The 288,358-nt window shown below is 32.6% G+C and overlaps 3 protein-coding genes across 52 annotated transcripts; 1 reads left to right on the forward strand and 2 right to left on the reverse strand.

The window, feature by feature from the left end:
• Positions 1-20,518: 20,518 nt before the first annotated feature.
• On the reverse strand, positions 20,519-229,521 carry LOC132758373 (ankyrin-2-like). Of its 50 annotated transcripts, none has more exons than XM_060750020.1 (59): positions 229,311-229,521; positions 188,447-188,548; positions 187,305-187,403; positions 186,695-186,793; positions 184,847-184,945; positions 183,219-183,278; positions 180,587-180,775; positions 177,569-177,598; positions 175,646-175,744; positions 174,319-174,417; positions 173,596-173,694; positions 172,730-172,927; positions 172,106-172,204; positions 171,285-171,482; positions 167,837-168,034; positions 167,167-167,364; positions 165,315-165,413; positions 164,634-164,732; positions 163,969-164,067; positions 163,555-163,653; positions 161,916-162,014; positions 159,778-159,952; positions 156,834-156,851; positions 154,419-154,508; positions 152,061-152,122; positions 150,636-150,791; positions 149,183-149,344; positions 147,335-147,541; positions 145,675-145,862; positions 144,870-144,887; positions 132,416-132,640; positions 124,558-124,739; positions 122,790-123,001; positions 122,052-122,256; positions 120,703-120,723; positions 118,266-118,362; positions 117,454-117,682; positions 116,742-116,993; positions 115,333-115,414; positions 114,893-115,096; positions 114,056-114,184; positions 113,292-113,392; positions 109,162-109,255; positions 107,616-107,807; positions 105,192-105,434; positions 103,059-103,121; positions 99,099-99,431; positions 96,932-97,036; positions 86,694-90,755; positions 75,597-76,601; positions 73,775-73,852; positions 62,175-68,447; positions 57,475-57,840; positions 51,144-51,188; positions 38,489-38,515; positions 34,163-34,270; positions 28,519-28,593; positions 25,286-25,340; positions 20,519-22,302 (listed from the first exon to the last, which is right to left on the reverse strand). In XM_060750020.1, the coding sequence occupies exons 1-59, from the start codon at positions 229,356-229,358 to the stop codon at positions 22,107-22,109; spliced, it is 18,744 nt and encodes a 6,247-aa protein (XP_060606003.1). In that variant the 5' UTR covers positions 229,359-229,521; the 3' UTR covers positions 20,519-22,106. The 50 variants fall into 50 exon arrangements, with proteins under 50 accessions (XP_060606003.1, XP_060605986.1, XP_060605982.1 ...); XM_060750003.1 differs by lacking the exon at positions 229,311-229,521 and adding an exon at positions 210,561-210,752 and having other exon boundaries at positions 124,585-124,739; XM_060749999.1 differs by lacking the exon at positions 229,311-229,521 and adding an exon at positions 210,561-210,752.
• Positions 229,522-235,725: 6,204 nt separating this feature from the next.
• Positions 235,726-241,347, reverse strand: LOC132758378 (nucleoside diphosphate kinase homolog 5-like). The gene is made up of 5 exons (XM_060750052.1): positions 241,139-241,347; positions 238,724-238,929; positions 238,035-238,135; positions 236,823-236,941; positions 235,726-236,313 (listed from the first exon to the last, which is right to left on the reverse strand). Exons 1-5 carry the CDS (start codon positions 241,283-241,285, stop codon positions 236,230-236,232), a joined length of 657 nt encoding a protein of 218 aa, XP_060606035.1. The 5' UTR covers positions 241,286-241,347; the 3' UTR covers positions 235,726-236,229.
• A 2,338-nt stretch (positions 241,348-243,685) lies between these two features.
• LOC132758384 (plasminogen-like) lies at positions 243,686-254,359 on the forward strand. The gene is made up of 8 exons (XM_060750058.1): positions 243,686-243,905; positions 244,735-244,992; positions 245,548-245,580; positions 245,802-246,011; positions 246,614-246,757; positions 247,229-247,336; positions 250,149-250,184; positions 253,914-254,359. The coding sequence occupies exons 1-8, from the start codon at positions 243,761-243,763 to the stop codon at positions 254,162-254,164; spliced, it is 1,185 nt and encodes a 394-aa protein (XP_060606041.1). The 5' UTR covers positions 243,686-243,760; the 3' UTR covers positions 254,165-254,359.
• The last annotated feature ends 33,999 nt before the right edge of the window (positions 254,360-288,358 follow it).

The following is a 288,358-nucleotide window of genomic DNA, read 5'->3' on the forward strand; positions in this document are numbered from 1 at the left end:
GGAAAAAAAGCTTTACAAATATAATTATTTCACAGTGCCCAACAAAACAGGTACAAATTTACAAGTCTAAACATGCAAACATTACTTTAAACAGGAAGATATATTACCACTGATATAATACATACAAACAAATATTTGCTTTTGTTCTTTGTTTGTTAACATGTACATGTGTGACAAACACAAAAATCAGTTTATCTTTTACTAATCACATCTTGTTTACTAACTGATTAACTTTTACTCAAACCAAAAGATTTTTCTCACCAGAGCCTTTTACTAATCACATCTTGTTTACTAACTGATCAAGTTTTACTCAAACCAAAAGATCTTTTCTCACCAGCGCCTTTTACTAATCACATCTTGTTTACTAACTGATCAAGTTTTACTCAAACCATAAGATCTTTTCTCACCAGAGCCTTTTACTAATCACATTTTTTTTACTAACTGATCAAGTTTTACTCAAACCAAAAGATCTTTTCTCACCAGAGCCTTTTACTAATCACATCTTGTTTACTGACTGATCAAGTTTTACTCAAACCAAAAGATCTTTTCTCACCAGAGCCTTTTACTAATCACATCTTGTTTACTAACTGATCAAGTTTTACTCAAACCAAAAGATCTTTTCTCACTGAGAGCCTTTTACTAATCACATCTTCTTTACTGACTAATCAAGCCTTACTCAAACTATTAGATCTTTTCTCACTAGAGTACATGTATTATTTAATCATATTTATTTTAATCAGTTAATCGGTTTCAAAGTTAATTTGATTATCTCAGTATGCATACAAATACATGTACACAAGAAAAAAAATCATGAAATATTCATGATTATAATTTATTCCATATATATAAAGGCCTGTGCCTTAATACTTAGAGGTCTGATTGATCCTGCCATATATGGTACCCATTTAATTAACTTAAATTTTAAGCTGTATGCCTGAAGATGAGTCAAGATAATTCAAGAATATCCAAACTAATATAATATAATTTGTACTAAGATTTTAAGAAAAAGTATAAGATTCAAGTATTAATTTACATTTTTATGTGCAATCAGGGTCTTTCAAATGTTCTTGTGCAATGAATGACTGATTTTGCGATATTTATCACCATATTTCTACTGTGTTACTAATGCAGTAAGGGTTATTTTTGAATATTTTGACCTCTTTTAGGTAATTTACATGGATTGTTAGTGCATATACATAACTTATATTTAAATAACTTTCTTTAACCACTGCACAATTTTTTACTTTTAAATACATTTTCAAAATGTTCATGAAAATTAGCAAGAATCTGGAGGCACTCCACTTTAAATAATCAGGAAAATAAATCACAATGTTTTCCCTTTAAACTGAAAATAACAAAGAATACAATAAATTGTACAGCTTAATTGTATATTTTGATTGACCTCTGTGGCCGAAAATAAATGTAAAAGCTGAGATAGGTCAGTAAATGGTTTTACAGTACTAGCTATGTCATCTGTCAACTCTTAACCTGTCAACCGGACAATTAAAGCAAGCCAAGTAGATGGTTTATTTAACTATAAAATAGGTTAACATTAATTAAGGAGGTCACTCAAGTGTCCCCTGCATGGTCCTAGAAAATATTACACAATTTATGACAGGTGACCTAGCTGTTACAACTTGCAAAATGTAACAATTTAACACTCCATCTCTGCTTTTCAAGACAGGTCTGAATCTGTTATTCAGATTATAATTGATTTATTGTTGTGTTAAGCTTATCAACATTCCACAATTTAAGTAATTCAAATGATATTATTATTTATGTAATTTTTCCCTAAGATTACTATTACAACATAAAGCTATTATATAACCTTATGCCATAGTGTTAATTCTTACAATAAAGCTATTTCATAATCTTATCTGGGAGTGTTAATTCTTATAATAAAGACCTTCAAGTGTATAAGATACTTATCTTCATTCTTAACAATGTACATTAGTTACTATATCCCTGACACTTTAACAACCAATATCTGTTCAGACAAGACTGGAAAAGCATACTATAAGATATTTTGTTGTGATTTTGATTCTAGAATTACCACACATCACCATTCCCATAATTATTTCATTGATGTTTGCTCTATGTCTCAGCTCAATTGTATTAGTCTTGCATCTCTTTCATTAACTGATTACTGCTGGGGTCTTATGAGAAATTATTTGTGTGACAAAATGGTGGCAACTAAATCTACCCATGTAGCTATTGCGGACCTAGATCATGGTTTGCAGTGTTTTCTATTCAGTCAGCTCTTTCTTATTTTATAAATTTTCCCTGAAAATGAGAATGGTTTTCTGAGTCCATTTCTTTTATTTAGCATGATATGGGTTAAAACAAACACTAAAATCCATTCCTGTATATCTTGGTATGGGTATTACTAAATAAATAATTAATATGTTGTCATACTGACACTCAGTTGTCATAATGATGTCTTCATACAGCTGCATCTTCAAGCATTACCTCAGGTTATTGGAGCAGTGACCTAATGGTTAAGGTGTCTGCCCCTCAACTTGGTGTTGCAGGTTTTAACCATACATTTTCTCATATGTCACAGATACTGGTTAGCTCAAAGTTACTTGTTTAATAATCAAGCTTAAATAAATGTTAAAAAATAAACCTTAATTAGTATACAACCAATTATCTGTAAACTGACTGGATAAAAAAAATCTGGCCCCTTATAGGATTTGAACTTACAATGGTGAAGGGCAAATGATATGTGCAATCTGAGCAAGCTCTATACTACTTTAAATTTTCATCTTGATTCCCAAATATTGATAATAGTCATTCCAAAATGGAAGATGGACAAGTCCATATAAGAAATTCAGCAGGTAAAGGGTTAATATAAGCATTATAAAGTACTAGATTAATTATGTTCAGGTCCAATCTCATTAAAATGAGCTTTTCGCTCCATTACTCTACTCTGTGTCTAAAGGTCAAAATGAAGTGGCTTCAAATCAAATGCATTGTCATCAGATTCTATGTAGGTAAGGTAGTGGAGTTAGGATATGATTTTAATGAGATTGGTTCAGGCTTAATGGTAAATTAGTCCAGAATTTACAACTGATTGTACTGAAATCCCTTAAATTAGTAGTGGACTGTTCCAAATACAAAGCAGGAAAAGTCTATTACAAAAATCTGGCATGGAAAGTGGCACAATATTTGTTACAGGGTGAGAAAAATGTGCAGCCTGACTGGGATTTGAACCCAGGACCTCTGGAATACCCTACAATGGGCTATGCTGCGGCTAACAGATCCTCTCTCCCAGGCCAGTAAGTGAACATTTCAAGACCATGATATATTTTATATACATTTTAACATATACTGGTTTTATTAAGCATGTTATATATATTCTTAAAGTTGCTTGTCTCCAGATATGCCAAAATATTTCAAGTAAATCTAACTTGAGAAAAATGTACTAAGATTTTCAGAAAAGTAAAAAGATTCAAATTTCAAGTGATAATCTATATGTTATTTTTATTCATTGACTGGTTTTGCCATATTTATCACCATATTTCTAGTGTGTGTTATGCTAATGCAGTAAGGGCTATTTTTGCATATTTTGATCTCTTTTTGGTAATTTATGTAGATTGTATTTTGTGCTGTTTGCAATTTGTAAATAACTTTCTTAATGTTCACTTCAAAATATTTTACTCACAATTTTCATGAAAATAAGCATGAATCTGGAAGCATGCTGCTTTAATATTATCCTGTAGTTAAAATATAACTACCTTATCAAATAAGTTGATTAGCATTATTATTAAAGTAATTATTTCCAATATTATCAATGGTTTTTCGATATAGACATTTTCTCATGTTAATTTATGCTAATTTATGTTAATTTATGTTAATTTCATTTATTGTTAATCTATCCTAAGAAGATCAACAAAGGTTTTTACACACCATGGGGCTATTGAAACTAGCAAAACAAATTTGATAGTACAGAATTAATCAAATTCCATCACATTTTTGCATAATTTATGCAGAAAAAACACACCAGATTGGCACTATTTCCAAAACAATTCATTATTTTATTTGGCAGTAAACTACATACATGTATATAAGCAATATCAAAAATTAAAAAAATGATTTTCAAAATAAACAGTTGACATACAGTATGTTTTCTAATATAAAATATTATGTCCTTCCGCTAATTAACATTCATTCTTAGAGTAATACCATGACAGTAGCAGATAATCATAAATCCTCACCTTTGTATGCAGGGGGAAGTTTATTAGGGAATATAATAGTATATGCCATAAACATTTTTAATATAAAACTAAAACTGTACAGCATCAAAGTTTTTTTGTTTGTTTCCCATATTTCATTTAATCTTAAGTCTTCCATTATTTTGCTCAAAACCTAAATTTCTTACTCCGTATTTTTTTCTAATGTTTATTCTATTGATTCTTAGTGACACCTCTAATTTATTTGTGCTGATTGTTGCTTTCCTTATTTGCTTAGGACACTTGAAAATGATATATAGAGGATATTCAAGTTTTTTCTATAAATACATGATTTATTTTCATCGAGTGGTATGAAAATAAATATTTCATGAGTGGCGGTGAGTGAAATATGGTAATTTTCATGCCACAAGATGAAAATAAATCATGTATTTATAGAAAAAACTTGAATTTTCTGTTTATTATATACATTTTTCTCTTTTTTGCGATAAAATTTGAAAGACTTTCCCTTAAATTTTGTGTACTGGCAGAATTTAAAAGAAAGTAGTCCGGCCAGACACCAGTGAAAATACGGAAAATATGTTTCACTGCAGTGAAAAATAAATTTTTACAGTGAAAATACGGAAAATGAAAATATGCATGTTATTTCATCAATATTTCTCAATATTTCATTTATAAGTATATAATAAACCTTGGTTATACAATAAAAAACTAACAACAACAACAACAACAACAACAAAAACCCCCAAACAAATATCAAAACTAACATGTACTGTGTGGCATTATGTATTGTTGTTTAGCAGTTTACTGTCTCCATATTACATAACATGACATTAACATGATGGGTAACATAAACTTTGTGTTTCGCTCTCTGTCAAAATCTATCAACAAACATCATAAATGACATTTTACTAACAGAATAACTTAATAAGTAGAATTTAAAGTGGCCCTTGGCTTTTATTTTTTTGTTTGAAAAAATGTTTCAAACTAAGTTATTTATTTAGTAATAATATTATCTAGGAAAAGACGTGCATCATTTCACTATTAGCCTTTTTCAAAATAGTGCCCGAGAGCTATTTATAGCATGCAGTGACATTTGTTTCTAAAAACAGAAGATTATGAAGCAAAATGGTGGACTGGTAGATTAAAGGTATCGAAGGGTTTCCTTATTTTTTATGTATTTCATTGGTGACAAATTTCATTTTTACACCTTAATTTTTTTTTATTTGACAATTACATGAAACAATTAATCTAAAAAGAATATATTTAACCGTTAGAAAAGTTGAAGGCTGCTTTAACCCCTTCCCCTCAAAATATCTTAAATAGACTTGTCCAACTTTCGTTTTGGACAAAACCATTTATAATATTTAGGAAATATTTCAAATTAAGTAAAATAGTGCAGGCCATGTTCAGATAGCACATGTGACATCTGATCTTGGTCTGGTCTGCACTGTTTGAATCATCTGATCCTGGTGTGCACTGGTTGAATCATCTGATCCTGGTGTGCATTGGTTGAATCATCTGATCCTGGTGTGCATTGGTTAAATCATCTGATCCTGGTGTGCATTGGTTGAATCATCTGATCCTGGTGTGCACTGGTTGAATCATCTGATCCTGGTGTGCACTGGTTGAATCATCTGATTTTGGTCTGCACTGGTTGAATCATCTTATCCTGGTCTGCACTGGTTGAATCATCTGATCCTGGTGTGCACTGGTTGAATCATCTGATTTTGGTCTGCACTGGTTGAATCATCTTATCCTGGTCTGCACTGGTTGAATCATCTGATCCTGGTGTGCACTGGTTGAATCATCTGATCCTGGTGTGCACTGGTTGAATCATCTAATCCTGGTCTGCACTGGTTGAATCATCTGATTTTGGTCTGCACTGGTTGAATCATCTTATCCTGGTCTGCACTGGTTGAATCATCTGATCCTGGTGTGCACTGGTTGAATCATCTGATCCTGGTGTGCACTGGTTGAATCATCTAATCCTGGTCTGCACTCCTGGTTGAATCATCTGATCCTGGTGTGCACTGGTTGAATCATCTGATTTTGGTCTGCACTGGTTGAATCATCTTATCCTGGTCTGCACTGGTTGAATCATCTGATCCTGGTGTGCATTGGTTGAATCATCTGATCCTGGTGTGCACTGGTTGAATCATCTGTTCCTGGTGTGCACTGGTTGAATCATCTAATCCTGGCATGCACTGGTTGAATCATCTGATCCTGGTGTGCACTGGTTAAATCATCTGATCCTGGTGTGCATTGGTTGAATCATCTAATCCTGGCATGCACTGGTTGAATCATCTGTTCCTGGTGTGCACTGGTTGAATTATCTGTTCCTGGTGTGCACTGGTTGAATCATCTGTTCCTGGTGTGCATTGGTTGAATCATCTGATCCTGGTGTGCATTGGTTGAATCATCTGTTCCTGGTGTGCATTGGTTGAATCATCTGATCTTGGTGTGCACTGGTTGACACATCTGATCCTGGTGTGCATTGGTTGACACATCTGATCCTGGTGTGCACTGGTTGAATCATCTGATCCTGGTGTGCATTGGTTGAATCATCTGATCCTGGTGTGCATTGGTTGAATCATCTGATCCTGGTGTGCATTGGTTGAATCATCTGATCCTGGTGTGCACTGGTTGAATCATCTGATCCTGGTGTGCATTGGTTGAATCATCTGTTCTGGTGTGCACTGGTTGACACATCTGATCCTGGTGTGCATTGGTTGAATCATCCTGATCCTAGTCTGCACTGGTTAAATCATCTGTTCCTGGTGTGCACTGGTTGAATCATCTAATCCTGGCATGCATTGGTTGAATCATCTGATCCTGGTGTGCACTGGTTGAATCATCTGATCCTGGTGTGCATTGGTTGAATCATCTGTTCCTGGTGTGCACTGGTTGACACATCTGATCCTGGTGTGCATTGGTTGAATCATCTGATCCTAGTCTGCACTGGTTAAATCATCTGTTCCTGGTGTGCACTGGTTAAATCATCTGTTCCTGGTGTGCACTGGTTAAATCATCTGTTCCTGGTGTGCACTGGTTGAATCATCTGTTCCTGGTGTGCACTGGTTGAATCATCTGTTCCTGGTGTGCATTGGTTGACACATCTGATCCTGGTGTGCATTGGTTGAATCATCTGATCTAGGTGTGCATTGGTTGAATCATCTGATCCTGGTGTGCATTGGTTGAATCATCTGATCCTGGTGTGCACTGGTTGAATCATCTGATTTTGGTCTGCACTGGTTGAATCATCTGATCTTGGTGTGCACTGGTTGAATCATCTGATCCTGTTCTGCATTGGTTGACACATCTGTTCCTGGTGTGCACTGGTTGAAACATCTGATCCTGGTGTGCACTGGTTGAATCATCTGATCCTAGTCTGCACTGGTTGAATCATCTGATCTTGGTGTGCACTGGTTGAATCATCTAATCCTGTTCTGCATTGGTTGAATCATCTGATCCTGGTGTGCACTGGTTGAAACATCTGATCCTGGTGTGCACTGGTTGAATCATCTGTTCCTGGTGTGCACTGGTTGAATCATCTGTTCCTGGTGTGCACTGGTTGAATCATCTGTTCCTGGTGTGCACGGGTTGAATCATCTGTTCCTGGTGTGCACGGGTTGAATCATCTGTTCCTGGTGTGCACTGGTTGAATCATCTGTTCCTGGTGTGCACGGGTTGAATCATCTGTTCCTGGTGTGCACTGGTTGAATCATCTGTTCCTGGTGTGCACTGGTTGAATCATCTGATCCTGGTGTGCACTGGTTGAATCATCTGATCCTGGTGTGCACTGGTTGAATCATCTGTTCCTGGTGTGCACTGGTTCATCTGTTCCTGGTGTGCACTGGTTGAATCATCTGATCCTGTTCTGCACTGGTTGAATCATCTGATCCTGTTCTGCACTGGTTGAATCATCTGATCCTGGTGTGCACTGGTTGCATGGTAAAAATCAGTTGCCACAAGCAGTCTAAGGGTTATATAGCCCTGTCATTTATATTAACATTGTAACATGTATTGACAGCTTAGACTTTATTTTAATTTAATAGTTTGTCATAAAATGGAAATCAAAGAAATGAAACATTTACAACTCAATAATAATACCAGAGATTTCTTTTGGACAGTCTTATAAAGATTTACTTAATTGGTTCATAAAGATAGAAATTTCATGGAAATATTTTACAAATGCTTTTTCCTTTAAAGAAAAGAAAAATTTACATCAAAATAATAACAGAAATTTTCTTTTTATTGAGTAATAAAGATAGAAATTACATGGAAAAAGAAGATAGTCATGGAAAAAGAAGAAAAGAAAAAGAAAAATTTACGCCAAAATAATAGCAGAATTGTCATTATAGCTGATTAATGATACATTTATTTTAGTGGGTGAAAATGAATCAAACAGGTGCCCATACTTCAGTGAACCATGAAATAGAAGTTATGATTCAAAATATAGCATGACTTTTTTACAACGGGTACAATTTTCTATACAGTAATATTTACACTCCCACCTATCTAGTGTGTAGGTCACGATGAGTTATAAAAACATGACATTTTTTTTTTCAATGCCTTTGATAAAAGTTGTATAAATGAGTGAAATACACAATATCATGTGATATTTTGAAATGAAAGGAAGTTTGACCCATTTTTCATTTTTTCTCTTTTGCTCATATTACTATCTAAAAGATAAACTTGGGGTACATGACTCCCTTACATGGTAAATTTGAAACTGTTTTATTGAACTAGTTTAATTAATGGAACTAATGTTAGTATGGAAAGATTGGCATTTCTATATTGTAATAGTATTACATGGTTTTTTATCCTAGGCACTCAGGAATGGGACTGCAAATTGTGGGACACATATTTCTGATCATGACATAGACATAGTTTTATTTCAATCATATAAGACTTATAAGCCCATGATGACATGATAATAGCATAATACAAGACAAGGAACAGTGCACATGTTGACATACTTAACATTCATACAACCTAGCATGATGACAGTATCGGATAAGGTCATAACGACACGTCCTTCAAGTATAAATACATGTAACAGGTTTTAAAAATGCTTCTACATCTAAATATCCTAGAATATAATAATATCAATTTAACACAATCTGTTAGCTGTAAATTGGTATAATAAAAATGATAAGGAGTGCCATTTGCCATTTGCCTTTTTAAATGAGTCTTTGATTTGCAGGTAAAAATACACATTAAAGGAACTCCACTGAGGTTTATAAGCCTAAAAACATGAAAATTTAATTTTTCACATAGATAAACATGAGCACTTAAAACATAAATATTCATAAACTATAACCAAGAAATATAGAAGAAATACATTGAAAATCATATGTTTGTGCTATTCTCAGTCCGATTTGAGTGAAAAGCGTTTAAACGCTTTTCAATTTTGGGTCATTTTTCACTATTATAATAATTATTCTGGAAAAACGGAGCAAGCTAATGATATGAAATTTTGCACATAAGTTATTAGTATAGATCTACATCAAATGGAATAATAATCTCAAAAAATTATTTCCAGTCCCGTCATGTCAAATAAACCTCAGTGGAGTCCCTTTAAAAGAGCAAAAAACTAAAAAAGGAAACATTCAGTTTTCATTTTGCTCCATATCTATATTTGTGCCATTTACATGTTTATCACTGTGGTATTAAAGGTCACAAAACTTAAATTTAGTGGTGTATACCCAGCCACCCACACACTTTAAATAATATTATTATAATAATCATTATGTTCTTTGATATTATACAGAAATTTAAGTCATTTGCTAATTCTAGTATATAAAGCATCAGTTGTAAGAAAGAAAAGTGTTGAATCAAAAGGCTGACAATTAGGTACTTTTTGGAAAGGTAATGTGAAACCGAAATTTTTTTCAAGGGAGTGGCCAATAACCCTAAATGACCCGACACTCTAAGTGTCCCTATCTGTCGTAGTTTAGTAAAAAGTACAATAGGCGAGGGGTACCGATTTTTCGCCCTGAATAGATGACAAACTCTAGATCTTTCTCTGATAAAGAGAAACAAAACATCCAGTTTGTTTCTATACTTTAACTTCATATTTTTGTAAAAACACATATTTTTGACTGTTGTGGTTGAAGTGGTATTGTTTATCAGATAAAACTGTACCATATATTGGCTACTTCTTAATTGAACACTAAACCCTGCTGATTACTGATTCTATCAATGGAGCTTAAAGCAGCCAGCATTTATGTGCTGTCTTTGTGCATATGTGCCGTCTATTTATGGTCTGTACTAACATGCTATGGTCTGCACTTACATACTATGCAGTCAGTACATACACATTTTGTAATTTTTCCATAAAAATAATGAATACGATTTAGATATTTTAATTGAGAAACAAAAATTGAATTCATTCTTGAAGTCTTGCCCACTTTAATGCAGCTGTTTTGTAGATATATATATATATGTTATCTTAGTTTGTTTATTTTTTTATTATTTATCTAAATCTAATCTTAATATCAAAATTTGTTTATGCTATGATTATTTTCAAGGACACTGATCTAAAAATAGCTTATTTTGGTAAGGTTGACTAGGCGATGTTGAAAATATGAAAATAGTTTACTTTTTTTCAAAAATGATTTTACTGCATAACAAATTTCATATTTTTTTATATTAATGGAAAACATCTTCACTGGATCAGTAAAATTGTATATCTATTTTGAAATTAAGTTTGGTGTGTACATTTATAAATGTACTTTGATCTGGTGTTTATAATCCACCATCCAAATGACTTAAGGTAATGGTTATGAAAGTGTCCTGCTTAAAGGACACTAATTGTGTTTATTTCTTATTTAATTCATGTTTTTTATATATATTTTTATTGAATCTTAAAAAATGATATAGAGATTGTTTGGTTTTAATTAGATCTATATTCATAAAATAAGAAATGAAAGAAAAAAAAGAAAAACAAAAAACAACCCATACAATTATTCAGCTTGGTAATAATAGAAAGAACATTTTTATCTCAGATTTTAAATGCATCTATTTGTGAAGATATACCAGTACATTACATTGGAAAAAATAGTTTAGTTATATTTTATCTAATGTAAAAATAGGTCTGGACAATATAATTATTTAGATTAAACATTTTATATTATAAAATAGGTCAGGATAATGTAATTACTTAGATATAACATTTTATATTATAAAATAGGTCAGGATAATGTAATTATTTAGATATAACATTTTATAAAATAAAATAGGTCAGGATAATGTAATTGTTTAGATATAACATTTTTATATAATATTTATATAGTTTATCTCCTCTGAAAAAAGGCCAAAGCTTAGATAATTGGCTTCATGCACTAGGGCTTGACCGAGCTTGGTCAAAATTAGTCCCGCCTAAGAAAGATATGGGTTTTCCTTATATGTAGATGTATATAGTAAAATATCTAAAAATAATCTCATCTAAAACTATAAAGGCTATATAGCCTAGGTAATTGAAAGGCTAGAGCTTATATAATTGGCATCAAATATCATTTAGTGGACCTATACCAAATTTGTTCAAATAATAGCCCTGGTGTCAAAATTGGCATGCTCAAGGGGGTCGGTCATTGGCTTTCTTACATGTATATCTTATGTCATCTGAAGGCTTAGATATTTGGCATTAAAAATCATCACTGAACTTGTTCAAATAATAACACTAGGGCTAAAATTGGCTCTGTGCCCTGGGAGATCATGGGTTTTCTTTATATGTATGTAGTGAATTCTTTAAAAACATTTTCTCAGAAACCATAAAGGTTAGAGCTTATATATTTGGCATGAAACATTGTTTAATGAACCTCTACCAGTACCAGTCTTGATCTATTAATAACCCTGGGAACATAATTGGAGCTGCATCAGGGGGCCATGTGTTTACCTTATATGTATAAAGAAATTAATCTTAAAAATCATTTCCTATGGAATAATAATGGCAAGAGCTAAGATATTTGGCATAAAACATGGGAATGTCCAGGTAATTAAATACAGTCCATGTAGACCCCAGCTGAGTGATTAAGGGTCATTATGGCCCTCTTGTTTAAATATATATAATGCATGATATCACTTTTTTTTGTATGTTAGGTTTCAGAATTTACATTATTTTTTTCCCTATGTTAGATAATGAAATATACATTATGTTATGATAAGAATAGAACATACAGTACATGTATTTTAATAACTTTTTATATGCTAATATGTTGAATATGTTAAATGAATATTCATCATATAGCAATCTAGACAAAAGCATTCATCTATTTTCGGGATAATTTCCAAATACGTACTGGCTGAATAGTAAACAGTGAAAACCATGATAAGACAGCACTGATGTGTTGACTGGGCTTGGTCTCAACTGGGTAAATGGGTAGAATATGTTTGCTACCAGCAGGCTATAGGTTTGGTAACTAAAGTTGCCATTTTCGAACAGGTTGTATATTAAAATTTGATACAAAATATACATTTAATTAGGGTACATAAATTCTTGTATATTTACAGTCAGTCAAAGCTGTACATATTCATAAAATTATCAGTGTGGTAATGATATATATATATTTGTTTATTGATATTTTGTAGTATACATGTAAGCATTGATAAAGATAAAATGTCACAATTTCACATTTGACCTTAAATGTCCAGCTTCCATCATTGTAAATGACCATTATCAAATTTCAACACATCAAGATGAAAATTTGAAGTTGGTCACCCATGCAGTTTGACCAGGCTTTATGCTGCTGGCAAACTCAAATCACTTTCAGTTCTTGTATGTTATTAACAGTTAATAAGATGATATCTAACCACTGCTTGAACATCACTTAAGTTGCTTATTTAAATACGGACAATAACCCACTGACACACAAGGATTTTTTCGGTTGCAGTAACACAGAATATTATGATACTTTTACTCAATGGGATAGACGGTCACATAATGCTTGACCTAAATTACTATTTTCTTTTCTCATTCTGTAGGTGACCGACTTTTTGGCCTGAATTTATTATTTTTTTTTCATATTTAATAGGTAGACTAAGTCATTTGCCTGAAAATCAATTACAATTAAATAATAAATGCTCATATACATTTAACTTTAGTTTAGTTTATACAAAATTTAATAGAATTTAATTTTCCTGTCTGAATAATGTACCAGTGTTTATCATTGCACCTTTATGTATTCTTTAATTAATTTCATGGGTGCTGACTTGAAGACACAATATATTTTAGGCCAAAGAACAATATTTTCATGGCATTTAGGACACAAGATCTTTTTCTGTTAGTTTATCGTTTCAGCTGATAATAATCTTCGTATTGGCGCCTGTATTTGTTGTGTCTTTGACTCAAAATGCGAAAAGTGAAGACACGATAATCGGGCAATTTATTGTCTCTTCATTTCGTCGTGTCTTCACCCCAAAATTCGAAGACATGATAACTAGCCAATTTATCTAATCCTCATGTCGTGCCTGGAAAGTTGAAAACATGATAATTCTGCAGAAGATCTTGTGTCTTCACCTATGAAAATATTGTTATTTCAACTTAAATATATGGTTGTTTGTGTCAGTGCCCTCATAAGTCGAAGGTACAGACATGATAAGTGAGCATATAATCGTGTCGAAGGCGAATGAAGGCACAGACATGATAAGTGAGCATATTATCGTGTCGAAGGCGAATGAAAGCACAGACATGATAAGTGAGCATATAATCGTGTCGAAGGCGCATAATGGCACAGACATGATAAGTGAGCATATAATCGTGTCGAAGGCGAATGAAGGTACAGACATGATAAGTGAGCATATAATCGTGTCGAAGGCGAATGAAGGCACAGACATGATAAGTGAGCATATTATCGTGTCTTCGCCTTCGACTTTTGAGGGGCGAAGACACGAAATGGCAGAAATCAGCTACCATAGCCTGCGATGTATCAGATGTATCAGATAATATGCGACTTTCTTTCTTTATTGTAGATAACCATATGTTGTATACCAACTTTGTTAAAGTTTCCAGGAAATATTAACCATTACATAACAAACACAGATCAATACAACCTTGCACCATACTGTATTCTTGAAGTTAATTCATTATATATGTTTTTATAACACGGCAATTAACAATTAAGGCAACAGCTTTGCAAGATGTCCATGAAAATGAGTCTTCATTGTGGGTTAACTTATAAAACAAATAACCGTTTTATGAAAAATGTATTGCATAAAATGATGTTAAAGAGCCTTGAATAATTTTGGAAGGACGTTTTTAGACGTACTCTACTACTTATTATAGGGTATTTTATTTTGTTAAAATTACTTTACATTGGTATGTCTTACAGAATCTATATCTGAATCATATTTCTCTTTGTATGATGGTGTTCATAAGCATTTATAAAAGTAACTTTGACAGATGTCCAATCAGTATATGCTTTGATAATTGACCAATCATAAAGAATATTTCATTGCTTCTTTCAAAATCTTGAAAGTTTGATTTTAAGAATGAGTTAGATTTGGACTTCCAGGCAATAAGGATATCCTTAGAGAAACAATTACATACTGTATTTCAAATTTAATATTCCATTTTGATTTGTGGTGTAAATAAATATTTGTTATAAACCAGTAGATTTTTTTTTTTTCAATCCACACATAAGATAAAAATTGGTTACTGAATAAAAGGATAAACAAAATAAAAACTGTATCTAACGGTATCATTCTGTTACTTCCTATCACTGTATCATTAATTGTGAGTCTATATAATTGAATGTAACTATATAGTTTATCACTAACACAAGCACTTGTTTTACTTCCTATCATTGTATGATTTATTGCAATCCTATGTAATTCAATGTTAACACAAACCCCATGGTACCTGTATCATTTATTGTGAATAAATAATATAATTTATTGTGTATGGTATATTGCTAACACAAGCACTTGTTACTTACTGTAACAGTATCATTCATATCAAGTTTCATCAGTACATATTGTTTCAGATCAACAGTTAAAGGGCATACATGGCTTACTAGGTTATTCATTTCAAACCACTTGCACGTCACTGCTGTGGATTTGGATCCTGACAGGGGCTTTAGATTCTTTCATGTTAGGAAGCTATCCAGCTAGCTTACAGAACATCGGTGGTTCTTCTCAAGTGCTCGTGTGTGCCTGAAATAATGCATGGAAGGGCATCTGAAGTTTTCCTCCACCAGTAAAACTGGAAAATCACCATAATTATGACTTATACTGTGTTAGTGCTATGTCAGAAACCAAACCAGATTAGTTTTAGCTGATTAGTTTATTTTCATTGCACATACAGTGCATAATAAGGTCTTCTTTTATGCTACAAACATTATCTTGAACCCCTTTTTAGTCCCTTAACATGATCAGCTGATTCAACCTTTCCATGCTCCATATATTAAATGGACTCATCCATCTTGACAAAACCATTTATCATCTTTAATAAAATTTTACATGTATAAAGTTATAGCAAACAGTGCAGACCATGACAGACAGCTAGCTGTTCTGCTCATTTAGATATCAGTTTCTCCCTGCAGGGTAATGATTAATATAGAATTATTCAAAATTGAGATTATCCAAAAATTATTTTGCAAAGAAGTTCATTGCATCTATCAGTGATGCTGGTGAAAAATTTTGTTAAATATTTTATCTGATGCATATGACCTTTAAATAGTTGACACATCAACATCTGGTTTTCTGTGATGAATTAACAACACCTGGATGTGGTAATAACAAAACATTGCTTGGCTCCAGATAAAACATAAAATATTTCTGCACATGCTAACCATATGTTGTTGTGTTTTTTTTTTCTATGAAATATTTAGCAAAACTTTCAGGTATGTTATTTAACATAATATACCAGTAACATTTCTTAAATGAACTTTTAAAAAACTGTCCATTATCAGTTGTTGCTCCACCAAAATGAAAGACCGCCTCCGTGGTCGAGGGGTTAGAGTCGATGCATGACTTCTAATCCAGTTACCTCTCTGGCGTGGGTTCGATCCCCGGGAGATGCTTTGGTAGTTTAGCGCGGAGGAAGGTAGTCTAGTACTGGTGTAACTCTCCAGGAACGATGGTTAGGAAACTACCCGCCTATATGACTGAAATGCTGTTGAAAAAGGCGTAAAATGAAACAAACAAACAAACAAAACCAAAATGAAAATGTAGTCAGGCAACATGCAGTAGGCTATACATGTACTAGTAGAGCACAAAGAGACAAATAAACTGCAAAGATGTCATGTGTCCGATATGTTGTTGATGTGGGGTAAAACCCCACAATAAACAGTAAGTTAAGAGAACCTTACAGCATGTTAAAGATGTTTATAAAACTTAGCTGACCTTTTTTTATAACCTGCTGTGAAATTAGTTATAAATCTTGGCTAAATTTTTAAAATTTTGACACAATCTTGTATAAGCACATTCATTTCTTAAGACTGATTTCCATAAAAAAGAAATGTATCATTACAACACAGATCAACTTAAAGCTGGATTGACGGCATGGGCAAGTGGTTAAGATTGATTTTCATAAAAAAGAAACATAGCATTACAATTTTACAATACAGTTCAACTTAAAGCTGCCGAGTGGTTAACGCGTCAGACTAGTAATCTAAGGATTGCACTAGTTATCTAAGAATTGCTGACCTCATGGGTTCAAACCCTGTCAGGGGCAAGCTGTTGTTTCCTTGAGCAAGAAACTTAACATTCATTGCTTAGTACTGGTTGGTTCTAAGAACGGATTCGAGAGTGTTTCAATAAGCTTATAGCTTTTCAACACAATCAAACTAAAATAAATTTGTATAAACTAACTTAAAGCTGCATGCCTCCAGATGAGCCAAAATATTTCAAGAAAATAAAATTTGAGAAAAATTTACTCAGATTTTAAGAAAAGTAAAAAAATATATAAGATTCAAGTAATTTATAATTTACGTGATATATGCAATTAATGACTGATTTTGCAGTTCTAGTCATCATATATCTACTGTGTTACTAACGTCGTAAGGACTATTTTTTGCATATTTTAACCTTCTTTCAGACTTGTACTTTCTTAGTTCACTTCACAATATTTTTACTTTTAAATATATTTTCAAAATTTTCATGAAAATTAGCATGAATCTGGAGGTATGCTGCTTTAAATTTGATAAATTACCGCAAGACTGTGAAAAATGAATTCTCAGTATCCACTGGTTTATGACAAGAGCTGTTCCCAGGTAACCAAAATCAAGCTTTGTCAGTGTATCAGATTACTTTTTGCGAAGATTTAGATAATTTGTATGACAGAAAATTGTTTTAAAAACATAGTTTGTAAACAAACAAAAAAAAGAAGATGAAAAACCTGTTAAAAGTAACCCAGGAAACTAAATAAAGCTTGGATTATGTGTCAAATTACAACCTTTTAACAACACAATGGAATTTAAGAATGGTAGATTTGTTTCATATAAGCACTGAAAAGAAGTTTGAAAAACAAGTTTTAAAAGAATGCCCAACTAGCACAAAAAAGAGAAAGAAAAGAAAACAAAAGAAAAATATTTTTGAAAAGAATGAAAAAGACAATATTTTGAAGATCTAGTTGAATTATACGTGCCAAACTACAAGTAAACAACCTTGAGTTCTCAATTTGTCCTTTTTAAACTGTTTTATGTAGCACAAAAATTTGAGATAAAATCAAATACAGTCAAGTGTTTGTCACTGTGGAGTACATCTTTAAAATAACAGTCTATCCAGTTTTCAAAAAATGGGAAATTTGAAAACTGGGGAAAAAATCACCCATTTTGAACACTACGAGTATACTTAACAAAATTTAATGGGGATCACTTTTTTTCTGGGATTCTTTTATTATAGATTCATAGCACCAAAAGCTGTTAAACCAATAAATACTCTCAAGTAGCGAATGCTCAATTGCCCACTTGTTCCTGAAATAATAATGCATGGTGGGCATGGTTGAGGACTTCCTCCACCAGTAGAGCTAGGAAGTCACTATATGACCTTCAAAATGTCAGTGCGACCCCACTCCCCATTACCCCCCCACGCAACAAAAAATCCTCACATGGACATAACAACAGCAGCGTAAGGCACAATAATCAATCATGAAAGGCTGTCTTAATCAGACATTCTTTGAAAATTTACCTTCATATAATTATGCTAGTACAAAAACGATGCATACCGAATTTTTGAAAAATATGGCCTACTTTAAATCTAATTTTCGAAAAACTATACCCCCCTTAATAAGACATCCCCTACAGTGTGAGTCTGTAGAAAGAATTTGAGCAGTTTAATCCTAATGTAAATAGAGATACAGGTATTTGAATACTATTTGAGATTGATTATATAAAATTATGCCCCCAAAAAAAACTAAATGAATAAATGGGCCCTTATTACTTTGATAATTCATACCAGTAGTAACCCAATATAAAATACTTAATGTGCACCAATAAATAATGATGTAACACAAGTTCATTGAAGTTTCAATTATATTTATCATTGTGTGAAAAACAAAGATTTCACCTGCCTGAATTCCCTCCCTTTATGTTTTTTACAGTAATTAAAAGATATTAATTACCATTAACTTTGAAAAAAATTCCAGTTATTTTTGTCATCATACTTTTATCTGCCTTTTGGTTAATTAAATGCAGAGATTATTTAATTCCTCTAAAACCCTCATCTGCTTTATGATTTAATCATTTGGAGGCCACAATGATTTATTCTAGCCATGTTAGAGAAATAAAATGAGTAGCATCTAGATTAACTAGTTGGATTTTGCTTTTTAAGCAGAGTATTTTAATAATTTGATCACTGTTAAAAATAACTCCCAGTTGGTAAAACCAGACTAAATGCCAGCACTCATGGACCAAGTTTGATATTAAATTATTAACCAGTTTTTGAAAACAGTCTTTAATGGTTTCCTTTAGCCTTAGCAGCCACTTCCTATGATCACAGATGATTTTAAATGAAAACATTTTGAAAGAGAACTATCCAAAGATGAAGCCTGATTCAGGAGAAACCTATTTAAAGGTTTTCTTAATCTTTAGTTTTTGCACTCTTGAAAGAGGAATAAATGTTGATAAGAAAAGATTGAATTAAACCTGAACACTTCTATCAGAGGGCAGATCAGTGTTGACAACTGGTGCCAAATTTCTAGTTTGGAATTGCTTATGGTTTATACAGAACTTATTCAAGTTTGATTGTGAAGGAATCTTATAGAAACACTCTCAAATCTGTTCCTGGAACTAATCAATACTAAGCAATGAGTATATATATAGTTTCTTGCTTAGGGAAAGACGGGTCGCCCCGTTGTTAACATTCCTTACATTTCTAATGGGCGTGTTTACCATTCGGCAGCTATATTGAATTGGTAATCTTGAACATCAGATTATAGTTACACATAATGACTTCAATTTTACTGTGATGAAGCGAATGACTTGCGAGACCGTTTACCAGACCTAATGAGTACTGGTATGGAAACACAGTTGTTACCTTGGTAGAGTGCTGTAGACCCATACTGTTAAGACCGCTTACTGGAACTAACCAGTACTGATCATTTGAGGAAACATGGGTTTTAAGCTAGTAAGGTTCGAACCTACAACACCTGGATGGAGAGCCACACAACTTTACCACTAGACCATGACTAGGAATATGCTAAACAAAATAATACAGTGGTTCTTGTTGAATTTTTCGAGACAAAAAACATTAACCCTTTCACTGCCATAGGGACGGCTTATGCCGTGCCCGTTATTTTCGGCATATTTGCCATATGGACGGCTATTGCTGTTTCTATAATAATAATAAATTAATAATAAAAATAATAAAATAAATAATAATAAATATAAAAAAATTATACCATCGACAATAATTATTATTATACTCAGATTTGGAAACATACATGTATATAATTATTATAAACTAATAACATATGATAATTATTATATTAATTAATAATATAGTAATTTCTTAGAAAACTCTCTGGCAAATAGGTGATCAATAAAACAATATAAACCCTCTGGCAGCGAAAGGGTTAATTAACATTCTGTCAATACCATAGCACTCCATACATTTAAATCAAGAATCTATCTGCAAAATACACCAGAGTAAGCAAAGGTTATTGTGCCCAAAGTTTTCTTTTTTAAGAGGCTTTAAATTAATCCGTCTTCTATGACATTACAGGGATTTTCTGAAAATAATCTACTAGTAATGAGGCTAGGCAGTGTGTTTTGTTTTTAAACTCTGTTCCACCTACAGTGTTTTTAGGAGATTATATTAATGCCCTCACAATAACATAACAATCAGACAAAATATCAGAAAAGAAAAGCAATAACAACAAGATGTTTATACTGGAAGCAGTTTAATTAGACAAAAAAATCACAACATATAATGATGTATCTAGGTTAACTGTTTAACAATCTGGTTATGCCAGTATAGAAAGCTCAAGTGTTAAAGAAAGAAAGATAACAAAGTACAGAATTATATAGATTTTCCTCTGTGAGTAACCTCCCTTGAATATTATTACAATATTTAAATGATACATTTGTTTGACTTAAAAATCTTCAAAAATAATTTCAAATCTTCAAAAATAATTTCAAAAACACAAACTTTGTGAAGAAAGAAACTTGATTGGAAATACTCTGAAAAGAAATGAAACAATGATTAAGATGGGGCTTTATAAACACTGTTTCATTTTCCTTAAAGAGTATAATAACCAAAACAAAGTATTTATACAATTTGGTATTTTCAATAAAAATAAGATATTAGTTAAGCTTTTGCAAAATATATTAATTGTCTTATTATATAATACATATTTATCTATTTTATTTAATCAATCTATAGAAATACCAATAATATTTTACAGCCGATAAACTTTATATTTTATGGTAAATTTCATATTTTATGTGTACAGCCGATGAACTATGCTTCTGCAAAATATAAACTATTGAATAAAGATAAGAAATAAATACTTCAAGCATCCAAAAATGATTAAATCCATTGCAGTGAGACATTATTATATCTCCTACATTTACTGGAAAGGAATGAGGAATAGCTACTTCATAGGGGTCACAGAATTGCCTAGTAAATCATTGGAAATAAATAGAAACTCTCTAAGCATGGAGATAGACTTGTGCCCAAATTTCCTGTTGCATTTACAGAATTATTCATGTATATTTTTTGTCCTTTTATCTACATAAACCCATGTGCACGGTGTACAAAATTTCTATGACGAGTTCCATATATTCTAATGATTCTTTGATCAGCTTCTTTGACAAAAATGCTCAAGTTAATTAGTGATCAACCACAATAATGAGTTAGGCAAGATATAGAAGAATGTAATGTTTCAGTGAACAGCTTGGAAAAATTTGCAACAATGAAATAGAAGTTAGTAAAAACTTGTTACAAGGCCAGTCATAAACATTTCCTAGATTAACTGATTTAAGTAATAAAATATGCATGTTTTATTTTTTTCTTAATTAAATTTAATTAATGAATACTTGTGCCAATTACAAAGCCTAATTAGATTAAAAGTGTACAGTTTAAATATAAATAATTATATGAAAATCAAAGGTAATACAGTCTATATAAATGATTAAATAATGAAAATATTTGTATTTTTCAAAATAATGCTTTTTTACATATTTTTCAGTAGATCTATTATTAGTCAGAATTTTGACAAAAAAATTTCCAGATATAAGTAAGATGATTTACACAAAACATTTTGGTTGAAGGTAAAAGACATATATTGCTCCAGATAATTTATTCTTCCTGTTAAGACAACATGATTTTAATGACAAAATGATTATTTTCCCATCTTTTCAGACTTTTTTTTGTAGTGTACCACATAAAAAAAAAACAACCAATCAAATATTGTCTTTTATCCTGTCACAAAGAGACTAAAAATTGTCTCCAATTTGAAGAGTTCTTTTCCTAAAAGTCATGTTCAAGGGTTCTTTGTGCTTCTGTAGGACTTCCCATGAATTCGTCAATGATTTGCCGCATGCTCTCGCGCAACTCCTCTGGCGCGTTTGGGTCAGTCTCTACTTTAGAGTCCTCCTCCACCAAGGTTTCCTCCTTGCCGTCTTTAAGTACGGTTGTTGTGTGAATCTCTTTCTTCATTGTGATTCTGTAAAAATATTAGTAACAAAATTAATAACTCCTGAAATGAACATTCCTTCACTGATGTATGGTATAACACAGTACTTATAGTTTGTTTGGTTTTACTGCACACCAAAACAATTTAGGTCATATGGCGCCGAAACAGGAAAAATGATTTTGGCTAACCTCGAGTGTTACAAACTTAAAGCAACACCAGTGGGTCAGATCACCTCACCTGCTGGAGATGCATAGACTACAGTAATTCGAACCATTTATTAGTCTCCTCTTACGATAATGCAGGGATTAAAAGGTGGCAGCAATTCTGATGCCTCCACCATTAGAGGCAACCACTCAGCCACAAGATGGCATGATTTGACAAATAACAAGAGCCATGTCAACATGGCCATCCCCCGCCGAATGTGTTTGCTCATTGGAAGAATGTATAATTATGTAGTAGAGCGGAATAATTCCATTTTAAGAGGTCTTTTGGTAATGAAAACTGATGGCTATAATGATTACAGATTTGAAACCTATGTGAATACTGATGGCTGAAAATAACAAAGGGCAATTACTGAAAAATAATGCAGGGTAGGTTATCATTCTTGTGTGCTGCATCCCTCCTCAGTAAAATCTATCCACCTATGAAGTTTCAAGTTGATACCTCAAATACTTTTTGAGAAAAAAATTGAATTGAAAAATTAAGTATGAAAAAGAACAAAGGGCAATAACTCAAAAATTACAAAAGGTAGAGTTATCATTCTTGTGCAGTGCACACCTCCTGAGTGAGATCTATGCACCTATGAAGTTTCATTTTGATATCTCAAAGGCTTTTTGAGTTATGCTCTGGACAAAAATTAATTTGAAAAAATAACAAAGGGCAATAACTCAAAAATAATGCAGGGTAGAGTTATCATTCTTAAGCACTGCACTCCTCCTCAATGAGATCCATCCACCTTTGAAGTTTCAAGTTGATACCTCAAATACTTTTTGAGATAAGCTCTGGACAAAATAACATAAAAAAAAACAAAGTGCAATAACTCAAAAATTGTATAGGGAAGAGTTATCATTCTTGCACACAACACTCCTCCTCAATAAGATCTATCCACCTATGACATTTCATGTTGATATCTCAAACACTTTTCGAGTTATGCTCCACTCAGGTGAAAAAATTAGGTATGAAAAATAACAAAGGGCAATAACTCAAAAATTATGAAAGGTAGAGTTATCATTCTTGTGCACTGCACACCTCCTGAGTGAGATCTATGCACCTATGAAGTTTCATGTTAATATCTCATAAGCTTTTGGAGTTATGCTCTGGACAAAAATCAATTTTGAAAAATAAAAAGGGCAATAACTCAAAAATCATGCAAGGTAGAGTTATCATTCTTGTGCACTGCACTCCTCCTCAATGAGGTCTATCCACCTATGAAGTTTCAAGTTGATACCTCAAATACTTTTAGAGATATGCTCCGGACAAAAATGTCGGACGGAAGGACGGACGGACGGAAGGATGGAAGGTCGGACGGACGGAGACTATTTCTATATCCTCCGCCGAAATTTTTCGGCGGGGGATAAAAAAACAAATAATAAATAGTACATGGCTATAAAGGTTGATACAAATGGACCGTTACCCTTTGGTAGCTCAAGTTTTATATTTTGAAATCTTTGAAACTTTGACCAAAATTGGATTGTTCCAAATTCAAACTCATCTGAAGGCGTGCTGATTTAATAATTGTATGAAGCATGACAAATAAGATACAGTCAGATAAACATCTAGTCATTATACGCCACTGATGATATACGCCACTGATGATATATTTAAGTACATGAGAATCTAAAAATCAATTAATATTTCATGACAGACAAGTAACTTTGAAGTACCTGTAAGTAATTCTATATACTAGTGACATTAATAAATCATGGCAAACCTCACCCTATCCATTTTCAACTCGACACGAAAGTGTTGATTTTTGCATTATACAGTATAAATGATATGACAGTATAAATATGATATCGTTATAATACATGTCACAAGTAATAAGATATATTTTATACCAACATAAATGTATCATAGAATAGCGTAAGTTATGCTCCACTCAGGTGAAAAATTAGGTATGAAAAATAACAAAGGGCAATAACTCAAAAATTATGAAAGGTAGAGTTATCATTCTTGTGCACTGCACACCTCCTGAGTGAGATCTATGCACCTTTGAAGTTTCATGTTAATATCTCATAAGCTTTTGGAGTTATGCTCTGGACAAAAATCAATTTTGAAAAATAACAAAGGGCAATAACTCAAAAATCATGCAAGGTAGAGTTATCATTCTTGTGCACTGCACTCCTCCTCAATGAGGTCTATCCACCTATGAAGTTTCAAGTTGATACCTCAAATACTTTTAGAGATATGCTCCGGACAAAAATGTCGGACGGAAGGACGGACGGACGGAAGGTCGGACGGACGGAGACTATTTCTATATCCTCCGCCGAAATTTTTCGGCGGGGGATAAAAAAACAAATAATAAATAGTACATGGCTATAAAGGTTGATACAAATGGACCGTTAACCTTTGGTAGCTCAAGTTTTATATTTTGAAATCTTTGAAACTTTGACCAAAATTGGATTGTTCCAAATTCAAACTCATCTGAAGGCGTGCTGATTTAATAATTGTATGAAACATGACAAATAAGATACAGTCAGATAAACATCTAGTCATTATACGCCACTGATGATATATTTAAGTACATGAGAATCTAAAAATCAATTAATATTTCATGACAGACAAGTAACTTTGAAGTACCTGTAAGTAATTCTATATACTAGTGACATTAATAAATCATGGCAAACCTCACCCTATCCATTTTCAACTCGACACGAAAGTGTTGATTTTTGCATTATACAGTATAAATGATATGACAGTATTAATATGATATTATTATTATACATGTCACAAGTAATAGGATATATTTTATACCAACATAAATGTATCATAGAATAGCGAGGGATTATTTTACCTTGTTGTTTGAGTATCCCCGCCCTCCGCTCCACCAGCATCATCATCTTCGTCATCTGTTACAAAAATAGAACAAGAACACATGAACAAAACATTATATGACAATATCTGAAATTTACGATTCTCAACTAAATCACAGCTCCATTCTTTTAAAAGTAGGCCACAAAGATATGACATACAGAATAGTTTTGTAGACCAGAACAGTGCAAAATCCAAAGGCACTCCTTAAATCATAAATGTGTCAAAAATAATTTATCATCATCCAAACATCAAAGCAGATGTGAAAAATGATGTTACTATTTTTGCCTATTTTTCGAATGAACGTTAATTAAAAATTTTCTTTGTGAAAAATTACTGGTCTGCCATAGTTACAGTCTGATAATTTTATCGAGAGTCTGTCTTTAAGTTCAAGCTTGTCGAGCCTTTTGAATGTCTGCACGTCATTTACCAATTAACATTGTCAATTTGTCATCTGTTCTGAGACATGCACTTCATTACTTATACCTTATTTGTCAATCTCACAGTTAGATTGCCATCCTGTCATCATAAAAAAACCTTCATCTCCAAACATGTGGATATATGTATCATTTTATTCAATTTATTTAATTGATTTCCAAAGCTCCCAAGCATCTAAATCTCTTTATATAGCTCTGTAACCTTCATTCTTTATTCCCTTAAGCTTTCCTATACAAACATTAAGTTCTACATACCTGCATGACAAATCAAACTATTTTTAACCATCATTTGATCATGTTTATGTCTATTTTAACAATTTCACTTACATTAACAATATAGTCAATATTTTCAATATCAGTTATCAAGCAAATTAAATATTAAAATAAATATAAATTTTGTTTTAGTACATTTCATCATGATTGCTTCAAACTCCCATCCAAAATTCATCATAAAATGAGATGCATATAAAACAAGCAAGAATATCATGCCAATCTGTTCAAATATCCACTTTTGAAAAAATTCTGAGTTAAAATGGGGTGTAGCTCCAAAAATAAAGCTTTCAGAATTACGCCCCTTGTCTAACAACTGCACCTTGTTAATGTTGGAATAATGGGCTACATGAAAATCTTTGCACGACAACAATGACAACACAGTGACTATATAGTTTGACCTGTAGTTTCAGTTTATAAAGTAACCATCAATTTTGCCATCAAATGTTATATGACATTCCCTTCCCCTCAAAAAAGAAACAACAGAAAAAGGTCAGACAGTCATATCTTGATTTAATTATGACATGCTTTTTTATCCTGAAAGATAACATTATCTGCTGTTAATTACCAGAAAAAATCAATTGAAACATTGAAAAATAACACATTATTATAGTTCTATTATTATAGATCATTGCATTTATAAAATATACAAATATTACCAATTCTTTTCCAACAAAAATGATAAAATTTCAAATGATTTGATGATGATGCAAAAGAATGATACCATTTATTTCAATTGTATTAAGTAATGCACTTATATTTGGTTCAAACGAAAGGCTTTGATGATTTGTTTGAAAGAACGAAGTTAGTATTAACTTCAGATTTGTCAGACCATTCTTTTTTAAAATTGAATTCCATAAGCACACAGGATGCTAATAGTCATAAAAAATCTGCAAAATGATAGAAATTTTGTGGCAGCAGAACTGGTCCAATCTCATTTGCTAGTAAGTATGTGATGTGAATGATGATAAAATAATTCCCGATCTCAAATAAACTAACACTAATGAAACTTTACAATTGAATTACTAACAAAGACCGTAAACCAATTAGTGCCGTGGAATGACTCAATTACCATTAAAAATATCATGAAGCTTAACCAAACACAATAAAGACACCGGCTTCATTACTTTGGCAGTGCACCCCATAGAAACCACAATCCGATTAGAACCCCATTAGTAACAGTGTAGCTTGTTACCATTTTCCCCCCTGAAAAAGGAAGCTGTAAGCCTATACAGAACTCTGTAGTTCTCTCAGACTTGTAGATAAATCTTGTTCTAGTTGTCAATATTTGATACTTGAAGATCTACGCTGGCTCGTACTTCATTAAATATTCTACAGACAAATTCTATAATTGTATATCAAGATCAATGACGTCCATAAACAAAATATGGGTAGTTACAGAAAGAAACATAAATTCCTGTACAAAATCACAGTAAAAAAACTTATGAGACAAAATTTAAGTTTGATGTTTTCTAACAGTTCAGCTTCTTTGCAGTATTTCAAGCATACATTTACATTAAATACCTAAATTATACTTGTGAGTAAAAAATGCAACACTATATCAAAGTCAAAGCAATTTGTCTCCAAAATATTATGACATGTTAAATAATATTGTAAATATAATAACCTTGACATATTAAGACCATCAACATGACGACACAGAAGTGGTCTTAATTGCAGGGTGGTCTTATAAGTGGATATTTTTATCAAGATTAATTTTACAATACTGGTTTCAAACTTACATCTTAGATAAATAAGCAAATTTAACTACATTATTTATTATAACATACTTACTTTAAAACAGACAAAATACCAAACAATATAACAAATCAATACATGATGATCACAGATAAAAGGAAACACAAATTAAATGGGTTGCACAACAAGTCATCTTAATAAAATGAAAACACTGTAAAAAATACACAAAGCTGGAGGCAGCCCTTGCTTTCCACAGTAATAGTCTGTGCTCAAGATTGAAACAAATCTAGCAAGTAAAAGCAAGAAAGGAACAATTCATACAAACAAAATATTTTGTGAAGGAAGCTATAAGCTTATCAACACACTCTCAAATACATTCCTGGAACCAATTATTTCAGGCATGAACAGCCACCTAAGTAAAACCACTAATGTTCCTTAAACTAGCTGGAGTGCTTCCTCACATGAAAGAATGGAAAGGCTCTGTTGGGATTCAAACCCACAAAGGTGAGGGCTAAGTGCTTTGAAGTCACTGACATTAACCACTCAGCCACAAACACCCCTACCACACATGCTTAAACCAACAAACAACAGTGAAAAATAATAATAAGATAATAAACAAAACAACATTAAAACATGCTGGAAACTGATGGCTTAAAACTCTGCATGACTCCAAATCTTAACTGGAAAAAAAGAACTTCTTAAAACAAAAGAACTTTTAAAAACAAAAGTGTCAAAATTGGTATGGAAAAGAAAATTAAAATACTGCAACAACAAATAATCATGCCATGACCTTGACACAGTTTTATCTGACCTTGATATTCTACGACCTCGTCCTCTTCAGAATCCCCGTACTGAGGGTCGATAAATACAGGACCTGTTTTCTGAGCTAAATATATATAAAAACAAAATAATTAAATGATTTTATCTAAAAATATGTAAAAAAAGTAGTTCTTAAAATATGTATTATTACACAGGTAACATGGTACTGGCAGTGTCAACCCTAAAAATTGATGCTCATATTCTTATAATATTTTTCCTTATAGTGGAAAAAATATCCTTCTGAACATCTATATTGAAAAGGTAAAGATAACTACAACAATTATTTCCTGATGAGGACTATAACAAAGCCTTAGATCTGCCAAAAACAAGTCAAAACTTGTGTCTTTGTCACTCATTCTAATTACACTTTAAACTGTAAATAATTAGAAATCAAACTATTTGTTAATATTTTAGATACCGAAGTCATTGATAAAACAACAACAACAATCTATACCCAAAACTACATGTATGTATGTGCTACACATAGAAACACAACACAACTTTTATATTCTATGTTTTTGTTTACAATACACTACATGTATACTCAAATAAAGACATAATGTACAAAGTAAACAAAAAGTGTGAAAATATCATTTACAGATCCTGCTTCATTTGTCAACCGAAAAAGTGAGTTATTGTCTTTCTCTCTCTGTTGCAATGTCTCTCCTAACGTTCACACAGTCGGATAAATGTACTTTTACAATAATCATTTAGATTAAAAATCAGTCAATGACTTATTTCCTCCAACCAGTCACTTATTTATGTACTCTAACAGATCAGAAGTACACATAGAAATACAAACAGAAATGGTCATATTAAAGCTTTAGAAGTCAGTGAATGAAAAATAATTGACAAAATCAGACACAAAACTCTGAAGATTTTATAGTGACAACTGTAGACATTGTGACATTATTATGCTTGAATAACAGAGCCAGAAAACATCTTATTTGGTACATTTAATGAATTTTATAAAAACGAATAATGTTCTGAGTAAAATCTGATTAATGTATTTAATTTAATTCCCCTAGAAACATCATTAAAGTCAGATTTACAGTAGAGAAGACCTGAATATGCAGATGTCTATCTAATATCTTTGGAAAGTAAACTAATATATTACACAATAATGAAAAAAAAGCAGCTACCAGTAATGAGCACAGAACAAGTCAAAATACCTTACACCTTAAATTGGTTGCCAAAATATTTCAATTTTTGAAAATTGACCAATGATAGTGTTAAATTCTATTAAAAAAATAAAATAATGTCAAGAAGTGTATCTTGGTACTCACACCACATAAAACCTAATTTTGTTCTCAAATCTATTAGATAAAAGAACAAAAACACAGACTGTACAACTATCATGCATGCTGTACTTAGCATGGTTCCTATTTTCAAATTGTAAAATATGTTGACAATACATCATATTTATTTTTGTATCAAACCTAAGCACTAGATAATTGAAATAAATTTTTGTTGTTGTCTAAAGGATATCTTTTCTTCAAAGGGTATTGTTCCCACAGCCTTTAAATGATTGTTCAAACAAAATATTGAAATTTTACAAATGTTAAATCAAAGAATCCCTTCTACTGGTTCATGTATTTTTGGTTTTTCTAAACTAAAAGATATATGAACCGCGTCATGACAAAACCAACATAAAGGGTTTGCGACCAGCATGGATCCAGACCAGCCTGCGCATCCGCGCAGTCTGGTCAGGATCCATGCTGTTTGCTATCAGTTTCTCTACTTATAATAGAGTTGGTAAGCGAACAGCATGGATCCTGATCAGACTGCGTGGATGCGTAGGCTGGTCTGGATCCATGCTGGTAGCAAACTCATTATGTTGGTTTTGTCGTGAAGCGGCTCATATAATTGTAATAAACAATTTTGGTACTAAAATCTTTGTGGCCTTGTGAAACAAATTAATAATTTATAGTCTGTGATTTTCACTTAATTGCAATTCAAACCAACAGGAGTGTTTAAATTCTATTAAGAGCAAAAATTGGACTTTTTCCCTGTTCTCTCTTTAATCATAATTACACAGTTCAAACCATTAAGAGCAGCTTGAACCAATGGTATTGTTTGATATAGAACATTACAGGAAGACGCTTTTGGATCTCACATTTTATATATCCCTCATTTATCAACTCATCCCAATTTTTATAACCAAATGTAATTAGGCGAAGTATAATATGTTTTTTTTTCCTCCTCTGCATGTAGAATAAATAATCAAATCACTATAAAGTAAGCTACACCTACTTGTTTAGTTTCACAACATGTAACAGTGAACTGTAATAACTAATCATGTATCTAACACTACTGTGAATGTTCACAGTCATCAGGGTACCTATGAGACGACAATATTAGAAGTATGATTTAGACACTATTAGCATGACTTGTGACTTTAATATCACACCTTTGGCACCATAATATTACAAATATACATTCCAAAAATGACCAAGGTGATTTTTTTTAAAAATGTTTACTGCCACACTTTAACCATCCCTTGCAAAAAACATTTGTTGCTATTTCTTTAACAAGTATGAATTAAATATTTTGGAAAGTGCCCTTTTGTGCATAATTTCAGTCATATCTGAGCACCTGATTAGTAGAACCACCACTTTTTATATAATAGCTGGAGAGTTTCTTTACATGAAAGAATTAATAGTTCAAGGCAGTATTCCAAAATACAGTGGTGTCAGGTAGGTGGTAAAAAATCAGCGACCATTACCATGTGGCCACAGAGGTTTAGTCTCATTTATAGCTTATTGTTTATCGTAACAGGATGATAAAAATTGGACATACTAAGAGAAATACAATAAAATTAATTGGTTATTGTCCAACTTTCAAAAATATAATTATTCAAATTTCTTTTTGAATTGGAATATTTGAATCCCCCCCCCCCACAAAAAACCACCCCATTGTATCTTAGGGTTAGTCTCCCTCTTTCCCTCAGACTGAGCTAATAAAGTAAAATAGAATGCAAACCTTATCTGGAGTAAATTTTGCTGTGTCATGCAATTTCAAAATGATTTCATGATTTTTAAGTCACAACAACACTGGAAAGGTCAACCTGATTTGTAACAAGAAACCAAAATTCAAGTAATGATGGTAAATGCAGATTTTAATTTTCATCAATCACATCACCTTATCACAGCAATCCATTTCCCGTTTTATCAAATTGAAATAAAAATCGATAAAGAAAAAATTGAGAGAGAGAGAGAGAGTATAGAATTCTTCCAACCGATTTAGCTAATTGAAATACTCAACAATATAAAACAGAAAGATAAAAACCTTATCTGGGATATATTGCCGTGTCATGCAATTTTAAAATTATTTCTTCCTTATTTTCAATCTGTGTACACAGAAGATTGCAAGGAAAATCTTTTTACAGAAAATCAACTTAAAATCTTTTTGAAACCCTCCCCCTCCTCCCTCATCTGCAGTTGAGCAAACTGTTCGCAATATTTTTATTCTAGCTCCATTATATTGAAAGTTTTGAGCATATTATTGAGTGTTACTCCTTGGGTTTAATTGGTTCAAATCTCAAATTAGGAAACAACGTTGTGGCCCAAATAGAGCTCAAAGTGTCATTATGCCCATCCAAGGGTATAAATGAGTGAACAGGTGAATATCAAAAATAAGTTTTCATTTTGCCATAATTCCTTTTAATTTATAAAAAATTATTTCACATTAGCAATAAACAACGCATGGATCCAAATGATTTTTTTCGTTAATATCCATTAGAATTTACCTATAATATTCAGTTTATAAAAAGAAAGAGTGGGGCAGTCTTTTTATATTTTAGGCAGATTTAAATTTTATCCTTAACATTTTACAATATGAACTGTTGTACAATCATCATTTTAACAGTCAATCTTTTGAAATATATTGTCAGTTCAGCTCAACTAGACTATGAAAATATGAGCATAATGTCACTTTAAGCTCACATTATCATCCCTAGACTGAGAGATAAGACAATTCAAACATTAGACCAAGATTCCCAAAGAAACTATCAAATATATGTTTGACAGATTGCTTCTCAAAGCCCAGCATCAATATTCTTATATAGTAATATTTCATAAGACATATGTAAATAACAAAGCTGTCATTCTGCAAGAAATATACAGAAGTAATTTCTATCTTAACCTTAAAGGTGCTGCAACTGAGAATGACTACCCTTTGTCATCAGTATAGAGCCAGGCTGGCCTGTGGGCAATTTGACCAGACTCTGTAGACACTGCTGGAAGCTCAATTGTTGTGTTCGATATTGAAATCCCTTAAACTTTGCATGGACTGTTCCAAATTCAAACCACGGTAAATCCATTAAACAAATTCAGTAGATTAAGCTTAATTACTGAAATACATGTTTAATCAGAAAGCACTGCAGTCTTTGAAAAACACATTATTGTCATCAAGAATTATAAAAATAGCCATTAAAATCTAAATTGAACAATCTTATTTGTCCTATATCTCACAATGTCTGCTAGAAAAATGAGGACAAAAAAATCAAGATGCTCTTATATGTAGAAATATGTTTTAATATTCTTAGTAATATTGAAACCAGGTGGTACTAGAAGCTAATCTTGTGATTTTATTATGTCAAAGTACTCAGCCATATGAAATAATTGATAAATGGTCACTAGCCTCCAGATAAGAAATTTCTCTCACAATATAATGTCCCCTACCAAGTCTTATCAATAACTGGTGTAGAGGTTTAGCAAGATAATTACTATCTTATAAGAGGCAGAAGAACAGGAAGAACTGATAGAATTTTCTAATAAGCCTGTCAACATGGCATAACAATTATAACAAGAAATATTTGACAGCTTCTTTGTTTTCTAGCTTAATATCAGATTTTTCCCCCTTGTGTCTTTTACCCCTTGCATTTAATTGTTGCGAGTTAACCAACCAGTTTTCTGAAGAGATGCAAATTACTGAAATTTATTTCTTAAAATGAGCATCTTAATCAGTTCTGATTATCATCAATTATCTACAAGGCCAAATTTCTGATCACAGGAAACATGCATCCTCTTACAATTTGAAACGATTTTAAATTTTCCCATCCTGATACAAATCGTTTACCAGCACCTACATGCTTAATAGACAATTTTCAGAAAGTAAGCAATCAGTTCACAAAGAAGAGATTGTGACTTTTTCTTCTATTTGATGAAACTGAAAAAGTATTACTTAACTCTATTGTAGAATCAACATTTTTATTTCAGAAAATATTTAGTCAGGTGTAAATTTTTTTCTTATTTTTTTATTTTACAGAAAACCTTATTATATAGATAACAATATGAAGGTGCCTAATTCTAAGTTGTGTGCGAAACAAAAATCGGCAATGCTTTTATAAAGTATTACCATAATTATATGACCGTAATTATGGAAGAACTCTATTAGACAACCAGTTGATTATCATGAGAAATCTATTCATCAATGACACTATTCGTAACTATTCCCTACAGATAATAATTCAGTCCACTTTGACCCTGTATTTCTCATTTGACATAGATCCACTGGAAGATAAAATCTATATTATAATAGGAAAATCATACCATTTCTACACTAGACAACAATCAACGATATCGTGAAGTGATAATAACTACAGCAAAAGCATAATTCACAATATTGAGTCGTACCAAAATGGTCGGGTATTCCGTGCCGTAAACTCTCGGCGTGTTCGTGAGGATCGTACTCAGTTGTACCATCGTCATCGTCTATAGACAACATACGTTGTTGCTGACGCTCTGCAGATATATACATCAGGGTACAATACTAATATAGGTTACAAAAAAACATAGTTCATTGATGACAGACTATAACATTGACACTTAAAGTGTTATAATGCAGCTGTTACGCCTACAGCTTTTAGAAACAAAATCAACTAGATAATTGCAGCATCCTTACAGGTCATTCCTGTCTGAAATGCTTGGACTTTCCACGCTGAACAATAAATGGATACATTAAGTGTCCGTAGAAATCCAAAAATTGTTTCGTTAAGTATACATTATGACTTTAATGTACCACTTAGTACATACTTAGGTCTTTGGTTTTATTGTCAAACTATTACCACACTGGTAAATAGCAATATTATGTATTTAAATAACATTGACAAACCTAGAAAATACAATAAAGAGAAACTTATTCCAAGTCTTTAGTGGTTATTTTCTTGTTTTCTCCTTTGCTCTTAGGTCCACTAATGTCAAATTTGTACAAAAACTTGACGCTGAATGAACAAATTATTTAAATTTGTTAGGCGAGAAATCTGGTTAAGTCAATTTGATAATGAAAATCGAGAACAAAATTAGAGAAACCACTCATTATTCTTGACACAGTTCCACATGTTGGAATAGAAACTATATTTCCTACCTATAGAATGAATAATGTTTGTTTTTTTTACAGGAAAGGATGAACATTTAACAAATTCTTGCAACTTGAATGACAAGATGTATCACTTTACTCATTTAAATTTTCCTTGAAAGAAACTTTTATTATAGTTTTAGCGGCTTAAAAAAAGTGTCTGTTCATAAAAAATCAACATAGAACAACTATTATCGATAATGTAATTGAAATATTTACAAGCATGAAAGTGACAAAGAATGTGTGATTTTTACACCATTTGTAAAGCTTTGTAACAAGATATGGTGATTATCTCTTAACCAGCTAGAACCTGAAAGAGATCAGTCTACCAGTATAGAGCCAGGCCAGTCAGCCACATCTGACTCTATACTATTGGCTGACCAAACTTCAAATTCTCCTAAAACTTTCATCTTGGTATCCCTTAAAAATGGAAGGCAGATGAGTCCATTAAGAAATTTAGCAGGAATCAAGGGATATCAAGATTGTCAGTCAAATCAAGTCAATATAAAATAAAACCAATTCAGAACGAAATATATAATTACATGTATTCAGTTATGCAAATAACAGAAACCAAATAATCCGGTATTTTCATAAATAAAGTCCCTGCCTCTATTTAATCAGCTAATAAACATCACTTACTAGATTATTTATATGTAATAACTTTTATGACATGGCCGCTGTGTAATGTAACTTTCTATATATTGCAGAACAGATGCATTCTCCTTATCAATAAATATTGTTTATATATCTCTGCTTAGTCTCCAGGAAATAATTTCACAATGTTCTATGTTTCCCACCTGTTCATTTATATGACCAAACAGACCACCATATAAGGAATTCCAGCGAAGAAAAAATGCAGAGAGCCAAAAATTAAAAAAGAGAAAGAAAATGCCAGAACAAAACCTAAGAAGTTTCAAACAAAGTTTAAAAGCCTACCAAAATCATTAAAGGAACTCCAGTGAGATTCAAAAGTCGAAAATCATAAAATTGAATTTCTTGCATGTATCAACTGGGGCACTTAAAAAGTAAAGATATGCAAATGAAATATATATTTATAATGAAATTGAAAATCATATATTTGTGCAATTCTTAGCCTTAACTGGGCAAAATCCTTTAAACACTTTTTGGGGGGGAAATATTTCATAATTTAAATTGTTATTGTGGAAAAAGTGGATTTGAAGATACTGGTTCACACCTACATAAATCTGAAATAAATATTTCCAGTCCTTCTTTGTCAACAAATCTCAGAGGAGCCCAATATAAACCTACTTATATCTTTCAGAAATGTCCATAAATCTATATTTTAGACAATTTTTGAGGATTGAAATCAAATACAAGACAATTTCAAATCACGCCTATGATGATTAATTTGGTGTAAGTGCCCACTATTGCTAGTAAGTAAACCATTCAGAACACATGAAATATCATATAAACCTATTCAAATCAATGATCAGACGGTCTCAAATGCCATTAAAGGTATTGCTGCCAACTTTTGAAAGAATTACAATCTTCTGAATGGAAATGAAGCGGCATAAAGTAAAATACTACATTAAGTACAATGTATCACATTATTCCAGCTTGATTTTACGAGTCTGAACGCTATTATTACAAGCCATATCCCAGAAATATCATCCAGTAACAATCCCTGTATTCCCTTTTCATCTATTGAAAAAAATTGGGGTAGTGAGAGAGAAAAAGCTCATACAATGTAAATCAATGGCAATCTTTTCATCAAATTAACAGTGAATGATGTAATATATAGAAATGTTGAGAAGAGGATGAAAAGAATTCTGTCATCTTGTCACATCCCTGACACAGTTACATGTACACACCACACCATCTCTCCTGGTTTGATAATGTAATCATGCTGTATATTCATTCCATTACGCCCATTATATTACTCCTATTGCCCATTATATTACTCCTATTGCCCATTATATTATGCCTATTGCTCATTACACTATGCCTATTACACTATGCCTATTGCCCATTATACTATTTCTAATGTCCATTAAATAATGCCTATTTCCATTATATTAGCCTTGCCTATCATATGCCCATTATATGACTCCTTTTGCCCATTACATATGCCTTAATATTGCTCATTATACTATTCCTATTGCCCATCACATTATATTATGCGTTGCCTATCATGTGCCCATTACATTACTCCTATTGGCCACCACATTTGCTTATTGCTGATCACATTATGCCTATTACCCATTATACTATGCCTATTGCCAATAATATGCCAATTTTGACATTTCTTCTATTGGCTGCTCATCACATTATGTCCAATTATTACCATATTTCCCATTAAATCATGCCTATTATATAAATCCTATTGGCCCAACACATTACATCCATTGCCAATTTATGTAACTCCTATTGCCCATCAAATTACAACCATTGACCTATTGCCCCTTGTACACCCATTACTCATCAATTATGCCTTCTGCCCATTATGTAAGCTTTCCCCCCATTACTCCTCTTCTTGTTCATCATATAACATCTTTTGCCCATCAAAATAAATTAAATCTATTGCCATCACATTATGCCCATTGTTTTCCTCAAATATGCCCACTAGAATTGCAGAATTACAATTAAGATATTCAAGAATATGCTCACAGGAAAGCTACATAATGTGGAATGATGATATCATCATCAAGCTGAATACTGCCTAGTCATACTGTATCAACCCATCAAATAGATCTTGATTGGATTTCTGGTTTCCTAGCAACAAAACCAGTATTTAAAGTGCAAGTTTGATTCTAATAATATGATTGTAAGACATCAAATTAGTTAGCTCTTCATGTCATGAAATTTCCTAGCAAAGCTATACAAGTGCACTTTATAAAAGTAATAGTGCTTCCAGAAAAACAAATTTGGTTAAATATAAGTCATATACCCAGAGGAAAAACTGATGGCTCATTACTTTGACAATTACTTGTGCAGCTATACTCCTAACACTTGTATGCATAGAACAATAGGTTTCAATATAATGTTTTGGTAATATACCTTTAGGCAGATAAACTATATGTAATTCAGTGTTTTTAGCAGTACCAGCCCTGAATAAACATATATGTGTATAAATCTAAGGAGACAAACCCTCACAATTCATTTCTCCAAATTGACGAGTAAGCGAACACACATTCTAATTTTATTAATTATTTAAACAAAACATATAAGTGTATATAATAAAAACGAAGCTTAAGCCCAAGCAAAATCTGGGCTACAAGAAAGTTATCAAACAGAAATGATAATGGAAAAATAGCCGACTGGCTCATTTTGCACAAATATACATGTAGTCTAAATTTCAGATTTTTTTTAAGAAATGAACTTAACATTTGGTGCAAAGACTGATGTGTGTTATATCAGAATAAAGTAAAGCATTTATTGAACAGACCAGACAGATAATGGGTTTTAGACATAACTTAAGTCTTTCATGTTACCACTATGAACCAAAATCACTTCATCAAATAAAGACAATGATCCCTATTTCCTAAAGTATACCAGAGTGTTTCCACGGCAACAGAAATCCATTCTCAAAATTTAAAAACAGATAAAGAACTAGACAATGACAACAACAAAAGTAAGATGCCCACCTCTCAATTCCTGGGTTGTAAGTCCTTCTAATGCAGCAGGAAAGATAGAAAATAAAGTTTGGAATTTTTAACTTACTATGACTAAAACCACAGAGATCTATCAAAATGATACTAAATCAAGGCAGCATGCTTTATATGACACTTAATAGTATTAAATTTTTTATTATGCAATAAAATCAAATATACCTTTGTTATTGCATAAGTAATGATTTGTAACTGTTGTGTTTGATTTATATTCACATTAAATATACATTGTATATGTATATAGCCTTCTGATAAATAGTTAACAGTGTATTTTTGTATTAAAAATGAGAAATTTAAATTATTTCATAGCACATCACAAAGCCCACTTGCAAAAACGATTAAAAATTACCAAGAAAAATTGAAAAATCAATAATAATCAAAACCCAAAAAAGACAAAACAGCTGAAAACCAAAAACAGCTTAAGCAAAGATTAAAAGCATGCATTAATCATTACCATACCAACAAATTTTGACAACATTACATGGAATGTTGTATTAAGTACAAGACACATTGTACATACAACATTCAGAAATGACAATATCTAAGAATTGAAATAGAAAATAGAAGAGAACTTCATATAGATATACGATTTTGTCCGACATTATTAAAGTTTTTAGTTTTTAATACTATGGAAGAAATGTGAATATCTGTGTATTTTATACTGTATTCCTGATTTTATAACTTCATTTAGTTTTTTTATTAAATAATTAAGCTTTAAGAGCTTTTCAATATATCATTCTTTTAACAAAAATTGAATTTTATTCTTATATGATACATAAATGCTTTTCAATTCAACAACTTTCTGGTATAAAAAAAGCAGTCATTAAATAAATCATAAAAAAATCACAGATTTAATAAAGGCAAAAAAAAAAAGTTTCTCATTATACAAAATAATGAAAAATAATAAAAGAAGTCATACTGTCATACAAAAATTGTATAAAAAACAAACTTCATCATACAATTATCAGACCATTATCAATTGAAAGAAACAGATATATTTTTTTTTCTGTATTTTTGTTACCATGGTTACTAATTCCAGATGTCTCTTCACAAGAAGCTTCATTTGCAAATGTCACCTGCTTCTGTGTGTCTAACTTTGTCAAAGGACTGCACACTAATTCAGTCCCATCCATATTGTACACTTTATTACTTTTCCCAACAATTTCCTAAACTTATTCCTCTCTAAAAATCATTCTTCATGTTCAAATTACAATAGTCCAAACCTTTTAATTACTAATTCAAAATGAAAACATCCTTAAAGTCCTAATACGTCAGAAAAAATGATTACAATGAATCAAAATGAGTTTTTATTCCAATCAAAGTAAATGAAGGCACTATGAAAAAGAAGAAAAATCGCAATGAGTTCTGGTAAATGTATTTTCACAGCTATTCAATATCGGAATAATGAACATCGTAGTCACATGATGACTGGTGCTCTAACATAAAAACAGTAGAGAAACAGAGGTACAGAGTTGATAGATCAATACTAGATAGATATACCACTGTAACATCAAGCCTGTTATTTTAGTAATTGTTATAAAGATTTGCCGTTAATTGTCCATAGTATACTGGCAACAATGTTACATCTGCAGATGCTTGAAATTAGGGGCATTGATATGTAAATGTTTTAATGTGATATAATTGTTTATTGTGATCTTACTGATTAAGATTAAACTCACTGTAAAATCACGTATCATGAAGTAACTGTTTATATGTTTATTGTGAAATTTGTTTGTTTGTTTTATTGGGTTTTACGTCTCACCAACACAGTATAGGCCATATCGCGACGTTCCAGCTTTACTGGTGGAGGAAGACCTCAATTGCCCTTCCATGCATTATTTCAGGCAAAAACGAGTACCTGAGTAGAACCACCGACATTCCATAAGCTAGCTGGATAGCTTCCTCACATAAAAGAATTCAAAGTCCCTGTCGGGATTCTAACCCACAGCGGTGAGGGGCGAGTGGTTTGAAGTCAACGACCTTAACCACTCGGCTACAGACACCACTTTATTGTGAAATAATTGTTTACATGATTATTGTGAAGTAACTGTTTATTCATATGTTTATTGTGAAGTATCTGTTTATATGTTGTGAAGTATATTTTGGTTGGGTTTAACATTGCACTATCACAGTGTAAGTCATATGGCAACTTTCTAGCTTTACAGGTGGAGGATGACCTCAGGCGACCTTTCGTGCATTATTTCCAAATAAAAGGAATGACACATGCACAAAATCACCAAATAACAGAGACATTCTATGTAACAACTCTTTTGAGATCCACAAATGATTATCAGCAACAGATTACTGAAGTCATATGCAAGCTTCAAAAAATTGTTGTTGTTTTGTTTCAGTTAAACAAAGGCTTTGAGGCTGAAACTTTTCTGCTACAGATTTCAAGATTTGAAATATTTCTTTGAATTTAAATATGTTCTTACTAAAAATTGTTTTGTTGAGTTTTAAGTCAAGTTTCCAGCTTTTCTGGTGGACGAGGAACTTGGGTGTGATTAAGTGCATTATTTCAGACACAATGGTGCACCTGATCATGTTGCTTTTTTAAAAAAAAATAAAAAAAATATGGCTTAATTAATTTAAAAATGGCATTAAAAAATTAACAAAACTGAATATCGTTTATCTTGATAATACTAAATTTCAATTTTATAAATTACATTCACTAATCTTATTCTAAATATATTACAAAGCCTCAAATGTTTAACCTTGTAAGAGCAGAAATAAACCCACAAAACTGAAGAATAAACTGAACATAAGCCAAAAAAATACATGTTTACAACAAGATTAATATGTATACAGCACACATTGTCAACTAACATGCTAATTTAACAACATTTCAAGTACCTTTCATTATTCTGCTGGTTACAGTAGTTTTAGAACTTGTTGATTTTGATTTAACAATTTCAGTCTTTTCAATTGTTTTACTTGAACTTGAATGTGTTTTAAAAGATACAGTGTCTGTTTCTGAAAATTGACTAGAATCTGTCTCTCCCTCTAAAGAACTTGTAGTTAAAGTTTTATCCATTCCGAAAACAGTTTCTGTTGAGGTTGGGGTCTTTTTTATTTCAGTATCTGATTCTGCTTCTGAAGGTGTTTTAGCGTCAATTTCTAATGTCTTTTCCTGCATTTCTGCATTAATTTCCAGTTTCTTTTTCTGCATTTCTTCCTCCTCTAACTGTTGTTTTTTGGCTTTTTTCATTGCTTCCCATTCTGTCATAGTGTAAATTTTCTTTTTCTCTTCATATGGCTGTTTAGCAAGATACATGGAGTTACTTTCTGACTCCAAGTTTTGGAAGTTTTCATTCCATGATTGACCAGACATCATAAACTGGTAATTATCTGCAGCAACATTCCCTTCAAAGTCTAGATATGGATGTGTATATTCAGATTTTTCAGTTTTAGAGAATTTGCTTGTCTCTGCAGCTTCCTTTAAACTTGATTGATATTTGGATATGATATAAAAATTGTCAGTTTCTTCTTCATCTTCACCATATTCCTCCCATGATTCAATAGATGCCTGCATTACATCCTTAGCATGAGAGGGATCACTTTGTTCCTCATGGTCAGCTGATCTCATTGTATCTATTGATGATCTTGAAAACATAGAACTTGCTGAGCTCCATCCAGTGCCTGCTGATTCCATAGAAACTTCCATTACATTGTGTTTTGGCTCAATTTGGTAAGACTCTAGAGAGTCAACTGAAGTCTGCATTGTATCTGCCAAATCTTCCCTACCTTTATTTGAATCATTATCAAATGTTTCTTTTTGGCATTCATGAAATTCAAGGGAATCTCCAGATTTTTCCATTTGTCCTGAAGACCCAGATGATTTTCCACATGATGATCCAGTGCCACCAGATTCTGAAGACTTAACCATAGCACCAAGTGAATCCGTTGATTTCTCCATAATTCCAGTCAAATCAGTAGATCTTCCCATGGCTCCAAGAGAATCACAAGATTTTCCCATAATTGCAAGTGAATCACTTGATTTCTCCATCACTCCTTCGCGTTCCTCTGACAGAGAATCAGAATCAAATTTATCTTTTTCTCCTTTAGCAGCACCTATTTTATCACCAAGTGAGTCAGAGGATATTTTCATCACACCATCACTACTATGTGTACTGTCATGTAATGAATCACCTTCATAATCAGTACCAAGCCTAGTTGCTGACTCAGATTTCAAGATAGCTGACGTAATAGAAGCCGTCATGGAATGGTCACCATCAAGTGAATCAGTGTCATCAACATTGTCTCCTCTGGTTTTCTTCTTGGTTTCACTTAAACTGTCTTCTTCTATATCATCCTTTCCATCTATAGAATCTTTGTCAATGTCCTCGTCTTTAGACATATGGCTCTTTGTTATGAAAATTTCTCTTGTTGTAAGAGATTCTGAATGGGAGAGTTCTGGTTCACTACCATATTGATTAGATGGTAATGAGCCTGATTCAAGTATTGACACAATCTTTTGCGCTTCTCTTTCAAGTTGTTCAGCTATGACAAAGTCCTGTTCCAATCTTTCAAATTCATTTAATGATGCTTGAGAAGAAGTGACAGATGTGAAACTTTGACGGCTAAAACTTTCTATAGATCCTGAACATGTTTTAATATCTTCATACATAATTTCCTTTTCAATTCTTTCAAATTCAGTCAGAGATGTTATAGATCCAGACACGCTACTTTTTCCACTAATGTCTGCCTTTTCAGGTGGGGAAATTACTGCTGGTGATAGAATTTTCTCAATTGAGCTATCAGAGCTACCTTGTGTAACTTCGCGTTCCAATCTTTCAAAATCTGCTAATGATGAAGAAATTGAAATATCATCTTTTTCTAAACTTTTACTCAAGAATTTACTTTCATCTAAAGATCCTCCGAGACTGTCTTTACTGCCATCTTCAACTGACCCGGATGATCTTGAATGATTAATTTCCCTCTCCAGTCTTTCAAACTCTAAAAGTGAAGATGAAACAGAAATATCATCTCTTTCTCCACTTTTGTTGAAAAATTTCAAATTACTCATTGGGCTTGGAGGTGGAAAATCCGGAGAGCTATAATGCCTTGAATCGGAGCCAGTTCCAGTACTCCCACTTTCTATATCCTCTTTTTCAATTATTTCAAATCTGTCTTCTTCTGACAATTCAGTTATAACACTAAGAGCAGTTCTATCAGCGTAATCATATCTATCACTGCCCCCTATTGAATCATTATCTTCCTCCTCATCTTTTCTCCAAGGGTGTGGATAAATCCCTTTCACATCATGTTTCTTATCATAATCAGACTCACCATCTTTGTGCCACTGAAACATTTCTGTTTGTTTCTCATCTTCTGGTACTAAAATTTCAACCTCTATTTCTTGCTTAATTTGAAATGTCTCTTTTGTTTTCTTGTCTTTTGCCCAGGCCATCAATTCCTGAAGTGGATCATGTAGTTCATCCTCATCATTTTGTACACCACCTTGAACATCAGAATGGATTGACGATGTTAAAGAAGCAAAGTCAGCTAATCTATCTTCATCCTCTTCTTCTTGTTCATCTGCTGCAACTACTGTTGCAAAACTGTCTACACTTGAAGAATCACCTGCATCATCAAATTCAGCACTTCTGGGTGCTTCAGTTGATTTGTCATCTTCCAGACTATCAGCACTGTCTGATCTAATGGACTTTTTTGGTGAAGATGATGAAACAGTTAATACTTTATCAAGTTTAAATGAAGACTTAATTTCACTTTGAGAGTCATAGAAAATGTCTTCATTTATTTCTTTCTTTGATGTTGAAGTTTCTACTAATCGCTCTGATTTTAAAACTTGTTCAGGAGCAGCCTTGATTTCAGACTCGGAAATCAAACTGGCTGAAAAAGTATCAGAATCAGAGCTTTTCCCTAAAAAACGATTCTGTTCGGTAATGCTGTATGAAGACGCTGTTTCAGTTCTAGTTTCTACAGACTGTGATGAAGAAGCCTCAGTGACTAAAATGCTATTTGTGGAAGTTTCTGTAACTGATGCTGAATCCTGGCTACTTATCTGTACGCCAAAACTTGATTCAAGTGTTTGCCAAGAATCCGTCTGCTTTTCTGAAAGTTCTTTGGTTGCTTCAATTTTTGTAAATTCCTCTTCGATCTCAACATCTAATTCTTCTGGAACACACACTTTACCAGAGTCTGTAAAGTCTTTTGTTTTAGCTGGTTTAATAGCTGATGTACCCGAAGACCTTACTGCATTTAAAACTTCAACAACAGGCTTATCTTCCTCATCTGCCTCTTCAGGCACACACATAATACCAGAATCTGGTTGATCAGGTATTGGTTTTGAGGCCTCTGTAATAGCTCTGGTTTCTTGTGAAATAATATCTTCTTGAATTTGCTTCTGGTCTTCTTCATCTTGTTTTTTGTACCTTAATTCCTCATCACTATCATCAATTTCTTCATGTAAATGTTGTGTAAGCGTTATTTCTGGTATCTCTTCAGATACTTGTTTTACTAAAACTGTGTGCTTTTTCTGGGTAACATGTAATTCAGGAACAACATCTTTTTCCATGAATTCTTCTCCTCTCTCAACAGATTTGAATTTCTGGGCTGTACCATAGAAATCGTCATAATCATCATCTGGCAAATCTTCTGGTTCATCAAATGGCAGTTCATCAGCAAAATCTGTCATATCACCACCATTTTCCGACAGTGGACTTTGCACTAAAGCAACATCATCATCAATATCTAAGGCAACTTTGTATTTCACTTTAACCTTAACCTCCTCGAGAACATTTTCAACAAATCGACTGGCTGTTTTTTCCAAAATTTCATCTCGTGAGGTATCTTTTTCAAATCTGAAGTCATCAGCTTCTAATTCAGCATCTGCTTTTTCCGCCTTTCTTTCCAACACCATTTTGAAATTGTCTTCAAAAAAACCTTGTTGCTTATCGACAGGTGTAGGAGTTAAGGGTCTATCAAGATCACAGCTATCGGCCTTCAATTCAAAGTCAGCCCTTTCTTGGGCACTACCTATTGGTTCTCTTTCTTCAGGAGACTTTATGTCTAATTCATAATCTGATTGTTCTTTTAATTTCATCAATTCCTCATCTAATTCATCATCAAGAAAAGTCTCAGGAGTTCTTCTCTCTAAATCTACGTCTTCAATATCTTGAACAGATGCTTCATATCCTTTTAAAGTTGAGTATCGGTCTGACTTTTCATTTTGAATGATAGCATCCATGTCAATTTCTAAAGCTCTTTTCCCGGGATATACACCAATATTTTCCGACCCTTCCTGGCTATAATCTTTTCCTATGTTTTCTTCCCCCAAAGGGGACAATTGTGACTCTAAAGGGGCTTGCGGGAGAATGTTCTCTAAAGGGGCTTGCTGAGTTGGAGTTTCTAAAGGGGCACTAGCTGTAGACTGAGTATCAGCTAAAGTTTCAGCCTCAATAGTATCATGACTCTCTTCTGTCACTGGAGAAGTGAGCATCTCCTGAAAAGATTCAGATGGTCTTTCGCTAACATCTTCATCTGTTCTATCAATTCCAACAGCCTGACTAAATGCATCCCTGCTGTCAACTTGACCAGAAGTGTCATCTTGTACAGAAGCCGAGGTGTATGCTGAAACATTCATTAAGTCATAGTCTTGGTGTGAGGTTGTCATTGACGCTGCTTCATCTGATGGCATCTCTAACCCATATAATGTTTGATCTGATATAACAAGTATATCCTGACTACTTTGAACTGGTAGTTCCTCTATCACACTTTCTGTCATACCTGTTTGCTGGGTTGCGCTAACAGTGTCAGTTACAGCAACATAGGAACTTGTCAGTTGAACTGATGATGGCATTGTGCTTTGAGATACAATAACAAAATTATCAGATGACTCTTGATCAGGTTGCTCCTCTTGGTCAGGAGCAGGGTGTTGGTAGCCAGTTTCATCAAAATCTAAATCAATCTCAGGATTAAAGTCAACTTCAGTGGGTCCATTTGGTAAAACTGGTATCGAATCTGGTTCAATAACTATATCAGATTGTTGCTCTGACGGTAAAACAGATGATAAAATATCTGGAATTTGATCACTTGTTTCTGGCAATATGCAATCAAAAGGTGATTCCATTCCTTTTTCAGACAATTCACTACTAACCGGCGATGAATGCTCAAATGAAGATTCATTTGTAGATTTATCTGGACTGAGCAGATCGGGCATCGGAGGTGCTGATGGTATGACAGAGGAATCAGTCATTTGTAATGGTTCAGCAATTTCTGCTAAATCAACTTCTGCAAAGCTGCTTGTTGAGGCCTGGGATGTTGCAGATGCAGCCATAACTGCATCCAACTCTCTTTGTTTTATAGTATATTCTTCATAGCCTTGTAGATCGCTTGGGGACATTATTTCGAACGGTGATTCTATGTCCATTTCATCATCAGCAACACACTTTTCTACTGCCGATGAAGGTAGATCAATACTCAAATCATGTTTATCATTAGAGTCAACAGAATCACTTGGTTTCAAACTTTTCATTTTACGTGCTGCTCCTTCAAGGTTGATGACTGTATGATAGCTGTTGTTTTGTCCTTCAAAGGGCGAAGGGGCAGGGGGTGATGGGAGAAGACTGCTTCCTGCAGAAGCAGAGTCAATACTTTTCTGAGTTTGCTTATCTGGAGAGTCTTGAGGGTCTCTTGGAAGCAGATCAATGTCAGCTTCAGTTGGTGTTTGTTCATTTTCTCCTACAGTAACAACAGTGTCAGTGCCTTCACCAATAGTTAGATCTGCTTCAAAAACATCATCTTCGGGACTTGACAGTATTGTTTTTGGAGCTGTAGCAACAGGTAAAAACTGTTTTTCTACTGTATCTGGAGACAAGTCATATGATGTGACCACATGAGAAACTCTTCCAGAATCCAAATCATAAGAAGCAGCTAATAATGTTGGCTCCACTTCTGACGAAGATGTAGAAGTTTTCACCAAGTCTTCACTAGATACTGAACAAAGATGTTGTGTATCAGTCTGAAATGTTACTTTTTTATCAATCTTACTTTCACATATTTCTACATCATCACCAGAAGTCTCTTCTATTGGTGAAAGCCTTTCGTCCTCTGTTGTATCTCTGTCTGTTTCACTTGATTCATAGATTTCATTGTCAGGTAATACTTTTCCTAGACCGTGAACAGCTAGAGGAAACTTTTTTGATAAAACACTAATGTCTAATTCTTCCTGGAGTTCATTTTGATTTTCATAAGTAGTTGACAATTCTTCACTGTCAATTGATGGTGATATTGATCTATCTTTCTCATCAAATGATTCTTTAAGCAACTCTTCATGTGCTAATCTTGATTCACGACTTACAACACTCACTGATAATGGTTGACATTCAATTGTTTGAGACATTGTATTAACCATTTCTACATCTGAATCAGCCTCTTCATACTCTTCTTCAACAACATCTTCATCTTTAGAGTCATCCAAAACAGTAGCTGAAATTGCGGATGAAGTGTATATTTTGGTATCTGCACTTGTGACTCTGACTTCTGCTGGAGGACTCATACACGTTTCTTCCTGTTCTAAACATTGCAGCTCTTCTAACTCTCTGATTCTTGCTTGTTCACTTTGTATCCTTGATTCATATATTGATGCTATAACTGCATGCTGGTAAGCTTCAGTTATCTTATCATGTGGTTCACTTGACATTTGTTTTCTCTCAACACTTTCATTTTCACCAACCTTTTCCCATTCTTCCGTCATTTTCAAATCATAAGGATGTACAGTTTCTACTAAACATGTATCCTCCATATGGTCCTCTGAAAGAGAGAATCTTACTCTTTGTCCTTTCTTTTTCAATACAGGTGAGGTTTCAGTTTTTTCGTCATGAGTTGATCGAAGCAATCCTGGCGGTAACTGCTGCTCTTCTGACTGAAATATTATATCTTTATCCTTTTCAGTGTCTCTCCTGTAGAATTCACCCAAGTCAAGAGACTTTGCAGACTCACTTTTTTCAACAGAATCTTTATCTTCTTGGTCAACATATGAGTCTGAAAACTGTCGGGTGAATTGTTGCTGTATTTCCCAGGGCACGATATTTCCAGTCAAACTATCAAATATTTCATTTGCTGGGCTACTTGATGATGAAGATGAAGATTCTACATGTGTCAACCCTTCCAATGAGTCTGGTATGACTGGCGGACCAACGGCACCAAGTAGATTTTCATCAAATGAAGGCTCATCTATTTTACCAGAAGTAGGACATCTTCCCCCTTCATCAACTGGAAGGTCATCAAAGCCTTGTGGAGTTTCTGTATGAAAATCTCTCTTAAACTCATAATCAGCTCCTGACAAAGAAAGAGTTCTGTCATCATCAGCAGTTGTCTGAGATTGCTGCATTTCCTCCCTTAATTCTTCAGCAAAATCAAATTTTGTTGAAAGATCTTCTGGAGAAATATCTCTCTGTTTTGAAAACTCTGCATTGGGGTCCATGTATGTTCCAATTTTAGAAAAGTCTTTTGGCTTGACACATTCCTCTTCAGTAAATGCCATGTTGTCAAAACCCATTTCAACACTGCATTTAACTTTGTCCTCATCCGAGTCTTCACTATCAGATTCTTCAAACAATCCACTGTCTCTTTGTGATTTACTTTCGATAGAGTCTTTCTTTTGAATAGCACTATCCATTGATTTTACCAAATCGGTGTCAATTTTAAAAGTTACATCTTCGTGTCTTACAGTTTGTGATTTAAAATCTTGAGAATCAGTTACACGTTCTTCTCTCTCACCATGCCTTTCAAGAACAGGCTCAACTTGTGGTGTTTGACCTGAACTATATTTACTTACATCAAAAAGCACTTCTGTTATACTTTCTTGTTTTAACTGGTCAACAGTAGAAGATCCATACTCGTTCAAAGTATCTTCTTCTGTCTGCCTATGTTCCTCGAAATGAACATCAGAACCTGCTATAATTTTTGCATCATCACCTTTGACTTCTATCAACCATTCTGATGTCAACTTTGTTTCATCACTTTTATGTTTATCTTCATCCGTAACAGTGTGTAAAGTAGTTTCTAGAGTCTCAACTTTTGAGGCAACTGTATCTAGGAGCTGTTCTTTCATTTCACCATCTTCACCTTCTTTGACAAATGGATACATTGTCTCTTTTACATCTTCTTTTTTTGTTAAAGATCTACTTTTGGTTTCTTCCAATTTTGATTTAGAATCCTCATCAATGATAGCGATCAGCTCTTTATTTTCTTTTCTTAACTCTGTACCATCATCTTGAATTTCAATTTCTTCACTTATAATTTCACTTGTCGTAAGTTTTATTTCATCCTGTGATTCTTCCGATTTTGAATATTTTTCAGTATCTTCAGTTGAAAAAACCTTTTCTTCCATTATAATTTTCGGTGCTTCACGGCAACATTTTTTTTAAAATACCTTTCCTTAAAAATTTGAATTTTTATTTTTCAATGGTTTTCTTTTGAGACAAACCCTAACTGTCTCAAGTCCCCCATTGGGCTTTCATCCTAAAAGAAAATCCTTTTTGCCCCTTTGCTTTTTAAATTTTTTTACTTCATTCTCTCCAAATTTTCCGCAGCAATTTCTTCTGATTCAAAAAGAAAGTCAGATGGAGATCTGCCAACTGATATAGCCATTTTGTCTACTTTCAAGTCATCATGCACTGGAGATATTTCCGAAAGATCTTTCAAAGGAGAGACAGATTCAACTGGAGAGTCAGTAGCAGAGAACGGTTGGTTCTCTTCCTGTGGAGTTATATCAATATCAAGTTTCTTTTTTAAAGCGGGGGAAGTTTTTTTAGTAGGAGGAAAATGCTCCTCAAAGTCAATACTTGTCCTTTCATCCCTAAAGCTCGAAATTTGAGCAGCTGCATGCAAAGAGTAGAAGTAAACATCAAAGTTAAAAAATCACAGAATGATCACTTTAATTTTAGAGATAAACTTATGACTTAGAATTTAGCGAGCTTACTTAAACCTATTACATTTAAACACATACAATCATTTTTTTATAAAAAAGGTCACACTTTTTTTTGCACTGGGAAAACCCCCTTTAATGCATAGACAAAACCCTTTTAACCTTTTTAATGTACATTTTTTAAAGTTTTAAAAACAATTTTCCAGTTTTGGCAAAAACTTTGGGCACGATTTAAACAAAATAAAAAACAGCAAAAAGAGCTACGCCCAACAATATATATATTTAAACTGGTAAAAACATTTTTATGAAGGGGATCGAAACATAAACATTAATTACCAAATTTGCCAAATATTAACAAGAACAAAAGAAAATTACATAACCAAAAAAACTAGCAATTGAAAAATAGCATACTTTATCTTTACAGTGAAAATATTAATTTCTTAAGGTAGGTTGTGATAAAAAAAATAAAGTTGTAAAAATGGAGTAATAAGTCCTTCATGATTTTTAGTCAAATGTTTTAACTGTATTTTTTTTAATCATGTATGCCCAATCGTTTTAAAAGACTGGCATTTCAGAATGAAATTTTTGAAACTTGAAATATGTGATTAATGATATAAATTATAATGTGTTTAAAACAATTGGTAGCAGTTTTTAAAATAGAAAGAATTTGACATAAAAATCATTCAGAACACATAACAGAAATGTTTAACGTAAACAACATAGAGAACAATTTAGTACCTTTGCTTACTCCTACTTCAGTATAAGTTTTTCCTTTGTCACTTCCTATGATAGCGTTAAATGGTAAAAACATCAAAATAAATCATACGGCAGGTTTGACAATAACAAATCATTTTTCCTTATAGACAAACCATTTTCTAAACACTTCAATTTTCACAAGTCTATATTTTGTTGCTTGATGTTAATACATTATCTAGTAACTTAGAAACCTATTTTAACAATACAAAAGTTCTTATCATTGAATATTTCAAGAATAATATTAGACTTCAGTACACTAAATAACAAATTAAACAAGAGCTGTCGGTAGGACAGCATGCTCGACTATTCTTAGTGCTTGATAGTAAAAAAAATGCCTGATACAGTTACCTCCTCCTGTTTACAGGTTGGGGTCATGATGGTGAACAAGTGTGCAAAGTTTCAAAGCCATATGTCAATGGACTTTGAAAATATTTGAACTATTACAAAAACTTTAAAGTAAATTCTAAGTCGAAAAAGGGGCATAATTCTGTCAAAATGCTTGATAGAGTTACATCCTCCTGTTTACAGGTTGGGGTCATGATGTTGAACAAGTGTGCAAAGTTTCAAAGCCATATATCAATGGACTTTGAAAATATTTGAACTATTACAAAAACTTTAACGTAAATTCTAAGTCGAAAAAGGGGCATAATTCTGTCAAAATGCTTAATAGAGTTACCTCCTGCTGTCTACAGGTTGGGGTCATGATGTTGAACAAGTGTGCAAAGTTTCAAAGCCATATGTCTATGGACTTTGAAAATATTTGAACTATTACAAAAACTTTAACGGAAATTCTAAGTCGAAAAAGGGGCATAATTCTGTCAAAATGCTTGATAGAGTTACCTCCTCCTGTCTACAGGTTGGGGTCATGATGGTGAACAAGTGTGCAAAGTTTCAAAGCCATATGTCAATGGACTTTGAAAATATTTGAACTATTACAAAAACTTTAACGGAAATTCTAAGTCGAAAAAGGGGCATAATTCTGTCAAAATACTTGATAGAGTTACCTCCTCCTGTCTACAGGTTAGGGTCATGATGGTGAACAAGTGTGCAAAGTTTCAAAGCCATATGTCAATGGACTTTGAAAATATTTGAACTATTACAAAAACTTTAACGTAAATTCTAAGTCGAAAAAGGGGCATAATTCTGTCAAAATGCTTGATAGAGTTACCTCCTCCTGTCTACAGGTTGGGGTCATGATGGTGAACAAGTGTGCAAAGTTTCAAAGCCATATGTCAATGGACTGTGAAAATATTTGAACTATTACAAAAACTTTAACATAAGTGGTTACGCCGACGCCGACGCTCGGGTGACTGCAATAGCTCTACTTATTCTTATCGAATAGTCGAGCTAAAAACTATCATTAGCAATAAAAAAAAATCCCATAAGTATAATATTTTAAGCATGCACAGCAAACTTTGCTTTTTACAATAAATAGACAAAAGTTATTCTGATCATAGAAACATAATAATGCATTGGCAAAAACATGCAAATGAGAAACATTAAATCCTAGCTCTTATACTGATCCAGTTTGTCAATCTTTTCAATTTGTAAAACCATATCACAAGTTGCCAATGCAGATACAAGTATTTTTATATTAAAACAAGAGCCACCGCCTGGCGGAGGCAGTGCACAATCAAAAAATTCAATCATTTGGCCGTCAAGGTCATTTAAAGCTCAAGCATTTGGATATATGGTTTAAAATAAGCTCTAGCGGCCACTTTGTTCAGCAGACCGGAATGACTTAAGCATACATTTAATCACCTAATGATCATATCAGTGGTTTAGGCAAAAATGCTGTTTAAAGATGGTTTTATTTTTAGCCTAGTTGGAAGCCTTTTAGCTGACATAACCATATGAGCATTTTTCATACGTTCCAACTAAAGATCATTCCTGTATAAGCATCATTACTACTGGCCAAAGAGTTTACGAGGAGATTGTTTATTTTAAATTGTTGACAGGCAACAATTGACTGACGACAGTTACAAGGTGATCACAACATATATCATTCAACAATCTGTGCTCATAAGTGTTAACAAGAGCTGTCGGTAGGACAGCACGCTCGACTATTCTAAGTGCTTGATAGTAAAAGAGCCTTGATAATGTTAAATTTTCTAAGTTCACAAAAGGACTAATTTTTTTTTATAAATTCATGTTATAGGCCTTAGAAAGAGTCTAATTATACAGTATTGGCTTGACTATTTGGAAGGTAATGTCACAAGGGTGTTTTATTGAGTATAATAATACTAATTACCTATGCATACATAAAATTGACAGAAAAGGTACAAAGGCTTGTTATTAAGATGTTTTATCAAGTAAATCACTGCTTTATTATTATGAATGCATAAAATTGTCCCAAAAAAGGCACAAACCTTTCAGTAGTTATGGAGATAACAGCTTACAAGCAAAACTTTACCATGAGTTTCTAAGTTGAAAAAGGGAAGAAAAATCAGCCTAAATGCAAGATAGAATTATGGATCTTTGTCAGTGACCTACAATTCTGACCCTAAATGCATATGTGAAGTTTTAAATAAATATCTTTAATAGTTATTGAGATATGTAAAACTTGCATGTAAACATTAACCAGGAGACAAAGTAGAAAAGGGGATATGAATCAGCCTTAATACAAGATAGAGTTATGGAACTTGGTCAGTGACATACAGTTATGACCCTCAAATTATGACCCTAAGTACATGTGTAAAGTTTGAAGTAAATATCTTCGAAGACCTTTAACCAAAATTTCTAAGTTTCAAAGGGGCAAATAATTCTGCAAATATTGCAGACAGAGTTATGCAATTTTGCAAAATGATGTACATTGTTACCATAAAAAAGTATTGTAAATTTCAATTGAATATCTCAAGCAATCATTGAGATATTTGACTATACAAAAAAACTTTAACCAAAATTTCTAAGTTAAAAAGGGGCATAATTCTGTCAATATTGTAGACAGAGTTATCCAACTTCTCAATCTGATGTACCTTGTTACTATAAATAAGTACTGTAAGTTTCAATTGAATATCTCAAGCAATAATTGAGATATTTGACTATACAAAAAACTTTAATCAAAATTTCTAAGTTAAAAAGGGGCATAATTCTGTCAATATTGTAGGCAGAGTTATCCAACTTGTCAATCTGATGTACCTTGTTACTATAAATAAGTATTGTCAGTTTCAATTGAATATCTCAAGCAATAATTGAGATATTTTACTTTACAAAAAACTTTAACCAAAATTTCTAAGTTAAAAAGGGGCATAATTCTGTCAATATTGTAGGCAGAGTTATCCAACTTGTCAATCTGATGTACCTTGTTACTATAAATAAGTATTGTCAGTTTCAATTGAATATCTCAAGCAATAATTGAGATATTTTACTTTACAAAAAACTTTAACCAACGCAGACGCCGACGCGGACGCTGACGCCGACGCGACTACAATAGCTCTCATATTCTTCGAATAGTTGAGCTAAAAATGCAAGAAAGGAATTGCTGACATTGCAAACTTTAAAAGCAATTTTCCCTACAATTTTGTCTCTTAATTTAATTCCCAATACGAATAAAAGGAAATCAAATCATTTCAGAACAATTATATCACTACTGACTAGGCAAACAACAGCATCAGGTAGACTAGTCATGACAAAACCAACATAATGGGTTTGCGACCAGCATGGATCCAGACCAGCCTGTGCATCCGCGCAGTCTGATCAGGATCCATGCTGTTCGCTATCAGTTTCTCTACTTGAAATAGAGTTGGTAAGCCAACAGCATGGATCCTGATCAGACTGCGCGGATACGCAGGCTGGTCTGGATCCATGCTGGTCGCAAACCCATTATGTTGGTTTTGTCATGACATGGCTCATATAGTATACCAGAACAGGATTATGTCAGAAGCAGTTGAATTTCAAGTAAATTTTAGCCTGTCAATATTTGTATGAAATCTTCAATATATTCTTTCTAACCAGATAAGTACTGCATTAGCAATTGTAAAAGATAAATAAGGAGTAATCTTTCTGTTTGTTACAGTAAAACTGTGAACTAACTTTTCAATTTTATAACCATTTTTATAACCATCAATATCCATCTACAGGATTCATTTGAATTCAATCCAATTGACATAATTATTAAAACAATTTTAAAAACAAAGACCAATCTCAAGTGTAAATTTATATACCCCGCATATTTAACATAATGTAATCTCATTGTCCAATGTACAACGCCAACTGCAGTTAAACAAATTTCCTCTTTATACAGACATTTTGTAAAGGTTGTTATGAAATTATTTAAATTAATATTAAAAGGCATTCAAATGCCTCCAACTATCATAATACTTTTGGGTTTTACGTCACATCGACACAGTATAGGTCATATCGCGACGTTCCAGCTTTACTGGTGGAGGAAGACCTCAGGTGCCCTTCCGTGCATTATTTCAGGCACGAACGGGCACCTGAGTAGAACCACCGACCTGGATAGCTTCGTCACATAATAGAATCCAAAGTCCCTGTCAGGATTCGAACCCACAGCGGTGAGGGGCAAGTGATTTGAAGTCAACGACCTTAACCACTAAATATATAAATAGCATAGTGTAGTATATGCTTCACAATTTATAAATTTTTACTCAAAATAATAATATAAAATCTACTATACAGATTGTTATAATAATTATATAATAGGGATGGCAACGAGTAACCGGTTAACCGAGTACTCGATCGAACGTCCCAATATGGGTTATAAAACTGATATTCGATTACTCTGAAAATATATATATTTTCTATTTATTTGCGATTTAGAAAGATTGGTGTACCCAATTAATTTGGAGATGTGCATGTATCTTCATAAATACCCGTTTAATGCAATCAAAACATCCTTGCAGAGGTGCGAAAATGATATAATAAATTTAACGAGGCGATCAACAGTTTGACACGCGCACCTGTGTCGCTTATATCATCCAGCCTCTTATGATATTTAATAACCTTTAATTGTATAGCCGAAGTAACTGTTTTGAAAACATCAAAGGGCCGATTGCTATCATGAATGTAAGAATAAAGGTAAATAGTATTTAGACCCGGTTAGACTTTGGTTGCCGCCGATCAGTCTATATTATTTCAAGAAGAAAAAAGATATATGAACTGTTATACATTTTTAAAACTTGATATTGCATTAATCAAAACGTTGTAAAATATTATGTTGTTGATTTAATTATAATTAACTTGTCTCCCGTGCAGTCCTTTTTACTATCTACAGAATTCTATTAATTTAAATAGAAAACAAAAGTTGATATTGTGTGATAAACTTTGAAGATCATTGGAAATCATCCGAGTAACCGAGTACTCGATCGGAACAATGACCGAGTAATCGAGTATTGATTTTGGTATTCGTTGCCATCCCTATTATATAATTTTATAATTTTGAATTGCAAAAATTAAAATGAGTAACAGGCCATAGTCAACTTTAGTATCACCATTCTAAGTTATTTAACAGTGGCAATTCCTACCTCCAAACCCTCCCGATTCAGTGTTTTACCACCTGAAAAAACTTATCATATGTCATTCATGCTAAAACTGGTTTGAATCTTATTTTCCTTCACATAATATCTAATTACCTACAAGACAAAACAAAGACTACAGAGAATGAAAAGAGAAAAAAATACAATATGAATATGCCTTGCAGTTCTGAAACACAAATGAAAGTGAAAAGATGAAAAAAACACTTATGAAGTACAACAAATTTACCTAAAAAACAAAATCACACAAATATAAAGCATGACAATAAAACAGTGTAACATAAATTAGCAGAGAATGGTCCCTGATAACAAACAATAGCTGAGTGCTTCACATCAATTCTAAAAAAATAAAACAACACATATATAAATGCATGGATGCAACAACACCGACATCACTTGGCGAGACTGAAATAACAACAAAAAGCAAGCTAGCCAGTGAATGAGCTAAGTACCTCTGCCTGAACTAATAGAAGGGAACCCTGTTTCAACTGGATCAGGACAGAATACATCAGGGGATGACACCGGTCGAAAGATGGAGTCTCGATTTACGTCAACAGTTTCTGTTGAATCATATGATACAGACCTCTCTGTAAGGTCACCCTTTACCCTTGAACTGTTTGAAACAACGCCAGCGAAGCAGCTTGAACTGGTTCCATTAGTGTCGCATGCAAGTTTATCTAAGCCTGATTCTACTGTAATATAGACTGGAGAGGAATGAGCAGTGGACGGGTGTGAAGAGTGAATTGTAGAGGCAAAACTAGAGCGAACATCAATAACAGTAGAAGCAGACGACAATGTAGTCGACTCTGATTTACACTCACCTTCATCTTCACTTTTATCCTCAGTTTTATCATACAACTTTTCATAACTTGAAGATAAACCTGAATGTAGTTTAGAATCAGGTTGTTTTGTATCAAAACGGTCGCCAATATCCATTTCACTTGCGTCCATAGACATTCTGTTGACAGTAGGCTCAAGTGGAACTCCAGTATAAACATTTTCATAACTGGAAACCATCTTTTTGCGCTCCTCAGCCGCCAGAACTTCCAGTTCCATTGGCTGAGGAGGTGGAATTTCTGACTCTGGAAAGTCATTGCTAAAGCCCGAAACAGTGTTGTTATCTGATTGGTCAGGAGTTTGAATTATGGCTGCTTGTTCACTTGATGTTATAGAAGCATTATCGTCTGCTGTAAAAATGAAATAAGCAAATGTAAAAAAAAATCCAACAAGCATAAAGCGCATCAGCAAATAAGCAAAGAAAATATAAAATAATCTGCTGGCGTAAGCACATTAACATTTAATATTTCATTTAACTTCATTTGTAACACCTCAATACACATAAACCATAAATATTTAAAAGAGATCCTAACACTTTCAGATTTTCCATTCATTTTCAATAAATCTAATTTGCAAATTTATCTTAAAATCTCCTAAGAAATTTTTGTAATGACAGGGGAGGTCGACAGCATGGAATTAATGAGTCTGGATGTCAAAGCAATCAACTTAAATGATCTTATTAGTTCAAGCTTTTCAGGTATAAAAAGAAGATAATTGTTTTTTTTTCTAGCGATAAATACTTAATCAATTATATTGAGTGTCAGCTGAATAAGAGATTTATGTAACCATTACATTCACTGTCCATTCATTCCCTATGGATTACTTATAAGCTTCAGATTAAACACATTTCGTGTGTTAATTATAACCTTATGAGAAAAATTGGCATTACACTAATGAGAATTAATTAATTTACAAGAAAAAAAAAATGGGTCAAAGACAGAAAAGGCCGGGTTGCATTTGTATACCAAATATTATGAGGCTGTGATGTTACAAAAAATGTTCACCATCGAAAATTTAACTAAGTCGGTAAATAGGAAGTTGAAGAGCGACAGACCTGAAACGAAATCCCAATGTATGGGACCACGTGTTGATACTGTATACCAAATATCAAGAGACTTAAGTAAGTAGTTGCTGAGAAAACTGTTGCGAAAATTTCCTACCATTCACCATTAATAATGTAGGTAGACAGGAAGTGGATGAGTGACAGACCTGAAATCGAATCCCACAGTACTGGACCATGTGTTAATGCTTTATGATAAATATCAAGAGGCTGTGATAAGAAGTTGCTGAGAAATTTTTCCCTGTCCGCCCGCCGCCCATCATTCACCATACTATAACCCGGGTTTGCACATGTGCAACCCGGCCAAAAATGAACAAAAATATATCTAGCTACTTCAAGCATTATTGATTTTTTATTCTATCCAAAATGTGATGTATCTTAACAAAAATTAATGTTGGATTTAATCAGACTAAGTATCAATAAATTTGTTTCCAAGACAAAGTATCATGTCTCCGACGCATTAATAAAATCTTTGAGACTATTGTATTCAGAAGTTACAGGGCTTAATCACCAGAGACTTTCATATTGTACGTCTCCTAATGTATAATGATGGTTGGTTTATCTAAGCCTTACTCTCAAATATTTCATCTCCAATCAATTTGGTCCAATAGTCCGAAAGTTGGAATTAAATGAAGGTTTCCAGGGATTTTTTTGGCTTATTTTATAGCCGATATTCGGTCATATTCCCAATTGAAAATAGTATATAATTTTCCCAATCGACAGGTAAAAATTCCCAATTAAATGTCACAAAATAAAAATATTGAATAACAGATTCAAAAGTCTTTGAAAAAAGGGTTTTTTCACTGTTATGATGCATAAATGTTATGAAGATGCCATCCTAGACAGTGATTCTTTGCATTCAGTTAATAACTACAAAATGTAAGTCATGCATTTTTTCCCAATTTTTAACAAAACATCGATGAAATTCCCAATGCCATGGGTATGGGTCATGTTCCCAAAATCCTAGAAAAAAAATCTGGTTTTGTCACTTGTGTTAATTTTCACCTTTAAAACACTGACGTTTTACACGTTTAACCACAGCTAAGCAGGGACTATGCTTGATTTTTTTTCTTATTTAAAGAGTAAACACATTGAAAGACCATCAAAAATACCATCTAAAACAAAAACAAGTTTTATATCATTTGAAAATATATACCGTCTTTGATACAAAACATAACAGAATGTCCATAATTAAATACTTTCTAAGCTTGATTGCAATAAAAACCCCAAGTCTTCTTAAGCCAATACAAAGCAGTTCCCTGGACTATCACAAGCTGGTGCTATATGGACAATGATATTTATGACCCCACAAGGCTTATAATTTATCTATCCTAGTAAAGAGAAAACTTGACATCCAAATATATTCAGTGGTTGGTTGCGAAAATGTCACTTGTATGCAAAAACTAACTACTAGGAGTTTTTAAGTTCCCAAAGGGAAGGGGGTGGGAATTCAGTCTGAATTAATAACAGAGTTATGGGTCTTGGTCAATTACCTACAAATATGTTCCCAAAAACAAGTTTAAAGTGTATACCATTATATTTTAAGATCTAAGATTTTAACTGGAGTTTGACCAAGGGGCATTAAATAATTATCAAAATCAATACAAGAGTTAATGGGTACAGGACTGTGAGTGACCTACATTTATGACCAAAAATACATGTCTGATGCCCCAAATGATTAAATTCAGTGATAAATGAGTAAGTGTTAGAAAATGAAGATTATCTCAAGGCTGATTTACTGAATAGTAGTGATAAAATTAACACTTCATTTTTAAAGGACAGCAATCTTTTATAATCCTATAAAAATAGTTATCTATTTTTATGTTTCCTATCATGTATTTAATTACATCAATTAAGAAATTATGCTCATTCAAGGGTATACAGTGAGTGAGCAGGTAAAAAACAAAATAAGTTTTTATATAGCCATAATTCCTTTTAATTTAATAATTTACTCCATATCAACAATAAATAACCCTCGGATCGAAACGGAATTTCTGTAAATAACAATTATCTGAAACGTTCAGTTATAAAAAGAGTGGGGCAGTCTTTTTATATTTTAGGCAGATTTTAAATTTTATCATAAACATTTTCCAAAATAAACTGTTGGTCAAACACTATTTTAACAGTCAATCTTTTGAAATAAAAAGTCAATTCAGCTCAACCTGACTATGAAAATATGAGCATAATGTCACTTTAAGAAATTACTTTGAGACAGAGGTTCTATTATTCAGATTTTACTTAATAATCATGAAACTTAATGCTTTAGTAATACACTGTTATAAATAATACCTTAAAATGATTAATATTACATAATTAATCAACATTTTCTTTAATATAATTATACTACAAAACCTTATTTACAATAAAGACACAATAGTGAAAGCATTTCAGATTATACCTTCCTAAAAGGAATCATTTTTGTCATGTAAAATAAATCAAAATAATAACTCACTTAGAAAAACATTACATATAAAATCTGAACAAGTCATTACTGTAATAGCATAGTAATAGTAATTACAAACTGATGCTTTCACCATTGTGTATTACATCTGGGATATCTCTTTTCTCTGTTTTATCGGGTTTCTGTTTTGCATAATGTTACCTCAATTTTCCTTCTATTGTGTCTGATTCTTTTTTCAAACAAAGAACTTTACAAAACACTTACATATTCCTAACAAAACAATTATTTTCTATATGTTTCATTCTAAATCCCTCTCTGAATTCATAATTGCTTTAATAATCTGAAATGCTCCAGTGTTATTGACACAGGTACAATTATCAAAACACCAAAATTGAGCATTTACTATTTTTCACAGAGGTGGATGCTTGTCTTCCTCTATACTGATACCTATAGAACTCTGCTTGTGTCCACAGTTAACATATTTTATACATATAATGTCATTACCTTTTATATTCATTTTTGTTTAACTTTGTTTATAAATATATTTTCAGTTGCAATAAGAATAAAAAAAATTAAATTCATTTCAGAATATACTTAAATAACATGTTAATGTATGGAAAATAGGAAAGTGCTAAAACATCTTTAATAATAAATTTACTCTGAGCAACTTGAATAAAATTTTACAGTAAATTTGTCATTGTTAATAGGTGCAGAAATAATCATGACTATACTAAACAGTGTCTTCATGCAAACATATCCTCTTTCAACTCAAAGCTCTTACACTTGCATGTTTCTTAATAAGCTTATCTCATATACAATTTTCATTAACATTATAAGACCAATCTATCAATACCTATACAGGCAAAGATATTAAACTGAAAGATAATTAATTAAAAAATAATGAGAATATTGAACCAATGATATAATACATGTACATATTTAATCCTTAACCTGCTAGATCAGAAACAGATTAAGAGTTTGTCACCAGTATACAGCCAGTCAGGCTCTACTACAGTATATGGTTTGTTGCCGTTTTGATACCGAAATCCCTTATGTATTGACATTTCCAAATTTGAATCCATAACACACATTCAGTAGGTTAAGATAAATCTTGTTAAACCCTTACCTTTAGCATTCTTTGTAACATGCTTAGAAATTAATTCAATGCACAATGTTACTTAATTGTTAGAAAACTAAAAAAAAAATAAACATAAAAGGTGTACCTGTAACATGCATGGCTGAAGTATCATCCACATGCTCTTCAGTGTGTTTTGACATATCTTCTGACTCATCTTGTTCAAGAGAAGCCTTGAATGCATTTTCATCCATAGACATCATCATTTGTTCCTTTTTAGCATCCCCACCTTTATCATCAGATGAATCAAATTTACTTTCATATTTTTCTTCTTCAATCTTATCAAGTCCTAAAGATGTAGTTAATGCTTCTTGATCCATTGAGACCATCATTGGGTCAAACTCCCTTGATTTTATTAGTTTGAGTTCTTCACTGTCATCATCACTACTTTGTATTTTATCTAAACCTAGAGAGGTTCTTAGTGCATCAGTATCCATTGAACTTGCCATTAAGTCTTCTTGATCTAAGCCTAAAGATCTTTTCAGGGCATCCTGATCCATGGAAGATGCCATAATATCTTCTGCTGGTTTCATCCCTAGAGACTTTTTTAATGCTTCTTCATCCAGAGACTCAAGCATCCCTTCTGACATTTCTGTAGCTTGAGACTCTTCAGTTACTTCTGCAATTTCTGAAATTTTTGATGACTGATCTTGTCCCTCACTTCCAGCCAAACCTAAAGATCTATGCAAAGCATCTAAATCATCAAACTCAAGCGATGTTGTCATTAAATCTGCTGTTTTGTCACCTAGTGAAACTTTGAGACCATCTTGGCTAGTTGATGTTTCCATTGCAGATACTCTACCAAAACCTAAAGCCTTTTCCATAATTTCATCATCTAATGAATTTGTCAAAGCTACTTCTTCTTTAACAACCTCTAAAGACTTGTTCATTTGTTCTTTTTCAAGAGAGTCTGTCATTATATTATCTGTCTGTTTTAGACCAAGAGTTCTTTTCAATATATCTTGATCCATAGATGAGGACATGTCACTTTCAAGTCCAAGTGACCTTTGAAGAGCCTCTTGATCCATTGAACATGCCATCAAATCAGAATCTTTACCTAATGCTCTCTGCAGCATTTCTGGGTCCATTGAATCAGCTAAACTACTTTCTCTTGCTGATCCTCCAGACTTTTGAAGAGAATCTTGGTCATAGGAGTCAGTCATAACATCTGACTTATGCTCAGATGATGAAACAGAATAATCTTCATCTTTACCTGAGCACACACTGCCTGATACTCGGACATCCTCTGGTTCAAGGGATGAAGCTACCAATGAGTCTACCATGACATGCTCTGCAGAGGAAACCATTATATCTTCTTCGTCATAAACATATTTTAAAGCTTCCTCATCATAAGATGCACTCATGATATTTCTTTCTATTCTAAGTTCTTTTTGCAATACTGATTCATCCATTGATACTGACATGGCTTCATCACGAAATACCCTTGCCAAAAGAGGTGACCTTTTTTCAGGCGAGGCTAGAATCTGTTTTAGTTTCTCTTGTTCATAAGATGTAACAAGAGTATACTCAGAAGGAGAAGGTGGAACTTCTTCAACTCTCTCCTCCCCATCTCCCGATTCTCTTATTTTGTCAACTCGAGTTTCCTTGTCTTTTTCAATTTTTTGCTCAATAAAAATTTGCTGCGAAACATCAGCTGATATTCTTCCCTCTGGTTCATTGATTACATCCTCTTCTTGTTCATCATCATCATCTTCATCAACATCTGCCTCTTGGCCATCACCTGCCATTGCAGATTCTTCCATTTCAAGAGTATAGTCTGTCGGTGAGAGAGGTCTTTCAGAACTTTTTGTACTTTGTTGTTCGGCATCTACAGATCTTTGAGATCTTCTCTCAATGTATGAATCTACGTCTTCATCCTCAATTGAATCAGATTCAATGTCTTCCATGTGATCTTGTGCTGTGTCTTCTGTAACTTTTTCGAAATCAGAATCCTGTCCTTTAAATTCTGTTTTTGATGAACTTTCAAGAATGAAGTTTGTTTCAGTGTTAAAATCATTTTTTAGAACTGTCTTACTAGGTCTCTGATCAGATATTTCAAAACCATCTCTTGACAATTCTATGAATCTCTCTGTTCTATCTATATAAGATTCATCAAAATCATCAACATCATATTTATAATCAATTTCAATAACTTCATCTTTCTCAATTTCACACACATCTATAAAATCTTGTACTTTAATTTCTGTTTCTTTGCCTAATTCTAAATCATTGCTATCATATTTGTCTAAGTCGGTTTCACAAGATTTGTATGTTTCTGATTCACTAGATTCTATAGCTTCTTTTTTGTCACTTAATATCCTATCAACTTTTTCATCTGATTTTATGCTACTTATTTCATTTTTTTCATCATCATCCATCTCCAACTTATGCTCAACTCTGTCAGTAAAACTATACTCTGGTGTTATTTCTTTAGGTAAAACAACATCTTCAGATTCAACAAATTCACTAACCAATGAGGCACTGGGCGGAATTGTGTCTTCATCTTCATCACCTTCTATTATTTCTATCACTTCAGCTGTATATTCACTTCTTTCAGATTCATCCCTCTTCACTTCTGATCTTAAATATGACTCAGTTTCAGCGATTTCATCAACTTCATCCAGATCAAATGTAACAAATGCCTTTTCTTCATTTTCATATTCATTTTCATCATCTGAACTAGGTTCAACAGAAAACCCTACAGGTTCTCCCTCCATTTCTTCATCTGCAGCTTGCATTATATCTGTGTAAATTCTTTCATGAAATGATGTTTCAGATAATTCTGGTTCTTCATCAATACTTTCTGTTTCGATGAAATCAGCTTTTTCATTTTTTTCTAATGCAGTTATTACCTCCTGGTTTTCTTGAAAAGAACTGTCAACATGTTCAATGCTTGTTTTACTTTGTAATGTTTCCGTCAAGTCAGTTTTAGTATACATATACGTTTCTGTTTCAGATGTCTTACTTTCTATGTGAATGAAATCTCTTTTTTCAAGTTCAGATTCAGTTGCAATACATTCTTCATTTTCCTTTCCATCAACTTGTATAGATGCATTAATTGCATATTCTGATTGATCAGCACTTTCAACACACCTATTTTCTTCCTCTCTTTCAGCTGTTGTTTCATCAAGTTCAGTCTGTTTTTGTTCCTCATTTTCAATTCTAAAATCACCACTTTTTTTAAACCCCTGTTCATCAATTTCAAAGTGATCATCTATTTCTTCTTTTCGATATACAGATTCAATAGACCTCGTTTCAACAATTTCAATAGTTCTAGAACCCTCTTGAGGTTTATTGCCTTCCAGTTGCAAGGACTTTCCTTCATTTTCATGAGAACTTATCTCTTCATTTTCATGTAACGAAATTTCTTTCTCAATAACCTCAGTTTCTTTAGTTTCCATGGTTTTATGATCATCAGAACTAAGTATTTCATCAACAGATTCAATATATTCTGTTTCATCATCTTCATGTCTTTGCTCAATTGATTCTTCAGATATTAATTCTTTTGATATGACAACATCTACTTGGTCTTCATTATCAACTGATTTTGGATGCCCGGAATCATCAATTTTAAATGTCTCAATAACCTCAGTCTCTTTAGTTTCCATGGTTTTATGATCATCAGAACTAAGTATTTCATCAACAGATTCAATATATTCTGTTTCATCATCTTCATGTCTTTGCTTAATTGATTCTTCAGATATTAATTCTTTTGATATGACAACATCTACTTGGTCTTCATTATCAACTGATTTTGAATGCCCGGAATCATCAATTTTAAATGTCTCAATAACCTCAGTCTCTTTAGTTTCCATGGTTTTATGATCATCAGAACTAAGAATTTCATCAACAGATTCAATATATTCTGTTTCATCATCTTCATGTCTTTGCTTAATTGATTCTTCAGATATTAATTCTTCTGATATGACAACATCTACTTGGTCTTCATTATCAACTGATTTTGGATGCCTGGAATCATCAATTTTAAATGTTAACGGTTCTTCTGTTTCAAATTTTTCTATATCTTCAGATTTAGCTTCAAATTGTTTACTTTCAAGAGTTTCGTCCTCTATTTCATCTTCATTTTCACAATCTTTAACCTGAAATTCATCTAGAGTTATTTCAATGTTACTTTCCTGGCGTGATAATAAAACTGTTTGCTTTATTCTATTCATTTGTTTTTCATGATTAAAATATGCATCACTTTCTGATAGTTCTGTTTCTACAATATCATCACTTTTTTCTTCTTTGATTTCAACTGTTTTATCAGGATGATCAAGGCTTGACTCTCTACTAACATGAGTTGGTTTTTCAACAAGATCTTCATCACTTACGGGAGATTCAACAGTAAGAATTTCTGCTTCCTCAACAGGTTCTCTTTGCGAAAATTGTTCACTTAACTTATTTTTAACTGTTATTTCTTCTCTGGGTTGAATTTCAATTTCCAAAGTCGGAGGTGGCTTTGATTCAACTTCTCCGACTTCATAATTAAGATTGAAATCTGCTTGCTCTTCAATTCTTAAATTTCTCTCCGCTTCTTGTTTCTCAAATGAATCATCTTTTATCATTTCTTTTTGATATTTAGATTCAGTATCATCACCATGTGATTTAACAATTTCATCAAATGTTTTTGTTTCTTTTATTTCATTTCTTGCTTGAACTAAAATTTCTTCTGATGATGGAGGCGCTGTTTCAAATTCAAGTAATTCATCAAATTTATTTGTTAAATCAATTATTTCCTCATCAGCTGTTTCAACTTGTTTTTCGGCATCTATTTTAACATCATCTGTTCCTACTGCACTTTCAGGAAAATCCTGTAAATATTCCTTATCATCAGGCCTTTCATCATAAATTGACAAAGGCTCTGAAGCAGTAGCAGTTGCACAGGCCAATTTTTCATCTATTACAATAGGCTTTGCAGTTATATATTCTCTTTCCTCAACTGTTTCTGTAATGAAATCCTCTCCCGTCATGGGTTGACTCAATGTAATCTCCATGGGTTCTGTTCCTTCAATTAGCTGTTCTACACTTTCCAATTCAAGCTCCTCACATTCTACCATCTCTCCAGATTGATAATTAATATCACTTAGGGAGACTTTTTTTTCACTTTCAGTATGAATAACCTCTACTTCTTCAGTTTCATCCAAACCTGTCTCACTTATTATTTCTACATATTCTTCTTCCTGACATAATTCAACATCAGGTTCAAGTATAATTTCAGTGGTTGTGTCTTTTACTTTTGTTATCATTACAACTGCAGAATCAGGGGTTAATTCTTCAACATCTTTTTCCTCAATTTCTATCTCTTCTGCAAAGTGCACCTGTTTAACTGTACCAATTTCTTTCAGATCTAGACTTTTGGCCTTATTTGTGTCATCTTCTTTAAATAATTCAGATTCTTTATCATGAAGAATATCTTCAGTCTCTCCATATGCCTTTTTGTCAATTAGTTGTTCATCTGTTTCAGAAAGAGAATCAATAACATCTACTTCAGCTGTTGTATATGTTGATTCTTCCTCTGATATCTTTGTTTCCTCAGTAGTGTATAGTGGATAATGTTGCTCTAAAGGAGACGGCAGTTTACTGGGTGATTCAAGTTCTAAAGACTCAATTGCCTCCCAATCTTTACTTTCTGAATCGTCAGCTTCAATTATGTTACTCTCGGTAAGACGCTGCAATTTTTGTTCCTCTTCAGCAAGTTCATCTGTGATCGTACCTTTCCCTTGAATTTCCTCTACTTCCTTTCTTTCTACTTTGCTTATTATTGTCTCGTCAATAACATCTTTACTTTTATCATTCACTAATCTATCTTTATCAATACTGCCTAATTTTTCAATACTGCTTTCTTTAGCAAGAGATTCATGTTTTTGGACTAATTCTCTTACAGAACGTCTTTTCTCCTGTTTAGAAAGTTCATCTTCTTCCTTAAAATGTTCAGTACTTTGTTCACTTATAATTTCTGTTTGACATGTAGTCAAAACTTTAGTTTCAGAGTCAGTTTGATCTTCAGCAAGAATATTTTTAGATATACTGTCAGCTTTAGCTTCAATGTCTTCAACAATTTGTCTAAACTGAGTTCCAGGTGAAGCATCAGTTGCCATTTCAAGATCTGGTATATCAACCTCAAGACTGTCACGTTTATCTTTAACTGCAGCTATTTCTTTTTCAGTTTTTGATTCACCCTCAGCCTCTTTCACCACTGAAATGTCTTTTCCTTCTATTTCATTTTGAGATGATTTAATACTGATTTCATGTTCTGTCGTCTTGGACACGGTAGTATCAGAGTCTACGGATGCTATTCTTTCAAATTTCTGAATAATGGAGGAAACAGATTTGGGTACTTCCGGGGATGATTCTACTTCTATCAACCAGTTCCAAAGTTTCAAGAGAGCGTCAAGTTGAAACAAGGTTCCATAATAAAGGCAAGCATTAAAAGAAATCAAAAGAAAAACATATGTTAGTGTGTTAGAAAAAAACCCTACTTGTTAAAATGTAATTTAGTACTGTCAGTAATAAAAGTATACAACAAAATGCACTCTCTGGATTCCACTGGACATCTGTGAACAAGATATCAATTAATTCTAAAAAAGAACAAAATATTTACATCCATGTTCATCTAAAATAATTGAACATGCAGGCAGGATACATCTGAAAAAAATTATCATATTTCTAGAGTCATTACTCAGTATTTCAGATATTTTGGAACTACATTTAATAGTCGGAGAAAGGAAGTTTGAAATCATAAAGAAAGATTTATGGACCAAAATTCAATTGATATATCGAATAATTCTAGAAATATGACAATTGTTTTACATCAAATTCTAATCTATGATCATCTTCTAGTTCTATCTCTGTGCTGACAACAGACGATTCATTTACCTTCAGAAAAACTGGAATAATATGTAGAATAACTGGACACCGGGCTTTTCTCCCTCGACTCCTGATGATGGGCTGCTAAAACACAACATTGAAAACAAAATTAGTTTGAAAACCCACAACACTAACAAGCTTAACTCAGATCAGCTGGTGTTTTTGATTTTTGCTGCAGTCCTTTCTTGTATATTTTTATAATGGTATTTCTGTCTTTAAATTTTTTTTCTTGCAAGCACAAAACTAAAAGTAAGTTTTCAAAAAATGAAAAAAATTAATTTATCTTGTAAGCTTCCAGGTGAGCCAAAAATCTTTCAAGAAAAATCAAACTTGTGAAAAATATACAAAGATGTTTTGAAAAGTAAAAAGATTCAAGTAATGATTTACACGTTTTCTGCAATTAATGACTGATTTTGCATATTTCTACAGCATGACTTATGCTTTTAGAGCTATATTTGCAAATGTTGTCCTCTTTAATTTACTTGGATTTAAATGCTGTTTGCAATGTGTAAATTACCTATTTTATTCAATTCGAAATACTTTAACATTTTCAAAATTTTCATGAAAATGAATATGAACCTGGAGGCATGCTGCTTTAAGTATCCCTTAACAAATAATAAGAATATTTGTAAACCATTAGTGATTCTGATAGTGATTAAGTAATGAATGTGGATTCTATAAAAATGGTGTATGCTGCAAGTCATCATCCATTTTAATTAGGCTGAAAATCATTTATATGGTATAAAACATTTATAACACAAACTTTTGAATAACTGCATTATATATATATGTCAATATAATGTTTGCTTTAATAGAAACTTAATAGAAATTTTACCAGCTGGTCATACAGTGTAATCACATGATCTAAGACATCCAATCAAAGTACATGCATATTTTCACTGCAAGCAACATTCAGCCACAATACCTAGAATACTGAAAAGTGACATTTAAATAAAAGAAACAAAATGATATAAATTATAAGACAAATTTAATTTATAAAGGAAGTGTTTAACCCTTACTACAATACTTTTTTTGAATGGGCTTGTCCATCTTTGAATCTGGACAAACCCATTTAATGTTGTTAAGGTTGTGCCATTTGATCTTGGTCTGCACTGGTCACATAGGCCAGCAGGATAAGAGTTAAAAGAGCAGACACTTCAGGTTTCTACAATATGTTCGAATATCTAACTTCTGCTTTAAATAAGTGTTTGAAAAAACACTTTACTTATACAACATCAACCACATTTGTCATTTTTCTTACGATTTGAAGTGTAAAATCAGGAATTTCATGTTATTTTCCAAGGCACATCAGTGCTCTCTATTGTAGAAAACAAGTCAGAAAACAGAATTTAAATATTAACAGAAAAATAATCAAATAATTTATCACTTGCCTTTATTTACTGCTTAATTAACAGTTTCATATATGAAATAAAATCTGTCAGTCTATTTATATTGTATGAGGTTGTGTAATTTTTGATAATATTACCAAATATCATGCTAGCTAATGAAAGGAAACTATTTAAATCTTCACAAATTGGCATGGCATAAAAGAGCAAGTTTGAAGACGTTAAATTGCAAAATCTTACAACTTGACTGAACCTGATAAATACACAACTTGATTAATGTGAAACACTACAATAATCAATCAGCATTAAATCAGAAAGAATTGTCAGACATCTACAAGCTAATAGTTTGATTTACCTTCCAGAAAAGTACATGGAATTTATAAAAACATATTCTATCAATTAGTACACTGTTAGGGAAAAGAAAGCCAACACTTTATCTGCACAAAAGCAAGATTTATTCATGACCAGTCAGATCTACTTCATAATGTCCAGTACCAATATTTACTATAGAAAGAACAGGTCAAGGTCACAGGACACCTACAACAAAAATAGGTCAAGGTCATTACATACCAACAATATCTAAAATCTTTACAAAACACGGAAAGAGGATTAAAATGTAAGAAGATAGAGAAGGTGCCAAGTTGGAACTCATATCACAAGAGAAAAGATTGGAACAACATCTGGTAACCATGGCATTGTGTCTGACCTTCAAACTGACTCCCAGCATCAACTAGATTGGAATTATCATCGTGATACTGATAGTAATATGAACTACCATAATCATCATCATCATCTGAGTAACAGTAATCATCAGTGATCATTATAGCTGGAGCACACTGATCTGTCCCATTAAACCAAAATTCTGAAATAATTCCAAAAATGGCTGCTATGTCAATGTACAGCTCTTTAAAGCACCCTGTGTCATGACAGTTCACAAAAGTCAATGGAAATCAGAAATCTGTGATAAAAAACATACTCCCTGCCATTCTTAAAGTCAGTGAATAAAGTAAGTTACACAAGAACATTTGAAGCATGCTAATGATCTATCCTGTTGGGTACAAAAATTCATAAACATAAAAAACTTTACCCATGAAACGAGTCTTTAAAAACGAAAAATATTTTTCTCTAATATATAGCCTAATGGCATGCCTGTGATGACTACCTTAATGGCCATCAACATTTTCCTCCCAAAGAAACATCTTATTCAAAATACATGTATTGTAATACATTATATACTTTACATTTAATTTATATGTGACATTCTTTTACATTTTCATCTATTCAGATAATTTATTTCCCACTTTTCATGACAGAAAAAATAAAATTGTAAATTTTCTTGTACATTAAAAGTAAACATCTGTTCAAATGTGAATCTACCTACATAAATCAGATACTTATTCAATAAATATGCTCTATTCAGCCTTTTCTTGCAGGAAATAATAAATTTTACTTTATTTGAAGAAACCACAGTGTAGACTGAAAAAAAACCCAACAATTTCCTAAGAAAGTCTTGCTATAAATATTTGTTTCCAGTAAAACCTTTAAATCAGAGAGATGTCTGCTATCATACAAGACAATCTTCAATGTGGTTAGAACTAGGAAATCCTATTAAGATTCTACAAGATATTGTGAAATTAGCTAACATTGTATCAGTCAGTTTCAAACAATGCTAACAGTCTGTTAGATATCATATCTACTAATCTAGGTAATTTTAATGATAGGGGTAATGCAATCACACAAGTCTAAACAGTAATAAAACACATATTAAGTGTGCAGTGTCAGTAATAATGAATAAAAGGCACAGTAATGTGCACGATCAGTGTTGATGAATAAGGAACACCTTAATGTGCACAATCTGTATTGATGAATAATAGACACTTTAGTGTGCACAATCTGTATTGATGAATAATAGACACGTTAGTGTGCACAATCTGTATTGATGAATAAAGGTCACAATAGCGTGTGCAATCAGTATAGATGTATAAAAGACACCTTCTTGTGCACAATCAGTACTGATGACTAAAGTCACAATAGTGTACACAATCAGTATTGAGGAGTAAAAGACACCCTAGTGTGCACAATCAGTATTGATAAATAAAAGACACCATAGTGTGAATATTCAGTATTGATGAATAAAAGACACCTTAGTGTGCACAATCAGTATTGATGAATAAAAGACACCTTAGTGTGCACAATCAGTATTGATGAATAAAAGACACCTAAGTGTGCACAATCAGTATGGACAAATAAAAGACACCTTAGCAAGCACAATTTGTTTTGATGAATAAACAGTATTGATAAATAAAAGACACCTTAGTGTCCAAAAGAAACCTTGGTGTCAATATTAGTATGGATGAATAAAAGACACCTTAGTAAACACAATTTGTATTTATGAATAAAAGGCACAATAGTGTATACAATCAATTTGTTTTGGGATAGGGAGTTTTGGGTTTTACATAGCGCAAACCAACAGAGGGAAACTTGCCAACTTTACCAGTGGCGGAAGACCTCAATAGTGTAAACAATCACTACTGATGACTAGTGTGGATGATCACAAAAGTGCATGATCAGTATTGATAAATAAAAGACAAATTAATGTAATCAGTATTGATGAATTAAAGAAACCATAGTGTGCACAATCAATATTGATGAATAAAAGACACATAAGTGTGCACAATCAGTATATTGATGAATAAAAGACACCTTTAGAGTGTGCACAATCAGAATTGATGAATAAAAGACACATTAGTGTAATCAGTATTGATGAATAAAAGACACCTAAGTGTGCACAATCAGTAATGATGAATAAAAGGCACATTAGTGTTAAATAATTAAAAGACACATTAGTGTGCATGATCAGTACTGATGAATTTGAACAAATAAGTACACAGACATGACTGATGTCCCCATAGCATTTACACAGTATCTACTATCTCGGAACATTAAATGGCTTTATCAAGTATCTAACTAGAAATTTATACCAAAAGTAAATTACATTTGAGCCTTATCACTATAAAATCCAATTATTGCCTCTTTCAATTTTACAATCTTACTAGAAAAACTCAGAGAAGCTAGCTTAATTGAATTTGAATTAAAGTAGGAATGATCCCATGCTTTCTTCAATCAATAATCAATACGGTTGATTTTGTTTCATACCAAAGAATGAAACAGTTGCATAAATATAGAGAAATGCCCAAAAAAAGCTTGCACAAATAACAAAAACATCTCAATAAATTAAAAAAATATTTGAAAATAGAAAAAAATGGCATTAAAGCAAAAATGTATATTTGCAGTCATATTTCATTTCGCCCGTATATGTCCCGTCTAAATATGACGCTGCAATCCATCACCAAAAACTGTCTATATATAAATTGTATAGCTAGGATGTAAATGCTATGGTAACTGAATGCTCTAGTTAGGTGAAATGTTGTCAAGGTAACTAAAATACATGGGGTTTACTGTCAACAAGTACCTCTCTCTTGCGAGGGGGAGTATGAAACTTTCGTCACAGGTCTGTGTGCGAAACCAGTTTCTCCAAGTTCCTTCCATTCTGTCAAATAGCAGACCAATAATTTAACATTGAATAAATCTACAATCAATATTGTGTAATAATCTATGTCATCAACATTTCATGATATATTGTGCTAAAATTTATCATCTTTTAAAAATGTTTTTTATATTTCTTAAGTCAATTTTACAAGCAATTATATATATATATGGAGACTCAAAAATTCTAAAAATATGTGATAAAAAAGAAAACGATTTTGCTTTATCATAAGAAAATACATATTTTTACTTTAATTAGTTTTAGAAATGCATCATGGTTGCCATGGTATGCATAAAACAATTTAAATAGCATTCTTTTAAGCCACTTTTGCTCAAATGCTCAACCGCAACAGCTCTAATTCTTTTTTCAAATTTTATCATTATTTTTTCAGGAAGCACCTACCATGGCAACCAAGTTTTTACTTTCTTTTCAGATTTTACGGACATACTGTACAATATACCGGTATAAAATCTACAATTAGTGTACAGTATGGACATAGTGATCATATATAAAATATAATGATATATATCTAATATAATAAAGATAAGAATAGAAAATAGTATAGAATAGTTTAAATAGAATTGTAGAGTATAAGTAGCTATAGACTAGATTTTAAGACAGTTCAAACAGTTAGAAATTCCCACACAGAAAGCCAGACATAAACCCACATAGACCTTGTTAGTTCAGATCAAACTCTCATGATTAGTTTTTCATACTTTCCAACACAGCCACAACATGCAAATCCTTAGTGAAAATATCCCAAAGTCATCGCATGCTCGCATTTACTGATAATACTTATAAAATAGTAAAATAATATCCCAAAAGTTCATAGTAACAATGTTCTAACTTGCTCATTGAGAGCATTGAGATACAACATTGTTGAATAGAGCAGTTACATTCCAAAGCTTTCTACACACATACACACATACAGGCATACACACACTGGACATATATTAAGAGATTTAATTGACTGTATTTTTATAATTAATGAATTTAATTTCTGTTCAGTTTTCAAAATTTTACCTTAAATAATCTTTTTTTTGTAACTTGTAAAACATTTTCAATCATTTACTTTTCTCAACTTATTTTCAATATTTCTTCTGCGTTATTTACTTTTTTGTTGCCATATGACATAATTCTAATATCGGTATCAATTGCCCTTAAAAATTTTGCAGTAAAACTTTTTTTGTCTCGATTCAAACTCAATCAAAGAACAACATAAACGATTCAATAATGCTTGAACCATAAATTAAATCTCAAATTAAAACCAAAAACAGAAACTGAAAACAAATCAAACAATGCTACATGCATTTAGAAATAGTCATTTGTTATTGTAAAGAAATACTTAATCTGCTACTAATGCCTTAAAACTTCTGAATCAATTCAATCTATATCCTTAATCAAGCTTTTACAAATCAATGTTTTGATTGCAGCAATATCATTTAGAAAGACAAAATAAAAGAGTTTGTAAAATGGTTATTTTTTGTAAACAAATGACCATCTCTATGACAACAGTAATTTTGAATATGTCATATTCAACCAAAATGTCTGAATGACATTCAACATCCCAACAGAAAGCATATAAACTGCTATAACAGGTAAGATATGCCAGGTTATATAGAAGCCATTTAGTGGAAGGTTAGCTAGAAGCAACACTATGCAGAAACTGCTGTTTATGCAACACTAATACTACATTAACATATCATGCATCATTAGTGATGGGGGTTTATGTTACGCGTGCTATTACCTGGTTCTTCTTGCTCATCATTAACTTCATCACCTAATGCACGAGCCGGAGGTACAAATGATTCTGTTTTATATTCGCTAGTTGTTTCAACATCTCCACCTTCTGTTTGATGCCGAACTGATTCATAATGAGCTTTTTTGATAGTCTTTTCAGCAATTTTAGCTGCCAATTCTTCTATATTGACTGGTGACCTTGATCTTGGTGATCCTGGCGGTGTACTAACTGGAGTATGCGCTGGTGTGACTCTTCTCTCAGTAATTGTTACTTTACCTTCCATTTCAGAGAGTGATCCTGACCTTGACCTTTGCTTCCGTTTCTCTGTAGCTTCTAAGAATGTGGTTTGTACTACAGTTCCATCATCATAAGTCTCTTCTTCCTCTTCAATAGTAGCTTCCATTTGATCAAGATCATCTACAAAACTGGAGCTTGAAGAGGAAGAACCTGGACGAGCAACAAAGAAGGTTTGTGTTCCTGGTATAATCTCATCAACTTCTTCCTCGTCAGAGTGTTCTATTCCAGTTCCTTCATCAATTGATTTTGTTCTCCTCTTAACATGTTGCACTAAGCTGCTCATTATGATTTTACGTTTAACTGTTGTGCCATCTTCTAGAGTTTCTTCTTCTTCTTCTACTTCCATCATTTGCTTCGGTGGTTCTTGAAATGTTTCAACAATTTGCTCAGAGCCCGGCAATTCAAAATCAGCTTCTTCAACAATATCTTCTTCACCAGCATCTGATCGTAAAGACTTCCTGACATGTTTCAAGGAATGTTTCCTTACTGTGTGTATTTTGTGAACAGTACCATCCTGAAGAATTTCTTCTTCATCTTGTATTTCTGTTTCAGTACGTAATGGCCCTTCCTCCTCAATAAAAGCAACATCTTCAGTTTGATCAAAGCTAACGTGCCCACGTGGTAGATGTTTGATTCTCTGTGTTTTGACGACTGTACCATCCGGTCTTACATCCTCCATGAAGCTTTCACCTCCTTGTAGAGCAGGGTCAAACACTGAAATTCAGAGTGGTTACATTGTTGGCAATTAACACATACTGGGACAAAGGTTACTACACTGAAAAGTTAGCTAACAAAATGCAAGCATGGCATATAGATTACCAGACTGTTTACACATTCACCAGCATAATGCTACATATATGTACAAATATTGAGACAAGCAATATGTAGCAACTTATCAAATGAAACGACTGAAAGCTAAATTAATAGCAGTCTGAGGCCTAAAAGAAAGAAAGAAAAAACAGGAAAACAAGAATACATTTATACCACTAGAAATAATTTTTTAAAAAAATAAATTTTTCAAATTTTTTATCCATCTTTTTGTAAGATTTTGTTGCGGCTGTGATGTGGAACAGTTTAGTTCTCTACCAGCTTCTTCAGTGGTGATTACATTAGGTTTATAATCTTAACCCTTTCCATGCTAAAATTTGTGCAACTAACTTATCCTGCTTTAACTTTAACTTGCCCCTGTCAACTAAACATTTTAATAGTAAAATAAAGCAGTCAAATGTAAAGCCTGGTCAGACAACAGAGATCTGCAGGCTTGCTTGCATTGATGGCATAGACAGAGCACCACCTCTGGTAGCAATCTACAGTTAAATACTGTTGATAAATAGTAACCCATTTCCCAGTTGTTTATGACAGTATCTAGTGATATCATACATAAAATAATGTGACCCACAACTCAAGTTATAAAAGTTATTTTCTTAATTTTTTTAAACCATTTTAACCAGTGCATATCTATGAATGTAATTCCTGTTAAGTTATTTTAACTTTGCTTGTATACAAAATACCGTCTAAATTTCTTCAGTCAATTCATCTAAAATTGTTTTTATATAAAAGTGTGCACTTACTTAAAATATTCCTCATGCCAGAGGAAGTGTTTTTTTAATTTCCCGTTAAACTTACCGAAGATAAACATAATTATGTTGTTACTTAATGAGCAGGTCAGTTAGTGAGAAAAAGTAGTTAAAAAAAATGGATCTGCAAAATATCCTCAAATGGAAATGATGATTTTTCTTACTTACTTTTACTTATAGGAAATAAACCATTAATAAATCACTAAAAAAACATCACATATGGTATGTCCACAATCTTCTAGTTCATATAAAATATATACATGTTGAACAAATGTAACATCTTGATAGTAATAAATAAAATACTGTATAGTTTCTTATAAATGCCCTACTGTACTGGTTTCATTTATTATTAGTGTCCTACTTTTTAGTAAGTATTTGTATAGAAGTTTTGAAAAAAAAAATGAATAATAAGGATTTTTTTGGTTTTGTTTCATTTTTCAATTTAACTATACATGTATGTATGTTATCATTCAAATTAGGTATCAAAAATGTGTTGTTCTTCCTTATAAATGAACCTACAGCACTACATCCCTCTTAAAAGTTGTACACTATATATTTTTGTAAAAAAAATGTTTTCTAATTTTGTACTTAGCAGTTCAACTACATATAAATTATGATATTTATGAAGAGAGTTAGAATTCAAGAGATTTATTGAAACATAATAATTGCCACTTAATAGTAATAGTTTTTTTTTTAACTGGCCAGTTTTACAGCTGCAAGCCTCCAGAATGAAAATTTATTCATTTTTCTTATAAATAAAGTGATTTAATCTAGTCTAAAACACATTTGTTAGTTTAGTTTGGTTTTACGGCCCACCAACACAATTTAGGTCATATGGCACAGAAACAGGAAGGATGATTTTGGCTAACCTTGGGTGTTTAAGAAACTAAAAGCAGCACCAAGGGTCAAAACCATGTCCAGGTGCAAAGAGATGCATAGACTCCAATATTTCAAACCCATTCAGTTGCCATTTTCAATCAAAGAGGGGTAAACAGTGGCTGCAATTCTGATGCCTCAACCCTTACAGGCGACCCCTTAATCACAAGGGGATCTAAAACACCTATCATCCACATTATATACCAATTATATATAAAAAAGACAAAGGCATAGTCCTCACTCTATACAATTGATACATTAAATGGTAAATTAAGCCATATTATTGCCTTAAAAATGGACTGTGAATATATTACTTCCTTTCTTGCTACAGACGTGTCACTTTAAATCTTATATGGTATCTTTAATACTTCTGGTATTAAATCATGAAAAGTAAACGGAGATATTTTTTAATAGAGTATAATAGTTTACTTTTATACAATTTTTACAAGACAATCTTCATATTTGTTGTGATTCATTTCAATACAATTTTGTCCTGAATGTCAAAATCCTCAGAAAGTTAATACAAAAAGGTCATTGGGGAAAAATCTATTGTGCTAGATAAGCTGAAGTCAATAGTTTCAAAGGAAAAATATACATGTATTCAAAACAGAGGATTATGGGAAGATAATACTAGAATAGGTTAATATACTATATATTCTGTTGGGCTGAATTGATTAAAATATGTCTTATTTAATAGGAGGCAAGAGGATTAATTGTCATAATGCTAACCTTTAATTGCATGTAATTGATTTAAAAATATAAAATATGAAGATAACAAGAACACTGGTTGCCATATTGCAGTTTTAAAAAAAAATAAATTTTATGCAATTTATTTTTAGAAAATTTACATTTTTATTTGTTTGGGTCGTCAGACCAAACAAATAATGGTAGCGAAATTTCAGAGCCTAATGCTGTTAATTGCAAATGCCTAAAGTAGTCCACTTTTTTGAAGCGGTTACTTCCCTTTATATGTACACTAACGCCGAAAAATTCAGGGGAGATCAATGCGTAAAGATTGTCAAATGACAGGCGCATAAATTTTCAAGCAAAGTAGTTCCCGAATGGTCGAAGATTTCTAATATTGTTTCATTCTTTATAGATATACATGCTTACAGTAAGCTTCATGATTATTTACATCTGTGTTAACAATAGGTTTAGCGTCGAAATAATAAGAGTTACAAACCCTAATTTAGAATAATATGAGCCGCGTCATGACAAAACCAACATAGTGCGTTTGCGACCAGCATGGATCCAGACCAGCCTGCGCATCCGCGCAGTCTGATCAGGATCCATGCTGTTCGCTTACCAACTCTATTACAAGTAGAGAAACTGATAGCGAACAGCATGGATCCTGATCAGACTGCGCGGATGCGCAGGCTGGTCTGGATCCATGCTGGTCGCAAACCCATTATGTTGGTTTTGTCGTGACACGGCTCAATTATGGTTTTCTTCAGGCCGTTATCATATAACTTCACCGTGCGTAGGGGTTTGCACGCTCGCTTATGAATCCAGAGGTCTGAAGTTCGAATCCCAGTTGAGGCAAGTCATTTTTTTTTCATTTTTTAAGTCAAATAAACATTGAATTGACTATCAGTGTTGCAATTAGTCTTATAGCCAATTTACTACAGTTAAACACTGGAAAGCATTGGTGGCACTATACAAAAACAAATTGGTTTATAATCTCACAACCTTCACCTTTCTGACATTCTGAGACCCAAACAAATTCAGCGCCTTCTGTGCTTTGATTTTTATTGCTACAGGTAAACAAAAACTATAATATTATGTGACTTTGACTTAACTTTAAATGGACTTGAATGACAGGGCACTCATGGGTTCATCCCTTAGAAGATCCCACAAATATTTCATATAATTTATTTTTCTGAAAACTTAAGTATACTGATGTAAATATAGAATGATGTAGTAAAAACAGACTGATGACCTTGATATTAAACAATCAAAACAAACAAAACATCAGCCTTTTTTCAAACATGTTAAAGTACTTAATTTGTTTAACAAAAGACATACAAGCTTACTTGACTTAAAGCTTACTTCCATTTTTCACAATTTTTATTATTTATATATATTACTGTTTGTAATAAATCTTTTTTTTTATATAATTATACATAAACTTTATCTTTATTTAGTTAAGACAATTTATTTTTTTGGAAAAGAGCCATAAAATATTGTTTTATATTTATAACTTGTATAGTCAAACTTAATTGACAAATTGGCCATTTATGTTTTACATAGTTCACCCATTCATGTTTGATTATGCAACCATTATTATCAATTATAAAGTTGTTTATGATTTTACAATATGATAAAACATTTTATAAAGAGAAAAGATCATATCAAAGGTGACATGAAGGTCATATCACAGGTGACATCATGTCACAGATTACATTAAATTTTAAGGCATATTATTGGAATGACACCAACATTTGGTATCTTTATAGACAATTCATGAATTGTCATTATTTTGTCTGTATTTTATGCTTCAGTCACACTACACCGTATAGCGTTAACGGACGTCCAACGCATAACAAAATTTTCAATCCGTCCATGTCTGTTCGCATGCGTTTCTTTTCCGTTTATCATGCGGCGTTTGCGCTTCTTGTCCGGCGGTGTCCGGTAGTGTTCGTTCCGTTCGGTGGAAAGTTTTGAACATGTTCAAAATTTGGAACGTACACCACCGGATAAAGTTGTCCGTCAGATGTACGGTAACCATGCGCTGGTATGCGTTTTGTTCGTTACTCGCACGTTCCTTATTCTGTACTTGTCCGGTTCGAGTCCGTTCTTGTCCGGTGGACCTGATTCACGGCCGGGCTACTAACAGACATGCAGCGGATGTAACGTATGTTAAACGGACGATAACGAACAAGTGACGTATAAGAACTGATAAATAACAGACATGAATCGATGGTCCACCGCACAAAACTGATGATGAATAAAACGAGGTTTCCCTGGTTATAACTGTTATATATTTTCCTGCATTTCAAGTGTAAGGACCTTCTGAAACTTTGATAGTGTGAGTTAATGATCCACATATCATGGAGTGTCGCGTTAGAGCCCGCCTGCAGTATCAAGCGGCCATGATTCAGGCACGTATTGACCTGTTGGATGCGAATGTAGATAGTGTCGCTTATGAAAATAGGAGAAGAAGGAGGCGACTGCGGAGGTGGTGGTCAAAGGCTTGGCTGGGTCCTGAGAGACGTCGAATGTTTGGTCTCTACGATCAACTCATGATGGAGCTGCGGAGATAAGACCAGCGGTCATTTACGAACTTCATGAGGATGCCTCCTGAGATGTTTGATGAGATTCTGGAACGAGTTGGTCCCAGAATAACAAAACAATATACCACATACAGAACCCCTCTTGACCCTGGAATGAAGTTAGCCGTTACACTCGGACATCTTGCGTCAGGGTCAAAGTATTCCAACATGCGGTTTGCCTGGAGGATACCTCACAACACCATCTCTGTCATCGTGCGAGAAGTAAATATTTTTTATTTTCCTATGATTCTGAATGATAACTCGAACAATTACATGTATATAATTTCTGGTCTTTTAAAATATCAATAATTTGCTTACATGATTATTTCTACTTTTAAAATCGCATTTTTATTTACATTTTCAAGTGTGCAGAGCAATTATAGACGAGTATGTGAACGAGGTCATGCCTTTGCCAACAACAGCTGCTGACTGGAAACGCATTTCAGATGGCTTCTTGGAAAAATGGAACTTTCCTCACACTTTGGGTGCATTGGATGGCAAGCATATTGCCAGTAAAAGTGTCCACCTAGTTCCGGGTCCACATATTTCAACTTTAAGAAGTACTACTCCATTGTCCTGCTGGCCCTCGTTGACTACGACTACACGTTCATTTGGGCCGACATCGGAGGCCGCGGTGCAAAAAAAAATCGGACTATTTATACCAGTTTTGTCCGTCACGTGACCGGTAGAAATACGCTCGTCGAACGTTCAAAGAACGTTTTGTCAGTTCTTCGTGCGCTGCGTGTATGTTTTGTGCGGTACAAATCCGTTACTAGTACGGTGAAGTCCGTTAACTGTACGTCTTTCATCCGTTATATGTGCGTTGATCGTTCGGTCTTTGTGCGTTTTGTACGTTTTATGCGCCCTGTACAGCGATCATGAGAGTACCGAGCAGCAGCGGGAAATGCTTTTCATCACCGGATAACTTTCAGCCGCATTTTTCTTTGCGTTTGGCGTCCGCTAACGCTATACGGTGTAGTGTGACTGAAGCTTTAACCTTAATCATGCAAAATTTGGATGACAAACTTCCTTTGCTTTTAATTTGGAACAATACATTTAATTCTTTTAAGCGAGTTCAGTATAAAATTACTAAAATCAAGCAAAAAACTTAAATAATTATATATAATAGTTTGGTCAAACTACACACAAAATTTTTTGGCTCTCCTGTCTATGTACAGACAAGCAAAGGCAAATCATGCCTTGAGTTTTCTATGGGAGACTTCGGTTATTCCTTACTTTCACTCATAATAATGTAAAATCAAATAGCACAGTTCTTAAGTAGAAGTATCTAAGGATATTAAAATTTTTACAGTATATATATCACTGGCATGACACGTAAGAATATCGAAGAATAGTTAGTTATGATTAATCATGGAAATATCCAACTCATTCACCAAATGTTGCCGCTTTTTTTTCCCTTATAGCTTTCATTGATTGAGAATACTTTACGAGTATAGTTTCATACAAGGTTTTCATAGGAGTAAGATAATTTTTGAGATACATGGGCTACAAGTAACATTTGAGAAACACAATTTTTCTCTCTATTCTACACTATACAATAGGTACTATGCACTAAAATACAAACTATTCATTTTCTAAGCAAGGGTTGATTGACTTTTTTTTTATAGAGTTGTATCCATGGTTTATGTTCTAGGAAATTCATAGTTATAAATAATAAAGCAAATAGTTTTGTAAAATAACATATAATGCTCAATTTTACGATAAACGCCTAACTTATATTTTTCATAAGAAAACTTCATTGGTGTTTTTAGAATTTGCACCAGTACTTACCTGTTCAAAACCAGTAATTCAATATATGTACATAATAAATAGCTGTGGATATCAAAAAATGCCTAAATGTTTATGAACCAATCCAGTGGAAGACCTATGCCATATTCATTTTTGTAACTTCAGACTAGAAACAAGTAGATCTTATCCTTTTTTAATCTGCAGAAAGGTATATCTGACCCCATTAACAACACACATCAATGCAGCTTGTAGGCAAATCCTGTTATGCACAATATGTACTAGTAATCTGGTATGGAATTCCACATATGTTACATCATTTTTTGTATGTTGTTGATTTGCATTTCTGATGAAGACATATTAAAGTCGGAACTGGTTGAATAATTGTTATCTTGACCTTTAACATTGTAACTGTTCCACATATCTAATGAAGTTCAACTTTTAAATTTCTCTGTAAAAATATAACTTTTTGAGTTTGAACATTTGTACCATTCTTTTTTACCTGTGTCACATATCATGACTGCTAAAACAAGAACTGTCCCTAAGACAGCGCTCAACTATTCTCAGTGCTCAGCGACAGTAAGAAAAGGGGCATAACTCTGTAAAAAGATAACTCAGAGTTATAGGACTTATTCTCATCATGTTAGATAATCACAAGAGTTTCAAGTCATTCCTTTCAGTTGTTTTGAAGATAACGAACCTGCAAACAAAAACTTAACCTAACTGTGACAGCACTCCCGGCACCGAGGACAGTACAATAGCTCTCCCTATTCTTCGAATAGTCGAGCTAGAAAGTAACTGTGTAACAAGAACATGCTTCTTCACATAATCCTTTTTTAAAGAATTAAATTCAGATTTCCTACTTATATATTGCATAACAAGTCATTTGACACAACTTAAATTCTTGTTTGGATTCCTCTTTTGAAAAAATGTTTTTCATACAGCATTTTCTAGCACTGGCATTTCTATACATTATAGTTTATGAAAAAAGAATCAAGAAAAAGGCATATTTCCATGTGCCTCAATATAATGAGAAATTATATTTCTCTAATGCGGCAACAAGGTCCTGAAACATTTTCTGAAAATCAGTATTACCTTTATTTACCGACTGTGGAAACTTTGTCTACAAAAAAGACAGTGCCTAAAATCAGCATAAACAATGCAGTGTTTGTCTTTTTATGGCATAACAAAATGTTTAACACCTTGGTATCACTATATTAAACATTTTACCATTTTACAGTAAGTTCCTTCAATTTTTTGTATACTTTTGATGTGTAAGCAGAATATTGTGTTACGAAAACCTTGTGTGTGAGGTAATAACATGTTTTCAGAACTGATAAATGAGCCGCGTCACAACAAAACCAACATAATGCGTTTGCAACCAGCATGGATCCAGACCAGTCTGCGCATCTGCGCAGTCTGATCAGGATCCATGCTGTTCGCTATCAGTTTCTCTACTTGTAATAGAGTTGGTAAGCCAACAGCATGGATCCTGATCAGACTGCGCGGATGCGCAGGCTGGTCTGGATCCATGCTGGTCGCAAACGCATTATGTTGGTTTTGTCGTGACTTGGCTCAAATTAATATGCTCTAGCTTATGCTTAAAAATTTCAGGTTTATTATTTGTTTCTAGTTTATTTACTCCTTCTACTGTTGTTATGGCAAATCAGTCTTCAACTTTTTCACTATATTTTCAATTGCGCTTTCTATACATAATGTTAAATTTTCTGATTAAACAAAAGGCTGGATAACTCATAATGATTGGCTGCCATTAAGTTATTTCATAAATTGACAAGTAATATTGATCAAATATCTTTCTTTCATTATTACAGCACCTTAATTATCTTTATATCTTAAGATAAAGAAGAAATTCTATGATTCATTTTCCTGTGACAGACGTATTGTAATGCTTTGACATCAACATTATTATGATTTTCATACATTTGTTACATCAATTTAATATTTGTAAAAAGGAGGTATAAGAAAGCAGTACCAACTCTGCTGAGCAAACATCTTTTGTTGAAAAGATTTTTTTGGTTGTTGTTGAGTGGTGTTGCTCAAAAGAGGTTTAGTTTATTATGCAGTCTTCCTGTAGTAAGAATTGGTACTGTTGCTGCAAAGAGGTAATTGTTCAACAGATGGCCTTTTTGTGGAGGTTTCACTGTAATAGCAGTATTTTCATGTCTAAAGTTTTGCTTCTATGAGTTCGTTACATTACTTATTTAGAATTTAAAATATCAAAATTTTACTCAATTTTAATATATTCATGCATATGTAGAATATAATAATCCAAATTACATATACAAGTATTAGATAATTAAAAAAAATCTTGTTTAATTTGATTATCCTAGTTAAAATACATTTTAACATACTGAGTGATAAAAATGTTAGTTCAGTTAAAGTGTAGTACATAATATCATAATAGACCTGTACAAGTAAATATTGTATATCAGTCAATTATATAATTGATAATGATGCTATATTTGATATTTAATTACTGTTTGTTAATTTTTATACTTTATTTTATTGTAAAGCTTGTATTTTTTTTTACTTGCGATATTATCAAAAATTATTAGGTTAAGTGCTATGCCTGTACTCACTCTCTCTGCACTCACTTCAAAAGATAAGACTGTGAAGAAAAGTCAAAACAAGAAATAAAATCTACTCACAAGTTTTAGATTTTTCCACTCAAAACATTTTTAGAAAATTTTAGAAGCACTCATACCTTTACACTCTCAATATTATATTAAAGAAAGCAAGTCTGAAGCTATGTTGAAAAATAAAATAAAACAGTGTGTGACAGTCCATCTTTTATCTTAAAAAAAATGATACTGCAGACAGAAAGGTGTTTCAGTAAATTTTATGACTCTTCTTGTAAAAAAATAGATTGTACGATTCTGAACAAACATTTGAAAGTAAAACAAACAGAGTGCTTTTTAATAAACTGATTTCAAATCAATAAGGCTTATAGAAGTACATCATATTTGTACTTGTATAATGTTTTTTTTTTCTTCCGGGATCTATCGGTAAGCTGATAATAGCCTGTTAACTGTTAATCTACATTAATTAGAACATTTAGATCATCATCATTAACTGATTATCAAATAATTGTCAATTAAAAATGAAAAATAGTATTGTATTGCCTTGTATTTAAATAAAATGGACTGTTACACACCAGAAATGCTTGAAAAAACTTACCTTTAAATCCCAAATAAGAGGAAAATGTTAGAAGTTAGGAAAAAATCCAGCAAAGATCCAAGCCTGTGTTTTAGAGTATGCTAGCATGTGTATGAGTTAAGTAAATTAAAAAGCAAACCTTTCAACCCCAAAAATACCTTCTTTATCATCCTGATCTTGGACTTTAAATTCACCTTCATCTGATGATGAGGATGATGATGATGATGAACTTGTTGAACCTTTTCTTACAACATATGGCCTCTGAGTAACATATTTTTCTCTTGTGCCCTCTGTGGAACCAATTTGTTGTGGTGAGTCAACTATCATATATTCTCTAGCTGGTGGTATGGCCTCCTTTTCATTATAAAACCGGTCTTCAGCATCCAATCTTTTGGAAACATGGTCATCATCAAATGACCAGCTTGGTGACCTTGACCTTTTCCCAGGATAAGTTTCATGTTCAGTGGTTGCAGCAGTTTCTTTTTCTGTAATATCTTCAATTTTTGGATGTTGGGATTTTTTAAGCATACTTTGCTCAATCAATGTTGGTTGTTTTTCTGTTTTGTCACTGCCATAGCTTTGTTTCACTTTGACTCTTCTAACAACCGTCAAGGTTGTTTCACAATAGACTTCATCCTTAGGTGGTTCAGACTCACCCTGGTAATCTGTAGGATATTCAACAGGAATGGCTGAATGATATTGCTCCATTACATACTCAGGTCGTACTGCTCCTATATCTGAAAATGGGACAGGCTCAGATTGCTCTGGTTCCTCTACAACAGGGTAAACATCAGGTTCTTCTGTAGTTGGCATTGTTTCTTTATAATATGTATCAATATCAGTTTCTACAGGTTTACTGGGTGCTGGTGTAACAGTGTCTAGATCAGTTTCAACAACAGGCTTACTTTTTGTTTCATCATCACATGAAGAAGAAGAAGAAGAGGATGATGTTCTTGATCTTGGCTTTTGTTTATCATCTTCTAAATCTAACTCCCTAACAACATCAACATCAGTTTCTCCTTTCAATTTGTCATTCTCATCTTCGAAGTCTGATGAGGAGTCTTTTCTTTTGCTTTCACCATAGTGAGGAAAATCTATATCAGTTTCTTTTAATTTATGCTCCGGTTCACTAATCTCTTTCAAGTCATCAACATTTGTTTCAAAAGGAATTTTATCAATATCTGTTTCAATTGGGTCTGATTTCTCAGTTTTCTCAGTTTCTCCTTCATCATCACTTTCTGAAGATGAAGATGTAGACACTTTTGTGTTCTCAACTGGCAAAATAGCTGGAACTTTTTCAAACCTATCTAAAGTCATGGGTTCTTCTAAACAAATGAATGATTCTACCCGATTTGTTTCCCTTTCTGATTCTTTATATTCTGAAGCTAGCACTTCATTATCATCTTCTACAACTGATTTCTTGACATTATCATCATCACTCTCTGATGAACTACTGCTTGATTTAGATGATCTTCTTGCATTGTCATCTTTATCATGTAAATCTTCAATAAATTCTGGTTGATCAATAACTTGCTCTGGTAAATCAAGCGCTTGTTTAGCAGTATCTGACTCTGGGACAGGTACATTTGGTTGAGAGTATTTAATTTCTTTTGCCACATTTTCTACAACAATAACTTCATTAGGATCAACAAATTCTGCTACATTTTCATCAATTTCAACAGATTTTGTGTCTATTTTTAAATCAGTATTCATTTTAAATTGCTCTTGCTTCTCTTTAGTATCTTCATCACTAGATGAGGATGATAAAGATCTCTTTCTAGGTGAATGCCGTGCTGTGACAGTTTCTAACATAAATACAGCCGATGGTTCATCACTTTCTTCTTTCATTTTATCACCACTTTCACTTGAAGATGATAATTTTGTGCTTCTTTGTTTGTCTGATAGTTCTTCATCATCCTCAGATTTTTCTTCAGTTTTTCTAACACTTTCATGCAAATTCTCATTATTTACTTTAATATCCTTATGTTCATTTTTGCCTATCTTATTACTGTCTTCAGAGTCACTGTCACTTACTGATTTTACTTTCTCTTCATCACTTTGACCAGAAGAACTTTCAGAGCTTGATTTTTTCCTTGCAATGGTTTCAGGTTTTTTAACATTGGGTGAATCGTCAACATCATTATCATCATTATCAAATATATCATCTACATTTGTTTCTTTTGAAGGAGCTTTTATTATGTCAAAACTTTTCTCCTTTTCTATGCATGCTTTATCTACATCAATCTCTTTCATTTCATCTGCATCCATATTTTTAATAATTTCAGGATCTGATTTCACTATAAATTTTGCCTCACTTGCAAGTGGCTCATATTCTGTTCTTACTTCTTCAACTTTATCTTTTACATCACTCTCATCAGAAGAAGTTTCAGATGAAGAATCTTTAACTTTAACAGTTCCTTCATCATAAAACTCAACCTGAGGTGGATTTCTTTCCCCAAGTTTGGTTTCTTCATTTAATTTGTCTACTGATTCATCAAACGGCCCTTCGTTTTTGTCATCTGATTTGCTATCACTAGTTGTACATAGTTTTTCATTTTCTCTATCACTTTCATCTGATGAGTTACAAGAACCAGACTGTTTCTTTTCAGGCATGCTGGAATTTGCAATATCATCAAAGATTTCATCAACATTTGTTTCAATAGAAGGTTTTTTCCCAACATCTAAATCTGTTTCAACAATTGGTACCTGTTTATCAATTTCTGTTTCTATAGAAAAATTATATGGCTGGTTATCACTTTCATTATCACTAGAGGATGAACTAGAATGTTTTTCGATTTTGCTGCCTGTTTGATTTTTAATGTTATCAACATCTGTTTCCTTTTGTATTTCTTTTAAAGTATCAATAGACAACGGGACATTACTTATAAATTCTATGTTTTGATCTTCATTGTATTCCTCATCTTCATGTTTTAATTTTGAAGTTGGTTGGTCTGGAAATGTGCTGTACTCAGTTTCAATATCTGGTGACCGAAAGGATGTCACTGCCTCAGATATTTCATCAGTAACAGCATCAAGATCAGTCACTAATTCACCTTTAGAAGCTGCTTCAACATCATAACCTCCCTCATTATCAGTATCACTTTCTGTAGAAGAAGAATTCCTTGTTGTCTTCCGTTCAGGGAAATGTGCTCTTAAATCTTTGCTTCCTTCAGTGCTACTGTCAGAATCAGAATCACTTGCTGAACCTTCAGATTCACTTGTGTCACTTTCATCCGAAAATTTTTCATTGTCTATCACTGTTTCAGCGAAAGTTACATGTAACTTCTTAGAGTCTTTTTTGTGTATTTCTTTATCTGCATCATGTTCAATTTTTTCATCTTCTGTTGCTTTTAATATGACATCTTTTTCATTTTCATCACTTTTCATAGGCTCTTCTGCAGCATATTCTGGAGATGTATTCGGCACTGTCACCAAGCTTTCAGTTGAATATTGTTGTGACTGTTGCCTAGTATCAAATTCCATAAATCCAGAGCCATTGTCCTTTGGTGATTGTAAGAACTGTGTTTCTGTTGTAAGAATAGGTTCATTGTTTTCTATGCTATGCAATGTATCAAATTCCCTATCATCTTCATCACTTTTAATATCAGACTTTGATTCAATGTCTATTTCAGGAACTTGCATATCATTCTTTTCATATGGGAAATCAATATCTGTTTCAATTGAGTGCTGGAGAATCTGAGACTCAAGCTTAAAATCAATTTCAGGTTCTTGCAAAGGACTCACTGGCCTTTTGACATCATTCTCTGGCTCTCTTATAGGTGACACTGGTGAAACTACTCTTTCTTCATTTTCCTCCACAACTTCTGGATAATTTGGTTCATCACCTGGTTTCAGATCTTTCTCTGGTTCACCTACTGTTTCAAAATATTCCTCTTCACTTTCTGAACTACTCCGGCTGCCAGATGATTTTCTTTCTTTTTTGTCTTTATTGATTTTATCTTTGTTGTCTTTGTCTTCCTCATCTGAACTACTACTACTGGTGCTTCTTTCAGATTCTCTTCTTTCCCGTTCTTTTTGTCCTAAGATATCTCCTTCTGGCTCTTTGTCATCCTGATCATTGTCTTTTGTTGGCATGAAGCTAACAGGGGCTTCTGACCTAGTAACAATGCCCATTTGTGGGTCTATTGATTCTTCAATTGTTTTCTCTTTCGATAGTATTACCAGTCTTTCCACATTGTCAAGCTCACCATAAAAACGGTCTGAAATATCAGAGCCTTTGATTACAATGAAGAGCCTTAAAAGTATTATGTGCTCTTAATATTTTTCCTAGTGAAAAAAATACCAACAACATCGCATGTATCTTTTTTTCCTGCAACCAATGCATTTAGTTAGTATATTTAAAAAAAAATCCTTGTCTCCTACAGCAAAAGCAGACAATAAAACCTTATGCAAAAACCACTGTGTGTGCTCTAGCCTAGCTTCATGAGCTAAATATATAAGCTCAGCTGAATATATGTATATATATATGTGTGTGAATCAAAAGGCTTTATTGCAAAAGGGACCAACTTGTGGTGCATGAAGCTTCTTTTTTGTTAGATTTACAAAGCTTACCTGTAAAAATGAATTAAATTTAGCACATTTGTCAAAAGCGAATTTCATGAAAATAGCTTTATCTAAACTTCACCCATTCTTCACTTAAAAAAAAAAAAAAAAAAATTAAAGAGGTTTTACATAAAAGAAACATATGACCAAAAACTGAACCAAGAAACATCCTACTTAATACTAGATATTCCATATATTTGAAAAAAGAAAAACAATTTTGAAGCATTTAGGTGTTGGTTTTTTTTAGTTTAAAGTCACACTATGTTAAGGTCATATGGAGACTTTCAGCTGAACATGTGGGGGAGGATCTTAGATGCCCATCATTGTACTATTTATAGGCACAATTCATGCACCCAAGTAAAAACAATGACAAAAAGCTAGATACATAGCTTCTTCACATAACACAACATGTGAGGTCCTTGGCAGGATTCAAATCCACAGCAACGGGCACAATTGATTTTAAGTCAGCAACAGTAACACTTGTTTATAGTTCCTTAATACACAAGCCTTAAAATTATGTGAATGCAAGCCTTAAAATCAATCTATAGCATATTGATATTTCTTCCTCTAACCAGGGTCCAATTGAACAGTAATGAAGGATAATCTTTTTATCGATATTTATATAAATTTCATTCTGGTGATTTAGATAAAGCAATCTTCTTGAAGCTCCTGTTGGTAAAAGTAAGTTTGCAGAATCACAAGCTGGTCAGAAATATAATATTGGGGTGAATAATGAAATGAGGAGTAATGTTGGAAATAATTTTTAAAAAAAAGAAGAGAAAAATCCTTGGTTTTCCATAAACTTACCTGTTTATACTTTCTGTAAGTAAACCAAATCCTTTCCTTGGAAAACCTCACTTGATTATTACTACTGTTTAGTTAAAGCTGGCATATGATAAGATATATGTAAATAATGAGTTACCTGTATAGATGCTCCTCTATATATGAGGGTATAGGAGAAGCATGCTTATAAACAAATACATTGTCATACTACCTTTGGAACAATCTCTCCTATCTTTTGACTGCTGCTTCAGTTTCATTTGTTTACTTGTCATAAATTCAGACTCTTACTTTATATAACACTGTTTGTCACTGCATGTACTTGTACATCTTGCACAGTGCTGTTACAAAACCCTTCATTATTTACTGTACTTTATCAGCTTGTTTGTTCATAGACAATGTAAAGCTTGATTTTGATATGCAGCTTTTTAAAATGTATGTTATACCTTTAGTTTATTCAATCTTTTTTTCTTTCTTTCAAACTCTGCTTTAAATCTATTGATATTCATTAAAACTGTGCATAATTATGTATTATTTGTATCAGTATTTTTTCAAATGTATTCAAATTGATTTAACATCATTTATATTGTTTTTTACACTTTAAATAACCTTATGCCATGTGATCCGAAATTCCTTCAATGTACTGGCAAGAGTGCAGCTTTTGTGTTAATGGCATTTACCTTCTTCATAAGAAACTGGTTATACAAAAAGATTTTAGTGTCCAAACATATGAAGACTTGTGGACATTGATTTTGGAACTATTCATAGTTACTTTGCAGTAAGAAGGTTTGCAACATGAAAGTATACATTTCAGAAGCAGTACTTGGATTGCACAGAATGTCAGGCCAGGCTGTCAGGCCAGCCTGGCGTTGGGTCTGCCACATTGTAATTGGCACACAGAAAGGTAAGCACACAGTGAATAGTATTAATATGATATATATTAAATAAGTCTCCTTGATAGGGACTTTATGTCACTTTATGTGTTGTCTTTAGACATGTGCATGGCCAGAAAAAATAAAACTTTAATAGTTAAATAAAATCAATCTTTCTGCCAGATTGATGTACTGACTTTGACTACCAGTCAAAAAAATTGCTTCATGTGTTTCTATTTTATATTACACATTGTTAGTTAAGATCTTACATTTCATTAATTTTATGGTATGGTTCACAATTTTTTTGTTTTAATATACTTGATTGAATTTATTATCAGTGTTACATACTTTAGGAAAAAATTCAACATTAACACAGAGGTGCTGTACAAGGCATTCCTGGACAAATATATATCAAGTAAAATAGAAACTTGTTTAAATTCTATATTAATAGAAATTTTGAAAAAAAAATATGCACATTAATTAATCAAAATTCTATTTTCTATCAATTTCACCATTTCTGAATTTAACATACTCTATATAATCAAATATTTTTGTTTCCGAATACATACAAATATGTCAAGAAATACCTGCAGCAAATCTTGCATGATTAAGGTATGTTTAACACTGCAAACTTTTGTTATTAATGACCAATTTTGTTAATGTGCAAGCATTAAGTATTAATTAAAGATATCACACTAGAGATATTAATCAATGTAAGAAGAACTATTGGTATCTAAAATGGTGTAAGAAAGATTAGCATTCTTGTGTTATTTAAACTGTCACATCACAAACATTTCATTCAAATTTTACTTTTTTTTCGCATTTTGCCCCCCGAAATCATACCATATCACATTTTGCTTTTATACATATTAAGCAGAAGAATTTTCTAAATTGCAGACGGTTTTTAAAGAAAATTTTCATTCAGATTGAGCAATTAGCGGCAATAGAATCAAAAGCAGACTTTTTTGTGCTAAAGTCCAAACATATCTGAATTAAGAAAGTTGATGCTAAGCACAGTCTATCCGAAAGTTCAAGTTACCATACTAAATTATGATTTAAATCAACAGCCATCATTTGACAGAGAAATACAGCAGATAGTATATGCAAGTTTTTTCCCCTCTTGAATCATAAACACAATATTGTACAAGTTAATTTTTGTCAGTAGCATTCCTCATACATCTACAAGCTCTGGGTAATAGGTTATTATTTTGTGGTTAATTTGGTTTCTTCAATGTTTCTGAATAAATGTTTGAAAAAGAGAAAACGAAAAAGAAAACAGAGAACACAGATTAAACTAAAAGAACTAAATCCATGCCATGCAAGAGATAATTGAAAGACAGAGAAAATATAAGCAAGGATGGTTAACAGCTGGCAAAAACAGAGCAAAAGTTGCAGGAAAAAGAAACACAAAAAATAATTTCTGCCTGCTGCTCCTTTTCTAATATTGCCAAATATGGAAATCTGGGCCATGAATAATGAACAAATGAATGAAGCCGGGAGCAGCAAGCTCCAGATATTAGAGGTATTAAAACTGACAGAACTGTTTTTAGTATCTACAACTGAATGACAGGCATTTCTTTGCTAAGTGTAGAGTTAGAATACAAAATAAATGTGGCACTATTTTTCATTCAAATAAATAAAGATTAAAAATATTGGCATTTTTTAAAAATTGGTTGGTTAGTGACAGAACTTTGTTTTTATGTTGCTGTTGTTTTTTTTTATCTGGCCATGCATTCTATTTCTTATTTTTAAATCTAAAGACAACATCAATACACAAAGTGACATATCATTAGTGTTGTTGTTGTTTTTAGTTGTTCATCTATGCTTTTAGAACTTGCATGCTTAATCAATCAAAGTTTGAAAGTAAAATATTAGATTTTAGATTGATAACAAATAAATAGAAACTATTATTAATGTTGTTAGAATAAAATTAAAACTTTCCTTTCACAGAAGCACATTAACAAACCCTAAAAGCATAAATGATTCAATGAGTTCAGTTAATCTCTAATAAGTAGTAAAATGATCCGGATTATGATTCAAATATTTAAAATGGGATGCCAACATTTGATTGGCTGAAATGTCTGCAAAGGACCATGGGAAAATGAGATTGGACCAATCAAGGAGCAGCAGGCTATGCAACCAAAATGGCTGCAAATAAAACAGACAGTAGACTGTGTACGGCAGTAGCAGCTAATTTATTGCAAAACACTTCAACATAAAATACAAGCACAAACAGTGGTATAAATTTAGTTTTGTTTAAAAAAGATACGTATGTTCCCACCTTTTGGACAAGTTCCCTCAATTTAGATATTACCTTGTTTTTGACTTGATCAGAGAACTGACAAGATTTTGTTAAGAATTTAAATGACTAAGTTCATATTATCACACAGGTGTTGCTATTCTTATACAAATTAATTACATATTCACTTATACAATAATTTGAAATGTCCGTAAGTATTAAACAAAATGTTTTTTTGTTTTGTTTTTTTTTTTTTTTTTTTTTTTTTTCCATTTAATAGATTGTTCATGCAAGTCAAATAATAATGGATGTTTGAAAACACACACGGGTTCCCATCAAAATAATATAGATACCCACACATGCGTTTTGAGGGTCTGGAAGGTCCAAAAAGTGGGAACATGCAAAAATCTGAGTAAACATTTAACACACCAATATGAATTATATAACATTGCTATAACCATTACCAAATTAACACTTTAACATAATACTTAAAGTCGTTAACAATAAACTGTTGTAAAATGTCTTTTTTCCTAAAATATTTCTATGGAATTCTTATTCACATAAAAAAAGTTAAGATAATTTTGTGTATACAGTTCTAAAAGTTTGTTTTTTAAGTAAATGCCAGTTCTGTATAATGATGTAGATAATAAAACGTACATATATATATAAAAAATGTTGTATAACTTGTAAATAAAAGGAATATACAAGTGTTGGCAAGTAAATATTGTAAATGTCACGAAAAAAGCTCCCTCTATGATTCAATACTACTGTGATACATTTTAATCTCCTATTGCACATAGATAAAAAAGAGATTTATATAAAATATGATGAAGGGGGAATGCAATAAAGTGAGTTTCTTGGAGTGTTATTAAAATCTCAGTCATTAAATTCACTTCAGCTTGGATTAGTCTGTCAAACGTTTTCCTATATTTGTCTATATTGTGATTCTAGATTAGTATTCAGTGAGTACACATCATTTCAAAAGGGGCACATTTAGTTTGCCTCATATTATTAGTTATTTACCATACCAAAAAATATTAACAATGGCAAGTAAAATTTTGAACATCAAAAAAATAAATGATCATTGAAGAAAAATCCACAAGATTTCACAGAAGCGAAGCTCTTCTTATTTAGCTCTATTTTCTGGATTTCTAGCTTGGTTATATTGTTATACATTTTTGCATAGAACAGTTCTCTTGATGGTATGAAAACACTGGATGGTTTTAAAGACTGGATTTTTCCTGAGTCTCTGAGCTTGAGATCAAGTTGGGACGTTGAACTCACATAGTATAGCAATACGTAATAGACTACAACATTCTATCACCTAATAATACAAGGATTACAAAAAAAAGTTTAAAGAGTATTTGCACTTATAATGAACCTAAGCAATTGCTAACTCATGGAGTAAAAAGTAAAGCAAATTAATTAGAAAAAACTTTGCTGGTGGTAACTTTGTTCACCTAACTGTCATGTGATATTTTGTCTCATTAAGTGATACCTGGAAACATCTATAAAAATGTTAAGTTCAAATCTTGTAAGTGACCAGTGTTATTAGATAGAATGAATGTAAAAAAAAAATTCTACCTCTATTATTCTGTATATAGAATATTTGCATGCCATCATGTTTGTGCAGTAATAAAAGTGTAATTAAATATCCAAAAATAAATGTGAAGTTAGTTTCTATTCTGATAATCTCCTTGTAATCGAATGCAAATGCAAAATGCATGTTGTACTAAATTTTTAGTCCAATAAATGTCCGGAAAAATAATAGAAGAAAAAAACGAAACTAAACCATAAAATAACACGGAGACCAAATACATGTATATACTGATTGCATGACCAGGCTGGGTGTCACTTATCATCTAATGTCACATGAAAAGGTCATATGACCAGATCACATGACTAAGGTCACATGACAGCAGTTCTATATATAGTTACACACCAGATTCTCCAGCATCTTGGGTATCCTCAGCAGTTCCATCTTCGCGAGGTTCAGAAAGCCGAGCTGCAAGCTGATCAATAGCCGACTCCTTCTGGACAGCTTCTTCTGAAATTGCAAAAATAAGAAATTGTTTGAAAAAGCCAAAAAAAAAAAATCCCCACAGCTCCTCCCGTGTATGATAACAACAATAACTTGGCACAGAATTTTATGATGAAAAATAATGCATGAGCAAACAATTGTTTAAAAAGTCTCTTATGTAAAATATTAAAATGAATTCAGCTGTGAAAATCATCATGAAAAATGACCAAAATAAAAACAAAATTGAATAATTATGCTCATTTTGAATCAATAACTATATTTCTAATTACTTCAACAACATTGTTGTAGACGACAGAATCAAAATGATTCTCATTAAAACAAGTTAAATACATATAGTACAGGCATACAACATTAATAGAGTTTATACATGGTTAGAATATTTACAACATCCATCTTAGGACAGACAGACAGATAGACATACACTATTTGTAGAAACATTTATTAATATTCTACACATATGTCACTTATCAGTTTTGATACAATTACGATCATTTCAACAGAATTCAAAAACTTTCCTTAAAAGTTAGTTTACAGAGATTTACAGAGATTATGCAATTCATTTAAATATTTTGTTTTAATTTCTTTACCAAATTAATCTGCAGCCTGCAAACCAAACCTTAATCACAAACCTTAAAAGTAATGAATTTTAATGGGGATAAAAGAACCACAATCTATAAATGTATAATTATATAGAAAATTGCACGAGGGTGTTAAGCTGATTTTATATCACACAAGATGATTGTGTAAAGTTGCATTCCCACGAGACCTGCAGAGTGCGAATATGTAAACGGGAATAACTGAATAATTTTCATCAAAGTGGTATATGATAACGCACAAAATCATTATGATTTAGGTTGCAGGCTACAGGAATTTTAATGTCAATGGTTAAAGGCTAAAATACTAATATCAGTTAATTAAATGACATGCAAATCTACCCTCAGCAAATCCAGTAATAAAGAAACTATTCGCTTCTAATATGAATGCTGCAGAATGAGAAAAATTAAAAAATCTTAAAATAACACTCAAAGAAGTATACAAAATCAATATATTCAGCAAAAGTGAAAAAATATTGTCAACATATTTTTGTTTCTATTCAACAGCACTGCCAATGAGCATTTTTGGCAGTTTCCAAATTAACAATACAATATTAAACAAAACAGATTGCCTTGTTTATAAACCAGACAAATGGGGAAGAAACTACAACACAAAGATTAGATATTAGTTTAGTTTTTGCAGTGGAATTGAAAGAAATTTTTTCAAATATCTCTTGTTAACAAAAGTGAAGTTTTACACAATGAATAGAGTTTCTTCTATATGTTAAACAACTCATAAAAGAAGGTAATTTAATTTTCTGCTAACTTCTCCAAACATTTGCCTAAAGGTATTATTATGTAAATGGCTAAATAACAAAAATGTAAAAACCACAGAAAATTAATTGAAATAAGATTGGCAAAAAGAAATCATTACTGAACTTATTCAAACAACCTGAATTTTTGTATGTGTATGAAAAAAAGTTCTTGACGCAAAATTCATCAATAATATATACAATAATAATAAGCAATGGTAAATTTGAAAGGAATCAGCAAAATTACAACAAAAATCACAAAAGGTGAAAAAGTAATAAACCAGTACAAGTATTTTAACAAGAAACAGAATGTACTGCCTGTAGCGGTAAAATGTTGTAATTAATTTTCTCTTACTATTTTAGGTCATGTCTTTGTAAATATTTATACTGTTTTAATTCTAACTTGATGAAATGTGGAATATTTCATAAATGTACAGTTTTTCTAAGTCAGTTCCAAAATTTGTGTCAAAAAGTCGTTTAATCACACAAATTGTGGGCTTGGATAAAATCGACTTAAAGAAGGTTACAACTGTTTTGCACCAACATTTTCAAAATGATCAAAAATTTATTATTAAATATTTTTTTCCCCCCAATTTTACTGTTATTTCTATAAATTAACTTTACTGGTTCATTTTACAACAATATTACAAATAGCAAGAAAAAAAAGGCTTTAAGACTGAAGAAGATAAACAGAAGGTAAAGTCAATTGTGTGATCAGTATACCTCCAAGAACCACAACTCTTTCACTAGTGCCACGAGGGGTGATCGTTGTTATCTTTTTAACTGTTTTCCATGTAACGCCATCCTCTGACACCTGAAATATCTCCTCGATTTCTGTAACCGATTCAGATATTTCTTCCTCGACAATTTCAGTAGATTCGACAACAGTAGCATCAGTTTCATCTTTCTGAGCGTCTTCAGTGTCTGCATCCGGTTCTGAAGCCTCAACCGGTTCCGATTCTTCAATAACGGCAACAGAGGATTCTTTCTCCTCATCCTGAGTCACTCTTGTGGCCTCAATTTCAATGGCTTCTCTGATTTTATCCTCCTTGGATTCTGATTGGTTCATTTTATGAGAGCATGATGGGAAATAATTTTAAAAGATGAGGAATGGTTTCGTAAAAAAAGTGATCAATGATGATAATTGATTCATAAATGTTTAACTATTTTACACGTGAAAATACATCACACTAGAAATTTGTTTTTCATATACAATACACAGTTTATTAAAGAAAATATTAATTTTACTTTTACTGACATGACTGAAAATATGTTGGGCTACTTTAAAAAAAATGCCATTAAAATTTCAAAGTTAAATCTATCTATTTATTATAAGATTTTTTTAAGTTAAACATCTTAAGTATTCAATAGTGAATTCAAGCAGAAATAATTATAATAATAAAAAAAATCTTGTAAATTCATTGTAAAAATACTAAAAAAATTCACAGCAAACAATAAAATTACAAGGTGTGCAAACAATATAAAATATCTGAAATCTGAATCAAGTAGATTGAGGGGCCTGGTGAGAAATAATTATGCATCCTGTATTAACTCTTAATAAAAGATACAAAATTAATGCTTTGCACCAGGCCCTGATCTTTTGTAAAAAAAGACTAGAATTTTTACAAAAAGACTACAATATAAAAATGTGTGTACAAACAATAGTAACAATATATCTAAGACTTTGATATAAAGCAATTATTTAATAAGCAATCAGATTTGAAATTCTTAACCCTTAACCTGAGGAAACTGACCATGTTAGCCTTGCCAGCAGTAAAGAGCCAGGCCGGCATGCACCTCCGGGCAGCTGAAACAGACTCCATACTGTTGGCTGTTTAACATTTCTTCTAGTATTAATCAAATATATTTAATATATATATAAAATTGTTCCATTCAGAACACTGCTTAAGGTGTTAAAGCTAGTCTGTAAAAATTGTAAGTTTTAATGGGGAATAACTCCAAAAATATTGCTTTCAGAATTATGCCCCTTGTCTCACAAGCTGACAATGGAAACTGGTCGAGTCCATTTACAAAACTTCTGCCAGTTCTGCAGGTTAAGGGTTTAAGCAATAAAATTATAAACTATCCTAAATGAAACCTACTAAATGGCCATCAATAGCAATAAGGAATATTTGTTTTGTTTACGATCCATTCTAAAAGTAAATCAGAAATTTCTTGGGTTTGATTCTGACAAAATTTTCTGCTCATCATTATAAACAATACGTAAATATCTTAGAATCAAAGGTATTCAAAACATAAGGTCTTCAGCTATCAAGCAAACAAATAAAAGTCAAGACATTAAAATTAATGCCAGGTCAATTCTTGAATGTACTAATTATGATTTAATCTAAACAAAAACTTTTAAAATAAATTTATAAAGGAGAAATAAAGCAGGGGGAAAGATTATGATAATAGGACTCCATGTATACTGCATAGTACAGGTGGACTAGGATCATTCTGTAAAATAGGGTTTACATGTCATAGACGGACTTAAAGCAGCGGGGGAGTAGAAAGCAAAATCTTTTCAATACCTAGGGGGAATAAGCTTCACAGAAGTATGTTTGACAGAGACAATTGTTTATGAATGTATCATGAAATACAGTATCATGAACTGCAGTATCATGAATTGCAGTATCATGAACTACAGTATCATAAACAACAGTATCATGAACAGCAATATAACTACAGCAGATCAGCCTTTAATGCTTTCTGTAGAGAAGCAAGCGCTTGCAAGTTGCAAACATCATAGCATCTTCTAGAAACAGCCCTATGGCAACCATAAATATCTTTATATGAGAATAGTAAAAATAGAACAGGCCTTAAATATATCAGTTTTTATTCTTTTTTTCCATCAATTCAACATCTATGATTTCAAGGATTTACAAAATAAAATTAAAATTGTTATATTGTGATCATCTTAAAAATTGTAATTAGAATAAAACTGATGAGCTCAAAAAGTAAAATGACACAAATTTTTATGATTACTATTACATTTTTGTTACCTACAATTGATTTAAAGGTCCATTTTCTTTCATAACTTAAAAAAACAGCGCTATGGAAAAAAAATATTGCAAATATATTATAATGAATAAAAAACAGGAGACTGATAAGAGCATTGTCAAAATATATGGCTTAGATCCAACCACTACATCAAAGATGTTTCCCCTGTTTTCCTAGAAAAAACTACAGTTATTACATTTTGACAAACAAATATTTAACAGTTAACAAATAATATTGAGATCACAAATGTTACACTTTGAAGCATGGTTGGTCCTAAATGAGACTTTTTTAAAAATCAGTACTAAAAAATGATACATTTCTTTTCACAACATCAAACGCAGCATAGCAAATTTATTGACAAGATTTACTTTTTTTTTGGATTAGCTTAGGATGCCAAAAAGCAAAATAAGCTAAAGATTCTAGGACACATCCATCACCATACACTATTTAGAATTCCTATGAGATATATTGTATTTGTAAGAAAAGTAGATAAGTAATCACTTTAAATCAACCCAAACCTGAGAAATGTTAGCAAAGAACAAGAGACAATTAGAAATAACAGGAAAGGCATTCTAAATAAACTAGAGAAAAACCTTTTAAAGGTGGCAAAATACAAAACTTTATCACTTGAAAAATGTTCAGATTTCAATTTCGATTGTATACGATCGTTTATTTAAACAATAAGATTAAGGTAACCAAAAAGCAGATGATGGAATTTACACCACATCTATTTAACCCATTACTTCATATACACGCCTTTTAACGCCTTTTTCACCCCCCCCCCCCCTTTTGTTGTCTCAAATGATGAAAAAATGCCTAATTTAGGCCCCAAACACTTGTGTTTTGTTTGAGAAATGTTGTTAAAAAAAGTGACCTCTTTTTCGGCGCGGCCCCCCAACCAAAAGATACATCAGGGGGTTGCCAGAAGGGGGATGTGCCCCCTTCTGTTTGGGGGGGGTTTGAAGGGGGGCGGAGTCCCCCTCATCGCCAAGAAAATTTTGGACTTGTTAGAGGCTGTAAATGACCCCAGATTGATCATAAGGTAACGTGTAACCAACGCTGAAAAGCATTTGACTCTATCTCAATCCATTGAGAAGTTGCAGCACTTTGAAATCAATTTTGATGGAAAAAATCAACGCAAAATAGTGATTTTTGGCAATTTTGAGATGTCCCCTCGTTGCCATGGTAACAGAAAATTTAAGCCTGAGCATGTTGTTGCAAGGGCAATGGTCCAGTCAACATTTGTGCCAAGTTTGATTAGTGTTGAAGCAGTTTTTATAGTATTATAGCAATTTGATCTTGTAACGGGAGACTTTTCAATGAAAACAGCCATTTTTCACAAAATGCTCATGAAGCAATGGGTTAAATGATTACTTCTGCTGAAAATAATGGTAATTGGTGGTATATATGACCAATGTATTTTGCCAGCTTCAGTGTAAGCAAACAAGACTGTTAAAACAAGGTAACTGTGTAACAGGGAGAAAAACAGACCACTTGATAACACCACAGCCACATGATGTGCAGAAAATAAACGACACACATTACACAGGTTGATTGCAAAACTGTTGTAAGTCCTTATTTATTTCATATTAATTTCTGCAGTTTTGCAGTCAACCCTTGTTTACGTAACTATTCATAAACATCAAGTGTTATAATGTGGTGCAATACAGAATTTGTGAATACCTGGGACAAATTTTTCCTCGGGACTCGGGGGAGGGGTGCGTGTCCCCTCTTCATCGTCTTTTTCTGGAAGCACGTAAAAAAAACCAACGCTTACACAATAAACAAGATCGTAATGAAAAACATGCACAAAATTGTGAAAATATCATTCTACAATTAACAAGGCTCCATTTGTGCAAAACATTGCTTCATATAAAACTGTTCTTTGCAAAAAACATGCCAAAAAAGCGTGCAATTACAGCTACTTTTTTCATATGCTTAACTGTATTAAATTTTCAAAAGCGCAATATTATTATCACCGTGCAGTTGGTCAGACAGTAATATAAAATTTCTAGAAGCAGTGACTTAACGGAACCCTGTTGTATAAATATTGAATAATCTTTAAGCTACTTTAGAAATAAGCTTATAATAAATAGGATTTCTGATAAAATAATTCATTCTAAGACAGCCTATAATGTTCTAAAAAATGGAAAGAATTGTTTTTGCACTGAAATGATTTAAAACATCTGGATTTTAGACTTATCATTTGATATATGAACAGATTCTATATTAAAAGAGTTACTATATTTACTTAAAAGCCCTCCACTGAGGTCAAAATGTTCAAAACCATAAAATTTCAATTTGTTACACAGTCAGACAGTTGCAGGTAAAATGGAAAAAAAAAGAGCGAAAATTAGATATACTGTGAATTAAAATAAATTTGATTCATTTTGTGCAATAATTGGCCAGATTTTTGTTAAGAGTTCATTCAATTTTCGGTCATTTTGTTAAAAGTGGCCATTCAGTTTTCGGTCATTTTGTACAATACAAATCATTATCCTGGAAAAACAGAATGAACCAATGATCGGAAATTTCGCATTACTTCATCAAAGTGGTACATAATTTTTGTATTCCAGTCCTTTCATGTCAAAAACCTCAGTGGAGTCCCTTTAAACATTTGTAAATTGTATCCAAACTAATTTATATTACATCTCTAATGTATGCTTTTGGTTTCATTAAAAAATAATTACTGTTATATTATTTAAGTAATAGACAGGCAGACTTATTATTGATACATGTATATATAATTCACTACTGATTTAAATACATTCAGTGTTGTATAACTGACAATGTTAAGTCTAAATCCTTGTACTCAACTATTAGACTTTTGCATGCAGTGTTATACACATGTCTTTGGCCGTAACAAATCAAAACTGCTGCTAGCTTTCTTATGCTGTTGTTTAATCAACTTGAACTGATAATTAGTTTCGAGATTTGACATTCGTAATTCCAAGTCATTTGCATTCAGTACCAAAGGTGTGCATTTTTTTCAATTCTGTAACAGTACTAAATTGTTTTTTTTCCAAAGACCTCCATATTTTTGTTCTGTCTCAAATCTCAGGATTTTCATTGGTCAGCGTACATTCTGTGACAGTTTCTGACCAATCAAATGAGATCTGAGTTTGAGCTTGGAAATTTTTTTAATAACTTTGTACCCAGTAAATGGCAACTTCTCAAACAATTAAAACAGCAGTAAGGTTGGAATGGCATTGAATATTAAACCAAATTGGCATGTGCTAAACCGAAGACTTCAATGAGAGCATTCTAGGTCAATTTACCAACAGATCTACATAATGTGCTATATATTTGGCCGTAAATCAAACAGATATTTCTCTACTGTTAAATATAATGATTCTCAATAATTCATTATTTCTTAAATTTTACTACCAATTCTTAGAAATTTCCATAATTAATGACACCCAATCATTTCAGCAGCAAAACGACACTGATTTTTATACAGGCCAAAGACAAAATTATACAGAAATAGATGTTTTCGTGAAACATATTACTGCATGTGTTTTGTACAAAGCTACAAAAAGTGCAAGAAACTTAAATATCACAGTAATATGGTAGAAAGTCATGCTGGAAATGTTAAATCATAAAAATAGTAACAAAACGAAAAACATAAGTTTGATTAATAATCGCTACGGTTACTTTCTGGAATATATACACTGAAACATAATATAAAATATGTTAATTAAACATAAAACGCACAATGTGTAAAGCCGCTTAAGGGAAATGAAAACACATCTCATGCTGCATATTGTGTAGGTATACGTCTAGAGTACATGCGTAATTCTCGTGCAGCTATTTTACCTTCGGTTGGTTTCGAATCAACCACTGCGTCAACCGAGGATTCAAGCTGGGGGTCAACAGATGACTCGAGGACGGCTTGTTCCTCGGCCACCTGACGCTCAGACTCTGTGACAGGAGGCTGGGGAGCCCGTTTAATCTCGGCCTCGACCCCAAAAGCCTCCAGTCTGGCAATGGTATCATCATCTTTTCTCTTTTGTTCTTGAATGATGGTGTCTTCTCCAATTGAGGCTGTATCTTCTAGTTCTAAAATATGTTTAATTTTTCTCTAAAAAAATACCCCTTTTTTCCTTTTAACTAAAAACATGTATTAACAATAAATGCTAGAAAGTATATAGAGAATACAAACTGAAATGTGTAAGATATATACTTTATGTCAGAACAAATACATAACTTATAAACTTATAAGCCTAAAGGAGAGAATAATTTCAAGATTCTTAATCTATTTACTAGATCTGCAAAACGGCAGCTAAATTTAGAAAGATTTCATAAAAAATATTTCTTGTTCGAAAAAGCAGACATTTCCTTTTCAGCAAACTTATATAGTATACATTTCTATATATTTCTATGTTTCTAACATCTATGGTTGTGTATGCCACCACCTAACTATTTTTTATACTTTATTACTACATATGCTATATAATACCATATGCTATATAATATCATATCAACATATATATGAAACAATGTTGCATGTTAAAATGTATTGTTTTTCTTATAAATATCTCCTATTTACGTAACCAATTACAAGTCAGAAATGGTCATTCAACGATAGATTGAGATCACTCACAATTTCATATAAATTTAAATTATCATGAAAAAACTATTATTCATTGTATATCTTCACAGAACTTAGCCACTTAACATGTACATCTAAACACAGAGCAGTATGGTAGATATTACTTAATTTTATTTGCAACTTTTAATTACAATCCAAATATGTAAAATGGCAATGACTACAAGAGAACAATTAATTGAGCACAAGATTTATCTAGATCAAGAAAAAGATTCTATCAAGTTTAACTTAAAATCACAATCATATACATGCAGAAACATTAAAAGTAATGCTAACACAATATCTACATACTGACAAGTCAGTTCATATTATTATTCCAAACCCGTCTTGAACCAAAAATGATTACACTTTGCCAACAGTTTTAGAGCCAGGCCAGCCTGAACATCCATTTCACTTGACCAGGCTCTATACTGTTTGCAAAGTAGCCTTGATATCCCCAAAATGGATAATGAACAGTTCTGAAAATTGGAAGCTGGACAAGTCCATTTTAAAAATTAGGAAAGTCCAGGATTAACGTGATAGATTTATCTTGCTTTGAATTTGGAACAGTCCATTCATATGTTAAGGGATTTCAGTTTCAAAATGTCAAAAATTGAGCACAATACTGGTGACAAAGGCTAATCACTGTTAGTTCTAGCAGGACAAGGGTTAATTAAAAATAGTAATTACATGTAATGTTATTTTTGATACAAGGTAATTAACAATTAATTTATGTCATATAAGTAACATTTGGTGAACATGTTATTTGGAATGTTATGGAGTGGTATAATTAATATTCAGTAAGTATCAGTAAAACCTGATTTGTCAGTGAACACAACACAAAAATACATCTAAAATTTCAGCATTCCAGTTTGAGTAGTTCTACATTACATGCAATCTATTTTTCCTTCTGTTTTCTTTTTTTCAACGTGAATCTCTACAAGAAATTGCATCAGTTCTATGGTTGATAATCTAAGCAGTTATCCGCAAAACTCACTCACAATTTTGTTTTCAAGAAACCTAAATGTTCATTTCTTTTAGGAAAGGACTTCAGCTATACACAGTAACATTTAAACTGTAATGCCAATTCCAACACATTTTTGGACATATATCAATTGGTTCACCTAACTGGCTTTATAGTTCAGCTAACTAGTAATGACCAATTTTTCAAAGTGGTGAGAGACAAAATTAATGATAATTTATTAAAATTTGAGATCAATTGCCAAGGAGAAATTTCACATTGCCCGATGGATCGAACCAGTGACCCCTGGGTTACAAATTTCCTATTGAGCTAAGCCATCAGACTACTCATTCTAAACCTCAGCATTTAAGTCATTGAAATTCTGAACTAAAGAAAGAAAAAAAAGAGCATGCTCATAGAAAATTAATCCAAAATTTAGGCAAACTCATTTACAATATTCAACTTTATCTAATTATTATCAGACAACTAATTGTATAATTCAATTGTTTCCTGTAAAAAAATCAAGACTTCATTTAATTTTCTTTCTAAACAACAAGATCACAATCTAAATTTTTACAATGACAAGAAAAACAACAACAACAACAACAAAAAGGAAGTGTTAGTAAAACTCAATCCCATCATGCAGTGTTACAAATGGCCAGTGTAGGAGCAGCCATTTTAGTGTGAATACCTTGAGTTTTATTTGCTGAGTAACGTTTATCACGTTCGTCCTCAAGTTCGTCCATACGCATTATTAGATCTATGTAAGCCTCTTTCTTTTTATCAGAGATTTCTGGACGATCATCGTCGTCATCACCTGACGCAACTTTTCTGCGTTCATCAATTGTGGCAAACATGTCTTCAGATATTGAAAGATTGTCTCCTAGGTGGCAGCAATATATAAATGTGTTTGAAATCTATGAATATGTCGGGTTTTTTCCCCTCGTATTAATGATGATGTTTGATATCAATGAACATGTTTGAAATTTTAAAGTTATTCCACCAGCAGATATGAACATGTTTGAAATTTGAACATGTTTGAAATCTATGAACATGTCAGGTCCACCCCCCACCCCCCTGTATTTATGATGATATAAATGAACATGTTATTTTAGGAGCTATGAACATGTTTGAAATTTGAACATGAAATTTATAACATGTTAAAATATATGAACATGTTTTTTTCTTATTTCAACATGCTTAAAGTCTACAAGCATGTTGTAGACTTAAAGCATGTTTGAAATATATGAAAATGTTCGAAATAACTGACCAATTTTGAAAAAAAAAAAAAATTTCAAACAGTGCAAAATCCCAAATGATAGCTTGGTCAAGTATTGGGGTAACCAACCTAAAAGTGACTTTACAGGGCATGGTACAAGTATGAATGATGGTGATGTTTTACTAACAATTTACATACATCTCACACGCAGCATATCTACATTAACACACTGTAAGCCCCTCTACACACACGTTACATTACAACATGACATACATAATATGTAACAAGTATCATTACACACTCACATACACACCCACATGACAATGATATTATAATGAAAGACAAGAATGAAAAAATACATCTAACACATAAAGAAAGATAATAACACAAAAGTACAAAAAATATTACTACCGAAGTAACATTAACATTTGTATAAAATTGTGTAAATCATATAAAATTGAAAATGTCAAAACAATATATCACTATTTAGCTTAAAAACTAACTAAAGAAACATTTTTCTACAATAATCTTTCATTTAAAGTTTGATGAATTTAATTTTTAGATATTTCTCAAAACTGTTAAAAGGTCAACTATATATATGCGATACACAATAGCAGATGAACCATTGGTATTTAGACCAATAAAGCAGATGAACCATTGGTATTTATAACAACAAAACCAATAATAAATGTAGGTCTCCACATGATCTCATGTTAACAGTATTTTATAAAATAAGTATGAACAGAAATTTGAAATACGGTCTCTAAAAGTATATTTTATATTTTACATATCTTAAAACGACGATGACTTTATGAAATTAGCAAATGTTTATTTTCATAGGCCTATAGCCGTGAAAATCAAGGGCTAGCAATTTGGAAACTCTTATCTGCTAAATTAAATACAAGTCGATCTCCAAGTCCTCAATATTCAATTCATTTATATATTATCATGCAATTAATTATGTGCATCCAAATGACAGTCTCTATCCAGGTATTATAAAAATGTAACTCTCTCTTACCTTCGACAGGTGCTTGAGGTGCTACTCTGATCTCCGTTCTCTCTCCTTCACTCGAAATTGAAACATTTTCGTCTTCGTTTGCTGATTCTGACTCCTAAAAATAGTTCAGAACTTAAAAATTTCAATCATAATAATTATAATTTGTGAAAATAACTTGACAAGGTCTGATATATCTAAAAGTAACAAAAATTTTGAAACATAAGACAAAAGCAAGTGATGAGAAACTTTTCAGTTCTTCAATATCGCGAACAGCTTTTTATATTTCTTATATGCATATATTACAATGTTATTTCTGTGATATCTATGTTGTCATTAAATACTAGCCTTAACATTTTAAGTAAACCTAATATAAGATGTTGATTTCATTCTCTAAAATAATGATTTTCATATTCCTTTGAATAAAATGAGGACATTACAAAGGAAAATGGCATCTTCCAACTGAATTCTTCTTAAGTTTTTCATTAAAAAGCATATCAGTATTTACATCCACTAAAATATCATATAATTACTACTTCTATTTATAAACAGTTGCGGCAACATTTCCCACAATTAGATAGAGGGTTTGACAAGTGTCTGCACACAACCAACATGTTAAAATAAGCAAAGTGTACCATGTTTACAATATAAAGGTCACATTTTCCGCTAATTCAAGGATTTGATCATACTCCAATGAATCATATCTAACTCAGTGGACTAACATATAATGAAAAGATTACATGAAACAGGAAGAAGTCAAATAAAAATAAAAAATACCATCTTTTACATTTTACAGTTACATATCAAACATTTGGTCTCCCTTAAAAAAACTATGCTACCATTCAAAATCAATCACATAAATAAAACATGACATAACCATTCTTCAACGAAAATAAATAAAATATTTTTGACTTTCATACAAAAACAAGTTTTAAATTTTCATAATCTATTTCCTGCAAGGATAGTGTAAAACAAGAGCACCGCTAGGCGGAGCATTATATGCCCGAAAGTGTTTTTTTTTTTAATCAAGATGAAGCATTTGTAAGACATGGGACTAAAATAAAGTATTACCTCCTTCAAATAACAATCCTCCTTTGAAGTTTCAATATTGTGGTCCAAATGGAACTTTAAGTTATGTCCCAGAAACTGTTTTCAATTCTAAGGTAAAAGTGACCTTGACCTTTGACCTTGTGACCCCAAAATCATAAGGGGTCTTTTACCCAATATGGACAATCATACTATGAAGTTTAAACACAGTAGGCCAAATGATACTTAAGTTATATTCCGAAAACTGTTTTCAGTTTTAAGGTAATAGTGACCTTGACCTTGTGACCCCAAAATCAATAGGGGTCTTCTACCCAATATGGACAATCATCCTATGAAGTTTGAATATTGTGGGCTAAATGGAACTTAAGTTATGCTCAAGAAACTGTTTTCAATTTCTAAGTAATAGTGACCTTGACCTTTGACCTTGTGACCCCAAAATCAATAGGGGTCTTCTACCCAATATGGACAATCATCCTATGAAGTTTGAATATTGTGGGCTAAATGGAACTTAAGTTATGCTCAAGAAACTGTTTTCAATTTCTAAGTAATAGTGACCTTGACCTTTGACCTTGTGACCCCAAAATCAATAGGGGTCTTCTACCCAATATGGACAATCATCCTATGAAGTTTGAACACTGTGGGCCAAATAGAACTTAAGTTATGCTCCGGAAACTGTTTTCAGTTCTAAGGTAATAGTGACCTTGACCTTTGATCTTGTGACCCCAAAATCAAAAGGGGTCTTCTCCCCAATATCGTCAATCATCCTTTGAAGTTTGAACACTGTGTGCCAAATGGAACTTAAGTTATGCTCCAGAAACTGTTTTCAGTTTTAAGGTCATAGTGACCTTGACCTTTGACCTGTGACCCCAAAAGCTAAATGGGTCTTCTACCAAATATGGACAATCATCCTATGAAGTTTGAACACTGTAGGACAAATGGAACTTAAGTTATGCTCCGGAAACTGTTTTCAGTTTTAAGGTCATAGTGACCTTGACCTTTGACCTTGTGACCCCAAAATCAATAGGGGTCTTCTACCAAATATGGACAATCATCCTATGAAGTTTGAACACTGTGGGCCAAATGGAACTTAAGTTATGCTCCGGAAACTGTTTTCAGTTTTAAGGTCATAGTGACCTTGACCTTTGACCTTATGACCCCAAAATCAATAGGGGTCTTCTACCCAATATGTACAATCATCCTATGAAGTTTGAATATTGTGGGCCAAATGGAACTTAAGTTATGCTCCGGAAACCAAATTGCTAACGTTTTCAGTTTTAAGGTCATAGTGACCTTGACCTTTGACCTTATGACCCCAAAATCAATAGGGGTCTTCTACCCAATATGGACAATCATCCTATGAAGTTTGAATATTGTGAGCCAAATGGAACTTAAGTTATGCTCCGGAAACCAAATTGCTAACGGACGGACGGACGGACGGACGGACGGACGCCAGGGGGTATAACATAATATGCCCGAAATTCTTTCGGGCATATAAAAATTCAAAGATGTATTTCAAAATTAAGGAAAATATTTAAAACCCCAGTCATTTACATAATAGGGCCTCTATTGTGCATTTAAATACAGGAAGGGCAATAAATCTGTCAAAAATAAAAATACTATATATAATATGTCAAAAAATGCACAGACTATATAGAGTTAAAGGGCATTAACTCTGTCAAAAAATACACAGACTATATGGCATAAAGCCAGAATTAGCATGAATAGATCTGTAATTGATCATTTCTGGCCAGTTTCTTTTATTTTATCATAATTTTCAAAACCACAATTTAAGGAATATTCATATTTATAAGTTAGTGTTAGAGTGTAACTTATCAGTCTTTAAAAGTGATAATAGAAGAAGAAAAACACTGCAGTGGGTAGGAATCTTCAATAGATTTAAAAACAATAAACAGAAAGAAAAAGCTTTTACAACAGACAATCTAGCAGACAAATAGATAAAAGAATGAAAACATTTTACATTGAAAACACAACTCAAAATTATCCAATAAACAAGAAAACAATTCTGCGGACTTGGATATTTGAAACTACTGGTAATGTAAATAAATGAGACGAAAAAAATCATCACACATAGTCTTAAAACACATCATATTCTATTTATAGCCACAAGAAAATTACGGAGACAAGGGACAAAACTCTCACCTGTAAATCTTCATGTATCTACAGGATTAGAAACATGCAAGTGAGAAATGGCATTCTGGGTAAAATTTTACAATATTCATTCAGCACATGTTTTCCGAGGCGAAAATGTCAGTTAATGATGAAAATGTCAGTTAATGATTTCCCAATCATAAAAACGTACAAAGAAAAGTACGGTTGAATGAACTTTTCAAATAGGTAGGAGTTGAAAAACAGAATAAAGTACATATATGCAAAGCATGACACAGCAACAAGCAATTATGTTAAAATTGTCAACATAAAGAAAACAGTTTTGCTCATTCGTAAGCTCCGAAAATCTTTAAAACTTGCAGATCAAATCATCTCTTAAAGCATCAATTAACTTGTGTTTGAAGATGAGGATTTATATGGAATTCTTTTAAAAGGTTGTGTTTTTAGATTTTAAATTTTTCCCTGTAATTTTCTAGAGGAAAAGCTGTGGTAATATACATGGGGAAAACAACATACATTCATAGGGAGACCAAACTTAAGGCTCAGCAATTTTTAAAAACTCATATTATTTCTAACCTAGTATTTATCCCTAAAATTCTTCAATATGCATATAGAAGTCCTCTTACATATAAATAATGTAGGCATTGATATGAACTCTATATAATAGGAACCAAGTTGCCATTGGAAACAGAACAACCTATTCAATAAAATATATTCTACACCATCAAGTTCAGCAGAGATATCTGAACCACCTCTAGGAAAAAAAAAAAAACCCTTTTTTTTCAAACAAGTGAAGAACATCGTGCTATATTTCCCTATTTCATATTAGTTTAAAATTCACAATAGGCTCATACATGTTTGTTAACTGCAGACAAGAACGTTAGAAGAAAGTTAGCATTAACAAAGCAGAAAAGTGTTAATAAATTTAAAAGTTTCGAAAACTTATCCAAGGTTTAAGAGATGAGATATACAAACTGTACCTTGACAAGGTCTTTTTCATCATATTCTACATCTAGAGACATGCCTTTCTTGAGTGACGATTCTCTAGATATACCAATCTCATCTGCGAAATTGTCGAAGCCTGAAAAAAAAATATATGCCAAAATATCTTACTTTTTTTCATCACACAAAATATAGTTGTTCTTTTGCGTAATGATAAATAGTCCATGTTTCTTATTTTATTTGCCTAACAATCATAACAATTCTCCTTACTTTTAATTCAAAAGGAAACCTTATATAGCTAGAACTAAAGAATCCAAGGTCCCTGTCAGGATTTGAACCAACAGCATTGAGGAGCACGTGGTTTAAAGTCAATGACCTTAACCACTCTGCCACAGACTTATTTTTCTGACGCCAGTCAGAATTTCTTGAATATTATAAAAAGCGCTCATCTTCAATCGCAATTAACTCAAAAGAATTATGTAACTGATTTCTTTAATTTTGTTTATTTTAAATTCCTAAATCACACTGTCATATTGAAATAATATTATTGTTCTCTTGATTTTAAATTACACAGACACAGTTCGGGACAATCAACACATTTCAAGCTTTACTGGTGGAGAAAGACGCCATCGCCATGTGTTTCTCTGGGTATTTTTTCATTTATAAACATTTATATAGATCCACAAACCTTCCATTAATTAACTGGACAGTTTTCCCATGTTCTTTGTGGGATTCAACCCACACACTCTGATGTAAAGAATTAGCATAATAATTTTAAATGTATTTGTATTGACATATTTACCTGATTGGTCCATTGCTGCTCTCGCTGCTGCAGCTTCTAGTTCGTCCTCTACCACTTCAACATTATACATTGTCTTCTTTATTACATCCTCCCTGTTTACTTGTCGTAAACCATTCTCTAATGTGTTTCCTGTAACATTATATAATTACAATTCCATATTAAATAAGTACTTCATCATCAAATTTGTGTTACTGTTTTAGCCATTCATTTAACTTAGGTAAATTTTCAACATCAGTATTTATACCAACATAGAGGATTTTTCATAAATAAAGAAACAAGTACCTACAACTTTTATCAGAAGAAATGCTCTATTTGAAACAATAAAATGAATGAAAAATATTAACTTATATTCTCTTCTACCATTGTAGACTTATTGTTAAATGTATTAAATGGACTTATCCATCTTTCAATCTTATAGGGAAAATTATAAAAAATATATGTAGTCTGATCAGGCACTATTATCACAGGTACTTCATTTCTTGTATTCATGTATTTTGATATTGAAATCCCTTAAAATAAAATGAACTGTTCCAAAATTCAAGAAGGGCAAGTCCATTCCACAAATTCAGGAGATTAAGATTTCATGATTTGAGCCGAGCCATGACAAAACCAACATAATGGGTTTGCGACGAGCATGGATCCAGACCAGCCTGCACATCCGCGCAGTCTTATCTGGATCTATGCTGTTCGCTATCAGTTTCTCTACTTGTTATAGGGTTTGTAAGCCAACAGCATGGATCCTGACCAGACTGCACAAGCTGGTCTGGATCCATGCTGGTCGCAAACGCATTATGTTGGTTTTGTTGTGACGCGGCTGAAATTTTGTCAATAATGTACCTGTGGCTTCTTCTCCTTTCTTGGCCACCCATAGTTGTAACATGGCCAGTGCCTGATCATTCACAGTGTGGTAGTCAGATTTTATTTCGTTAATCTCCGCCCCCGTGATGTCAAGCTGTTGAGCTAGTATGACCCAGTCGCCTTGCAACGTGTCCGCTACATCGGTCAATTTAATCTGGGCGCGGCTAACATTGTCCTCCAGTACTGTAAAAAGATATATCGTAAATTAAATATAACAATTATACATGTTCATTGTTGCGATACTTGCTTTGTTTACCCAAAACCTTTTAAATTTCCTAATTTAACATTTGTATATAAAAACAAATGCTTAAGTTTTAATGACTGTTAAAATACAGTAGGAAAACTATTCAACCTTTATCAGTATTTTCAGCCAATTATTAAGTTTTAATTATGGTATCAAAAGTAATTTTCTTTATTACCTATTCCATGTTCTCTAAGAAGGGACTGTCGTTTCCTCACCTCCAGGGAAGCTTCACCTTCTAGTTCCATAGTAGAAGATGACTGAAATGTATGCATAGAGCAATGAAAAGTCCTATCATTATATATACCTTATATAAAGTACATGTAGTATTTTTCATTTTTTGTTGTCGGGAGTTTTCACCCACACAGACACTGTAAAGATTATATAAAGTATTTATCCAGTGTTTACCACCTCATGTTACAATTATGTAATTTACAGAATTTCAGTTATTATGTGATACTTGCAGTTAACATAGATATTTTTGCAGTCTAATCAGGAAACTGTGATACCGAGAGATTTATATTGTTTTCAGTCACCTATGAAAATGTAACAATATATGAAAAAAACAATTCTAAATTTTCAGGGGTGAAGGCTACAGAAAAATAAATATATTAATCATATAAAGATTAACAAAGAATTTATTTCAAAACTGGAACAAGAGCTGTCTGAAGAACAGCAAACTCAAATATTCTTAGTGCTTGATAGTAAAAAAAGAGCCCTCATAATGTAGTAAATAACAAAGGAAAAGAATTCTTTAAGATCAATGACATAGTTATGAGTCCCGGATATTAACAAAGGAGTTTCACAAAGGCCATTATTTCATTCAAAATCTACGCCAGAGCTAAGGTTCTTGGATAGCTGCCTTCAGTTATAAGTCTAAGAACATTTATTAAATTTCAAACGAATATCATCCGTAAATTCTTAAAATTACAATTGCATGCCAAGTTTTAACCAGGAAAGTTCAACAAAGGGTCATAAATCAGGCTTATTTTCCATGTCAGAGTTATTGGTTTTTGAATGTGACCACCAATTATGGTCACAAAGACTTGCATTAAGTTTCAAGTGAAAAATACCATCAATTGTTTTAAAGACTTACTTTGCATGCAAAAATTTAATCAAGAGCTTTCTATGTTCACAATGAGCCATAATTTAGTCAACATCCATTTCACAGTTGTGGGACTTATATAGTGACTTTTAATTACGAGACATTGTGTGAAGTGACAAGCAAATACTTCTAGTGGTTGATGAGACATGAAGTGACCCGTAAAACCAAGTGTGTTGTTTACACAGGTGCTGACACCAAGATGAGTAAGATTGTTCCACTATTCTTCAAATAGTTGAGCTAAAAATATCTTGATTCTTCCTCTTATGAAAGAATCAAAATCGGGGTTCAAACCAACAGCAGTGACAGGCAAGTGGTTTGAAGTATACGCCTTAGCCTATCAGCAGCAGATGCCCCTTGATCTTGATTCCAAAGGTATGCTCTTTAACTTAATCTTTCCTTACATTGTATCCAAAAATCAACCTTTAACAATGGACGTAAAAATTATATATCTATTTATGTAACCCATTTTCTTTAGTACTTACTTTGGACCATCCTGGTAGGGTTATATTAAGATTACAGATGGGACTTTGAGGAGCTTCTCCTCTAGCCACCTTTGGTTCCTTCATGAAAGCCACTCTGGCGGCCGACTCTTGATCTTGGTCACGAATCCGCACTGTACACGGCAGGCGGTTCTCACGAAAAGCTTTGAAATCGATGAAGAGTTGGTCGCCAGACTTTGTGACAGGTATCAAATTTCCAGCCATCTCTATAAATTGTTGCCTTCCCTCCAGTACCTGGTGAAGAATATAGCAATGCATTTGAAAAATTCTGACAGATTGAAAATTAGATCAAATGATGTCGAGTGATTTTATCCAAAATAAAGAGAAGTAAATTTACAGCTTCTTTCTTAGGAAATGTTTATTTCTATGACACATTCATAACTTGGATTTCCGCTCACAAGTTAAATTACCTGCAATTTGGTTTAATTTATCAATAAATTTAATATGGTTACAATGTTGCATTAACTTTGCACTCTCAAGTATTTAAATAATTTAAACATCGATTTCATAAATCTTCTTCAATATTTCATTTCCAACCATCAAAAACATCAAAATTATCAATGAAAGCATTTTTTCATACTTAACTACCGAAATGGATTTTATACTTATACTTACTATGTTTGAGCAAATCAGTTTAACACCATATATTGATTATGAAGTGCCATACATTAAAAGCAGAACTACATGTACTAACCTCTACATCTCTGCTGCGTGCTACTTCAGTAAAGTTTTGTTGTTTCTCCAGAGTTTTATCTGTACGTTCGTCGGTCATACAGAACATACGTAGTTGACCTTCCTCGGTTCCGGTACGCTTGGCAAACACCACAAATCTCGCCATATACGGTACATTGATAGCCTCGTGGTAAATCTCAGTAGCCATGCTTGCCGACTCGGTAGTCGCCTGACAATCCATCAACCAGAACCTGCAAGTTGGTGATAGAATTCATTACATAAACGTGGCATGTCAAGGATTGAAACTGCTTTGAATTAAAGATACCGGTAATTAAGTCTGTAATACTTTCAATACATATTCCCCGATGATTCACTCCTTACTGAATCAATTATAACAAGAGTATGACTAAAAAAATAGTTTTTCTTTAATTTGGCTACAAAACGAATTCTCAAAAATTGTTTCCTTAATTTTTAAACAAACAAGTTATAATATTCTCTTTAAACAGATATCTGCGATTAACACCAAAAGGTTATCAACTTAACTTTTGATTAAACATAAGAATATAAAGCTAGTTGTTCAAGTGGGAAGATAAATGAGCCCCGTCACGACAAAACCATCATAATGCGTTTGCGACCAGCATGGATCCTGATCAGACTGCGCGGATGCTGTTCGCTTATAAACCCTATTACAAGTACCGAAACTGATAGCGAACAGCATGGATCCTGATCAGACTGCGCGGAGGCGCAGGCTGGTCTGGATCCATGCTGGTCGCAAACCCGCTATGTTGGTTTTGTCATGACACGGCTCAAATTGTAACTGAAATTATTTAATACCTGGCAGAAACGGTGGTTGTGAACGAGACACAGTCATTGGTGAACTGCAGGTTCTTGTTCTCTGTTATATCCTCCCACACAGATGCATTAGCTCCGCCTACAAAATATAATAATATTTAATACCATTTTCAGAACTTAGAACCCTAAATGCTTGAACAGGTTGATGGCCTATTATATAACATAAATACATACATGTACTTGTAAAACTATCAATATTTCCGGCAAAATATTTGTGTTAAAAAAAAACCTTCACACTACTAATAAGATGTACATTGAAAACAGATTACAAAATTGCTTTCAAATAAAACGCATTTTTTTTCATAAAATATACAAGGATGCCAGAACTAAGGCGTGTCAGTTTTTAATTGGTTAATATCATATGATAATCATAATATGAGCCGCGCCATGACAAAACCAACATAATGGGTTTGCTACCAGCATGGATCCAGACCAGCCTGATCAGGGTCCATGCTGTTCGCTTAAAAACCCTATAACATGTAGAGAAACTGAAAGCGAACAGCATGGATCCTGATCAGACTGCGCGGATGCGCAGGCTGGTCTGGATCCATGCTGGTCACAAACGCACTATGTTGGTTTTGTCATGACGCGGCTCATATCTACTTATATATATTATATAACTCTCAGAAATAATTCATACAATAGCACTATATAATCAATATATAATTATATGGGTAAAATTTTTCCACGGTTGAAAAATTAGGAAAATCCTATTTTTAGCAATACTGAATACAGTTTTCTTTACAAATAATTTGGCTTTTGAGAGCCTAAAAGCACTTCTTTAACTCAAATTTAATATTCGAAATTTTCACTCGTGTTCAATGTATAAAACTACCTAAATAATGCTTAATTTTATACTCTTTTATATGCTTTATATTATAGAAAGGTATGTATATATGTCTATAAAGTTATTAGCAACAGTATATTCCCATAATAAACTGATAATATATAGTTTGTTTATATTGAAGAAGCTATTAAGAATTAAGATAATATGATTATAGAATAAGGTTGAATATTCTTGAAATAAAAGAGTTATATTCAAATCACATAAAATTTAAAGTGCTTCCCAACGTCCAAAATTTGGTCAAGACAATAAAAGCAAGATCATGTCACAAAAGAAAATGCTGCCATGGACAATGAACATTCAGTGCCATAAGAAACAGAATTGAATATTGAAAATTTGTATTAAATCATCTTAAGAATTCACACCATTGCTCAAAAAGAAATAATTGTTTAAATGAAGATCATTCATTATGATAATTCATCAATATGATTCATCATGATAATTCATCAAGATTATTCATCATGATAATTCATCAAGATCATTCATCATGATAATTCATCAAAATCATTAATCATGATAATTCGTCATGATAATCCATCAAGATCATTCATCATGATAATCCATCAAGAGCATTCATAAAGATTAGTCATCATGATAATTCATCAAGATCATTCATCATGATAATTCATCATGATAATCCATCAAGATCATTCATCATGATAATTCATCAAGATCATTCATAAAGATTATCATCATGATAATTCATCAAGATCATGCATCATGATATTTCATCATACTGCAAGAGAACAAACTTATAATTATCATGACAGTACAAAACTGTTGTATGAGACATGATATTAACAATGTCATCAGTGACATTCTAGCACTAGAATATACTGTATGATATAATATCTGAAATATAATGAATGTAAAAGTATGGTTAAAACAGAAGCTACCATATATCCTTAAATGTATTTCAAAGGTGTGGATTTTGTTTCTTGGATATAACACAGTTTGCTTTACTATCCAAGTGCTTGTCAAAACATAAAACGCCTTTCAGAAATTTTCTAAAAAGGGCAATAATTCAGTAAAATCCAATGCCAGAGATAAGGTCACTGGCATACAATATGACCACAACACAGGGACAGATTGCATATAACTTTTTTAAAAAGTTAATGAGAATTAAAGCTACAATCAAAACTATCAAAGCATTATTATGGATTCAATGCAAATGCAGAGTTAAAATCCAAGAAATAAAATCCACACACATATACAGAACTTTATTTAAGAAGTAGCTTCTATTATAATAACCCAGTATCATATACCTCCATTTTATTTACATGTTAGCAAAAAATAAGTTTCTTTTAATAAATAATTATGTGAATTTTCTAATGAGCTTTTTTAGCTCTGCTCCTAAAGCCGCATACGACAATTCATTACAATGGAGTCTGAACTTGTTTGCTTTGATCATTGAGTGACGTAAACAATGTTGTTTAGGAACAATTTCAAAATTTGGCATAAATAATGGCGAGGTATATAACAAACATATTTGCGTCAAAACACGAACAAGAATACATGATAAATACAGAAGACGAGACAACTGAGCTTGGATACACAGACAACAATGTTAGTTACCTCGATGCACGGCATGATTGCCTAGTAGTTAGCAGTAACAGAAACAAGCAATTAAATACAAATAGTAAAACATATAATCTTTATAAATCTCAACGGCGAATTAAACGCAAATTAGACAAAAATTCAAAGACAAAAGGTGACACGTATTTTATTCAAATAAACTGACTACGATTCATTTCAAAATAGATTTTGCAAGGAATTGGTATATATTGATATTGTTTTTTTCAAATTAGATCCAGTTTATAGAGAGTTTTTATTTAAACCAACAGATAAAGAAAATAAGGCCCTAAATGGTAAAATTGGTAATGTTGCAGGCTTAGTTTGATTGAGCCTGTTCATGGACGGTACTGTCATGTGCAAACTACCGTTCACACCCGGTACCACCGGCTTAAGCAGAATTCATTTGAACATGAAATGGTAAAATAAGATCTAATCATTTCCGATTTTAGTACTGCCTATAAAATATACCAAAATATTCAACATGTCACCTTCAGTCTTTCAGAGTTTCCAATAAAGCATGACAACTCGGGTTCCAATATTTTGTAGCAGTTACTTATCCTTATACAGTTATCATTTGTTTTTCTATAATATTGATGTAAACCAATGTAAATTACCTTTTTCATGGGCCTACATGTATTCTAACATTAAACATAGTTAAGTATTGTTTTGTTAAAAGATACTGAAATTTGACTATCTTTAAAATCTTTCGCCAGATAATATTTCAGCATATATGACTTTTAATAAATTTTCCTCAAGCAAAAAAGAAACATGTTAAACAATAATTTGATAACAATGATGGGTCCTCCCCAAGGCTGCTCTGTCAAAGTTAAAATCTATGCAATACTTGGTAAATCTATTTTAAGCCCCATTGACCTTGACCTTAGCAACATGAATCCCTGCTGTATAGCAAAGATCAGAGGAAGATAACATTTATAAATACAAAGATATTAGTTCATGAATGAAGCTGACAGTTAAAACGTGTCACTGAAGGACAAAAGGAAGAACCTATTCATAACTAAATGCTTCATCAAAATAATTTCAGGAAGCATAAAGTAAATGTTTTTTCGGAGTATAAAAATGTAACTGCTACACTCATATTAAAACCTATTTAATGAAAAACCATCAATGCAATACAAAATATGTGCAGACACAGAGCAAAGTCGAAAAGATATTCTTAAATTAACCTTAACAAACACAATGCTGTGCTGCTTGTTAAAACACTTAAAAAACTTTACTTCAATATAAAGAGAGTATGTGAGATTACGTGAATTTAAAATACAACATGTATATTTTAGTAAGAGCAAAAAAAAACGAGTAACACAATTTTAATGACGTTTTCCACTCCGTACCTGTTATGCTGCAAAGGAGGCGTAGTGTCGGATTTTCGTTCTGATACTGGTTGATCATGCCCTTCTGTGCAGATTTCGGCACAGGTATTGTCAGAGTGATTGGCTTGTGGAATTTACGTCGCCGCGGCTCTACAGTTACTATGGGACTGCATGCTACACGGTTACCAAACAGCTTGGAGATTATCTCAGGATTTATTGGCTGCGCCTGTAGAAAAAGTAAAAGGAGTTCTTTCCCTTTGCATTAAATGCATTATTATAATCGTTCAGTCATGCAATGTATATGGCCTCATCCTACGTACAATTATAGAAATATAACTTATTAACATTAATTGAATTTTCCAAAATTAGGTCCTATAGATTGAAATTGTCAACAATATGACAAACAGTAAACAAATTATTAAGCATTGTAAACATGTGTGGTCATCATGTGAGAGGTTATGTTTATGACGATTCATCACTTTATAGCTATTTCTTACAGGTGTTTCTTCATTACAAAAACCATCATGTAGTAGGGAAAAATACATGACAAGCAGAAAAAAACATGCTTATATTAACATAATTGCAGAATGTGTGAGTATGTTATTTTGTGATTTTGTTATCATTTCCACAAGATAAGATGACAAAGTGAAACATTTCCTTTAAGTCATTAATTTACAAAATAGCATCAATAATATTTATACATGACATCTTCAAACAGTTACTTCACAGATATTACCAATATTTCAGACATGAGCTTACCTGAAGTCCAACTCTGATTTTCTTGTTCAGTGCTGCCTGTGGGAACACAGCTTGGACCTGTGGTACGACCTTAGAACTGATCACGCCCCCTTCTTCTCCGATGTACTGGTTCTCGATCCTAACACGAGAAATGATGGCAAAGTACTGGGGTAGGTCAGTGGTCAGGATGCGCGTGATCCTCTTACCAGCCAGTTCATCCTCGCCCTCAAAATCTGAAAATGAATGCAATATGTTATTTGCTTCTATTCCGTAAGGCAATTATTTATAATCAGAAGTTTGTTTTTGCCAGTCTGTCAAAATGGCTTCTTTATAAAGCTTCTAATGTTCTGTTCAGTATACTTTTACAATTGCTTAAGCCTGAATTTATTTTCACTGCAACAATTTATCATGACATATCATATAAACTTTAAAGACTGATATGTTACATAATTATGTACTTTTAATTGTAAGAAATTTTCAAGAAAATGTGTAAATCTACTAAAATAATGCTTTAAGTTAATACTGCTTCTTTTATATAACCAAGTATTTTAAATTTCTATAATCAGTTCTTGCTTTTGGCATGGTTATAAAGATTTCAATCTAGGATAAACGTGTATGTGTTTATTTCCACCTGTCTTTATTGAAAATACATCATTACAACACATCAACAACATAAAAATTTCATATAACTTCGGTCCATTTTAATGTAATTTTAAGCAGAATGCCCTGCATTATTTCTTTATGAAAACAATAAAAAATATTTCTTACAAAAAGTTAAAAATTATCTTAAAAAGTAATGAATTCTTAAAGAGTGATAAATTAACATAAAGAGTGAAAAAGTCTGATAAATTCCCACAAAGAGTGATAAATTCCCATAAAGATTGAAAATTTTTCACAAAGTGTGATAAATTTTGATAAATTTCAATAAATAGTAATTAATTCTTTAATCAAAGAGTGATAAATTACCATAAAGATTCATTTAATTGTTATAAAGAGTGATAAATAAACTTATCTCACGGGAGAAATTGAAACAAATACAGATATAATAAATTTCACTAGCACTAAAACAACAAAAAAACATTATCTAAAATCAATCAACAAAAACAGATTGAAAGTTAATAAAACTGAAGTGATTTATAGTCTGATGAAGTGAAATCAATGAAATAATGAATGAACGTTAAAATAAATGTGCTGATTATAATTACAGAAAATAATGTGCACACAGAATTAACTAAAGTAGGTGACGCCAAACACTTCAAATTCAAACTGTTGGTGATGAAACAAATTAAATCTAGCAAAATAATTCTACTGGAGTATGATGATATCTCTGATAAACCTAATATACTGACATATGTCTTATACCTCCTCCACCCCTTTACTAATCAACATAGGAACTGTATTTTTAAGTTTCAACTTGTACATGGTTTTGATTTTTCCATAATTTTTTTTAAAAAGAAGAAAATTTGGTTCAATAAGATATTTCTAACAGTCAAAGGCAATTTTGTTTAGTTGAAATATATCTATTAAAGCTTAATTATAAAACAAGTTCATGCAACTTATTATGTCCCTTTCCTGGAATTGACCAGGACTGGTATTGTGTAAGAAAGATGCCTGATGGCCCTGGCCTGACAATTACAGGTATGAATCTTTTTTTTATCAAAATGATCAGGCCATTCTGACACTAATAATGTAACCTTGACATAATTTCAATTTTAACCAGGCAAGTAAAAGCTTCAGATATCATTATACTCCAAAATTTAACAAAAACAAGGCAAAACAAAAAGCTCACTCAGCATGCTACTAATAGGTTTCCCACCCTCGAAAGTTCCAGCCATCGCCTGGGCAACCGCATCGTCAGTGGCAACCATTGGATGTTCGTACCAGGTCTCTCCATTGTCACTGCGCATGATTTGAATTTCCCGCTCTCTCTCCCTCAGTGAGGCAAAATGTGGCACTTCAATCAAAACAGGTCTGGAAAGAAATAAAATAACATAATTTTGCTATAAAGTAATCATGAATAAATCTAAATCTGGTAAAAAAGCAGTAAAAGTTTTGCCAAGTCAAAAAGTCATCCAGAAGGATTTACAACCTTTTTTATTTTGATGTTTATACAGGGGTCTCAGCGAAAAATTGGGTATGTTATAAGTGATTTTTCTCACTTTATAGGGCAGCGGCCTTAGCCTCTTCATTTTGGGTATAAATTACTGTTAAAATTGCTTATTTTGGAAGTAAAAAGGCTGTTTGGGAAATCTGCATGATTTCAAAGAAAATTTTAATTAGGACAAGGCCTTTTATTGGACTATTATATAACATGGAAAGTCACTGGTAATGAATTAATAGACAAGTCTGAAATTTTTTTTTATGATTTTACAAATCATTATAATGATTTTCATAATATATCTTATGTGGAACTTGTGTTCCAAGGGAAACAACTATGTATTGACTATTTATATATTTTGTTGTTACATCCCTTTAATTCATTATAAAATAGGTTAGGCTAATGATTGATTATGACTGATTCACTACTCATTTATTCTACAAGATCACAGCTAGCAATACAGAAAATGCTGGGTGTTTACAGGGCATTGTAATTACCTGCATTTTTCTGAACTGATAGAATGTGTTTGGTTGGAAACATATGGTGACTTTCCAGACTTTCTGGTGGTCCATGGAGGAAGTTATTACATCCCCCCTGTGCATTATTTCAATCATGAACAGACACTTGTGCAGAACCAACTACATAAGCTAGCTGGAGAGACTGCTTCACATAGAAGAAACCAAAGTGTTTGGCGGGATTTAAACCTACAGCAGGAAAGGGCAAGCAATTCAAAGTCAGTGACTTAAACTATTTTAACATATAGCCTGCAGGTGTCAATTAATATTACCCATGCAACCAGTGCAGGCCAAAATTAGCCAGCACATCAGTGCCATCTGTTCATGGTCTGCACTATTTGCTATTCAGTCAGTATATATTTTAAAATTTTCCCTAAAAATGCTGAATGGTTTTGTCCAGAATGAAAAATGGACAAATCCATTTAAGATATTTAGGGAGAATGGTGCATCACAACACCACCAGTTACAGACTGACACTCAGACATGCTTGATAATGTCTTAATGAATACCAAAATAATCAAATAATCAATTAATATTATAGTGAAGACAAACTAATAGTCTATGTCTGATATCTCAACAGCCTGTGTCTGATCATACTGGACACATATATAAACATATCAGTTATTTAATTAATTGATTCATGACCTTGACCTGACCGTGACATGACCTGCTCAGCATTAGCAGATGATAAAACTGGCAAAATTTGTGATTATCATAATAAAATCTTTTCCTAACAGGTCAAATGATTAGAATATAATTGAGTTAATTTGCTTGATAAAGAACTTGGCTACATATTTTTGGCTACAGTCATATTAAAGTGCTGTCTCTGTAGTTAGTGAAAACTTCTTTACACCAGGTATCTTCAACTTATGTTTCTTATCAAGGTGTGGTTTGAATAGAATACAGATTACTCTTTTTATATTTTTAAAGTATGTAGAGAAGATACAATGTTTGTGACGGGACCATTTCCTAAATTACTTAAATACATTGTCACTTATCATGCACGGTTTGTTGGTTTGCTTGTTACACCTGAATTTCAATACACTGTTGGTCAGATTTTAACTGAGTTAGTCCACATAACCAGCTTTCCTGGACAACAAGACATTCAGACTGGCCTAGCTCTTTATTGGTTGCCAAGGCTATCAGTAATTACTATGGGACCCAGCAGGGTAAGGGTTAAAGGTCCAATACCAAGAACTTACATGTGCTAAAATTTCTCCCTCACTGCACTATACATGTATTATAATATCTTTATCCTTTCTTCATATATAATATATTTTTTACTGATTAGACCAACATCACTGTAAAAAAATATTCATCTTGGCTCAAGTACAGAAACAGTTTGGGGCCATTATCCGGTGCCTCAGCTATTTTTAATGGCTTTCTTGGAATTCAAATAATGTTAACAACTCCTACAAAGATCTTGTTCAGAAATAAACCGCTAGATAAATATAATCAACAGATATCATTAACATTTTTCAGGTAAGTGTTGCACATACAACAGTGTACAAAACAAAAAACTATCATTATCCATGATATAGGAAAATGAAATGTAATTATTCTTGGTAAATTGCCCGATGTCTGATTGCTCTGAAGTTTCATGTCTACTAAAAATTTACTTTATTACTTTTTTCACACTCAAATTATTGAAACTATTGCAAAACTACTTCAGGATTTGGGTCAATCGATTATTATCTATTTGTATATGTTGTGTTATGTTTTACATTTAGTTCTTTTCAATATAAACAAAGACAATAGGCTAACATTTTTTTTTTCAGATAAGGAAGAGAATTGTGGTAAAGGAAATATCTTTAAAATAACTTCATACTGTAAAAGAAAATTTATGCAGGTAACCTAAACCCTACTGAATTTGTATAATGGACTTGTCTTGTTTTGAACTTGGAACAGTCCACTGTAAATCTAAGGGATTTCAAAATAAAACACTAAAATGGAGTCACAAAAAGTATAAATTTGCACATCATTATGCTCATTTTAAGTATTCTGAAAGAACTTCAACCAATATTTTGTGATTCTGATGATTTCAGTGCTAACCTGTTCTCCACAAGTTATATACAACTTTTTCACCTTAAAAAGTTATGGCTTACAATATAATTATATGAAAATTACTCTGTACAAATGGGTCGGAACTTACTACCTTCGGGTCCACAGAGTAAAATTGTACCATCAATTTAGAACACAGAGCAAACAAAATATGTTTTTAAATCTTTAGTTAAACTAAAATTTGTGTAATGGACTTGGCTTGCCTTGAATTTTGAACAGGCTATTGTTTATTGAAGGGGTTTTAATCATTTGATTTTTAACTTTCTGAAAACAGAAATAGAGCAGCGGAAACTATGAAAGCTGACCAGATCAAATAAGACTAAAGCTCTATCTATTCATGTGACATCAGCAAGTCAGAGCCTTATTAAGAACTAATTTACACTCTGTTGGTATAAACTTAATGTCATAACTTTCCCTTGACATTTTGAAAACCATCAAGGTGTCAAAATGCAACAATGAATTGAAAATAAAATCAAGGCGGGGAAGGCATACAATTCTCTTTGCAAGTTCTAGTCACATTAAAAATAAGTTTTCTCTTCTTCCAATCAACAAATGGAACCTGAATATTCATTGCATGCAGAAATAATTGTCACATAATTTTATGTGATATGATGAAATGCCAGTATTACCAAGACAGAGCCAATACTGGTAAAATCACAAGCTTGTAAATTGAGAATGGGAGTCTTTGCCCTTAGGGTATTATGTAACATGAAAATGATAATGAAATAATGTCTGGACTTCCATATTTTTGCCTATTTCCAGATGTCATTGATGAAATAAAGATAGGCATATAATTATTCAATCTTCTCTACACCACAAATTATAACATTCTTATCTTTATTGCTTATTGCTGATCCGGTGCAATTTATTTCAATACTCATTTTTTTTATATCTTACATTCAACAAAACAATGTTTGAGAAGTTTCGATTATTTACATTTATATTATTGAATGTGTGATTCACAAAGAAATGGACCCTCTTAAGCCTCAAGAGTGACTGTAATTTGCTGAAGTATTCTTTTCCTGTCAGTTTTTTCCCCCATATTTTATTTACCAATGTATCTCACTATTCAAGGTTGTTATACAATTAAACTCAATCCCAGATGAATATATTAAAGGATTTGCCCTGCTTTGAATTTGAAACATTCTGTTATCTAAGTGTAAGGGATTTTAATATCAAAATACAAAAATTGAGCCACCAGCAGTATCGAGCCCAAGTCAGATGATACAGATGTACTGTCTGGCCTGACTATACTGGTGGCAAAGGCTAATCACTTGTGTTTCCAGGAAGTTATCTTTAATGGTTGAACACTTTCCAACTGACTTTATTCGATGAATGTGTCCGGCTTTAAATATGGGACTATCTATTTTAAACTATCAGCCATTTCAGTAAAACTGGCATAACTGAATAGCCAGTAGAGAAAAGCTGGCTGTCAAGTCAGCTACTTTTACATTTATTTGAACATTTTCAAGACATTGTATGCAACTTATTTTTTAAATAGTTAAACAATGTCTAGACACACTTTGAACTTCCACCCTTTGAATAACAAGCATGAAATGATACAAATATTGAAACAAATAGCTTTTGGACTTTTAGGAATGTGGGCAAATTGACCATGGTGATATCACAGATAAAGGAGATAGCAAACTATAATTCTGCATTGGTAATTAACTTTAGAACAAGAAAGTGACCAGCTTATGCTACCAGTATATGCACATCAGGCTCTATACTGTTGGTAGCTCAATTTTTGTATTTTGATATTAAAATCCTTTCAAATTTGAACAGACTGTTAATAAGTGACAGTACAATGTTTCAACATTTTTATGTACTGCTCTAAAACTGACAATTCAAAAGCTCTCTGCACATGTCAAAACTGTAAAAATAAAGGTTTTTTTTGTAGTTAAAACACTGTCCTCATTTATAACATTGCATACAAACCATACAACACCGAGTTTTCATTGTTATAAAAAATTCTGAAATTTTGAAAACCAGTGTTCACATTATAAAAATTTCACATTTTGATCTTTTATTACTGATTCATAATGGCATCTTACATTATGACCTTGACCCCTCTAAAGGACTGTGACCTTCAATGTCAAATTTTCCAAATAGAAACATTTTGCTCCAGATTTGTATTTTAAATACAGCTGCAGTGTTCTGAGAGGAGTATTCATGTTTGAAATATAAATCTTGTATCATTAACAGGTCACATTGATCTATGATTTTCATTGTATATTTACACTATTGTAAGTAAGACATCACATATAATGTCATAAATATATGTGTGCTATTTGTGTTATGACATAATATTACAAACACTATGTGCTTGAAAACATCTGGTGAAAACACGGCTGTATGATTCATAAACATATCTTGGCTAGCTAGGTTGCCAAATATTTCCTACATGCCAACAATACTTCAAAGCCTGTATGCAGACTTACTATCAAAGAGTGCCGCTACACTTACACAGAGACAAATACAACACTGTCGTTACTCAATGAGTACAACGAGTAAGTTAGGACGATGTTGCGCTGAACCCTTCGCTTCCCATCATAACAATTATTGTATGTGTAATTGAGAAATGTTTTGCCATTAATTGATGGTATTGTAATTTCCAGTGAGTGTAATGTGTCCAATTTGTAGTAATAAATCATTTTATAGTCAATCGAAAGAGGTCATTTCCTTTCATATACACTAAGTGCTTGGCAAATTTTACATGTATACTGCCATGAGAAAAAAAAAGTTGTCATCATTTGACTCATATTATTGTTGGAAAGATAACAAAATCATGTTTATACAAAGGTATTACAGTCATTTCTGTAAGAGAAGTAGCAGATCGGATGAGAGTGTTTCTATCATGCAGCAATCATAAACATATGGCATTTAATCAAAATGTATGACAACCTCATAACATATGGTTTCTAAAATAAATAATATTCTGATCTTGATATGACATCTTTTCTCACAACAACTAATTCTTTCTTCATTTTAAAGAGCCAATGTTTCATAAACAAGGGCAAAAAACATTTTTCAGGGTATATAAAACTAATAATTTTCACATTTTGTTCACTTTAAGATGTTACAAAACTATTTTCTTAACTCCTTAATGGCATTTTATCTCTGACCTGGTGGACCCAAATTCAGCAGGTGAAGGGTTTAGCAGTTCAAGGTATATTCAAATAATAATTTTTGGGTTATTTTATAACTGTCAAGATTTTACCCAAATATTTTCCTAACAGCTTGATGGTATTTTAAGCCCAACAAGCTTATGCATCTTATATTGAAAAGATTTGTCAGACTGAATTTATATTTATATTTAATCCAGAGAACCCAAAAAGCCAAAAAGGCTTATCAGCAGATCAGACTGGTTGCTGTAGATATGAGATAAGAGGTTCATGCAGGGCTTATCGTGTAACATTACCTCATGCAAACAGTTACCTTGATTTTATTACCTGATAAAAAAAACTCTACAGACATTCTAGCATACTTTCACTAGATTTAGATCTCCCATAAAAATATATATTTTTACTGTTACAGTGTTAAGTACAACCAGGAGATGAAATTTTCTAGTTTTGTAAATATTATTGCATTAAGTTTGTAGTTTACTTTTTGCAGGAGTTGTGAAAAAAGCTTCCTTTTCATTCAACACAACTATTCTACAATATACGACTTTTCAGAATTTTCAGTTTTCAAAATTAATGTTATCATTATCAGTTTATATTTATTCATGTAACAGGGTCTATCAGCACAGCAAAATCATATCAATAAGGTCTGATCTAGGATAAGCAGTAGTCTCAATTATCTGACTGCAAGACCAACGATTCTTAGATTTTTATGAACTGATATTACATAGATGTCAATCTTTATGAAGGGCCACAAACATTTATATAATAAAAGACCCTGGCGCACAAATTTTTTGGGCTAGGATAAGCAGCTTATTAAAATTTTATTCAATCTGGAATCCTATATATAAGATTTGGCAAGCATTAATGAATTTATATTGTCAAGAAAAGGGATCAAACTTTTTCCCTAAAAAAGAGGATATTTTCTACACATTTCAACTACTCCCTTGCACTGTGTCTCAAGGCCATCTCAGGACAATAATACCTTTATTATCACCCTCTGTATATAAATATTATCCAAAATTTTATTGACTTATGATAAATGACATAGATTAGTATTGGAAAAATGTAAACATGAAATTCGATAATCTGGTGAGAAAGAGTGTTAAAAGTGTATCAACATTGAAAAACATTGATAACATTTTGGCTCAACAAAGGGAAAAACATTGTCTAAATGTCTCCAGGTTTTATCCATTTATTTTGTGGTCCTTGACCAAGTTTATTATAGGAAATCAGCAGTTTGGTAGTCAATCAACCCTGACTGACATTACAGGCATGTACTTCTATGACTGTTTTACTGCCCAATACAGGCATTCCTAAAATGTGGATAGTCCTTGAGAGTGCCCCCATCATGCATTCATACTGAAGTTTTATAGCAAAAGATGAATGCAGTGGGGGAATTTTACGAGGATCTGACCATCCGTTTCCTCTGTTTGAATCAGCATTTTCCGATTTTCAAAAAAAAAGAGGGGGGTCCAAATTCACTGTGTGTAAAGTGAAATTTTCAAAGCATCTTTATTTTCTTAATAAATTCTTGACCTCATGTAAAAGACATATGAGCCGTGTCACAACAAAACCAACATAATGGTTTTGCTACCAGCTTGGATCCAGACCAGCCTGCCCTTGCGCAGTCTGATCAGGATCCATGCTGTTTGCTATCAGTTTCTTTACTTTTTATAGGGTCTGTAAGCAAACAGCATGGATCCTGATCAGACTGCGCGGATGCGCAGGCTGGTCTGGATCCATGCTGGTCGCAAACCCATTATGTTGGTCTTGTTGTGACACGGCTCAATTATATGCATCAAAGTTTGACTTTAGCGTATTAAAAAACATAAAAGAAATTTAACTCACCCCAAGAATTTAGTTCCATGTGGTCCCATCTCTATGATTCGGTTAGCCAGGGCCTCTCCCTCGTTCACGACCGGCGGGTGAAGGAGCTTCTCTTTCTTGATCAGACGGCAAAGTATTCTTGTCGGCATGGACGCCTTGCCCGGTGGGATGACAAACCGGATACCACTGTGGCGTGTACCTCTCATAGCCCCACCCCGGGCATCCACCATGAAACTCACCAGGAAGCTACGTTCAACAATAGTCATTTTTTTGTTATTTGTTATCTAATAATCCAAAAGTGATAAATAATTTCCTTTCCAAGATATTCCTAAATTTATTTTATTCTTACTTCTTGCTCAGTTCTGTGTTACCATTGAAATTCCTTCAAGGTTATCATGTACACATAAATATCTCTCTCAACTGTTACATGAAAAATTTACTAAAATGACTTTATACCAAAAAAGCAATTAAATCCACTATTCAATTGGTTAATCCGTAAGATATACACTACATTAAGATTGGAGAGAAGAAAAAAGCGGTTAGTTTTAAAATCCTGATAAATTTTCTCGGCAGATTATCTCCACTGTTCACTGTTCAATGTTTACATCCTGAATACAGACTGTCTACTATCAGTTATGTGTATATAGTATATTACTCTAATCATGTATCAGTGCATATCTTGATATATCAGTGTGCTCGTTTTACCTTGACATGAACTCCTCCCCCCCCCACCCCTGGAAGTTTTTTTTTCCTCCCCTTTATATTTGTGTTATGTACTAATTACACATACTGTGAAAACAATGGGACCAAAACTGCACTAATTACAAACACACCTAAACCATAGCAAGTATCTTAGCTCAGGCCAGTTATGATTGCATTAATGGGTAGTCACATTTTCTATAATTAAATCATTAACCCCCCATGGGAATATCTGACACCATTATCATTATTATCTCATTGTAATGTATGCATAAACAAAGGGAACATTTATACAAAAATATGGTTTCCCTATCTCCATAGCTTGCAAACAAGCTGGTTTATTTTGAGGGACATACCCAGAACAATTGCAGCCTTTCATAAATTAACCATGAAAAAAGTAAATCTAGAAACATAATTATGAAGCTGGGTAAAAAAAATCCTAACAGATTGGAAACGCCTGCTGCTACTTTGTTTTTAATTGTTTTTTCACTTGCTTTATTTCTGCAATTTAACAGACAATATCTCAAAGACTTGAGCAACACAGAGAAAAGCTTGTTTAACTAAAAGCAATGACTGTTCTAAAGTAAGTTTTTTCTTTGATTTGATTGGCTTTTGATTTTATGACGTACTGGCTGCATGCAGGGAATAAAGATTTTTAATCTCATAGAATATCAATACATGTATGCAATATTGAATAAAAATCTTTTTATACAAAATCGCAAAAATATTGCATTTTAACAATATTTAAAAACATCAAAAGACCCTTTCGAATTAACTGGTACCTAATTTTCAATTTCCTACAACTGGATATCCCTCGGCAATAACTTAGCAATATATTCTGATCATTTCGCAACATAACTCAATTTGGTTCCAACTTTCATCACTGACTTAGCAAGCCCATGCAAGCTTAAATAATACATCAAAATATCATTAAACAAAATCCAGTAAGATATCAAAATAAATCCAACCAAACTGTATTTGCCAGAATTCATACATAAAAATCAATATCTAGAAATTCTTATCAACGGTAGCACTCACTTCACATTCAATTAATATAACGATAATTTGCAGCTGAGCCAGAAAACCACACTACACCGACCACCACACAAAAAAATATTACAAGCACTAGCGAAATCGAAAATCTGCTGAATGAATGAATTTATAAGCAGTGACTTAGTAAGAGAACCCCGAAAAACTACCAAAAAGCTAAATGAACAACATAATCGGTAATTTCCTGAACATTTAGTTACTTGCCACCTTCCCACATTACAACAAAAGTTGGCTAAATCTCAACAATTTTGCTTGAATTTCACAGCATGTCTACATTCAAGTCCTGAGTAAATAACACATTGGGAAATGTAATCAAATATGGCCGATGGAATCTGGCAAAAACATATCTTAATACACTGCTGTTGGTAAATTATGGCTGAATTTGACAGAATATCAGTTCTAAATGTGGACATGACTGTCAGGATTTGTCATATTGCCGATCAATCATAGAAACCGGCTTATTGTATGATTTATTACTGCTCCCATATGAGAGCATTTACACAGTATTTATCATTTTACAGCAATATGAGCATTGCCATATTTGGGGAACAGTTACTTCCCTTTATTACAATGTAATTATACATTTATAGTAATTATTGTCAGTATGTCTGTTTATTTACTTTGCACCTAGAAATCTACAGTGCAAAAATCTTCAGTTAAATTTCATAAATTGTGAGTGTGAACTCATTACACAGTCTCAAGTACAAATTTGACAGGCTCCAATAACAAGAGCTGTCCGTAAGACAGCGCGCTCGACTTTTTTATTGCTTGCCAATAAAAAAAGTTTTTGCAGTAAAAGGCAATACAAGAACCAAGATTCTAAGTCGATAAAAGGCCTTAATTTTTAAAACAAATCCTTGACAGAGTTACCTTCTCTTGCGTACAGATGGGGGTAATGATGTGAAATAGCATTAAAAGTTTCAAAGCAATATCTCAAAGGGTTAAGGCAATAAGTGGATTTTACCCATATTCAATGTATTTTCTAAGTCAAAAAGGGGCATAATTCTGTCAAAAACCTTGACAGAGTTATGTCCTCTTGTCTGTTGATGAAGGTCGTGATGGTAAACAAGTATGGTCAGTTTCAAAGCAATACCTCCAATGGTTTTTGAAATAAAGTGAGGTGGTACAAAAAACTTAACCAAGCTCAATACACTTTCTAAGTCAAAAAAGGGCCATAATTCTGTCAAAAACCTTGACAGAGTTATGTACTCTTGTCTGTAGATGGAGGTTATGATGGTGAACAAGTATGGTAAGTTTCAAAGCCATACTTGTAATACTTCTGAAATAAAGTGGGGTGGTACGAAAAACTTAACCAAGGTGTGACGCCAACGCCGACGCCGGGGCGAGTAGGATAGCTCCCCTTTTCATAGAAAAGTCGAGCTAAAAATTCAGCCGAAGATTAAAGTGCAAACATTTTGTTTTTTTCAATAAAAACACATATGGCATAACTACAGTTTTGAAAATGGAGGAGACACAAAAAATGAATGTTCTTAATAATAAGCACTTCATAAACTCCAGTTTTATGACAAAGCTGAGTTTAAAATTTTCATTTGCTGACATACACTCCTATGAATAACTTGTCAAAGGTAGGTACAGCATTACTGTTTAACCTTGGCATAAATACCTAGAGGAAAACTTCAAGCTTTAACTGGAAATGACAAGTTTCTACCTAAATTCTGTCATTTAAATGTCATTTAATATGACAAAAACTTCTGTTTAACCCTATCAACTTATTATACACTTGGTGAACAGTATTTTTTTCGCACCATGTCAAAACTTGAAAGGATTTTTCATAAGGTTTTAGATATCTTTAGATCAACCTAAAACAAAGACTGTTTATAAACCCTGATCATGCTAAGTTTGTATGAATGGACTTGTCCAGCTTTCAATTTGGAACAATCCATTGTTCATTTTAGGGATTTTTATTTCAAAATTGAAGCAGCAAAATGTATGGAGTATGGTCATGCAGTCTGGCCTTTGCTCTTCCTGCTCTTGTTAAAAAGTTTTATCAAAATGGTACATTGTTCTAGTTTTTGCATATCAATTTCAATATAAATCAAGCACAACACTTTTGTACTTTACACTATGTAACCTGTTTATTATTTTGAACTTCATTTGTACATTTTTGTCATGTACGATGCAAAAAAAATCAATTTGAAACATTACATAATGGTCGGCCAGTATTAACACAGTCGACGTGTCCTGTACAGTGTAATAAAATTTGTCATGAAACTCCGGCATAAAATTAATGTGACAGGTTCACATGCAAAATGCGCAACCTGACAAGCTATGTACATGAGGAACATTTTAATGCATTAATGCACGTTCATGCAATTTGTTCAGTATTTCAAAATGTGAACAGGGGGTATAAATCACTTCAATTAGTATGCGCCAACAGCAGTGCTTCATCTTTTTTTTTCCACTTTAACAGAAAGTATCATTTTGTAAGTTAAGTTGGACAGACCTGTCTGTTAAAAAGGTTATTACAGACCTTTACTACTTACAAATATGTAACTAGAAAAGTGCCGCCACATTCCAATTCCACTGTTTTGTCAGACTACAGACAGCATGATGAACTGACAGACAAAGGTAAATCTGTATCTATGAGGGAATGAGGGTGGGGAGAGGAGAAAGAGAGAGAGTGGAGGGGTGGGGGGGGCATAAAACTTATACTGAGCTAACCTGAGAAAACGGTCATTTATCAACATTATTTCCAATTCCAGTCAAGGGGATAGAGGGAAGGTAATGAAGAATGATTATGAATATAGCAGAAAAACCTATTTAAAGCCCTCTGAGAAAACCATACGAAACTTGTCACAGTTAACAAATATGTCATTATATTTAACAACCACAGGTATTCATGTAACAAAATGTGAACATATGAACATGTTTAAACAAGACAGCATCTCAAGATCTGCCATTAAAGGAACTCATTCAGCAGCTTATCACTCTACTAAGGTATAAATCACTCCCTTACACACAGGCCCAATCTGGAGATCAATGCCAATATTTAAACATGATACAATAGTTTTAGTATGATATAATAGCTTCCCCAGTTACATGTCACATTTATTTTGATAAATATTCAGCTCTTCAGAAATCAGTATTAAAGGCCAAGCCAGCCTGCATATTCTGCAGAGTCTGTCAAGGCTATATAAAAACCAACTTCAAATTTTCATCTTCTTATTCCCATTTCTTGAAATGAGAGGTAATCAACAATCTTAGAAATTTTCAACATGTATTTAACTCAATGAGGACATCCCCATTATGCCCCATGAAAATATTTTCCTTAATGGGGATGTCCCATGAAAATATTTTCCATAACAATGAAGGAGCACTGTTTCAATACTTTTAAAACTAGAACTATCACTAAATGTGATTAATACCCCCCACAAGTCTGCTTCGGAAATGAGGATGTTACTAGTAACAGAATACCTTGTAAAAGAATTGAAACATAGAGTTATGGTTGTGGGCAATTAAAGATAATTGTTGTTCATATATGTTGCATTTCCTTTGAATGTGGTTGGCCATTGATGAAGTTTAATTGAATTACTCTGTAATAAGTCCAGAAAGACAAAGAAAAAGAACAAAGGGCAATAAGTCTATAAATACTGAAGATAGAGTTATAGTTCTTGTGCACTGCACTTCCTCTTATTGTGCTTGACCATTGTATGAAGTTGTTTTGAATTCCAACCAGTACGTTTTAAGTTATGCTCCGGACAAGGAAAAGTATCAAAGGGCAGTAACTCTGTATTTTGTCAAAATGGAGTTATGGCTCTTGTGCACTGCACTTCCTTTTAATGTCCTTGACAACTGTATGAAGTTGTACTGAATTCCAAACAGTAGTTTTCAAGTTATGCTCTGGACAAGGAAAAGTAACAAAGGGCAATAACTCTGTAATTAGTCAAGATGGAATTATGGTTCTTGTGCACTGCACTTCCCCTTATTGTGCTTGACCATTGTATGAAGTTGTTTTGAATTCCAACCAGTAGTTTTCAAGTCATGCTGTGGACAAGGAAAAGTAACAAAGGGCAGTAACTCTGTAATAAGTCAAGATGGAGTTATGGTTCATATGCACAGCACTTCCTCTCAATGTGCTTGACCATTGTATGAAGTTATAATGAATTCCAACAATAAGTCTTCAAGTTATGGTCCGGACAAAAGAAAGCAATGGAAAAGAAACAAAGGGCAATAACTCTGTAATTAGTCAAGCTGGAGTTATCGTTCTTGTGCACTGCACTTCCCCTTATTGTGCTTGACCATTGTATGAAGTTGTTTTGAATTCCAACCAGTAGTTTTAAAGTTATGCTCTGGACAAGGAAAAGAAACAAAGGGCAGTAACTCTGTAATAAATCAAGATGGAGTTATGGTTCTTGTGCACTGCACTTCCTCTCAATGTGCTGGACCATTGTATGAAGTTATAATGAATTTCAACAATTAGTCTTGAAGTTATGGTCCGGACAAAAGAAAGCAATGGAAAAGTAACAAAGGGCAGTAACTCTGTAATAAGTCAAGATGGACTTATGGTTCATAGGCACAGCACTTCCTCTCAATGTGCTTGACCATTGTATGAAGTTATAATGAATTCCAACAATAAGTCTTCAAGTTATGGTCCGGACAAAAGAAAGCAATGGAAAAGAAACAAAGGGCAATAACTCTGTAATTAGTCAAGATGGAGTTATGGTTCTTGTGCACTGCACTTCCCCTTATTGTGCTTGACCATTGTATGAAGTTGTTTTGAATTCTAACCAGTAGTTTTAAAGTTATGCTCTGGACAAGGAAAAGAAACAAAGGGCAGTAACTCTGTAATAAATCAAGATGGAGTTATGGTTCTTGTGCACTGCACTTCCTCTCAATGTGCTGGACCATTGTATGAAGTTATAATGAATTCCAACAATTAGTCTTGAAGTTATGGTCCGGACAAAAGAAAGCAATGGAAAAGTAATAAAGGGCAATAACTCTGTAATTACTTTAGATAGAGTTATGGTTCTTATGCACTGCACTTCCTCTCAATGTGCTTGACCATTGTATGTAGTTATATTGAATTCCAACCATTAGTCTTCAAATTATGGTCCGGACAAAAAAAGAAGGCAATGGAAAAGCAACAAAGGGCAATAACTCTGTAATTACTTTGGATAGAGTTATGGTTCTTGTGCACTGCACTTCCCCTTATTGTGTTTGACAATTGTATGAAGTTGTTTTGAATTCCAACCAGTAGTTTTCAAGTTATGCCACGGACAAGGAAAAGTAACAAAGGGCAATAACTCTATAATTAGTCAAGATAGAGTTATGTTTCTTACGCACTGCACTTCCTCTCAATGTGCTTGACCATTGTATGTAGTTATATTGAATTCCAACAATTAGTCTTCAAGTTATGCTCCGGACAAGGAAAATGCAACGGACAAAAAAAAAGCAATGGAAAAGCAACAAAGGGCAATAACTCTGTAATTACTTTAGATAGAGTTATGGTTCTTGTGCACTGCACTTCCCCTTATTGTGTTTGACAATTGTATGAAGTTGTTTTGAATTCCAACCAGTAGTTTTCAAGTTATGCCCTGGACAAGGAAAAGTAACAAAGGGCAATAACTCTGTAATTAGTCAAGATAGAGTTATGGTTCTTGTGCACTGCACTTCCTCTCAATGTGCTTGACCATTGTATGTAGTTATATTGAATTCCAACTATTAGTTTTCAAGTTATGCTCCGGACAAGGAAAATGCAACGGACGTCTGGACCGACCGACCGACCGACCGACCGCCCGACCGACCAACCGACCGACCGACCGACCGACCACCGAGTGACTCCTATATACCCCCCCAAACTTCGTTTTTGGGGGTATAATTACTGGCCAAGTTTTACACTTCTAATCTAACTAGTTCAAACATTATTGCAACAAGAAGCATTTTTGCTTTGGCATACACCTTCTTTGTGAATTCATAGGTCCAAAATACTTTTCCATTCTTATTACAAAAAGTTAAGAGGTAGAGAATCGTGATGCAAAACTATAATCCTTGTCACCTAAAACGCACACTCAATATTTCACACAGCAGTTCCTATCATGCACATTTTCATCACTTTAAAATTCCAAATTTTCTTCAATGCAATTCCATTTATTACATAAAAAATAACTTTTCCTCAAAAAAGCCGACAGATTTCTATTAATATAAATTCACATGTGTAAGAAGTTAATCTACAATAAACATTCGCTAATTTATTTATCTCCGGTACATAATTTCACTGTAATATTTTGAATAAATCATAACACTGAATACACCAGACCAGAATGACAATGGGCAGTGACCTGTGTAAAAAGGTCACAAGTAAAACAACTTATTCAAACAGCATCTAGTCCCTCATTGTTGTACACTACCGACCTCAGACAAAACAACTGTTTAAATCGCTACCTCATGTTACAAATATCCTCCACAACATCCCACTTTGATCTTATTGACGAACTGAACTTTGCTTGGAGTTTTTTTCCCTAAAATTTTGTTAACATGTTAAAGATAGGATCATCATGAAATAGTTTTTTACAACTCCATATGTTTTTGCAAATATTTCTCTTTTTATTGCCAACTGAAGTATAAAGGGATGTAACAGTGATACTATAGTACAATTTACTTTATACAAAGTTATTCCCCTTGATCAAAATATGCACTGATACAAGTGTAAAATTTATCAAAATTTTGGATTGAGCATGATTGAGAATTCTGACTTTCTTTACTATACTTTGAAATCTACAAAATGTTTCCTTCTAATTAAATACAATACCTCACTTCACCAGTTAGTTAGTTAAATCAGGATTTAAAAAAATGCTGATAAGAAAAAAACTTAACAAAACATGGAAAACTTGATTGTAATTAATTTCCATTAACTTACAGATAAGCTTTGCAGAATGTAAATATAAAATGCTGATTTCTATACAGACTCAATCATTTGTTAAACTTGGCAAATAACCCGATAATGACAGTCAAACACACATTATAAAAGATAGGAAGTGTATTATTACTCGATGTCAATATTTGAATCTGTTAATGGAGAAATGATGTAGTTAAAGGGTTGATACACGATGGAATAATGATTAAATAAGGTAAGAGGGAAGGAAAAACCATCATCCAACAAGGTATGACAAATAACTACATCATTTTACATCATTACATCTATCTATGCAGTTCACTATTGCTACGAAAATGATTTAAGAAATATTAATGAAAGAAAAGTAATAAATGAAAAAATAAACATAACTCTTTCAGCATCACAATCTGTTTTTTATGACTCAAAAGTCTGCCACATACTGGTATATATAAAATGCATTTTGGCCATGGATTTCTTTTATCCATAATTAAAGAGTCAATGCCAAATTTTGAATACCCATTTATGCCGCAAAATAAGACTTTTTTTAATATCGAAGATTAATTTTTAGTACTGAAAGAGTTATAACTCTTTTCTTTACGCCAAAAGGGATGCAACTCATGTTTTTGTGACAAAACAATAATAAATCAACTTTTTGTGGCGAATGGGTAAATTATTTGGTTGAAATGGTTAAAATACAAATGGAGAACTAGCAGTACAGATATAAAACCGTTTTCTTGTTGGGTAATGATAAGAGACAGGGCAAAATATACAAGTCATTACAGAAAACTACATAGGTTGAAACCTATAAATGAGATATATATGGGCATTATAACAAAAATTTACAATAGTATTTTACTATGGAAATAAAAAAAGATTACCAGGAGAACTGATCTGCTCAGCATAAATGTCCTTATTCAGATGTCTATGAAAGTTTTTCCGATTTTTTTTTTTTTTTTACCTGTTTTACTTAAAAAACTGTCTTAACATACAACTTCTAAGGACAAGATGATCATAGTATATAACCATCAATTTTGAAACCGGTATAAACCAGGTTTTAGAATACATGCATTTATCTATATGATACAGGCAGAGAAAAAGATAACAAATAAATAAGAACATTCACACAAAGATGTATGACCCTTTTAGACGATTAAATGAAACATAACATATCTTAATACTTTTTTCAATGATATGAATTAAATTTCTAAATTAATTTGTAGGCTTCATTAATACTGACCATGCAGGATCCAAAAGTGATTTGATTTTCCCACCAATATAGAGCCAGGCCAGCATGCACATCCCTGCAGCCTGACCAGGATCTGCACTGTTGGGAGCTCATTTTTTTAAATTTTAAAATCAAGTTTTAATCGAACGGAATGTTAAAATTTGAAGCTTCAGACATATTAAGTCCACACTAGAAACTCAGAATGTTAAAAAAGGGTTTCCTTTTTAAAACTTTTCCCCTTTTTTTAAAATTTTTTTTAATTAGTAATTTTTTTACTTTTATTATAATGCTTTTTACCCAATATTCTAGCCACTCTGTAAAAACTAAATTAAAATTTCCCCCTTTCTACATGGGATAAAAAATGGGCCTTTTAATAAAAAGATCTCACCTTTTTTCGGAAACTTGTTGATATTACACATTTTTGTCAAATTATGAGTTACGAATAAATAAAAAAATCCAAAAAATCACAAAAATGTTTCCAAAAAGAAAAAAAATTTAAAAATTTAAATCATTTAAACAAAGAAATTTTTACAGAAAAAAATTCCAAAGTGAAACTCTGAAAGACAAATAAAATGAGGGAGAGAAAGGATCTTAAGAAACATTTTCATGAAAGGTTCATTGTTTTGTATATGTTTAATGTCTGTTGTTTTTCTTGCTTATTTTAACATATTTAAATGAAAGATTCATTGTTCTGTTTTGTACATGTTTTTATACTGATTTTAACACATTATTTTCTTATCTCAGCACTTGGTCCACCAAACCGGCCTTCCTGGATAAGTCACCAGTAAATACCAATTTCTTTGCTCAAAATGAATTAAATTCTTCAACATAAAATATTAGTATCATTTCCAGATTAAAGAAAAAAAACAACCCACACACATAAAAAAACAACTAAAAATGGGTCAAAGACAGAAAAGGCCGGGTTGCATATGTATACAAAATATCATGAGGCTGTGATGTTACGAAAAATTTTTTCCATTGACCCATTTATGTCGAAAATTTAATTCAGTAGGTAAACAGGAAGTGGATTAGCTACACACCTAAAATCGAATCCCACAGTATGGGACCATGTGTCAATGCTGTATGCCAAATATCAAGAGGCTGTGATTAGTAGTTTCTGAGAAAAATGTTACGAAAATTTCCTACCATTGACCATTAATGTGAACAGGAAGTGGATGAGCTGCAGACTTGAAATCGAATCCCACAGTATGGGACCATGTGTCAATGCTGCATGCCAAATATCAAGAGGCTGTGATAAGTAGTTGCTGAGAAAACTGTTACGAAAATTTTCTACCATTGACCATTAATGTCAAAAAATCGAACTAATTTAACTAAGTGGATAAACAGGAAGTGGATGAGCGACAGACCTGAAATCAAATCCCACAGTATGGGACAATGTGTCAATGTTGTATGCCAAATATCAAGAGACTGTGATAAGTAGTTGCTGAGAAAACTGTTACGAAAATTTCCTACCATTGACCATTAATGTCGAAAAATCTAACTAATTTTACTAAGTGGATAAACAGGAAGTGGATGAGCGACAGACCTGAAATCAAATCACACAGTATGGGACCATGTGTCAATGCTGTATGCCAAATATCAAGAGGCTGTGATAAGTAGTTGCTGAGAAAACTGTTACGAAAATTTCCTACCATTGACCATTAATGTCAAAAAATCTAACTAATTTAACTAAGTGGATAAACAGGAAGTGGATGAGCGACAGACCTGAAATCAAATCCCACAGTATGGGACCATTTGTCAATGCTGTATGCCAAATATCAAGAGGCTGTGATTAGTAGTTGCTGAGAAAACTGTTACGAAAATTTCCTACCATTGACCAATAATGTTTAAAAATCTAACTAATTTAACTAAGTGGATAAACAGGAAGTGGATGAGAGACAGACCTGAAATCCAATCCCACGGTATGGGACCATGTGTCAATGCTGTAGGCCAAATATCAAGAGGCTGTGATAAGTAGTTGCTGAGAAAACTGTTACGAAAATTTCCTAGCATTGACCATTAATGTCGAAAAATCTAACTATTTTAACTAAGTGGATAAACAGGAAGTGGATGAGCGACAGACCTGAAATCAAATCCCACAGTATGGGACCATGTGTCAATGCTGTATCCCAAATATCAAGAGGCTGTGATAAGTAGTTGCTGAGAAAACTGTTACGAAAGTTTTTTCCCCGCCCGCCCGCCGCCCAACATTCACCATACTATAACCCGGGTTTGCACCAGTGCAACCCGGCCAAAAATACCTAAACAGAAAGTGATAAAAAAGTATCTATGTGACCTTTGACCTTCCATGACCTTTACCTATGAAAATGACCTTAAACTACATCTATTTATAGAAAAAAAACTTGAAATTAGGTATTACTGATGGAAAACGATTGGTATTCCCCCACCCCCTGCTTTGAACATAAATAGTCATAACAAAAAGGAAAAATAATCCTAAACTTGCTTATCAAAAAAGGAAAGATAATGCATAAAAGTTCACATGACAATATACGCGATAAAAAAATATGGGAGATATAGTCTTTCATGCTGTAAACATAAGGTATATACATGTTTATAGAACACACCTCAAAAAACGTGCAAAAACAACAACACTTGCAGTAACAACAAAACAAAAACAACAAATTTACCTTTTCCATTTAAGTTTGCTGTATATGTTATAATAAGTTTATAAATCTACTGAATATTCATACTATTTTTAATTGACTTAGACTGTTGTTGTTTTTCTTAGGAAAACTGTTTAGACAGACAGACATTTATGTAACAGTATGGGAGCTTTGGAAGATGTATAAAGAATTGTTTTCAAATTTAATCAAAAGATATACAATGTATAGTAATTTTCATGCACTTTTTTAAAATATGATTAATGACCAAACAAAAAGAAGATTTAAGTTACATCAAGAAACATTTGTGTTAGCAATGGCTATCCCTGATGATACATTGATCTAGCTTTAAAATGTTGCTAATAAATGAGAAAAAGTAGAAAATATTTTTCTGATGAGTGACCTTGACCTCATTGACCTCACACCATATGAAAGGGTACAGGTATTACATACTAAGATATTAGACTATAAAGAAAAGTGCTATCAGAAATGCTGTATGTGACAAATAGGTTGAATTGATGGATGTTAGAAACACTCTAAAACTTGTCAGGGGAAAATAACACAAAGGAACTTTATTTAAGGAAGTTTACATAATTAGTTTCCCATTCTTCCATATGTGCCTTAGAAAATCAGACTCTAATGTCACATCTGCCTACCTAAGTCTATATTGCGATGGGACCACTTTAGGGATATCAGCCTATATTTTGACGGGACCATTTTAGGGATAAACAACTTGAATATCATTTCAAAGCATGATAATATTTACATCAACAACATCAAAATGACAACTTTTCTGTATCCATTTTTGAAACAAAGTGTATAAAATACATACCCGGAGTACACTGGAGATTTATCAAGAGCAATGTTATCAGGGTCGAAATGTGTATTAAAGGACGAGCCACTGTAAGAACTGAATCTTGTTCCTTCCGATTTTCCTGGTGCGGCCATGTACCGGTTGTCAGCTTTCTGTGGCATTATAGGTGCCTCAAAACTTCCCGCCATTGTCGCTTCCATATAATCCTGAAGTATACATATCATAGGTGATTTATAAATCAAAATATATGGTGCCATTTGGCGGACAATATTTAACTTGTACTTCACAAATTGCTTGTATGCAAAAGAATAACTAGACAAATGTAAAGCTAATTGCCATGTCTAGAAATACCATGTATACAGAAAATTAGCAAGGAAATACGCGATGGACAAATTGTACAACTTAAAAGTTAATGTACAAACAGGTTTGTAAAGGAAGTACTGGGCAACAGAAACGAGCTGAAAGCACGTATAAATACAATAAATCTGACATTAGAGGAAAAGCAAAAATAAAATATTTGCGCAAATAATACATATAAAGGCAGAAATTAACAAAGGATTACCCAATGCAAAAAGCCGATATATATATTTCTAGCCTTCAAAACCTATTAGATGACCTTGAGTTTGGGAGGAATGACATTCCTACATTATTTGACAGAATATTTGTAGAATATTTGTAACAGGCTTGCACTATGGTCACGACAAACTAACAAACGGCAAAATGTATTTATAGGAAAAATGCACAGAAAAATTTACACAGAACCATCAACGGCACTCAACAAAACCTGATATAGAAATCAATGCATGACTGGAATTTTTTAAGACCATACCACAAGAAAGGTTTCTCACTGTGACAGACGGTACATAAAAAAACATCTGACAATTTGTGGCAAAAAATTGTGCATTTACGCTTCAAGACTAATGTAACATCACTAGTATGTATCAACTATTCAGAAGATTGTTACATAGCAGAATAGGACATGAAAATATAGAGTGACATCTATATAAAAGGTAATGTAATGGAAGTATGTCTGTAACTTCTCTCTCTACATGTCTTAACAGATAATCTTCATCAATGCTAGAAACAATTCAAATATACATATTCCCGATAGACAGGATCAAAGTTTAACTGTCTCTGATACTCAAAGATATACTTTTTATCAGATAATCGTCCTTTTAACATATTTTCAGGCGAATGTGACAGGTACATGCTGTCATGTGTATAATTTTTCAATTTTTCCCCAACATGCAAACATAACATCCATGCAGAGGGGTAAAAAACTCGATCTCTTAATTTGTTAGAATGTGAACAACATAATAATTTGTGCGAGTGCATGCAACTTCGTATCAAATCAACATTTTAAAGTTTTAGAACTCTCTCTGTCAATTTGTTTTAATTCTCAGAATTAGGAAACTCTATGCTTTATTTAAAACAATAAGAAAGAATCGATATTCCTAAAACAAAAACCTCGGACAACCTCGGAAGAACATTCTCAATTTGAGACATTACAATACATCATTTACTTCTCTCGATGCTTCTGTAAACATGGAAACTTGACATGATGTATCAATCAATTTAGTAATAAACTGTTGTTCAAATAAAGCAGATATAATTCTCTCTAAAACAGAAAACGCACCTAGTGCAAGTCGTGTCAATATATATTTCATACAAAAATTACCTGCCGCGAAGTGTCAATGGAATCATCAGGGAGGTATTCAAACTTATTACTAAGATCATGTCCATCAACAAGATCCGTAGAATAAGCCTTAGACTTTGAGGGTATACCTATCCTTGAGTCAATCAGGTCACGCTGCCTGGCGGCCTCTGTCTGTTGCAGACGCACAGATTTTCGTTCGTAAAAATCCTCTCCGAACAGAAGTGAGTTCTGAATAGACGATACAAAAAGTGGCATGCAACTAAGCGTGAATAGTGAAACAATATATAATTAGAACAAAAACAGAAAAGTAAAACTTAAATCAAACAACAAACCAGAAAAAAAAGTGAAATGCTTTCATAAATAGAGTCTATTTCTTCAAACATAACAATAGCATTCAGTTTTTTTAGCAAATCAAACAAGCTATACAGTAACGTAAAACCTACTTCATAATTGCAGACAAAATATTCTGTTGAGATTAAGACTACTTCAGGAATAAGAATATACCAATATAGTGCCGTAGATTATAAGTAAATATATAGAAAATTGTTAGATATTTCGTTTTAGAGTTTTGTTTTTTACAGTTCCCAAAGAATGAGTCTACATTTCTATAATCAAATTCAATAAACACTGCAAGAAAAGTAAAGTTCTAATTTATAGATCTAGGCACCTTACATAAGAAAGAGTTTCCACATCTTAAACTTTGTAGGAAAATTGTGTCAAATATTTCTAAAAGTAGCCGTCACTGACATTTCAGTCCTTATGTAACAGTCGAGTACCTTTGAAGGTAAAGGTTGTATCATTTTCATATTTTCTTATCATATTAAACACGATAACATCTCGGATAATTTTAACCTTGACAAAAATCATCCTCTTAGAAGCGTCTTCTCAAAATAAATGTTTGAAACCAGATATAAAATAAAATTAGAGTATGCCTACGCAAAACAAAAATCAATAGCATTATATAGAAGTGTTTGTGAAAATCTCTCGTAATTGGCCTATCGAGGCCTTGCACATTCTCTTAGTGCGAAAGAATGGCTCGAAAAATTACAGCTTCACAATAAATCTGTACTAATCAAGACATAATAACGAAAAGCCGAGTCTGATCTTTTTTTATTCGCGACAAATTGTAAAAGAAGTAAATATAATCTTATATCACGCTAAAAATTCAAGTAAAATATTTGTTTGTTTAAGTCTAATTATTTTATAACTATGAATAAAACTGTTATTTCTTTTAAAGATTAGTAATAATTTAGTAACAAACCAACACCAACTTAGTATGCACCTTATCCAAGAACAATAACACATAAATTCATTTTCAGAAAACATTCATTTTCTCCTCATTGTTTTACAATTTTCCTCTCCTAACCATTTCCCTCCTATTTTATTGTAACAGAGTTATCCTTCTTTTATAATCGAGCTTATTTACCACTGATTACATCGGTTTCTAGACTATTAAATCAAAATCGAGCAGATGACAATGTTCGGACTATCAGACTATAATAATGTGCTCACTAATATGGTCCCGTACCCATGGTAAACGTCCACTTTTATAATTCTAGTATGTCATTAACGCCCTGATTTTGTACGGGTTTGTCTGTAATTCTCATTATTTCAGTCTAACTTGCATTCGTTTGATAAACATTATATCTAGGATCATTGATCCCCTTAGAGATTTGTTTTATTTATCTATAAAAACAATTGCGTGACCAACACAGATTTTCTAGATACCATTCATTTACAATCTATGGACAATTTATGAGTCTACTTTACATAGAATAAAATCATCTACATGTTTAGAAAAGAGTGGATGGTACAAGCAAATGCAATGACATGATGGTAAAGGGGATTCCAACGAAAGCGTTCGTTTACCTTTTTGATCGAGTCGTCAGTGATATAATCATCGGCATCGAGCGAGTTTTGACTCGCGTCAACCGATCGGATCAACTTTCTACTGCCGTCAGCACTATCTCGTTCAAGCGTGGAAAAATCGGAGCCCATTGTCGAGTAATCTCCAGAAAGTAATTTTTTCTCCTACATAGTGCAATACAACAATGATAGAAAAATAAAAATCAACAAAACACAGCACAAACAGGTGAATGACTACACAAATGTTCAAACAATGCTTTCTGCTAAATAGTCACTTTAAAGTCGCTAAATTTGTATCACAGACTTGCCCTGGTTTGAATATTAACTACACCTAATCCAGTTTTTTGAATTTTGTATTATAAGGCATTTCAATATCAAAACGATAAAACTGCATGCAGTTAAAGGTCCAGAGTCTGGTCTAACTACATTGACATTATACTGGAGCCATTGTCACATTGCCAAACTGTTACTAAAACATAATCCAATAACTTTCCTTTTTCATGTTTAACTAGTAAATTGTTTACAACTTGCAAAGTAGATGCTTTTGAAAAAGTTAATTACAGTAAACAACTAGGGCAGGTTATCCTAAATACTTTGATGGAAGTAGCAGAAAGCATTGCTTGAATCTGTTATACAAGAAAAACAGTCAAACAAACATATAAATATATCAATACGAAAAGTAACACAATCGAACACTTGATACCAGATGGTTGTGACTATGCAATAAAGCAGACGCAACCATTCTGTACCCAACTTCATGTTAACCCTTAACCTGCTGAATTTCTTTAATGGACTTGTCTGGCTTCCATTTTGGAACTGTCCATTTTCACATTTGGGGGTATCAAGATGAAAATTTGAATTTGGTCAGCCAGTAAAGAGTCTGCGGTCAGACTATAGTCTGACCTGCTCTTTACTAGCTGTAAAGGCCAGTAACTTTCGGTTCTGGCAGGTTAAAGGTTAAAAAGAAACGTAAATCATTATCGACTGCTATAAAACATATTAAACTATTTTAAAGAATAGTAAAGAAGACTATGCATTCTTTGTGCTCAAAGTTTATTTACTGATTCGTGGAAGAACTAAAATAATCTACAGAGAAACACGTTTAAGGCATAATATGCAACAAATTTACCAAATAATAACTGCTTTGTGCATATTTTGTGCTTACAACAGAAAAAAAATAGAACCAAAGAACAAAATATAACCAAAGAATGTGCTTGCCTAAAGCATTTGAAATAAGAATTAAAATAAAGACTTTTTTTTAAGAAGTTTTCCAACAGAAAACTTTCATGTTTGTAATGAATTGAAAAAGAGCGATTTTTGGTGTGGTTTATCTCAACGATTTGTAATGTGACCTAAAATGGAGACACGTGTTATGAACATAAACCTAAACTAGTATTATCACATTAGAACAGATATATTTTTGTGTTAAGCACGAGTGTTTCACGCGAGTGTTTACCTTATCTCTAGGGGAAAGAGTGTCCCCGCTAAAGTATCTCATTTCAGCTTCATAGTCAGGGCCCCCTTCCAAGTACGAAGGGTAATGTAGGGCGGTACTCATCTCACTTTTGAGGCGTCGACGTGCGTCCTCGGTCTCCCTCCGCATGACAACATCCTGGTATAAAACGTGCACACGTGTACAACACAACATTTCATGCCATTTAGCTCTAAAACTTAAAATGTGACATTTCGAGGGCTCGGTGTGAAAACAATTTAACTTGTCCTTTATGTCGTATGTGTTACAACCATTTCACACCAAGCCTTCTATGTATTGAAGAGGACAAAATTGCTGATTTGCAGAAGCTACCATTTAAGCCAAAACAATAAGCATATATTACTTTAACCATCCCTCAATTTTCAATCATAGCTCGTTTATTTCATATCACTTTTTTCAGAGCTTTAAAACTTGTTCTGAACCCTAATATCGGCAACTCTACAAATAATTTTCCTTTATCTTATGATAGCCTCCACATATCAAAAAAATCAATAAACTTCAATAGATTTGGCAGCAAAGATTTTTACAACTGACTATTTATTTACCATCAACAAAAATTACATAATATCTTCAGGTTCTTCTAACTTAAGAAATCCGTTTTTCCCAGAATTCGGTCCTTGCTTACATTAACTCCATTTTCTGACATTTTACTGACATTTTGCCCTAATACATCATAAAGTGATAGATTGCATATAATCTTATATAATCCCCTCCTAAAAGCTTCTTTAACTTTCGACATAAATTCTTGACCGCTTATATACTAGCTGTTGTTTTTTTAAAGAATTCCTATATACATCTAAATCAAACTCTAAACAAAGATAAATGACTTTAATTGTTAATGGTAAACAAATTTCAGTTTTGTAGACAAAACTAAAATAGTGTGAAAGCTTAAATATTTATCTGCTTGGAAAAAAAACCAAATCAAAAAAGACTTTAACCGAAAAAAAAAGTACATGTAAAAAAAGCATTTCTATAGAACCGCTAATAGTTCTTCGAGTGACTCTCGAAATGAAAGAAATATTCACACAATATATATAGCTCTATAGAAGTTACAACATTGTTCTGTTTTACACTGAGTTAAATAAAATAAGTAAACAAACCTTATGTTGTTGTCAATGGGCCATTATCACTACAAAGTCCACTTACCTATCACTTTCCATTTCGCTCCTTTTCTATGCCAAATAGTATGTTTTTTTTAGCAATATAAAGTAGGTGGCGCCAAAAAACAACATCATGTGACTAAAGAGTCCTGCAACATATTTATACAGTCTGCGTACTCATGAATATTTTTATCGTCAACTTACCTGCCCATTTCTTATACCAAACATGGGCAAACTTGAGAAAAATCCTTTGAAATACCTTTATACTATTTTTTTGGTATATATTTACCTTATCGTAGGATGTATTCAGAGGGGAAACACTTCCAGCCCTATCTGACAGTGCATCTTCCCCTGAAATACGCAACATAACAATTCAAACATACGTATCTTCCTGCAATCTATATGTAGCACATATTTTTCAGCATACGTGTAACACATTCATGTCAGAAGTTGTCAGTGTTAACATAAATACATATAAAATACATATCAACAAATATTAAAACATCACTAGGTCAGTCTAAACAAATCAGTATTAATATGCATTCAGAAATCTTTAATTGTCTGTAGCGTGTCGCATCTCATTATAAAAGTGCACGAAACAAGAATATTATCTATATTTAGAAATTAAATATGCTTATATACATGACTGGGTATTATTTGTAAATCGATGTTATAATAAAGAAGTTCAAACAGATTTCATGCTTCTTCGAAGAAATTCACTATTCCATACAAACTGTATTATGTACCTATTATAAATATATAATTACATACATGTTGTATATACCATTTCACCCAACTTAATAAGGAATAATATCAGTTTTTTTAACTGTTATATAAATTTCTCGCTGAAATTTCTAGATATTAAACTGCATTATTGTAAATAAATAGCAAACTTTAATCCCTCTCTGTTAATAAAATATACATTTTATGTGAGTGCATTAAGTGCGTCCAATTTTCCCCTCATACAATCATAATTTTCAGTTTTCTTAAAGCCTTGCCAATCATTCATTTATTCATTTCTTATATCAAACATGGGCAAACTTGAGAAAAATCCTTTGAAATACCTTTATACTTTTTTTTTGGTATATATTTACCTTATCTTTACCCGATAGCTTACTTTGTTTATTGTACCCAATTATCAATTTTTCCTGTTATTATTCCTTGAAAACTGTATCAATATACTGTTTATATATAGACAAAATTCATGCAACAATACAAGAGAAAAAATAGTTCCATGCAAGAAAATAATAATGAAATTTGCTATTTTTCACACCTGAATATCCATATATTCCAACATCATTGATGAATTTTTTTTTTCCTCTAATAAATTTTACTCCAATTCAAACTATTCAGAACTATATATATTACTGGGATTCTTATATACAGAACAGTTATAAATATATGATGAAGAAGCCATTGTCTATACGATCTGTAATAAAAGTGTCACCAAACATTATGCCATAAGGCAACAGATATTTTCCACAATATCTTCCACACACGTATTGATTTTTGGACTCCGCGCAAGCGGCAGACAGACACAAAATTATCATATAAATTCTACAATTTCAACAGGATTCATTTCGCAACTCCATCCCCTAAAGGTAGTTTTTAAAGTATTTATAGATACAATCCTTCAAGGTAGTTTTAAAGGAATTACGGAAACCATCAAAATAGTCTTAAAGGAATTATGGAAACCATCAGTCAAAGTACAGATTTTAAAGTTAATAACACCATCCAGGAAGTTCCAAACCAATTATTATACTGAGGATTTCAGTTCTTCCTTTTCTAAACATAATTATGCCTTAGAAAGTTAAATGAATACAAAACCAAAGTAATCAATAAAAGAAATTTATCCATAAAAGTCATCTCCATTTTTTATTTAATTCAAAGGCTTTTTCTCTAAATATATTATTACAATAATATTATTGATTTAAGCTAGATCATTTCACAGAAGGGGTTAAAATAACAATTAAAACTATGAATAAGTGTCCAAGCAAGGGGAAAATTACATAACAAAATGCGATCGGGAGATACCAAATGCAAGTATTTGCAAAAATCATTGATAACTTAACCAAATAAGAGGCTTATCAGCCAAAATGATACAGATTGTAATGACATGACCTTTAACCTCAACATGTCAAAATATATTTTCAACCTTTGACCAAAGGTATGGCACTGACATGACACAATGCCATTATTTAATGAACTACAAAAAAAAATCCAGTTAAAAATAAGTTATTATTTTAAATGCAGGCAGAATAATCTTGTTGGACTTAATTTAACATATCTGATAACTGTAAACATGAAAGCTTGGGTACAACTCTCTCGATATATAAATACATTAATTTCTGTAGTTATTATTTAAATATAAAAGACATGTGTAATTAGCAAGTTTATGGATAAATAAATGAAGCGTATAATAATTGAATATATTCACAAGACAACAGAAAAAAATATGATTGAAACGTAAAAATAAATAGATAAGTTTACAGTAGAGTTGGAATATAAAAGTACATGCTAAATGGAAGAAGGATATAAATTAATATAAAATCATATACACAGAGAAAATAAAACTAATATAGACCAGTCAACATTCCGAATTGGAAGGATCACGATACCACGATACGGGTACACCAGCAAGACTTACGGTTTTTATTGCCTTCGTAATATGGTAAATATACGTGCTGTTCAGAGAGAGGCTTTCCGAAGAGTGGAGACTGTGGCATATAGTCATCTCCTGGTACGCAATAAGGGGAGAAAACAAACATATCTATCATCAGTTACATGCCCTTGGATATGTTAAGAACAGTTTGATAATGTCCGGAAATGACTATATATAACTGCAAATTCTCTCTTTCTTTTTTTTGTTTGAATTACAAAATAAAAGATCATTTCCTTTAAACAATAGATAGGTGTAGACAGTCAAACAGACAATTAAAGCATGCATTTTTTTTTTTTATATTTGTGCGTGTTTATTGCGTGTTCTCTTAGCTTTGACTCATGTCAATGATTGCAAATATTTTGGTACAGTTATGATATATAATGTCAAATATCACAGGTGTAAGATATTTCTCTCTCCTTTTTTAATACTGTATTTTATATTACCCATGCAAGACAAAGTGTGTGTTTTTATATTCACAAATACTACTCATAAAACTTTATGGTATACTGGATATTGGATACACTGGGCATATAAAACATCATAAAGTCAAAATTACACTACAATCAAACACCTGTAATAGTAAATATTTTATATGGATTGGTGGTTACTATGTCCTTTGAGGGCAACATGCATTGAGTGAATAGGAACTATCATAATACTGGACTAGGGGAGACAACACATAAATCATTACTATCTATAATTTAGTTCTGAGACAGTTACTTCCCTTAGACTAAAACAACACTAATCCCTGAACCAGTTAATTTTCTTGCTATTTTCTCTCTTTTTTTGTTTTTTCCTTCACTCATGCAGATATTTTAGTACTTTCAAGAACCAATACAAATGGAACAACTTTCTTAACATGAATCTGGCCATACAAACTTAATTTCAAAAATAAGAAACTTGCCTTTAACTTGAATATTTTTATTCATTGCACTTTTTCTTCTGATAAAAGATGAAATTGTTCATACATTCAACATATATTTTAAACAACTGGCAGCTTAAAATTTTGTGACGCCTCATGTATTACAAAGCAAGGGAATTAAATCTTGAATGAGCATGAGTGTAAATACACATGAAAGTTGTTCCCCTTGTTTGGCCTAGCTTTTATATACAGGTATATTTATTATCTTTATTACGGAAATAAAATCTCCTTATAGATGATGAACGGGACTTCAAAGAACCTACAAGAACAAAATGGCAAAAAGATGCAAAACATATAAAATAGATTAAAAAATAAGCAATATAATCACTGAAGAGGATTCTCTGTTATTAATTAAAAAAAATCTCTAATTTTAGAACAGGACAACGTACATATCTAAAACAGCAATTATCTTACCCTGAAAAAATGATCTTGATCAATGAAATCATGAATTTACAGCTTACACTCATTTAACAAATTTACAAAATGATTATTTCACCCAAGCCTGAAAATAAAAGACTGTCCCCCAAACATTTTCCCCACCCATATTCCAATGAAAGTCAGATGCAGAGAATGCTTCAACAATAGAAAATTTAAGAAAATCCTCTTCAGTACATGCTAGGGTCATTATAAACGAACAAAAGCTATCACTAACATTTACATATGCCCCTGAAATTTATATTTTATAACACACCATACAAGAGTTGTAACCCTTGAAACAAAACTGGACACAAGGGCTATAACTCTATGATCAAAATGCACATAACTTAAGTAATGCACATAAATAAAGTATTAAGAAGTTTGGTACTGATAATTCCTGACAAATTTCATTAACACCTTTGTCCTCATGTTGCACACATGAATTGCAAATGCAAAGAAATAGATGGACTAATATGATCAATATTTTTTTCCCCTTTTGTAGGTTAAAGGGTGGCATAGTAAAAGAAAAGAACTAATATATATCTATGGTATATTTACTGGTATGGCATGGTGCTGCGGTATTATTTCTGTCATATATGGTGTAACAAACACCTAGCTATAATATTTTTAACATAAAGACAGCCCTACTTCCTCTGCTAAAAGAACAAAATATATAAATAACAAAAATAAAGCATCGTTTTCCTGCCCCCTCTAAAGTTATATTTTCTAATCTTTGTTGTGTTTACACTTTTTTCTTGGGTTACCCTTAATCACACATATTTTTGGGTTGAGTCCTTACCAAATTAACATTAAAGCATATGTGTAAAGCCACAAAACTTAATATATATTATGAAAAAATGCAAAATTCCAGATATCAAAAAATATGTATACATGATTGTAGTGTGATAATAAAATTAAAATATTGTGATAATATAAATTTTAATGTTTAAATTTATAACCATTATATCCGTATAATTGATTTTATTTGTACATTGGTAAGGACAAACCAAAACGAGTTTTAAGGGAACCTGAGTTGTGTTTTCTGAATACCAGTGCCTTACCAAGCCAATTGTCAACGTCTAATGAGGAATTAGAAATTTTAAAATATTTTTTTTAACAACAACAACATTCATTAATTGTATGCAATTCTCATTTCAAAAACATAACAAGTTTACTATAAGCAAATATTTGTCACCTTAGTGCAGTAATGGGTTAAGTCCTTCTAAATTTAATAGGAGTTAACCAGTCACTGCACTAAGGTGACAAATTATGATGGTGGTACAATGAAAATTACAAAATTCTAGCATAGAAATATACATAATCAAAAATATTAGTTGTATGTTGAAAATTATAAAACTTTGATATACTTTCATGCATATCATGCTTTATTTTATTCAGAGATGCTTACATCAACACCTGAACACACCTAGCTGCTATATAACACATTCCATGGGGGGGGGAATTAACCCTGTCCCCTCCCCTTCTTATTCCAATCAACTCTAATCAATTATTACAACATATGTCATTTGACGTACAACATTTATGACTTTCAGACAGTTTGTGGAGAATTTAACTACCAAAAAGCAAAACTAGTGCTAAGCAATTGTTGCATGTAAAAAGACCCAGACAATGCCCTCTGTAAAAACATGAACCCCCAAAAACAGTGAACATACAGTAAGCATCCCTAAAACAACTAGCAAATTATGGTTAATCTAGCATATTTCATAATTTGTTATACATTGCAAAAAGTAATAATCATTCTTCATTGTAATAAAAGATCCTGGGAGCCTCTGTGCACAACTTAGGTCACCTCTGTGCACAACTTAAGGTCAAGGTAGAATCACAAACCAAACATGACTGGGCATCTTCCTTACATAAATAATGACTCCTTTTTGACAGATCTTCCAAAATTAGCAAGTTTATTAACAAGGCCAAGTAGGCAAATGCGAATCTTGCGAACATAAGACTCAGGAAAAGCAGCCAAATGCACAGACAATACAAAAACCTGAATTTCTTTGCTTTTTTTTTCTAAAGATTTTTTTTGTAAGCTGTATAAAAGGCATGACATAAATTTTCTGTACACATGTTATTCAATACCGGCTAGTTGCTAGGGCTATGGAAGCTTGGCAATATATACATCTACATGTTCAAACTATCATATTAGCCAGTCACTGAAACAGCTACATAATAATTATTATGCATTGTCTAAAGCATGTTAATCAACTAAGCAAGCATTTCAAAAACTATATTCAAGGTCAAATGGCAACTCTTTAAGTACAGGTCTTTAGGGGAGTGGGGGGGGGAATCATGGTGCAACATGCATTTTATTATTAATGAATGATTGGTATCTTATCAAGAGCCATAACTCTGCATTTAAGGCACTCACAGAAACTATTCAAGGTGTACAACTCAACTGTGCTGACAATTAATCATTCTTTGGCCATTTCTTTCTTTATAAACTGTTTACAGTGTAAATTGGGGCAATGGGATGGGGAGGGGGAAAATTGCTGAATAATCTTTAGAAGTCAGCAAATATATCAGAAAATGCAAATATGTCATTTGTTTGCTGTCTTACAGTTACTAAAATTAGGAAGCATAAATGTATAAATTTTGACCAGCAAATTTCCACTAACTTTTAACAAAATATTTCTATGATGAAACTTTTGCATAACCCTCCATGGTGATCCATTAAACTGTTTAAAATGTAAATTTATTAATAAAATTACATCACTGGGCAGATAACCTAGTTCCCTGAAATTGGAAGAGCAAGGATAGAAAAAGTGTGTAAAAAAAAGTTTTTCAGGGGGAATGAATAAAATAAATAGAATATGGTTAAATTCTATTAATAATAATAATTATATTGAAGTATATATAAAATGTACGGGAATGATTAAAATAATGATACGATAGGGGGAATATAAAGCTAGCATTATTTTATCATGACGGATCTGTCAACAGCATGCTCACCAAAATTTACACGCTTTGGACTGCCCGGTTCTGAGATAAAATATACAACAATACATTACACGTTAACAAAAAGATAGACAGTACACGTTGACACATACAGACAAAATTAAGCTCAGTTTACACATGGTGCAAAATAAATTTACAAGTAAGCAGAAAAAAAGTCCTGCCAAACGTTATTTCTAATGATCAAACACAGAAAACATTTCACCTGTAACAAAATGTCTCGATAAACAAAATGCAGTGAATGAAATAATCTTTTAAAATGTTAACAACAATTAAAGCATGCAGGCAGTGAGCTTTGCCATGTGCCGAGATTTATTAACTGTGCCGGCATGTAGTACTTCATTTCTGTCAGAAAGTCAATAAATCTATCTATTCTGCAATTCAGTTTTTTCAAGTTAAATGCCTTAAGCCATAACTACCAGTAATATGCACTATGAAATATCTATTTTCTATTCTAAATCTGTCTCTATGAGTAGTCTAAGAATAAATTGCAGCTAAGTGCAACAATCATCATGAAAATTCTCAAAATAAATAACAAAAATATCCCAAAGATTGGACCAATTACCTCTCTTTGTACTAAAGTTAACCTCCCTTAGTACTTGATGTTAAAGGATATATTCTACCACCAAACAGAAATAGTTGGGTAGGTATGAAAATTTTAGGGAACCAATTACATCAAGTTTACCCATAATTTGTCATTCTATCAAAAAAAAAAAAATTCAAAATAAAATCCGTGTATGTTTAAGTACCAAAAGACAGGGTCAGCATTACAATAAAACCTGGATATATATGAAGGAATTTGTAAAAAAAAAAAGTTTGAGATAAAGAAACCCACTGAAGAACAAGAACAGAGATAGTAGAATTGTTTTAATCAAAATATAGAAATCAAATTTTATCTCCTTATAGAAGCTTGGCAAACGGCTGCAAAAAAAGCATTTCAAAGATTTTCATCATATTATATAAGTATCAGAAAAACCGATTTGTCAATAATGTTAATTTTTTGCTGACTAAACAAAATATAAACAGCGAGCCTACCTCCTTCATCCTCCGAGTCTGAGAGGAAAGCTTCCTGCATGGTTTCAGGGGAGACAACCTTGTATTTATCATCGCTGGCTGGTATTGTCTCGGTCACCTCGGTGATGTCCTTAAGTGTGTCTACGACGGAGATGTAACCAAGACGTTGGGCTATAGACAAAGGTGTCTGCCCATTCTATAATACAAAATGAGATTTATGAATATTTCTGTTATAACATAATATGGGGGAAAAAGAAAGTTTGGGACATTGTTATACACTGAAAATATTTAATTTTTTACATTTTTTTTCATCAATAAAACTAGGAACCAACACTTAAGTATCAATTACACCTTCAAATAAGTATCAATCCATACATTCTGTGGCAACAACGCCAAGTGGTTGGACTTATCTCATGATTGTAAGCTGTGTGGGTTCAAATCCCATCAGGGGGGCAAGCTGCTGTTTTCTTGAGCAAGAAACTATACACTCATTGCTCAGAACTGGTTGGTCCCAAGAACAGCCCCGAGAGTGTGTCTACAAGCTTATAGCTTCCTACATAATCAAACCACAATAAATTCTGCATAAACATATCAATAAATGAAACAATTCATTACCTATATTCTATAGCTTATAATTATACTCCTTTGTTATAAGGAAAACCCATTAATCTAATTTTTTTTCTTAGCTTTGCCCATTTTTCAATAGCTACTGATTAAATATCTATGATTTCTCAAGTAATTTAAATTTTGGAATCTTATGTTCACAAATTTGTTGCAATTATAAAAATATTCACTATTGCTGAGTATTTTTCTACTTTATTGAATTTCTCTCCTAAAATCAAAACCATATTAGCATCATATGAAATAACAGTGAATATTTATATCTCCTATCCCATTCAGTGGGGAATAATCTGCCCATCGTATCAATATCTTTTAGTCTGTGAATTGTCATACTGAAGGTATGGTTTCCATCATACACTGTCAGACTGAATTTAAATCACAGTCAATGAGTATATGAAAAGTGAAATGGGTATTTTTACTTAGTAGCAGATATTTAGACATTTGAGCCGCATCAAGACAAAACCAACATAATGGGTTTGCGACTAGCATGGTTCCAGACCAGCCTGCGCTTCCGCGCAGTCTGATCAAGATCCATGCTGTTCTCTATCAGTTTCTCTACTTGTTATAGGGTTTGTAAGCGAACAGCATGGATCCTGATCAGCCTGTGTGGATGCGGATGTTGGTTTTGTCGTGCCACGGCTCATTTTATTATTTTGTCGTGCCACGGCTCATTTTATTATATGAATTTTGTGATACAATCCCACCTTAGGATATCAAGGGAGTTAACTCTGTAAATTATGTCTAGTATTTATTCATTTTTTTGAAATGTGGAATACAACTTCGGTTGACACATTGGTCATGATTATCTACCATTTTTGAGCTTTGGAACACAAAAATAGCTGAAGTACTAATCATTTGTGAGACATTGGTATACAGAATTGTCATCCATCCCAAAATCTATTCATAAATAATAGAAAGACATCCTAAATCTATTCATAAGTTAATGAGTTATGGAGAAAATTTCTGAATTTGAAATTTTATGGGCAAACGTATTAGTTTTCAACATATCTAGATCAAACTTTGACTTAGCGACATGTTTAGTCTGAACATGATGGCTCTAGCTTATGAAATGAAAATACTATGACTCAAGTTGAAAGATAATGCTTTGTATAGACAGACAATCAGAAAGAAGCCGTCTGATTAGCTGAAAAGGTAGCGTGTTGGACTGTGAATCGGGCAATTCCCGGATGGTCCAAGTCACTTTAGTTGTGATTGATCATGAAATCCTTTCTATGGTCATTTGCACTTTAAATCTGCTCTGGCATGTACAATAGCTATCAGTTCTTGGAGAAAGTAAAGGCAACTAGTACTGGTAAACTGCTTGACAGCCTGCCCAGGAATGATGTAATGGCTGAACTGTGCTCTGGTAAATTAAATGTAGCTTACTGCCATGAACCGGAATGAAAACTACCAACACCACCACCAATCAAAAAGATGAAACAATATACTTCTTTATCTTTACATGTATGTATATTCAAAACAATAAAAATGTATATGATACTGGGGCAAGAATAATCAAGTTACAGGGAATGACTTACATTTGTGACTGCGTTCGGTGAAGCCTTGTGTTTAAGTAGCAAGTTGACCACACTAACTTGACCTTGCTGGGCTGCTTGATGCAGTGGTGTATATCCAAGCTGAAAGTTACCAATAAAAATTTAATAAGTTATGACAATAAATGCACACTCTGCTGTAATAATTCTATAAATATTGTTGTTTTTTATTATCCTCCTCACACTGTGTACAAAATTACGAAATAACATGATACTTTATCCTATTCTAATACAATTTCGAGAAACTTTCTTATCTACAATTAGTTGCGCAACACCCCAAAAAAATGAAAAATTCTGGAAAAGGGGAGACAACTTTATACAAGAAGAAAAGATTTTAAACGCATGCATAAAAGAACAAGACAATAACGCAGCCTTGACAGGTGTTGTTATCATCAACAAACTCGTGTTCTGAAAAGTGTTCTGATTCAATTGCAATCTAGTTCTATGTCAGAACAAGAAAAAAATTGTTCTCATCCATGTAAATAACGAAGATAGAAAAATGTGTTGCAATCACTCTACTGTACAGCATCTGCCCTTATTAAGACGTGACATATACTACAACCCAATAAACAGAACAAAAAATACATCAAAAAACCTGAAATTGCCAGAATATATTTAGCATCTAATTTGCATATTCATTCATCTGTCAAGAGCAGGTTGTATAACAGAAACGTCTTGCACTAATCTAGTTCAGAGATTTGTCTTTATAATTTTTTTTTTCGAGCATTTTCCGGTGCAAGTTTGAACGTTGTGCAAAAGACATCAAGATGAAGCCTTACATGTCTACAAACATATCCATCCTCATTTGTGGTCTAAAATTTACATGGTACTCAATTATTCATTACTTAGAATTCATCTTTCATTCACTCAATTAGGATCTACTGGAGGCTTTCTAGTACTTGTGGTGCACCAACACAACAGATGCTCCTTTATTACATTATTATGGTCAAAAGCAGGCAGCTGGGTGGAACCTTTATTTTACCATTTCATGAAACCATTCTTTCATGGTGTTTTTTGTTGTTTTTGGGTTTTTTTTTAGTTAATGCCCCTGTATATGTCTCAACATAGAGACAAGCTTTAAATCAAATAAACCAGATAAAGTTTCCAAAGGGTATCCAGAAAGCTTTTTTTCATAAACCAATTTGACAATTTTCCGTTAAACCTCAAGCTTTCTTAACCAATTACTTTAAACATGTTTATGTAATCTCAATTGTGAAGACAGCTTGTAGCTCGGGAGTCCTCTCTCTGAAACTACAAATTACTGCTGTCTTACCAGCAAACATGCTGCACCAGTAGGTATTGAACCCACTATCCCAGGTTTAAGAGGCAGGCACCTTAGCCATGCACTATACCTCCAGTTAGTCAATAAGTTCAAAAGCTGATTAAGCCAAAGTAAATGTCAAACAACTTTTTGATATTGTTAAAGATTTCCTAACATTATGAAAGCATAACAAATAAAACCTGTATTAGTTCTGTACTAACAACTATGAGTCTTCTTAAAATATAACTTTTCTTTTCACATCTAAAATTCAAGTGTTCATCATTGAAAAAGCATAGCAATTTACACATGTACAACATTAAGGATTAAATTCATATTTGTTCATGTTATAACTATTTGATTTACCTTGGTGGTAGCATTGACTGATGCCTGATGGTCCAGTAAGAAGCGTACCATATTGGTCTGACCAAAGTGGCAGGCTGTATGTAGTGGAGTGTAACCAGCCTGAAATTATAATATCAATGAATAATAAATACATAAATCAGGCATACAAATACATTAATATAGACATAACTTATAAGTTAAACATAATATTTAAAAGAAAGTCAAGTGGGATTTGAAACAAATCTGTCTTAAAATCAAGAAATCTGCCCCGCCTTAGGGAAAAAATTTCAGGATTGGAAAATAAACACCATTTTGCACTTGCTTTTGCTGATTATTCTGCGATAGTATTGCAACACTCATGAAAATTAAGTGTTCTTTTCTTATTATCGATATAGCTTTGTACTTAAATGAATTTTTTTTTGTGTGTATACATACTTTTGTTTGTGGATCAATCTGTGACTTGTATTTAACAAGCACCTCAGCGACTGGGACTTTATCTTCCTGGGCAGCCAGATGCATGGCAGTTAATCCATTCTGTAATAAACAGAAGAAACATATCTCATTTCACGATTTTATTGTTGAAGAAAAAATCAGCAAATTTATTGTATATCATCAAAAGATTATTTAAGTTCGGAAGATTTTTCAGTTACAAAATTTTAAACATGTCTGATAAAGTTCATCGCAGAATTTTACTTATTGATTATTCTTACATGCTTCACACAATTCCCTTGGCCATCAAAAGCATTATAACACAATTCATGTGCACTGAATTGGTAAAAAAATATTTACATGCTACATGATGACAGATTGGCACCAATAAACCTCACAACTCGTGAAATTCCATCAATTGAGTTAACATATTTTTTACCAATTCTGTTTCTATCAACATGTTAGGATCATCAATAGATGTCATAATTTCTTGGCTAATTATATAACTGCATATTTGAACTCGGACCATGCATTATTGTACAATATTTCACTCAGTACTGATACCCATTTCCTACATGAACATGTTTGGAATGGTCAATGACAAAAAAAAAAAAATTTCAAATTAATGTATGAAAATACCAGTGCCAGTCATATACTAAATGTAAACATACGTGAGATTTTGGGTTGACATTAGCCTTGTGTTCCAACAGCAGAGAGACCATATCTGTGTGGCCCTCCTGACTGGCTAGATGTAGTGGCGTGAAACCATTCTGAAATATAAATATATACACAATTAGCATGAATACCTTCGTATATAATGTTCATTGATATGGACACAAGACTGATTGGAATTAACAACTTATTTACATCATATGCCATGCACCTGTGGTCAATGATTTGTTGTTTTTTTTTATTTGGCAGCTCCTGTGTTACAGAATATATTGCATACTTTCTAAAAGTTGCTTGACCATCTATGCCATATAATAGATAAGTTGCTCTGACACAATGATTAGTTGACCATATCACATTAGGGCAGAAACAGGTTAACTCCTTATATAACGTAATAGGAGTTATCCCATTCACTGCACTAAGGTGATTATACATGTATGTATCACTTTTAATTAAACAAAACAACAAGTATGGATTTTTACACAAAAGAAATTCAAGTTTGTCTGAACAACTGTCAGACAAGTTTTTGTTTTAAGTTTAGTCTGGTATCATAAAAATTGAGATAGGTTGTTAACGTTATTCTTCGCCAATATACATAACAAAAACACATCATAATCAAGATGTTTAATACATGTATGTATATATCATATATGACCAGGAATATAATTGGTAAAGTTGTCTACCTTGGATTCAGCGTCAGGTTTGGCTCCATATTCTAGTAATGTTGTAGCTATGTCCATCTGATTCTTCTTCGCTGCTATGTGCAGTGGTGTGTAACCATTCTAAATATATATAATACATTTTATAAATAAATTCTATATTCAGAAATGTTACAAAAATGTGAACACTAACGTTATTGAAACCAATACCTCACAGATTTTTGTCGCCAGTAAAAAACCAGACCAGTCCCATTCAGCAATACTGTACAGTGTGACCAAACTATATACAATTTGCTACTAAATCTTATAATTTTCATACTAAAATCCCTTTAACAACTAAATTGACTGTTTCAAAGTTTCAAATACACCAGTTCAACAGTATAAGGGCTAACCTTTTTCAAAGTGTACATTTCCAGGCTGGAATTATCAAAATACTAAAATTGAGAACCAGTCAGATATGCAGGCTCAATACTTAAGGCGTGGGCCTGGGTTTTTATCATAAAAGTGGATTTGGCTTCATTTCTTTAATTATTGAAGAAGACACTCAAAATTTAAGACCTGCCCCAACAGTTTTTATAAATATTCTTCAATATTCCTAGAATATTATAATTATATCATGATAGATTGACAGTGTATTTAATTCATCAATTAACATTTAAGTCAATAAAACTTCACCATTTTATTTTATATTCTACTGAACTTGTAGAAAAACATGCAATATATATAAACATGGGAACTAAATCCAATGAAGTTCACACACACAAAATTAATGTCTGCTGAATAAATCTTGAGAAAAAAAAAAACACCAAAAAAAAAAAACCCCTTTTATCTCAGAAATTATAATTTGCATATCAAGATTCCTCCAGCCTTTTTTTTTAGTTTACTATTTTTATTAGGTTTATTGATGGTGTATTTCCTTTTCCCACACCCTGACACTGTCATGTTCATTGAAACTGACAACTAATTATCATTACCAAGTGTACTAATTGCTAGCAAAGCTAACTGAATAATTACATCAGAGGATGTTTGCCAAGTTTACATACTTCTGCATCATAATGTCACTCAAGGTTATTTCCCTTCACTTTATATAAAGTGCAAATAAATACATATACATTATTGTCTAATGTCTAAGACTGACGGAATAAATTTGATTCAGATGTGTAATTACAAGTGCATAGTATGGTTAAAAAAAATAAAAAAATAAAAATATTTTTACTGGTTTTCAGAGAAATCTATAAATTTCACCATCTGTTTCATATAACTTTCAGTTCCTTCAAGTTTGTGTTATGTCAATAAATCAATAATATTTACATACATAAGTCTTTGAATTATGTTATATAATTAACCTTGAACATTCATATGGCATGACATAACCGCATAAAACTGCCATTCAGAATATATCATATGAAAAACCTAAAATAATATCCTTTTAAACAGGATGAAAAATTGCATCCTTTGAGATACCCCATGATAATTTTGAAATCCTATAAAACTCCTTTAAAAATTATGTTCTATGAAATAACCATTAAAATGATGTTCAATGAATAGAATAAAATGTGATGTCCAATTTAATAAAGACAAAAGTTCAAACAAGAGCACCACAGGCATAGTAATGCTCATCTGTTAAGTTATTAAGGGGCGTAACTCCAAAAATATTGCTATGAAAATAATGCCCCTTGTCTAAAAACTGCACCTTGTCATGAAAAACAACTATTCCAAGTTTCATGTTGATAAGTTTTAAAATGTTTGAATCATGGACTACATTAAAAGTTTTTGCACAATAACAACACTGCTGCTGTAGTGACCAGACCCTAATAAGTCAATTTTTCTTCAGAACAGACAAGCTAAAAAAAATGAAAAGAAAATTGTTTCTTACCTTAGCTGTGGAATGAGGGGAGGCCTTGCTGTTGAGCAGCAGGAGTGCTACACTGACATGGTTGTAGTGAGTGGCCACATGTAGAGGTGTGAGCCCATTCTTGCCCTGTACATCTGGGTTCGCGTCTTTCTGTAGCAACAACTTGGCAACCTTCAACTGGCCATACTTGGCAGCAATATGCAGGGGAGTGAATCCTTTCTGTAATGTCAAATAGTCATAAATTAATAAAATTTTTGTCAATTCGGGGATCTAAACTTATTCACTTTACAATGCAAGTTTTACAAGATTTATTGCAATTCTTGAGCAAAATTGGAATATGATCTCAAGATTTTGTTGTCTTAAAATTGTAATTATTGTAAACCTAAATTGTTCCTGAACTTTCATTTATTTCAATCAATACTTTTCTGGTTGAAACGCTAATACTCTGTGAGCTTTCTGGAAAGCTGTATTTGGATAAGGTAATTCAATACTTTCAGTAATTAATAACAACGTGGTTTGGAGAAAATATTAATTTCAGAATTCAAGCTCCTTGACCATTCAAAAAATATTTTCAGAGTCATTTGTCTTAAATTCTACTCATTATTACAAGCAGACCAGTGAAACTTTCGGTCTCTACATTCATGTCTTGAATTAGCAAATTAAATCATTGTTTATAGTGATATGTACAAACCTTGGTAGTAAGGTTAAGATTGGCATCATGTTCTAGTAAGACGGAGGCAACCTCCTCGTGTCCTTCTTTGGCTGCAATGTGCAGTGGTGTGTACAAGTCTTTGGTCGTGGCGTCCGGCTTGGCTCCATGTTGTAATAGGAGTACAACATTGTCAACATTACCGAGCCGGGCTGCAATGTGGAGAGGCGTCTGCTGCTCCTGAAATACAATATCAAATATATATTGGATACGGCCATATTTTATCTAAAATTTGCTTTTTTCTCGACAATATAAACATATGACTAACTCACTTAAAGATGTGCACATTAAAATTTTAAATTACCGCCCTTTTAAACCATAGCCTTATTCTAGGAAGGAAAAAAACAAAAAGATGTTTAGTTGTATAGAAGTAAGCTTGTATAGAAGTAAGCAAAGAATATAACATAGATTCATGTCTAATACTGGAACTGTCATACATGTCTTAATCACATTGCAAAGGTTACAAATGGATATAAAGGCCACTACATATATATTTACATTTAACACCACCTTTATTGGGAAACAACCTGTCTAGAAAAGTCAACATCATTTCCAAAAATACCGTTTTTTTTTTTAAAAATATCTAGTTAAACTGAAGTAAAAATAAGGTCTAAAGGGGCTCAGTCCTTGAAACTCATTCCATTGTATGTCAAAAACGTTACTTATATCTAACCTATCACCATAAACAAGTAAGTTTCTAACAAACCAACATTATGCATTAAAATAGGAACATATATTTAAACATGGCACTTTTCCAAACTGCGGTTTTGCTATTGCATTATTTACAAGAATAAAAACATGGCAGATAGTTTATTTGTTTACTGATAAGAAGAAGTATCAATTTCGGTGCAGTAGAGACTGTCAATAAATGTTGGCAGGGAATGAGGAACACACAGCAAATAAATTCAACACTCCAGCATTAATATCCCTAGCAATTTATCCCTGGCAAAAATCAATGTAATTATGCCTGTAAACTTGATACTGTCTCAAACTTTGTCATTAATTTACTTCTGTCTATAGAAGTTCGGAGAGAACTTTTGAGACAAATTTTAGTGTTTGTTCTGGTGTCATAAATGCTTGATATTACACTTCCACAGACAGCAGAATTGCTGACACATAAAAAAAACAACAAGCCTATCCCTTCATGGAAGTTCCATGAAAAATGGCCAAAATGTTTTTGTCTGCTGCTTATCTGAATAACTGCAATGGAGTTATTTTCTTGTTCTTTGCATTAATTTTGTTTGTTTGGTTTAGTTTTGTGGTGATTTTAACACATTTTTGGTCCTATATTGGCAGGCGGTCAACCTAACCTGCTTTCCCGGCTACATTTTTAAACCAAGTAATTACCAATTTCTTCACAAGTGACAGACTACTTATCCCACATGATTTGTGATTCTGTAATAAGAGACAAATGACCATTAGACTCAATGTCCGAGTGAGATCAATTGTCACTGAGAAATAGCTCCTTGCCAGAGGATTGAACCTGTTCGTTTGTTTGTTTGTTTCATTTTACGCCTTTTCCCAACAGTATTTCAGTCATATAGGCGGGTAGTTTCCTAACCATTGTTCCTGGTGAGTTACACCAGTACTAGACTACCTTCCTCCGCCCTCAACTACCAAAGCATCTCCCGAGGATCAAATCCATGCCAGAGAGGTTACTGGATTAAAAGTCATTGACTCTAACCCCTCGACCACAGAGACGGTTGATTGAACCTCTTTGAATGTTCTTTCTATTGAGATAAGTGGGCAGACAAGAATTTATGTAATGATTCCAAAAGTGTGCTAAGAAGAATACTTTATTTTAAAACTACTTCCAGCACCTTATCTCAGTGGAACAAATTAAAGTGAAACCTCAGTCATGATGTTATGGACATGAAAATAATCCCATAATCTGATGAGCAACATAGCTTAAACAAGTGATGGAAAATGTACATAATTCCCAATAGAGACAGATTTCATCGTGTACGAAAATAATAACCTTGGCACAAAACAGACAAACAACTTGATAACATGCCATTAGCGTACATCAATTTATTATTTAGTGTTAGATTCCCATTATAGACCAAAACAGGCAAATAATTCTGACAATTTTAGTGAGTAACGGTAATAATGTACCATTCTGCTATGAGCATTCAGACCAGAACGAGAAAACAAGAAATAATATTTTTATGCACAGTTCATGATTGGATATTGTGAACTCAGATGAAATATGGTTTTAAGAAATGAATAATGATGCAAAATCATATTTAATAGGATATCTGCATTTTTTCCAGACATGTCTATAAATCTGACTTCTTTCTATGACCTTGACTTATGCATTATGAATGGGTTGTAATCTAAATGCACTGCCTCAGAAGCATTAAAGCACAGACATGTAAGTCATTATAATTTGTGACTAAAAAAAATACACCCATAGCTAGATTAACATGAGCATTGACTTCTTTTTGTAACTTTCATGACCTTGACCTTTGCAAGGGTCATCAGTAAAGCAAACTGAAGATGAATGTTCAATGCTCAGAAAAAAAGAGACATTTTGTTGCTTTTTAATCATCTATTATATTATTTCAGCATTTGCTACAACATATTAGGTCATCTCTGTCACTAATGGAATTTCAAAATTCCTATACATTTTTATCCTATACATCACACATGACAAAAACCAGACTATTTACATGCAGAAACACATGGCTTTTATCAGGCTATGTCAAATGCGATCCAGTTACATTCTAACCCCCATACAAGTTTATTGTATTCCATTCTATCACCACAATAATACTTCTCCCTCAGACTACCTATTGATTTTTGTTCTAGTCAGATTGCCGTTGTTCAATAATTCAGATGAAAACATCAGCACACCGGCTTATCCCAGTACATTTTGCAGCCATGCTTATATAGATTAATTACGTCTTACGACAATTTGAGACGAAAATAATGATGTAATAACCCAAAGTCTCCTAAATGCCCTATTATTGACTTGCCAATTACATAATCGCCAATTCTGAATAATTTACATGATCGCAGCATATATTGGTTTTCAAGTCCTATTTCATTTTACTCAAAAATACAAAATTCAGACATATGCCTCCAATATTATTCCGACCTAAATAATATCCAGTTTCATAAGGAACCAGATTAAGGTTCATTTCGGGATTTTTAGCAATGTTCTTAAAATTATAAATAAAATAGCCAAAATGTTATTTCAACAACTTACTATCTCAGAAGAAACAAAATTTAGATTCTGTGCTTTAAATAAATAGCAATTAAGAAACAAATGTCTCTTTCATTCAATAATTTTTTTTAGCATTTTTTTTAATTTCATTGTATTTTCATTCCCATAAAAACATGCAATACCACCTGTATACACAAAACTCTAAGCACCCCATTGACAGACAAACCTAATTTTACATTTTATAAATAAACAAAGACATACTCTTGCACGTGCATCTACTGTAGCTCCATTTCTGAGGAGGATTCTAATAATGTCAGTTTGTTGTGCTCGTGCAGCCAGATGTAGCGATGTCTCACCACGGACTGTTGGGTAGTCGGGATTTGCTCCATGTTGTATCAGATAAATGACGATGTTCATATGTCCCATGAAGGAAGCAACGTGTAGTGGTGACAAACCAGACTGTAATTATGTAACAATAGCGTATGATCAAAACTTTGGTGCAATAAACTTTTTCCCCATTATTCTCATCCACAAATGAATTTATAATTTGTTGTAAAATTATTTGCAAGCAAAATATATATAAACTGCTCTGTTCTTTACTACAGGCCTTTTCGAAGCAAATTATATATTTGGTTATCTATTAGATATTGAATACTTCCATAAAATTCATTAAAATAATGCAACATGTTTGGATTCAAAATACAAGTAAAACAATGAATTGCGTTAGTCTTAGCCCAAATTTTTGTCTTGAAAAAGCCTTAAATTTTAAATTTCTAACTGTCTATTTCGCATAAACTGCCCTCAATAACATTAATTTAACCATCACATCTACCTGTAAAAACATCACCCATGCTTTTGAAAAGTGGGTCAATGACGAAGTCACGACAGTCACTCCTACATTGCTCCTTTTGAGCTGATTAAGTTGTTTAATTATTTCTTATTAGTGTGTAACTATTACTTGTACCTAAATTTCATATGATGGCATACGTTTATCATTAACACAATGTAAAAACGGTCCCGGAAATAGTTTTAAAATTCCCACGATCGAATGTTACTATAGTACGGCTATTATATATAGTTACCTCTGTAGTAGCCTCAATGGAGGCTCCGTATTTGAGGAGAAGCTCCACCACCTTGATTCTGTTCTTCTTACATGCAATATGTAGTGGTGTGAAGCCATTCTGTTAACATAGAAAAACTTTATACAGTATTTGTTGTCAGTTTTACAAAGTGAACACATTCCCAATCATTCTTCATCTACCTTGATGAAAGCAGGCTTGAAATATTCAAGCAGCCTTGTTAATACTGAAACTATTCTCAATTAACAAAGGCTTATTAATTATTAAGGGAAATTATATGTCTAGACAAACAAAATAGTCTTTCAGAAAGAAAAATGTCTGTGGCAAAACAGGCCTATCATCATGTCTGTGGCAAAACAGGCCTATCATCATGTCTGTGGCAAAACAGGCCTATCATCATGTCTGTGGCAAAACAGGCCTATCTCTAAATTAAGGATTTAAATTAATATGATGCCTATGTAGCTTTGTTTAGATTGATAATGCAGGCATGCACAAATAACAATGAATTTTAAGTTCATTGTATTATAGGGAGTATTGTGAAATTCACATCATTTTATAATATAATTCATAAGCTCATTTTTTAACATTTTCCCTAAAAACTGGTTAAAACATGATGTAAGAACTTACGAGGGCTCGGCTGTTGGGATCACATTTCCTGTCAAGGAGCAGTTTAGCCGTGTTAACATTACCACAGTGGGCAGCCACGTGCAGCGGTGTCAGGTAGTCCATTGTAACATCATCCACTGAGGCCTTGTGGTACAGTAGGAGTCGTGCACAGTCAACATGGTCTCCCTGGGCAGCCATGTGCAGGGGGGTCAAACCATTCTGTAATATTAAGAAAATCTGATAAAGGAATGTGTTAAAACAGTAGTAATGAAAAATCTTATGAGATCTGTGGGTCTTGATTGTGGTGTAAGTGTAAATGCTGTTGTACTTATATATGGAACAAACAAGAATGTAAGTTCTTGATATTGATAACATTTGTAACAAAACAATTATTCAGTATGTTATTATCTTGACTACTTTTTTTATTTATTTTGATTGGGTTTTATGTTGCACAAACACAGTATAAGTTATAAGGCAACTTTCCAGCTTTTTGGTGGAGAAAGACCTCAGCTGCCCCTCTCTGTATTATTTCAGGCACAAACGGACACCTGAGTAGAACCACCGATGTTCCGTAAGCTAGCTGGATAGCATGAAAGAATCTGTAGATGCTTGGGTGGGATAAACCTACAGTGGTGAGAGGCAAGTGGTTGAAGTCAATGACCTTAACCAATTGGCCAGGGATGCCTAACTATGACTATATCGTGCTGCTTTAAAGGTAAGCAAATACAGTATAAGGACTCTTAAGCAAGACCCTATTAAGAATACATAAGAAAAAAATGTCTGAATTTACAAAAGAATTTAAAGAAAAAAAAACAACAGATTATACAAAGTAAAACAAGGGTAAATATAAAACAAAGTAAGAACAGTTATGTCTATAATCTATATACCTTAGTTTTAGCCTGGTAAGGTGCACCTCTGATAAGCAGAGTATCTACCACATTCTCATGACCACTTCTAGCAGCACAGTGAAGGGGGGTCAGTCCATCCTAAAATATCAAACATCATATCTTATTGTCACATGTTATATAATAATAGTGGTTTAAGAAAACAATGAAATTTTTCCTATTCATAAATACCCACATTTCATGAAAATGTTACAACCAAAATAACACAACGATTTACATGTATATGACTATTAAATAAATCAATGTTATTATAAACTGTATTGACACTAGTGGCCTGACATCCTGAAAGTTGCTGCCCTAAAATATCAGCCTAATTTTGAGCTAGATAAAGATAAATAAGGATTTTACAATTTCATGAAATCAGCCAGTCTCAATTCATTAAAAAACAAAGTGTTCAAATTTACATTACATGTTTCCCCATTATTTCACATGGTCTTAGCTTCTACACTTAGTAGGTAACCCACACCTCAACATGATGAGAAAGTTGAATCAGCAAATTCAAGAGTGAATAAGTCACTATTATTTTGGATAAAAATGTTCTTTCACAAGTGTTCCAAGATCTTTGTCATCATTATTTCACTGGTTTATATATATACTTAACTTAATTCTCCAATTCTAGGGATGTAAACAAACATATGAAGATTTGAATGTTCCGATATGATTCTGAACATTTGAACGCTTTTCATTACACAGTGTAATGCTTACCCTTGTTTTTTCATCTATAGTTGCTTTGTTGTCTAGCAACAGGATGATCATGTTATTCTTGCCCCATCTTCCAGCAACGTGTAGGGGAGTAATGTTGTTCTATAAATAGAAATCATCGTAAGTTTCAAGGTCAAGATTACTGGAATCATTGACAAACAGAATGCTTTCAGAAAAATATTTTAAATAAACAACTATAAAATAAACAAAAAGAACATTTATATTCATTTTTCTCTTTGTTGTTTACATGACTACAATGTGACATTTATCTTTCCGTCTTTAATTTTTCAATACATTTTCAAACATTATCCATTAGTTTGTATGGAATATGGTAACAAATAGCTGAAAATTTTTCTTATTGGCACATTTACTGGCTAAATCTTATCCTAAGTCCCTAGCCCACCTAAATTTATGAAATAGACTTGGCTTCCTTTGAATTTGGAACTGTCCATAATTTGTTTAAGGGGTTTATGTTACAAAATTGTAATTGAACAGTCAACAGGATAGGGACTGTTCAGAAAGAACAGATGTACTAGTACAACCTGTTCAAGCACTATACTTGTGGCATATGAAAGTCATAACTGCCGATATCAGACTAAGGGACAAATTCAGCTTTACAAACACCAATGGAACAGCTTCTTTAATCTTAAATCCGTGTCACTCCAATAAATCTATAGCTGACACTGATCTAAACATTGTATTTTTTATTATAAACAGAGGCCATATTTTATATGTACTACTACAGTATATATGTCTGTATTGGCTGCCAGGGTAACTGTTTCCTTGTGATTTACATTACTGTTATTGTTACGATAAAAAACAAGGATTTGATTAGCTGCCAGTACATTGTCTTCTTTATTCCACTGGCAAATAAATGTTCCCAGGTTTATGTCACATGGTGATGTAAACATTGAAATATACTGTCGTTAACCTATTTAACATGTTCTTCATTAAATTACGTAAAGGATTTATCCTAACTCCCAACTGACAATTGAAAGGTGTCGCTTATGGGGGAGTAGACGCCTAATGGTTAAGATGTCTGCCTCTCAAACCAGGGATCATGGGTTCTACTCCTACTTGATCACATTCACGACACCAGTACTTGTTGGTTCCAGGAAGCGGACTGGGGAGTGGTATATAAGTTGCAAGAACTTGTTTAGCAACTGAGCTTAAGTAAATATGTTTAAACTAATTGATAAATACTAATACTAAAAAGATACATAACTTAAGCAGTCCAAGGGCTTGATGTATAGGTACTGTCAAATCTCTGAACTGTTGTCATTGATAAGTTAATTCCTGCAGCCAGTGTTAAATTAAATGCTAAAATTACCTTGGCTCTGAAGTTGACATCTGCTCCCCTCTGAATGAGCAGGGTACCAACATTAACATTTCCATAATGGGAGGCTATGTGAAGAGGTGTGAAACCACTCTGAAATGGGAACCAGCATATAAATATTTTTTTTCCATACAATTCAAATATGAACAAATTCATTACGGAATTAGTTTTATTTTATGAATGTTCATAATTGAGCTGCGTCATGACAAAACCAACATAATGGGTTTGCGACCAGCATGGATCCAGACCAGCCTGCGCATCCGCGCAGTCTGATCAGGATCCATGCTGTTCGCTTACCAACTCTATTACATGTAGAGAAACTGATAGCGAAACGCATGGATCCTGATCAGACTGCGAAGGCTGGTCTGGATCCATGCTGGTCACAAACCCACTATGTTGGTTTTTGTCGTGACGCGGCTCATATGTTTTAAATATTTAAGTATTGTATAGTGCGGTGCGGTCTAAATTAGCATCTGTTGTAATCTAAAGCTACCACTACTGAAAAGATTTCCTTTACATTTTTTTGGACACAAGGTGTGATAGTTATTACAATAATACATATGTTTTTGATATACTATGTGCGGCACAACAAAAGCCTAGGAATAGAATGAGAAACTGAAACATAAACTACGGTTTAATCAAAATGTGATATAATATCATAAATCTACTCAGGTGTTTTCAATAGATTTACTATCTACATGATAAAAACAAATTACAGGTAATTTTGTATCCTCAGATTCACTATAAGCTACAAAAACATGATATTCTATCTAACAACATTTGTCCTAAAAAATGCATTCCAAAGTTAAGATTATTGTTTTGAAGTACAATAGAAAACAGTTTGCAGTAAAAAAAACTGCTAAAAGGGTAAAAAAGCATTTTCATGCAAAAAAAAGAAGCAATATTCACAAAGTTTTTCTCCATTTTTTTTCTCAAATAAAACGGTACATATGCATGCATTTATTTTAATATCAATCCAGGGAAGAAGAAATGAGATTTATTAAAAGGAACAGTTACAGAAGTACCAATATTTCCATCACAACTTTATATATATAAGAATTGAGTGTAAATCTAAAAGAATCTTACAATGTCTCTTGGTATAGATAAGAATTTGTGAATATCCAATTCATTAGCTCAGTGGTAACTGTCTACAATGTTTACTTTTCAAAGTGATAACGAGAGTCCCAGAGTCTAATATTCCCGCCTAAATTACAGCAGCCCATTATTCTTGCATATTACATAATTATAACCCCTTTGACTTTAGACAACATTTCTTTTTTTACCAGTACTGACTTCTTATTAGTAAGAAATCCTTAAATTTCTCCACACAAATCACTTGAAATTGGAATATTTCGCTAAATACTCTACAGACTTTTACTTATTTACTAAATAGTCCAAAGAAATATAGTGACCATGACTGTATAAAATATATACCAGTATCAAATGCATACCGGTATTCAATGCATACCAGTAATCAATGCATATTGGTATTCAAACTTTAAACAGGCCTCAAATTAAAGCTGACTATTTTTTGAAATCTAGTTTGGCTTTTAGACTCAATATCTTATTATTACATTCAGAACAAAGGCATCAATGCAAGTTATATACTGTCAGACTTCAAAATGCTGAAAAAATGTGATAAACCCTTGAAATATTTGGAAAACTATCACATGGAAATTATTTACAAAGGTGGAAATGAACAAGTGCTACCTTTTAGCCTTGAAGTATTATAGACACTGATAGCTGAAACAAAGTTACAATAACCTGGTGCAAAAAACCAATGTAAAATAAAAAGCATATAAAAACAGATTATGAAATGAAAAAAGAACAACAAAATATATATATGTATAAGGTCAGTAAAAAAATATGCTAAAGGTGAAGGTCACAACAAGTTTCAAGGTCACAAATATTACAAACCTTAGTTGTGTCATTAACAAGTCCTGCACCCTGAAGAAAGCAACAAGCAGCAATTTAAACCAGGGCAGGGGGGATAACTCTCTAATAGGGAGTTGGGGGGCCATTCAGAATTTAGTTTATTACAACATTAACACTTAACCTGCTGAATTTCTTACATAAACATTTCGAGTTTCTATTTTTAGAACTGTCCATAATCAATTTGCAGTATCAAGATAAAAATTTAAACACATACTCATAGTAAAGAGCCTGGCCTGGTTCTATAATGGCAAATATATTCTTTCTATGTTTTTTGGTTGGGTTTTACATCACACCACACCAGTATAGGCTATATGGCCACTTTCCAGCTTTACTAGTGGAGGAGGACCATTAAGGTGCCCATCTGTGCATTTTTTCAGGTACTAACAGGCACCCGATATATATTCTTTCTTTGTTTTTTGGTTGGGTTCTACATCGCACCAACACAGTATAGGTCGTATGGCAACCTTCCACCTTTACTTGGAGGAGGAAGACCTAAGGTGCCGTTCTAGGCATTATTTCAGACAGCAGCTGGCACCTGAGTAGAACCACCGACGTTCTGTATGCTAACTGGATAGCTTCCTCACATAAATGTATACAAAGTCCCTATTGGGATTCCAACCCGCAGCTGTGAGGGAAAGTAGTTTGAAGTCAACAACCATAACCACTTGGCCACAAACTACATCACGAATAAAATATTCATATACCAAGTATGCTTGCATTACTAAGTGGCAAAGGCTAATCCTTTTTCAATTTCAGCAAGGTAAAGGTTAATTAAAATCATTGAAAAAAAAATAAAAGAAGCAAAATTTATTATAAATATATTTTGGTTATTATTATTCTGTATGGATAAATATCTTAATATGTTAATAAGCTGCGCTGCCTGCACCATCATTAGTTATAAATAAATCTAGCAATGTGAAAATGTATGACAAAAATGAACAAATAAATTGTAAAATGTATTTTACAAAAGAATTTTCAACAAAACTTTTAATCGCCCCATCACCCAATCTGTCAGGTGCAATATAACATTTATTGTACCCAGCGTTAACCATGGTCTGATGCAAATATAATTTACTTCTTTGCAGGTTCTCCTATTAGAAATAAAATTTACTTGGAACGAGTCTGTTTATTGATTTTCATGTTTTAAAACCAGACTGTATTGATTTTGGTGGACTTCTTACTAATCTCCCATACTTTCTATGAAAAACATTGCATTCATTTCAATGAACAAAAAAAATCAGTAGTTAAAATACAATCATTACTCATTCACCAACTTAACATTGGTAGCGGATGTAGTAAAACTGCCATTAAAAAAAACTTCAACAGAAATATTATTTTCGCCCTCTTTATGTTGGGGAGAACTCAATTAAATATGATATACACACTCTAGCAGAAACCTGTACGAGCTTATATAACAGATAATCAGAGGTGATAACCTTAAGAGCTTACTGACAAGATATATATATATATTTTAAGATGTAGGTCATGATTACACAGTTTTAAAATAAATATCTTCCATTCTGATGAATCAGACGCTAGGTTGGAGTAGGAAATTTTTTACGGTGAATGATAAAACAGAGGCTGTGAGCTGTTGTTTTTCTCTAAGCTTCTGTAAAGAATTTACCTGAAGATTCTATAGATTATGTAGTCGAAACACTATGGAATGATTTCTGAGAAATAGTAATGCTTGCTCAATCTTTTATCCTATTTTATTTATAAATAATGGGCTTGTCCTGCTGTACATCATTAATTGGTTTGTTTTGTTTTTATTTTAAAATCATTCAACACTGAAATGGTCAATATGGCAACTCTCCAGCTTTAATGGTTGTGGCAGAACTCTGGTGCCTTTTGAACATTATTTCCGGTACAAGCTGGCACCTGAGTATAACCAACAATCTTCTTGTTAGTTTGATTTTTAGTGTCAAAATACTACAAGCACAAAGCACAACCATAAATAGTGTCTTGTTAAGACTGTATGATTGTAAATTGTGCCGGCTGCCTTGGTTCTTATATTATACTGATAGCTACTAGGCCCTTCAGTATTGATTCAAACCTCAGAAAGTTATGCTAGGAAAACATGATAGGTATAAAAAGCATTCTTTTGTGTAATTAAGAATCTTATTACTAGTTTATTACGAATTTGTCATTACTTTTTCTGTTTCTATTACCTAAGCTTTTCATAATTGTAGTATTTTTGTCTACCCACTGTGTTAAGTAGGCTTAATCTACCACCTTTTCTCAAGATAACTTATTCTGTTGTTTTTTATAAATAAAACACAAATTTACTAATTTTAGATGAATTTTCCTCATGGTCTTTATCTCCCAATAAAATCTAAGTAAACAATGTATCATGGCTATTGTCATTTCTGATCATTCATCATTTTTTATGAATTTCAAACTGCTATTTATAGAAGAAGAAAAAACAACAACAAAAACAAACATGTGAGCATGTAATGATACTGTTCAACAAATGTTTAAACAAGAGCCAATACAATGTAAGGGAGCGTGACTCAGACCACTAGAGACTGTATTGATTCCTCGGAATGCTGACTCAATCAAGCAAGCAGAGAGAACAAATTCCAATAATTTAACCAACTTATTTCAATCAAGTCTGCCTCTTCATTCTTTCACTGTGGACCGATTTGGGTGGGCAAGAAATCAATGGTCTACTGTGACGGCTATTATCTGCCATTCTGATTCATACTGCAAACATAATCTGCAGCCTGGGACTCCAGAGAAATGTTCCTTAATAATGCATAAATGCGCAATTCATAAATGCGCCATCGATCAATGCACAATCAATGAAACATGATGCCAAAAATGAACAAGAGAATGTTGCTTTAAATACCCTGTTATTAAGATTTAGTGTCAAAACAGAATCAAGAATTTGTATTAAAAGAATTTCTGTGAAGCTCTCTTAAAATGAGATTCTAAGCAAAGTTGTAAAATAAAAATGTATTATATGATATCAGATATTCAATAAACAATGAAGAAAATTACCTTGGTTTCAAGGTCAACTGAGTTTTGTTCATTCTGTAGTAATAAAGCTGCAGACTTGGTGTCATCTTTCTTGGCAGCAATGTGGAGCGCTGGGAGTCGAACCTTGCCCTTTGTGTCATGTTCTAGCAGTACGGCTACCACTCTCTCGTGTCCTTGTTGTAAGGCAACGGCCAGGGGAGTGAATCCATCCTAAAATTATAAATATATGAAATTATAAAATAAATTTGCATGACTCTCAATCAACAGTCTTTTGTTTGAACTATTGGACTTTTAAAGTCAACATACATGTATGAAGAATTTCTTTATCATTTATTCTAATGGTAAGAATGATATGTAATATTTTTTTTACAGAAAAAATGAAATCTATGCATGTTTATTATTAATGTTTTATATAACTGTCAATAAATCATTATCATTTATTTAGACTATTTTACAGATTGGAGATTGGCTTGGAGTTTTGTCTTTTAGATTATAATATAACCAATAAATTCAATGCATATTTAAACATCTGGAATTACATATAACTATAAACATAACAAAATAATAATAAATTGTTTATAATCTGTATGTCAAAAGGAAAGGATTATATAAATTTCCTACATGTTCTGAAAAAGCCAGAGTTTTATTACTAGCACTAAGTAATATACTCGATATAATTAAAACTATATAGGCACCTTATCACCCACAAATCACCACCAATGGTATATAATAATAGCAATCTACAATATATGGCTACATGAAATATGAAATAAATAAATACTGAATACAATAAATTTCATATTGTACAATTTTCTATCATAAAATTTAATGAATGAAATAACTTTAAATGAAGCTTCTAGCAAAGTGTTGAAATATAAAAGCTATAAGTTATCCTTATCAAAGGCAAGCTTATATAACATTATATATTTTCAATTTTTCAAACACATTCAAATTTTACCATGATCAAGTCCTTTTTGTTACAGAGGATGCAATCTTAAGAAAACCTCCTACTTATTCATCACACTTATTGTTTTTTTTGCAATTTTTGTGGGGTTGAATTAAAGTCACATGTCTGCTGTGATATTTAGACAGCATTCCAGCTTTACTAATTGAGGAAGACTTTCAGTTCACTTTACAGAATCAATGCAGGTCCAAACAGACATCTGAGTAGAACCACTGACCTTCTCTTAGCTGGCCCTTATAGCTTTCTCACATACAAGAGTTCAATGTCCCATGTAAAGGGTTTATACAAAACAGCCGTGAGTGGCAAGGTGGCAAGTGTTCCCAAATCAGCAATCTTTACCGATCTTAACCGATCTTTACCACTTTGCCACAAAAACTTCTATAGCAAATAAACATGTTGTAGTACGAACCACTATTTAAAGAGAAGATGAGCTCCTAAGCATTGAGAATCAGGCACTATATGAATAAATGAATATAAACTACTCTACAACACAAACAATCACGTTAATTAACTGAGAAACCTTCTAGAAATATTTTCTCAGAAACTTTGTGCCCACTATTTATCTCTCTATTTTCTTAGTGAAAAAAGATAGCAAAATATTAGTGCAAGATGAAAAATATACACACATTCTTAGAGAGCAGAAAATGCAGCAGTAACGCACATTACAAGCATAAAGAGAGAGAAAGCGAAAGAGAGGAATTATAAGACTAGGCACTACTTTTCCCAAATTGTTGGAACTATTTTTCCAGGCAGTTTATTACTATAACAAACAGGTTCACATAATGTTAGCACTAGCATTTTATTGCCGACTGTTATTTCTGTAGCAACTAATCTCTCCCCACCGTTTTTATTTCTCAAACAATTGTATAATGAAAGGTATTAATACATGCTTCTTATTTTTTCATATTAGATACTTCTGGCAAATTTGTATACATATTAAGATCACAAAGCAATCTATCAAATTCCTGTTCTTTTACTTAATATTCCACAAGTGTTTTATCTTTCCCTATGTATTAATTAATAACACAATCATTTTTTCATTCAGAAAAAAACAAAAGACTTCACTTATCAATCCCTTTGGGTCAAATAAAAGAAATGTTTTTTTAACTCCCCATTTGGCAAAAGTGAAAGGTGCATTCATCTTAACATTACCAAGCTAAATATTTTAAATAGACCTGTCAATATTTCAATCTGGACAAACCATTTACTTTTTGGGGAATTTGGAAAAATATATACTAACTGTATAGCAAAAAATTCAGACCATAATCAGACCACATGGATGTGCCTGCTTATTTTGATTGATTGGGTAGAATCAGATGTAATAAGAGTGTCTAACAAAATCAGTTGAAAGATGGCAAACTTCTACAAGCCTTTTAAACCATTCATTTCACAAAATTAATGGTTATAATCATTTTAGTAGCTTAGATAGGTCAACATTTTATAACAATTCTTTTTTTATTATTTCCTTTTAGTATCCATAGCTTTACAGAATTATATAATTGCCTTTTCCTTTTCAAGCAACATGCAACTATTCTATCTTTATAAAAAAAATATACTTTAATTAACATCTTTTAAAAATATACATTAAAGGTCTCAAATGTACTTAAGTTACTTATATAACTTAACGAAGCATGTATTTAATACATTTCTAATATACAATATATGTGAGAGGTTGTAGTGACCATGTACCTGGGATCCCGATGATATCTGACTCCTCCTTTTTTCTGCATACTCATTGTTATTTATTCCCTACAACACAAGCTTTATATACAAACAACATGCACACACAATCACTGCATGAGTGTCACAATTAATTGTCACACGTTTGAACATCAAATAAGGAATAATTAAGCACATTTTAGAGATAGTCATACAATGTTTTTTTGTTGTTTTTTTTCTCAGAATTTTGAATAGTTTACATTTTTTTTTTTAGAATAGCATTTTGTATTACCTTCGATGAAGGTAATTATGTTTTGAATTCCTTATTCAATATTTACTGTGTTTCAACAAATTCCAACAAATGTGCCAACAAATTAACCAAAGTATGAATGCAAATAATGTTAATCAAATCCAACTCAAACATAAAATTAACACACATTAATACAAAAAGTTAAACAGAGTCAAACAAAATTTCTATGAAATATGGTGGTGTCATTGATAAGTGCAGAAATAAATAATGTCTTGTTAAACCCTGAAACATCCAACAGATTTTAAAACCTTCGTAAGCAGTGCATGTATTTATTGGGCTGGCACTCTAGCACCTGACCATAGTTTACAATAATTTTTCAAAATCATGCTGTTCCATTTATTTTTTTTAAAAGAACCCTTGAAGGTCAACTGTCAAAATGACCACCAGGAAAATATATGAAAATATCAGCAAGAAATTTAAACTTCATGTTAATGAGAACAAATTTTAGCTTTACTTACGATTGATCAAATCCCAAATATTAATTCAGGGATTATCAATTCTTATGACTTTAAAAGTAAATGATTATCTAAGTATTAGATTAGCCCTTATTTTGAAACTATTTCTTTGTGTTTTGTTTGGTTTTTTGTCACATTGACATTATTAAGGTCATATGGCTACTTTCCAGCTTTAGTAGCAGAGGAAGACATCTGGTGCCCTATCCGTGCATTACTTCAGGCATCAGCTGGCACCTAAGTAGAACCACAGACCTTCCTAAGCTGGCTGGATAGTTTCCTAACATAAAAGAATCCAAAGCCCCTGGCAAGTGGAGCAAGTGGTTCAAAATCAGCGACCTTATTGTTCAGGTATTTCAATATCAAAACCCTAAAACTGAACAACTAAAAGAGAAGACCTGTCATCAAACAGTCTATATAATATCATTATATAATTTTACAATACCAGGAGAGGAGAAGGGGTGTAACACAGGCTACACAAGACATAAAAACTTAAAGTTATCAAACAAATAAAACCAGTATGATCATTAACGAAATAAGCCAAGACACATATATCACAAAAACCAAAGTGAAACAAGAACTAAGGAGTTATTTCATTTTCAAGAGTCACAAAACTGTAATTAAGTCACATTCTCAAAAGACCAACACGATTATTTAAGATCTGTGCATATCAAAGAAATTCATCATAATATTCAGTGAGTGGAAAGAAATATCAATACTTGTGAAGAGAAGAATAATTACGAAAATTCAATGAATCATGCAGGGCATATGATTAAAGTCAAGTGCCAAAAAGATGACAGCATTCACTCATCAAGGAAAGATTTATAATCTGAATTTCTTTGATATAAAACAGAACTTTATTTAAGTGCAAGATAAAAGTACAGATGTAGACTTACAACAGTGGAGAGACTCTGGCTAGCCCCATTAGCCAGAAGAAACTTCACTACATCAGAATGGCCCTCCTGAGCTGCCATATATAGTGGTGTGAAACCAGTCTGAAATCAAAAACATAAAAGATTTATCACATGTGTAATTTTATTATATCCTAGTTAGTCAATCATTATCTGATATCAATGTGAGAATAATTTGCTGAGAACAGATTTAATATTTACATCAAATCAGCCTAGAGCTGTAAAATTGATTCAACAATCTCAGTCTCAGAATATTTTTCTTTAAAGTACACAACCATTTTGAACGTTCAGCTTGATTACCCGTTACCTTCCAAATATATCATTACATAGACTTGTCCATGATCTTTCAATCTGGACAATACTATTCGTCATTTTTAGGGAAATCTTCATAATATTTTCTGACTGAACAGCAAACAGTCAATTCTAAGAATCGGCATGTGAAACCACCTGGTCAGATGGCTTAGATGTGTCGGCTGATCTTGGACTGCACTGGACAGACATGCAGAATCAGTTGTCGCTAGCAAGCTATTGGTTAAAATGTTTTCATCTTAAACTGAATGACAATGGCCTTACCCTGCGTCAAATCCACAACTGTTCATTGTTATATGACAGAATTTCTATATTAAAATTAAATTTAACCAGACAACAGTTTGGAGTCTGGTCACACTGTTTGCAAAATCAAGTTCAGTTTTTAAAGCCTATGAAATTATGCTCAAGATCTATGCATAAGTAAATCAATTACAACACATAGTGGAATAAATACACCCATCTGTTACATGTATCTGGTGACCTTACACTTACAAAAACATGATCTAGTTTTTGTTGTTGTTTTTTTTATTAATTGTTGGTTGCATAAAAATTCTCAATAAACATATCAGTTGCCATGTCAACTTGTTAATATTCATTACATTTCCTGCCTAATTGAATGATAGAAACAAGCATTTTCTTGATCTGGCAAACTACTCACTTTTCTATTTTCTCCCCCACTACTGATATAACACTTTCAACTAAACACCATAAATCTTTTAACTGAGGGGTGGAAAACCATTAAATCTTGGCCTAAGTCATTATCAACTATTTTATTCTAGCAGTGAATGCATTAAAAAGATGTTTATTCCAAGTGAGAAAATAGATATCTGATTGAACAGCAGTTTGTGGAGTAAGTGTTTAAAATAGAATTTTCTTCTAGTTTAACACTTGATTTATCATGGAGACAATACCTGATGTTTATCTTGTCCATCAATGTAGAACGTTTTTTTTTATGGTTCTGATAGGTATCATGGCTCTTTTATTTTGAAAACTATAATATGGTTGCCAAGAGGATAATTTTGGACCATTAATGGTTGCCAAGGTGATAATTCTAGGACTCTTAATGGTTGTAAAGTATAGATTATTTCAAGGTTGCTCAGCATGCATTCCATTGCACTTCAAGTAAATGTTATCTATAATGTACCATAGATATGAAACTTAAGAATAGGGGGACTCTTTAATAGGCATTAACCTGGCCAAAGGTCATGGTACTTTCAAGGGCCGTTTCCCATTTCCAGTTTGAATTTTAAGAATTTTTCAGAAAAGTAACATATTTACTTCTTAAATTTGTCAATAACTGTAAATTCAAAGAATTATCTCAATAAAAGGTCAAGAAATACAAATATGCACCTCCTAGTGTTGGCCTTGGGGCACAAAAAAGCTTGAAACTTAAAAATAGTATTGCATCTTTTTTCCTGGAAAATTCCTTGTGAAAAAGCCTCTGCCTACACAAAGGAATCATTTTTCCCCCAGATGAGGACAAAAACAACAAACATTCTGGGAGGTAAATATTGTTTGACCTACCTGAGCCTGTACATTGACCTTGGCACCGTTAGCAACGAGCATCTTGACAATATCTTCATGACCAGCTAGAGATGCAATGTGAAGTGCTGTGTTCCCTTTCTGGAAAAAAAACCAAACAAACTAAAATCAACTGCCATATATGACATGTAAATTCTATAAGTATATGTATACCATTTTTTAATAGTACTAAGCCCTACTGCAGTTTATTTCAAGCAACTGAGGGCCGGCAAAAATTCGACTTTGACTTACTTGTCTATTTTTATTTGAAGCATTTCTTAATTTGTCCAAATGATATATAATTTACAGTGTAAATTCTTGAAAATTACCGTACAGGCTGTGGGACAACCTGCACAATGCAGAAATGATAAATTATAATTGATTTTCAAAAGATTTCAATCAATTTCACATCTCTTAGTTTCATAAACTTTATTTTCTATCCTTGTACAATGTACTAGCCAGTGTTCAAAACTATCTGATATATTATTTTCATTTCTTTTGTGTACAGATACCTTATTTTCCAGCACTGGAACAATGTACAAGACCTAGTCAATGACCATTTGGTACACAATTTTCAAACAACAAACAATTCATGATAAGTAAGGACACTAACCTTTGTTGCTGCCTCAACACTTGCCCCACGTTTAAGCAGCTCTGTTACAATGTTAATATGGCCTTCCTTGGAGGCCAAATGTAGAGCATTCAACCCATTCTGAAATTATAAAACATGAGGGATTCACAGTACTTACATGAGATATTATCACAATATAAATATGAACTTAGAAAAGAATTCTAATACCTACGGACTTTCCATTCATACAACTTTTTTTATCATATCATATCATATCTTTGTAGCATCATACCTTATATCATACCTTATATCACAGGAGACAGACAATATGTGCCCCTTCATTTCTGCCTTAATTTTAGGCATATGTTGGCATTCAGTTGGAGGCAAAACCGTCAATGAAACATCTGTCACACTAGTCCAATGTATAAAACAATTACTTATAGTGGCATCTTTTGCATTGTGAGCTTTATTGTTCATTATCCTACCAATGCAAACCATGCAATAACATCTATGAGGTAAATTACAAGATTGACATCAGCTATTTTCCTTTACTTATTCCTATCAAAACCCTTTCATATCAATATTAATGAATCTTTAGCTCTATTCATAAAACTATGTCAGCGAACAAAAAATATTTTCAGTTATAAACCAGTCTTTTTTCAATGAAACAATTAACAACACACCTGAATTATTTTTAAACATAGATAATTGTTGCACTAATGGAAGCTCCCCAATATGTCTCTGACAATGTCAAATACGTAGCCTCACTGTGATAAATTTAGGAAAAATCTTTTTTTTAGCTTTGGTTACCTTGACCATGACTAAAAAGGCCAAAGTTCAGAAAAGTTAGAGATTTAATTAATAGGCACCAATATACCATATCAGAAGACCTTATAATGACAAATGAAAGTACAAAAGTAAAGAAGAATAAATCAACCAACTATCGGCTCCATTGATAAATTTCAAGGAGCATATTCCCATGGTGGACAGGAGAATAAGACCAGCAATTTCTACCATCCAAAAGAAAACCCTTTCCTTTTTTTTACAAGATGATTATGTATATTTTTTTTCCTCATAAAAGCCAACTTGGTGGTCAAATGAGCACTGTCAGCACAATATGTGGCTCCTGTTTTCATTTTGTTTCAGACCATGTTACTATGGAGATTGGTATAGAAAATACTTACAGGGTTACTTGTGTTAATGTCTGTACTACCATTCAGATACTCTAGCACCTCCGCCAGGTTGCCATCACGTGCCGCACGCAGAAAGCTGGTGTTTCCGTCAGTCTGAAAATATACGTTATCCAAGGATAGTATTGTGTACAATATGAAAATATAAATGTCAACAAATCTATTTGCTGTTCCTATGTTCGACCTGAATTCATACTTATATCAATAAATTCATGCTTTTCAGCATTTTAGTTGGGGTAGGGGAAAACGTAAAGGAGTCTATAAGTAGTATTTCAGCTTTGGGCTAGCATCTCTGGAACAGAATGACCTCCAGTATGAGCCAATTTGCTACTTTTGTCACCAGAAAGAACTAAATCAGCTAGGAGGAATTCAAGCTTGCATTAATGACCAGTGAATGTTAAATATGTACCACTTTTTAAAATCAAGTGTAGTGGCTTTTAATTTCTATAACTGTAACTCTGCAAAGCAACCCCCCCCCCCCCCCCCCATAACAAAAAAAGTTAAAAAAAATATTTCCAGAAACATGTGTACAGGAAAATTATATATATGCCTGGAAAAAGAAAATCAACAAAATTGATAAATACTTCAATGCTGAAAACCGCCATTAACTGCTGCCAATCAAAAACCACATTTATTAATATTTGCAAATGAACTTTAAAAATGCTGACCTATGAGAGCCTGTTGCGATAACATTTGCAATATTTCATAAGGCTTATCAGCCAAATATCTCAGATTGGGCTTATCAACAGGAAGTTAGGGTTAACAACCACTAAATCTTCTTCTACACATTTTCCATGCAATTCTATCCCTTCAAATGGCTTGTGGAACACACTTTATTCTGATTCCATGATACAATTTAGCTGTGATTAAGTGTGCTCTTGAAATCTCAAAGACTTGTAAGCTCTTTGAAACAAGTTTCAGGAATAACTTCTCTCAGTGGGAATTCATTTATCTGCTGGTATTATTTCTGTATTTCTGACTGGATGCATGCTCTACACCAGAACTCATTCAATTTGCCCTGGTATTAGATATCTAACAAATCGGCAATAAAATGATTCCTTCACTGATAAATTTAATAGAACAAAAAAAAATGTTTTGAAAGTTTATTCTGCATAAGCTTTTATGAATTAGACATTTTCAAGCAGAACATAATAATACTTTACTATCCAATCAAAATATATCTTATAAGAAAAAGATCTGAGTAAGTAACTTTTTGGGCACTAATACTTCTAAATCAAGAATAATCCCTTCGACTATGCATAATGGACAAGTCCTAACTTTGAAGTTGGAACCACCCATTGACAATTGTAGGGATTTCAAGATCAAAAAATGTAAGTATAGCAGCAGACAGTATAAGCTGACATGCATAAATGGCCATAGTGTGACTTTATAATATTATATTGATAGAATTAGGTTGCCTTAATTGAAGGCTGCTAGAAACTAATCTAATAGGAATACAGCCAGCCTCTTATTGATAGCATTGAATTCATTACATGAAAGAAAACATCATTTACGAAGACTTTTAAGTGTTTTCTGAAACAGCCTTTCCCTCCTCAATAAATACATTATCCTGAGGGACCGAAATCAATTTTTCTCACAGAATCAATGCTGGATTTTTCCAGAGGCAGATACATATTAATGAAAGCAAATATCTCAAGGTTGAAATGCTCGGACTACCAATTGTTACCAACTTTTCCTTTCAATATAACAACCAATATTATAGAGTTTGAGGTTAGATTGCATCAAGGTATACAGATAATGGCCTCTATATCGCGATCTATACTCTATGACAAAAGCATGTCATTTATAAATCTCCACTAGACTGTACTTAAAATAGTATTTACTTAAAATGGATAAAGTAGTACTATGGAAACACAACAGTGACTTCAATATAGCTCAAACTCATCACCTCTCAATTAAGAGACTGGCATCTTGGAAGCAAACAAGTCATGCATTGCTCTACTTTTTAAAACATCTCATCATCTGGCCAACACTTTTTTTTTATTATTATTCTCTCATCAAATGTCAAGGCCTTTTGAAAAACCAAAAGTAAGAAACATACATGATGTCTTAGAATACTGATATGTAGATTGTTTAATAGCAGCAATAAAAGAAGGATTCTGAATTTCCCATAAAGGTGTCTCATAATAAAGATGATGATGTTATCAAGTGAAGGAGACAGAAATATCACCTTGAAAGTGAAGTAAAAGTCACATTGTACCATTAATATCTTGGTACAATCTAAAGTCTCTACCACTACCTCCTAAAATAGTCTTTTATATATCACTTCCATCAGTAGATATTATAAATTTCAAGTTCACAATCAGGTTTGAAGCAATCTGACTGACAATCTGAGGCTGTACAAAGTTGACATTTTCTAAGTTGCAATACCTTCTCCACAATGATATAGATAATATAATTATATAGACCAATAAAAAAATTTAAGTTTTATTTGTTGAAGTTATGACATTATGACAACATAAGTCTTAAATGATAACCTTTTTTAAATACACATTAACTTGTATCGCCTTCACAAAAACATTATAAACTTCAAAATTTCAAAACTCTGCTTGAAAGTTTATTAAAACAAGAGCTGTCCGTAAGACAGCGCGCTCGACTTTTTTATTGCTTGCCAATAAAAAAAGTTTTTGCAGTAAAAGGCAATACAAGAATCTCTGTATTTTTAAAGTGAACAATGGCCATGAGCATTAAGATATTTAGTGAAGAATTATTTTACTGAATTGTGTGATACCCTTGAACACTGCAGCAAAGTTTGAAATGTTTAAGTCAAAAGAGGGCTGGTAAGAAAGAAAAAAAAACTGAGTTGAGCCTTAAATAAATTTAATAGTATTAAACCCACTTTGAGAGAATAAGGTATTTTACGTCACTCAGAACACCTTGGTAAATGACATAATAACATAATTTTTCAAGAAATCTATGCAAGGAAGCAGTATATTTTTGTACAATCAGCATAATATATAGATTTGACTTTGTATGTGAAAGTATTATAGTTACCTTATAATACAAGTAATAGATAAATTTTATCAAGCTTTTTTAGATGTTGTCAGTTGGTCACAAGTGGATCTCTTTCACACAGGCTGTGGGTGACTGGTTACTTTTCGTGGGTCCACTATGTAGATAATGCGTTGTAAACTGATATTTGAATTACATGAAGGAAGTTCAATTCATTATTTAATGTCATGCTAAATGTTCATGAAATCGTGACATTGAGTATATTTTTACCAATTGGGGCATTCTCCTGGACATGTTTGGGAATCATGATTGTAAACAAGTATTCCAACTTTCAAATTAATATCTCAAACAGTTCAGTCAAAAAGTGGACTGGTACTAAAAACTTAACCAAGATTCTAAGTCGATAAAAGGCCTTAATTTTTAAAACAAATCCTTGACAGAGTTACCTTCTCTTGCGTACAGATGGGGGTAATGATGTGAAATAGCATTAAAAGTTTCAAAGCAATATCTCAAAGGGTTAAGGCAATAAGTGGATTTTACCCATATTCAATGTATTTTCTAAGTCAAAAAGGGGCATAATTCTGTCAAAAACCTTGACAGAGTTATGTCCTCTTGTCTGTTGATGAAGGTCGTGATGGTAAACAAGTATGGTCAGTTTCAAAGCAATACCTCCAATGGTTTTGAAATAAAGTGAGGTGGTACAAAAAACTTAACCAAGCTCAATACACTTTCTAAGTCAAAAAAGGGCCATAATTCTGTCAAAAAACCTTGACAGAGTTATGTACTCTTGTCTGTAGATGGAGGTTATGATGGTGAACAAGTATGGTAAGTTTCAAAGCCATACTTGTAATACTTCTGAAATAAAGTGGGGTGGTACGAAAAACTTAACCAAGGTGTGACGCCAACGCCGACGCCGACGCCGACGCCGGGGCGAGTAGGATAGCTCCCCTTTTCATAGAAAAGTCGAGCTAAAAAACCCAACAGATTATTAGATGTTCCTTTCTTAACTGCAAATTGATAAAGTTTTTAGATTAAAACTTACATAGAGATACAAAATTCCATTTTTTTAACATGAAAACTTCAACTTCACGAGTTAACGTGTATACTTACCCAAGATATACGCCACTTCTTCTTTAAAGCTTTCATAATGAATGATGAATTTCAAGCAAACCGATAAAATTCCAAAATAAAACAAACAAAAATCACCACACAATTAAAACAATCCGTTCAAAATGAATTAAATATAGATTATAAATATATATATTAAGCAATCACATGTAGCTCATTCCGTAGAAAATTTCACACATATTTAACTTCCATCTCTGTGAACTACTGATTTGATTATGATCTGGTAATGAAGCAAATTAGCAGAATCTGGCAGGAATCTAAACACAGAGCAGAGCGTCCCAGCAAGGTGTTTGACCAAAGAGAACATGTGCACCAACAATTTCAACCAATTCATTCAAATCAAGCAGACCCTACTGAGAGCTCATGAGCACATGTTCCATAAAATGAATTAGGAGTTGACTCGAAACACACACGAAAAAAATAAACTGAGCAAGTAAGTATTAAAGGTAGCACACACTCTGAGCAAATGCCAGAATTTATATATAGCAGATTTTCCTACATTTCAAGCCTGAAGAATGCATTTATATTATATATCTTACCTGAGAAATACAAACAATTATCTAAGTGCCTTCAGTAGAAAACAAGGTTTTTTGTTTTTCTAAACCAAGGAGTACTGGTAACTTATAATTGATTTAGTTTATACAAATTTATTTTAGTTTGATTGTGTTGGAAGCTATAAGCTCATTGAAACACTCTCGAATCCATTCCTGGAATTAAACAGTACTAAGCAATGAATGTTAAGTTTCTTGCTCAAGGAAACTGACAGGGTTTGAACCCACACAGTCAACAATCCTGAGATTACTAGTACTACATGTACACCACCACTCATTTTATTTGATATTTTACTTTCAAACTCAATTACTCAAAGTAATTATTAATATATCAACTTCCCACTTTTGAACAGGCTCCTACAAAAAACTCTCTCTATATATACATTTTAATAAGCAATCTTGTTGAGATATCATTGTTCTTTACCTACATGCAAAGCCTCAAATATGTTACATAAATATTTTTAGTTAAATCAGGACTATTCCCCTCTATTCCTCACTAGTGAGTTAATTATGTTTCACCTATGACAGCATCCGAGGGAAAGCATTATACAGTCATAATAACCTGATTATTTGGTCTCCTATTGCTTTAATTAGCAGTTATTGATCATTGAAATCAACATACCTGCTAACACTTGCCAGGTCTGTTAATCAATCTAATTAATCCTTCATAAATCATGCAGTATTATGTTATTGATCTTTATGCTTTTGTAAGGAAAAAGACTGAGGTGCAGGTTTCATTTATCATTCACCTGAATATTTTATGAATTGGATAACAATTATGCCATTAATTGAAATTGGATCTGCTCACTTATAGTTAAAATTACTTCAATAACTATTCAGTTACAATTTCCTGACACAAGTATTTAACCAATCAGCCTCTTCCCTAACCTACTTCAGGTCAAGAACTCATGAGTAGTTCACAACAACTGAATGCAACCAATCAGAGATGTTCAGACTCAAGAACAAGACCCCTAGCTCCCAGGATCCCTGGTGACTCTGCCACTTAACATTATACTCAAAAAATTTAAGCAGCTGACACTGTGTATAGAGTTGAACTGACTGTATGGATGTAACAGGCTGCCCTGGCTCATAACACTGGTTGCAGTGCAGATTGCCCTGGCTCATCACACTGGTTGCAGTGCAGATTGCTCTGGCTCATCACACTGGTTGCAGTGCAGATTTCCCTGGCTCATCACACTTGTTGCAGTGCAGGTTGCCCTGGCTCATCACACTGGTTGCAGTGCAGGCTGCCCTGGCTTTATAACGGTTGCAGTTCAGAAAGTCATAATTGCCACATTTAGCATTTAGAGAGTCAACTCACCTGACAATCTTCATAAATCATTCAACAATATATTATTGATCTTTATAGATTGCAATGACTTTAACACTGATATGGTCTCATTAATAATAAAGAAATGCAGAAATTTGATCCTCAAGAAATAACTATCTCTAGGTAATCTAATTATATTGGTAAGGCCATTGGCACTTTTTAAAATTAGGGATGCATTTTACTGTAATTCTATACATTTGAACATAATGGTTATTCAGGGTTCAAGTCCTTTCTTTCAATACAATTGCTTTAAGTAAGACTGCAAATGGGACATTCAATGATGGCAGGCACAGCACTAAGTGATATGTACCATTTCTTTGTTACATAATTTAAATTACCCGAAACCAGTAGGAAACTGACCTTGTCTTTTGATGTGTTATTCCCACCTACATACTTTTGATTAATGGTCTATAATTCATTTCACAGTCAAACAGCAAAATATAACTTAGGAAACAGAAAGTCAAATTTACCTATTAAAGCAGAAAATTCATACAAAATGATCTGACCTAGTAATTAAAATGCAACTATATTAATCTTTTTAATGTTCCCCACCCACCTGGCATACACTTATTGACATTTGGTTCAAGCTATGAAAGGCTATTAATAGTAAAATTAATTCCCATGTTCCTGAACATTCCACCTTTAAGATTCAAGCCCAAAGCAGTTGAACACAGACCACATATCAACACAACTTGTGCAACCAGCACTGTATCAGCATGAGTTTACAGAGCAACTCATCACCTTAGTGCAGTAACCGGTTAAATTTTTAACCAGTTATTGCACTTAGTAAGAGGTGACACTGTATATCAGGTAAACTAAAGACAGTAAAAGACATTTTGACAAAAAATACATGCAAAACTTTGAGTCCACACTTCAAAGCTTTAATTATCAAATGAAGTTTTCAATCCATACTGAAGGGATCATTTTTATGCCAGGAACTGTATTGACAAGATGGCCAAGATTATTCACTATGTCAAGGACTCAATAATTGACAAGTTCAAGACGCCTTCCAATCAGTCAAGAAGTCTTCAGACACTAAGTATAAACAATATATTGTGTAACTATATATGAAGTACAAACACTTCAGCTGTGTTAATAATATTCCATTCAAAACATTAATCATACTGGAAAAATAATTAGTCATGAAAATTGTTTAGGTAACAAAAAGTGACCAATATGAAATGACAGTCTTGATATCTGCTGATGTAAAAAGTAAATATCGGTTAAAAAAACTGCCTACCCTTCTCGCCATTTCTTCTCTCACTGTTCCTACCCTTTCTCAACCAGCATAAATTCCACCATTCAGAGATAAATATTACACTTTTACTGACAGATATTCTAAAAATCTTCCAGGAAAGGGCAAAAATCCATATATAGAGGTTACCGACTGTCTTCAGCAGCAATTTAGACTGTGCCACAGTTGGTTAATTTAGACTGAATCTCAAGCTATGTACTGGATCAATACCCATGCAGGACCAAAAATCAATACCCAGTCCGCTTTGTTACTATGGTTATTCCAATGATCCAATGACAAGATGTCTCTTTAACTAAATTCACTTTTTTTCACTCATTAAATATTATCAAGTGAGAAATAATAGAAAAACACTTCGACAAAATCTAAAACTTGTGTTTCAAATAATCAGTTTTTAGCATCAAAATAACACTAGCAAATTATCTAGAATCTTTCGCCTCTTGCAAAAGCAGCGACATTTTTATGCCTTGTACATTGAATGTTTAGCAGGTTGTTGGAGATGTTTAGGCAAGCGTTATGATTAGTGTTTTCACAGAATCACATAACTATTACTAATTATCTTACAGTCAACACTGCAACTTCTCAATCATGTGTAAATAATTACCAGCAAAATAATGTCACTTAAATACCATTCCCCACCCACCATTACCTTTACATCAAAAGTTGTTTTTTCTTTACTTTATAGTCAAATAAATCTAAGATAGAATATAGAATAAAGCAAGGTCTACAGTAGAATTATGAAAGTCTGAGCTTGATTAAGTAATAAGATAATCAATCAACAAATTTATGTACATCAATTCCATAGACTTTAATTCTTGATGTAAATCATTATCATCCTCATAATGATTCAATAGATACCTTACAAAATAACTGAATAGTGAAATTAACATTAAAGCTATGACATTATATGACAAATACTTCAGAATGACTAATCATTTGCACATACTGATTCAAAGACTTCCTTACACAATTTTCAGGTCACAATGACCTTTGTAATTCTGACCTTAAAAAGGAACACCTGAGGATCAATAGTTAAAAGAAACTGCAGAGTGAGAGAATGTTTCTTTACTCAAGCCCTTGCCCCCCCCCCCCCCCCAACCCACCATTAATGTGCAGAATCAGCATGCAATTAAGTAGTCTTTCAAAAGTACAGGTAGGTCAATAATTCTATCAAAAAGGTCCTAAAGGTCAATAAGTCTAACAAAAGTAAGCCAAAAGGTCAAAAAGTCTATCAAATGTAAGTCAAAAGGTCAATAAAACTCTATCAAAAATAAGCCAAAAGGTCAAAAAGTCGATCAAATGAAGGTCAAAAGGTCAATAAGTTTATCAAAAGTAGGTCAAAAGGTTAATAAGTTGATTAAAATAAGGTCAAAAATGCTACAGTCAAAAGCATAAATTTATGTATTTCACTAATCCAGTGAGAGTCTAGGAAAGTTCATTTCAAGTGACTTTAGGAAAGTTCATTTCAAGTGACTAAGTAAAGGTAAGTCAATATAAAATCATGTGGGGACCATAACATGTTCTGACAATACACAGTCAAAAAAAAATGAATCTGGCTTAAGTGTCCTTTGAACTGTCAAGTATCATAAATCCCATACCCTTTCTCAAAGTAACTGACAAGTGACAAGAAAGAGAGACCAAATAGGGGCCTATGGGTGCTATGTTGCTAAGGTACGTTCGTAGGATCTACAATAATTAGGGATTCATGCAGAAGTTCTCCGGTTAAAGTACATCATAGTTCACAATTAAACTAAACAGCAAAACACTGTGTGCAAAGACTTAAAATGTCACATTATCATTTGCATAACCACCTTGTAGGATATATTTTAACCTTGACATTTGGTAAATGATATACAAAGCATATTATCATTTGCATAACCACCTTGTAGAATATATTTTAACCTTTACCTTTGGTAAAAATTCCAAGGGCTTGATATACAAAGCATATTATCATTTGCATAACCATCCTATAGGATATATTTTAACCTTGACCTTTGGTAAAAATTCCAAAGGCATGATATACAAAGCATAACATCATTTGCATAACCACTTTGTGGGATATATTTTAACCTTGACCTTTGGTAAAAATACCAAAGGCAATACATACAAAGCATAATTAATGCTACTTGTTTGATTCAGTCCAACTTACAGCAGAAACAGGGAAGTAATGGCTGAGTTAATGATTATTCTTTTCTATTTTTCTATATAAATCATATTATTACAGTGAACCAGGATAGATGACTTAATCGACAAAAAAGTAAATCTGATGTAACAGCCTCAGGTTTCTGGTGAAGTTACTACATCCAGATTTGTATCATAAATATTCAATGAATTTACACACCAGATGTGTGAAAACAATATATATAGGTACGCCAATATCTACAATAACAATACGCATATAATATAAGGAGAATGAATGTTGCTGGTAAACAAACTATTTTCTGAATATCAATAGAATATAGTATGCAATAACCTTGTTTATGCTTTTTTTTTCTTCAGATAAAATTAAGACTGGATTAAAATGAGCTTTAGGTTGCAAAAAAAAATAAGAATGTTTACACATTGAAATGCTCTGTTTGGATATTTTTATGTGAAAAAGACAAAAAATATTCCTACACTTAATCAATATTACCTTGCAATGTAAAGCAAAACAAGCAAAACAACAGAAATTTTTTTTTCAAAAAAATTCAAATACTGCAAGTTGCAAAATCATGAAATTTCCATTGACAAGATATTTAAGTATTTATTATGCACACAGAATAAAAAAGATTATTGAAAGAAATAATCATGGAAAAAATTTCTTACCATGACCACAGCTCTAATCTCCACGCAGACAAACTCCTGTCTTGCTTACAGAATAAAACGGCAAAATTTGCAGTAAATTAGAAAACCGGGCAGCAGCCAACATGCATTACTAAACAGATCAATTTATAGGCTTCCTGATATCATACAAATTTTACCATATATGTACAAACAGTTGCCTCTGATTGGACGATTTGTAACATTTCTTCTTGTCTGGAACACTCAAGATATAATAATCATGTTATTTCAAATATTCTATATCGAAATCAATAAATATATTATCAGGGGATCTAATTTATAAACAGACATATTCTGTAATGATCAAGGTTATAAACTATTCATGGTGTCAGACCACTTTGTTCACACATTAAAGACACCAGAGACTTTATAATTGAACGTTTATTTACCAAAAGGTCATTCAAGTTGTAAAACAATCATCATAATAATTATTTTCTTCCAAATAATGCCAGATTATATATTAATTAGAACAATTATTTGCAAAACCTTGCCCTTAATTTATGATCTCAGTAACTACTGCAATATAATTTTTGCTAATATTTTGGCTTTGTGACCTTGACATTCTGACCTTTGGTATAAATATTAATACTATATGATTAAATTTCAATATAAGATTGATTATTAGAGCTTATTATAATTTCAGCTATAGGAACTCAAGTCATACTCATGTTCAAATTAAACTGTGACCTTGACCTTTCATAGATCCATAAAATTGACCTTTAATAGATACATGTACCGAAAAACTGTATTCATGCTTGTAGCATAAAAGGAAGAGGAACCAGTTGTAACACCTTGAATCATTTCAGACAGAAGTAAAGGCAGGCTGGTACCCTGAATGTTGTTTGTGAATAGTTTATAAATAAGTACTGACTCAAAATATTGATGTTGAATTATGTTTGAAAATTATGTTTTGAAATAAAAAATGCCTAGAACTTGTTGCAGCAAAATTTGTGCAAAATGGATTGTTTTTGATGTTGATGTTGTTTTTGTATGTGTTTTTTATATGTTTTTTTGTAAGTATAATAATAATATTTTCAATACTTAAAGAAGTGCTCAACAAGAGAAATGGTAGATAAAATTAGAAAGTTATCAAACATGGATGCAAATTTATTTGGTGAAAATTTCATGGTTCTCTGAGTGAGAATTATGTATCAGCCTGTTTAATTTGAAATTAATAATCTTGCAGAATAATGGAGCCACCAGCTTCCATCAGTACTTTAAATTCTTTGATTACTATGACCTTGGTAGAACTACTATTCAAAGGGAAGCAACTCTTTACAATCATGCCTAAAATGCTGTCTAGGGTTGTCTCTCTTTGCAACCAGAATTTATGACAATAATTCAAAGGCCATTAACCATGCCTCAAGCATAATTCAGTGATGAAAATTGAGTAACTTATAGTTACTTATAGTGCCTTTATAGTCTTCAAAATAAAGGATTTTTACTTCTAGAACAATTACAGAATTCTGACAAATGTCTTTCATGCACTTTCAATAAGTGCAGATCAATGAGAAAGGGTAAAGATGTCGTTTTCAAAAATCATATTAATTTTCACAAATTAAAGATACCGTACACATGTGTATAAATATATAAAACGAAATATTATTCATAAAATTAAACGGGACAGTAAAATATGTATAGTAATATTTTAAAACAAGAGAGCTGTGATGGCTAAATATCACTTGTCTGAGATCCATTGCTGAAACTGAAAGGTGAAAGATCTTAAATGCAGTTACCCAGTCACATATGGACCAGCCCATTTTATTGTGTGTGTTTGCGTTTGTTTACCCTCGCCACCGGAAAGAGACCATATGGGCGAGCCCATTTTAAATGAAAGGGCTATAATTCATTTAACATTTGTAGAGGTCCACTTAGCAATGCTACATGCCAAATTTCTAAGCTTTATCATCAGCAGTTTCATATCAGAAGATTTAAATTCCATTTCCTATGTAAGTTGACCCCTATAGTGGGACTGACAGATTTGACCTTCAGGATTGCATCAGAATGCAACTATTTGTTTACTTACTTTTATTAACTATAGAGGGTCACCTAAGGATCATTCCTGTGAAGTGATGTGAAAATCTTCCAAAATGACAGTAAAGGAAATGTTAAATTCTGGATAGATAATGCACAAAGGACATCAAACAGTTACAAAAGCTCATCTTTCAACAATCTAAAATCAACGATCTGCTTAGAAGAGACTAAAGACCATATAGTAAGTATTCTCTACCAATAAACCACAATAAACCATCTGGCTATATTCATGACATCATCAACGTGATTTTATAGAAAGGAGTAAATAAGAAATAGGGATTTTCAGACAATCTTTTTGTCCACACACAGCATCCTGACATCAGCTTATTTTCCAAGACAGTTTCCTTAATTAGCTGATTAATATTCTTACAAAGTAATCCCTTGTCCAAGCAAAGAGATTATCTCACTAATCCAGCCAGACTGTAGAGGGAAAAAAACAATTCTCTGATTTCCTATATTTCTTTTAAATAAATCATATAAGAAATGTCTTGTAACGGTGATTTTGACAGATCAATCAATATCTGGACTTGTAACAGCCTGAAAGCTATCCAAAAGCTATCAGTTTGCAATAAGCACTTCCAAAATTTGGCGAAATTTTAATCAAACAATGATAGTATCATGTCCATCAACGCACACTTTAATTTCAAATTGGTCTCTGCCTTCCTTCAAATTTACACAAACAAAGTGAAAATCAAGTCTGCTATTGAAAAGACTGTGAAGAAAATAAAAACAGCCCGATTTCAACAAATGAATTTACTTATTTCTTGATTAAATTTGTTATATTTTGTTTGTTAAGTATTTTTATTTTTACTAAATACTGATCATCACTTTTTGTTTATAGACTTTTTGGGAGATTTTGGGTTTTCCTTTACCGTTTTAGCTTCGAAAATAAGCAGGTTGACAAATTTATTGTGAATTGCAGTGCACCATGAAGTTATAACGGTAAAAGGTTGTTTGTAGCAGATTTGTACCTCGGGTTTGGCGAGTCCTGGATTACAGCAGCTATTGTCACAATGGAATATTTCATAATAACTGGTCAAGTGAAAGAATTGCCAGGCATTTAGAAAGTTGTCCTTCTTGAAATGTAACATTTTTTGTTATCAAAGTATAATAATAATGTAACAAACAAAACATACAAATTAAAATATTCATCTTTTTGTTTCTCTTTCATTCAATGTATTTGTTCGAGAAACTTCTTCATATGCTGTTAAACAATAAAAACCTACCCCAAACTGCACACAGCTGTTACTTTCAGAACAGTAAAATCAAACAAGATATTGAGAAATGACAATTGTTGCTGTTATAATTTTCATTGTCTGGTTGCCAGGCAACTGTCATCAACTTCAACACTACTCATTTCCCCTCTATGCATGCATGAATTCTTATAACTTATGACTCAAATATCGTCATTAAAACTTCTTTGCTGAAAAACACTGTTCACCAGATGATACAATAACACAAAAACAGTCTGCTTGATTTCTTAGCAAAATTATGGAATTATGTTCTAGTTGCTGCATATTAAAGGTAGCAACATATGCTTTGGTTTTTCTTTGTGATTTTCAAGAGACACGTAGCAACGAAGTTTTAGCTAGACACTCAAAAAGAAAATACTAATATTTCACGTAATAAGGGAATACTTATATTTCACTCAGCTGAACAATTACAAGATAATACTGACATTTCACTCAGCTGAACAATTAAGGGATTATACTTATATTTCACTCAGCTAAACAATTAAGGGAATACTTATATTTCACTCAGCTGAACAATTAAGGGAATACTGATATTAAATCACTCAGCATCAATTAAGGGAAAAATTAAGGGAATACTGATATTTCACTCAGCAACAATTTAATGGAATACTGATTTTTTACTCAGCAACAATTCAGGTAATAATGATATTTCACTTAGCAACAATTAAGGGAATACTGATATTTCACTCAGAGATAATTAAGGGAACACTGATATTTCACTCATAGAAAATTAAGGGAATACTGATATTTCACCCAGAGACAATTGAGGGAGTACTGATATTTCACTCAGAGACAATTGAGGGAATACGGATATTTCACTCAGAAAACAATAAAGGGAATACTGATATTTCACTCAGCAACAATTAAGGGTCAATACTGATATTTCAGTCAGAGACAATAAAGAGCACTCTGATATTTTGCAACCTTTAAGCTTAAAAGCCAATTAAAACATGAAATCTGTCTAAAATATCAAAATCAATCAATACAAGAATACAAATTTCATGTCAAGGGTCATAGACATAATCTGCAGCAAAATACATCTTTCACAACAATTCTGAGGCCTAATTAAATTCAACCAGTACCTGTTTCATCTTTCCAATCAATGTTTTTTATTAACTGGTATAAAATCTAAAACTTGAATGCTGCAATAGGCTGCATACTAACATCTCAATCAAACATCATTAAAGCAGGTGCAGATTTACATTTTCTCTTTGATGTCACATACAAAGATAGGAGACTGATTTCTATTTACAATATAACCCTGACACCAGGTGAATTTGTAAAATGAACTGATCCTACTTTTGACTATCGACTTGCCGATTGTTAGTCAAAGGGATTTTTAAAATTAAATACTAAATATATCAGCCAAAGGTATGGAGTCTGATGTGAAAGCTAGCCTTGCACTATACATGTACTACCCTAGCGAAAAAGAAATCATGTTATATGATTAAACATGATAAGATGTGTACAAACATGTTTTTTTCCTCATTGACCATGTTGGTCAATCATGTCTTATAAACATGTTTGACCATCAAACATGATTGTGGATGAAAATTACAATTTGTTCAATAAAACATCTGTATTTATTTCAAGTAATATTATAATGACTTTCAGAGAGAGGTAAAAATCATAAAGATTGGTTTTTTTCTGCAAACAATCTTACAAGAAATCAACATATTCAATCATGAATAAACATGATAAATTTATAAAAAAAAAATCAAACCAAAATCTCTTTTATTTTCTTGTTACTTTCATCAAATAAGTTATTCTTTTGGATAAAAAAGTATCCATACATTTCAACTTTGTGTAAAAATAGCCTTAAACGCTTTAATAATTACTGACACATTGACCCATTTACTACTAAGAGAATAACATAGTCATACATGATCAAACATGGCTGAACATGATAAATTCCAAGTTGATATTTTTTTAACAAATAAGCATTTTTTAAATTACATCTTACAACAGGATTTTTACTTTCTGTTGAAAACACTGATTAAAAAGAATAGTTTCAGTTGTTTTGTTTACAATTTTTTTTATAGGAAAGCAAACATGTTTAAACATGACTGAATTTTGAATATAACAAAATTTTCAGACAGCTCAGAGCATGATTCAGCATCTCCTTGGTTATAATCCTAGAATCCATCTGCTAGGCCATAAATGTAGGTTAAACATATTGTCCCCATTTTCAACAGTTTTACCAGCATTTATCGGAAATATAAGATAAGCATTGATATAAAAGCATCAAAGGGCACTGGGAAGAAGTAAATGTAGCAAAATTAATTAAAAAAATGATAAATTAAGGTGGGATCTTAATTTTCAGAAGCCGGGGATTATGTACCACAATATGAGGCATAAATTGATAGTGGGATATATTACCCTTAACTGTAGCCATAAAAGCTAAGTTTAGGTACAAAAATCACATTATGTTCCTACCCAGTTACAAAATATACAACAGGCAAAATAAAATATTCCATACAGGACGTGGAACTTCAGTTCGGCGAAAGTAAAAAAAAAACTCAGTTAAGAATTACCAATTTTTCCATATGAAGGTTATGGTTGCAAAGCAGAGCTCAAACTCGCCATCCACCATTTATGGCAGACAAGAGTTACTTGCAAATACTACTTAAACTTGAAAAAATTTAACAAAACAAAGGAAAATACCTTGGAATAGAAAATATTTTCATGAAATTGAACACCTATTCAAGAATCTGAATTTATTTGTATCCAAAATCAATACTTTTTAGTTAACATATCATTTTAGTATCTATTATATAAGACAGATTTGAAGAAGTGACCCGTAAATCACTACCACAGGGATTGTACCTATAATAATTAACACTAATTGTCACATTAAAGTTGTATTTTGTAATATATTAGACTTATATTTTACTGTCTTAAACTGCGATTCAAATGATGCAATCTAAAATACGCCAGTCACTTGAACAAATATGGAACACAACTAACTTTAAAAAAATTGTATTTTCAGTTTGAATAACAAACACTTCTTCTATTATCTTATCTACAAGAACAACATGAACATCCTCTTCAGTTTTCATTCTTAACAGATCATGAGATGGCATCCAACATCACAAAAAGGATGTACTTGTTCTGTTATTGTACATATATGTCCAACAGCAAACAACTTCTCATCCACAATATTTTCTATGAAATATGATATAGCTAATATCACACTATCCAGGCACAAAACAGTGTAACAGTTTTTTTCATTTGTTTGTACTTTTCGGAATAAAGAATTCTCCTTTGTCTTAATATTCTGTGTGTTATTCTATAATCTTTTACATTGTTCAAACCAATCTTAGCAAGAACATAGCATTGTTCTTCTTTAGATGCAAAATTTCCTTTTTGAATATTCAGTGCCAGAGGGTTTTTCATCACCTGACATAAGTTAACCAGTATTATTTGGACAAAACTCTTGATAGAAAATCTAACCAACAGGGTTTGCATCAGCAATCATTTCAGTACTTTTAGTTCAGATATACAGATCTGTTAACTTGTCCGAATTACTCTTCCTTGTATTTTCATGGTCATAGAAATTGTCACAGCTCATACATGTTAAAGGTAAGCACTCTAAACAGTTAAATTTCAAGTTCCCCCTCAGCCGTCAATGTCCTACAAGCAATACGTCAATCTATTCTGATACCAAACTACACAACCTGGAAAAAGAAAACACATTTTGTTGAGAACATATATATGACATAAGATTGCAAATCTACAAAGAAATTATCCCATCTGCATTATGGGCACGGGGCAGTAAAAAAAAATGCAATTCATTCTGTTGAAGCCCAAAATTTACAGTGGACGGAGACCCAAAACAACACATTTCGTCCCTCTGGCAAAATCAAATATACAGGCTAAAGGAATACCGTCTCTGCTTTAGCTACTCTCTCTAAACATGCAAAATATCACAAAGTAACAGGTGCTCAACCTTGTAGATTTTTGCTACTGCTAAAAGTTGTCCTTATAAATTAAATTAAAAAAAAATAATAATATTGATGGAACTTGTATGAAATAACAAAAAAATTATACCCTTTTAAAGTTTAAATGAGAAACAAATATTAAATCATTATCTTTTAAAATCTTAAATTGGTAATTTAATTAAATGAATCTGAGGATCAGCAAAATCAAATGTCAAAAAGTTAAATTTTCCCTTAAAAGGAAGTGGCTAGCTGGTACGGGCCCCGTACGGCTAGCACAAAAGTTTTTTTCCGTATGGTGAAGTCCACCGTACAACTAGCCGTTGGACAAACCCTGTATTGGCTAGCAGTACGGCATCTTTTCAAAATAAATGGAAGTGAAAATGCATATGTTATTTTGGGTGTTTTAAATGACGATTTTAAATCCAAATCTCCGCATTTGTCCTAGTTTGTTCACTTCAATAAAAGAATGCTCCGCAATTTTGCACAAAAAAAATGAATACGAGTAAGTGTTGTTTAATCTAGCTTAATAAAAATTAAGTGTCAAAGTTGCATGTTATATCGTGCCTTAATGTTCATGGCTTATGATTTGTATGAGAAGATGAATTGTTAAATCTGTTAAGCACATGGATCGAATAAATAATGATTGGAGGGGAATAAATAAATACATGTAAATAAAAAAAAAAAGAATATTAGAAAAAACGGTGAAAAAGAAAAATAATTTAATAATGCAAACTTTCCTTAATGATCGACGATGGACAAAACTTCTATACCGACGGTAATTGACGCAATTATCAGTGCCCAACAACAATTATTTTCGGTGTTTTTTTTTTTTTTTTTTTCAATTTAAAAATTAAACTTAATGAAACAAAAAGGATTATCATCAAAATTTTGTAAACTATTTAAATTGATGTTATGTAACTGGCAAACCAACCGCTATTTTTTCTTCAACGTCTTGAGAGGACAAAGTACATTCTTTACTGTAGCCAACGTGTCGATTAATCTCTAAAAGTAAACATTCTTGACTAAAATTCTCACTTTAAGTCATAATTAACATATGCCACTTTCGCCTTCCATATATTTTTGAAAAGTGCTGAACGGCTAGCCGCTAGCCAATACAGTGTGTCCTGGCTAGTCGTACCTTGACTCACGTACGGCTAGAACTTTTGGCTAGCCGTACGGGCCCGAAAAAATGTAAATGAAAAAAGTTACAGCCCCCGGCTTATTCAAGTTATTTTATAAAAATAAATTTATTTTCTCATTACAAAAAATATATATTTTAGGCAAACAAAGACGAATATTACTATATTTGCCTTTTATTTGGGTGTATCTATTCTGGGTATAGTCTGGGGTACTTCGTGCGGGTTCGATTTGTGCCGCCGATTTCCCATGTTTCCGTAGCCAAATATCCCCATAATACCCCTCGGAATTAATTTCATTCAAGGACGGGCAATCGCCCAAATATTTGCAACATTGCTTTGTTTCTCTAGGTCTTTGGTATTTTGCCCTCGCGGGCAGAAACTTCATGATGAGAATTTTTTTTGTTGTTGTTGTTTACGGAAGTACAAAACTAGCCGGTCACTTGTTTTCTAAAATCTGATTCGACAATCACAACTTGTTCGACCAATCAGAAGCGTTGATTCATACCAAGGTGCGTAATGCACACAAATCGCTCATAATGCACAAAAAAAACTTTTTGAATTTAACGAAACGGACAAAAACATCACCTGTTTATAAAATCAAATGGGCAATAGAGTTCTTTTCAGTTTCTCACTCGAGATAAAAGGCAACCAATACCCTCAGAAATCTAAACGGATTTACGTGATTCACAAAAATGATCCTGGAGGCTGGCTAAAAATACGGAACTTACGGACTTTTCGCGGATGTTATTCTAATAATAAATATACAGCTAGCAAACGGGTTGTAGCACTTACCGTGGTGTCAGAACAAAACATATTGTTATATATAATGACATTTACCTTCTTCAGCTTCTGAAAAACCTCGAAATCCACCAAAATCGCATGTTTACAGTTTCTTCAAGCGTTATCTTTCTGATACTTCCGGTTTAGCAACAATCACGTTACCTTCAGCGCCACCTAACCCAAAGTTTATATTTAGCAACCAATAGATTTACACGAATACTGTGATGTGCGGTTAGTTTTAAAAACGAGGGAAAATCAAAATGGCTGAAAAATGAAAGTGCTTGTTTTACTTGGACTTTGGCGAAACAACTGGTCGTTTGTCAGCACTGCCGCTGATCGGGGAGGGTCAATGCCTGGGACAAGAACATTTTCCAAGTTCCAGGAGAAATGGTATCCTGCTATACCATCGCATGTAAGTTCTTCATCTGCACGCATGCTTCCGAGCACAAGGACAGTCTTGATAATTAAAATAAGATTGCTCTTGCTTTCAATTAAAATTCAAAAGGTCATCCAAAATACCTAGCAAATGCCAGTCTTTCTGGAAAGTTATCGGTCCGGACGGCCGACCGAAAATTTGGCATCTTGGCCGAAATGGTTTTTTAAGGAACAATCGACCATATATCTAGAAATTTTGGAGGAAATTATTTAAATTCTCATAGCCACAAAATTTCCACTTATAAATGAATGAAACTTAACTTAAAACGAGAGATTTTAACTGTTAAATTATTAAGTTTTTTGTCATTTATTAACATTTTTTCGGATAACACGAAAATCCGGATAAGAAAAAAAAATAAAAATGATTTATTTTGCTTATTCAAAGTCAGTGTTTCCTTTGGCAGGTTTGCAAACATTTGATCATCTGGAGGATGTCCTGGAGAGGTAATGTTCCTTCACCATCGAAGAAATTCAAAACCATAGTGCAACTGGTAAAAAGGCCAACAAAGACCAAGTTTGATCCTGCCAACTTTAACTTAATCAGCAAGCTCGTTCAGAAACATTTTGATATCAGGAAGTGGTCATTAAGACACAAAATGTGAAGCAGTTAGTATTCCAAGTGACAATGTAAATCAAGTATTGACATAATGAAAATTACTTTTGTGCTGAAAAAAAAGAAAGAAAAGAAATAAAAAAGAATTGTGTCCAGGGTTCTGATCTCAAAAGTTGTAATTTAAGTTTTACCTCATCTGAGCGTACTCGAGATGAACTTTGTGATTGCCTTTGTCTGTTGACCTGTGCTGATGTAAAACAATGTCAGCTTTGTTCTTTTTGAAAATGTTTGAACATGTTTGAAATGTCAAATGACCCCTTGATTTGGATATATTAACATGTTCGACCATGTTATGGAATCTTTATTTGTATATGTTTAAACATGTTTAGATGTGTTTGGATCGTGGTGCCATTTAATGTGAATGTTTAAAACATGTTCCATCATGTTTTTGGGAACATTTTTAATCATGTTTAGATGTGTTTGACAGTAAAGTAGTAGTTACATGATCAACCATATTAAACATGTTCTGTGAACGTTTTCAAACATGTCCAAAACATGATAGCTGGATAGCCAACAAAAACATGTCAAAATGTGATTGACCATGATACTCTTTTTTGATGATCAAACATGACTAATCACGATTGTTGACTGATCCTGTTAGATCATGGTGCCATTTCACGTGCATGTTTAAACATGTTTAAAACATGTTCAAAACATGTTCAGACATTTCGAAATAACATGTAAGAACGTGTTTAAAACATGTTTAGACATGTTTCAATCATGAAATTTTCGCTAGGGTAATGACCAGTCACATGTAGGCCTAACTTTGGTCATTCTAAAGTTTGTGACTTATAAAGTTTGCAAATTATTTATAAACTTTGAATAAAGTATAAAGTTGTGATTTATAAAGTTTGCGATTTAGAAAAGTTTGCGAATTATTATAAAGTTGCCATTTATAAAGTTTGCAATTTAAAAAAGTTTGAGCGATTTATATAGTTTGTGTTTAGCAAGTTGACGATTTAGAAAGTTGGCGATTTATAAAGTTGGCCATTTCTGTTAAAGACTGCCAATGAGATTTTATACATCTGCTACTGACATTTGTTGCTGTATCACTAACTGTAAAAGGAGATTTATTGATCCCTGATCCATTCATAAGATTGACAATATTAATTGGAAATGATATCCCTTACTCAGATGCTGACTAATATAAGACTGGTTATATTACATCATATCACATAGGACAGATGATGGAGGTTTATTAAACTTTGAAGAGACATTTTGAAGAGACATGATTTAGCTTCATAAATTAATAAAGTTTCATTAAAACTAAAAATAATTTGCTGTGGGGAAAACTTTGAGCTCAGACTGAATGGAATTGAGTACAGCACATGTACTGTGATAATCCTTATGAACAGTTTAATGCTACTCACCTAACAATCAGATATGTGGAGAAGTTGACAATTATGATAGCTACTTTTCTGTTCCTTTTTTATTTAATTAGGGCCTTTGTTTTTTTGGTTTATGTTGCAACAACACTTAAAAAACATACAGCTTTACTGATGGAGCAAGACCACAAGTTATTTCAGGCACAAAAGGGCACACAATAAGAGCCCCTCTGATTCTACACAAAGTAATTCATCTGGATAACTTCCTAACATGACAAAATCCAAAGTCTCTGGCAAGATTCGAACCCACAGCTGCAAGGGGGCAAGTGGTTTGAATACAACAACCTCAGCCACTTGGTCCCAGACACCTCACTTTAACTGATAGGTATGAGGTCAGCATTCTGATTCAGATATACATCTGTCACTACAGCAAAACTCATACCAAACTGTTGCAAAACAAAACAAAATTTTGAAAAGAATGAAATTGTCTTTTGCTATACAATAAAATATATAACAATATAGAACTATTTTTACCTCATGATGTTTTTCTTTCCCACGTTTATGTTTTCCTTTATCCCCATGGTGACTGTTAGCCCCTAGAGTATCTCTATGGTGACCATGTTTATCACCATGACTACCCTCGTGTTCGGGCCACCAGTTCTGTTGTTCTAGAGTAAACTGGGTCGAAGTTGAAGTTATAATTGCTGCCATTCTGATTGTACACAAAGTTCGACCCTTTTCCTATTTTACACTTCAATTTTTTCACACAAACACGCTTAATTTCGCATTCTCAGTTCTTAAACAATGCAGAGAACCCAAGCATTCTTTAACAATCACATCCAAAAAAAACCCTAAAGAAAATGCAATGCGAATTTGTATTAATTTCCCTGTGAAATTTTGTCATAAAACAAGATAATCTTTGAAGTTCCATCTATTTTACCCTCTGAAATGGTTTTGCACATTAGCAATATTTCTTAATGGTTTCAAGAAGATGTCCTCAGAGAATTGCCCTTTTAATGTTTAAGCAATAAGAAAATGAAATCAGTTCTATTTTGTTTAAAACAATTTATTACAAATCAATTGAATCATTCAAAAGATACAAATATTCAATAATAACTTTCACTTTCATTCTAATATGCAAACTTTTCCATTTTAAAATGTGAAATAATTGAATCTTGTAAAGATTACATTATGATATCTATAAATCTAATAATATCTTTCAGAACATACTCTTTTAACTAAAACCTAAAGGTCTTCATTCATAATTCATACTATAAATTTAAATTTCATACACACAAAAAGCATCTAGATCTGCAAGATTACCGACCCAAAAATCACTTGGAATCGTTTTAACCCGAATAGTAAAAATAAATTTTTTAATTAAAAAAGAACATGACTATTTCAAAACATAGAGCTGTTCAAAAAGCAAGTAACTCATTTATTATCATAAAAGAAACTCTGTTTAAAAAAATATATATATATATAATTTTGTCCTGAAAACATGGTGTATGATAACGTCCTTTATGATTCTAACATTAAGTTCCTAAAAAAATAAAACACACTATCTGGTATAAATCTTCACACAAAAATCACTGCCGATCCTATCAGCACTACTTTTCAGTATCATTTAATTACAATTAACAAATTAAACGACACTTTGTATTCAGCACATAAAGATTCCAATTTATCCCACTTAACAAAGTGTCACTATGTAATAAAAGCTATCTGCGGATAAATTGATCCGAAAAACCGACCACCAATTGTTGCCAATAGAGCGCTTATTTCCTCCGTAAAATGAACATCCACTAAGCACCACCCAATACAAATAAAACAGATCCTGAACTAAACTCTTTATTTAAACACCCTCCTTTTTTTTCGAAATCTATAAATGAAAGAAAAAAAAATATCGGTGACACAGAAACGACAAAAAGATCAATGATTATGAATTGGTGAGAGGTATTGGAACAGATTCGGAGCGGGAAGCATGTTTACTGTTACCATAAACAATCGTCATTTCAGCTGTCTATCCTGTAATCTCAAATCAAATTGACAAAATTGCTACGAGAATATTGTAGCAATTTTAGAAATTCCATCCAAAATATGTAATTTTCTCTAATCACTCGATCGCCTACCTTTTTTTTTCTTATTCATATAAATGGGGGAAAAATCAGAAAATGTTAGGAAACAAATGTGATAAAGTATAACTATGTCAAAGAATAGAGAAACTACATGTGCATGTATATAATTATGAGCCTTGCGGCACTTTAAAAAATAATATTATAGTCAGGACTATTGGAATAAAAATAAAATATTTTAATCAACTGCAGTTTTGTTTTCTTTTCATTTTTTTCTGTGCAAATTATCACGACAAGAAACATCGATCTTCCACAGTTTTGTCTTTCTACACTAAATAGATAATAGATTGACTGAAAACTTAATATTACTATACTGAATGAACACAATTAATCCCTCACAAATTATACCTGATGAGACAGAGACATAACAATCTATTATAGAATTAATTCTACACAAGTAAGTGAAGTTATCAATCATATCATTATTATTATTAATAATATTTTCAAGTGTCGAACATGTCTGCTGGCTTAGACTCGGGAAGATCTGACCACTGTCCTAATCAATGATTACAAAGCTTCCTGTATTATTTTACTTTCTACGATTGTCGATAGTACGAATTTTAATATGTATAATGTAAATGTCCCATTCATTTTAATGCTTATCGGTAAAAGAAGACAATATATGATTTAAAAAGCCATTACATGATAGCCGAAACAATTCAACCAATGCAGGCATGCCAAAGAATGTCTGTATACCATAATGAAAATATTTCACATGAAGTCCCCGTCAGAAATCTTTCCTTGCCATTTGCCAGACATAACATTACAATGGTAAAAGAGAAAGGTGTCATCGTTCATCATAAGTAAATACTGGAGGGAGCAATAATTACTGGAGTTCTCAGATTTATGTTCCCATTTCCACTACAATCAATTGTCTTCTCTCTCATTAGTGGAGAGCACATTGTCATTATAGTCCGCCTTTATTGATACCTTCAAAGTTTTAATTGACAACTTTCACATGACATAATTATGTCAGAATTTTTTTTCTTTGTTTATAAACTAAAAAATGTTTGATTATATGTGGTCATATCTATGCCTATAATTAAAATATATATAACTTTTCTATTGTTTGGGCTAAATCTAAGTATTAGTTTTGGACCTTCTTTAATATTAATCATCTGTGCGTATGATGCTCGATTATTCTCAGTGAATGACAGTAAGAAAAGGGGCATTACTCTGTATAAAGGTTTTAGCGAGTTATGGGACCTGTGCCTATCAGTGAAGTTTCAACCTATTCCCTTCAGTAATTTAAGAGATACCAACTTGCATAGCAAAAACCAAAGAGTGACAAGGACACCTGAATGAGTACAATAGCTCTCCCTATTCTTTGAAAAATTGAACTAATAACCATCAGTCTTTGTTTCTTTGTTTTCCCAACAGTGTTTCAGTCATATAGGCGGGTAGTTTCCTAACCATCGTTCCTGGAGAGTTACACCAGTACTAGACTACCTTCCTCCAAGCTAAACTATTTTATTGCATTTGATGTAATAATTAATTAACTACATCGGACGATATGTAAGTTTATGCAATTAACAACATTTCTACAAACTGATAGAAATTCAAAAGCATTTGCAGGTAAGATAAAAATGTATTCTTTTCATTCACATATTTATCTTGATTAAAAGACTATTATATATGATATTACAGTAATGGCCACATCTTCCTTGACATTTAGTGATATTAAGTGGCTTAGTCTTTTCCACATCATCAAAAACCTCTGAATTCCGGAAACCTCTGAAATCCGAACTTTTTGACTAGTCCCATGGGTGTTCGGTTTTTGGAAGTTACACTGTATTAGTTTTGGACCTTCTTTAATATTAATCATCTGTGCGTACGATGCTAGATTATTCTCAGTGAATGACAGTAAGAAAAGGGGCATAACTCTGTATAAAGGTATCAGAGAGTTATGGGACCTGCGCCTATCAGTGAAGTTTCAATCTATTCCCTTCAGTAAATTAAGAGATACCAACTTGCATAGCAAAAACCAAAGAGTGACCAGGACACCTGAATGAGTACAATAAGCTTCACTATTCATCAAAACCTAACAGTAACCATCAGCATTGTTTTACCCAACATGTTTCTCTAAGGGGGTAGTTCCACATTTCTATTACACCAGACAGATATTTCAATAAACTACAAAGCAGGGAACCCAGTGATAAATATTAATTGACCAATCCTCGAACGAAGGGGTTAATTCAGTTAATCCTCTCCATGCATTGTGTTAAATATTTCCCTCAGCTAAATTCTATTGTCAAACATATTAGTTCATAATCCAAAATCATGCAAGATCAAATAACGGATTCCAATGTTTGAAGATCTAATTTCTGGTTGAAAAGCCTTGAGAATCACTGTTATATTATGATTAAATGAATTGAAAATCCAAATTGAAAATCTGAATCCATTCCCTTAATTTGCATGTATTAGCATAAAAAAACCTTTTCTTGTGTGATATTGTTGATAAGAGGAAAGCATTAATTTCTTCTTCATCTCTTTATTGCTTCCGGAATCCCAAGGGAGAGCTGTAAGAGAATTTCTCTCCCGTTTTCTTTCAGTCAGATTTGGACTGTCTCTTTAATGATACAGTCTTTACAACTTTCCATGCTGTGAACATTTTGAGAATTCAGTGAGAAACAGCTGTAACTCGCATTACATAATGAAGGAGTTACAACATTTTTGCACCAAGCTATATGTAAGACAAAAAAAACACTTTTCCTACAAGCATATAAAGGGCTTTGTGCTACATGACTGTAACTCATATAACATTAAAGAAGTTACAACATTTTCTCAACAAGCTGGCGATATGTTAGTTCTATTACCCAAATGATAGCTATATTTTCTTCTATCTAAGACTCTGTCTCTGAACTTAAACTTTAATATATCAAGCCTGGCAATAATTGTCTTTTCTTTTAAGCCGCTAACAGGCATTTATCCCCATTGTTATGTCTAGTTTTACATCAACAATCATTTACAGATAATAATGTTTAAATTTTTTATACCACGCATTTATTTAATTTTATAATATTTATTAGGGGGAGGTGATACTGATGCTATATTTAAGATTGAAATGATAATAGTATCAAAACATGAGCAGGCAAATTCTGCAAGGAAACATCTATAATATATCATTGGCAAATAAACTGAATAGCTTCATCTCATTGGTTGTTTGTTCGTTTTTTTGCACTGATTTTAACACATCTCATTGTAAGATTCAAACAGACAGCATTGCTGTTCAAATGATTCAAAGTAAGGGACTTAAACTTGGCCACTGAGACCGTTTGTCTGAAGTGTTGGCCAGCACTGGAGTGTTGGCAAGCATCAATTAATAATGTTCCTATTTTTAGACATTAATTTGCAATGCATATACATGTTTTAGTAGTATGCAACTCTGTCCCGTATCAAAAAGATTTCAGATTTCTTTGACAGAATTTCCCTTAGGATACTCCCATGTCAATCTGGGACAAATGAAAAACATGTTAATCTGACCATTATCACTGAGGGAGAAAGATATTCGTCTTGGGCAAACTGGACAAAAGAGATCTAAATAAGAGAATCAATACAGATTTGAAGAGAATGACTCTGAGAACTCTAAAAATAATAAAGTAATGGAATAAGGATAATTGTTAATATAAGGATAAACTATTGATCATGGGCCTACGATAAATTGTTGACAAGATTCTCCGAATGTGAATAAACTGGAAATGAAATATAAGGAAGGCTGATGATCCATTGCTGAGAATAAAGTTGATCTATGAATAAACATTAACTCCAGAAGTGTATATGGTCCCCCATGGAATCAAGATGTAAAATGGTTTCACACCATCACAGCTTCTTAAAAGGTGATAAACCATAATTGTAAATTTCATTTCTCACTTTTGTTTCTGGAAATATAATATAATAATAGAAACAATTAATGTATAAAAATTTACTATTCTAGTCTTGAATAACATGCTTTAATGCATCGATGTACAGTACATATCAGTGATTTTCTACAAGAACAACAATATTCAAAGATTCATGATTCAAATCATTTGAAGACATTTATAGAAATGAATGAACATTTCACATTAAACCATGTTGTTACTTAAACATTAATTGATTGACTCCGCTGCTTCAGTTCCATTAATAGCTGGCTTCTGACAAGTTTCTTTCCTCTATAAAACGGTGATGAAAATAGAGTTAAAATACGGTATAAAATGTCACACAAACACTTCATCAAAAAGCAATTTACTCTGTAAAATGTAAAATGCAGCACACTTCATGTGATCATTAGTAGATTCAAAGAGTGCATCGCCCCATGAAGTCTACTTTAAACGTTAATTGATCACAAGTCAACTACCTGATCGTAAGAGCTGTCAATTGATATATTGACAGCCTGGTAGCTCCAGGCCGCCAGAAGGCCTTCAAGGACAACATCCTTTCTAACAACTGTCAACACAAAGTTTTTGAAAAAGATTAATTTGTTAACAAACTGGAAGAGTCCATTTTTCTAGATCAAGGGAGACAACAAGTACAGGAATTTTCTAAATGCAAATAAGTAGCAGTTGTCTCTCTTTTGATGGAAAAAGAACATTAAATTTTCTGTGTATGTTAAGTTAGTTTAATGTTATACTCACTTATGAAAAAAGTTTCCCATGTACGTATTAAATAATAATCATAAAACTTAACAGTATATTTAAACAATTACTGACTTTTTCTGGTTTTGCTTTAAACAATTATTTGTCTTTTACTTGACAAATTTTCAAAATTAAGAAAGAAGCATATAAAATTATCTATAGCAAACGTATTCCGATAACAAATATTTTGAAATCTAAATGTATAGGGAATGGCTTAATACTCTCACTAACAAAATAACCTCATTGTTTGCCCAGCTCTTAGCTTAATCTCTAAAATTATTGTTCAGTCAATACAACCTCTGATAATCATCTAAACTCATACTTGCTTTTTATTGGGGTAACGTAAATTATTTCTCAATGAATCAGTGTAATAGGTACGACTATTTATTAGATCAACCTGATGGACTAGTCCTTGAAAGTTTATTTAACAGTGCACAAAATATCTAATTAATAAACTGATACTTTACTTGGAGAAAAAGATATATTTCATTATTATTGTCAATACATCATCAAAACAACTTTTTGAAGTTTAATAAGAAGCAATAACATGGGTTTTTTTAGGGATGTCATCTGGAGCCGAAACGGCCATCCGGTTATCCGAATCAAACATCCGGATACATCCGGATGTTCGGATCGTTGTTATATTCTTAGATGTCTGATATGACGTAACCATTTTTTCGCGACCTTTTTCAAAGTGTAGTATTTCGTTTTTCTTCCTTTTTAATTGAATGATACATATCAAAAATCTTCCGTTATTGATTTTATTTCTTCTATATAGAATACGACTAGCTGTTATCAATAGATTTAGTGCGTGTGGTACTTACGATTTCAAATGAAATGAAAACGAAATTCGCCGCCGATTGTCTGAATTCCTCAATTAGCGCTATAATACGCAATAAAATTCGCTCACATTTGTGCGTAAAAATTAAACATAATGTTTCCATTGTTCAATAACACGCATACAATTTACACACGATGACCTTTGACACGCGTGTAGCCGGCTTTTCAAAAGAATCTGCCAATCTTTGATGTTTACCATCATGTAGCCCTGGCTGTTTGATTCGAATCATCAAAGAAAGTGCCGAAACTTACATGAATTACACACATTTTAAGTGTTCGTAAGTGAAAAAAGAAATGTGAAAAAAATGGTTTTTAAAAAAATGCACATGTTTGATTAATACTAAAGGAGAAAGTTATTTTGTCGGATAATTTTCGTATCAATTTCAATAAAGCTGTGATAATTAACATATTATTCGTAAGTGCATTTCTTTATTTGATTATTTTATTTCTGCGGATTTTTCATTGTCTCAAAATAAGGAGTCGACGGGTCGGTAAGCCGAAATATATATAAAAATAATAACCTAATTAAATATTTAAATTTGGACATAAAAAAATGTAACATCGTTGCCGATGACAGTCGCACGGGACTTAGAATATCCATCTTGAATCTTACAAAACTTAAATTTGACTAACAACATGTGTCATAATTGACTCGTTATTATTATAGTTATTATTGATTTTTTGTGGTCTGCAGAGATTAAGATGTGTATTGTCAAACTAAGGTACAATATACAATATGGTGTCAACACCATCTCAACGCATGTATTTATCACATTTTCTCAATATTCTAAAATATTTTATACGAACATCCGGATCAGAAAATCGGCTCCGGACACCGAATCGTTATCCGAACGTTCGGATATCCGGACTCCAAATGACATCCCTAGTTTTTTTTAAGGCGTTATATCGCCATCTAAAGTTGTTGTTCTCCAATCTTACACACCTAAGCATACCTCAAATCAACAATGGGCCATTCCAAATAATGAAATTTTCCAAGCAGGCCAAGTCCCTTATGCAAATTCAGCAAGGTAAGGGTGGTTGTAAAATTTATTTAAAACTGCAAGCTAGCTTATATAAACATTTACTGCATTTATTGTGTTGTCTTTTTTTGTCTTTTTTTTAAATAAAATCCATATCATCAACTAATTGTTTCAATATATTGTGAATACATAACAAATTGCATTTTAAATTTAACAGATAAAATTTACTTTCAAAAGATAACCATTTCTTCATTATTTATTACACCTAACACGGACAGGTGATTTATTAACTTTAAGCTTTTCAAGTTTGTATAAGTACACATAATGGAAAAACGTTAATATATCCCTGCTGAGGTACGGCCATCCTGAATTACATTCGCCCCCTAAAATGTTTAAAAAATGTATCTATTTCAAATGATTTATATGTTTAACATAAATACGCTGGAATGTTTTTTTCAAACAAAACCCAGAAACAAATTGTTATATAGTTTTTCGTCCCTATCATAAATTGCCATAGGTTTGTTGAAGTGTCATAACGCAACTCCGTGTAAATATTTTACGATTTTTACCCGTAAGTGGATGAGAGACTATGAATACAAAATTACTGGCAATATAATAGTTAATTCCGTGGGGGCGTGAACATTTACACGTATCGGTAATACGTGATAGATTAGAAGATTTCACAATGAGGCACGAAATACTCTGGTGATATCCATTGTACATACAATATTCATGCCCGGTTATTGCTGCTATTAATGAGGAAACGTACATGTAAACATCATTCTCCTGGCACTACAATTCTATAATAACTCACTATATAATAGCTTGTATTCATTTCCTTAATATCATAATTCATTTTCCAACTATTAATACCAGTAATGGATTTGTCCTGCTTTTATTGTCTTGTTTCTATGAATGCATGATTAAAATAACAAAATTGTGCACCATCCCTAAACAAGAGCCACCCCTAGTCTTGTTTCTGTGAATAACAAAATTGTATACCATCCCCAAAAAGAACCACCGCCAGACGGGGGGGACCAAGCTCGAATGTTTCTTACTTCTAAGGTCAAACACACTGAAGAATGAATATTGCAGTATAATGGATAAAAACAAATTATAATTAAAATTTCACATCTGACCTAGATGGTCGAAAAAGTCGTGCTAAAAATGTATGCAATATGCAGTCATTAATTGCATATATCTCATAACAAGTAAATTATTTCTTGAATTGTAAATATTTTTCACCTTTCTTAAAATTTTAGTACATTTTTCTCAAGGTTGACTTTCCTAAAATATTTTGGCTCATCTGGGGGCATGCAACTTTAAACATTCTAAGATAGACACATAATTTAAAACTTATGTATGACAGAAATATAAAGACCATGCAGTTAGAGATTATGCATATCACAATATTATCTTTGTAAATGTCTCTAATTTTTACTCCTTTTATGAGTCATAAAGTTTCAAGGTTTAGACCAAAATAGTTCAGCATTTACAAACTGTACTTTTAACTTTTAATTCTCAAAACATAAAATCTTTTCATGTTAACATACATGACAAGGAATAAATAAAAAAAAAATCAAATGGATAGCTGGCTGCCACGGATTGACAAAACCACAAAGTAAATGTATGCTATATCTTTTTGATCTCCTTACTGCCAAGGCAATAAAATATATTACAACATTTTAATTTTCCTAAAGTTTCAAATTCCTTTGGGTTTCTCCCCTTAATTTTCGTAAGCATGCAACACCACTGCCAGGATAATTAATTCATTTCAGATTTTTGTGCAACAACAAACTCTGTTTATGCATGGTTTTTAATATGCAGTAAATTTTGAAACAAAACATATGCTATAAGCAACAAAAACATATGCTAAGTTATAACAATGTTTACAATGGAAACATGCAAGATAGTAAATTTAAAGCATTAAGAAAGCACCAGGACTGTATCTTAAGTTTTATAAAAAAATCCACTGGAAGTTTGAAAGAAATCTTGAAGCAGTCTATAATCCCTAGTTTGATAATGTAAGATAACCAGACAAAAAACTTGTTGAAATAGATATCCAAATTCATACATGTACATGTAGAAATAGCAGTGCCAAAGAAGTATTTTATCACCATACACCCACACTTTTCTCAAACTTGAGCTAAATATACAATTGTGCGCAACAGCAACCATATGTATGATATCTACGTACTCCTGCAAAATCTTTCTGACATTTTCATTTACCAAAAAAAAAAAATCCAAATAATACAGAAAAAATCGTAATTATCATTATTGCCTCTTGAGAACTGTTATTTCATCCCAATTTGCAAATTATTGTTTCTATAAGCAGAACGAGACCAAAAAACCACAGAATAAACAAAGAACCAAACACTCGTATCATTTTATATAATTAGTGTATATGTCTGATGCCTGACATATTGGGCTATTAACTAAAGGCATAATTAACAAGCATGATTCAGTATTTCTGATTTACATTCGGAATCAAACAGAACCGTTAGCCTCTCATGTTCAAAGTCTGTGCGCTCAGCTCAAAAAGAACGTTACAAAACAGACCAAACCAAGTGAAGCAATGGGGTTAACAGCTGCCAAAACGGTATGGCAGAGGAATTTTTTGTTTACACTGTAAGATCCTATACTGGTTGTAATTGCTCACAGACTTCTAGGCCGTTTACTTGACCTTACAGAATCATACTTCACTCATACATGTAGGTGAACAACATACCTGAAGAGAAAAATACATATCCCTTGGCCTTTATGTTACAATAATGTGTTTTCAAGAGGTACTTATATACACAAACATGCATTACCCATACAGAAGAACTTATAAATATAATGATTCATAATTTTCTTTACAAAAATGTATTCAGAACTATTTATCAGCTCTTTTGCTTAATTTTTCAGGTCATGTGAACATCCCTCTGCAAACCATACAGGAATAGTAGCTCAATTTTTTAACAAAATCCCTTAAACTCTGAATGGGACTGTTCCAAATTCATAGCAGGGCAAATCCATTATAAAAATTCAGGAGGTTAAGGGTTAATTAAATGTGTACCTGTAATTAAAGTGTACTTCACAGGAGAACTGGCTGTAACATAGGCAGTTGTGTATGTATAACAGGTATAAATAGCCATAAAATGACCACTTGGCTGTCTTTAATATACTTACACTCCTTTCAAGGTGTGATATAATTCTAATAAACCATGTTTTATGGTGACAAGGACAAATTTCATAACTTCCCAAAGTGTTTTGATAATAGCATCAAATTTGCCAAGCATATTTACATGTTGACCTTTTCAAAAAAGCTGGATTCCATTACAGAGTGTTGGAAAATTATCCCAAATGAGGCAGCAATTATTTATAATACTAGACTTGCATATCTCATGCTCTCTGCATAAAGTGACAATTTTATCAGCAAAAAACGAGAATGTCTAGGGAGTCAGTCTGACAGCTACAGGAACACTGAACAACCATTTGCATATGATATACAGTTTGCTGATGACATTTGGAAATAAACAGCTATATGTTTTATGCATGTAGCAGCAAAAGTTCCGAAATACAAACTTAGGTCTAAATGTAAAAAAGAACTTAAAATGGTTCAAATACTGCAAATACTTCTTTCTTCTTTTGACTTGCATTTCACAATAAAATAACATTGATAAATAATTTCACTAAACATTCAATGTCACTAATTAAATAACTAAACATTTGTGTTTAGAGTGTGCAGGATTGTTACACTAAATTTGTGGCAATCTTAATAACAACATTTTAAAGTGTTCAATATAATTATGGTACATTAATTATACTTTTGTCCATAACACAGCTCCTTGAAACAGTAAAAATCTCAATTACAAAATGAAATACAGTTGAACCTGACCTTGATGAACACCTGCCATGCAACCTTTGTTTAATATTACAAAGTCAGCAAACTTACACTTGATGTCCTTTCTGATATTTCAATTTAATTGAACTAATTAAGTAATTATTTTTATAAATACAATTCAATTCAAACTATTTTAAACAACCATTCTCCATTTACAATGCTTCAATGCTTGTGCTAGAGTGTTTTATATTTTAACACTCAATTTCAACTATTATTGATGTTATTAGGAACTCTGCAAATGTGGGGTTTTCACAGTGCACTTACTGGTCAAAATTGGTTAGTCAACCTGAAGCGCTAATATTCAAAGCTGTCATTGTAAAAGTTTGTTTGTGGCCGTGTCCGGAACAACCCAAAATATTCTAAATTCCGAAGTCTATTGCTCTTGTGCTACTCCAATGGCAGGTTGATTTAACCTTACAGCAGAACACATTAATATAGTGCAATATGACCAAAGTAAATAAAATGACTGTCCTGTGCTTGAAGTTTTCATTTTAACATTTCCAAAATTGATAAAGGACAGTGCCAAAAGTGGTATCTAAATAAGTCAACTCTAGATTTCAGCATGCTCAATGGTTACAGGGCTTCCATCTCATAGTGGAAGTTTGGGAGTCATTTACTCCTGATTTTTGCTTGTGACTTCCAAAATGTTACCCTTTTCCTTCTTAATCTATATAATGTGACTCCCTAGACATTTGTCAGACATTTTGAAGTCTCTGACAACTTAATGGAAGCCCTGGGTTGCACTGTAAAAATATATGATATCATATCTTTATATCTACATTGTATTATGTATGAAGAGTTCATGTCCTGTAGTATATATAAGATCATACAGGAAGCCATCTGCCTATTATCCTGAGTGCATGTCAAGTTATATTTACACTAAACAGGCACAACATAATGTAATAAGAACAACAACCCACTTTCTTGCCATAATATGCAATTTAAACATAATCTGACCTCGCTGGTATACTGTATACATGTAGGATCCTCTTTCTGATCTATCAAGATTCATACATGTTATATGTTTATTGTACATGAAAGATACATATCCACTGATGTGAGTAATAAACTCTTTTTTTTTACATTTTTAAAGTTTAAATAACTTGAAATATCTTGAATACATTTGATTTTACCTTGAAACAAAAACTCATGTTGATAATAATATTAACACCTTATCCAAATATCAAGAATTCAAAGAAAACTTTCCATCACAATATAATATATACAAAATTCTGTAACAAAGTCTATATAAGGAAAAAACATATAATTTAACAATTAAAAATATTTAAAAATTTCTGCAAAATGTTAAATGTAATAAAGACTTAAGTCAAAACAAGTTTTAGATCAAATATTACTATACATTTTAGTATCATTGGTATGACTAGGAAGGCATATTTTAGTCACTCTGTAAGTGGACATTTTAAACATATCACATACTTTGGTTTTCATTCATAAACCTATTCTGAGGACTTTAACTGTTAATATAATGTATAAGTGATATCTTCGCTCATGATACATTCTTTAATTGATAACTGAAATGAAGATCAAGAACTTTAATATTAAATGTTTACTTTCCAGCTGACATAGTGTTAACAATACTAGCAATGGACCAAATATGTTGTACAACCCAACCAGGAGTAACATAACGCAACAGTAGTCTCAGGTCCTAATCTCACGTTTTAAACATATTGATAGTACTATCGGCTATGGACCAACCGTTAAAGGCAATACTTATTTACAATGTAAGTGAAAATCTGACATTGTTTGGTATCTAATTAAATCATATAAGTATCAGTATCAGCAAAAGCATCAAAGAAATCATGTTACTTGGTAACTTTTACAAAGACTATTATATTAGGCACAGATAGACATTGCCACTCTTTTCTACAGATTAAACTTAATACTTTGTCGAAGTTATTTTCAGAAAACCAAACATTATACAGCAAATATTTTTGCAGCCTGCAATAAAAAGCACTGAAACACAAGAATATTCTCCATTTCATTTACTTTTAAAAGGACACAAGGGAAACTTTCAGAGTTACTGTATGTTTACAGAGTTCTGAAAGAAAATAGGAAAATGGTGTTTTTCAGTTAAGAATTAATGGAAACCAAATAAGTGTCAACACCATTGCTAAAATCCATTAAAATTGAAGGAAAATAAATATGCATGTAATAATGACCTGACAACAAAAATAAACATAATCTGCATTTCTATTTTCCCTCTAGTCTTAAACTTTTTTAGAAACCATTTTTTTATCAAAAAGTCTTAACCCATTACTTCATATACACGCCTTTTAACGCCTTTTTCACCCCCCCCCCTTTTTGTTGTCTCAAATGGTGAAAAAATGCATTATTTAGGCCCCCAACACTTGTTTTTGTTTGAGAAATGTTGTTTAAAAAAGTGACCACTTTTTCGGCGCGGCCCCCTATCCAAAAGATGCATCATGCCAGAAGGGGTGTGTGCCCCCTTCTGTTTGGGGGTTTTAAAGGGCCGGTAGGCCCCCCCCCCCTCATCGCCAAGAAAATTTTGGACTTAAGAGTGGCTAAAAAATACCCCAGGTCGTGTAACCAACGCTGAAAAGCCTTTGACCCTATCTCAATCCATTGAGAAGTTGCAGCACTTTGAAATCAAATTTGATGGAAAAAATCAATGCTGGCAATTTTGAGATGTCCCCTCGTTGCCATGGTAACGGGAAATTTAAGATTGAGTATGTTGTTACAAAGGCAATGGTCCAGTCAACATTTGTACCAAGTTTGATTAGTATTGAAGCATTTTTATAGCAATTTGAACTTGTAACGGGAGACTTTTCAATGAAAACAGCCATTTTTCACAAAATGCTCATGAAGTAATGGGTTAATGAAAAAAAATAAAAAAATCTACAAAACAACAATTTTTCTTCAAATTTATATGACAGGCCATGTTTAAACATGGAAAAACGCGATTTAGAGTAATTTCAAGTATTTTCATCATTTTCTGTTAACCCATTACTTCATATACACGCCTTTTAACGCCTTTTTCACCCCCCCCCCTTTTTGTTGTCTCAAATAGTGAAAAAATGCATTATTTAGGCCCTTAACAATTGTTTTTGTTTGAGAAATGTTGTTAAAAAAAGTGAGTGACCTCTTTTTCGGCGCGGCCCCCCAACCAAAAGATACATCAGAGGGTTGCCAGAAGGGGGATGTGCCTCCTTCGGTTTGGGGGGTTTGAAGGGGGGCGGAGTCCCCCTCATCGCCAAGAAAATTTTGGACTTGTGAGAGGCTATAAATGACCCCAGATTGTTAATAAGGTAACGTGTAACCAACGCTGAAAAGCATTTGACTCTATCTCAATCCATTTAGAAGTTGCAGCACTTTGAAATCAATTTTGATGGAAAAAATCAGCACAAAATAGTGATTTTTTGCAATTTTGAGATGTCCCTTCGTTGCCATGGTAACAGAAAATTTAAGCCTGAGCATGTTGTTGCAAGGGGAATGGTCCAGTCAACATTTGTGCCCAGTTTGATTAGTGTTGAAGCAGTTTTTATAGTATTATAGCTATTTGAACTTGTAACGGGAGACTTTTCAATGAAAACAGCCATTTTTCACAAAATGCTCATGAAGTAATGGGTTAATGAAAAAAATAAAAAAATCTACAAAACAACAATTTTTCTTCAAATTTATTTGACAGGCCATGTTTAAACATGGAAAAACGCAATTTAGAGTAATTTCAAGTATTTTCATCATTTTCTGTTAACCCATTACTTCATATACACGCCTTTTAACGCCTTTTTCACCCCCCCCCTTTTTTGTTGTCTCAAATAGTGAAAAAATGCATTATTTAGGCCCTTAACACTTGTTTTTGTTTGAGAAATGTTGTTAAAAAAAGTGACCACTTTTTCGGCGCGGCCCCCCAACCAAAAGATACATAAGGGGGTTGCCAGAAGGGGGATGTGCCCCCTTCTGTTTGGGGGGTTTGAAGGGGGGCGGAGTCCCCCTCATCGCCAAGAAAATTTTGGACTTGTGAGAGGCTAAAAATGACCCCAGATTGATTATAAGGTAACGTGTAACCAACGCTGAAAAGCATTTGACTCTATCTCAATCCATTGAGAAGTTGCAGCACTTTGAAATCAATTATGATGGAAAAAATCAACGCAAAATAGTGATTTTTGGCAATTTTGAGATGTCTCCTCTTTGCCATGGTAACAGAAAATTTAAGCCTGAGCATGTTGTTGCAAGGGGAATGGTCCAGTCAACATTTGTGCCAAGTTTGATTAGTGTTGAAGCAGTTTTTATAGTATTATAGCAATTTGAACTTGTAACGGGAGACTTTTCCATGAAAACAGCCATTTTTCACAAAATGCTCATGAAGTAATGGGTTAATGAAAAAAATAAAAAAAATCTACAAAACAACAATTTTTCTTCAAATTTATATGACAGGCCATGTTTAAACATGGAAAAACGCGATTTAGAGTAATTTCAAGTATTTTCATCATTTTCTGTTAACCCATTACTTCATATACACGCCTTTTAACGCCTTTTTCACCCCCCCCCCTTTTTGTTGACTCAAATGGTGAAAAAATGCATTATTTAGGCCCTTAACACTTGTTTTTGTTTGAGAAATGTTGTTAAAAAAAGTGACCACTTTTTCGGCGCGGCCCCCCAACCAAAAGATACATCAGGGGGTTGCCAGAAGGGGGATGTGCCCCCTTCTGTTTGGGGGGTTTGAAGGGGGGCGGAGTCCCCCTCATCGCCAAGAAAATTTTGGACTTGTGAGAGGCTATAAATGACCCCAGATTGATAATAAGGTAACGTGTAACCAACGCTGAAAAGCATTTGACTCTATCTCAATCCATTGAGAAGTTGCAGCACTTTGAAATCAAATATAATGGAAAAAATCAACGCAAAATAGTGATTTTTGGCAATTTTGAGATGTCCCCTCGTTGCCATGGTAACAGAAAATTTAAGCCTGAGCATGTTGTTGCAAGGGCAATGGTCCAGTCAACATTTGTGCCAAGTTTGATTAGTGTTGAAGCAGTTTTTATAGTATTATAGCAATTTGAACTTGTAACGGGAGACTTTTCAATGAAAACAGCCATTTTTCACAAAATGCTCATGAAGTAATGGGTTAAAGATATATCTGATGAAGCAGTTCTGGCATAATTTCGTCAGTTTTGATTTATTTTTTTCCATCAACATTGAACAATCATATATATTAGGGTACCTGATATTAAAGACTACAAAAAGCAGCAGATGCATTTATATTTGCGATATCAAATTAGTGCTATATTATCATTGTGTGCAACAGCTTTCTGTCAACTAAACCTCCCAACATTTGAAACTACAAAAATTATATATCATATTACAATATAATATAATATCATTTTTAATACAGACAGAAATTTGACACTCACTGACTTAGAGTTTAAACTTAAGTCAATTCACAAATAACTGCTCCCCATAACATTTTTAAATTGTTCTAACATTTTGTTTTCTATCAGGCAGTGAACAATTTCAAATGAGTAATACTACTAACTACTGTAGCTAAGTAAATACATGTTTTGTGTTTGGCATACCAATAAAATTACTGTGCCAAAGCAAAAACATTTCTGGAAAATACTTTAAAATCCATTAACGAGGCTTGATTTGAAAATATTTCGAAGCTAGTTTCCATTCAGAAATACCTTCGTTACCTTAAACAGTGATGTGTCAGGGGTGCGCACCCTGCTATTAATTTTAATGAAATACAAAATTCACTACTAAGTTGAAGTTAAGGTGGATAGACTTTAATATAAATTACTACTACATTACCTGGAAGGTTCTTATTGCACTGGCATGTTTATATTCAATTGATATGACATTGTAGATGCATTTATTGGCTGGTAAGTAAAACATTGTAGATTTGAAACACCAAGGTCTGTATTTCACAGTCTTAATTTATTCTTAATTTAGTAATCATAATTCACTCAAGAAATCATTGCTACTTATAAATAGCAAGTTTATGTATCCTCTCTTAATGTTAAACCCCTTCTAGGGGATATTATGACATAACACTTTAAACTGATGCCCGATGATTCCTTCCAACGCTGTTATTGCAACTGGGAAAGAAATCTGGGTCAACTTGGCTCCCGAATCATCTCGGCCCTATACCAACTTGGCCCACAATATATCACTGGTAATACTTATAATTACTTCTATTATATATTATTATTATAATATGTTGACTGGGGATGCAGGAACACTGAAAGAGAATGGCAACTTCTTTGGGATTTAAACTCATGACCTGCAGATGTCCAAAGTTATACAGAATATTTCTGTGATCAAACTCAGATCTCCAGTATTTGATTGGTCAGAAAGCTTTTTAGGATGTACACGGAGTCACTGACCAATAACTGAATGAAAAGACAGAATTCAGGAAATAAGTTTTTATAATTTAGATGCTTTAGTTACAACAACAGCATAAGTTTCCCATAATTTCAGTGTGTCAAATGTCTTGCATAAATAAAAAAATATTTCAAAATGCTTTAAATAAAATCTAATCAAATGCAGTCTTTGTGACCATTTAAATATAGCTCTGTGTAAGAGCTAAAATTCAAATGCAAAGTAGCAAATAAGACACATGTTACAGATGTAAGACTAAGAGATTCACATAGAAATATGCATAAATAGCACAAAAAATGTTCATTTCAGAGACATAAATTATTACAGAATCGCAGTTATTGTCATTACATTACAATTGTTGAGTCATTTCGTGATTTCAATGCTGTATAGATTGATTTGATAAAAATACAGGTATTTTCAGGTGTCAATAAAATTTACCTGCAAAACAAATTTTTTACAAAAGCTTTTCGTACCTGATCCCCATCTTGGACCACTTCCGCATCAGTTTTTGTCTCTTCCATTAATCCAAATATTCCCTGAACATCGAAACAAAACTTTTATACACTTGTTGCACAACTTTCTAAACTTTAAGCTCTCTATTTTCACCGGGAAAGCTGCGTTACTCTATCGATATTTAGCTAATGGCGGCGATAGACAAGACGATCTTATGTTACGCGACAGGGGTGTCAGGAAGGGAATTCCCAAAATTGTTAAATTATTAACGAATGCTATTAAGTATATTATTGTTGTCATCATCTGATTGCATTATGAGAATATGTTATATCATGGATGTATTTCTGAGGTAATATATTGTTCCTGGGACAGAAAGATACATTATTAGTCCCAGATTGTTACAACAGCAAGTTTGCAGTAAATTACAAGGCTAAATGGTACAAACAATTCCTGTTCAAATTCAAATATTCAAAGTGTAATTATAGTAGTCATTCAGCGGTAAGGCAACTCTCCATTACTCAATGTCAGTTGTTCAACAGAAATGTTCATCTCACTACCAATAACATTTTTCTTTCTTTTTTTCGATTTCTTAAAATCTAAATTGATTTGGATAATTTAAGAAATAATTGAAATAACTGCCTCAGAAGTTTAATATTTGTTATTAATCATCAAATTTATTATCTCTTTCGTTTTTATTTGTTTGGGTCGTCAGACCAAACAAATAATGGTAGCGAAATTTCAGAGTCTAATGTTGTTAATTGCAAATGCCGAAAGAAGTCCACTTTTTTGAAGCGGTTACTTCCCTTTTGTATGTACACTAACGCCGAAAAATTCAGGGGAGATCACTGCGTAAAGATGTTCAAAGACAGGCGCGTTAATTTTCAAGCAAAGTGATTTCCGAATGGTCGAAGATTTCTAATATTGTTTTATTGTATTTTCTGATCGAAAATAAGTAAATTCAAAGCGGACATTCAATCTCTGACACAGAAGTTTACGACAAACCTAACAACAAGTAGTTCTCAAAACAGCTAAAAACTAGCGATTTAAAAGAAAGAAATATTTTATTTTGTTACAAGTATCCAACAAATTACAATGCATTCAAAGTTAAACAATAGCGTTGGCTTATAGAATTGTCAATAAATGCACAATCACAAATTACGCGGATGAATATGATTTTATCAATGAAAATACTATTTTTAGCGATGTGGATTACCAAATACTACACAAACCGAGTAGTGGAATATATAGATTCTACATGTCGGACTGTTTGGGCGAGAAAATTTTCGCTAAAATATTTACTTCAATTTTAAACAACAGGCTTATCCTGAACAAAATACCTCGAAATTAATAAGGATTACAAACCCGAAATGCAATGGAAGTTCTAAATTTAGAATGACTTGATGTTATTCAGACTTTGTGTGTACAACTTCTCCGTGGTACAGTGGTAACGCGCTCGCTTAGAGAGTGAGAGGTCTTGAGTTCAAATCCCAGTTGAGGAAACTTTTTTTTTTGTTAAATTCTTTTTTAAGTGTCTTTGTTAAGGAAGTAGCTATGATATGCAAGGATAAAGTGTGGCTGTCGTAAAAAATGAAACATAAATGATTTTTTGATGCAACTCTAGTTATGCAGAATTCCGTATGTATCAAACTCTGGTGCCTTGCAAAATGAATTATAATACATAAAAATAAACTTATACAGGAAAATGCATACAGATATACAGTACGATTTAGATTGCAAAGATCAGAAAAACCACAGAACTTGCAGCCCTTTGATTCTTTATAAATATACATGCTTATAGTAAGGTCCAGGATTATTTACATCTGTGTTAAACAACAGTTAAAGTCGTTACAAGCCCTAATTTAGAATAATATGGTTTTCTTCAGGCTGTTCACATATAAATTCACCGTGGCTGAAGGGTTTTCGGGCTCGCTTAGGAAGCGAGAGGTCTGGAGTTCAAATCCCAGTAAAGGTAACTCATTTTTTTCTTCAAATTGTTAAAGTCAAATAAACATTGGATTGAATATCAGTGTTGAAATTAGTCTTATAGCCAATTTACTACAATTAAAACGCTGGAAAGCATTGGTGACATATAATCTCACAACCTGCAACTTTCTTACATTCTGAGACCCAAACAAATTCAGCGCCTTCTGTGCTTTGATTTTTTTTTGGTGCCAGTAGTATAGAGCTAAGGGTCTTTCAATAAAAAAAGAAGAAATATATAAAAATGAATAGATATCTTAATTAACAATGCTGATAGGAAAATATATAATAATAACATGACTTTATTAGTGTAAATTTATAATGTTAACAAAATGCAAAAAGTCTAACTTCAGCCAGGTGTTAATTTTAATATTAAATTAACATAATCATTCTACCTGCTTCATGTTTTAAAAATTGATGCTTTTAAATATTTATACAGCATTACTTTTTCTGTGCCTATTTACTAAAGTTGTGTACACGTATGTAATCACATAGCACAGTGTACTGTCAGGCTTATCAAATATTTTCTCATTCAATATATTCATTATCACTATACTTACAAATGTAATATACCAGTATGTTGATATTATGATATGTGCTGACAAAATGATTCAGTTGAGACATTTTTTTTTTCAATCTTTATTAAATAACAAAGTCCTTCTTGTTGTACATTGTATGTAATTTGTTTGTTTGATTGGGTTCTACATCACACCAACACAGTATACAGATCATATGGTGATAATTCCAGCTTTACTACTGAAGGAAGACCTCAGGTGCACTTCCATGCATTATTTCAGGTACTATTGGGCACCTGAGTAGAACCACCGACATTCTGTAAGCTAGCTGGATAGCCTCCTTACATGAAAACATTGTATATAATAACATTATATTATTTATTACGGTGTTTCAGAGTCAAAGGCAGTAAAGGATTATAATTATGAGGGGATACGCAGCTCTCATTGCGTTCACAGTGACAAAACACAATATACTTGTATAGTACAATTTGAGCTCAAAGCTTAATAAAATATTATAGCTCTTTGAGTGGAGTTAAAGCTGTGCACATGCTTTCAGATGAGCCACAATATTTCTTAAGAAAACTGTACTCTTTTAGAAAAGTAAAAATAATTACAATTCAAGTTATAATTTACATGTTGCCTGTACGAAATTTTCTGCACAGAAATGGGGCGGAATTCAATGGCAGATTCCGCCTAGAAATTTAAATTCTCCCCCAAATATTCAAGTGTTACTACATGCAACAAATGACTGATTTGCTATATTTATTGTGACAGACACAGTAAGGGCTTTTTTTGCATATTTTGACATTTATATTGTAATTAATTATTTATGTGGATTGAAAGTGCCATTTGCATTGTGTAAATTACTTTCTTTATTCGCTTGTAAATATTCTACTTTATAATAAATTTTCAAAATGTTTATGAAAATCAGCCTGAATCTGGAGGCAAGTTGCTTTAAAACTTTAACATGTATTTTTAAGTTGATAAAGAAAGATAATTCTGTCAAAGTCCATGAGTTATGTTCCCTTGCATGCAAGTTATAGTGATGATTATAAACAGTATTCCAAGTTCAAAAGTAATATAGCAGCTAGGTCATACACATTCTTAATAACAAGAGCTGTCGGTAGGACAGCAACGCTCGACTATTCTTAGTGCTTGATAGTAAAAAAAATGCTTGATAGAGTTACCTCCTCCTGTTTACAGGTTGGGGTCATGATGGTGAACAAGTGTGCAAAGTTTCAAAGCCATATGTCAATGGACTTTGAAAATATTTGAACTATTACAAAAACTTTAACGTAAATTTTAAGTCGAAAAAGGGGCATAATTCTGTCAAAATGCTTGATAGAGTTACCTCCTCTTGTTTACAGGTTGGGGTCATGATGGTGAACAAGTGTGCAAAGTTTCAAAGCCATATGTCAATGGACTTTGAAAATATTTGAACTATTACAAGAACTTTAACGTAAATTCTAAGTCGAAAAAGGGGCATAATTCTGTCAAAATGCTTGATAGAGTTACCTCCTCCTGTTTACAGGTTGGGGTCATGATGGTGAACAAGTGTGCAAAGTTTCAAAGCCATATGTCAATGGACTTTGAAAATATTTGAACTATTACAAAAACTTTAACGTAAATTCTAAGTCGAAAAAGGGGCATAATTCTGTCAAAATGCTTGATAGAGTTACCTCCTCCTGTTTCCAGGTTGGGGTCATGATGGTGAACAAGTGTGCAAAGTTTCAAAGCCATATGTCAATGGACTTTGAAAATATTTGAACTATTACAAAAACTTTAACGTAAATTCTAAGTCGAAAAAGGGGCATAATTCTGTCAAAATGCTTGATAGAGTTACCTCCTCCTGTTTACAGGTTGGGGTCATGATGTTAAACAAGTGTGCAAAGTTTCAAAGCCATATGTCAATGGACTTTGAAAATATTTGAACTATTACAAAAACTTTAACATAAATTCTAAGTCGAAAAAGGGGCATAATTCTGTCAAAATGCTTGATAGAGTTACCTCCTCCTGTCTACAGGTTGGGGTCATGATGGTGAACAAGTGTGCAAAGTTTCAAAGCCATATGTCAATGGACTTTGAAAATATTTGAACTATTACAAAAACTTTAACATAAGTGGTTACGCCGACGCCGACGCTCGGGTGACTGCAATAGCTCTACTTATTCTTATCGAATAGTCGAGCTAAAAAGGGGCATAATTTTGTCAAAATCCACAAAAGATTTATGTACTCTTGCCATCAAGTAGATATGACATCCTGTAACCCACGGTGATTATTGCTGACATTAGTACAGTTGTCAAAGTGATAAAAGCTCATACTAGTCTTCAAATAGTCTGACTTTTACATTTGAAGGAGTTGTACACAACAAGGAGTCAGACCATTCAAGTCACATTACAAATTAGACGGCATGTCAAATTTTATTAAATAAAAACATCAATTATCTAAGATTGATTGTCACATATTTATGTTTGTTTTTTGTTGCTCTCAAGGGATATGTCATTTTAAAATTTTCATACACACCAAAACTGCAGCACTGATGCTGTGCTGTGTGGCAGCCATAAAGAGTTGTCAATATACATATAAATATCAGTGATGTTAATTTTTTCTTGTTCAACTGAATAATTTAATTATGTTCAATAAAATTAATTCACTGATGAAGACTGAAAAGTTTCACTGAAAATAATACATGTGTGTACTGGTGCAGAACTATTAGGCTTGAGAAATATGTGATGCATTCTATATAAAACATCTTCCAAGAATAGTAACAATCAAACAGGGTCTGCACTCTGCGGTAATATTTATTTTGTCTTTGTTGCTTTTAGGTATTCTCCTCTTTTCAGAATTTCTAAAATTTTCATTGTCACTCCTTAATTTTTAAACAAAGACACAAAGTGAATCAAGTAAAATGCATACTAAATAAGTATACTTAGTACAAATCATTGCTGGTCATTAAATACAAAGACACATACAATATAAAAGACCTTTTAGATATTGTTCTAAAATCATTCTGGTAACAATTTAGTTATAATTATCTACTCACAGAAACCCCTCGAAACGTTGGAAGTTGAAAACTTTATGGAGTAGATAATGACAGATATGTTACAAAAACTGGGATTTAGGATTTATACCAAGCATTCTGAACAGTGATGTTCTAGTCCAAGGGTTATTGAGCTTAACTCAAGTTAGTTTAGTTCCCCGTCTACATTTACTACGGAAAGTAGTGTAAGGGGAAGGAACTCCTGACTAGAAGGCATTAAATGTTGCAACTCAGCATTTCTAAATATGCGATCATTAAAGTGGCCTGAAGCTTTTCTAAAGGTTAATAAATGTTATTTTTAAAATAAATCGTTTAAAAGAATTGTCAAATTAAAAGAATTAAGATTTCAAATGAAATTTGTCATCGATGGTACATAGATAATACGGAAACCCCTTGAAACCTCTAATCTCCAGGTCCGCTGTCTATATGTAAATTAGTAAAGAGCGCAATTCTTTTCCCAATCTTCTATTTTAAGAAACAAACACCACTGCACGCTATTAATAGCTCTTTTGGTGCTGTCTTGAAGAAGGCTTAACAATGCTATGATGCACTTTTCCTAGATAATATTACTGAATTACTTTGTTTAAAACAGCACAGAATTGTTTTTCAAACAAAAATTAAAATCACCACTGCAAGACCAAAGCTGAAGATGTATCAACACCAGAACATGATATTGATGTCTATGATTTTATGTTCACAATATATCTTTATGTATATATTCATTTAACTTAAATGTGATGCATTATTTGTACAGCTTAAATCATTATGTAGTACAGCCTAATTTTTTTGCCTAAATCATTATGTACTTGGAAAGAAAGCGAAAATGATCTTTTTACCATAAAAGAGGATCAAATAATAATAGGGAAATAGGGAAAATACATTAAATAATATAATTGTAAATGCAGAAAATGATAACAAATGTTTTTAATTTTCCAACATTTTTATAATGCTAGGTACATGTTTTATTTTCATGAATGATATAAATAATATAATAAATTCAAAGTCTGAATGAATCTATTTGATAAATTCCTAAAAAGTATAAAAGCAGAATGTGCAAAGAAAGACAACAGGACTTCTTTATAGTATGAAAATGATGCAAAGAAAAATGGCCATACAATATGCTGACCTGCTTTGTATTTATTTATAAATTTAATAGCATGTACTTTACATTAAAACAATGTACCTAACTAAATGACATACATGTATATAAAATAAAATATTAAATTTATCACAGACAAAACATCAGACAATAACATTTTTTAATTTTTTAATTTCTTAAGCAGATATATCTTGTTAATTTTTGTTTCCCTGTTGTTCTTTTCACTGGTCTTTTTTGTATCGACTGTTAAATCCATTTATGTTCTTAAGTATTAAATGTTTATTTTTCTTTATATGATAAATAATTTAACAGTCTGGTTCCTGAACTTTCATCTGGCCAATTCTTGGTTTGTTAGGATTGTTTTCAAGCAACCAGTCTGCTAGCCATACCTATAAAAATATATCAAGAAATAAATCATATGACAAAAACAACACTAAACTGCACTAAGGGTTTAAAACTTTCATCAACAATTTTATCTATAAATTCATGAAAAATATACAATTTTTATAACATAATCAGTCCAATGTTTTTTAAAAAAAAAGAATCGATGGACATAAACAGACAAATCTTTTATGCATTGATAATTATTTTTTTTTTAATGGATGTCACATTATGCCTTAATGAAAAATGTTAAAACATCAAAAATACACATATATGTTTATTTGCACAGTAGTTCACTTAAAATTTAACCATTTGAAGGCAATAAAAATTATGGACACAAGCCTTAAAAGGTTACAATATATGTAAAAATTCTGTAATAAAATAAAACATCAAAATAAAATACAACATTAAGAAACACTAAGATTTGTAAAAGCCAAAATTTTTAAGCCATAAATTTATTACGATGAGAACTTGTGAATATAATATTTTTCAACAAATTTTAAGAACAATAGCTCACCACAGGGTCAAGTGGTTTCTGTTTACACAATTCTGTAAGTCCTTTTAACAAAGTAGGGTTAACTTTTCTTGAAAGGAAATCTTTTGATGCCTGACCAACTGGAACTGGCTCAATAATGCCTGCAATACACATACATGTATACAATTATTAAAATGCTACAAACATTAAAATCTCAATCAATTTTCAATTTATTAAAAAATATACACAGGTCTGTGTCACAAGGCTGGCATATCTGATTTTGACTTACTTGTTCATTTTTATCGTAAGCATTTTTTAACTTTTCTGTATGATTATAAATTATTTAGTTAGTTTTTGAAAATTTCCACTTGTCCGTACAGGTTGTTGGCAATTAATTTTGCCGCCCACGAGTCAGAATTAAAACTTTAAAGGAAATGCCAACATTTCAAGTTTTTAAATACAAAGTAAAGGTAAACACAAGTATATAACATATATACATAAAAAAACAGAAGAAGAAAATCTTATCACAAACTTTGGCGCAGGAGTGTAATAAAGTCATTCAATAAAAACAATATTACACTAGTAATAACACTTTGAAGTGACTTCATTTGTGCTATATATAAATATTGTGGTAAAGCGTATTAATGTTAGCGTTACACTGTAGGTGCGTCAATGTCTCTTTTTAACAGTTTACCATTGTTATTATATATATCTGATAAATAGAATATTATATTCGTGTAGATTCAATACTAGATTAATTGAGCTTGTTAAATAAAACAATATTATGCTCACCAGACGCTCACATAATATGATTTTATTCAACTCATTTAATAAATTTAGTATTAAATCTACACTCATTCAATATCCTTCATTCCAGTGGTGTGAAATTTTCAAGTTTTAAAAAAAATTAACAAGTTTAATATAGCTGATACCAGTTTATATAACAGATGACAACTGACCAACACCTATTTATAAAAGAACATTTGACACAGAAAATAACAAATGAGCCGTGTCATGACAAAACCAACATAATGGGTTTGCGACCAGCATGGATCCAGACCAGCCTGCGCATCCGCGCAGTCTGATCAGGATACATGCTGTTCGCTATCAGTTTCTCTACTTGTTATAAAGTTGTAAGCCAACAGCATGGATCCTGATCAGACTGCGAAGATGCGCAGGCTGGTCTGGATCCATGCTGGTCGTAAACCCATTATGTTGGTTTTGTCATGACACGGCTCAAATATTTTGACTTACTGTCTGGAAAGAAAAATCTGATTTCTCTTTCTGAAGCTGTGAAACTTTCGCTTCCATGAAGAGCATTTCTTTGATCATCTGTTCCATATATAGCTCGTAAGCTGTGGAATAAACAAAAGTTGTTTTATTATGGTTTCCTACCACAAAATACAACATCTTGTAGAATAGTTTAAAGTCACAGACAACATTGATCGTTTTTGAATGTACCTCCTACATGTTGTTGTTTTTTTTCAATAGAAATGAGATAAAATATATAAAGGTATTTAGCTGTATGTTTACACTGATACAAAAATGCCTGAGAAATAATTCCAAAAAAAAAAAAATTGAACTTTTCACAAAATAAAAAAAACATAATCCTCACTTGATATTATATTGCAATACCAATGAACAAGAAAATATTTCAAAGAAATATGAATGACATTTCAAATATTTTTCAACATTCATCATGCTTTTTTATAATAAAAATACCAAATTAACACTTTAAATCAACACTCAGCCATTTCAGAGTAATGCTTACGATATTTTTCAAAATCAAAATTATGATTTTTAACTGATACAATTCTTATTCCAATCTCCTGTAAAAATAATAACATTTCATGCACAGAGAGTTTAGCCATTATTTAAATGCTACTTTTTTATATCTTCTTTTATATTTCAAAATCAATTAAAAACTACGAAAAAAAAATCACCTGTCTGGGTGAGTCTGTCTGGCTTTAATTGTGTTGGTTGGGCCAATTAATTCTCTCCAGTAGGATATAGCCTGGTCTCTTGCTATGACCAGTGCAATCACTGGCCCACTTGACATGTATGCCACAAGACTTGCGAAGAAAAGTTTTCCATAATGTTCAGCATAAAAGTCACTGGCTTGTTCTGGTGTCAAATGTACTCGTCTTTTCTGATCAAGAAAATTAGACATGATATAACTCACAAATGGCATTATTAAATTTCAACATGGTTTAGTGCCACTTTGTTAGTGTTTCTGACATATAAATACAAACAGTTAACGTGTTACCCTCCTATCCTTACTTTACCATTACTTACAACATTTTCCATCAAGCATGCTTTTATGCCTATCTTACAGTATCTTCTTTACTTAAACTATTAAATCTAGTTAAAACATAGTGGGAGAATTAACAGCTAATAAACTCTGCTCTGTCTCACATTTTCCCAAAGATTTTGTTTACAGCTTTACTTTACTTTACTTTACTTTATCCAGCGTAGGGTCGCGAGATCAGAAATCTCTTATAACCCCCTCGAGGTCTGACACCCAATGATTATTTTCCGGTATAACAGTATAAAATTTGTTTTTCATAATCTTATCGAGTCTGTTTTTTAGCGAATTCAGCGTTGGTGAACATACTACAGAATCTGGTAATTTATTCCACTCTGGTATTACTCTTAATGAGAAAAAATGTTTTCTTAATTCCTTTTTACATGATTTTATTTTCAACTTCATGGAATTTCCTCTGATTTGATGATTATCAAGTTGGGGCAGCACGAAATACCCAAATATACCCAAATATACCCAAATACACCCAAATATTGCCTAAATATACCCAAATATTGTCCAATTATACTAAAAATAAATGTTTTATACTAAAAAGTGCTGTTTTAATCATGAATACAATATACACTTTCACTTAAGAAATAACATCGGCCTGAGAGGTGTATATCGGCTATTTAACACCGGTTTGGAGTTTTGATGCGTAGGAATTGACCACGAAGGCCGTAGGCCTGAGTGGTTAATTTTGTCGCATCAAAACGACAAAACCGGTGTTAAATAGCCGATATACACCTCTCAGGCCGATGTTATTTCGATTCTAACACGATGAAATAAGGAAAATCACTAATGTTATTTTTCAAGCGGAAATAACTTCCGGTGCCGATTTTCGTATAAGGCTGTTCGATTTTCGCACCCTACTGTTGCGAAGATAGAGAAATTTTTAAACAAAAGAAATAATAAGAAAAAACACGTTATTTTATCAAGTTTTCAACATTAAAAACTTACGTCGTATTGTGTTTACATCAGTGCCCCATTTATCATTCTTGTCTGTATGAAATAAGGTCAGCTTGTTTATGAATGAGTTGTTTACTTAGGATGACGTCATTACGCTGCTTACGGATTGGCGCCGTTTTGTCAAAATATTTATTAGCTGATATGGATCTAATATGTGGCGTTAGTGTATGTGAGATATTATTTTGGTATTGTATGAAAAGAAAACATTATACGAACTGAAAAATTAAATAAAAATGCTTTTAATTGTTGCTTTAAAATGCTTTGTAAACTATACAATCGAGGGTGAAAACATAACAGCGCATATACAAGTAGTCCCTAACGGGTGTTTATTGGCAGTTTAACACCAGTTTTTTTCCTTCTTTGTCTATAGTGACAAAATCACGTGAGTGTTAGAATAAGATATAATCAAACATACCCAAATATACATTTTCCTATCATTGTGTTTTGAACCAAGATACAGTATATGTACTCCATTAAAGCTTTTTTTAATAACATGGACTTCTTCCTCTATTATGATATGAAATTTCAACAAAATTACACCTTAAAAATGTAAGTGAAGACAACAAATATCATATCTTGAATTAAAATTGCATTCATAAAGAAGCGATATTGTAGATAAGCAAATGTCACAACTTTATTTTCTTACAACATCTTAACTGCCCATTTCAACGAAATGAATGAAAGTTATAGCAGGCTAAGTCATGTTATTTTATAAGTATTTATTTATTTCTCATTATAATCTATATTTTATACAAACAAAAATAAATATTGCTATATTTGGGTATATTTGGGCAATATTTGGGTATATTTGGGTGTATTTGGGTATTTCGTGCCGCCGATCAAGTTGTGCTTTTTCAAAAAATACATTATAATCTATATCTTCCTTCCCATTTAATAATTTCCATGCTTGTATGATATCACCTGGTACAGTATCAATTCTATTTTCTAATTTAAAAGAACTTATAAAATCAAATTTTGAAAAATTCAAATGAGTGTTTGTAAACGTTTGTTAAAATCGATGTAAAAAATGAACACCAATATAAAATTGAAAAAGTACCCCACCCACTAAAATAAAGTAAACGAGCACCTGCAATATCGCAAATCCTGATCTAAGAATAATATCTTCAATTTCCTCTGATTTGTGTACAGCATCAGGTTTTATAATTGCAAGTGTTCTTTCAACATAAATATGAGGAGGATCCATTCCAATATCTTCAGCGTTTCCACCCGTCATTTTTTCTTAATCGTGTAACGAAAAATGTAAACAACTACTGCTTCCTCTGTTGCTTGGTTACAAGAAAAGTTATACGAAATGAACGAAATGAAACTCCTGAAATATTAAATAAGCGAACTGAAAAATTGATATATCCGGATTTTTAAGATATAATAGTCCCGTTTAAAATAAATGAATTATCTGGCACCACGCTAAATATCTTAAAGGGGACTTTTATTTGAGATATTGAGCGTGGTTCAGATTAATAAATTCTAGATGGCGCATCATATGTATGGAAAATTTCAAAATGGACATAACGACACTTCACCTCTCAAATTTTAAGGACACTTTGAACACCCAACTTATGAGATTTTTCAAAGAGACATTAAGATACTAATAGACGGGCGATGTCTTTTTCCAACGGCAACGGTTTGACAGTAAGAAGAAGGAAAAAAACAGTATATAAAATGGGCCACGCCGACTGAGTTAAGCTACCCACCCAAAATCAGTAAGACACAATTAAATTTATCTCCATTTCCATTTTTTTCTAGAGTATACTCGTTACTATACTTTAACCACAAATAAACCTTTTTATTTTCTTTATGTTTAGTAACTATTGATATAGATTTCTATTTAAATCTAGACAACTTTTAATATATATTAAACCGTTATGGGTTTCACTATCAAAGAGGTAATTTAAATAAGGCAACACCGAGTCTTGCTCGACACCTGAAAGGGAGCCCTACATCTTGTTGGGGCGGGACGTAGTGGACCCACATTTCAACATATTGTTTACACCTAGACTATGTTATTTACTCTAAAGGTTTTTGTATTCTGTCTTGTTCAAGCACTTTAAGGGTACAAAAGAAGCTGTATCATATAAATGTTTTAACAGAATTCATTAAACGGTAGAATTATGCTGTTTCAATAATATTATGGTGGATTATCGAAAAAGTAGTTACATAAAACGACTCTGTTATTGAAGACATATGCATACTATTTGCAAACAGAATAAAATGTCCGGAACAAAATATTATGTTGATATTTTAAGTAGGATTTTAATCGGTGAGCAACAATTTTGTACCATTCGCTCATAAGGAATTATACCAACACATTTCTTTCAAACATGTATTTTAGAATTATTCTTTTTTAAAATTCAAACAAAAATTTTGTAAACTGAAGCTAACAGATATTATGGCTTTATACACTTTAATAATGGTGTAATAGTTTTTTATGTCTACCCTACCCAAGAACGGTATCATTTCTAAAGCTGTACCGAAAGTGCTCCGAAAAAAATGTGTGCCAACTCTGACTAATGGCGCTTTGTAGAAATTGTTTATACTGAAAACCAACTGTAAATGTTACTTATTTTAGTTTTTCTTGACGATTTGGCGAACTTTTAAGGTGCACTTTAGATATACGTTGAGTTGTATGGGTTGCGCCGCTCTGATATTACCATAGTTATTTAAGGCAATCTGAATCGGTATTTGACGACAGTAAATAAACAGATGCATAATTGAACTTAACAGAGGCATTAAATGAATGAATGAATGAAAAAATGAATGAATGAATGAATGAATGAATGAATGAAACCAAACGAGACGAAAGAAACATATCCGAAATGGGCAAGCGAGAGTTGCATAGGTGGTAAGTTTAAAACAACATTGCCCAAGTGACTATTCAAGCGTACTTTTCAACGCCTTCACGCAGACGTTGTAATTAAAATATGTGCTCAAATTGAAGTCACGCAATGATCTCCTCCATTTCACAGTTATCGTCTGCTTTTTTAACATCATAAACAATGTATAATAGAAGATCAATCAATATTAATATTATTCTGTCAATGATCGACCATGCTGACAAATATAATTCTAATTAGTGCAACATGTTGCTGTATCGAAAATATAATTGTTATATCAGAGAAATTAGAGACGAAAGAAATTCAGACGTTTTAGCAATTCCAATGCCAGTTAACAATTCATTTAACAATACTTTTACTACATGCCGTACTTAGGAGTGAAAAAATATAACTATGACAAATTTAAATTTAGTGATAATATTTGCATTTATCACTCTTCTTAATTTACAGGATGTGTTTTCTGCAGGTAATTTTTATCTTTGACAGTTTTTCTTTGATAGATATTCTCTCTCAAAATTTTATGCAATATTGTTAAGCTAAACATTTTGATAAATTTTGGCTTCTTTAAAATTAAGTTTAAATGGAATGGAAAATTTTACTCTTCAAATAGCTTGAACATCAAAGTGAAGAGACCTGGAATGAAAATAATATGACACATTTACCATAACTTTTGGATGAAAATTAATGATTTATTAATAATCGGTAAAGACTTTTAATCGCTTGTCAATCAAATCATTAATCGGGAATTATAATTAGATAAATCTTCCGTTTCCCTTCCTTCGGCAGAATGTGACGTCACATCAGTAAACGTGACGACAGATCAGCCATGTACTGACGTTGATTATGACGCCATCGTGATGCCGAACACAACAGAGGAAGGAACAAACATTACATACACGTGCAAAAGTCTGCTGACACGTACAAAGGCCCAAATTGACTATTGTCCTGTACAGCTTTGTCAAGCAAATGGCACGTGGAGAGAAGCAACGTTGTCATGTGGGAGTAAGTTATTTCTCATCTTTGCTTGATTTTCCTACTAAATTAGAAATGTTCCACTGATGTGTTATTAGTTCAAATCGACCGTTCGTATTTGAATGTTCATTTATTTTCCTTACATGTAAAATTGCATGTTATTACAAATAAGAAAAAAGAAAAAGGTTGGCATAAACATTAACAAGTGGGAGTGATCAAATTTAAGTGTTAAATTCGTAGTTTTTGAGAGCAAAAACTTCTTGGAAATACATACAATTGTGCATTTGCAATAGCTTGGCGCGGCCGCCCAAAAGCAGCCAACCCGCCAGGCGATTTCTTTTGTAAGCATATATTAAAGTCTTGTATTTTCATAGCAGTACATGTAATACCGATTTCCGCAGTCACTTAACTAATGGTCAGATTTCAATGCAAATTTGGTTGCACAATACCTCAGAGGTTTAAATTAAATTAAACATAGGGTACATTGTGGTGGTCTAAATGACAAGGTTGCAGAATATCTGCGATGTTTAGACACCAGTCCGCGTGGTTATGGCTTTTGTAAGTAATATACCCTCAGTATTTTCGGAAAAGTACACCATTTTCCGGAGTTCACCATCAACTAACCATTTGTCCGATTTCAATGCAAGTTTGCTGATGCATAGCTTGGAGACTTTTCTTACAGGCATATATTTGGCTTACAGGCATATATTAAGCCACATTTTGTTCGGTCAAAAATGCCTACGCGTCATAGACTTTAGAAAGTTATTATGTCAGTGTAAATAGTCTTATGCTTTCCCGTAAAATTATATTATACATAAGGTAAATTTTATGCTTTGTTGACGATTGGGTTGATTAACAGGTTCTGAATGCATAAATGGGTCATCGGAGGATTATATAGGCAGTAGAGTGTGCACTGTTTGCGGCAAAATGTGCCAACGTTGGGATAGCCAATCACTGTGGCCACACCCCTTTACCGAGAACTCCATGTTCCCGGAATATAATGTTACATTGGCGCATAACTACTGTCGGGATCCAAACGGAACCAGGGGCGCCCCCTGGTGTTACACAGAGGATAACAGCACAGAATGGGAATTTTGTGGCATCCCGAATTGCATAGGTATTATATTTAATATGTCTGGATAATTTGATCAGCCTACTATCATTGATTTAATAGTAAATTAAGCCGTGATTGGTCGATTTGAAGTTTTTATACATTCAAAAGTAAAAAAAAGTTCGTATGCTTTACCGACATGGACAGTTGACATCAAAGTCAAATTTGTTACATAAGATTGTGAAACAAATATAGTAGAAACAAACACGACTTTTTAGTCATAATTTAGTAAGGACTAATCGGCAAGAAGTTCCGAATGTAGATTATAGACTTTTTGAATTTTTAGAAATGCTTACATGTTTAACTACGTCTATATATCATTTTAGTTTGCAAACCGCTTTATCCATTATATGGTTATAATATCGAGGGTTGACCGCAAAACTGTTGTAAGTCCTTCTTTATTTCATATGAGTTATTGCAGTTTTGCAGTCAATCCTCGATATATGGAACGGTTTTCAATTTTATATCCAAAAAGTAATTCTGTAACAAAACTTTGAAAATCTAAAAATCATAAATGTAAATGTTTAAATTTTTTACAGATATAAAACATTTTTATTTCAGATGTAACTGTTGATCAAGGCATATGTCCAAATGGTGTGTATTCGTATATTTTCTTCTTATTTATTGAATCTTAATTTTTTTTCGATGCATGACTTTTTTACATAGAAATACTGAAATATAAACCATAAAACTTTCATAACAATGGTTCGCCAGTAACAATAAAACTATATAGTCACATTAAACATGTACATACACGACCTGGTATCTCAATTTTTTGTCGACTACATGAAACGATTTCTTTTACGTTTGAACAGATTATTGCGGAGACCCAGAGCCAGCCCTTACCACAGACAATGTGTGTAGTCAAACCATGATGGCCGGTGGTTACCTGAGGAACATCGGTTCCATCATTAAGTACGTCTGCAATGGGCTGTTAAATGGCTCCCACTCACTGGGAAATTATTGTCCCGTGAGGACCTGTCAGGAAAACTTCTACTGGACTTCAGTGTCACTTTCCTGCGGAAGTATGTACACGTTTTTCTATACCGTAAAACAGCATGCCTCAAGATTTATGCTAATTTTCATAAAAATTTTGAAAATGTATTTGAAATTAAAGTATTGTGTAGTGAAATTAAATATTGAAAACGGCATTTGCAATCCACGTAGTTTATGGAAAAGTCAAAATATGCAAAATATCCCTAATTGCGTTAGTCACGCAATAGAAATATGGTGATAAATACTGCAAAATCGGTCAGTAATTAATTATCACTGCAATCTTATATATCTTTTTACTTTTAAGTTTGACTTTCATGAAATATTTTGACTCATCTGGAAGCATATAGCTTTAATGTGTACATAAGGACATTGACAGTATAAATGTGTTTACAGCAAGGGCACTTGGTCACAATGTTCAACGTCCGTTTTCAAGATTCTTTACTGTATACATGTATGTTTCTTTTTAAAATCAGAAATTGGCAAAAATAAAAACAATTAAAACACGTATCAAAAAGCGTATTTTGTAGATCGTTTGTGATGTCGAACAATGGTTTTTATTCACTTAATACATATAAACGTATGTTTTATAAATGCGTACATTTTTGTGTGTGTAAAATACTTTTTAAACCAGTGAATGAATGCTATGGGGCGGGACAATCAATGAATTATACTGGTAAAAGGACATGCAGTGCCAGCGGTCAAGCTTGTCTACCTTGGAACAGCCTTTCTCCACAAGCGCACAACTTCACCTCATCTGACTTTCCGGACACAGACAGTACGCTGAAGTATCATTTATCTCTATCTTAAATATCCAAAATAAATTTGTATTAGGCACATACATGTATAAGCAACGAATAAGTTCAAACCTTTTTTGCTGTTCCCCCAGTGCATATACACGTTAGTTTGAATTACGAGTAATAAAGATCTCGAGTAATAAAATAATTATACAGTCACTTTTCATGCACATTTTCTTAAACTGCCACATAAGCGTTTGATTTTACATAGAACGTACACACAAACGTAGAAACACTTGACAATTTTTGCTTTTTATTAGTGTCAACATAGATATCCTTGTGAGTCAAGCATCCGATTTGAATTTTGAAAAGTAAAGGATTTCATGCAAAATTACACATGTTAAGTTTTAAGTTTTCAATTATATATAGTAATATATCATCAATATTTTATTGTAAGGCATATTTTTAATTGCAGTTACTATCTAACATAATGTCGAATATTGATATTTCAGTTCACGAGGCTGGCACATACTGTAGAGACCCGAATGGTACAGAAGGTCAGCCATGGTGTTTTATAAACGAAACGACAATGGAGTATTGCGAAATCCCGGAATGTTCAAGTAACGAATCTTACAAATTCTTACAAATTACTGGAGTACATTTTTACATGGATTTTTAACATAATATGTAAACTTAATTTTCCTCATTTTCGTAACTCTGCAGCTCTGATCACAAAAAAATCTTTCGACAGATTTCTGTTGTAGAAGAAATCTTACGATTAATCTCCTTTTATTAAAATATCTTAAGAAAATCTGAAGTGCAAAAGCTGTCGTAACTTTACGATAGGTGTTCCCCATTCGTAAAATACAGTTTGTTTTTGTAAAATGTGATTTATATTGGTGTCGTAAATACGTTACATCTTTTTCCTGTAAACAAAATACCAGATGAATTGAAAGGTATTTGTGGACAAATGGATTAGTATCACCTTCCTAAGTCGCCTTTTGAACATAACCAGCCCTAAAGTTGATTAAAGGAACCCATCCACTGTTAGGTGCCCGCATGAAACAATTCACAGAGAGTTATCTTCGGGTTTCCTCTCTAGGTGACTGAGATGTTCAAACAGTCGCTATGTCGGACCGTATTTGGTACAAAAACGAATATGGTACAAATTTGTACCATATTCGGCCGAATATGGTACAACTGTCTAATTGTACCATATACGTATCTGCAGTTTTGGGGTAAAATGCCTGACCAAATATGGTACAAACTTGTACCATATTCGGATGAAAAATGTACCACATTCGTTCCGAATATGGTACACACTCATCATCGTCATCATCATCATCATCATCATCATCATCGTTATCTCATCATCATCACCATCATCATCATTATCATTATCATCATCATCATCATCATCATCATCATCATCATCATCATCACCATCATCATCACCATCATCATCATCATCATCATCATCATCATCATAACTACAATTTGCATCAACGTCATCAATAACCAACACTCTAACGCACACATCTGCTTACCAACCAAAAAAGATTGAATATCCAATGTTTCAAATTCAAATAATTGACACATACAATGTATTTCTATTTTCAAAATTTACTTTCCCTTAATCAAGACAACATATTATAGATTCAAAACTTAAACTAAAATTATTAAGTTTTGTTTTATTTTTAGAATGTTTACATGAACGCTTTAAAAACGTTCTTTACAATTCTCTTGAATATTGAGTAAAAAATCGGACCAATTTTTTCGTATTCAAATAAAAAAAAGTTTAGGGTCGGGCGAAAAAAATAGGTAGGGTCGGGTCACCGGAACCAGACAATTTTTTTCTTTTCGCCTAATGTTTAGGAATACAGTCACACCTGTCTAAAGCAGCCAGTCAAACATCCTTATTTTTGGAGAGATATATTCATTTAAAAGAGCTCAAAATCTCTTAAATCGGATTTTGGTGAAAATACACTTTCGAAAAAAAAAGTTTTAAAAATTTGAAAATTGCTATTAATGATCTTGTGAATTGTTTGGGTCAATCTAAAACTACTGACCAAAGGATATTGAATTATATCGAAGAAATTCTATCGTAAAACAACTGCAAATGCATGAAATATGAATTTCGTTAGTTATTTTTTCGGCCCAATTTCTTGTTTATTTTTCGTATTTTCTCATGCAATATCTTCTTGTCAGAAGTTTTAGATTGACCCAAACAATGCACAAAATCATTAATATGGCTGACGCGACGTCATTCGACCAATCGAATGCGACGTCGACATTCCTGCAACGACGTTTGCTTAAAGCAATCATATCTGGACAAAACCTACCAATTATTATTAAAATGTATTAAAATATAAGCATTAATACCTAGGGGTATTAAACGATCAAATTTTCCAAGAAGCGCTGGCGCGCTTCATGGATTTGCTCGCCTACCTTTACCCTTACAAGTTCACACTCTATGAACATAACCAAAATGCGATAATCCTCAAACTTTTACAGAGTTACCTGGAGCAAGCACGTCTCTAGTCTTAGAGTACTAGTACTTAGTAACCAGTACTAAGCAGATACATTCGCCAGTAATTGACAACTGTCCTACTTGAAACAGCGGTAGGGGAAGAATGGCCGTAGAAATCATTTCGTGACCAATCTCCACGAAAGTATCTGGCCCGCCCGAGAATCGAACCCAGGCCGCCTGCGTGCCAATCTGACGCGCAACCGACTGAGCTAGCCGGCGAAACAGTTACACAACCAGCAAAATCCATGTAAAGTGTGGTTAGGTTAGCTGTTTCTGTTACTGCTAGTTACGACGACGACGACGACGACGACGACGACGACGATGATGATGATGATGATGATGATGATGATGATACTTTTGTCACTTCCAATATTAGGTTAATACAATGTATTTGAGTTTGAAAAAAAGTTTACACATCGGCAGACTATTTCATTTATTAAGAAATACATAATTTATGTACCATATACGTAGGCCATTTTCATTTTATGAGTTTTTTTGGTATGTACCAAATACGTTTTGGCGAGCATAGAAAAACTTATTCCAACCGAATATGGTACAATGTTTGTACCATATTCGGTCGAAAATTGTACCATATTCGGTCCGAATATGGTACATTTGTACCATATTCGACCGAATATGGTACATTTGTACCATATTCGTTTTTGTACCAAATACGGTCCAACATCGCTATATGATCTTAACAGTCATGCTTTAAATATAGCGCAATCATAAATGTATTATTATTATTATATTATTTTATTTCGAAGTTGAACTATTGTAAGTAAGTAAGTAATTATCATGCAAAAACAATATAATCCGTTATCTGTTATTTTACAAATGCATTATTGTCAATTAAAATATCACCGATCTTACTAATGCCAAACATATTTTTTAACATACAGCATTGCCAGTAAACTATGGAAAGTGCAAACCTCCTAGTAAGTATAAAAGCTTTTTTGGGGGGAATATAATCTTGGAAAAATTACTTGTAAGGGCACTTACATATGTACATATAGTATGTCGTTATGTGATCTGGTAAAGTTTCAACTTTCAAAAAATATAGAATTATTCCTAACAGTTCATAAATTACGATTACAAGATCACTCTTAATAAATTTTAAGAGCTACTTATACAAGATGGCCAATTCATATGACTTTTCGACAAATTGCAAAGGTAAAGGCGATTCAGCTAGATTTTAGTTGTTTTTTTTTTAAATATTTTATTTAAAAAGCTAAACTAAAGAAATTATTTTGTAAATGGATATGCTTTCCCATATTGATGAAAGTTGAAAATATCTAAGGAATGTCATATATATGTTAGACAGGACTGATTTTGAGAATTTGGCTCTCTATAAGATGTTAGAGGCATTTTGAAGTACAAGTGGTATCTTGGTGTTTTAACCTATTTAAGGTATGCTGAATCCGATAAAGGTGGATACCAAATTGAAAAACTTGATCTTGACCATTGAAATGGCCATTTAAAATGACCATTAAAATGGCCGCCAAATTTCTATATCATAAATGGATGATATATCAAATAAAACTTTAAAGGAAAGGAAAAGCCTGAAATTTGTTTAGTTTAAACATAAATTTGTCACAAAGCATGTTTAGGTAAAAACAAATTAGACACCAAAACAGAATTAAAAAAAAAAATCCAATATGGCCGAAAAATCCAAGATGGCGGACATTTTTAGTAATATAGAAGTAATATTAAAGATACTACTGAAAATTTTAAGGCATTTAAACATAAGAGACTAGAATTTAAGAGATAAAAACTCCTTTGAACCATCACTATATTTAGGGTTAACGCAGCCAACACTACACTCTTCCCTGCCCTATCTGCTAGATATAGAACTTTCGTGTATTTTATCTGGCACTCTATGTGTGAGGGGGTTAAAACATGTGCAGTAATTAAAGGCACCTTTCTATGAGTACTCTTGGACTTGGACTTTGGTGTTCGTTTTTCTGTTATTGGTCGTCGTCTTCGTTCTTCTGTTATCGGTTCTCGTCGCATTTCTCTGTTGTCAGTTCTTCTGTTATTGGTCGTCGACTTTCGTTCTACTGTTATCGGTCCTCGTCGCAGTTCTCTTGCTGTTATTGGTCGTGATCTTCGTTCTTCTGTAATCGGTCCGGTGTCAGTTCTTTTGTTGTGAGATGTTCTGTTGTCGGTCCTCGTCTCTGTTTTTCTGTTAACGGTCGTCGTCTTCATTGTTCTATTATCGGTTCTCGTCTTCGTTCTTCTGCGTTCTTCTGTCATCGGTTCTCGTCTCTATTTTTCTGAAATCAGTCTTGGTCTACGTTTTCTTGTTATCAATTCTTCTGTCATCGGTGCTAGTCTCTATTTTTCTGTAATCAGTTTTGGTGTACGTTTTCTTGTTCCACTCTGCTGTCATCGGTGCTAGTCTCTATTTTTCTGTAATCAGTCTTGGTCTACGTTTTCTTGTTCCATTCTTCTGTTATCGGTGCTAGTGTCTATTTTTCTGTAATCAGTCTTGGTCTACGTTTTCTTGTTCAATTCTTCTGTCATCGGTGCTATTTTTCTGTAATCAGTCTTGGTCTACGTTTTCTTTATCAATTCTTCTGTTATCGGTGCTAGTCTCTATTTTTCTGTTATTAATTCTTGTCTCCGTTGTCCGTTGTCTTGTTGTGAGCCCCAAAAGATATATTTCACGAGTGGCGCAGCCACGAGTGAAATATGAACTTTTGGTGTTCACAAGGTGAAATATATTTCGATCTTACACTAAACTAAACAAATTTTCTTTTTATTATATGCAAATGAACGTTTTAAAAGACATTAAACCTAATACTGAATGAAAAGCGCGCCAAATAATAATACAAAGTGACGTCATTTACGACGTCACGTCTTTAAGTTGGTACCCAGTTCTGTGCACGCTGGTATTTTACTGAAACAACGTAAGGGGCTTAAATTCAAAACAGTGAAATTATCAAAGTGGTAATTTCACTGTTTCAAACAGTGAAATTACCAGTTTTATATCACTGATATATTTCTATAAACCACCGAAAAGCATATAATAAAAAACTATAAAACTAATGTTAGTGAAAGTCATATCTGCTAAAAATATAAACGTTATCCGCAGTAGCACAGCCGGTTAAGTGATTGACTGATGTGTGAGAGGTCTATGGTTCGATTCCTACTGTTGCCTTTATTAAAGACCTACTGTTTGTTTTGTTTGTTTGTTTTTTTTTATTGGAGGGGGGGGGGGGGGGGGGGGGTGTGCAGTGTATATTTTAAAACACTTTTTGTCTCGGTTTTTGTTGTGTTTATGGCATTGAAATGGTATTTTTTAACATTTCAAAATAATCTTTAAATTAAATATCAATTTTAAACCATAAATACCATGATAAGTGCAAAATAAATGAAAACAAAATGAACAACTTAAAAAAATCATTGCTACAAGTAATTTTGAAAATTACGGAACACCGGAAGTGACGTTTTCCACACTTTCTCCAGGAATTGAATTCGTTTTTACGAGATAATAATTCCCAATTAGAAATATTATTTCGTTTTAACGAAATATAAAATCTTAATTAAATCTTAATTATATATGAATGTTATCATTAATAACTACTGTTTCATTTCAAGGAGAGAGTTTCTAAAAAAGCTTCTAGCTTTCTACTTAATCCTTTTTGCATTTTATTGTAATATATTGTGTATATATATATATTTGCTGAAAATAAAATATTGTTTAAACCAAAATCTTAATTACGAAATATTGATTCGTTATTACGAAACATTATTTCAAAATAACGAAATATTAATTTGTTTTTACGAAATATTTATTCTTTGGTAAAATTTATAAAGAAGGATTTGAAACTAAGTTTATTGTTAAATATAAGTCAAGTAAACAAAACATAAAAAGTGATTTTTTTTTCAATCTTATACGTCTTAGTCTTATACCTTAACGCGCTAGTAAAACAATACTGTATATAACTGTTAATTGAGCCATCGTTATATTTGGTGGCCAATCTCATTAAAATCAGATCATATTGAATAATCATTTGATTTTGACAAGAATAATTAATTGCATCATATTGTATCATAGTTTTAATGGCATATTTTAGTTTTTTAAGCGGCCATTTTAAATTGACCTTTTGAAGGTGAAGGTCAATTTTATTTTCTTGGTATCCACCCTCATCGTCTTCAGCATACCCATATTAGGTTAAAACGCTCAAGATATTACTTGTACTATAAAATGCCTCTAGCATTCATATTTTCTTAAAATCAGTCCAGTCTATGTAGTCATTTTTTTGAATTGATGGACATTTTTAAAAAAAAACCGCAAACATTTTTACATAGAGTCCGGGTAGATATGTCTGATGTTTACCATAAATTACTTGAAACATTTGAAATCATAATAAAAGTCAAACTTTTATATGATTGTTTAATAATAAAAAATACACCCGGATATTCAAAAATTCGAAAATATGAGAAATGCATCCGGATATTTGAATATATAATAAAAATGCACCCGGATATTTTAGATTATTGAATCAAAAGCCATTAATTCTTGTTGATGAACATCTTTTATTTGAATATTGCATCTCTTCAAATTCTAAATATATTTTTCAATTAAATCATCAGACCTAATGCTTGTGTTACTGTTGTTGCATGTCTTTTAAAATAAAGTCATGTAATGTTAATTTTAGATTTCCATACGAAAAACGTACTATACAAGCTGTTGAATGAAAGCAGGAGTGGCTTTGACCTCCACGACTCTATCCCGTCAACAAGAACGCCGACCTCGTGTTGCCGTCTGTGTAACCAGCGTCCTCCGTGTGTAATGGTCACTTACAACAGCACAGGGGGCGCCTGTAACTTGTACAAGGAGAATGCTACAGTTTTAGACAACGTTGAATGCACTGCAGACAAATGCTATCTGATAGAACATTTGTTTTAAAATCTGAACAGTTCATTCAGATCTTTTTTTCATGTTACGTCATATTTAGTTTAAACATACAATATCCATAATCATTGCAGTTCAATTTATAACACCCTTACCGTATATCACGTGCATGCTAAATGAATACATATACAAGAGAAACTTGTATTGAAATATTATGCCCTAGCAGTGCAAACTTATATTGTTTTACATGCAAAACCAGGTGACTGTTTAGCTTAGTGTCAAAATGATTTCAACTTGAAAAAATCCAGTCTTACATATTTCTTTCTAATATCATTCAAGAACAATAAATCTTAAGGAAAAGAATGAAATTGTTCAGTATTGGTTTGCTCCCCTTCATAACATATTGCAGCTTATGCTAGCTAAGGCTGAAGAAGATCTGGATCAGGATCAAATGAAACTCAACTTATTATCAGTGCTTAATAAAATAAAATGGTATATAGACAAAACATTAAAAATGCTGACTTGCAAAAACAACAACAAACAACAACAAAAATAACAACCTGTGATACAAACTGAGGAACAACATTATAAATTCAAGAATCGGATCAATTTAGTATTCGGATCAACTATTAAATGCATTTATCTTGTCAAGTAATAACAATATGATTTAAAATTTCCCGTAAGCCGAAAGAAAAGAAAGACTCTTGCAGGATTCGAACAGTGAAGTGTGAACAGTGAAGTCGGTATATTTGACAATCCGCCATGGAGACACGACGGGATGTGTGAGTATTAAATGCATTAAGAATTTTAATCTTAGAAAAAGAGTTAATCCCCCTTCAATCTTGCATTCGAAGGGAGAAAAAAAACTTGTAAAATAACCCCCTCCCCACCGTATTGCATTCACAGAGAGAATAACACACTATTAAACAATAGTAAAATTCTATACTTTATATCAATATAAAACATTAGTTCTGATACCCAATACTCAATGAAATCAAATTTGTAAATTACATAACATATCAATAACAGATATTTTAGAATTTATTTCATTTTATAACATATTAGTTATCGATTTTCTAGAATTAATTTCATTTTCTGCAATACAACGCAAACATCTAACCCGCGTGTCAAACAGATTGATATTTGCTTTAGAAACTAAACAAAATAAACGAAATGGTTTACAATCATTCAAATTAGATCTGCGTTTATGTTTTCGGAGATAAGGGTTTTTCTTCTTCAAGAGACGCTTAATGAAAAATAATTGCGATTATTATTGTCAGATTAAATGGTTTTAATCTGATTAGATATTTCTAATTTCAAATTCATCTGCAACGATATTATTATCAGATGCCGTCAGTTTTAACCCTAAAAGAGATTAGCATATGCCACCAGTATAGAGCCATGCCAACTGTTGGCAGCTTAAATTTTGTACTTTCATATTGCAAAGCCTAAAATCTTGATCTGACTGTCCCAAATTTAAATTAAAAAAGAAATTGAGAGAATATGTTTAATTGTAAAAGAAAATGATCTACAACTGTTGTGGCGTTTTTCTGAGTTTACCGTCCGGATCACGGCAGTAAGCCACATTGAATTAGCCAGAGCACATTTCAGCCACCGCATCGTTCCTGGACAGGCTATCAAGCAGTTTACCAGTACTAGATGACCTAACTTTCGTAAGGAACTGCTATCACTTCTGTAAATGCCAGAGCAGATGCACAATGCGAATGACCGTAGAAAGCATTTCAAGATCAACCACAAAGGAAGTGGCCTGCATACCTGGATCGCCCGATTCACAGTCTAACGCTCTACCAATATTTTGTGTTCTTTTTAATTGAATGAACCAAACGAATTATAAAGAAAATATCAAAGTCAGGTACCAAAAATGTTCTCAGATATGCTAGATTTGTCGTCTGCTGTACGGCATGTTGTTTTCGCCTTTATTTTGATTATATATACATGATGGTTGTTGACTTTATCAAAACGTAACACATGTTTCAAATTATTTTATTCGAGTGCCCGTTGTAAATCAAACTTCTTTTGAATTCTTATAATCAAACTTATATTCAACCATTTGTGGTTAAAAAAATTATTCGTAGACCCACTTCTTAATTAGTAAAACAAGTGACACTTTTCTAAGAAAAATAAAGCATCCAGTAACCGTGTTTGTCTAATTCGTTGACATAAAATATAGCAGCCAAAATAACACTTCAACGTCTAGCCACATTAAAGTATACTGGATCCTGAACACAAATAGCATTGCAGCAATAAATAAACAACTTAAGGAAACGTGTTGAATAACAAAACGTTAATGCAATTTTCTAATAACATTTGTGTTTAACAACCCTTGTATACCTTTAAAGTTTAAATCGAACAAGTACAATTATCTTTTTATCATACAAAGGCTATTTTTTAAAGAAACAAACAAAAATAACAAAAACAACAACATTAAAAACAAACCGAAAACCCTAAAACAAGAGCAGTACCAACAACAACAACAACAACAACAACAATACCAAACAAAACACCCCTTGATATATTTTATTAGTATATTTTTGTAAGTAACGTAATTTGTAAGTAACATGATATGTAAGTATCATGTACATGATTCAATTAACATGATTTAATTAATTACAATTTATTTTACAAAGCTCAAAATCGTTTTTGGCCTGTCAATCGTAGGATTGCAAGACCGCAGTGTTTTAACCATATTTTTCATATCGTGCAGTCTACTCCGTTTGTCGTACCGGAAGCCTAAGTTCATCCTCATCCGTGTCAGCAGCTTACGCATTGATAAATAGTTCCTACAGAATCACTGCGCTTTTACCGTGTGTAGTGTGAGAGGCCATGTGTTACTGTCGAACTGGGCCCTTTATTGTAAAAGTATTATAGTGACATTATTTTGTTATTTTATTTTATATTTTTTCGTCTTTACACGATATATGAATAGAATAATACCCTTTTAAGGAGTTTGTGACACTTTTTTTTATTTAGGTTAGTTGTTTTTGTTATTAAATTGTAAAAAGAATGAACACATAAGATGTCATAAGATATAATTTATAAACAAATGTTCACTATTCTATGTAACATATATGAACAGATGATATAAAAGCAAATCTATCGTTTACGTTTGAGTGATTTTTGTAAGAGCAAAAATATATTTTTACCTTTGATGATACGTTCCTAACGTTCAGTAAAAAAGAAACTTACCATATTTACATACTTAAATATTTTATTGAAATTAAGTATAACATACTTAAATTCTTTATTGAAATTAAGATCAACTGTATATGGTGTCACATGGTCTATTGTGCATTCCTCTTTACAAAACTTAACAAAATGAAACTTTCTTTCCTTTGGTAATTTAAGCCGTTCTATACTCTAAATTAAAATGATACGCTATGAAAATAGTATGAAAAATGTTAACTAAAGATTGTAGATTTATTAATTTCACTCTATTAATTTCACTCTATTAATTTTACTCTATTAACTTCACTCTATTCATTTAACTCTATTAATTTCACACTTTTTTCTCACATTCTCTTTCATTTCCCGGAAACAGTGCAAACTATGTTAACTGTCTGTAACAATCAAAGTTATAGCATTGCGTTACAAAAAACCCAACAAAAAACCCCACAGACACACAGACACACACACAACACAACAAAAAAACCCCCAAAAACAACAACAACAACAACAACAAAACAACAACAACGGCAACATAATCATACGTTATGAGTTAGTGAGATAGCTTTCTATTCTTCAGTACTTTGATTTTATCAGCTATTAGCAATTCTTGAACATTTCTTCTCTTCTATATTAATTCACTGCAGTCCAGTCTGGATAATTAAAAAAAATAACGTCTTACACTGAAACATTATCTTGTGTGGATTTCCCATAATGCCCATTAGAATGGCGAAAGAAATTACTTACATTTACTATTGTTATCCCTGATGGAATAAATCTCAAGAACTTTAGTAATATTCTCACATATTTTTCTATATTTAGCACAATGCGATCTCAGACAGATTATCGAGATTATTTGGAGATTATTTCTGATTAATGCATATCCTTAAAGTTTTCGTGTACTTTTATTTATATAGCGCTTTATAAAAAACATCATTTACAAAAATATGAAATTTTCATTGCCATATAATAGTTCACAATTTTTCGTTGTCTGCGGTTTTGTTAATTGTTGTACTGCTTATTTGACAATATTATACAAACCGAAAACCTTAAAAAAGAAGGAGAAAATTCCCACAAATTACGTCGCTTTAGAGTTTTAAAGCAACAGAAACTTTTTTAATTAACAAAAAGACCTTGTTTCAGAAAATGGTTATTTGATTTGTTTAAAGATGAAATCAAGTTACTTTTTGTCCACCTTGAGCAAGTATCTGTCAACAATTTATTTTGAAACAATACGAGGGGCATATTTCAATTAGTGGCAACAACTCAATTTAACCATGATTTGCACGTGAAAGAATATGTACTGTTCGAAAGATTATTGATTTTTCTAACCAAGGGTCTATTTTCGCACGATTTCCATGTGCAATAAAATTTTAGCAGGTCGTTGTAAACATTGCTGAGTTGCATTGTGATTTGAGAGTGGAGCAAAGAGCTTATTGCAAAATTCGTGGGTTATTGCGTTGCTCGTCAGAAATAAAAACTGACCTAGATTTAGTTTATGCAGAAAATGCCCTTCCATATCGTACAATTGCCAGTTGGGTGTCAAAGTTTAAAGAAGGGAGCACTAATGTTATTAAGGATGATCCCGCCCGGGACGGTCAATTCACGCTACCTCTGAAAAAGACATCAGCATTGTCAAAGCTATAGTTGATGAAGATGCAAGATATACCATGGAGGAGATTAGTGACATATCGGGCCTTAGTGCACCATAATTCCATCTTGATAAAAAACGTTAAAGTTAAGGATAGTGTGCGCCCGGTGGATTCCGCATTTGCTAACTTCTGACCAGAAAAGGGAGCGTGTTGAAAAAGTCTCGGCCTTATTGGCTAGGTCCAAAGATCGAGACTTTAGACGCCTGAGAGAAATTGTCGCAGGGTATAGGTGATGAAATAGTGACCACTGTCGCTGTGCCTGAGAGGGGTAGTGAACATTTCACCGTGACCATGTTCTCACTGCTGTAGTTAATCACAAAATTACAAAGAAACCAAGGTCTGGGGTGCGCAGAATCAAATTACTCCACGACAATGCATCCTGCGCAGCGGCCAGCCTTGGTTCAAGCTTACTTAGAGGAGCAGAGAATTGACTTTTTGCTTCGGCCCGCTAACGTCTCCTTGTGACTTTTGTTTAAATCCATACATCAAATCTTGCATCGCGGTCGCCGGTTCGGGACCCGTAGTGCCGTCGGAAGCGCTTTCTACCAGTGTATAAACAGTATACACAGAGAACAGTTCAAAAATGCTTTAATTTAACAGAATGGATTCTGAGGCTGGGAAAATGTGTAAAGGTCCATAGGGAATATTTTGAAGGACTATACTAATCATTTTTCACAGGTATGACTTATTTATAAAAACGCGCTGCCATTGCCACTAAATAAAATATGCTCCTCGCATGTTGGTTTGGTGTGTCAATGTAGAAAATGATATCAAGTTTCCTTTTTCACATCTTTTCAGACGAATAATGAAGTAACAAAATTAAATCCTCGTTGAATCCCATTAGTTCATCATAAAAAAATCTTTATATCACAAGAAGAACATAATCTTTCTCTGAAAATTAAGAAGCTTAACTTGATCTCGAAATAGACAGAAAGAAATAAGATTGCTGAATATATTTTAGAATTTTAGTGACAATGTAAATAAATGAATTAATAATTATAAACTTGATGCTTAAATATCTTTTTAATTAATAGCAAGGTAATTTTCTAACCACAGATTTGGGTACTCTGCTGTCATGAGTTTTTCCATGAGTTAAACTAGATTTCAAAATGAGTGGAAAAATGGGAGTGCTTAACAATTTATAGAGTTTAAAAAAATCTCAATAAATAAATAAAAATAAATAAATACATAAATAAAGTCAATATAAAGGTATACATGTATTTGTTTTTTAATATGTATGATTAGTACTTTGAAAATGAAACGTTTTGAATATCCTTGCTCGGAAGATAAAGAAAATAAGTATTTTACCAGTTAAAGTCATCAAACACATGCAATTTAATTTGTTATAATTTATATACAGTTTCATCCATTTGATGACAATTTATATTTAATAAAACTTGACGTATGCACAAAATTGCTTGTTTTAATTAGAGAAGGCCGATAAATATTGACTTCCCACAGCCTTCTTTTTCTCTTTTAATAGTGGTATTGTAAATGACATGCATACGTTACTTTTATAGGAAAATAAACTGTTTGAATATTTGTTTTACATTCATGTGCATGTTATCAAAAAGTCATATCCCCCTCATGAAGAAACACAAAAAAACCCCCAAAAAACTGAGTCGGATTGACGTTCTATACTACCATTGTTATAGAAGTCCACGAATCAAAACGTTGGAATGACGTCATTCACAGCACGAAACTTAATTTAAGCGACGGTGGAATGCACTGACTTATTCATATCGTCGGCGGAATGACGGCATGTAAAGCACGCTTTTTTCACATAAGGGTGTAAGCACCATCTATCAAGTCTGAGAAAATATAATAGTATAGTATAGTATAATTGTTCAAATGATCAACAATCAATACATTCTTATATGAGTGTCAATGACCTACGCGGAGGAAATTGCTTTTACTTTCTCTCACGATGTGACACAATCATTCATTTCAACTGTCATAATTTCTATTATGCGTATTATCCCTATTCGCAAAATACAACAATATATTAACGTCAAAAACTTAAATCACAAGCTATAGTGTTTCTTCCTTCTTAAACAATGCACAATCTGAAAATAACATCCAAACGGGGTGCCATCAACCTACTTTTTTCACTATTCTAAGTCTTCTGCATACCCTTTAAATTGAAGAGCTGATTCACCGGCTAGCTCCAGAAACCACACGTTCGCATCCGACAGGTACTCTCTCATAAAAACAAGGGTCAACGCCACTAAATTCAATTTTACTAAATAACTGAAACACAATACTAGTCATTGAAACTTGAAATATAGTAACTATAAACATTTAGAACCTCAAATATCCACTTCAATTTCAAAACTGTCTCTTATTTGTAAATTCCTGGCCAATTCGAAACTAAACAGCCGAAACTGTGTACTGCCTCCTTACTTGTAAACCTGCTAACCGGTGTGGCGTGAATTATGCAAACCTCGTGAGGAACATAAGACTTTACGTACTGCGCATGCGCATACAGTTGTCGGACGGGGCCGTGAGAGATGTAAGACCGGAACACACAAAAAGATACTGGAACACTCACAAAAATACCATAACAGACACGATATGAATATTCTAAAATAAGGTCAAACAATGTGATAGAAACAGAAACAAGATATTCTTCTCTTCATATTATTGATACATGTATTTGATATTCAATATTATAATGAGAAGTGGTCGGTTTCATGAACGCTACTGACTAAATAATATTAACCTCTCTGGTGATAACACCCCCTGAGAAATGTTTGATTTGGAGGATTTTTATTTATTAAATGGCCGGACTAGATAGAACACTCGTACTTTTTTTAATAATTTGGTTGGTAGATATTAAAGGGACTCCACTGAGGATTTTTGACATGACGGAACTGGAAATCTGATTTTTTTTTCAAGATAAATGTTCCATTTAATGTAGGCTTTGACTATTGAGTTGTATGCAAAACTTCAGATCACTACGTCTTTCCAGCAGATAAAACAATTTTTACTGTGAAAATTGACCCAATTGAAAAGCGTTGCAACACTTTTCACTCAAATCGGTCTAACAATAGCACAAAATACGATTTCAATTTATTTCTGAATATATGTCTTAAATATATTTTGCATATTTTTCTGTTTTATATGCCCAAGTTGATCTTTGCCAGAAATTAAAATTTTAAGTTTTTAGTTTTTTGGACCTCAGTGGAGTTCCGTTAACTTCAAACTGAGTCAATTACGACAACATGATGTATTCTTTGATAATATGTATAGAGTATTTACTATGATAAGCATAGAATTATCTTTTTCAAGCTGTATATAGAATGAAATGTTTAAAGTACAACGTGTTTCTACTTGACTTCAAAGTGAAATGGTATTTAATCATAGATTTGATATATTATATTTTCTGTTATGTGAGTCAAAATGTATAAAAATAACGAAATGAAAGACAATCCAATGTTAGAATAAAGTGCACTGTAACATACAAAGTATGGCATTAAAAGTACGCAACAATTTATTATAAATGTGCGGTAAAAGTGAATTGGTATATAATTAAGGGTATGTAATACAATGAATAATTACGTAAATGTCATTTAGCATTAGAAATAACAACAAACCACGAAAGGACTTTACATGGCAGTTGTTGGCAAGTGTGAGATATATGATCCGATATTACATACATTTATATAGCATATAATAAAATGTTCTGGAACAAAATACTATAATTCAAAGCATAGATTGTACTTCTAAATCACGTGGAACTTGGTCAATATAATTTTTTTTTCAAGCAGCATTTTATTAGAATATCCAAATGATACATTTCTATTGTTTTTATCAATATTTGAAATACTAATGGAAAATGTGCCCATTGTAGACTTATCCACTCTAAAATGTATTGTAGATCTATATGTTAGTTGATCACATATTATAACCTTTTATATGATAATATACTATATACAAATCAAACTAAAATTATGTTCTGTAATGTATTATGTTAAAACCTTTGACATATTGTGAAAATCAACACAAATAAGTCACAGTTGATCAAGCTCTACGAAATTGCTGAAAGTCTATTAGGAAAAGGTCATGAAATAATGATTTTCTATAAAGTAGTCTGGCTTTTATAATTAAATTATAAATATCATCCTAGAATCTTACTTCTACATATTGCACCGGAGACATGTTTCATTTAGATAAAATTGGTCTCAATCAGCAAACTTTAAAGGCCCATTTTACCCAAGAAATGCTTTCATTTCTTAAAAGCCTTTTATTTTTGGCTGTATATTTATACAAATTGTTCTTATGCTTACTATATTTAGAAAACTACATTTGGAAAACAATTTAGAAAAAGCTTAATTTATTGTGGTATTTACTGTGCAAACTGCACTGGTGATAATAATATTGTAATTTTGCTGAATAGGTAAGATAAGATGTTCATTTTTGTATGCGGAATAAATTTGAATTGGCACATTGTAATGTTTACTAAACACATTGTTTTTCATCCTGCACAAGTTTTGTTTTCCAAGCAACAGTTTGACGCTTGACGTGGGATTGCAAAGCGTTTAAATGACTCAATTGGGGGATAGTTTATGCTTACTGGACTGACAGATGTTTTAAATATATTTTCGGCCTTCTCTCTGCCCGAAAAAAGTAGGACAAAATGAATAAACATTTGACCAACATTAATTGAAGAGGACATATACGAGTACAATACTAATTTGATTTCTCGGACTATTGAAATCATTTCCTCTTGGAATTGACAGTTCCACAATGTCTATATTGTACCCATAAGATGAATTATGTTATTTGACATTAAGTAGTACACCAATGAGGCCAATATAATTTTCTGATTGTAGGTCATTGACACAAATGTAAGACGTATATTAATGATTTCTTCTTGTAGTGTTTTCAATGACATGAGCATTGAATACTTGTAAAACAACAAGTGCAGTTATAAATATGAACACGACAATATAATTCGATTTATTTAAAAGAGCTTTATCATGTAATGAACGCTCTATAGATATGGAAACTTGTTACCTTGACCTTTATATCTTTGAGAATAAAAACTGTTGCATGACTAGCATTATTATCATATTGTTTTAATGCTTGTTTTGAGTTGACGTAATTGAACTGTCATTTTTATTTCTTAATGACAATATCACCGATGGTTACGGCATGACTTATTGTTTCATGTCATCCCAAACAATCACTTTAACACAATCCAGGCCGACAATGAAAGTACATTTCACAAAGCTATACAAGTCATTTCAATTGAGTTGTTTTACTCTTAAAAGTATTATGTTTTGTTCCCATGAATTAGTTTATTTTTATAAAGATTTTGTTTACATTAGCCCCCCCTCCCCCCAAAAAAAACAAACAAACAAAAAACATCAGTAGTCTCTATTTGGAATATGTCTAGATGTGATAGACATAATGTTATTTTACAGTTTATTATGTCACCTAAATGTAGCTACCAACCCATATTAAATTCGTATTTGTTACCTTTGTGTTATGGAATCAGGTGATCCTCCGTGCATTATTTCAGGCACTAAAGAACACCTCCTTACTACCTTCGTCCCGTAAGCTAGCTGTATAGCTTCCTCACATGACATAATTTATGTCTTTGGCCGGTTTTGAACCAACCGCCTCGATGGACAAGTTGTTTGACGTCAACGACCTTAACCACTTAGCAACGAACTCCCCAGCCAACAGATACACCTTGTCTTTATGTTCGGTCATTTAGTACTGTTGGTACTTATTTTCAATTTTCTGTTATAATACAAACACACAGTATGTTAACAGCACTGTCATCACCAAAGGGAAACAATTTGTTGGCAGTCAATAACACTTCCAGTCCTATAGACAACAACAACACAAACGACGACGACGGCATCATCATCATCATAAAAATAATTAGATCTGAACTTTAGTCAGATTCGATTGGTTGTAAATGTAAAATATAAAATGCTATGACAGAGTTATTTAAAATAGGTCAATGCAACTCTTATAACAAAATTAAAATATCATTTATAAGAAATAAAAAAAGACATTTAGTTCGTTTAATCAACTTTACATACACAAAACAAAGCTGCAGAGACAATTATCTAAATGAAAATATTACATCCATACGATCTCGACAATTCTCTATTGAATTAGAAAAAAGCAATTTCAAAATATTGCAGAAATTTGAATGATGATAAAACGCACTTTATTCTTACCAATATTACTTTAAAATTTGATTAAGAAGGTGTTTGTATATCTTATATGATACAAATTTGATAAAACTTTCTTCGCTTTCTCAACATGTTGTAATTGTCTTAGATTTAAACCATTGGTAATGAAAGATTCATTTCAGAAAGCCTATAGTAATATTTTATGTAAAAAATCCATTAACAATAATCTGTTTGTGTAGCTAGACATAAACTAGACATAATCTATACATACGCATTTAATTCACATGATAAATCCTCTGGTCTGACAGCAGAGCACTTTTTTCTCTTCTTTGTTATTTGCAAGTTCTACCCACGCTCATTGGGGTATAGGGGTAGCTAGAAAATGAGCCTATTTCTTAGCTTTCCCGCTATTTCTACACTGCTGGTGCTAAAAGCAACACCCTCGCGTTCTGACCAAAAATAAGGAAGATTATATCTATGCCAAGAGGTGGGAATTTTTGCAAGAATTTACTACATGTACTTGTAAAGGGACTCCACTTGAGGGTTTTTGACATGACGGGACTGGAAATAATTTTCGAGATCAATTTTCCATTTGATGTAGGTATAGACAAATAACTTGTGTGCAAAATTTCAGGCCATTTACTCTCTTCGTTTTTTTCCAGAATAATTATTCTTATTGTGAAAAATGGGTAAAACAAGAACGATTTTTACTGAAATCGGGTTTAAAATAGCACAAAAATACGATTTTCAATCTATTTTTTAGTATTTTTCCTAAATAACTTTTGCATATTTTCTGTTTTAAGTGGCATAGCTGATCAATGTAAAAATTCAAATTTTATGAATTTAGGCTATTGGACCTCAGTGGAGTTCCTTTAAGATAAGTTTATGTAAAGTTCATAATTCATGTAATAAGAATATTTAGGATAGCTATACACATTTTCAGTGCGAAGTGCATATGAACTTAAAAGTTATTAAAGCTTCCCATTGAATCTGTACAATACATTACTTGTAAATAATCAAGTAAATAAAACGTTAATGATGAAACTATGTTTTAATTGAAAAGTTATTGAATCTAAAATAAAATCTAATATTATGTAACTCTGTAATCATCTATAAATTTTCTGGATGAACAGCCACAGAAATATCAATTAGTCTCTTAACACATCCTATTGAAATAAATAAATAAATTAATAAATAAATATGAACGTATACATGTATTTGTTTTTAAACATGTATGATTATTACTTTGAAAATGAATCGTTTCAATATCCTTGCTCGGAAAGATAAAAAAAACTACAAATCAATATTTTCTTTAGTTAAGGTCACCAAACACATGGAATTTAATTTGTTGTAATTAGTTATACAGTTCCATCCTGTATATTGCATATTGATGAAAACATTTAGTTGATGACAATTTATATTCAATAAAACTTGACGTATGCACAAAATTGCTTCGTTTTAATTAGAGAAGGCCGACAAATATTGACTTCCCATAGCCTTTTCTTTCTCTTTTAATGGTATTGTAAATTCCTTATGGTACTTTGATAAGAAAATGACATACTATCCTACCATTATAGAAGCCCACGAATCAAAACTGCGAAATGATGTCATTCACAGCACGCGACTTAATTAAAGCGACGGTGGAATGCACGTGACTTGTTCATAGCGTCAGCGGAATGACGTCATTTAAAGCACGCAACTCGTTTTTTCACATAAGGGTGTACAAGTCTCAGATAATAACGTATAATTGTTCAAATGATCAACAATCAATATACTCTTATATGAGTGTCAATGACCTAAGCGAAGGAAATTGCTTTTACTTTCTCTCACGATGTGACACAGTCATTCATTTCAACTGTCATAATTTCTGTTATGCGTAGCATTTCTAAAGTACTTCTCGAAAGTACTGTCCGTCCCGCGAGGCATTGACATCAATGATTTGATAAATCATTTCATATCCGCATCACAACATTAACCGCGAGTTTCCAATCCCATATTTAGAGACAAAAAATACGTACAAAGTAACTACTATACAGGAGATGCATAATTATTGTACCAGTGTGGTCTTACTTGTAAACCTGCTAACCGGTGTGGCGTGAATTATGTCAACCTCGTGAGGAACATAACACTTTACGTACTGCGCATGCGCATACAGTTGTCGGATGGGGCCGTGAGAGATGTAAGACCGGAACACACAAAAAGATACTGAAACACTCACAAAAATACAGTAACAGGCACGATATGAATATTCTGAAATAAGGTCAAACAAAAACATTATATTCTCCTCTTCAAATTATTGATGCATGTATTTTATATTCAATATCATGATGAGAAGTGATCGGTTTCATGAACGCTCCTCAATTAATAATTTTCACATCTCTGGTGGATAATACCTCCTAAGAAATCTTTAATTTGGATAATTTTTATTTATTATATGGCCGGACTAAATAGAACACTCGTGCTTTTTTATAATTTGGTTGGTAGATATTAAAACCCCACTTAGGATTTTTGACTGGACGGGACTGGAAATCTTGAATTTTTTTTTCAAGATTAGTGTTCCCTTTGATGTAGGTCATTGTGGTGTGTGCAAAAATTCAGATCACTCCGTTTTCCCGAATAACAATTTTTACTGTGAAAATTGACCAAAATTGAAAAGGGTTGCTACGCTTTTCACTCAAATCGGGCTAACAATAGCACAAAATACGATTTCAGTTTATTTCTGAATATATGTCTTAATTATCTTTTGCTTATTTTTCTGCTTTATGTGCCCAAGTTGATCTATGTAAGAAATTAAATTTTAAGTTTTAAGGTTTTTGGACCTCAGTGGAGTTCCTTTTACTTCAAACTGAGTCAATTACGACAACATGATGTATTCTTTGATAATATGTATAGAGTATTTACTATGATAAGCATATAATTATCTTTTTTTCAAGCTGTATATAGAATGAAATATTTAAAGTACAACGTGTTTCTACTTGACTTCAAAGTGAAATGGTATTTAATCATAGATTTGATATGTTACATGTTCTGTTATGTGAGTCAAAATGTATAAAAATAACGAAATGAAAGACAATCCAATGTTAGAATAAAGTACGCTGTAACATACAAAGTATGGCATTAAAAGTACGAAACAATTTATAATAAATGTGCGGTAAAAGTGAATTGGTATATAATTAAAGGTCTGTAATACAATGAATAATTACGTTAATGTCATTTAGCATTAGAAATAACAACAAACCACGAAAGGACTTTACATGGAAGTTGTTGGCAAATGTGAGCTACATTATTTGATTGTACATACATTTATATTGCAGATAATAAAGTGTTCTAGAACAAGATACTATTATTCATAACATAGATTGTCATTCTAAATCACTTGGAACTTGATCAATATAATTATTTTCAAGCAGCATTTTTTTTAGAAAATCCAAATGGTACATTTCTTTTGTTTTTATCAATATTTGAAATACTAATGGAAAATGTGCTCATTGTAGACCTATCCACTTTAAAATGTATTGTAGATCTATATGTTAGTTGATCACATAATTATTATAATCTTTTATATGATAATATACTACATACAAATCCAGACTAAAATTATGCTCTGCGATGTATTATATTAAAACCTTTGACATATTGTGAAAATCAACACAAATAAGTCACAGTTGATCAAACTGTACGAAATTGCTGAAAGTCTATTAGGAAAAGGTCATGAAATAATGATTTTCTATAAAGTAGTCTGGCTTTTATAATTAAATTATAAATATCATCCTAGAATCTTACTTCTACATATTGCTCCGGAGACATGTTTCATTTAGATCAAATTGGTCTCAATCAACTAACTTTAAAGGCCCATTATACCCAAGAAATGCTTTTAATTCTCGTTCTCAAAAGCCTTTTTATTTTTGGCTGTATATTTATACAAATTGTTCTTATGCTTACTATATTTAGAAAAAATACATTTGCAAGTTCTTATTGTGGTAGATCTATTTACTGTGCAAACTGCACTGGTGATACTAATATTGTTATTTTGCTTAATAGGTAAGCGGTGCGATAAGATGTACATGTTTTTATATGGAATAAATTTGAATTGGCACATAATAATTAATAGTTAAAAGCTAATAATAAAAAGAATATAAAAATAAACGATTTAAACAGCTCAAAAGGTGTCTAGCTGTTTAATGCGTTTATTTTTTTTTTCTTATTAGCGTCAAACAAACTTAGTCGTTGACCTACTTTAGATAGACTAAACGGTTTAATAAACCCTATTGATGCGAGTTTTTCAAATATAGGTCTTCTTAGCGGACGAAAAGTAGGACAAAAACAAAAAGGCATTAGAATGAAAATGTGTCAACAATAGTGAGTGAAGAACATGGTCGAGTACAAAACTAATTTGATTTATCAGACTATTTTAATCATTTCCTCCTGAAACTGACAATGCCTCACTGTCTTTATTGTACACATAAGATGAATTATGTTATTTGACATTAAGTAGTACACCAATGAGGATTATACAGTTTTCTTTTTGTAGGTCATTGACACAAATAAAAGAGGTATATTATAAATAAATGTCGTGATTTAAATGACATGAGCATTAAATACTTAAGTGAAAAATCAAGTGCAGTTAAAGATAATGCTTTACGAAGCCGCTTCGACGGAGCTAAAAGAGGTCGCTTAGATACCGACACACTTTTACAAGCCTCATTGGTCTTGATCCTTATTAGTTAGACATATTTAAATTAATTCGACTGTGATAAAAATTAGAGATATTTTTGAACCAGTCTCGAGTCCGCTTCATAGACCTTACCAGTACTGGAACCATTTGAGGAATCATGGTCGTGACCCCATTTGGCTCGAACTCATTGTCCCTGGATTATGAGTCAGAAACCCTAACCGCTATAATAGCTCCCCCATCTGACACTACCACACCAAATGATTGAGGTCATACAATGTAATTCGATTTATTTAAAAGAGCTTTATCAAGTAATGAACGCTCTAAGGATATGAAAACTTGTTACCTTGACCTTTATCTCTTTGAGAATAATCTCTGTTGCATGACTAGCTTACTATCATATTGCTTTAATGCTTGTTTTGAGTTGACGTAATTAAACTGTAATTTATTTTTTAATGACAATCTCACCGATGGTTACGGCATGACTTATTGCTTCATGTGACCCCAAACAATAACTTAAATACAATCCATGCCGACAATGAAAGTACATTTCACATAGCTATTCAAGTCATTTCAATCGAGTTGTTTTACTCTTAAAAGCATTATGTTTTGTTTTTAACATTTGTTCACATAATTTAGTTTATTTTTAAAGATTTTGTTGACATTAGCCCCCCCACAAAAAAAACAAACAAAAAAAAACATCAGAAGTCTCTATTTGGAATATGTCTAGATGTGATAGACATAATGTTATTTAACAGTTTTTTATGTCCCCTAAATGTAGCTACCAACCCATATTAAATTCGTATTTGTTACCTTTGTTTTATGGAATCAGGTGATCCTCCGCGCATTATTTCAGGCACTAAAGAACACATAACTACCTTCGTCCCGTAAGCTAGCTGTATAGCTTCCTCACATGACAGAATTCATGTCTTTGGCCGGTTTTGAACCAACCGCCTCGATGGACAAGTTGTTTGACGTCAACGACCTTAACCACTTAGCAACGAACTCCCCAGCCAACAGATACACCTTGTCTTTATGTTCGGTCATTTAGTACTGTTGGTACTTATTTTCAATTTTCTGTTTTAATACAAACACACAGTATGTTAACAGCACTGTCATCACCAAAGGGAAACAATTTGTTGCCCGTCAATAACACTTCCAGTCCTATTAGACAGGACTGACTTTGAGAATTTGGCGCCCTATAAGATGCTAGAAGCATTTTGTAGTACAAGTGGTATCTTGGTGTATTTAACCTATTTAAGGTATGCTGAATCCGGTAAAAGTGGATACCAAATTGAAAAACTTGATCTTGACCATGGAAATGGCCATTTGAAATGGCCACTAAAATGGGCGCAAAATTTCTTTAACATGAAATGGATGATATATCAAATGGATGGCCGAATAATCCAAGATGGTGGACATTTTTCTATAGACCAATATAATACTAATATAGAAGTAATATTAAAGATAGTACGGAAAAAATTTAAGGCATTTAAACATAAGCGAACATTTCACTCTTCCCTGCCCTATTTGCTTGATATAGGGCTTTCATGTATTTTATCTGGCACTCTATGCAAGCATATAACTTGACTACTCAGATTCCTACTGCGTATGTGTGAGGAGGTTAAACATGTGCATGCAAAATATACATTAATAAAAGGCACCTGTCTCTTGGGTTTTGATGCTCGTTTTTAGTTATCGGTCGTCGTCTTCGTTCTTCTGTTATCGGTCCTGGTTCTTCTCAGTACTTTTGTTGTCAGATGTTCTGTTATCGGTTCACGTCTCTGTTTTCGGTCGTCGTCTTTGTTCTTCTGTTATCGGTTCTCGTCTTCGTTATTCTCCGTTCATCTACCATCGGTTTCCAACTCTATTCTTCTATAATCAGTCCTGGTTTCCGTTTTCTTGTTGTCAACTCTTCTGTTAATTATTGGTCCCCGTCTCTATTTTTATGTTATCAATCCTCTCTCCGTTGTCTTGTTTCTTCTATTATCGGTCCCTATTCTTCTGTTGTCGATCTTCGTATCTGTTCCCTTGTTGTCAGTTCTGCTGTTATCGGTCCCTGTCTCTGTTCTTCTGTTTTTGGTCCTTGTCTCTGTTCTTCTGTTATCGGTCCTCGTCTCTGTTCGCTTGATGTCAGTTTTTCTGTTATCGGTCCCTGTCTCTGTTTTTCTGTAATTGGTTGACGTCTCTGTTCGCTTGTTGTCAGTTCTTGTGTTCACGGTCCATGTCTCTCTTCTTCTGTTTTCAGTCCTCGTCTCTGTCCTTCTGTTATCGGTCCTCGTCTCCGTTCGCTTGTTGTCAGTTTTTCTGTTATCGGTCCCTGTCTCTGTTCTTCTTTTATCGGTCCTCGTCTGTTTGCTTGTTGTCAGTTCTTGTGTTTACGGTCCATGTCTCTCTTCTTCTGTTTTCAGTCCTCGTCTCTGTCCTTCTGTTATCGGTCCTCGTCTTCGTTCGCTTGTTGTCAGTTTTTCTGTTATCGGTCCCTGCCTCTGTTCTTCTGTTTTCAGTCCTCGTCTCTGTTCTTCTGTTATCGGTCCTCGTCTCTGTTCGCTTGTTGTCAGTTCTTGTCTCCGTTCTTCCTTCTGTTATCGGTCGTCGTCTTCGGTCTTGTACTTTCGGTACTTGTGTCCTGTTCCGTTAAGGTCTTCTCTTGTATATTATGGTTGCCGTCATTCTGTGTCGATGTCCTGGTTTAGTCAGTCTTGTAGTCATTTATTCTTTCAGTGGAGTAGCGGGGGATCGAACTCACGACCCCTTGATTTGTAGGCAGACAGTGTTACCACTGCACCATAGCGCCCGCTCTGAATAATAACCATTTTTGAAAGTCCTTTATACATTAAATACTATTTCAATGGCTAACAAAGGGTGTATTACAATTATATTTTAACACCTCTACTATGTAGCCAACCCACGTGACTTTTATATATGGTCAAAGTAAATATTACTCGATTTATTACAAGTAATATTTTATAGATAACTTTGCTGTTACTTTAAGATATCCTGGATTTATTGGAGGGTACCCGGAATTCTAATGTATATAAAATGATGTGATAATCTTCTTGTAGAATTTTCTCAAAACCGTGACTGAATTCCAAAATTTTCGAGAGCTGCCATGGTAAAGCAAGCACACATAGCAATCTCCCGGTTTCAGACAATTTATGACTCGATGAAAATATGGTGTTGTTATTGTTGTTGTTGTTTTTTAACTTTAACTTTAAATTTCAAATTAAATAGTCATTTTTTTTTAAACAAGATGGTAAACATTTGGTGTTTTCTGTAATTTTTGTTAAGAATGTGATGAAGTATACACTTCTAAGTTTAAGATGACTTTTTATCCATCGTATACCTTAATGCAGTTATAATTGAATCTAAAAAAATGAATTATGCAGACATTATTTTCAGCAGAAAACAACAAATACAAACAAAACCACACACAAAAAACTTAAATGCAGCATACATGTGTAATGTTCACAATGTGCTGAAAACGGCTCTTTATTAATTTCAATATTTCAGCAAGTTACACATTTTATAAATGAATGGGACAGAAATGTTGTTGTAACCATTTAAAAAGTAGGATTTGTAAAAATTTGTAAGTTGGCTATTTTTTACCTAGTTTGCTCAACACTCAATTAACACATTTTTATAGATAAACCTGAGGTAGAAAACAACTTTCACAGATTGAGATAGAGCCATAATGTCGTAGATATTTGGGTTACAACAGGAGTTTTTGATCCTGATAATGTTTTAAGTAGGATAAACATATTCTTAAAATTTTGTACTGCCTTAATTCATTTTTTTTAAATACGTGCAATTATGTTATTATTATGTCTTTAGTTAATAGTTTCTAGAGAAAAGCCTTAACAAAGGTGGTATCTTTTATTTTATATATAAATTTTATAATGTGTCACATGTCGCCTTTAAAAAGATTTTGTGGTGATTTTGCGCATACTTAATCCCGCTTTTGCATGTTGGAACAACATTTTTTTATTTGTTTGTATACACAGGCTAATTGCTTATTTTGTATAATCTTATTTTATTGACCTGTAAATTATGAATACATTACAGCACTCATTGAAATATTAGATTCCACTTCGATTTCGTTAGTAAAGTTTACGCGAATTAATAGAGGATATTTGTTTGTTTGTGTGTAAGATGAAATTTTATTTCATCGAGTGGGCTTTAAAAACAGTATTCCCACGAGTGGCGTAGACACGACTGAGAATACTGTTCTTAAAGTTCACGAGTATAGTAAACTATAAAACTAATGTTAGTGAAAGTCATATCTGCTAAAAATGTAAACGTTATCGTTACTACCGCAGTAGCATTGCCTTTAAGTGATTGACTGATGAGTGAGAGGTCTATGGTTCGATTCCTACTGTTTCCCTTTTTTAAGACCTACTGTTGTTGTTGTTTTTTTGTTTTTGTTTTTTTTTTGGGGGGAGTAGGGGTTGGTGGGTTGCAGTATATATTTTATATAGTATTTATTTCAAAATAATTAAATTAGATATTAATTCTAAACCATAAATACTTTAATAAGTGCAAAATAAATGAAAACAAAATGAACAACTTAAAAAAAATCATAACTACAAATAATGTTGAAAATTACCAAACACCTGAAGTGACATTTTCCACACTTTCTCCCGGAATTGAAATCGTTTTTACGAGATAATAATTCCCAATTAGAAATATTATTTCGTTTTAACGAAATATAAAATCTTAATTACGAAACATTGATTCCTTATTACGAAATATAATTTCGTAATAACGAAATATTAATTCGTTATTACGAAATATTATTTCGTAGTTACGAAATATTAATTTGTTATTTTGAAATATTCATTCTTTGGTAAAATTTATAAAGAAGGATTTGAAACTAAGTTTATTGTTTAAAAAATATAAGAAAAGTAAACAAAACATAAAAAGTGATTTTTTTCAATCTTAGTCTTATACCTTAACGCGCTAGTAAAACAGTACTGTATATTACTGTTTATTGAGCCATTGGGCTTATTATCGTTATATTTGGTGGCTAATCTCATTAAAATCTGATCATATTGAATAATCATTTGATTTTGACAAGAATAATTAATTGCATCATATTGTATCATAGTTTTAATGACCTATTTTAGTATTTTTAAGCGGCCATTTTGAATTGACCTTTTGAAGGTCAAGGTCAATTTTATTATCTTGGTATCCACCCTCGTCGTCTTCAGCATACCCATATTAGGTTAAAACTCTCAAGATATTACTTGTACTATAAAATGCCTCTAGCATTCATATTTTCTTAAAATCAGTCCTGTCTATATAGGAAATAATATCGACATCTGGACACATTAATTTACCTAGTCCGCACGATTTCCTCTAATCAGTTTGTTTATGGTCAGGTTATGTAAATCTGTATACAAACCATTGTTCCACCTTTAATAGTTTGAAAGAAAACCGAGCCTGCAACATTTTCAATTTCTTTTCAACAATTAAGCATAACAACAACAACAACAACAACAACAATAACAACAATAACAACAACAACAACAGCAGCAGCAGCACCACGACGACCACCACCACCATCACCACCACTACCATTAGCAGCAGCAGCAGCAACAACAACAACACAAACGACGACGACATCATCAATGTCATCATTATCATCATCATCATCATCATCATCATCAACAACAAGAACAACAACAACAACAACAGCAACAACAAAAACCAAGACGCAAAACCAAAAGAAAGACATTTTGTTTTGGAACTCTTTCTGTTATTTTTAACACAGGAAGAGATATAAAATAATGTTTGTTCGTTAATATTTAAAAAAAAAAAGTTTATTTTTTATTTATTTGATTGGTTGCAGTCTGATTAAAATTTGCTCCTAATTAACGCTACGCAAAAAGAATAAGTAGATATGAACTTTATTCAGCTTGGAGTTATTTAAAATAGGTCAATACACATTTTATAACAAAATTAAAATATCATTTATAAGAAATAAAAAAAGACATTTAGTTCGTTTAATCAACTTTACATACACAAAACAAAGCTGCAGAGACAATTATCTAAATGAAAATATTACATCCATACTCTCGACAATTCTCTATTGAATTAGAAAAAAGCAATTTCAAAATATTGCAGAAATTTGAATGATAATAAAACGCACTTTATTCTTACCAATATTACTTAAAAATTTGATTAAGAAAGTGTTTGATGTAACTTATATGATACAAATTTGATAAAACTTTCTTCGTTTTCTCAACATGTTGTAACTGTCTTAGATTTAAACCATTTGTAATGATAGATTCATTTTAGAAACCCTATAGTAAAATTTTATATAAAAAATCCATTAACAATAATCTGTTTGTGAAGCTAGACATAAACTAGACATAATCAAGACATAAGCGTTCAATTCACATGATAAATCTACTGGTCTGACAGCACAGCACTTTTTTCACTTCTTTGTCATATGCAAGTACTACCAACGCTCATAGGGGTATGGGAGTAGCTAGAAAATTAGCCTGTTTCTTAGTTTTCCCGCTTTTTCTACACTGCTTGTGCTAAAAGCAACACTAGCGCATTCTGGCAACAAACAGGGAAGATTATATCTATGGCAAGAGGTGGGAATTTTGCAAGATTTTACTACTTTTTAAAAGGTTTTTGACAACACGGGACTGGAAATAATTTTCGACATTAATCTTTTATTTGATGAAGGTATAGACAAACAATTTATGTGCAAAATTTAAGGCCATTTGCTCTCTCCGTTTTTCCAGAATAATTATTCATATATTGAGAAAATGGGTAAAAAATTGAACTCTTTTTACTGAAATCGGGCTTAAAATAGCACAAAAATACTATTTTCAATCATTTTTTTGAGTATCTTTCTAAATGACATTTGCATATTTTCTGTTTTAAGTGACACAGCTGATCAATGTAATGATTCAAATTGTATGAATTTAGGCTATTGTACCTCAGTGGAGTTTAAGATAAGTAAAATAAGAATATTTAAGATATTTTCATGCAATAGCTATACACATTTTCAGTGCGAAGTGCATATGAATTTAGAAGTTATTAAAGCTTCCCACTCAATCTGTACAATCATTAATTGTAAATAATCCAGTAAATAAAACGTTAGTGAATGAAACATTGTTTTAATTGAAAAGTTATTGAATCTAAAATAGAATCCAATATTATGTAACTCCGTAATCATCTATAAATTTTCTGGATGAGCAGCCACAGAAATATCAATTAGGCTCTTAACACATTTTATTGAAATAAATAAATAAATATGAACGTATACATGTATTTGTTTTTAAACATGTATGATTATTACTTTGAAAATGAATCGTTTTCAATATCCTTGCTCGGAAAGATAAAGAAAACTGCAAACTAAAAACAACTAAATAAGTATTTTCTTTATTTAAGGTCACCAAACACATGCAATTTAATTTGTTGTAATTAGTTATACAGTTTTATCGTGTATATTGCATATTGATGAAAACATACATTTGATGACAATTTATATTTAACAAAACTTGACGTATGCACAAAATTGCTTCCTTTTAATTAGAGAAGGCCAATGAATATTGACTTCCCATAGCCTTTTCTTCCTCTTTTAATGGTATTGTAAATTCCATACGGTACTTTGATAGGAAAATAAACAGTCCCGATGAGTATAGAAGCCCACGAATCAAAAAGCGGAATGACGTCATTCACAGCACGCGACTTAATTAAAGCGACGATGGAATGCACGGGACTTATTCATAGCGTCGACGGAATGACGTCATTTAAAGCACGCAACTCGTTTTTCACATAGGACCATACATATCTCTGGTCTTAGATAATAATGTAAAATATGTTCAATTGATCAACAATCAATATACTTATATATGTGTCATTGACCTAAGCGGAGGAAATTGCTTTTACTTTCTCTCACCATGTGACACAATCATTCATTTCAACTGTCATAATTTCTATTATGCGTAAAATTTCTAAAGTACTTCTCGAAAGTACTGTTCGTCCCGCGAAGCATTGACATCAATGATTTGATAAATCATTTCATATCCGCATCACAGCATTTACCGCGAATTTCCAGTCCCATATTTAGAGACAAATATATGTGTATAGTAACTACTATACAAGAGAGCCAGTCTGGTTTTACTTGTAAACATTCTAACCGGTGTGGCGTGAATTATGTCATCCTCGTGAGGAACATAAGACTTTACGTACTGCGCATGCGCATACAGTTGTCGGACGGGGCCATGAGAGATGTAAGACAGGAACACACAAAACGATAATGGAACACAAAATACCGTAACAGGCACGATGTGAATAATTCTGAATAAAGGTCAAACAACGTGATAGAAATAGAAACAACATATTCTTCTCTTCATATTATTGATACATGCATTTGATATATTCAATATTATGATGAGAAGTGGTCGGTTTCATGGACGCTTTTCACTAAATAATATTCACCTGTCTGGTGGATAATACCCCCTGAGAAATGTTTGATTTGGAGGATTTTTACTTATTAGATGGCCGGACTAGATAGAACACTCGTATTTTTTTTATAATTTGGTTGGTAGATATTAAAGGGACTCCACTGTGATTTTTTGACATGACGGGACTGGAAATATGGATTTTTTTCAAGATTGATGTTCCATTTAATGTAGGCTTTGACTATTGAGTTGTATGCAAAATTTCAGATCACTACGTCTTTCCAGAGCAACATTATTTACTGTGAAAATTGACCAGAATTGAAAAGGGTTGCTACGCTTTTCACTCAAATCGCGCTAACAATAGCACAAAATACGTTTTTAATTCATTTCTGAGTATATGTCTTAATGATCTTTTGCATGTTTTTTCTGTTTTATGTGTCCAGGTTGATCAATGTAAGAAATTCAAATTTTAGATTTTTAGGTTTTTTGACCTCAGTGGAGTTCCTTTAACTTTAAACTGAGTCAATTACGACAACATGATGTATTGTTTGATAATATGTATAGAGTATTTTCTATGATAAGCATACAGCTGTATATAGAATGAAATGTTTAAAGTACAACGTGTTTCAACAGACTTCAAAGTGAAATGATATTCATTACAGATTTAATATAATATATTTGTGTAGTCAATAATTATATATTTTTAAAAAAAAAACGTAATAAAATACAATGTCAGGATAATTTATTCTGTATCAGAGACATAGATAACAGAGATAGGAAACTTTCTAACCAGTTAAGATATCACGCGTGCTTGCTAAACTAAAAAAAATGTAGCAAGTAAAACTTAATAACCTAATATCAAAAGCAGTAAAATAATACATTTTCTGAAAGCTTATGCATTTGTCTATGACTGCAGGTAAAACTATTTATAGTTCCCATTTAATAAATGATACACCAATTTTTAAAGAGAAGTACTTACTATTTTCTGTTACAAAACTATTCCTATGACAAACTGACTCAGTGGGTATGTTCTGCTATGTTTTTTCTAAGTGAAAGGCATAGAAAGTTTCCAATATTTTAACATGCAGCAATAGATAAAAGATTTAATTTCCAAAGGTGTATAATATATAATGATCAAATGTACATACATTTAGTTTTATTTGCTACCAAATACCTAACTTTTTACTTTTTGATAGGCATGAGTGATATTTCAATGGAGTACATAGGAGCTGCTTTTCTCTAAAGAACAGCATTAAAAGTCCGTAAGCGAATTATTTATTATAAATGTGCATGTTAAAAGTGAAATGGTCTATAATGGAAGGTCTGTAATGCAATGAATAATTACGTTGATATAATTTAGCATTAGAAATAACATCAAACCACAAAATTACTACACATGAAAGTTGCTAGCAAATGTGAGATACATGATCCGATATTACATACATTTATATAGCATATATCAAAATGTTCTAGAACAAAATATTACCATTCATCGTATAGATTAATAACATAGAACTTTATCAAGCAGCATTTCATAACAAAATCCAAATGATACATTTCTATTGTTTTTATCAATATTTGAAATACTAATGGAAAATATGTCCATTGTAAACCTATCCACTTTAAAATATATTGTAGATCTATATGTTTATGTCTTGATCACATATTATAACCTTTTATATGATAATGTACTACATACAAATCCAAACTAAAATTATGTTCTGTAATGTTTTATATTAATTTCTTTGGCATATTGTGAAAATCAACACAAATAAGTCACAGTTGATCAAACTCTAAGGAATTGCTGCAAGTCTTTTAGGAAAAGGTCATGAAATAATGATTTTCTATAAAGTAGTCTGGCTTTTATAATTAAATTATAAATATCATCCTAGAATCTTACTTCTACATATTGCTCCGGAGACATGTTTCATTTAGATCAAATTGGTCCCGATCAGCTAACTGTATTGTTGCTGTAAATATATAGAAGATAGTAAATAAAAAACTAAAAAGATGGTGTCACTTTAGTGATAAGAATATAGGTGAATAACTTTTCTGGTGAAGAATATCAGTGACTGAAGTAATGAGAAATTGGAAAAAAAAAATATGAAGCAATTTGATCAAAATATTAACTATTTAACTTACGCGGCGTTGGTGACCAAGTGGTTTATGTCGTTGACTTCAAACCGTTTTCCCTTCTATCTGTCCGAATAAACTAGGACAAAATGATTAGACGTTTGACCAACAATGACTGAAGGACTTGTACGAGTTCAATGCTATGATATGATTTATCAGACTATTGTAAAATACTGATTACGGAGAGTTTTCAAAAAAGCTTTTCAAGGATCCTACTCAATCCGTAGATTTTATTTTATGTACTTTATTATGTAAATGTGTGGTTTATAAATATAATATATTAACTGTTCGAAGCGGTTACTTCCCTTTATAAGTACACTAAGACCGAAAAATTAAGGGTAGATCACTGCGTAAAGATTGTCAAATGACAGGCGCATTTATTTTCAAGCCTTCTCGGGGAAGAAAAAATTGTTCCCAATTGGTTGAAGATTTCTAATATTGTGTAATTCTTTACAGATATACATGCTTATATTAAGCTCCAAGTTTAATTAACATCAGTGTTAAACAACAGGTTAACCGTGAACAAAATATCTCGAAATTAATAAGGGTTACAAACCCTAATTTAGAATAATATGGTTTTCTTCAGGCTGTTATCGTTTAACTGTCCAGTGGTTGAGGGGTTTACACGTTCGTTTAGGAAGCGAGAGGTCTAGAGTACAAATCCCAGTTAAGGCAACTTATGTTGTTTTTTTAGCTCACCAGAGCCGAAGGCTCAGGGTGAGCTATTAGTATCAAAGGGGGATGCTCCGGCGTCCGTCGTCCGTCGCCCGTCGCCATGCGTCAACAATCGTCTTCTTCTCTGAAACTACTAAGCAGATTTACTTCAAATTTGGTCTGTAGCATCCTTGTGACAGTCACACTTGAATTTGCTCATGTCATTCCAATTGGCCCTTTTTAGGGATCAGCAGAGCTAAAAATAGAAAAACCTTTAAACATCTTCTTCTACAGAACTAATTGATGGATGATCACCAACCTTTGTCTGTAGCATTCTTGGGTAGCCATTTATCAAGTTTGCTCATATTAATTTGATTGGCCCCTTTAAGGGGTCTCTATGGCTAAAATAGAAAAACCTTTAAACATCTTCTTCTACAGAACTCACCAAATTTTGTCTTTAGCGTTCTTGTGTAGTCTTTTATCAAGTTTGCTCATAGGAATTTGATTGGCCACTTTTAGGGGCCGCTAAAGCTAAAAATAGAAAAACCTTTAAACGTCTATTTCTACAGAACTAATTGATGGATGATCACTAAACTTTGTCTGTAGCATTCTTACGTAGTCTTTTATCAAGTTTGCTAATATTATTTTGATTGGCCCCTTTTAGGGGTCTCTAGGGCTAAAAATAGAAAAACCTTTAAACATCTTCTCCTACAGAACTAATTGATGGATGATCACCAAACTTTGTCTCTAGCATTCTTGGGTACCCTTTTATCATGTTTGCTCATATTAATTTGATTGGCCCCTTTTAGGGGTATCTATAGCTAAAAATAGAAATACCGTTAAATGTCTATTTCTAGGGAACTAATTGATGGGTGATTACTAACCTTTGTCTTTAGCATTCTTGGATAGTCTTTTATCAAGTTTGCTCATATGAATTTAATTGGCCCCTTTTAGGGGCCGCTTAAGCTAAAAATAGAAATACGTTTAAATGTCTATTTCTAAAGAACTAATGGATGGATGATCACCAAACTTTATCTGAAACATTGTTGGGTAGTCTTTTATCAAGTTTGCTCATATTATTTTAATTGGCCCCTTTAAGAGGCCGCTAAAATTAAAAATAGATATACATTTAAACGTCTTTTGCTACAGAACTAATTGATGGATGATCACCAAACTTTGTCTGTAACATTATTGGGTAGTCTTTTATTAAGTTTGCTCATATTAATTTGATTAGCCCCTTTTAGGGGTCGCTTAAATTAAAAAAAGAAATACGTTTAAACATCTTCTCCTACAGAACTAATTAATGGATGATCACCAAACTTTGTCTGTAGCATTTTTGGGTAATCTTTTATCAAGTTTGCTCATATTAATTTGATTGGCCCTTTTTAGGGGCCTCTAAAGCTTAAAATAGAAAAACCTTTAAACATCTTCTACTTCAGAACCAATTGATGGATGATCACCAAACTTTGTCTTTAGCATTCTTGGGTACTCTTTTATCAAGTTTGCTTATATTAATTTGATTAGCCCCTTTTAGGGGCCACTAAAACTAAAAATTGAACAAACCTTCGAACATCATTTCCTTCTGAAATAATTGATAGATGGTCACCAAACTTTGTAGCATTTTATCAAGTTTGTTCATATTAATTTGATTAGCCCGTTTAAGCTAAAGCTTAAATGCCCCAGGTCATGGCATTTCTTCAAATTATTGTTTAAACTTATTCTATGCTCAAATTCAATATTAGTATATTGACATTCCAACACTGAAAAGCAGTTGTTTCTGGTGAGCGACTCAGGGCCATCACGGCCCTCTTGTTTTTTTTTAATTGTTTAAGCCAAATAAACATTGAATAGAATATCAGTGTTGCAATTAGCCTTATAGCAAATTTACCTCAGTTATAACACTGGAAACAGCAATGGTGGCGAACCAATATCGAGTCCTAGTTATAACCCCAGTTGGCATCGAATTCAACGTCCCTGGGTTATGAGTCAGACACCCTAACCACTATAATATCTATAATATCTCTCCAATATAACTCTACCACATTGAGGTCATGCAATATAATTAAATCCGATTTGTTTTAAAAGAGATTTATCATGTTATGAACGCTCTATAGGTATGAACACTTGTGCCCCGCGGAGAGAAACTACGACAAAGCGGTTACTGTCGCATTATCGTGTTTTCGCCTTTACGTTTGTTATATGGCAACTTTTAGCTTTACTGGTTAAAGAAGACCTCAGATGCTCATCCGTGCATTATTTCAGGCACAAACGAGCACCTGAGAAGAATCGCCTACGTTTCGTAAGCTAGCTAGATAACTTCCTCACATAGCAGATTTGAGTGTCTGTCGCGGGATTCGACACCACAGTGTTAAGGGTCATGTGGTTTGATGTCACCAATGTGACCTTAACCACTAGCCACAGACTCCCCAGCCAACATATACACATTGTCTTTATGTTCTTAATTCCCCGGCCATTTAGTACGGTTGGTACTTATTTTCAATTTTCTGTAATAATACAAACACACAGTGTGTTAACAGCACTGTCATTCCCAAAGGGAAACAATTTGTTGCGCGTCAGTAACACTCCCAGTCCTAGACATGCTATAGGAAATAATGGCATCTGGACACATTAATTTACAAAGTCCTCTTGATTTCCTCTAATTAGTGTGTTTATGGTCAGATTACGTATAAAGTATATAATCTGTATAAAGGTCATTATGTCACTTTTAATAGTTTGTAAGAAAATGAATTTAAGCGGCAGCAACAGCAGTAGCAGCAGCAGCAGCAGCAGCACCACCACCATCAACAACAACAACAACAACAAACCAAGACGCAAAACTAATGGGAAGACATTTTGATTTGAAAATCTTTCTATTATTTTTAACACAAGAAGAGATATAATTATGACCCATTCAAAAGATTGATTTTTGTTAATATTGTAAAATATTTTTTATTTGATCGGTTGCATTCTGATTAAATTCTGCTCCTTAATATCGCTAGGCAAAAAGAATAAGTAGATTTGAACTTTAGTCAGATTGGATTGGTTATAAATGTGAAATATAAAGTGCTATGACACAGTTAGTAAACACTAGGTCAATGCTCCTCTGATAACAAAATTAAAATTTCATTGATAAGAAATAAAAAAGACATTTAGTTCGTTTTATCATTTTTAGATACACAAAACAAAGCTGCAGAGACAATTATCTGTATGAAAATGCTACATCCATACATGCTCGACAAATCTCTATTGTATTAGAAAATATCAATTTTAGAAATTGCAGAAATTTAAATGATAATAAAAAGCACTTTGTTCTTACCAATATTACTTTAAAATTAGATTAGGAAGGTGTTTGATACATCTTATATGATACAAATTTAATAAAAATTTCCTTGTTTTCTGAAAGACTTGTAATTGTCTTACATTTAAATCATTTGTAATGATAGATTCATTTTAGAAAGCCTATAGTTAAATTTTATGTAAAGAATCCATTTACAATAATCTGTTTGTGAAGCTAGACTTAAACTAGACATAATCTAGACATAAGCTTTTAATTCACATGATAAATCTACCGGTCTGACAGCGGTCTTTGCCATTTGCAAGTACTACCCACGCTCATTGGGGTATAGGAGTAGTTAGAAAATGAGACTGTTTCTTAGCTTTCCCGCTATTTCTACACTGCTGGTGCTAAAAGCAACACCCGCACATTCTGACCAAAAAGTAGGGAAGATTATATCTATGCCAAGAGGCGGGAAATTTTGCAAGAATTTACTACATTTACTTGTAAAGGGTCTCCACTGAGGGTTTTTGACATGACGGGACTGGAAATAATTTTCGAGATTAATCTTCCATTTGATGTAGGTATAGACAAACAATTTGTGTGCAAAATTCCAGGCCATTTACTCTCTCCGTTTTTCCAGAATAAGTATTTTTATTGTGAAAAATGGGTCAAAATTGAACGGTTTTTACTGAAATCGGCCTTAAAATAGTACAAAAAACTATTTTCAATCTATTTTTGACTATCTTTCTAAATAACTCTGGCATATTTTCTGTTTTAAGTGGCACAGCTGATCAATGTAATGATTCAAATTTTATGAATTTAGGCTTTGGAACCTCAGTGAAGTTCCTTTAAGAAAAGTCTATGTAAAATTCATAATCTGTAATTAGCATATTTAGGATATTTTCATACAATAGCTTTACACATTTTCATTTCGAAGTGCTTACGAACTTACAAGTTATTAAAGCTTCCCACTCAATCTGTACTATACATTCCTTGTAAATAATCCAGTAAATAAAACGTTAATGAATGAAAATTGTTTTAATTGAAAAGTTATTGAATCTAAAATAGAATCCAATATTATATAACTCTGTAATCATCTATAAATTTTCTTGAAAGATAAATAAACTTACAAATAAGAATTTTCATTATTCAAGGTCACCAAACACAATCATGGACTTTTATTTGTTATAATTATTGATACAGTTCCATCGTGTATATTGCATATTGATGAAAACATTCATTTGATGATAATCTATATTTAATAAAACTTGACGTTTGCACAAAATTGCTTGTTTTAATTAGAGAAGGCCGATAAATATTGACTTCCCATAACCTTCTCTTTCTCTTTTAATGGTATTGTAAATTCCGTATGGTACTTTGATAAGAAAATAAATAGTCCCAATGTCAAACTTTCCTACCATAGTTAAAGAAACCCACGAATCAAAACTGCGAAATGACGTCATTCACAGCACGCGACTTATAAAAGTGACGGTGGAATACAAGGGACTTATTCATAGCGTCGGCGGAATGACGTCATTTAAAGGATGAAACTGAATACATCTCTCTGGTATAAGATGATAACGTAAAATATGTTCAAATGATCAACAATCAATATACTCTTATATATGTGTCAATGACCTAAGCGGAGGAAATTGCTTTTACTTTCTCTCACGATGTGACACAATCATTCATTTCAACTGTCATAATTTCTATTGTGCGTAAAATTTCTAAAGTACTTCTCGAAAGTATTGTCCGTCCCGCGAGGCATTGACATCAATGATTTGATAAATCATTTCATATCCGCATCGTAGCATTTACCGCGAATTTCCAATCCCATATTTAGAGACAAATATATGTGTAAAGTAACTACTTTACCAGAGAGCCAGTCTGCTGCTAACCGGTGTGGCGTGAATTAAGTCATCCTTGTGAGGAACATAAGACTTTACGTACTGCGCATGCGCATACAGTTGTCGGACGAGGCCCTTACAGATGTAAGACCGGAACACACAAAACGATAATGACACAAAAAATACCGTAACAGACACGATGTGAATATTCTGAAATAAGGTCAAACAACGTGATAGAAACAGAAACAATATAATTATTCTCCTGTTCATATTATTGATACATGTATTTGATATTCAATATCATGATGAGAAGTGGTCGGTTTCATGAACGCTACTCACTAAATAATATTCATCTCTCTGGTTGATAATACCCCTGAGAAATGTTTGATTTGTTTGATTTTTATTAATTAGATGGCCGGACTTGATAGAACACTCGTTCTTATTAACAATTTGGTTGTTAGATATTAAATGGGCTTTGTAACACCGCACTTTGGGGTCAAACGCACTTTGGGGTCCGACCCCAAAGTGCGTTAAACTTTGCACCGCACTTTGGGGTCCAACGCACTTTGGGGTCAAAATCGAGAAATTGACCCCAAAGTGCGTTAATATGCTACATATCAACGCACTTTGGGTTCCAGAGGTCTATAGGTGTCATCTGAGTTCTGCTTAAATACTGAGTTCTGACTTATTTTCGATCTGCGGCATAGAAATATTGGAGGTGACGTTCAGGATGGCGGTCAATACTTTGATGATGCTTAAGTGATAAAAGTTTCATTAATTTTACCACTTGAAATATCTAAAAATTGTGTTCATATAACAAATGACGGTGGCATAAAAGTGACATTTGCATTTATTTCAGTTTTGCATACATTTTTTTTTAGTTTTGCATTCATATTTTATTTTAGTTTTTCGTACATATTTTATTTTTGTTTTTCATACATATTTTAGCCAATCAAAACAGCCTTCACATCTCATAATAGCCCATAGTTGAGTATAAAACTAGCACAGTGGTTTGGTCAAATTTCGGCCCATTTTTAGAATCGGCCCAGTCGTTTTCGGCCGCGCAAGTCTGGTTTCGGCCGACCCTTTTCGGCCCATTTTTTTAAATAATATGTATCTTATATTATTATTGTTTTTATTATTATATACTATTATATTAGTGTCTATTTTGGAAAGGGCTGTTAATTGGTGATCAGTTATTATTCCATGAATATGCACCTCTCAACCCCACCCCCCTGAGAATAGCGGGGAGGGCATTGACTTTAAACCAAGCCGACCACTGGTAAAATCTTCGTCCTACGGGGGATACTCAGATAATAACATTCCTGCCTAACAGTCCCGGAACAGCGCAAAAATCAAAACACGATTATGTTTTTAACCCGCATTCCCCCGGGGACAAGAAAGGTGGTTACAAATGACTGGTGTAGTCCAATAATGCACAATAAAAGATCTAACTAGGTCCTTATATTCCACTGATTTAGAAAAAAAGGTTTGAAGGTTTGTTATGAAACTTGGGTCAATTCTTTAGCACATCAAAATAATGGGCAGAACTTATATGCCAGGTGTACCGGCTCAAGGTCGAGGTCACACCTATAGGTCAAAGGATTAAGACTTGAGTTTCATGTCCGCTCCTTATCTCCTAAACCCAATGAAGGATTTTCATGCACCTTGTGTCAAATGTTAACCACATCGAGACCATATGCAGAACCTTTCTTTGGGTTACCGCGGACTATATATATACACTAGAAAGTGTTGTTATTTTTTTGATAACTCCAAAAATGAAAATGTTGGTATTTGCAAATGGCATTTGCAAATGGGGTACTGTAATTTACAGATGGCGAAGTGTTTGAAAATGGTGTTTTTAAAATGGCGTAATTATCCAAACCACGACTTAGCAAATGATCATGTACAAATATGTAAAAAAAACTAAACTAAAATATGTATGCAAAACAAAAATAAAATATGCATGCAAAACTAAAGAAATAAGAATGTATTAAAAACTAAAACAAAACAAAAATAATGTACGAAAAAAAAAAGGTATCAAAAAAATTGATTGCAAATGTCACTTTTATGCCACCGTTCAAAAACCCTAGTACAGAAATTGTGTATTCCTAAAATTAAAAGATGCTGCGAAAAATATCCCGTACTGTAAGTCATTTAATTGATAACTTTTGATGCCATATTGAGCCCAATTTTTAATATGTTGGGAATGAAATAAAATGCAGTTAATATTTTTTTCTGAAGAACTA

Source organism: Ruditapes philippinarum, unplaced genomic scaffold (genome assembly GCF_026571515.1).
Source record: "Ruditapes philippinarum isolate M1 unplaced genomic scaffold, ASM2657151v2 ctg75_1_1_1_1, whole genome shotgun sequence".
Classification (NCBI taxonomy): Eukaryota; Metazoa; Mollusca; class Bivalvia; order Venerida; family Veneridae; genus Ruditapes; species Ruditapes philippinarum.

Coding starts and splice junctions, on each gene's coding strand:
- LOC132758378 (XM_060750052.1), bottom strand. CDS start 241,285: ATGACGGGTGGAAACGCTGAAGATATTGGAATGGATCCTCCTCATATT. Junction 238,930..241,138: donor CAGGATTTGCGATATTGCAG/GTGCTCGTTTAC, acceptor TTTCTTGATCAG/AAAAGACGAGTACATTTGAC. Junction 238,136..238,723: donor AGACAGACTCACCCAGACAG/GTGATTTTTTTT, acceptor TTTATTCCACAG/CTTACGAGCTATATATGGAA.
- LOC132758384 (XM_060750058.1), top strand. CDS start 243,761: ATGCCGAACACAACAGAGGAAGGAACAAACATTACATACACGTGCAAA. Junction 244,993..245,547: donor TGGCATCCCGAATTGCATAG/GTATTATATTTA, acceptor TTTTTATTTCAG/ATGTAACTGTTGATCAAGGC. Junction 247,337..250,148: donor CGAAATCCCGGAATGTTCAA/GTAACGAATCTT, acceptor TTTAACATACAG/CATTGCCAGTAAACTATGGA.
- LOC132758373 (XM_060749999.1), bottom strand. CDS start 210,737: ATGGCAGCAATTATAACTTCAACTTCGACCCAGTTTACTCTAGAACAA. Junction 115,097..115,332: donor TCTTAGAGAACATGGAATAG/GTAATAAAGAAA, acceptor ATCTTTTTACAG/TACTGGAGGACAATGTTAGC. Junction 97,037..99,098: donor AAGAGTTGTGGTTCTTGGAG/GTATACTGATCA, acceptor TTGCAATTTCAG/AAGAAGCTGTCCAGAAGGAG.